General features: G+C 42.8%; 10 protein-coding genes across 19 annotated transcripts; 5 read left to right on the forward strand and 5 right to left on the reverse strand.

Annotated features, from left to right (window-relative positions):
- Window positions 1-3500: 3500 nt before the first annotated feature.
- On the forward strand, window positions 3501-13388 carry LOC130129627 (phthioceranic/hydroxyphthioceranic acid synthase-like). The gene is made up of 6 exons (XM_056299218.1): window positions 3501-3558; window positions 4491-4644; window positions 5395-5555; window positions 5795-6001; window positions 6246-6427; window positions 7854-13388. Exons 1-6 carry the CDS (start codon window positions 3501-3503, stop codon window positions 13386-13388), a joined length of 6297 nt encoding a protein of 2098 aa, XP_056155193.1.
- Window positions 13389-27784: 14396 nt separating this feature from the next.
- Window positions 27785-32555, forward strand: ptchd3a (patched domain containing 3a). Its single transcript, XM_056299802.1, has 4 exons — window positions 27785-28507; window positions 29490-29611; window positions 29784-29929; window positions 30539-32555. The coding sequence occupies exons 1-4, from the start codon at window positions 27788-27790 to the stop codon at window positions 32482-32484; spliced, it is 2934 nt and encodes a 977-aa protein (XP_056155777.1). The 5' UTR covers window positions 27785-27787; the 3' UTR covers window positions 32485-32555.
- Window positions 32556-35436: 2881 nt separating this feature from the next.
- pks1 (polyketide synthase 1) lies at window positions 35437-42445 on the reverse strand. The gene is made up of 6 exons (XM_056299848.1): window positions 42388-42445; window positions 41911-42064; window positions 41611-41771; window positions 41316-41519; window positions 41037-41218; window positions 35437-40920 (listed from the first exon to the last, which is right to left on the reverse strand). The coding sequence occupies exons 1-6, from the start codon at window positions 42443-42445 to the stop codon at window positions 35437-35439; spliced, it is 6243 nt and encodes a 2080-aa protein (XP_056155823.1).
- Window positions 42446-43091: 646 nt separating this feature from the next.
- LOC130129798 (ATP-dependent zinc metalloprotease YME1L1-like) lies at window positions 43092-60395 on the reverse strand. Its single transcript, XM_056299450.1, has 18 exons — window positions 60233-60395; window positions 59553-59681; window positions 57077-57245; window positions 56716-56817; window positions 56496-56605; window positions 54023-54173; window positions 53730-53813; window positions 51434-51607; window positions 51134-51286; window positions 50607-50739; window positions 50410-50472; window positions 49355-49467; window positions 48610-48765; window positions 47951-48102; window positions 47707-47833; window positions 47141-47214; window positions 45716-45802; window positions 43092-45580 (listed from the first exon to the last, which is right to left on the reverse strand). The coding sequence occupies exons 1-18, from the start codon at window positions 60266-60268 to the stop codon at window positions 45440-45442; spliced, it is 2154 nt and encodes a 717-aa protein (XP_056155425.1). The 5' UTR covers window positions 60269-60395; the 3' UTR covers window positions 43092-45439.
- Window positions 60396-60851: 456 nt separating this feature from the next.
- mastl (microtubule associated serine/threonine kinase-like) lies at window positions 60852-71949 on the forward strand. The gene is made up of 12 exons (XM_056299219.1): window positions 60852-61132; window positions 61213-61350; window positions 61544-61683; window positions 61827-61915; window positions 62021-62127; window positions 63568-63730; window positions 64300-64448; window positions 64550-65680; window positions 65929-66070; window positions 68229-68342; window positions 69312-69413; window positions 71792-71949. The coding sequence occupies exons 1-12, from the start codon at window positions 60950-60952 to the stop codon at window positions 71947-71949; spliced, it is 2616 nt and encodes an 871-aa protein (XP_056155194.1). The 5' UTR covers window positions 60852-60949.
- Window positions 71950-77671: 5722 nt separating this feature from the next.
- acbd5a (acyl-CoA binding domain containing 5a) lies at window positions 77672-87735 on the reverse strand. The gene is made up of 13 exons (XM_056299419.1): window positions 87634-87735; window positions 87169-87297; window positions 86709-86829; window positions 85892-85964; window positions 85561-85678; window positions 82481-82708; window positions 82010-82207; window positions 81357-81451; window positions 80992-81232; window positions 80646-80857; window positions 80072-80131; window positions 79726-79835; window positions 77672-79262 (listed from the first exon to the last, which is right to left on the reverse strand). Exons 2-13 carry the CDS (start codon window positions 87260-87262, stop codon window positions 79250-79252), a joined length of 1563 nt encoding a protein of 520 aa, XP_056155394.1. The 5' UTR covers window positions 87263-87297; window positions 87634-87735; the 3' UTR covers window positions 77672-79249.
- A 486-nt stretch (window positions 87736-88221) lies between these two features.
- On the forward strand, window positions 88222-167010 carry abi1a (abl-interactor 1a). Of its 8 annotated transcripts, none has more exons than XM_056299684.1 (11): window positions 88222-88415; window positions 105151-105318; window positions 131859-132035; window positions 145104-145118; window positions 146350-146453; window positions 147505-147657; window positions 157303-157403; window positions 161168-161428; window positions 163453-163539; window positions 164981-165166; window positions 165359-167010. In XM_056299684.1, exons 1-11 carry the CDS (start codon window positions 88299-88301, stop codon window positions 165532-165534), a joined length of 1545 nt encoding a protein of 514 aa, XP_056155659.1. In that variant the 5' UTR covers window positions 88222-88298; the 3' UTR covers window positions 165535-167010. The 8 variants fall into 8 exon arrangements, with proteins under 8 accessions (XP_056155659.1, XP_056155660.1, XP_056155663.1 ...); XM_056299685.1 differs by having other exon boundaries at window positions 161171-161428; XM_056299688.1 differs by lacking the exon at window positions 163453-163539.
- Window positions 167011-167148: 138 nt separating this feature from the next.
- pdss1 (prenyl (decaprenyl) diphosphate synthase, subunit 1) lies at window positions 167149-172816 on the reverse strand. The gene is made up of 11 exons (XM_056299692.1): window positions 172645-172816; window positions 171993-172051; window positions 171755-171887; window positions 171436-171566; window positions 170307-170448; window positions 170034-170145; window positions 169819-169928; window positions 169635-169715; window positions 169233-169346; window positions 168747-168827; window positions 167149-168304 (listed from the first exon to the last, which is right to left on the reverse strand). Exons 1-11 carry the CDS (start codon window positions 172795-172797, stop codon window positions 168164-168166), a joined length of 1257 nt encoding a protein of 418 aa, XP_056155667.1. The 5' UTR covers window positions 172798-172816; the 3' UTR covers window positions 167149-168163.
- An 85-nt stretch (window positions 172817-172901) lies between these two features.
- Window positions 172902-182705, forward strand: LOC130129708 (protein adenylyltransferase SelO-like). 3 transcript variants are annotated; one of them, XM_056299304.1, is made up of 19 exons: window positions 172902-173842; window positions 173934-174052; window positions 174148-174276; window positions 174390-174454; window positions 174562-174618; window positions 175086-175184; window positions 178887-178954; window positions 179188-179275; window positions 179484-179553; window positions 179944-180016; window positions 180101-180184; window positions 180301-180430; window positions 180520-180564; window positions 180688-180769; window positions 181042-181134; window positions 181332-181408; window positions 181828-181871; window positions 182110-182189; window positions 182569-182705. In XM_056299304.1, exons 1-19 carry the CDS (start codon window positions 173608-173610, stop codon window positions 182689-182691), a joined length of 1761 nt encoding a protein of 586 aa, XP_056155279.1. In that variant the 5' UTR covers window positions 172902-173607; the 3' UTR covers window positions 182692-182705. The 3 variants fall into 3 exon arrangements, with proteins under 3 accessions (XP_056155279.1, XP_056155280.1, XP_056155281.1); XM_056299305.1 differs by having other exon boundaries at window positions 182110-182303; window positions 182569-182631; XM_056299306.1 differs by lacking the exon at window positions 175086-175184.
- Window positions 182706-184524: 1819 nt separating this feature from the next.
- apbb1ip (amyloid beta (A4) precursor protein-binding, family B, member 1 interacting protein) lies at window positions 184525-211498 on the reverse strand. The gene is made up of 14 exons (XM_056299303.1): window positions 211354-211498; window positions 203015-203074; window positions 201500-201587; window positions 200025-200320; window positions 197960-198037; window positions 193967-194126; window positions 190525-190646; window positions 189804-189878; window positions 189518-189661; window positions 188110-188220; window positions 185804-185902; window positions 185582-185705; window positions 185358-185419; window positions 184525-185167 (listed from the first exon to the last, which is right to left on the reverse strand). Exons 2-14 carry the CDS (start codon window positions 203072-203074, stop codon window positions 184532-184534), a joined length of 2055 nt encoding a protein of 684 aa, XP_056155278.1. The 5' UTR covers window positions 211354-211498; the 3' UTR covers window positions 184525-184531.
- Window positions 211499-249993: the final 38495 nt, after the last annotated feature.

The following is a 249993-nucleotide window of genomic DNA, read 5'->3' on the forward strand; positions in this document are numbered from 1 at the left end:
CCCCAAGGTTGGACAACCCCAGGGTTCGAACCCAAGATCTTCTTGCTGTGAGGCGACAGCGCTAACCACTAGGCCACCATGCCAGCGAATTACTACTTTGACTGATGCACTGGCATTCTACATTGGTTGCTTGACACCTTTTCCTTCAGTGCAAGCCTTCTGTATGTACACTGGCACAGCAGTGGTATTCTGCTATCTGTACAACATCACTTTCTTTTTAGCACTTAATGGGAGATGGGAAAAGAGCAACAGGCACTGGTTTACTTGCTTGGACATTCCACAACCAGAATCTGAAAAGTACAATATATGTTGTGTTGGAGGAGCTTATGATTCACATACTGGAAAAGAGGAATCATTGCCAGTTAACACCTTTATTGTGAACTATTATGGGCCATGGTGGTCTATTCCATTGCCTACCAACACGGGGATCACCGGTTCGAATCCCCATGTTACCTCCAGCTTGGTCGGGCATCCCTACAGACACAATTGGCCGTGTCTGCGGGTGGGAAGCTGGATGTGGGTATGTGTCCTGGTTGCTGCACTAGCACCTCCTCTGGTTGGTCGGGGTGCCTGTTCGGGGGTGAGGGGGAACTGGGGTAAATAGCGTGATCCTCCCACGCGCTACGTCCCCGTGCCGAGAATTCCTCACTGTCAGGTGAAAAGAAGCGGCTGATGACTCCACATGTCTCGGAGGAGGCATGTGGTAGTTTGCAGCCCTCCCTGGATCAGCAGAGGGGGTGGAGCAGCAACCGGGATGGCTCGGAAGAGTGGGGTAATTGGCCCACAATTGAGGAGAAAAAGGAGGAAAATCAAAAAAGAACACAATGTCAAAATAAAGTGGCTTTCTAAATAAGGTCTAAAAAACTATTAACAATGAAAAAATAAACAGGAAATATTATTTTTTGTGTAATAAGTTGCCATACAATATTGGGACCATGTGAACAGTAGGGGGGGTTACACGTTGCAACAATGACTGGCCAGTTCATGCTGCATGCAGGCATTCCTGAATAGCCCTTTGTTAGGTTCATTATACATAGTAAAAAAACAACAACAAACAAACAAAGTGAAAACACAATTCCTTCTATCAATAAAATGTACAAGACCAATGTATGAAGCCTGACTGTGTACGTGCAACAGACTTGTATGGATAATAAACCACAGAAAATCCCAGGCCACCTCTATTAACTGCCTTCTTCCTCATGTATTTACCACCTGGAATTCCTTCAAAGTGAAATATTGGTTGTCATAAGTCCAAGTTCAACTTTACTGTCATGTTTATCTAGAATACGATGACACGCTTGTGCTCTGGCTGTCCCTGCCTTAACACAAAGGTCACAAGGACACACCATCCCCCAAAAACCACCGCACTACAACTACGTACACAGATCTCATACATTATATATATATACAATATATGGGTGCGTCAGCTGTTCAGCCACCTGACTGCCTGTGGAAAGAAACTTATTACTGAGATGGGTGGTGTGTGACTTGATGCCCCAGTAATGTTTTTTTTTAGATGGAAGGAGCAAGAACAGAACATGAGCAGGGTGACTGGTATCTTTACTGTTTTGGGCTGGCGTCCGCGTAGCGTGGTGGTCTATTCCATTGCCTACCAACATAGGGATCGCCGGTTCGAATCCCTGTGTTACCTCTGGCTTGGTCGGGCATCCCTACAGACACAATTTCCCGTGTCTGCAGGTGGGAAGCAGGATGTGGGTATGTATCCTGGTCGCTGCACTAGCGCCTCCCCTGGTCACTCGGGGCGCCTGTTCAGGGGAGAGGGGGAACTGGGGGGAATAGCGTGATCCTCCCACGTGCTACGTCCCGCTGGTGAAACACCTCACTATCGGGTGAAAAGAAGCAGCTGGCGACTCCATATGTATCGGAGGAGGCATGTGGTAGTCTGCAGCCCTCCCCAGATCGACAGGGGTGGAGCAGAGACCGGGATGACTCGAAAGAATGGGGTAATTGGCCAAGTACAAGTGGGGAGAAAAAGGGGAGGGAAAAAAAAAGATGTTTTAGGCTTTCCTTTTGCAGCGAGCAGTGTAAATACTATGAAGTCGTGGTAGCTCCATGCCAATGATTTGACACTAACAGGCCAAACTATCAGTTTAAACTCTGTCATAATCCCAAAGAACGACTGGTTTTACATGAAAACTATACAGACATTTCTGGACAACAAAAGTGTATTTGCACAGTCGATAAAAAGTGGAAAGTGCATCAACATCAGGACCGATATCTTATAGAGGAGTTCACAGTAACACAGTAATGATCAGAAATGTATGTTGACAATCAGATAGTTTGTCTCAAGCCCTCTTAGGAAGCCCTCTATGAAACTGAAATTATAGCTGTTATCAGAACAAGTAATTGTTTCATATAAAACTATATGACTTTCCCTCGTAACTTAAGTTATGAATTAAAATATTCATTCCCATGAAATGTTGGAACAAACTATCGTCATTAGGTTGAAAGTCAGAATGTTTTGTGCACTTGTGAGTTTAGTGAATTGACAAATTATGAAGACATAATGTCTAATTGTGGATATAAACAATGGAATTTTACATTTTTAGTTTATCCCTGTGATCCTGGTGTCATTTATAGTTTCATTAACAATATCCAAAGGTCCGTTTTGTTAACCGGGGCATCTCAAGGACATCATTCAAACGGATGGGGGATGCGAAAGTGGAAATATTGTTGTACCCAAGCGATTTATTTGTCTTGGCCAGCCAGGCTCATTACAGATCAGCTTTGACAGAATGTCTGCAGGGGAACTCTTTTTTTGCTTTCTGAAAAAAAAAGTTCTGCCTTGACCTGACCATATCTAATCAAAACATAAGGTGATGCAATATACATTAAAGACCACCCTCTTCCTCAACACACATTCTATACATTAAATAATTAACTGAAGTATGGAAAACATTTACTCAGATTACATTAACGATTTTGAGCTGACCCCCCCCCCCACCCAAGTGTGGCCTGTATGCCGGTGCAAAAATGAACTAATAATATTTACATTATTAATTATTATAAATAATTTGCCCACTGAGGCAAATGTGTAATTTGTAATACTGGGCTATACCAATAAATAAACTGACGTGACTACAGTGTTCCTTGTCTTGTCCACCACACGGCAGCGATAAGCCTTCACGAAATTTTATGTCAAGGTCATTTGGTTTGGTGACATTATGACTTGTTACAGGTGGTCTAACCATTTGCAAGGCACCATAAATGTGTGCACTGAAGTCCTTCATCGCCATGGCCACGATCACAGTCAATCATTAATGTTTAATAAAGAAAATGCCTATAAGAATCAAACCTTAGTCAGGCACTGATGCCATTACTCAGGGTAAACGCAGTATGGATGAGGCATCGGTTCAGAAAATTTGACCCAGAGTTTACCTAACGTCTTTCAGGATTTACATTACATTTTCTTGTTATGAGACAAGAGATGGAGTGATATTGTCTTGCAAGTGCGCGGTTTAGACTGATGTACAGCAAACATGGAGGAAGCTGATGGTGGCATTGCTGTTGTGGGCATAGGATGCAATTTTCCAGGGGGTAAGACTCAAGTTTTAAAGCTGTCAATCAACTGTAATGGTTTCCTTCCTTTTTTGGAAAACAGTATTTACAGTAATATTCACCTACCTACGTATATATTCACCTGCACTCTGGTTCTATGGCTTGCCTCAGACCGGTTAAAAAGAAACAAAGGGGGCGTCCGGGTGGTGTGGTGGTCTATTCCGTTGCCTACCAACACAGGGGGGGGATCACCGGTTCGAATCCCTGTGTTACCTCTGGCTTGGTCGGGCGTCCCTACAGACACAATTGGCCGTGTCTGCGGATGGGAAGCAGGATGTTGGTATCTGTCCTGGTCGCTGCACTAGTGCCTCCTCTGGTCAGTTGGGGCGCCTGTTCGGGGGGGAGGGGGAACTGGGAGGAATAGCGTGGTCCTCCTAGCGCTACATCTGCCTGGTGAAACTCCTCACTGTCAGGTGGAAAGATGCGGCTGGCGACTCCACATGTATCGGAGGAGGCATGTGGTAGTCTGCAGCCCTCCCCAGATCGGCAGAGGGGGGAGAGCAGAGATCGGGATGGCTCGGAGGAGTGGGGTGACTGGCCAGATGCAATTGGGGAGAAAATGGGAGGGGGGTAAAAAAAGAAAGAAAAAAGAAATCCACTAAGCCTTGTGAGTAAAATACATTCCTGGTATCCAGCATTGATTTTTATTTTTTGGTATCAGCTAATCTGATATTCAACTGTTGAAGATTTTTTTTCAATGACTATGAAATCAAATATGAATTTGATTTTCACAGAGCAACTTCTACATCTTCCAACAGCGATTTTCCTGCATAAAAAGCACTCTTACACAACAGCAGCCCTTCTGAAGGGAGGGCGAGTACCGATGTTCCCCATACAGCACTTCATTCCTGTACATCTGTTTTCACAACATCGCGATAAAGCTAAATCATCCCACATGTAATTTCACACAGGAGAGGGGCTTGACAACTTCTGGAAGGTTCTTTTGGCTGGGAAGAACTGTTCCGCGCCTATTCCCAGGGAGAGATTTGACCTAGCCAGCTGGTATGATCCTGATGACAACAAAGCCGGCAAATCTCGCACAGCGAAGGCTGCTCTCATCGAGGGGTCTGTTCTTTAATCCTCCACTTCTTTGCATTTCAAATTAATCACAAGTCATAATTACTATTGAATGTTTCAGCAACTGCTGATCATTACTCATAGCTACATAAATCTCTGTAAATATTTGACCATAGTATCCTATTACTATTACTACTACTACTACTACTCTCGGCTGTTCCCTTTAGGGGTTGCCACAGCAGATCATCCATTTCCATCTCCTCCTGTTCTCTGCATCTTCCTCTGTCACTCCAGCCACCTGCATGTCCTCCGTCATCACATCCATAAACCTCCTCTTTGGCCTTCCTCTTTTCCTCTTACCTGGCAGCTCCATACTCAGCATCCTTTTCCCAATATACCCAGCACCTCTCCTCCACACATGTCCAAGCCATCTCAATCTTGCCTCTCTTGCTTTGTCTCCAAACCGTCCAACCTGAGCTGTCCCTCCAATATACTCACTCCGAATCCTGTCCTTCTTTGTCACTTCCAACAAAAATCTTAGCATCTTAAACTCTGCCACCTCCAGCGCTGCCTCCTGTCTTTTCATCAGTAATATTTTGTCAGTAACCATGATAATAATTATAACAAGAAAAATCAGACATAATGGTGATATTAAGTACAATATAAAACAAATGAAATGGCAAATTTCAAATGAATTTAAAAAGAGCAGCTTGACACTGCCACATCGAAAATAACGGCGTAAAGATGTTTTTTCAAACTCTAATACCGGCATAAAATGGGTGTGCATTTTTTTTCCAGGTTCAATGTGTTTGACCACAAGTTCTTTGGCATCAGTGACAGTGAAGTGGAACAGATGGACCCCCAACAAAAACAGCTTCTTCAGTGTGTCTACAGGGCTTTGGAGAATGCTGGTTTACCAATGGAGAAGGCCAGTGGGACGAGGACAGGAGTATTTTTTGGTAAGACGGTAAAAAAAAAAAAAATTAAAAAAAATGTATCCTTAATAACGGTGTACCCTTGATTTGTTTTTATAAATTGCTTAATATTAGTATGTTTGATTCCTATGTTGATTCAGAATTTAATGACATTTAATGGATGTTTAGCTAATGGTTTTTGCTGAGTTCTTACAATAAAAATACTACACAAATGTTGCCTATACTGTGTAAACGTTTAGGCTGCTTGCATGTTTCCATTATAGGTCTCATGAACAGAGATTATGAGCAATCAGCTGCACATGTGCATCCCTCTGTGATTAACCACTGGACAAGTACTGGGCTCGCTATGAGCATAGCAGCCAACCGAGTCTCCTTCATCTTCAACTTCACTGGACCCTCAATGTGCATAGACTGTGCTTGTTCATCATCGCTTGTGGCACTTCATCTTGCCTGTCAATCCATTAAACAAGGTTGGGAACTATGTGTGTATTATGTAACGAAAAAAACAAAAAGAAAGAACAAAACTAGGCAAAACTGAGGCCAAGCCTCACCCAATGAGTATATAGTGCCATGCCTCTTTTTCATATGTTCTGTGTGTGTGTTTGTGAAACAGAGTACTCAAAGTTGCGTATGACTGGGAATATGTAATTCAGATCAAACTCGGCATAAAACAATCCCGTCTGAGGTTTGAAAGTACGTGTTTTGTCTTACCAGGGGACTGTGACATGGCTCTGTGTGGGGGTGTTAGCTGTATCATCGAGCCGAGAGTCTTTGTCGCTCTCAGCAAAGCAAAGATGATCTCACCTGAGGGAACCAGCAAACCTTTCTCCAGCAGAGCAGATGGCTATGGCAGAGGAGAGGGCTGTGGTGTGGTTCTGCTGAAACCTTTGAAAAAGGTCAGAATATTAAAAAATATTATATCAAAATAAAGTCCAAAACAGTATTTACTTCAAAGTTGTCCACCAATAATAATTTTTCAGATCACTATATGTTTATATTATCACATAAAATATTTTAAAATCCAAAATAAGCTGCCCCCTAAAATGTTGATCTTTGGTGAATCTAAAAGAAATGATCAGCAAGAACAAAGATTAGTGTCTGGTGATCTGTATTGTACCCAATGGACAGTTGCTGGTAGCTTTGCCAAAGTTCACAAAATGACAAGAAGTGTCCAGTAGAGTACTATATCGCTTAAATGGAGGGCCAACCATTTAATAATTATAATGATAATAATGATAATATTAATAATGATAATAATAATCTACTCGGAACAGCCCACATATTACAACGAGTACTGTCAGTCAAGCGACATCTGCCTTATAGTTCCTCAGGTCCATAGTTTGGACCCGGCTCTACAGAATGTAAAACAGGAAACGCGAAAGAAATAATAATGATAGTAATAATAATAATAATAATAATAACAATAAACAGGCGACAGCCATGGGCTTTTTTAGTGAACATTAGTTGGCGAGCGCTATTGCCCTGAAGAATAACATTGCAGCTTGGTACTCAGCAGCCAGGTGACACTAGCTTACACAGTACTGAATCAATTTAAGGGATACTGCAACCCAGTTTGACTCCTAATGATAGGAAAATAGGGGGTTACACTTTATTTCAGGGGGTTGGAAGGGGTCGGAAGTTACCTAGTAATTCCCTAGTAATAAGGTGGTAATTATCACATAATTTCTTAGAAATAAGGTTGAAATTACCTTGTAATTTGGGTTGGGGAGAGGGTTAGAGTTAGGGTTAGGGTTAGCTGTAAAATTACCTGTAAAAACTACCACCTTATTACTAGGAAATTACAAGGTAATTTCAACCTTATTTCTAAGAAATTACGTGATAATTACACCTTATCACTAGGAAATTACTAGGTAATTTCCGACCCCCTAAAATAAAGTGTTACCAAATGGGGCTTAGGTTAAAAAATGTCAGTTCCCTTTAAGTATCCTTTTACATTTGCCATAAATATAGAAAGGACATTCGACATCAATTATAATTGATACAATAACTAAAATCACTTTCCTTGTCAATTTTGTGAACTTCTATGAATATCTGTCATTTTGTGAGAGAGCCCAGTGCAAATTAATTTATTATTTTCAAAAAATAAATACTTATCATTGATAAGTATCTACAACTACTACTTTCGGCTGCGCCCATTAGGATACTTAATCATACTTATCATTGATAAGTATATATGTCCCAAATAAAGTTCTATTCAACTTTTTGAGTTCACTGTACCATGTTGACTGCATGTACAACAATAAGTCATTAAACTGTACCTATGATCATGGATAATATTCCATCTACTTATATGTCAAACAGGCAATACAGGACCGTGACCATATATGGGGTATCATCAGCAAAACAGCAGTTAACCAGGATGGTCACACAGTCACCCCAATCACCAAGCCCTCCATGGTTCAACAAGAAGAACTTCTACGAAGAATCTACAGTAAGTCTGACCTTGCAAATGTCCAGTACATAGAAGCACATGGGACTGGAACCCCAGTTGGAGACCCAACAGAGGCAGGGAGCATCTCAAATGTCATTGCCAAAGCCAGACCTCCAGGTTCAGAGATCCTCCGCATTGGTTCTGTGAAGAGCAACATTGGACACACTGAATCTGCAGCAGGAGTGGCAGGACTTATCAAGGTACTCTTAATGATGAAACACGAAACCCTTGTTCCCTCAGTGTTCTACTCTGAAGACAGTGCCAGTGTAGATGCCAAAGCCCTAAACATAAGCGTTCCTACTGAGGCAGAGAGGTGGAGTGGCCTTGGTGAAAGAATTGCAGGTGTTAACAACTTTGGTTTCGGGGGAACAAATGCACATGCTATTGTCAAGCAATACAAAAAGGTACCACTTCCTCAAAACATTAACTCCAAACAAAGGAAGTGTTTTGTCATGTCGGCAAATTCACCAAAATCTCTCATTATGATGTGTGAAGACACCAAGGAACAGCTAGAAAACAACAGCAAGGTTGACCTAGATTCTCTGGCATATACATCAGCTTGTAGGAGAAGCCACCTAAAGCACAAATACAGAAAGGCAATCATATTTTCATCTCTAGCAGATCTTCAAGATCAGCTTATGTCTGCACTAAGCAAAAACATTGCACCCTCATTTTTAGATCCAAGGTTAGTGTTTGTTTTCTGTGGAAATGGCGTCACTTACCATGGTATGTGTAAGCAGCTCATAAAACACGAGAGTGTGTTCAGACACAAGATCCAAGAGATTGGTAAAAGTTTCCAAATGGTCAGTGATTTGAACATCTTGGAAAAACTCGAGAGTGAGTTTGAAAGTACTGATTTTGCAAGACCTGAAGTTGTCCAGCCTCTCCTCTTTGCTATTCAAGTTGGCATTACCACTCTCCTAAGGCAATGGGGTGTCAAACCTGATGCTATACTTGGACATTCTGTTGGAGAGGTTGCTGCTGCTCACTGTTCGGGCCTATTATCTCTTGACGATGCAGTAAAGGTGATCTACTTCCGCAGTACTCTCCAAAGTAAAGTTACAGGGGGCAAGATGCTTGTGATCAGTAATATGGCTGTATCAGAAGTTGTTAATATTCTTCCTCGTTACTCCAATAAGATTTGCATCGCTGCCTTCAACAGCCCGCTGTCTTGCACAGTTTCAGGTGATGCAAATGCAATAGAAGGCCTCCATGATGAACTCAGTATGTCAGTCAAGAGTCAGAACCTGTTCCTCCATGTGCTGGAAGTCCCTGCTGCTTATCACAGCCACATGATGGATACAATTCTGTCTGAAATAAAGGAAAGTATTGGCTCCTTACAAGTGAATGACCAAGAAACAGAGCTGTTCTCTACAGTCACAGGCAAAGAGGTAGAGCATCCTGATTTTAGCACAGGAGAATACTGGGCCAGAAACATCCGTGAGCCAGTATCATTTGAGCAGGCAGTGAGATCAGTAACTAAAGGTAAGAAGAACGTAGTCTTTGTAGAGATTGGCCCAAGGAGAGCCCTGCAAAGGAACATCATGGAGATTCTTGGAAACAACATCCCTGTCCTTGCCTCAGTTCAGCCTGACAAAGATCATGAAACAATGCTGACAACAGTTGCTAAGCTGTTTGAAACAGGGGTTCAGGTTGATTGGAATCAGTTCTATAGAGAATGTGAGACAATGCCGTTGCCTTTCCCAAAATACCAGTTTGACTGCTATCAGAGAGATGTTATCATAGGAGCAGCACAGAAAAACACAGTAGGTAATCACCCTGTGCTCTGTCAGACTGGCAATGAAGGAAATGTCTTCAGCTGTGATCTGTTGTCCAACTCATACCTGCAAGACCACAAACATAATGGTGTACCCATCATCCCTGGTGCCTTCTATGTTGAGTTGGGTTTGGCTGCTTTCATGGTTAATGCAAAACCTAAAGTCCCGCTCAACTCAATTCAGCTCAGTGTTGATTTTCAGAGTCCATTTGTTTTAACACAGAACGCACCAGAGATGAAAGTAAAACTGCAGCCATCGGGGAATGAATGCAGTTTCACAGTATTCTCACCATTTGCAGTCTATGCATCAGGCACAGTAGTTTCCAAGCGAGAAAGGCTGATCGAAGAGCAAAATATTTCATTAAGCTCTATCTACAAGAGATGCAAATCTACATTGAGTTCTAAAGAATTATATGGCCATCTTTCACAAGGTGGCTTTCAATATGGGGATGTTTTCAAAAATAAGGAGGATGTGCATTACGGGGAAGACCTAATGGAAGCTATTTCAGTTGTCAGAGTTCCAGAGGAATTACATTCGCAGTTGCATGAGTACTGCCTCCATCCCATTATACTAGATTTCCTAATGCAGCTTCTCCCAGTCACAATAGTGCATGCATTTGCTGGCAGGCCAGGGTTTCCAGCCAAAATAGGAAGCTTGACAGTTTTTGAACCCCTGCAGGATGAAATGATAGTGTACCTCAGAGCAATGGATGTGGGTGTAAATCACTTTGAGGTGTGTGGGTGCTTCACAGATAAAGATGGCAGGGTGCTGGTTGAGGTTAAGCATGTGCTGATCAAGTACCTTGGGAGTCATTTCCAAGTTGTAGAAGAGTACTTCTACCACAATGACTATAATGTCATTGCTGAAGAAATCACATCCTCTGATCTTCCTAGGGCGCTGGTCTTCTGTGACCAACTAGGAATATCAAAATCCCTGCAGCAACACTTGGACTCAAGATCAAAATACATTTCTCTCACACATGCAAAAGATATCTTAAACCACGGATTCCCCATGCTCTTGAAAAATCTTAACATCACAGATATTGCGAAAAATTTTGATGAGGTGTTGTTTTTGTGGGGCACTGATGATCTCACTTCACTAGTAGCAGATGTTGTCCTGCAGAACCTGGTGAACTGCTGTGAGATTTACCGCCGAGTAGTCCTGCAACTGAAAGCAATTCAGTTTCCAAATTCCATCAGGGCAGTAACGTACTGCTCAGCAGAAATCACAGTAGACCATATAAGTCCAGGTTTTGCCCTTTCTGGCATGACCAGATCATTTGCTGCAGAAATACCAGATCTTTCCTTTCAGCTGATTGATATAAGCTCTACCTCTGCTGAGGATATCACAGCTCTGTCTCAGGTCTTGAGATCATATCCTTGCAATCGGTTCCCAGAGCTGGTGGTAAAAGATGGGCAGATTTTGAAACCTTCCATTGTTCGTACCCCAGTTCAAGTCGTTGACGAGTCAAAGGGCAGTTTCTGGTCTACATCCACTGAGACCTGTGTCCTTCAGACAGCTGATGCATATACTGTGACGCAATTGTGTGCCACACCGCTTGATGCTGAGGAGCAGTCACTGAATCCAGCATCAGTTGAAATTCAACTCAATCAGATGTGTGTTCACTCATCTGATTATTTTCCTATCAGTGCTTCACACTGGAAATTTGGCCAGGGGATCTACTGGAACAAACATGCCACTCAGAACCACAAGCTACTTGCTCTTGATTTCAGTGGTACTATTACAGCAGTAGGGAGGGATGTTAAGAAATTTAAAGTTGGAGACCATGTGGCTTCCTGTTATCCCATTGTGGCAGCAACCAAGATAGTTGTCCCAGAGGATGTGTGTTACAGCACAAAAAGGTTCCCATTCCTTCAGAAAACACCATGTGTTTCATTCTTTGTATTGGCATGGGAAATCATGCACAGAGCCTTGCCCAAAGCAAAACAACGTCTGGGAATTATATCTTCTATTCCTGACTCTGCTCTGACTAAAGTCTTGGCTCTCACATCCTACAAATCAGGGTGGAATGTCATTGTCGGTGCACATTGCAGTGGATCCATTGTAGATGCATTTGTCCTCCTCCCTCCATTTGATGAGTCACTGATTGCCAAAGTTGGTAATTTTTCTGGTGTCAAAAATGTTGTCATCATCTGTGAATCACAGTCTCACTGTTTGCTTGCTCAAGATGCTTTCCAAAGTGTGAATGAAAGCGTTCACATGCAGACAATTCAATTGCCAACTATTTTACAAAAGGGAACACTGAGTGCCCATAGGCCACACATTTATCGTTGGCTCAAGTCCATGAACTTGAATGGGGCGTCATTAGTTCTCGAGAGTCTTACCTTTCAATCTGTGACACCCCAGAGTATCAGCATGCCTCTCTTGAAGAAATCAGAATCGTACATCAACTCAAGGACCCTGTCTGTTGTGAGACTGACCAAAGATTTCAAAGGTAGTCTATCTGAAATTCCATTGCTGCCTAAAGAAAGACGGCTTTTCCGAAAGAGAGCTGTGTATATTGTGACAGGTGGTCTCTCGGGCTTGGGCTTTGAAACAGTCAAGTTCATTTCTCAAAGGGGAGGGGGATGTGTTGTTATACTCTCCAGAAGCAGTCCCACACCAGATATGCAGCAAGAGATGCACAATGTGGAGAAACAGTGTGGGGCATACATCACCAGCATGGAGTGTGACGTATCTGTCTCTCAGCATGTTTACAAGGCTATTGGTGCTATTGGTCATAAATTCCCTGCTTGTCCAATAAGAGGAGTGTTTCATAGTGCAGTTGTCTTGCATGATGGGCTGATCGAGACACTTGATAAATCCCTCTATGAAAAAGTTCTCAAGCCAAAAGTGAATGGTGTTATGAATCTGCACTATGCAACAAAGAACTTAAATTTAGATTACTTTGTGTGCTATTCCTCAATCTCTGCATTCATGGGAAATGCATCGCAAACAAACTACTGTGCAGCCAATACATTCCTTGACGCATTCTGTCAATACAGACGCAAGCTTGGCCTTCCCGGACAGTCTATTAACTGGGGGGCCTTGAACCTTGGTCTCCTTTTGAATAAAGAACATTTTCAAAGGTTTCTGGAGGCAAAGGGGATGATGGTACTGGATGTGTCTGAGATACATAAAAGTTTGGAACAAAGCCTCATGCTTAACAGACCCCAACAGGCCATATGCAGGTTTCACTTCAAAAATATCAGGTACAACATCCTCTCTCAAAATGCTGCCTTGACCAATCGTATGTCTGCATTAGTAGAGGAAGCATTCCAAAAGTCCAAACAGGTTGATTCACAAACAAAACAAACAGACACAGTCTCACCAAAAGAGTATGTCAAATATCTGCTAAGTGAGACCATTGGTATTGACAAGAGTGAGCTGAATGATGAATTAACTCTGTCATCTTTAGGAATTGACTCAATGCAGGCAATGACTCTACAGAATCTCATGTTTCAAGAGAGAGGTGTGAATGTGTCATTGGTTAAATTGTTGGACCCAAATGCCACACTATCAACAGTTGTCGCTATCCTAACAGAAGGAGATGAAGGTGAAAATTTCAATGATAAGCCAAAAACACCTGCGATTGAAACCATGAATGTTGTGTCAACTAGACTGTAGATTGCCCGGATGTTCTTATCCAAGTGAGAATGTTTTACTTTTTGTATTCTCAGTCCTGACTTCTGGTTCAGCTCAAATTTTGTGCCCCTGCCCATAATTCCTAAAGGCTGGCCTGCCTCTGACTGGAACCAAGGATTATAGTTTTGACCATTGTCATGAAACTGTTTCAATACATATATTTCCAGTTTATTAATTCTAACGTTTAATACTTAAGTCACAGATTTTTTTTCAATGACTGTAAATAATGAAAGCCTTGCACATCGTTGCAACAAAAAAAAAATCTGAGGGTTTCTTCAACATGTGTTAATACTGGATTTTGCATCATATTTGTGTTTGATTGTGCTCTAAATGTTTTTATGAGGTTAAGTTTGTATTGCTGTAACCAGAGCCCCTGTCATTTTATCAAATAATGTGCATATCTGATTTTTGATTGCTTGGTTTTATAACACCTCAGTACAAATGTTCAACATTGTAGATGGCACTATCATGGCTGTTGTCTGTAGAATATGACAAAAATAAACATTGATGAATGAAACTTTTTAAAATTATTTTGTTGATGAACCTTACATTTTTCAAGTTCTGTCTGGATTGTTTTTTTTTTTATAAATCATGCAGATATACAGAGCATGGTGAAAATACAAGAAAAAAAATCAGTAAGTTTCTTCGCTCCCAACAGCTTTGTATATACGTAACTACAGGCTACTCATCCTGTATACTTTGGTTATTTTCAAATTATGTCTGGTATTAACGAATTTCATCATGTAGAAGGCATGCAGACAATCATTACAGCTAAAAAATATGTCAGGTACAAGTAAGCCTGCCTTTTTGTTTGCATCATTGTAATAGCGCAATTACACTTATGATTAGTGCTAGTATCACTTGTCTTAATAGTAAATTCATTGCATTTTAAGATGGTATCTGAGTAAATAACTATCAGAAATAAGGAAATTCAACATCCAAAGAACTCGGGAGTGTCAGTAGGGAGGCGCAATTATTTGGGGAGGGAGAGAGGTTAGGGGTCTTTACTCTGGAACGTAATGATGCAATTTCCTACAATTTCAGTTAAATTAAAAAGATTTGGGGGTCTCGTTTTAAAGTGGTTATCAAGTAATCTCTTACCTTACATTAGGATAAATCTTTTTGAGATTTTCATCTGCTAATTATTTGTGCTATTGTGATAACTGAAAATGACACCTTCACTCATTCATTCACTAATAATAACCCACCCTACTCAGTGGATTTAGCTTCTTCTCTTATGTTCCCTTCTCCTCTCTTCACCCCTGGTCATCTGTTCTCTCATCATCTGTTACTCTCAAAATCTCTCTTCCTATATTCGTCGACTCTTTCAATCTCATGTCGGCTTTTAATTATATTAATTTCTCTCTTCTGTTACCTACCTATTGTCATTTCTATCATTTTATGTCCCCCATGCAGAGCCCGGGAGGTACGGAGCCCGGGAGGTGACATGGGAATACAATTATTTTAACTAGCACGCACGCAATATTAAGTCGCACGCTCAATTTATTTAGTCGCACGCAAGCTTTACTAAGTCACGCACACACTTTATTAAAGCGCACTCGCGCTTTAGGAAGTCGCACGCCCTATACAGCATTTCTGTGCTCACTGCTTATAGCCCATGGCCGCACAGCGGAGCGTCACTGCAGAAAAAGGTAAGGCAATGAACACTATTTGTAATGTCCGTAGACGCCTTGTCTTACTGACATAAGAATAATTCAAGAACGAGCCGACTTCGTAGGTTCTTAACTGTGTAGCTTTTACTAGCGTTCATCCGACATACAACCTTCATCACATGCGCTTCTCTTCCTGTATACGTCACACGCACTGCACGTACACCCGTGAGTAGGTCAAGTTAAACACGTGACCTTTCATTCATTACATCTCCCCCTCTAAGATTATTTTCTAAACATTTCTCTGAACATTTACTGCCAACAATTTTAACCTGTATATCACCCCCCTTTTCGCAAAAAAAATAAAAAATCTCCCACAGTACACAAGTCCATACGCCTCACAAATCCAGCCGGATTGCTGGCTTGCTCACCCTGCCAGAGCGAGTAACATATGGTGTGGAAGTTGGCATTTCTGCTGCTCGGGACTCATCCGTGTTTCCACTCTCCCCTGGAGTGACATGGTCAGGATCCCTGCTGACAAAGGTGAGTGTTTTAGGTGTGGCCAACCGGTGGCGCCTGTTCCTTCTGTAATGTTCACCTTGAGCTGTCTCCACTATGTAGGATCTGGGAGTGGAGCTCTGACTGTGAACAACTGCTGGCATTGTCCATGTTTTCTGTCCATCAAGTTTGGTGAGTACTGCGTCACCCGAGTTCAGTGGGCGCAGTGTCCGCACGCCGTTCCTGCGGTTGTAGTAGAAAGCCTGCCTCGATTTGGCTGCGGCGTCAGCGGTTTTGATCAGTTCCTCTTTAGGCCAGGCCGGTTTCAGGTTATGCTGCAATGTGGGTAAGGTGGTTCTGAGTCTCCTACCCATGAGCAATTCCGCTGGACTGGCTCCAGTGGAAGAAGAGGGTGTAGCTCTGTATGTCAACAGGGCGAGGAGAGGGTCTTCCTGCCTTAATATGCTTTTGGCTATCTGAACAGCCCTCTCTGCCTGTCCATTACTCTGGGGGTAGTGTGGGCTTGAAGTCACATGGATGAAATCATAATCCTCACTGAACCTCCTCATCTCTTCTGAAACTAGCTGTGGCCCATTATCGCTAACTACAATTTCAGGGATACCAAAACGTGCAAATGTAGCCTTCAGCCTAGCTACAACCTGACTGCTTGTAGTTGTTGGTAGATTTAGGATCTCCAAAAACCTGGAATAATAGTCAGACACTATCAAGTAGTTTTGCTTTTTGTACTCACACAGGTCTATGCCAACTTTCTGCCATGGTCTGGATGGGAGCTCACTTGACATTAAAGGCTCTTCTCTCTGTGTGTTCTTGTGTTCTCTGCAGAACTGACATTGCTGTATCTTTGTTGTAATGTGCTCTGTCATTTTGGGCCACCACACTGACTGGCTAGCTCTCTCTCTGCACTTAACTATCCCCTGGTGCCCGTCGTGTATTCTGTCTAAGATCACCTCCCTCATCTCTGTGGGAATAACGATACGACTGCCTCTGATGACTAAACCATCTACCTCAGATAACTCCCCTCTCACCTGATAAAAGTCTCTGACTGTCTCCGGCACTTTATCGACATACTCAGGCCAGCCGTGTCTGATGAAGCCCAACACTGTCTGGAGCTGCAGATCCTCATCCATGCTCTGTTTTATCTCCTGCATCCTTTGAGGTGTGGCAGGCACCTGGCACACGATGGCATCAATGTGCGCTGCAACATCATCATGAGAAGCACCATCTCCGTAGCGCTGCTCTGGGCCTCTGGAGAGTGCATCAGCCACAGCTAAAGTTTTTCCTGGTGCGTATTCAGCCACTGCATTGAAACGCATCAGCCTCATTAACAGTCTCTGGCACCTAATGGGCACATTATCCAAGTCTTTGCTGTTCATGAGAGGCACTAGTGGTTTATGATCGGTGACAAGTCTGAAATTGTCAAGCCCAAACAAGTACTTCTCGAACCTTTCACATGCCCAGACGCTGGCTAAGCACTCTTTCTCGATCTGTGCGTACCTTGTCTCTGCGTCACTCAGCCGTCGGGAGCAGTAGGCCACGGGCTTCCAGTGTTCCCCGTGCTGCTGGAGCAGAACGCCTCCCAGCCCGTAGCTGCTGGCATCTGCTGACACCACCGTAGCCTTAGTGACGTCATAAAAGGTGAGTACCGGGGCGGTGGCGAGTGCTGCTTTAAGGTCTTGGAATGCTGTGTTCTGTGCAGGTCCCCACAGCCACTCTGTCGTTGCTTTAAGCAGTCCATAAAGCGGCTGACCTACAGTGGACAGCTCTGGGACGTATTTTGCCAAATAGTTCACCATCCCGAGGAACTCTTGAGTTCCGTCACGTTCTGGGGCTGAGGAAAGTTCTCTATTCCGGCCACTTTGTCCGGGTCAGGTCTGATGCCTGCCTCGTCGATGACGTGACCAAGGAAGCAGACTTGTTTCTGTTTGAACTTGCATTTCGCTTGGTTCAGTTTGAGACCTGCTGTTTCAATGACCCCCAGCGCCTCTGCTAGGCGCCGGTCATGGATTTCCTCAGTCTCTCCATGTATAACGATGTCATCCATGTACACCTCTGTGCCCTCTAGCCCGGTCAGAGTTTCCGCCATCTTTCTCTGGAAAATCTCTGGAGCACTCGTTATACCAAATGGAAGGCGGCAGAAAGCATACCTCCCAAATGGGGTGATGAAAGTGGTGAGCCCCCTGCTGTCTTCATGCAAGGGGATCTGGTAAAACCCACTTGCTGCATCCAACGTTGTGAAGAACTTTGACCCTGCGAGCCTTGGCATTGTTTCCTCCATAGTGGGCAGCACGTATTTCTCACGTTTCACCGCTCGATTCAGCCTCCTGAGGTCAGCACAGCAGCGAACCTCTTTCTTGTTCGGTTTCAGCACCGGCACCATAGCGGCGCACCATTCTGTGGGCTGAGTCACTTTTTCAATAATGCCCTCATTTTCCATGCGCTGCAGTTCTTTCTTAACCAGTGGTACAAGTGGCAGCGGTATCCATCTGGCTGTATGCACCGCGTATGGCTGGGCACCCTCCACCAGAGCTATTTTCACTGGGTCTGTTTTCAGCAGTCCACTTGAACCGAAAACTCCACTGACCTCATTCATCCGCTTCACTAGACCCATCTCCACTGCCTCTGGACGACTCAGCAGACAGCTGCCTCTCCCCTTGATCACATACACTGGAAAGGAGTATTGTTTCTCCTTGTAGTTGGTTGTGGCTTGAAACTGTCCTATGCAGCTGATGTTTCCACCTGGGCTTATGAAGCATGTGTCAGGAGGTCCCAGTTTTATGTTTGGCTTCAGCTTTTTAAATGTCCCTTGGTTGATAACAGTAGCGTCGGCCCCCGTGTCAATTTTAAAGGTTATTGGTACATCACTTATTGTTAAACTAACAGTCCAATCTTCCTGACTGCTCTCTTTGCCAACTTCTCCCAGAAAGTACAGCTGTTTAACCTCTTCAGTGACTTCTCTCACCGCTTTAGAGTGACATACACGCTCCCAATGTCCCTTTTTATGACACTTGTTGCACTTACTGTTCGTTGCAGGACACTTCCGCTCATCGGTGTGCTGCGTCTTGCCGCACCTCCCGCATTCATCTACTTTGTTGGTTGCAGGTCTGCTGCCACCATGACGCTGTCCGCCCTTTTTGTTTTGGCGTCCGTCCCGCCGTCGGACAACATTGACGTTAGCCAGCTGGGCCTCTGGTTGGTTAGCTTGGAGGCTGAGCTGCTTTGTTATTGCCTCCGCCTGGCGCACTTGTTCAATGACTTTCACCAGAGTAAGGTCCGCTGTGAGCTGGAACTGACGGGAGAGCACCTTATCTTTTATGCCCACTACCAGACGATCTCTGATATGTTCATCCCTCTTGTCCCCAAACTCACAGTGTTCAGACGCTCATACAATGTCCGGATGTACATCTCCGCTGTCTCTCCTGGCTGCTGGCTACGTTGATAGAAGCACGCCCTCTCATGTATGACGTTACGGCGGGGAATAAAGTAGTCGTCGAACCTTTTCAGTACGATATCATAGTCCACTTTATCACCCTCCGCCGCGAAGTCAAACGAGCTGAATATCTTTTCAGCCTCGCTGCCCATTGCATAAATCAGCGAACTCACTTGAATCTCCCCGTCGTCTTTATCCAGCTTTGTCGCGAGCCTGAAGCGCGAAAACCGTTGTTTCCACTCCGGCCATTCAACGGGGCAGTCAAACTTGAATTCACTCGGCGGATTAAACTTCGGCATGACCGCTCGTGTTCCGATACACAGACTATTCTGACACCATGTAATGTCCGTAGACGCCTTGTCTTACTGACATAAGAATAATTCAAGAACGAGCCGACTTCGTAGGTTCTTAACTGTGTAGCTTTTACTAGCGTTCATCCGACATACAACATTCATCACATGCGCTTCTCTTCCTGTATACGTCACACGCAATGCACGTACACCCGTGAGTAGGTCAAGTTAAACACGTGACCTTTCATTCATTACACTATTAGCGTATTTCATTATGAATGTCTAGTTATTTAGCTATTATATTACTATATATATATATATATATATACATACACACACACATATATATATACACACATATATAATTATTATATTGTTAATATAGTTATATCTTTACATTATATATTAATAATTCTTATCATACATTATTATATATTATAGATATAGAATATTTATAATATATATTTCAATATATAATAATATATATGTAATATATAATACACTTAACTTTATGCATCTTACCTTTGTCAGGAGCTGCGGTCTGAAGTGGAGCTCCCGCCAAGCGTAGATCGGATCAGAGCCAGCGGGCGGCGGTGTGTGCGTGCGTGCGTGCGACTTACTTAAAGCGCGCCCGCGACATATTTAAAGCGCGCACACGACTTACTAAAGCGTGCGTGCAAGTTACTAAATTGAGCGTGCGACTAAATAATGCGAGCTAAAAAAAAAAACTCCACGTCACCTCCCGGGCTCCGTAGTGCGACACTGCTTCATATTTCATTCTTTTCTGATCGCCTCTCCTTGTAGTACTGTCTACTTCATCATTCAATCTGATATTAATCAGCCAATTAGCAGACTAACTACTTAAGCCGATGCAACGTTAGCAATTCCGATGCCACACTTGTGGGATGTGGGCTGGTTAGCGAGAGCTTAGCTATTTCATAGGCTAGTCCTTGAACGACCGCTTCGCCGATTTTCAACCTTATCTCTAAGCCGCGATGTATCTGATTGGCGGAGCTCGCTGCTACCATGGAAATGTTTACCGCACCCGCGAACGTCGTGTTGGCTAGCGAGTTGAGTAACGTACCTAGCTAGCTGCTTATCCTATGCAGATGTGACTAACAACACTGACACCCCTACGTGACTGTAACTGGATCACTATTTCATATTTATTAAAACGAGTAATGAAATTACCTTCTCTGATCCTCTGGTTCTTCGCCGACACACTCGTTGGGAATCGGTGGCACCAGCATTGATGGACGCCCGGGGTGGTGATTGCAGTCAAGAGTAAAGCGCTGTTGATGACAATGTTGCATGGTTTTCATTGTTTATATTATCCAAAGTTACAGCAAAATGTCTTTATTTTTTCTATTCGGTATCTCTTCATATATTTGAAAATATATGCATATGAAATCATTTCTCAATTAAAAAAGAAGCTTATTTAGGGGTTGTGGGTAAGCGTTATCTCGCAATGCATCCTGGTACATGTAGGCTTTGCAGTCACGGCTCCGCGACCAGGATCTTGCCATCAACACTGATTGGGCAGCCACATAAAACCGGTGAGATTTCGCTTTAAGCTGTGTTGTTATGTTTGCCAGTGAATTAACATAGTTATCCAACACGAGCGTCTTTTGTTTGAGATTTTAATCATTAAATAAACGCACAGTGTTGTAGCTAGCATCCTTTGAGGCTCACCTGACAGGCAGCCCCTTCACCGCTAGCTGGCCCCCGGCAACCTCATCCGTTTGAAAAGACTGAAATTAAGCAACAATTCCTGTCCGCGTTATTATGGCTAAATCGTTGGTGGTGAATAAATCCGTCGGGAAAATTTAATACGAACAAGAACACGAATAAAGTTCAAATTTCAGTCCGCCCCAAAATGGAAGTCTGACGGGAACTTGACCTGTCGCCTGCCACGTCCCTCAGGCGCCTCTTATAGAAAAGTGGGCCAACCAAATTGAAAATAGCCATAGCCTGTACAGGTGTAATGGTTGAAAGTGCCCACCTCATTTGATCGTGATTTATATTTCTAAATGCTCTGTGTGCTGGTTTATTTTCAGAATTTTGTAACCGCTTTCTTTCCCCTCTCATTTCACCGCTCGTCAACGGACGACGTTAACTACCCAGGAAGTGACGACATGTGTTCGTTTGCAAAGTGGCTCCGCTCCACTTCCGGAGCTCCAGAGTTCTCTGTGGTTAGTTGGATGTGGTTTTATGGAGACGATTTTAGGTGGCGACTGTTTTCACCCTCATCCCAAAGTCGTGTTTGCAGTTAAGGGTAGCACAACATCTTCTCGATAGAGCACCGGCCCGTACAGCGTGCGTACATTTAGCCAAAATGTACTGCAGCGAATTCGGAGGGCAGTCCGGCCGAGCTCGGACATCCGGAGGGAACTTGGAGTAGAGCCGCTGCTCCTTCCCATCGAAAGGAGCCAGTTGAGATGGTTCGGGCATCCGATTAGGATGCCTCCTGGGCGCCTTCCTTTGGAGGTTTACCGGGCACGGCCAACTAGGCGGAGACCCCGGGTAGACCCAGAACTCGCTGGAGGACTACATGTCCAATCTGGCCTGGGAACGCCTTAGGATCCCCCAGGAGGAGCTGGAGAGCGTTGCTGGGGAGAGGCACTCTGGAGTGCCCTACTTGGCTTGGTGCCACCCCGGAAAACGGCAGAAGATGAGATGAGATAACTGAATCATCCGAGGAATTTGAACCGTACGCAATGGATTTTTTGGACTATATCATTCATTGCTGCAATAGCAGTGGGGGTAATTATTAATGTTTTTATTGGCAATGGCTTATCTGTACGTTATCTTGTGTGGACATAATTCACCATAATAGGTTCTGGTCGCTTATTTCCGGGTTGACAAGGTGAACTACGGCGATGATTGGTTGGAGCAGCGCCATGTTGCTGGGGCTGTTGATTTGTAGAGAAAATAAAAGACACACGCGTTGGTGTAGTCAGTGAGAAATTGTCCGAATATACTTTCCCGCAATTTCCACATTGGTGACCCCGACGTTTGTCTGCTGGACGTTCCCAGAGACAGCTCTTCATGAACATGACGACTAATGCGGTCTCTCTCAAGCTGCCGGAGTTCTGGGAGTCGTACGCCTCGGCTTGGTTTGCCCAGACAGAAGCGCGGTTCGCATTGCGGGAAATCACCGAGGACGACACAAAATACTACTGTGTGGTGTCGGCTCTCGGCGGTTCAACAGCAACCAGAATGGCGAGCCTCCTCAACAATCCTCCGCAGCGGGATAAATACGAGACACTCAAGGCTCACCTGTTGAAAACTTTTGAACTTTGTGACGCAGAGCGGGCCAGCCGACTCTTCTCTCTACAAGGCCTCGGTGACAGTAGGCCGTCTGAACTTATGGACAGGATGCTGGATCTCCTGGGAGAGCACAAGCCCGACTTCCTCTTCATCCAACTGTTTCTGCGTCAGCTGCCTTCTCAGGTACGGGCTGCTTTAGCCAACACCGCCATCACTGACTGTCGTGCTCTGGCCGAGGAGGCTGATAAGTTTTTCCTGGCTGGTCAACAGCACTGCGCGGCCGCGTTTTTTCCTGTCCAAACATTTTCACCGCTGCCTGGAGACACAACAGTCGCCGCCGCAGCAACAGCTCCTCAACGGCGGCAGGACCACGGCATGTGTTTTTACCATGCAAAGTTTGGACCCAAGGCCAAGCGGTGCCGATCTCCATGCAGTTTCAGCGCGGTCCCTTTAAATCCATTCAATGAGAGATCATACTAGTATGATTCCTCACTGAAGGGGGCTATTCTTGATACACATTTTTGCTCAGGCATATATTTGGCTATACCTTATGCTAGATATGTTAAAGGAGAATACATGAGAAAATAGCCTTTTTGGCACTGAGCCACAACATTAAAATGAATTTCATTATTTACACGGGTTAATGGATTTGATATAGGAGTTGTTATTACCTTGCTGACGTTCTCAGCAGTCTTTGATGTTTAATGGAGTTAGTGATGGTGTCTATTAACACAAGAGGTTTACATGACTTGGTAAAGAGGAAAGCTGTTTTCTTGTTTTGCAAAGAGGTTAAAGCTGATCTGATCTTTTTACAGGAATGTCATTCATGCCCAGATTATTTGAAACTTTGGAAGAATCAGTGGGGCAATGAGATTTGGCTGCCACATGGCTCAAACCATTCTGCTGGGGTAGCCGTCCTCAAAGATAGGTTTAAAGGGAAAATTTTAGAATCAAGGAGTGATTCAAAAGGCCACTGGATTTTGGTTGTCATTGAAATAGCAGGAAATCCGTTTGTACTAAGTAATGTTTATGGTCATAATTTTCCTGCATTGAACATTATATTACTTGAAGAATTGGAGAAACTACTTAAATCTCTTCTAGAGAAATATCCCTTGGCTAAACTTATATTAGGGGGTGATTTTAATATGGTTTGGTCCAATATCGCTGACCACTATCTGTCACGGACAATGAATTCTGAATAGGTTGAACGTTTTGGACATTTGGAGGTACCAAAAGGCAAAAGATGGACAATTCACTTGGGCAAACAAAGACTTCACTATTCAGTCAAGAATTGGTTTGTGGCTGATCTCAACACAGCTTGAACCTAATGTAAGTGAGGTAGAAAATTCTCCTGCTATTATGACAGACCACAAAGTAGTGAAACTAAGACTGAATCTCAATAATAACTGTAACAATAGAAGTAATGTGGGTTATTGGAAGCTTAATAGCTCACTCCTAAAAAGTGAACAGCGGGTATCAGATATCGATAATCTTATTGAAAAGTTTTGGAATATGGCTGTAGTAAGTAATGAATATGGAAAGTATTGGGAAATTTTAAAATATGAAATTAGAAAGTTGGCCGCTTTATATGGCAAACAAATGCATATGTGACGAGATCCAGAATAGAAAAAATAAAGATATTTCTGCTCTAATGTTGGATCATAATACAAACAATGAAAACCATGCTATCACGTTAGTAAAATTACAGCAGGAACTGGATGAAATCTATGTGGGGAGGGCAAGAGGGGCCTTTGTGCACTCTCGATGGAAATGGTTAGAGGAGGGCAAAAAGAACAGGTATTTCTTTAATTTAGAAAGATGAAATGCAGAAATAAACTTAATAACAAGACTAAAAATTGGAGACACAATCAAATGCAGAAATAAACTTAATAACAAGACTAAAAATTGGAGACACAATTTGTGACGATAGTAATGTTATTGGGTTGCCCGGTTTGGCACCCCATCTGACCTGTCCTCGGACCGGGGATCACAGTCTGAGCTCTGGAACTTAGTCGCAGAGAGCATAGGGGTGAAGCTCCACCGCACCACCGCGTACCACCCGCAGGCCAACAGGTTGTACGAGCAGTTTCATCGCTCTATGAAGGCTTGCTGTTCGGGCCAGCCTCAAGGATAGCAGCTGGGTCGACAGGCCTCCGTGGGTTATGCTGGGCATCAGGAACGCCCCTAAGGAGGGCCTCCAGTCCTCGTCCGCTGAACTGGTTTACAGACAGCCGCTGCGGGTCCCAGGGGACTTCATCCCCAACACCACGGTTCCCTGGTCTGCAGCCCATCAACGGACCACGCTCCTGGTTAATTCCAGAGCTTTCACACCGGTCCCCACTTCGCAACACAGCCTCCCACAGTCTCACATTCCCGGAAGTCTGCAGTCGGCGGAATACATTTTCATCCACCATGACGCCCACCGCGGACCCCTGCAGCCTCCCTATGATGGACCATTCCGAGTCCTGGAGACCGGGAACAATCACTTTGTGGTGGAAGTCGGCAACAAGCCAGAGCGTATTTCAGTGGATCGCCTCAAACCAGCTAGCCTGGACTTGGACCGACCTGTTGGACTTGCCCAGCCCCCAAGGCGGGGGCGCCCTCCTACCCTGCCCCCAACCCCCACCAAGGCCCCGAAAGTTCCTCCACCCCCCACCCTACCCCCATGCCGCCACGGGGTCCCTAAGGCCTCTCCTGTGGTCCCCCGGCCTCTGCACCTGTTCGGCGAAGCCGTTGCGGCCGGGCCATCCGCCCCCCTCTACGTTGACTTTTTCCCTTATGGTGAATGCTGGGGGGACGTATGTAGCAGACTCTATGGACATAATTCACTATAATAGGTTCTGCTCGCTTTAAGTGAAAGTGTTGCCGAGTTGACAGGGTGAGCTACAGCGATGATTGGTTGGCGCAGCGCCATGTTGCTGGGGCTGTTGGTTTGTAGAGAAAATAAAAGACACACGGGTTGGTGTAGTCAATGAGAGAAATTGTCCGTCTCTCCTGCAATTTCCACAATATCCTGCTTATTTACATATTCGAAATAAATCATCATTCATTCATTTATTCAAACCACAAGCCACATCCCTGTACAGACATATCAAGAACCCTGTTTGCTTATTCACTTTTTGTTCGTTTTGGTTTTCACTATAACTTGTAAGTTCTTGTGGGTGGGATTTTTGGTAAATTAATATTAAATAAATGAAATAAAGTAGATAGTAAAATAAGCAATTCATAGTTTCTAAATGGTTTTTGTGATATATTTGAAGTAACTGTTAATAGCCCAAACCTATTGTTTTGTTTTAAACTTAAAGAAATCGTTCTCTTAGTAAAACAAATACCTGTATTTGTCGTATTTACAATGATTTGATTTGTCAGTTGTTCATTAATTTGTCAATATATCATTTCAAAGAAACCAATGTGAAATGTTTGCAGCATTTTTGAATGGTCTTTGATAATAGATGTCCATGTCAGGACTTCTTCCATCGGCAGGGGAAGAGATGTGGTGGCAATAATCACGTAATGATGCCTCATCTGAATGCCTGTCTGGAGTTGTAATTTTGGGAAGTTGTATTAAGTGCTGTGTATTTACATACCTTGCGAGCCAAACCTGTTTGAAAATCCGAGTACAACAACGAGTAAGCCTGCCTCTTTGTTTGCAATAGTGAAATGAAGTTTAAGATTAGTACTACTATTACTTGTCTTAATAGTAGGATAGTTAGATATCCAATGTCAATGGAAAAAAGGACCCTCCCCCACGCATTAAGGGTAAATATATTGTATATTGTGTATGTCTTGTGCAGTAAGTAGTATTTTCTTTTTTCAATTAGTATTTTGAAAAACGTCTGATTAAAATATATCCACTACTTTGTGACGTGGGGGTAAAATCAACTGCAACCATCACTGTCGCAAAATGGCGCACAGAATGATCTACTCACGAGATCCATGAAATAGTATGTGCACTATTTACCAGTTGCAGAGCCATCCATCCATACGATAGGTCGTTCTTGTAAACGATACTGATGTGCCTTTAAGAGGACCACGCCCACCTACAGCCTCCATGTGCTGGCGAACTGCCCAGCCTTCTGAAGCGCTCCGCCAATACGTCGCTACCTAAAGGCACTTATATATAAAAAAAACACGCACACAGTACGAAATAGGTTCTTGTTTTTGACCCGCACTTCCAACTACAGTGGAGTAACTGACAGATAAACTCCACCTTGCTGCCAGTTTCAAAAGCACAGACAAAGAAGATGAAAAAGCATGTGAAGCAGCAGCCAAGAAGGCTTGATTGGACATACAACAGCAACCAGGATGGAGAAGCCCTCCTTATGTTTTTTTGTTGTTGCTCCTTTACATTTGAATCGGTCAATGGCACGTTTACCGTTATTATTGGTATACAAAATACCAGAAGAGGACTGAGAGGCCCTACTTGGGCCCACTGTATTGTGTATTGTGTAAAAGCACAAAGCGGAATGAACAGACTGCCAAGTCACGTTGCTCCCATAATTAGTCCTTCAGCTGCAGTTTAGTGTCATAACTGAATTACCTACATTTTTGACATGAATGAAGGTTTCTCTGGTGACTGCTGATGTGACCAGTCCTGTCTTCCCATTGCAGTTGCGTGGTTTGTGAAGGCACGATAACACATTGGGGATGCGCTCGAGCCACGCGCAAACTCTTATCTATAACAGCCGAAAACCTAGATTTCACACCAAGTAGCACATAGAGATGTAGCTCTGTTTCTCATTTGTGGCAGCAAAATGTGTATTTTTATTTGAGATGGCCGAAATGTGAATTTTCTCGTCAAAAAATTAAACTGTCCGACAAGTCGCCACGCGGACTATAGCGAGTCCAGTCAACCACAGGTGATGATGAGGATGTTATAGTTATTGACGATGCAAATGTGTGGAATTACCAGTTGTGCGGTTGTTAGTTTTTCCATTACCCTAATGATGACGGCAACAAATGGGAGACCTCCAAACCCACAATTAAGGCCATTCTTACCAGTTCCCAAAAGCGGCCGCTCTAGGCTGGTTCCATTATTTTATGAGCAAGTGCGTCAAATGTTAATACCCTGCTAGTTTTAGTATTGGTGAACGCTGCCATGGGGGTGCTCATAGACAGCAGACCTTGTTATAAGTCGCCGAATGTATAAAAACGAAGGAGCGTAAACTTCGCTTCATTATTTATTGACGTTAATTGATCCTAATGTGGGCTACATAACAGCGCGACCGAGTATTATCTCTGCCCTCTCCGCTCTCTCTCCCGACCATGGCTGGGAGCCGCACCGACTGCGTGGAGAGGCCCTTCTCCGCCGGATATCGGAGGTTCGGCCGTTTCGTGGCGACGCATCCTTGGCGCTTCTTCATCGCGCCCCTGTTTGTCTCCACCGTGCTGGGCTCTGGCTTTTACCTGCTGGAGGACCGGGAAGCCAACGACATCGAGGAGCAGTTCACGCCGACCAACGGACCCGCGAAACTGGAGCGGCAGTTTGTGCGGGAGAACTTCCCCCCGAATGACTCCGCGTTTTCCGTGCGGAGGCTGCACACGGACGGCGTGTACGCGTCTTTCATCGCCGTGTCGACAGCCCCCACCATCTTTACCCACGCAGCTGTCAAAGAGATACTGACTTTAGACAGCAAGATCCGCCGGATCAACGTCTCCACCGGCAACGAGCAGCTCACTTTTGACGGGCTGTGCGCCAGAAAGTATAACAAGTGCATCCCAAATAAGATCATAGACGTCGTGAAGCATTACGGCAACAAGATTGAGGAGGCTGAGCTGACGTTTCCCTTCGTTCATTTGGGCTTCGCCCGTATTTTTCTCGGATACTCCGTCGGCGGCGTCAACGTGAGCTCCGCTGTGCTAAAGAGCGCTAAAGCCTTAAGACTGTTTTATTTCCTGAAGGGGGGCAACCGCTCCGTCACAGACCAGTGGCTGAACGAGTTCCTCAGAGTTTTCCCGTCTAATCTTTCCTTGAATTTCATCAAGGTAAGACAGCGTCCTACTCAAGTGTTATGTCCGGTGCCATGTCCATCCATCCATCATCATCATCATCATCATCATCATCATCATCTTATTATTATTATTATTATTATTATTCCTCCTCGGTTATTGATTCATTTCAATCATAAAAGTGCCTGTCAAAATAGGTGATCCCAAAATGGATTGAAATAGACCCTATAGGTTGTAAAATAGATTCTTGCCTTGTGATTGTATACTATAAATCATATCAAATACTTGTGTGAGCCAATATATTTATGCCTTGGATGACTGCTTTACCAACATAATTCAAACATCTACTGTTGGTTGCTTACTACAAATGCTGCTCGTGAATACGTGCCATGCTGCAGGAAAATGTCTTGTGTTATAAATGTCCTATCATGTCTCCTTATCTTACCAAATGGCTGAATTGATTAGAGAGAGAAACAGAAGGAGGTGGTGTGTGTGTGTGTGTGTGTGTGTGTGTGTGTGTGTGTGTGTGTGTGAGAGGGGTGTATGACTACAAACGTGGCTCACGTTTGAAAAGTGATGACTGAGATCCGTGGGCTGTGAAGCATGTCTAATCATTCGATGAATGGCTCTACAGCTCCTATCCATGCCTTTGAATTGCCAGCACAAGTAAGGGGTCTCCAGTGCATGAGCATGGCTCATTCAGAGGGGCCAAGTCTTGCATAAGTCAGCACACACATTGTCCATTCTCAGTTAAAGGGGGGCACCTGGCTGTCTGCCATGCATGGAGACTGAGGCTGGTCCAACCAGGGTTCGAGAGCCTGCAATCTTGCAATTCATCTTTTAATCCGCTGCAATTCAAAAGAGATTATAACCATACCTTTTAGCATGGCCATATGGTCTTATCACAAAGTAGATACAGTTGCCGGTGCATCATCGCCCCTCGCCTCAATGCTATGTTTTATAACACGAATACGATCTGTTCAGATCATATACTGATTATGCGTGCTTGCCCTCACAGGTCACCCATTCTACATCGCTGTCTAGACAGGTGGAGTTTGAGGCCAATACAAAGGATGTTATCCCCCTGTTTTCCATTACATATGTCATTGCCATAGTCTTTGCTATCCTGTCATGTTTGAGGTATGTATAAAATGCTCTCAAGTACGCAGAAATCTATTAAAGTCCAATTGACTGATTTCAGCACGTCATTAGTTTCACAGTCAAAATTTCTCCTGGTTTGATGTGGCCATTTTGAACGATTGGCTGTGGAGATGTCAGAATGTAAATATTTCATTTCTCATTCATTTTGAAGGTTTGACTGTGTGAGGAATAAAGTTTGGGTGGCTACCTTTGGTGTACTTTCTGCTGGATTGGCTGTGTTGTCCTCCTTTGGGATGATGCTCTACATCGGGGTGCCCTTTGTCATGACTGTGGCTAATTCTCCATTCTTGATATTAGGTATGTATTGGGATGACAATGTATCATGCAATGTACAATATACAATATTTAGACAATATATTCAAAATACAATACAACGACAACAGCAGCAGCAACAAAAAGATCGGGGGCAGGGAAGGTAATATGATAACAACAACAACAACAACATAATAATGGGCAGCATGGTGGCCCAGTGGTTAGTGCTGTCGCCTCACAGCAAGAAGGTCCTGGGTTCGAACCCGAGGGTTGTCCAACCTTGGGGGTTATCCATCCCAGGTCGTCCTCTGTGTGGAGTTTGCATGTTCTCCCTGTGTCTGCAGTGGGTTTTCTCCGGGTGTGCCGGTTTCCCCTACCATCAAAAAAGACATACATGTTTGGTTAATACTCCTTCCTGTCTGTGCCCTTGACCGAGGCATGGAAAGACAAACTGGAGTTGGTCCCCGGATGCTACACAGTGGCTGCCCACTGCTCCTAGCTACACAGCTAGGATGGGTCAAATGCAGAGAAAGAATATCCCCATGGGGAATAATAAAGTAATAAAAAAATAAAGGTTGGTATAGTGATTAGAGAACACTGGAATTATAAGTGATAACTATCAACTGTTTATTTGGAATTGTTTTTCTCTCCCAGGTATTGGTGTTGATGACATGTTTATATTGATATCATGCTGGCAGCAGACAAATGTCCATGACAGAGTGGAGGACCGCCTGGCAGACACCTACAAAGAGGCAGCTATCTCCATCACCATCACCACTCTGACAGACGTAATGGCTTTCTACATTGGGCTGATGACGCCGTTTCGCTCAGTGCAGTCCTTCTGCCTTTACTCCAGCACGGCCATCCTCTTCTGCTACATCTACAGCATAACTTTCTTTGGGGCCTTCCTGGTGCTGAACGGAAGGCGCGAAAACGCCAACAAACACTGGCTGACCTGTAAGGAGGCCCCCCGCGACTGCCCCGTCGATCGCTCCAAGTGCTACCAACTGTGCTGCGTTGGAGGGGCTTATGACCGCCACTCCGGAGCTGAGGAGGTGCAGCCCATGAATCACTTCTTTAAGAAGTACTATGGCCCCTTTCTGACCAAGCCCTGGACAAAGTTGTGTGTTATCCTGTTGTACGCCATGTACCTGGCCATTAGTATTAATGGGTGCTTCCAGATCCAGGAGGGGATAGATCTTCGTAATTTGGCGGCAGACGATTCATATGTGGTGAGGTATTATGATAACGAAAAGGCCTATTTTTCTGAATATGGCCCAAATATTATGGTGGTTGTAAGGGGCGAGTTCCCATACTGGGATGAGAAGAATATGTCTGATCTTGAATCATGTGTTGAAGATTTCAAAAACCTATCTTTCGTTGATAAGGACATTTTTACATCCTGGCTAAAATCATACAAATTCTATTGCCGCCACACAAACTTGAATTTGAGCTCCGAGCATGTTTTCAAGACAAACCTCGTCTCTTTTTTACGGTTCTACTCTGACTTCAAGCAAGACGTAAACTTCACCAACAATTCGATCCACGCATCGCGATTCTTCATCCAGACCCTCAATATTTCCACGGCTCTCGATGAGATGAATATGCTGAACAAACTTCGAGATACTGCAAAGAAGTGCCCTGCACCCCTGCTGGTCTATCACCCCACATTCATTTACCACGATCAGTATGCCGTGATTGTGAGTAACACCATCCAAAATATTGCAGTCACCACGGCCGTCATGCTTTTCATCTCCCTTCTGCTGATCCCAAACCCGCTCTGCTCACTGTGGGTGACCTTCTCAATTGGCTCTGTAATAGTGGGCGTCACAGGTTTCATGGCTCTGTGGGATGTCAATCTCGACACTATATCCATGATCATCCTGGTGGTTTGCATCGGGTTCTCCGTGGATTTCTCAGCGCACATTTCATATGCCTTTGTCTCAAACCAAAAGTTGAGTGCCAACGAGAAGGCCGTGGAGGCCCTGTTCCACCTGGGCTATCCCATAGTTCAAGGCGCCATGTCAACTCTGCTAGGTGTTGTGGTGCTGTCTGCCTCCAAAAACTACATCTTCAGAACCTTCTTCAAAATCATGTTCCTGGTCATTTTCTTTGGACTAATTCATGGTGTGATGTTCATTCCGGTCTTTCTGACCTTCTTTGACATTTCTAACAGAAGCTCAAGCAAGGGTGGGTCGAAGGAGAAAAGAAAAGCTGAAGATCAGCCTTTAGGGAAATTCCAGCCTAAGATCAGGCAAGACAAAGCCATTGAACTAGAGAAACAGCTGTATGATAATCACACATTTCTGCCAGATAATCATCAGATCTGCCCGACTCAGACTTGCACATCAGTCTGGACTCTAACTGGCAACACCCAGAGCACTCAGATGTGCATGGCCAGTACAGTTCCCATGTTCAGGATCGATTGTCAAAACTATGAGATTCAGATGTACACCCCCTATAAAAATGTCCAATTACAAGTCGTTACAAGCCAAAACCTGGATCAACATAATAGAAATCATGTGATAGGTAATAGCCAGTCTCTGAGTACTGAGAATAATACTCCAGCTGTCAACTGTTCAAATTTTGCAAATCCATGAACCAACCGTTCATGTGATCTTGTATGTACCATTGTTCATATGTGGCTGCTAAATTACAAAAATGTACATCATTACAGCGATTATATGTCACAATATTTCATGGATTTCATCGTCATTGTATTTTTGTGCACACTCTTACGAACACACATTTAATATTTCAGACATAGATTTTAGGTTGCTGTACATTTTGATGAATCTCTAACATCCTTATCCATTCAAACATTTATTCAATAACAGGTTTTTAATAATTACGTTATTTTTACTCAAAACTGTATTCAATTTTCATATTATTTTTTTTATTTTAAACGAAAATCAAAAGCTTTACTCTGGTACTAAAGTCTGTGATCTGTTAGCAAATTAGCCATCTGTGTAATTATGAGTCCATTGTACAAGATCAAATTAACAATGTTTACTCCTGACATAGATGCATTATACATCTAATTCACTGCAGAAAACAGCTACTTTGTTTAAGAATTAATAATTGGTAGCCATCTATGTTTTTTAACAATGGTCATACACCATTGCACAACTAAACTAATACAAACACTGGTGATTTTGAATAAATAATATTAGTCAGGATTTTGGAGTATATTGGATTATTTCCACAATGTTAACAATGTTATCCTGTTCTGTGACGCACTTTGTAACCTTGTTTAGAGAAGTGCTAAATAAATAGTTTATTATTATTATGTGTACCACAGGGTGGCAGTGTGATAACATACCAAGTATATGGAAATGTAGTTACTGAGTTTAATTTTTTGCATAATTTCATTTTTTTCCCCCTCCCATGTATTGGTTAATTACCTAACTTCATATTTGGCATAACTCTTGTGGACACGGTTGCATTTCAGATATTCCACCCTATGTAAGAGTGTACTCTGTAATACAATATGAATGTTTCAGACTTCCTTCTTACTTGTGAATACTTTGCATACTTGTTGGAGGGATTTTGTGCTTGGCTAAAGTGGTGGTCTGAAGAGGCAAAGCCTTTAACTCTTTGCTGCAATTTCAAAGTGCAGAATGTGAACACACCTGCACCTACACAACTTGCAAAAAGAAATGAATTGATTAATTTCTAGAAGAAAAGACCGGATGAAAAGAAAACTGAACACGTCATTTTATTTTGTTGAAACATACCAATACATGTTGATCAAAAACTGTTGAGTCAAAGCAAGTAATGACAGAAGAGTCCCCCCCCCTCCCCCTTTTTCTCCCCAGTTGTACTTGGCCAGTTACCCTATTTTCCCAACCGTCCTGGTCTCTGCTCCACCCCCCTCTGCTGATCCGGGTAGGGCTGTAGACTACCACATTTCTCCTCCGATACATGCGGCGTCACCAGCCGCTTCTTTTCACCTGACGGTGAGGAGTTTCACCAGGGGGACGTAGTGCGTGGAAAGATCACACTATTCTCCCAGTCCCCCCCCCCCAAACAGGCGCCCCGACCAACCAGAGGAGGCGCTAGTGCAGCCAGCGACCAGGACACATACCCACATCTGGCTTCCGCCCAACCAAGCCGGAGGTAACACGGGGATTGTGACACGGGATTCGAACCGGCAATCCCTGTGTTGGGGAATAGACCTCTACGCTACCCGGATGCCCATGGCGGAGGAGGTTTTGATTTAGACTGGAACCCTTCAAATCTGAATTGTCACTGTTGGTGTTCTTTCTCTGAGAATGATTTATTTCTTGACAAAGGTGCCAAAATCTCAAGCGGGGGTCTAGGCTGTTGTGATTATGTCTTCACAACGATTGAGTTAGCCTTTTCTGAGACACATCGAGTATTTTTGGAAATAAAACTTTAAACCTACAAACACTCGGCATTACTCGAACTCATTCACAGAGTCCTGGTATAGCATTCAGATAGGATTCAATGATTGCAGATGGTTATTACCACAATATGCAGGAAATCATCGATTAAAAAAAGCACAATTTTAAACCAAAGGTAGCATATTGATTCATTCAAAAACATTCAACTGGGCGTCTGGGTAGCGTAGCAGTCTAGTCCGTTGCCTACCAACACGGGGATCGTCGGTTCGAATCCCCGTGTTATCTCCACCTTGGTTGGGCATCCCTACAGACGCAATTGGCTATTCTGTGGGTGGGAAGCCGGATTTGGGTCTGTGTCCTGGTCACTGCACTAGCGCCTCCTCTGGTCGTTCAGGATGCCTGTTTGGGGGGGAGGGGGAACTGGGGGGGGGGTAGCGTGATTCTCCCATGCACTACGTCCCCCTGGCGAAACTCCTCACTGTCAGGTGAAATGAAGCGGTTGGCAACTCCGCATGTAGGTAGTCTGCAGCCCTCCCCGGATTGGCAGAGGGGGTGGAGCAGTGAGCGGGATGGCTCGGAAGAGTGGGATAATTGGCCGGGTGTAATTGGGGAGAAAAAGGGGGTAAAAAAAAACAAACATTCAACTGATTTAAAAGTGGCAGCACGGTGGCACAGTGGTTAGCGCAGTCACCTCATAGCAAGAAGGTCCTGGGTTCGAGCCCCGGGGTAGTCCAACCTTGGGGGTCGTCCTGGGTCGTCCTTTGTGTGGAGTTTGCATATTCTCCCTGTGTCTGCGTGGGTGTCCTCCAGGTGCTCCGGTTTCCACCCACAGTCCAAAGATATGTAGGTTAGGTGAATCGGCATTACTAAAAATGGTCTGTAGGTATGAAAGTGTGTGTGTGTGTCGGCCCTGTGTGATGGCCTGGCGGCCTGTCCAGGGTGTCTCCCTGCCTGCCGCCTGATAACTGCTGGGATAGGCTCCAGCATCCCCACGACCTTGAGGATAGAATAAGCAGTTCAGATGATGGATGGATGATTTAAAAGTGTAGCCGATTACTTTAGTTTTGTTTCACCAATTGTCAACATCTTTTATTTTGAGCATATCTTGGCAATAGCTTTCTCAAAGTTTACTGCAAACATGAAGGCATTTCTTACTCATTATGTAATGACCAAATAAATTCTCCTCTATCCACCATCCCTTAAAATGGTAACCAAGGTGGAAAATGTACAAGTGGGGTCCAGTATTCGAACCAAAGGAACATTGACACCCATCTCCTGGAAAATCTGGTTCTGCAGGGTCATAGCCAACATTGAGTCAATGCCCAGCGTACGCAAAGCTGTGTCATCATCCACCTCATCAATGCAAACATTGCTTATTTCACTGAGAATTGTTTTCACGCAGTCGTGTATGGAGGACAATTTTTGAACCACGGGTTCAGTAAGCCTAATAGTATTGTCTCTCACTTCCATTTCAACCAAAGCCGACAGTCGTTCTTTAAGAGAGGCATTTTGTGAAAGAACATGGCTGTTTAGGTTTTTGAAGTTGAACTTGCATATGACTTGTTGCGGGTTGTTCATAAGCAAACATTTCTCAAGAGCTTCACAAATCTCACACACATCCATAACCATCATCCCTCTTGCCTCCAGGAACCTTTGGAAATGCTCTTTGTTAAACAGCAGACCAAGGTTCAGAGGACCCCAGTTGATGGACTGTCCAGCAAGTCCAAGGTTTCTCCGATAATGACAGAAAGTATCAAGAAAGGAGTTGGCTGCAGCATAGTTGCTCTGTGAGGCATTGCCAATGACAGAGGAGATGGACGAGTAACACACAAAGAAATCCAATTTGTTGTGCAGTGTTGCATGGTGGAGATTTAGGACCCCGCTCACTTTTGGCCGTAGCACCTTTCGGAAGAGGGACTCGTCGAGGGTTTCGATCAGTGCATCGTGTAATACTGCGGCGCTGTGAAAGACTCCTCTGATTGGACATGAGTGGAACTTTTGTCTAATCTTTGAGATTGCCTCTACCACCTGCCCTGACACAGAAACATCACACTGGACATTTACGATGGATACCCCACATCTTTTCTGCAGCGTTGCCATCTCAACCTGAGTATCAGCAGATAGAATGCCTCTGGACAGTGTTGCAATGCAGCTTCCACCATTATGTGCAATGAACGTGACTGTCTCAAGTCCCAAGCCAGAGAGGCCTCCGGTCACAATATATACACAGTTTTCCTTAAAGAGTTGCCTTGGCTTTGTAAGCAAAGGGACATCAGACACTGGACATTCAGATCCTTTACAGTCTAAGACCACCTGCTGCACAATCTTTGCTGTAAAATAGGACTCAACATCTGTGCTGGTCTGAACTCCTGCACCTAGTGCCTGAAAAGTTTCCCTTTTCAGAGGTACCATTTCCAGGCCTAATGACGTTAACCAGAGAAAAATCTTTGTTTTTTGCTTTTTAAGACTGGCTCTCTGGAAAACATTTGAGACATTAAGTTTGTGAATGTGCATGTGTTCGCTCTCCTGTGCAAGCATGTTTACTGAAAGTGACGACGACAATCGATCATTACACACGAAAATGATGTGTCTCTCAGGGCCAGCACTTTCATTTATTCCCTGCCATGTTTGGTCCAATGGGGGAAGAAAAACAAACGAATGACACTCGTCAATGTTCAGGAGTTCCCTTGTGAAATATGGCTGAGAGGTAACGTTCCAGCCTGAGCGGCTTGCTGTCAGAGCCAAAACCTTCAGCAGGCAAGAGGCTGGGCTGGAGGAGATGATAGCCAGCTTCCTCTGCTGTTTAATTTGAGGCAGAATTCTCTGCAAGATCTCCCATGCCAACACAAAGTAAGACATGCATGGAGTCTCTCGTAGAAATGGGAGTTTATTTGTGTTGTAGCATCCTGCTTCAGGAATCATGATCCTTGCAGTGGCAGCCACTGGATAGCAAGACACAACATGATCTCCCACTTTCAGGCTGTGAACACCTTTCCCCACAGCTGTGACAATGCCACTAAAATCTAAAGCCAGCACCTTTTGACTCTGAGTTGTGTATTTATTCCAATACATGGTCTCGCCATAGCTAAAATGTGAAACACTGACAGGAAAGTAATCAGATGAATGTACACATACATTCATCAGCTGAATCTCAACTGACCCCTCTCGGACAAGATTTTTAGGTCCATCATCGGGCATGGCAGATAGGTTTGTCATTCTATATGGATCAGCAGTTTGCAGGAAAAAGTCCCTCAGAGGCATTGAATGGATGCCACCCTCATAAAAAGCCCTATCTCTAGTGTGGTTTCGCACTATTCTTGTTGCCAGCGTCCGGCCCTCGCTGATCATCACCTCTTGGTGTTTGCTGGACCTTATCACACGAACTAGAGCTTGAATGTCTTCCCTTGTCAGAGAGATAAGGTCAATTAGCTGAAAAGAGAGACCGGTTATCTCTGCTGCACAAGCCCTCATCATACCAGACAGCACAAAGCCAGGACTGATATAGTCCACATTTTTCTCTGTGGATCTGTAAGTTATAACTCGTACATTGCAAGAGCGTTTGCTCTTTTTCAAGGCGAGAACAATCTGGCGAAACTGCTCACAGCAACTCACCAGGCACTCCAGTGTCTGCTCAGCTGAAAGGTGACTTAGGTCCTGAACACCTGAAATATACAGAACATCCTCTAAATCTACATGACTGCAAAGTGACTGAATCACCAAGTCTTGAAGTTGATCTGACAACCAGCAATCTTGTTTCATCACAGTTATTGATTCTGGGTGTACATGTGGTCTTAGTGCTTTAGCAATGCCTAATTGATCCTCAAAAATAATGGCCTTTATTTTGCAGTTGAAGTCAGTTTCATCAGTAACTGAGATCATTTCATTGTGGAAGAACAATGACTTAGCAATGTTTGAGTACTGGCCCAAGAATGAGATTCTCACTTCCTTAAGCTCCACAAGTACATGTCCATCTTTAGTAGTGAAGCAACCACATACATCGAGGAAGTCTGTTGTCTCTTGAGTTACTCTTAAGTACATAACCATTTCTTCTTGCAAAGGTCTTGATATGACTACGCTGCCAATTGCCGACGGGAATCCTTGTCTGCTGGATCGGCCTTTGATAGCTACCACAGCAGTCATTTGCAGGAAATAGTCTAAAATAACAGGTTGGAGGTAGTACTCATGGAGCTGTCCGAGAATGTCACCAGGGACTTGAATTGCTGTCACAGCTTCCCTGAATTCATATCCAAATTGCACATCATTGAGCTGTTTGAAAACTGAGCCATATTCAAAGCCTGCTTGAGCAAGAATTGAGTAAATCTCGTCCCTTCTGACAACCAATTTACACCTTTGGAAGATCATGTTAAGGCAAATGGTTTGCTCTTCTAACAACTGCTGGTCAATTCTACACTTATATGATCCAGATGCATGTATCGATGAGTAAGACTGTATTGTAAATATACCCTCACTGTCTGCATGCTCCAATATTACTTTCACGTGATGAGTGTTTGAGCTCAGAGCTAACAGACTGTGAAAAGTTACACCAAGCTGGAGAAATGAAATGGGCATCTTTGGCATTAAACTTGCCATGATTGAGGCATAAGCTAGTTCAGCATACAAAGCCCCTGGCACAATAGTGAGGCCATTGTTTTTATGTTCCCAAAGATAGGCAGCTCGCTCCAAAGAGAGATTACACTTGTGCTCTTTATCATTCTGCTTTGTTATAGATAAAAGTGGATGAGAGAAAATGGTTGATTCATTTCCCTTTCTCACAGCCTCAAAATGCACCTCTTTCTTAAGGTTTTCAAACTGATAGATTGGAAAAGCTGTTGGCAATGTCTCACTTCCACAATAGAACTGATGCCAGTCCACATGGGTGCCCAGCTCAAACAGTTTTGCAGTTGTAGACAATATTGTCTCATAATCATTCCCTGGCTGCGCTGATGGGAGAACAATCGCGTCATTTCCACAAGTCTCGTGGATGTTTCTTTGGAGAGCGCTCCGTGGCCCAATCTCAACAAACACCACATTTCTACTTGACTGCTTGTCCTTCGTCACAGCCATCAGAGTTTGTTCAAATAAAACAGGCTCTCTGATATTCTTTGCCCAATACCTGCCTGTGCTAAAGTCACCATTTGAATACTTGTCTCCTCTCACTGTTGAAAATAGCTCACAGTCCAAATTACCAACAATCAGAGAGCCAATATTTTTCTCAACGTCACCCAATATGGGATCCATCATTTGGCTGTGGTATGCAGCTGGAATATCCAAGATATGGAGGAAAAGATTTTTATCCATAAACATGGTCTTCAGCTTCTTATAGATGGTTTCTATTGCATCTGCATCACCTGACAGAGTGCAGGACTGAGGGCTATTGAAAGCTGCTATACAAATTTTCCCCGAGAAATTGGGAAGAATTTCCAAGACCTTTGCTAAAGCCATATTGCTAACTACAAGCATTTTCCCTCCAGTGACTTTGCTCTGGAGATAACTGCGGAAATAGATCACCTTCACTGCATCCTCAAGGGACAATAGGCCAGAACAGTGAGCAGCGGCAACCTCTCCGACAGAGTGTCCAAGAACGGCATCAGGTTTGACACCCCAGTGCCTTAGAAGACTGGCAATGCCAACCTGAATAGCAAAGAGAAGAGGCTGGACAATATCTGGCATGGTGTGATCATAATTGTCATTGTCATCTACAATCTTTTGCATGATGCTGATGGTTTTGTAATTCTGGAAGAGAGTATCAACCTCTCTCACCTTTTCTAGAAACACAGGAACCTCTCGAAACAGCTGCTTACACATACCTCTGTAGGCAACCCCGTTACCACAAAACACAAACACCAGCTGGGTGTCTGACTTGGTCATCTCAACCCTCTTGTTAAGCGCACACGTCAGCTGACAGTTTAAATCAGAGAGAGAAGATGTTAGGAAGGCTTTCCTATATTTGTGTTTGTAATGGCTCCTCCTACATGCTGATGTATATGCTAAAGCTTGTATGTCAACTGATATACCTCTGCAAATACTCTGCTGAGTGGTTGCAATAGATGAGATCAGCGATTTCTCTGAGGCTGCTGAAATTACAAACACCTGCCGACAACCATGAGTGATCAACGTGGGAACACTACCTTGCCTGTATTCTTTGACAATAGCATGTGCATTTGTGCCTCCAAATCCAAAGCTATTGATACCGGCTAACCTCTCCACTGACCCATTTGTCTCCCATCTCTCAGGTTTGGTGGCAATATTTAGACTCAGGGCTTTGGCATCTACACTGGCACTGTCCCCAGAGTAGAACACTGAGGGAACAATGGTTTCATGTTTCATCATTAAGAGTACCTTGATAAGTCCTGCCACTCCTGCTGCAGATTCAGTGTGTCCAATGTTGCTCTTCACAGACCCGATGCGGAGGATCTCTGAACCTGGAGGTCTGGCTTTGGCAATGACATTTGAGATGCTCCCTGCCTCTGTTGGGTCTCCAACTGGGGTTCCGGTCCCATGTGCTTCTATGTACTGGACTTGTGCAAGGTCAGAATTAGAGTAGATTCTACGTAGAAGTTCCTCTTGTTGAACCATGGAGGGCTTGGTGATTGGGGTGACGGAGTGGCCGTCTTGGTTGACAGCAGTTTTTCTGATGATACCCCAAATCCTGTTGAAATCTTTTATTGCCTTTGGGTAGAAAATCATATCTTTAACTTGCTAGTTACAGCTAATCTGGAAAAAAATAAATTTATCACAATAATGAAAGGATTTGGCTGTTAAAATGGAGGCTATAATGTATTTACAGTTTTCAGTGGTTTCAGCAGAACCACACCGCAGCCCTCTCCTCTGCCATAGCCGTCTGCTCTGCTGGAGAAAGGTTTGCTGGTTCCCTCAGGTGAGATCATCTTCGCCTTGCTGAGAGCGACAAAGACTCTTGGCTCGATGATACAGCTAACACCCCCACACAGAGCCATGTCACAGTCCCCTGGTGAAGAGGAATTCATCAAATATGAAACTGACATGTGGTTATAGTTAAATCTGTGGACATTTGTCAAGGAGAGATAAGCTAATGGTTGCTTTACTTTGCTTTATAGCCTGGCACGCTGAGTGCAGAGCCACCAGAGAGGAGGAACAGGCACTGTCGATGGCAAAGGAAGGGCCGGTGAGATTAAAGGTGAAGGATATTCTGTTTGCAGCCATGCTCATAGCTGTCCCCGTGCCATTGTAGTGGGTTATTGTACTGGGATTGTTGTTAAGAAGGGTCTCATAGTCTCTGTTCATAAGACCTGCAAGAATTTATTCAATGCAGAAAACAGTGTGTATAATGTTGACTTGTGCAAACAACTTATTTGGGTATTATAAAAGAATAGTTGTTACCCATATACACTCCAGTTCTGGTTCCACTGATTGCCTCCATGGCTATTCCCGCATCTTCTAATGCCCTGTATGTACACTGTAGCAGGAGCTTTTGTTGAGGGTCCATGATGTCAGCCTCGGCCTCAGTGATGCCAAAAAATTTGGGATCGAACTCGTTCAAGCTGAAAAATAGGTGAGGTATTCATGACAATTGCAAAAATTGACGTAGTATGTGTTATTGAGTTTTCCAGAGCAGGGTCAGTACTTCATATCTTTTAGACGATATCACCATGATTACAACGTCCTATGCATTGAGCCTACCCATTTATGAGGGCGGCCTTGGTTGTCTGTGTCTTTCCAGGTTTGCTCTCGTCAGGGTCATACCAGTAAGCGCTGTCAAATCTCTCTCGTGGGATATCTACAACACAGTTCCTCCCTTCCAACAGAACTCTCCAGAAATTATCCAGCCCCTCACCTAAAAACACAACGCACCACAGCAGTTATCATTTACTCTAAATGTCAACCTAAATAAATACTAAATACTATAATAACTAATGAAATATAATATATAATAGATATAATAAAAAATAGGCTCCAGCATCCCCGCGACCCTGAGTAAGGATAAGCGGTTTGGATAATGGATGGATAAATAATAAAATAATAATAATAAAAAAAAAAATATATATATATAGTAACTTACAAAAAAATACTAAATACTAAATAAAATAAATAAAAAAGGCTAAATACATAATTTTAAAGAATTGCAAATTTCCCTGTACCACTATGTTTAAGTCGTACCTCCAGGGAAATTGCATCCAATCCCAACAACAGCGATGGCATCTTCTGTGTCCTCCATTATTCAAGGGTCATTCTTAAAATGTATGGTGAAAGATAAAAAAAAATCCTTTCTCGGTGACGCACAATGCCAAGTTGTCGTTGCTGTTTTCAGCTGCAGCTAGTGATGCTCTTAACTTCTCAACACAACCCTTTATAAACACTGTGACTAGCATAGAGACAAAGGGAGCTGGGGACACAATAGACAGGCCTGTTAGATCTGTTCAGTATTGCCATTCATTTTCATTTGAAACTAAATACACTAATAGCAGGTTAAGACACTGATGCAAAGTCAGCAGTCAATGGGCTTTTGTTGTTCTGAGTTAATGAGCAGACACAGCAATGGACCCCTTTCTGACTTCTCATTGCTGGATTTCAAACTCCTCTGCCACTTGATGACATTAAAATGCTAAAACCAGCTTAGCCGAGGAGGATGTGGCTACAGGGTTACTTAAGAAGTGTTGCTGCCATATTGTTAGTAGATCAGACTGGAGTAGTTAAATGATCTTAAATAAAACTCAAAAATAATTTTTTAACCCAAAAGGCATTATAAATAAAATATTTTTTTTCATTTTGACTTGTCAAAGAGCTGTACAGCGTGTAAACATAAGTTTGCTTCTGAAGTAGCCCCCATTTTGACAGCAGCCCAGTGAAAATCTGAAGTTCAGTTTAATTAGGAGTTGAATCTTAATGGAAGTGTGAATTAATCTTCACAACTTATTTACAGATGCCGTTTTTAAGATACATTTCTATACATAATCATATTCTGCAAAACATTTGTTACAACAACTTTTATTTTAAGTTCTACAAGTCCCATTTCAAGTCCTGGGATAATGAACCTGAAATTTATACACACTTAAATTACAGTATATACATTTCTCCTCACATTTCAATAACAGACTGGGCTTAGGATAGTACATAAGGGCCTAATGATAATTTAGAAAGAAAAATAAATAAAACAGAGCTCACACACATTGTTTGGGCACTTTATAAAAATAAAGTAGAACAAAGTAGATGCAACTCAATTACATAATTTAGAGAAAAGATGGGAGGTGAAGAGAAAAGATGGGAGATGATGGCGAGCTCAAGCTGCTTGATACTGTAGTAATTCTACATGTACATTAAGGTTCTGGTGGGAATTTCCTATTTGTACACATCTTAAATTAGATGTTACATTTAAAATGTTGTTATTGAATATGACCATTTATATATCTGACCTCAAGTCAGACTGATCTGTAACCAGTTTTCCTTGTGAATTTGACCACCATCCAAATATTACATTTCACAAACTACTAGAGAAATCAATTATCACATATGAGGTCTGTGTAATGTTGCTGAAAACTTAACATATTGCGCTTTAACAGAGGTAAACAAAATTTACAGGCTAATTCAAAACAGCTATCGAACAATTTGAAAAACAGAAATGTATTTCCTGTCCAATTACAACTGCTCAGTGTCTTTAAAAATGCCATCTAATAGAGGTCTGTAATATGGTCAAGAGGAATATCACATCAAAATAAAACAACCACACTAATTTTGGCTGAAATAAAAGTTCACTGCACACTGATGAGCCAAAATATTATGACCACCTGCCTAATATGATGTTGGTCCACCATGTGCCACCAAAACAGCACCGACCCACCAAGGCATCGACTCTACAAGACGCCTGGAGGTGTCAAATCAAGTCAATTTTATTTGTATAGCCCAATACCACAAATTACAAATTTGCCTCAAGGGGCTTTACAGCAACACAACATCCTGTCCTTAGACCTTCGTATTGGAGAAGGAACTCCCTAAAAAAAAAAATTAAAAAAAACCTTTAACAGGGAGAAAAAAATAGGAAGAAACCTTAGGGAGAGCAACAGAGGAGGGATCCTGTGATATCTGGCACCAAAACATTAGCAGATCCTTCAAGTCCTGTAAGTAGCAAGATTGAGCCGTCGTGGATCGGACTTGTCGATCCAGCACATCCCACAGAAGCTCAACCAGATTGAGATCTGGAGACTTTGGAGGCCAGGGCAACACATTGACCACTTCATCATATTCCAAACAATGTGTGCAGTGTGGCAGGGAGCATCATCCTGCTGAAAGAGGCCACTGCCATCAGGAAATATCATTGTCATGAAGGGGTGTACCTGGACCCAGCGTTTCGCAACAGAACACTGCCCTGAGCATCACTCTCCCTCCACCAGCTTGTCGTCTTCCCACAGTGCATCCTAGTGCCATCACTTCTCCAGGTAAACGGCGCACATGTACATGACCATCCATGTGATCTAAACAAAAACGGGAATGATCGGACAGGCAACTTTGTTCCACTCCTCCAAGGTCCAGTTCAGATGCTCACATGCCCATTGTAGGCGCTTTGGACGGTGGGGTTATCATGGACACTCTGACCGGTCTGTGGCCAAACAGCTCCATAGGCAGCAGGGTGCGATGCACTGTGTGTTGTGACAAATTCCTCCCATAACCATCATTACAATTTTCTGTGACTTGTGCCACAGTAAACCTTCTGTCAGTTTGGACCGGATGGGATAGTCTTCGTTGCCCTTGAGCATCAACGAGCCTTGGGCGGCCAACACCCTGTTTCTGGCTTGTCCCTCCTTGGACCACTGTCGGTACGTACTCACCAGTGCTGACCAGGAGCACCCTACAAGCCTTGCCGTTTCAGAGATGCTCTGACCCAGTTGTCTGGCCATAACAATTTGGCCGTTGTCAAAGTTGCACAGGTCTTTACTCCTGCATGCAATACATTGAGTATGAGAACTGATCGTTCACTTGTCATCTTATTTACCGTGACCTTAACATATGCCCTTGTTTGGAGATGATCAGTTCACCTGTGAGTGGTCATAATTTTTTGACTCATCAGTGTATCATTACTTGAACCAGAAAGAGAAACAACTGGAAAAAAACAAACACTAAGCCCTAAAAAAGGCCTGTGCTCAATTGAACTGCTATGTAGGCTATATACATAAAACAAGAAAACAAGATTAAAAAAATGTCTTGTCTGCTGAGGTATCTAGTGGTCCAGTGATTTGCCCTCTAGCACCAGCTGGATCTCTTTGGCATCCAGTGTTTCATATCTTAACAGGGCATCAGCAAGCTTCTTATGCTCCTTATTGTAGGTTTTCAAAATGCTCTTAGCTCTCTCATATGAATCCTGAAAGAAAAACCAAGATTGACAAGTGAGAGCAAATATGAATTAAGACTTGTGATGTATGATGTTAACTAAATTAAGAAGGGGAGATTTGTATTTTCTATATATTAGAGCTGAGCGTGTCATGAAATAGTTCACCTTGAGTAGAACCCTGACTTCCTGTTCGATGGCAGCTTGCGTCTCGGGGCTCTGTTTCGACATGTCTGCGTAGGTCATGACACCGAGCTGCAGCATGACACAAAAGGGTTTAAACTCAGGTTGAAGTAACACTTGACCTCTCATCCAAAGGATGCCAACAGTCATAGTGTGTAAAGCTGGGAGGACTTGGAGTTCATCGTTAGACAGAACCTTGTAATGTCAGTTCATCTGAACACAACGTTTATTGAGAAAGAAATGTTTCACTCATCTAAGTGACTTCTTCACTCTCACCTGACCCTTATAAACAATATAGTGGCATAATGACTGAAAACAACGATCGGTTTCATATGCAAATTGCCGTGACCATTAACTAGAGTTTCAATGGCCATGTGTACTATTCACAGAGGATTTGGGAATGCTTGCAATCACAGCATTGTAAGATGCCGACCTCATTTCAGCGGCTCATCAGTATTCATGTCGCTAAGTAACATCATAACTTTCTCATACATCTGTCGCCATCTTACAATGCTGTGATTGTAACTATTCCCAAATCCGCTGTGAATAGTACACATGGCCACTGAAACTCTAGTTAATGGTCACGGCAATTTGCATATGAAACCGATCGTTGTTTTCAGTTGTTATGCCTCTGTATTGTTTATAAGGGTGGGGATACCTGCAGTCAGCCGAGACTGAAGAGGTCACTTAGATGAGTGATGAAACCTTTCTCTCAATAAACGTTGTGTCCAGATGAACTGATTCAACTTTCTGTGATTTTCTTACTTGGATTATTGAGCATGCATAAAAAAAGAAACCTTGTAACGTCTTTAGTGTAATAGCATGTTGTGATAACGTCAGGGGTGATAGCATAGTTAAGTATGGGAAGGAGATAGAAGGCAAAGGTAGAAACAATAACGATAGAACGTCATCATGCTCAGAAATTAATACAATTTGGGTTTAGTCATTAAGCCCACAATCACAGTCACCGTTTTAGCGGGCATTCCATCCCTGTTGTTAAAAACAGGTTGATACAACATATAAAATAAATACAAACTTGAGATTTTTAAATTCAAAATGATAAGTGAACCAATTTATAAATAAAAATGGTTGAGGAAAGTGAATTTCCCCCTCACATCTCAACAACTAATGCCAAGATGCATTTGAGCAAGGCAAAGAGTAGAATGTGGGTTTTACTAGGCAACTCCCTCATGTCAAGGTGAAGCAGTGCATTGCTGGAAGAGAACAGTCTCAGCCTGCTAAACTGAAGTCAGAACACAGAGGTGAGAATCGGATTAAAAGTGGAGGTTGGAGTTAAGGGCTGGAATGTGTGGCTGCTCACATGAGCTATCACAAAAGCAGGAGAACAGCACTGTGAAAGGGAAAGTCTGCCTTTTATCCAAGTGAGAAAAAGAAATCAAAGTCTTTTACCTTGTCACTCATTCCGAACCTGGTCACCATCATCTTTGCAATTTTGGTTGCTCCATCAAAGTCGCTTGATGCTCCTGAAATACATGACATTAGGGATATCCTGAAGCAAGAGTGGGGGGGGGGGTGTCTATACAATAGAATCGCTTTAATGGCTTTTCATATAGGTCACAGCTCATGACGACGTTCAAGATGAGGTTAAATAGCAACAATTCCACTACTATTAACACAAAGGCAACAAAGTGTATACTTATATACAACAAAACTCTCGGCACTGGAGTTTCTCTCTCTTTGTTTTAGAACCGTTGCACTTACTGCAATGGTAGTATATGTATATTATCAAGGAACATCAGCTTTGAATATTCTTGATATCATAACCATCAAAATTGTCTAGATATTGTATTGTGAAGGCAAATGTAATATTTGGAAGCACAGGGTGTTTGCCTTTCCTTTTCCTGCCAACAGTTTATCTTCTATAGCATATCGCTGCCAGTAGCATGCTGGTGTTTGCACATGCCTGGTAATGCTTCTTTGAAACTGAAATTAAAAAACTCTTCCTGCCATCATACCAGTGGTGATGTGGTCATCACCAAAGATCAGTTCCTCCGCTACACGGCCACCCATGCTGACATCCATTTGAGCGAGCAGCTGGGCTCGTGTCTCACTCCAGCGGTCATTCTCTGGCAGCATGGACACCTGGGGAGAGATTAGGAGAACGCACAATAGTTTTAAGACCAATGTGTAGTCCTGACAGATTTCAACAACAGCAACAGAACTTACATTGTTGAGGGTTACAAAGTGAATTGTACTCACATGGCCAAGAGTTGGGCCCCTTGGCATGATAGTGGCTTTATTGATGGGCATTGCATCTTTGGTGTAGTAGGCAACAATGGCGTGGCCTGACTCATGGTAGGCTGTAATGGTTTTGTTTTTCTTGTCAATTTCTACACTCCTCCTCTCAGGGCCTAAAATGAAGAAGAGATTATAAACTATTAAATCTAGTTTCTTTCTCTTCCAACATCAAATGCGGGATATTACTTCAAAGCGGGCTATGTTAAAAATAACAACCAAAAAAACAAAAACACCACAATATAATTTGTTCATCTGCTGGTTAAAATGGAGTCAGCTCAAGAACTCTACCCTTGGAGCTGGTAGGGATTTCTTGCTAAAGGACACTACAGCAGGGGGTATATTTGCTGATGCATGCATAACCCTATGTCTTCTGGTTCAGTGACATTCTCTAATCGTTTGGCCAGTCTGCTCCTCTGTCAAGATACTGAACATTCAACAGCATCAGATCAGTCTAATACCTGGATCACCAAATTCTGGGAAAGGGTCAGCTTAGGAGTGGAAAAAAAAACTTTACGCACTGTCCTGGTACTCTTAATTACTTTTAACAAGAATATGTGTAGAGTTAATCTGTCTCATGTGATTTTCTACAGAGAGTGGGGCTAGGCACACTGGGTATTCACCCATGAGAATCTTGTCCTTGGCAAACTCCAGATCCTTCATTGTGACCATCTCTTTCTCATCCACAGCAGCCTTTAGGGCTGCCTGGTTGACCAGGTTCTCCAGCTCCGCACCAGAGAAGCCCACTGTGCCCCGGGCAATGATCTCTGCTTCCACTGCTGTAAAAACAAGAAGAAAAAGACGAAACAGAAAAGGCTCATTGATAAAAGGTTCTTGTTGTTTGAGACAGTAGAGTCTTTCACACAATAGTAGCAACAAGATACTCTCTCAGATACAACTTGATTGATTGACTGATTGATTGATTTGCTGGTAGGTAGTTTAAAATGCTCAACTTGTTAAATGACAGAGAAGTGCAGTACTTTTCTTTCTCTGTTTGATAGCTGAGACTCAAAGGAGAAAGATATTTTTCTAAAAGGGAGTAATTCACCCCTCAGTATTATCACAGGGTCAATTAAGATGGCAAAACCTTGCAACTGGCCTCTATTTAACAAAGATTAAACTGACTTTTTATGCACCTTACATTAGGATAGATTAATCAGTTTACCAGGATTATGGGTCAATATTATGCAAAACCTGGAGAAAAATCTTATTCTTCAAGAAGACAATGAAACATGCTGGTAGAAAGCAGGCCACAGGGGGCTTCAGTACAGAACATAAATGGACATTTTTAATGTGTAATTTAACTGACACAATGTGTAGTATATACAAAAATCTTCAAATTTCATATGAGAAAAAAAGCAGACCTACCAGGATCCACTTTGATCTTTGACAAGTACCAGTTGAGTATTTCTGTACGTCCTTTCACATCAGGGCGAGGGACAGTCACCTGCATGTCAAACCTCCCTGGCCTTATCAGAGCGCTGAAATGCAAAAACAGAGCTCAGGCTTAATCTCAATATTTTCTTTCAGGATGGTTAATGGTCAGAGTCAGACAACACCCCACTGTTAGCATCAATTATCTGTCATCCGTGCATGCTCATCACTTCCAAAATCCTTTTAAGCCCAGAATATGTGCCACATTTGACTTAAATGCAATGCTTGAATTCATTACTTCTTCATTTTTTTAAAAATTCCTGTGCAGTTCCGGAATCCAGCGCCTGAAGTGGAGGCTCTTCCTTAGAGGATGTATCATAGCACTAGAAGAATTTTAAAATCTGATTGAGCAAATATGATGAGATTTATGAGTTTTCAAGGTGCTGAAATAGCATACATATTTACTAAAATACTGAAGATGTAGGTCCTGGACATGAAATCCTTACAAGCTAAGAATGACACTGGATGAACATATGAAGATTATGCCAATTTATTATGCCAATTTTATGCCAGATTTTCAGATGACATTAAGCCAATGTCTGTTCGACAAAATCAAAGTAAACACACTTTGAGAGGTCTTGTTAGGTTATTGTCATGGATGTAAAATCAAATTAGTTCTAGGGTGTTTTTCCCTTCTGACTTTACAGAAAATTATTTTATTCATTTAATATTAAACTCTAATTAGTACAACCCCACACTGGCTAAATATTCTGAGTGTACTGACAGAGATCATATGGTACAAATTGGTGGGCAGTTTAACTGGTAGTAGCAGAAGATGTTCTATGCACAAAATGTAGATCAATGTCTACATGCGATTCCTGAATGTACTGGCCTGAAATCAGCTTGAACTGCTGAAATCCTCTCACTTGTGTCAAAAGCGAGTGAGTGCCATTCTTGGCTCCGTTCAATTTTATCATCACAACCATGGGAAAAACCACCGAGTTAGTTACAAGCCAATGGAAGTATCTCGCTGTAAATTGTAAACATACTTATCTAAAGCCTCCGCAAAATTTGTAGCACCAATGACGATTACACCCTCGTTTGGTTTGAACCTGTAAAACACAAGTGCAGATTTCAGTAATGTTAGATCATATCCATACTATCTAATTCAGATTTCTAATATTTTGCTTTATAGTTAATTAGAAAGAAGGCAGATGAATGTTCACTGGTAGGTGAGAAGACTGACCCGTCCATCTCAGCCAGCAGCTGATTGATGGTTTGTCTGGAGTAAGGGTGCATGGGAGATTCAATTCTCTTACCACCAACACTGTCCAACTCATCGATAAAGATTACACAAGGAGCATTAGCTTTTGCCTCTTCTGCAAACAAGAAGCAATGAAAAAAACAAAAAAGAGACATAGGGGAGTCAGCATTTCCTATACAGTGATTATATTGTGGTGACTAGCCCTAGTAAAGTAAACTACCCATGCAAATTTTTGTTTCACATTCTTTTTGGGAAGTGTCATGCAATCAGCTTGTATTGAAAAGAATAATTACTGCAGATGGGCTTTCAAAAAGAGAACGCTCATATGCTGTCAAGCATGAGATGTGTACATTTTGTAAACTACATTTTTGTATACTAGATGCATTTTCTCAAGAAGTTTTCTGCTAAATGCCTGAGGAAAGTGCAGAGAGGTATTTCACTTTGAGGAGTGAGACTGGATCAACAATTCTTCAGCAAACTTAAAACTTCCCAAAAACAGATAAGCTTACTGAAGAGGTTTCTGATGCGGCTAGCACCAACACCAACAAACATCTCATCAAACTCTGATCCAGAGGCATAGTAGAAAGGCACGTCTGCCTCCCCAGCAACAGCACGAGCCAGCAGAGTTTTTCCTGTGCCTGGCGGACCAACCAGAAGGATCCCTGGGAGGATAACAGATGAAACAAATTTTGAGTAGAATAGCAGGTTTTGAAAACGGTTTGACTATTTGTTCGATGTAAAAAAGAACAGAGGACAAGGAGCAAGTGTGTAAAGAACATATGTTAACAGTCTATTCCATAATATGATACCTTTGGGTAGTTTTCCACCCAGAACGGTGAACTTTTGGGGATTCCTGAGAAACTCAACGACATCTTGAAGTTCATTTTTGGCCTCCTCCACTCCTTTGACATGCTCAAATGTCACATTCTTCATTTGGATGGGATCCACTGCTGAGTCAAGACCGGATGTGGTGCGAAACCTCACTGTAGAAATGTATTACAACCCAGTCAGTGCAATAATTCCAGCAATACTACCTATTTTGATGAAATATCTCTTGATAACAAGGAGACACTCGGTGATTATCATACGCTTACTGCTTTAGGACCCACATGTAAATAGTGGCATCCAAAGGTGCACTGCTTTTTCCACAATTATCACTTCCAAGTATTGGAATATAGTCCCAGGACAAGAGCATAGAAACATAAATACATGATATATACTTCACATATTATAAGTACAATCATTCAACTCCTATCAGGGCTATGACCTATTAATTGTTATTGCACATTAGGGATGGGACAGTTACTGTTTTTTCCCCCCCTATACATCTTGATAAAATTCCTGACGGTTATCATACCATTTCAATTTTTCATTATCTCAATTACCGTGGTTTTATGACTTCAGTGTAATCTTTGTAGCCGTGCAGACACAGTGTGCCATGTTGCTAGTTGAATGTGCCATACTGACTAGCCAGCTTTTTCAAAAACAATGGCTGAAGGAGGTGAAAGCGATGCTCAGATTTTTCACCCATTTAAAAAGGCAAAGTCTGAAGTCTGGGCGTATTTTGGTTATTTTAAAATTTCTGATGGGGGGCATCCGGGTGGCGCAGCGGTCTATTCTGTTGCATACCAACATGGGGATTGCCGGTTTGAATCCCCGTGTTACCTCCGGCTAGGTTGGGCATCCCTACAGAACACAATTGGCCGTGTTTGCGGGTGGGAAGCCGGGTGTAGGTATGTGTCCTGGTCGCTGCACTAGCGACTCCTCTGGTCGGTCAGGGCGCCTGTTCAGGGGGGAGGGGGAACTGGGGGGAATAGGGTGATCCTCCCACGTGCTATGTACCCCTGGTGAAACTCCTCACTGTCAGGTGAAAAGAAGCGGCTGGCGACTCCACATGTATCGGAGGAGGCATGTGGTAGTCTGCAGGCCTCCCCGGATCAGCAGAGGGGGTGGAGCAGAGATTGGGCTGGCTCAGAAGAGTGGGGTAATTGGCCAAGTACAATTGGGAGGAAAAAAAAAAAGGGGGGGGGGGAATCCCAAAAAAATTCTGATGAGAAGCTCATAGAAGATGACTAGCCCATCTGCCGAACATGCAAGATGAAAGTTGTTGCAAAAGGGGCGAAAACTTCGTACATGTTAAACCCATCTCTGCAAACATCACCCTTCGCTTTACAGTGAGTGCAAAGTAGGTTAACTTTTAACGTTACTTCATGCATGCGAGGACTCTGGAATGGGGAAATGACATGGTTTGTCCATCTTGATGATAGTTTGTCAAAAAAATTAAGTGGAAACTACATGCCCTAGACAAGTAAACACATCAACTGCACGTGCGTTGTCGCGCTGAATGCTCACTGCATGTGATCCACACGTGCAGTATGTTTAGTTGTTGATGTAAAATCCAGTGGTCGTGGAATTGGTTATAAAAGTAATGTTATTCCAACGAGATAAATGATATTTGTATCGTCAGCTTTTAATTTATGTAAACTATGCATGAAGTTAATGCAATTACTGCATAACAAAACAAAGAAGAAAATAGACTCTGTGTGTGTGTGTGTGTGTGTGTGTGTGTGTGTGTGTGTCTCCATAATAACAATAACATTAATGCATTTGCTATTTCCTTTTTTAAAAGAGTGTGTGCGCAGTGGGTGTGTTTGTATGTTTCAATAGAATACCTTTGGTGAAATGATTTCAGTGTTTATTAACACTTTTTAAACATTTTGAACACATTTTAACTATATTGAAAACCATGATATCAGTGGTCACAATAACCGTGCCATGAAAATTTCATACCGTCCCATATTAAAGATGCACCACAATCCTTGTCCAATATGCTTCAAACTAAGTCAAGACGGCAGACAAGCTCGATCATTAAGACCACTCTTTTAGTAACAACAGCCTTTCCCACAACAAGTGTGGGAGTATGAACAGCCTTTTCCACACCAAGTGTTTGGAAGCATTTGGTATCCTATGAAAAGTTCTATAACAGAAGCTCTCTTCTCTAAGCTCTGTTCAAGTTGAGGTGTGCATGTAAGGTTACGGGTTGACTTTCAAACATAGGAATGAATGAAAACTGAGACAAACCAGTATCAGAAAAGGAGCCTTTACCCGATAGAAACGGGGTTCTTGACAAGCCATAGATACCGACAAGGAGCAGGACTAGCAGGATCAACCTGGTCCTCCTTAGAGAATCTGTCAAGACAGGGCAGAAAGAACAATTATGAGTGTCCTTTGTAGCCAATAGAGGATTATCATTGATTAAACTCAGCAATGTCACCCTTTGGAAATTTAGTGCAATTGGTAAATAGTATCAGCTATGGAACAGTAGCTTGTTGGCTAGAGGTACAGGCTACCTTTATCAACCTAATTTGTTTCCCTTGATGACCATGACAATCACATGCCTTGTGTTCTCTGAGTTAAGGCCTGGGACCTCATGAAGCCCTCTGTGAAACCGGTCTTAAAGGCATCCTGCTGGCTCTCTGGGAGGTTCTTCTGTTTAATCACTTGGTCCAGTGACTGTGCCTCTGGACCCTTTTCCCTCATGAGTAGTCCCTGTGGGTGAAATTATGACACAATGTAAAAATCAGCAAAACAGTTTTTCCCGATAGACACAGTGTTTGGTGTATTCCAAATTCACCAGAGATTTTCAGTTTGAGCAACCAAATTAAAATGGTTATCCTTATTTTTTCAGTTTTGGTGGATTTAGCATCATCTAGTGATCACAAGAGTTTGTTTTCATACTGCAAATTCCAACATTTCATCGAAATAGGCACAATTCCAAACGCACAGAAGGTGTTCACGGCCAGGTCACAATTTCCTGTGCGGACACCACCACATTTTTTTTTCTTTATGATTTTAGCCCTTTTTCGCCCCAACTGTATTCAGCCAATTACCCCACTTTTTAAACCTGTCCCAGTCACTGCTCCACCCCTTCTGCCGATCCGGGGAGGGCTGCAGACTACCACATGCCTCCTCCGATACATGAGGAGCCGCCAGCCGCTTCTCTTCACCTGACAGTGAGGAGTTTCGTTGGGGGGATGTAGCGCATGGAAGGATCACGCTATTCCCTCCAGTTCCCCCTCCCCCCTGAACAGAAGGCTGTTGCTCCAAAAATGCCAGTAGGTATTTATTTGACATGACAAAATTATGGATAACCATTTTGATTTTTTAAGAGTTTCAAGTAAATACCAACTGATGGTTGGTTATATGCTAAAGTAACTATTCAAATGCACATTATTTACCAGCCAAAAACTGTATGATAAAACTGTATGTATGTATGTATGTATGTATGTATGTATGTATGTATGTATGTATGTATGTATGTATGTATGTTAAAACTGTATGTATGTAATGATGTATGTAATGATAAAACTGTAACTCAATCCAAACTCTTGTCTAAGTTCACTCTGTAACTGTACGGAAATTTGGTGACATTTATGCTACATCTTAATGAAATGCCAACGTTCACACCACCAAAAAATATCTCCATCTTTTAAAACCGCAGGATGACAGACACAGTGCGGAGTACTGACCATTTAATTGGTGTGAGTGTGTTAGAGATGGCAGTCTGCTTCCTGGAAAAAAAGGAAAATCGACTGGCTTGTGCCTGGAAAATGAAATGCTTGTGGTGAAATAAAAAAAAAAAAAAGCATTTCTTTGGACTACTCGGTACACTTTCTAGCCTAACTAACTGAATTCTTCAAATGAAAATGCCCAGCACACAAATTCCTGCAATCACAGAAGGCTGAATCAGTTCATCTGGACACAACATTTATTGAGAGAAACGTTTCATCACTCATCTAAGTGAACTCTTCAGTCTTAACTCACTGCAGGTATCCCCACCTTTATAAACAGTACAGTGGCATAACGACTGAAAACAACGATCGGTTTCATATGCAAACTGATGTGGCCATTAACTAGAGTTATGACGGCAATGTGTACTATTTTCAGGGGGGGGGGCCAGGTGTACACCTGTCGCCATCTTACAGTGCGATTAAAGCTATTTCTCAATCTTCTGTGAATAGTACACACTGCCATTGTAACTCTAGTTAATGGTAACTGCAATTGCATATGAAACCGATCATTTTCGGTCATTATGCCACTGTATTGTTTATTAGGGTGGAGATACCTGCAGTCAGTTGAGACTGAAGAAGTCACTAATGCCCCTTTTCCACTACACGGTACCGACTCAACTCGACTCGATTTTGTCATTTTTCATTACTGGAAAGTACCGGCAATTTGGTAACTGTTACCACTTTTCTGGTACCACCTTTGTTCCAAAAAAACCTGGAGTGGGTACCAAAATCAATGCAGACAAGCTACACTGAAGGGGTAGTGTCACGGTAATGGAAAATGACACTCTGCAAGTCGAGCCGGTACCATGTAGTGGAAAGGGGCATCAGATGAGGGATGAAACATTTCATTCAATACATGTTGTGTCCAGATGAACTGATTCAACTTTCTGTGATTTCCTTACCTAGATATTTGAGCATGCGTAAAGATAAATTCCAGCAACATTTTAAAACAACTTGGTTGTGTTGCCTTGTGGAATAGCATCTTTATTTCCGTTTCTGACTGATGTTCACGGTTTACTTCTCTCTACCAACATTTCATGGTCAACTCTTTATGACCGGGCTAGCTGAGGTTGTGAGAAGCTATTTGCAACTTCATGACAGACCGAGCAAGGATTACAGTCAGTAAAACGGTATTAAACGTAATGCACCCTCGCTGTCGTCATATGAAAAACATGAAACTGAAATGGGTATGTAGCAATGTGCTCATTTGTAGATGGCTTTCAGGCAAGTTTCCTTTTGTTTAAATAATAACCTCCTTTAGGCAGAAGGGAATGGAGGAGAGTGGCAGTAACATGCTAACCTTCATGAAGGCTGGAGTGTAAGCCTCTGACTCTACTGGAGCATCATAACCAGACTCCATACGTCTAGTCTTGGACCTCAGTGTCTTGAAACCCCGATTCTGGACCCATACTGGAGGGGAGAACAAAGCCCACATTTTAAGAAAAACACTCTACCCAGGGAGCCTTGTTTTTAAGACCATAGTGATTAGTATGATTAAGTAAACACTCTCAATCGCTTACCAGGCAAGTAGTGCAGATCTGAGCAAACAGCTTTTAGAGGACTGTGGTATTGTCTATAGAATAATGGTGAACAAAAAATACCCAGCTTTCTCTGTGAAAACCCTGGGAAGCAAGTGAATAATAATATTAATGTTTAACAATGCAAACACTCCTTGAATATTTTTATAATTAAAACAACCTGTGGCACATCTGACAAAGCACATTTGTCAAATTTAATTTGTTACAACAATTACATTGCTTGGAAAAATCCATAAAACTCAGGACTTCAATAGATTAATATCTGCATGTTGAATGAAAAATTTGAGTCAAATCATCAGAAAAAGCAAAACATTTCTTCATCTTGGCTGAATGAGGTCCATACCATGCTTGTTCTGGAAGAAAGTGTCTGCAGAGACATAGGAAGTCCTCCATGATGAAGGAACCACCGGAGGATTCTCTGGTCCCGGTACCGGCAGTAACCTGCTAACCAGATCATCTAGTTGATCCACCTTTAGGTCTGACAGGCCCAGGTCCCTCAGGCTAACATTATGCTATGGAGATAGGATTGCAACAGTAAGGGAGCAACAATTTTAGAATCATGTATGTGTCATTCAATAAAATTGTATTGCTATATTAGCTAATAGGTTTTAGAACTGTCAAAAGGTGTTATGCACAATGCAAAGGAGTCCGTGGCTTTGAACTTACCTCAATGAATCATCTGGAAATAGAAATTTAATGTTGTCTAAATTGTCAACCTAGCAGTTGGTAGATAGAAACACTCTAGCAAATTGCAGAAGTTTCACATGCTTGATAAAAATTTGATCAAGGTGGTCATTTCTTCTATGGGCTTATTCCGTTTTGTGCCTTCTAGCTGACTGCATATGAACTAAATATTAATTGGGTCAAAGCCTTAAATGTTTCTGGCCCTGTGTCCACCAGAGTTTACAAGTACAAATTCATAATGTGCCATGATATTAAATCAGATTTGTCTCTTTACACACACAATTGCTTAAAAGTGTTTCATTTCCAAATCTGTTACGGTATTATCTACCTTGCCCACTTGGCACTTATAGCCTATCTACCTATCTGTACTGGAAGTGAGATTCCTCCTCTTACACTTTCCTGAGGTTTCTCCCATTATTCTTGTGACAAGGTTTTTTTCTGTAGAGGTTTCCTCATTAAGGATGGACATTTATTGTTGTCTACTGTTTACACCCATTTCTCACTGTGTGTAAAGCCCTTTGATTTAGGCCTATATAATAAACAAATCTGGCTTGTTCTCAAAAATCTAGTATTAAGGGGCTTTCAAACTTGCCTCATTTTGTGCAGCTCTCTGAAATCCTGGACCTTAGACCCTGTAAGCTATGGGCGTTGAGACCAACCCAATAAATCTCTGTTGGGACACAACCTAACCACTACCTGCTCTACTTGAGAGGAGTGGTCTTAGACATTCTAAGTAAACCATAAACCCTTTCATTACAAGTGAGAATCTAATCAACCCAGATGCAAAAACCAGGAAATCAGAGACATTGATAAAGCTAGTCTAATCGACAAAATTTTGACCTTCAACCAGGCACCGCTCTGAATGCCAGCGTATGAACATTGTTGTGTTATAGTAATAGATTACTCACAATATGCTAAAAGACATCTCAAAACTTTTTATACCACTGATATGTTATCAATATGTTATCAATCCCTGGCTGAACTAAACACACTATAGTACATCATGAGATTCCGAGGTTATACAAATTTTGTTGCCAATATGGAAATAACCTGAAGTAACAAAGCCTTTATGTATTGAGTTTGACATAAAACTGAAAAGATTTTGTTAGTTCACACATCTGCTTGTTAGCATTCTAAAATGTATCAACTACTTTGATGGCCAATTACATCATCCATCCATCCATCCATTATCTGAACCGCTTATCCTGCTCTCAGGCTCGCGGGGATGCTGAAGCCTATTCCAGCAGCCATCGGGCGGCAGGCAGGGAGATACCCTGGACAGGCCGCCAGGCTATCACAGCCCCCCCCCCCCTCACACACACACACATTCATACCTAGGGACAATTTAGTGTGGCCAATTCACCTAACTTACATCTTATATTTTTTAAATACATAGGTGGTTAATTAGATCATATCATTAATAATAATAATAATAAATTAAACTTATATAGAGCTTTTATAACACTCAAAGTCACTTTACAATACATACAGGGGTGGATAGGAAGGGGATGCTACTAGAGGGAGAAGCGGCAGCAACACACGACGCCAGCAGTACTCTCCGATATAAACAGATACAAAAGGGCAAGAAAAAAAAAACAGCACTGTAGACGTCAGAATTTGGTAAATTATACAGTACTAGTCAAAAATTTGGACATACCTACTCATAGTAGGGTTTTCTTTATTTCTTGTGGATTTTTCTCCCTTTTTCTCCCCAACTGTACCTGTCCAATTATCCCACTCTTCTGTCCGAGCCATCCCAGTTGCTGCTCCACCCCCACTGCTCATCCGGGGAGGGCTGCAGACTACCACATGCCTCCTCTAATACATGTGGAGTCACCAGCCGCTTCTTTTCACCTGACAGTGAGGTTTTCTTTATTTTTACTAAATTTTCCTTGAGTACTAAATGAAACAACTTTTTGATTGGGGGGCATTTAAAAAAATTATGTTTACATTTCTTTTGAATGAAATTGAAAAACGGTTGGTGAATTCAAGATTCTGAAAAACATGCATTCAATCAGGTGTGTCCAAACTTTTGAGTGGTACTGCATACTGTAGGTTTTATGAATATTTTACAATGGTTGTCACCCCGTATCTTACATGACCTTTCAGTGTAGCATGCATTCATCACAACTCACCTCTTTTAGTTGTGAATTATGTTCGAGAGTGACGTTCTGCAAACTCTGTACTGATGCTGTGGCTGCAGAGCTGCCAGCGCTCTTCAAGGAATGGAGGGCATTGATGAGTTGACTGAGGGGTATTGTCATCTGGAGAAGACGCGAGACACAAAAGGATAACCCCATTTTGACCCGTGGAGACACTGTTATTCATCCCTTCTCTACACTGCATTCTCTCACACAACGCAGTATGTCCTCTGTTAAACACTTGTTTATATAAGCTGCACTTGCAGATCGACATCTTTGCATTACCATTATCTCTGATGTTCCCATTTCATACATTACTCGTCAATATTACGAGCTACACATACCACACGTCGCGCTAAACAGCGCATGGCCTGATACATCAGGCAACGGCAGGGCCTATTCAGAATCAACGTGACGTAACGTTGCCTTTGCCAATGGTTAAGCTACCTTGTTACTCGCTAACATTTTAACGTTAGCTTTCATCACGGTGCGAAATGTTGTGACGCTGAAATACAAAATACTACCATTACAAGATCCTGACCGCAACTGGGTCAACCGACTTGACAATCATTAAAATGAAGATTTAACCGCGTGGCGCAGAATAGATCACTTTATAACAGACTAAATTATGAGTCCGGCTCGTTAGCCTACGGCTGTCATCCCGGTACCCGTACCTGCAGCGGCTGGAACGTCGTCGAAAGCGAGAACATGACTCCAACGTTATATGAAAAGAGACAGTGTTTGAGGGTTAGTAAATGACGAGGACACACCCTCTATATAACTGACTACCCCCACCGGCAATTCCGTCCTTATGTTTTTTTTCCCCCGTTACACAACTTTCCGTGATTCCCTCACGTAAATGGATTCTCTGAAAAGGTCAAGACGCCTACAAAATGACGTACCTCAAATTACATCCGGGTATGATTCGTGTCATAACGGCCCAGAAACTCAAACCAAGCTAATATTAAAAAAAAAAACAACAACTTTTAATTTAATTAGTAAATCATTTCTGAGAGTATTATATTGGTTGTGTGTACAATGTTGTTGTTTTTTTGCGTGTGCCTCTAGCACTCGTAGGGGTCCCCATGCCGCCTGAGCAAAAATAAAAACATCCTATTCGTTCAAGTCATTTATTTTCATACTATTTCATGCAAAATTGGATAACTTTTTCTATAGAAAATGTGGCACTAAATTTTTATATAAATGTCCTGTGAAGAAAGGCTTCGTGGGGGACAGTCTCCGTTGTGTCAAATAACGCGTTATGACGCGTAATTTACAACGGCAGGACCTCACAACAGCGGAGCGGAATTCAAATTTTCAAAACCGACCGGGTCCTGTTTGGCACGCAATGTTTATGTTGATATTACGTTAGAGACACTTTTAACAGAACTATGGATGCGGAGGAAAAGCAGGCGAGGAAAGAGCCCGGCTCTTGCTCAAAAGGCAAAGCGTTCGACGTTCCAAAGGCTCCTTCAATCGATGACTTCGTTGTTTTGAAGCCCATCAGCCGCGGCGCTTTCGGAAAGGTTTATCTAGCGCGCAAGAAATGCAATGGCCGGTTATATGCTGTCAAGGTGGGTCGATTTGTTCTTCAGCGCATGCCTAACTGTTATGCTGAATGACATTACAAAAAAAAAATGCCTTGTTATTGTAGGTGATGAAGAAAGCGGATATGGCTGACAAGAATATGATGGGGCAAATGAAGGCCGAACGAGATGCTTTGGCTTTAAGCAAAAGCCCATTTGTGGTGCACCTGTTCTACTCCCTTCAGTCTGCCGCAAAGATTTATTTGGTAATGCTCCATGGCTCTTTCAGAATAAGATCAAGAATACACAAAACATTGTCTTGCCCTAAAATGGTCCTCTTTGATGGTGACATGTAGTCGTAGTAGTCAACAAACTTAAAAAAAACAAACAAAAACAAAACTAGGTTATCTGGCTATGTTTTTAATTTAGCAGTGTTAATTCACATTTTGCTGCTTGCAGGTAATGGAATACCTCATTGGCGGAGATGTGAAATCCCTCCTTCACATTTATGGATATTTTGACCAGGATATGACTGTTAAATATATTTCTGAGGTTGCATTGGCATTAGACTATCTACATCGCCATGGTATTATCCACAGGTAGGCATATTTTAAATAAGTGAATTTGAATGTTATTTTGGGGTGTAATTTCTCAGTCATTAATATTATCAATAATGTTATCACTAATATTTGGGTGTCAGTTAATGCAAAGCCGATAATCTATCTGAATCATAACTTTTTAGGGACTTGAAGCCAGACAACATGCTTGTATCGAATGAGGGCCACATCAAATTAACAGACTTTGGCCTTTCCAAAGTCAACCTTGATAGAGGTATGGAAGCTTGGCATATGATCTATAATAGAAACATTTTTGATGATGATCATCAGTGTTATTGGTCATTGACCTTCTATTTTTTCACATTGTTGTCTTTGCCAGACCTGAATCTTGTAGATATCCTGACAACACCATCCCTGGCAAAGCCAAAGAAAGACTACTTCCGTACCCCTGGCCAAGTCCTGTCCTTAATCAGCTCCCTTAGATTTGTGAGTCAATATGTCTAATTTCTCTCTGAAAATAATCAACCTCTTTGTCTTTACGAATGCTCAATTGTCTAGGTAAGGAAATCACAGAAAGTTGAATCAGTTCATCTGTACACGATGTTTATTGAAACGTTTCATCACTCATCTAAGTAACTTCTTCAGTCTCAACCAACTGCAGGTATCTCCACCCTTATAAACAGCACAGTGGCATAATGACAGAAAACAAAACAACGATTGGTTTCATATGCATATTACTGTGACCATTAACTAGAGATGCAATGGCCATGTGTATTATTCACAGAGGATTTGGAAATAGTTGCAATCACAGCATTGTAAGATGGCGACAGATATACTCTTAGCCCCCCGATACAGGGATGGTTGTTCCCTCTTCACATAGACTTTGACTCCCCATTCAAACCAGTATTCCTCCCTAAGGTAGTCCATATGAAATTACAATATGACCCCACCCTTATCAAAAGGGCCCCTCTTAACACTGACCAAATGTGTCTGCTCCTGAAGCTGTGTCTTCAGTCCACGTACTTCACATACAGGGGGCAGTACTACAGGCAGAAGCATGGGTATGCCATGGGTTCCCCAGTTTCACCTATCGTGGCCAACTTATATATGGAGGAAGTGGAAAAGAGGGCTCTGGTGTCCTATCCAGGGACACCACCAAGCCATTGGTTCAGGTTTGTGGATGACACTCCGTATGTGGCAGGAGTATCGGAACAGTTGAGACGCGTGTTTTCCAAACACCACGTCTCGGCTGCTTCCAAACCCCAAAACACACTGCGCCAGAAATTGGTCCACCCAAAGAAATCGGTTCCCTGGCACAAACAGAGCAATATTGTGTATGCTGTTAAGTGCCAGGAGGATTGTTGTGACTTGTACATCAGGGAAACCAGATGCTGGCGAAGAGGATGAGACAACACAGAAGAGATTACATGTCAGGCCTGGACCCCGCAGTCTACATCCATCTACAGGCCAGTGGCCACTTTTTCAAGGATGAGGATGTGCACGTCCTTGATAGGAGGAATGCTGGTTTGAATGGGGAGTCAAAGAGGCCATCTATGTGAAGAGGGAACGACCATCCCTGAACCAGTGGGAGTGGGGGGGGGGGGTGACTAAGAGTTCATCTATCACCATCTTACAATGCTGTGACTGCAACTATTCCCCAGTCCTCTGTGAATAGTTCATATTGCCATTGTAACTCTAGTTAATGGTCACGACAATTTGCATATGAAACCAGTTTCTGTTTTTGGTCATTATACCACTGTATTGTTTGTAAGGGTGGGGATACCGGCAGTCAGTTGAGACTGAAGAAGTCACTTGGATGAGTGAAGCATTTCTTTCAATAAACATGTCCAGATGAGCTGATTCAACTTTCTGTGATTCAGCCTGTTTGCTTTATTTATAGTTTGACTTGTCATTTTATAGACACAGAATATGCCTGCAGTCGAACGCAAATGCCACTGCAGTGCATCGGCAATGTACAGTCCCATGTCCTGCAACAAAGTAGACCAAAAGAACAACTCTCTTTGTTCGCCCTCGATGAAGACGAAGAAAGAGCCCCTTCACTCCCCGGTTTGCTACTCTCAGAAACTGGGTATGTTATATTAGACCCACTCAAACCGTTGTCCTATCTTTTTGGCTCTCATTTGTTTCTTTTCTACTAGAGCTGGGCAATATATTAATATAGTGTTGATATCGTGATATGAGACTAGATGTTGTCTAACGGATTTTGGTCATTGTAATATTGTAATATAACTTTATCATTTCCTGGTCTTAAAAGCTGTGTTACAGTAAGTGATGTAATTTTCTGACCTTATTAGACTGTTTTAGCTGAGTGAAATGAAAAATGAATATCTCTACCGGCTTAGTTATGATACCCACATTACTAATGATCATTTCCCTGAAAGCACTAATAGTCATCCCCAAAACATGGTCACATTATGAGCATCAAGGCACTCACTCAAACATATTGTGATGGATGGATTTTGTAAATATCACACAGCCATATTTTCTGCAACGATTTTGGAACTAAAGGTTATGTACTTTTAGGAACCGAAATGTATTATAATAGCATTCAGCTACAAGAGCAAATTTTTGACATGCTTTGTAAAAAAAAAAAAAAAAAAATTAAAATTTTTCAGCTAATATGTGTTTTCCCCCCAGGAGCTATCAATAGTGTGTTTAGCCCCCATACACTGGCCAAGAATCTGACTCCCACCTTGCTGAAGACCAGGGGGAGGTATGAGACAATGAGTGCAGCCAGTACTACTGACTCTGAAGCTGGAGTCAGTCCGCTATGGGAGTGTGAGGAGGTAAGAAAATGACCACTCTGTATTTGTAAAACTTTTCCTCAAAATATCCCAAAATAGTTGTTGATGTGTTACAATAAGTTTTTATTCGTTTCCTTCCTTAGAAAGAGAATGAACATGTTGATGAAAATAGAATGAGCGGGATATCACTGACATCAGAAACAAAGAGAGGACCAGTAAACTCTAATATGAAAGTTACTGACTGGGACTGTCCTCTCACACCATCTGACAAGTTTAAATTTCCTGTTGAGGCCAGCAGAGGACATTCTGATGCCATTCCTGGGGAATTTTCAAAAAAGAGTATCATGGATATTCCTGCAAGAATGACACCTCACCACAACAACATGGAGCCGGTTGTCATTCCTCAAGATGTAAATTTTGGACCACTGACTGAGAGCAGTCAGACAGTCAAAGCTCCATCTGCGAAGAGGGCATTTTCAGATGTGGAAAAAAGCACAGAGCCACTGGAGATCCAAGCCAAAAAGTGTAATGCAAACTATAAGATCCCAGAGGCGGATGTAAGGCTTCATTCGGGCCTGACTGAAGTGTTTTCCACAGTTGACCTACATGACTTCAGGCCCTCTGCTGAGGGGAGTGGATTTACTAAAGAACAGATCCCACAACTCTCCAGTCCTATTCCTGTAGCCAAGAGTCTCTTCAGTGAACTAGAAGAGCCAGGACAGGATGTTTTTGTAGATGGCAACTACAAACTTGAAAATTCATTTGGCAGCAATTGCCAGGAGCTCTGCAGGCGCTTAAGCCTCGACTCTGATGAGTCTATGCATGAAATGTATATACTTGTCAACAGCCCTGCTCTGCAGAAGTCAAGACGGCGTTCAAGAGTGAGGCATTCAACATTGTCTGAGGAACTAGAGGACAATAGAGACTCAGTCCTTACCAAATCACTGCCCCTGACCCTTAGTACTGCCATTATGGAAACCCCCAAACTTGGTGGTTTTGTGCAGCAAGGTGAGCCCAAGTGTTCCATCCTCAACCCACTTCCTGAGCTGGCCTGCGGTGTCACATCATCACCCTCATTGTTCAGGCCAAGAAACGGTGTTGTGTTCCGTAGCTACTGTAGCTCCATCGACCGCTCCAACATGTCCACCAAATCACGTTTAAGTGTGGGGTCCATAGATGCTATGGATGTGTCAACATCTACTTCATACAACACCGTACCGGCAGCAGTTACACCAGTGCCGAAAACCCCCAACTCCAACAGCTCCCTCTATCAGGTAGGCATTCAGAAGATACACTGGCATTTTAAATTGTATTCACTTCTTTTCTTAAGAAGCCATGTGTCACATTGTGGATAAGAAGAGTGTTTTTTTTGTCGATGGCCTCTCTGATCGCTGACAAGCTTTTTTACAATAGCTTTATTCCATTAACCTATGCATGTCATGTTTTTTTTTAAGATTCATCCCATTTGTTTTATTGGTGACACTAATATCTTATCTTTGGTTTTATTTGCTTATCAAATGAGACTCCGCAGCCGATGAGGACCTCCCATACCCCATTCAGGACACCAAAGAGTGTCCGTAGAGGTGCTGTGCCTGTTGTGGATGCGCCCATTTTAGGGACCCCTGACTATTTGGCTCCAGAACTTCTTTGGGGAAAGCCACATGGTGAGAGAGAAAACACATAGGGCTCTAGTTTCCAGGTCATACCATAGTTGATCTAAGATGTGGCCAGTACTTTTTTGATAATTTCAGGACATGCTGCACTAGTGGTAATTGGGCGCAACAGAGGCGCAGTTGTAAAAAGGTTGGATTAGAAGGAATAAATTATCAGTAGGCGTGGTGGGGGCTGTCTTCAGTTATGGCCAATCAAATCAGCTCCTCTCATTCCCTTTAAAAGAAGCGTGCTCTCTGTCATGGCGAACTGCCAATTTCATAATGGACGGCAGAAGTCCAGACCGACTAGGACAGAAAAGCCTCTCCCAGGAGGAAACTGATGTCCTTGTTTGGGAGGTGCAGTGTCACCAAATGTGCATACAACTGACATTAACACCAATTCCAATGTGATATGAGACAACATGCAAACATGATTATTTAAAAGGCTACTGTTTAGCGTGTCTTCGTTCTCACCAGCGTCTTTCTCTTTTTCCTGCCCATTCTATGAACACAGCTGGAGACCTTAAAAAATTGTGATCACGGATCAATTAGCCTAGGCAATCAGTTTTTTCTTTCAGTTTGAATGAGGTTAATTAAAATATTGAAATCTCCGTCACCATGTTGTTTACCATGCGTAATGAAGCACATTGACTGTTTTATACTAGGAAGACAATGATACACATGCAGATATTTTGTTTTGTGATTAAAAAGGTTTAGGACAATAGTCATTAGTTAAATTATTCACAAAATAGGCCAACATAACATACACAAAAGTGGCTTGCATAATTTTGGATAAGTCTACGCTTGGCGCACCTTCACCTAAAGCCCGGAAATGACCACACAACGCCTGCATCTGTGCTAAGATGTGGTCTGACCAGGCTGAGATGCAGGTGTGATAGTTGGGTTTATTTGACACCAAACTAGCACTGCGGCACCTGATTTTGACTGACGCACCCGCTACTGTACCTCCATGCTCATTTCGGCACAAACGATGTAATGGCGAGCCCAGAAATTAGCAAATGTACCCAGGTGAGAGAAAAAACACTTTTTGCCCAACAAAATGGTCACTACATCGGCGTTAGCGCTACCGCCGGCCTTGTGCCCTCTGGAAACTAGAGCCCATTAATGTCTATTTGCACAAAACGTTTTCTTTTCAAGATAAGAATATCTGAAAACCGTGTTCTTTGTGTCAGTTTTGGAGAATCAACATTTTAAACCTCAGTGACAGGTCTTCTGTTTTATTTAGTTTCAGGAGATGGTCTTTATGGTAAGTTAATGATAATATTGTTGTATGTGCCAGCAAGTGTGCATGTTCACTCAGCCTTGCTTGAATGACAGAGGACATGGCTGCTTGGCGTTCCCAGTTTCCCCATTCCCACTGTTTCTGCCAAATTGGGAGTGGTTGGTGCACAGACCTTAGTGAGTCTCACAGGAGGTAAAGGGGAAGATATTTTCGGTGTATGATTTCAAACATGTGGGAGAGGGGTCATAATATCCATCAGCTATAACTGAGGGCAATATGTGAATCAATACTTATTGAGGGCAGAAAGGTTTTAAATGGATGAAGGTGGTTTTCTTTTTTTTACGGTTTTACTCATGCACTACTCATAAATTATTTTTCGGGTTTGCACATATCTAATTTTAGGGGCAAATGTAAGTGAAATACTCATATTGTAGAGTCCCGTAATGACTTCCACTTTCCAGCTTTTCTTTTTAGTAATGATTCATAAATTATAAAGACAAAGTTCAATGCTCACCACAAAATTGTTATGGTTTTAGAAAGAACTAATGACGTGAACTAATAGCACTCAAACCTTCATAAGGTTTGAGTGCTGAGAAGGTTTGAGTGCTGAAGGTTTGAATGCTGAAATTGAACAGTAATGTTCATCAAAGTGAAGTATTGCGTGAATTTAACAATCTAAATCATTGTCTTCATTCTTCCACTCTGTCCATAACTTCCAGATGATTAAGAATCTAAAAGGGTATTTTCAACCCAGAAATTAAATCAAATTCTTCCATCTCCTGGATTTCTCTAACTTGGTCCCTGCTTTTGCCACTGCAGTAGAAATAACACACAGTCTAACAGGAACTGGTGGAATAAGTGTTTGTGGCTGGTGGTGCAGAATGAATGCTGAATGTGAAATGTGACTTTTGCCACCCACCCCCCTAGATGCCATGGTGGATTGGTGGTCTCTAGGTGTGTGTCTTTTTGAGTTCCTGACTGGTGTGCCCCCTTTCAATGATGAGACGCCTCAACTGGTTTTCCAGAACATTCTTAACAGAGGTGAGTCTGTTCGCTATTGCAGCAGCAACTTTTAACTCAGAACCTGCTGGAGGCCTTATAATGATGTGACCTGATACCAAATTTACACACTTCCTGCATTTGTCTACCACACATTTAAACCTCTCTTATTACATATTAGAGACAGAACCTTGTCTAAAATTACTAATTTTTGGGGTGTCCGGGTAGCGTAGCGGCATATTCCTTTGCCTGCCAACACGGGGGTCGCCGGATTGAATCCCCGTGTTATTTCCAGCTTGGTCGGGCATCCCTACAGACACAATTGATTGTGTCTGCAGGTGGGAAGCCGGATGTGGGTATGTGTCCTGGTCACTGCACTAGCGCCTCCTCTGGTCGGTCGGGGTGCCTGTTCGGGGGGTAGGGGGAACTGGGGGGAATAGCGTGATTTCCCCCTACGCGCTATGTCCTGGCGAAACTCCTCGCTGTCAGGTGAAAAGAAGCGACTGGCGACTCCACATGTATAGGAGGAGGCATGTGGTAGTCTGCAGCCCTCCCCGGATTGGCAGAGGGGGTGGAGCAGTGACCAGTACGGTAATTGGCCAAGTACAATTGGGGAGAAAAAGGGGAGAAAAATCACAAAAAAAAATTGTTAATTTTTGCCTGATTTTCTGGGGTTTGTGTAATTTCTACCTTAGCACTGACCTCTATCGTTCCTTGATGTGTTGAGGAACAACAACAAATAGAGCAAACTGAAACTTACAGGTAGCGGAAACACAGCATGCCATTTTCAGAGAGCTTCAGTAAATATCAATTTGCTGCGATTCCTGCATAATTTTACAACAAAAGTATGGAGCCGGGCTGCTCTTTTTGTTGAGGGGTGGATTGCTTTTGTTTTACTTTGTTTTATCACCACCGCTCAGCAGCCTCTGCTTACAGTGCTCTAACAAGTCATTATGCTTCAGGAAAACTGCCATATTATACTTGGTCCCATTTAGATTATTGCTATTTTAGACATCCCTTGGCCTGAGGGAGATGAAGAGTTGTCTGAAAATTCCAGAAATGCCATTGAAATTCTGTTGACCATGGACGTGAAAAAAAGAGCTGGCCTTAAAGGTAAGGATTGCTTTTTTAATTCAATGTTTATTTCCCCCCTTTTATCATGAACTGTGTTTTTGTGGCGTACCCCTTTCTTTCTTAGCTTACAGTAGCATCTAGGCACATCCAACAGAGATTTTCACTTGATTCAGCACCGTCCATTTTTTCTGTCCATAAATACTTTCAGTGTAGGCTACATTTTGTTTTGTGCCATGATTTTGGAATTGCCATTCCATGAATTCCCTCCTGTATATCTTTAAACACGAAGACCAAAAAAGGACCTGCCACAACTGGATACTGAGTTGAGGAAGTCGGATTGGAGTTCTACATACAGTATCAATAACCTAGAGGCCTACTGTAAAACCCTTCTGGACAAAATAAACAATATAAAGAGTGAATTTATTAAGGTGTCTAGTAAGACATAAAAAGCCAACTTTCCATGGTTAACTGGGCAGGTATGGGACCTTATGAGATAAAGGGATTATGCTCTAAAAACAGATATAAAGTCAGGCCTCAATACTGATATTCTTGTTTTTAAAAAACTTAGGTATTAAACTGTAAATGAACTCAGGACGTCCAAAGCAAAAAAAAAAAAAAAAAAATTTTTTTATTAATCTTATATTGTAAACTAAAGGAAATAGTCATTTGCTTTGTCAAGTCAATTTTATTTGTATAGCCCAATATCACAAATTACAAATTTGTCTCAGGGGGCTTTACAGCAACACAACATCCTGTCCTTAGACCCTCGCATCGGGCAAGGAACAACTCCCCCCCCCCCCAAAAAAACCTTTAACGGGTAGAAAAAATAGGAAGAAACCTCAGGGAGAGCAACAGAGGAGGGATTTCTCTCCCAAGATGGACAGACGTGCAATGGATGTCGTGTTTACACAATTTACACAATACAACACTGAAAGAGGATGACTGAATTATAATGGAATGATAAAATAAATGAAGACTATGATGAGAAAGATGCCAAGCAATGTCCAGACGCCGCCGGAACAGCCCAGGAACCCGAGCACGCGACCAGCATCACCGTGTTAAAAAAAGGTATAACATTAAAAATTGTTTTGTTTGTAAACATATTAATTCCCTGACTGGAATGGAAAAGAAGGGTCCTCAGCACCTTGAACCGGGACTTAACAATGAAGTAACACGAGATGCAGAAACGATAAAAAAAAAAAAATCGTACTCATACTTTTAAATACAGGCACAGCTATGACGTGCATGCACTCTGTATTATCACTGCTGTCTTATGGTGCCACCTCCTGGTCACACGCTTGTACAACAACAATACAACCACTTGGTAAACTGTTTAAACGAGCTCTAAATTGCGAGACAAAAAAAAAAACCCAACTCAGGTCGCTATTGCAATATTACAGAAAAATACAAATTATTGAGCTTTGAAATTTTTGTGTTTAAGACCAATGTTTGTTTACATTATAAGATGAACGGTAAATGGACTGTATTTATAAAGCGCTTTTCTAGTCTTAACGACCACTCAAAGCGCTTTACAATGTATGCCTCAGATTCACCCATTCACACACATCATCCATACACTGATGGTGGAGGCTGCCATGCAAGGCACCAACCATCAGGAGCAATTAAGGGTTCGTTGTCTTGCTCCAGGACACTTCGACACGCTCTCTGCAGGAGCCGGGGATTGAACCAGCGACCTTCTGGTTACTAGACGACTCACTCTACCTCTTGAGCCATGCTGCTGCCCCCCCCCCCAGATACTGCATGGTTAAGCTCCTCCACCCCTTAAACAATTTATTCTTGCAGCTCATGGTGAAAAAGACAAGATCATCAATGAAGGGAGACTTGTGTAAAACATTGCTCAACAAAATTTGCTCGAAGTCTTTTCAATTGCAGCAACAAAACAGTGGAATGCTATCCCATTAGTTTTAATCAGTTTAAAGGTAATGTTAAAATGGTTGAAAGACAGACCATCATGTTGTCGTTAAGGTCTAAAGATGCCTCTGAATGTAAACGCACTGGTCTGTCCTACAGGTGTATTTATTTTTGTCATGTGGAATCATAATTTTTTTATATTTGTTGTATACACACTCATTGACAACAGATGGAAATCAGCATTGTGCTATATCTGGTGCAATACATTTTATTCTACACTGTCCCTGTTTTAAATAAATTAAATGAATTGACATTCAAAGAATTGGAATCAGGTAAATCATAAATACAAATGAGTGGTTTTTTTGGTTTTTTTTTGCCCATTTGGATTATCTCACTTCTTGATGTGATGATTTTAAAGCATAATTGTAACATCACACATACCAAATACTTTCTCTACTCACCTACTGTATCATTTGATATGACTGAACCTAACTGAAGGTCAGTCTACTTTATTTTGTGATACTTTTTTGTAATATTTTTTTCAGAATTGAAGCGTCACCCTCCGTTTGAGGGCTTAGACTGGGACAACCTCCAGAACCAGGAAATGCCCTTCATTCCCCAGCCGGTCGATGAAACGGATACATCATATTTTGAAGCAAGAAACAACGCTCAGCACCTCACTGTGTCTGGCTTCAGCCTCTAAATATTAAGAAAAACATCTGAGGTGATGATCGAATCTAGGAGAGCTCTCTCACTTCAGGAACAGTCAACAGCCATTGGCTGCCGCAAGGGTTCAACTATTGCCAAATTTTGCTTTCTTTTACGTTGAAATCCTTGTTTAGAATTTTTATCTCTATGCCATAGTGCAAAGATGCGAACACTGTCATTGGTTGTAATTTTTAAGATTGTGTGAAGATGTTTTCATTGTTGTTTATGTTTTATATCTTATGTTCTAATGGTTTTAGACAATTAATCACTACAGACTTCTGCTGCTGCTTGCACAATTTTATTGATGTCCCTCCAGGAATAAAAAAATTCTAATAAAATCTGTTTCTAACATGATATTGTTGTGGCTCTACTGTGTTTGTAAAACAAATCAATAGACATTGTAGTGGTGACTGCTCGCAGGATTGTGTTTTAAATGCTCACACACACAGGATGTGTTCCCGGTTGAACTTTTGCATGGAGCATTAAGAGAGCAACCATCACAAAGGTTATCTGCAAGGACCAGAATGCACTCTGGTCACAAATATTTTGCACAAAGAAAGAAGTTACACAGATGGCACCATTCACCTTAAACACACATACAATAGAGTTTGCAGATTTGCCACATTTTTGGACAAAATCTTACGTTTCATACACAAGTCGTAATGTCTGAAAATTGCGTACTGTTTGACGTACCATAAAACAGGCAATATTTTCGTAACCATATGACCCACACAGTGATTTTTGTATGTTATTGCTATACTTCAAATATAATGCTAGTCATGTTTAGACTCGATGAAGAGGTAAATTGTATGACCAGATCAACTGTATGACTAAAAAAATGATCTCCAGAGCATATGATGAGACTGAAATTGTGTAACAGTGCTGCCAAATGCAAATAAAATTAATTAGTGGATGAGGTTGAAAACACCCCCCGTCCGCCCACCAAAGACATTTAGCGTTATCCATAAGAGGTGGTGGGTTAGTTCTGAAATGAAACAACCCCCCCCAAAGAAAAAAAACTTGTCTTCGTCTGTCTAATAACTAGTTAGCACTGTTCACACCTAATCATGTCTCTATTGTTAGAATATTCTACACTTATGCGTCTTACTTTATGCTTAAGGACACATTTCATTATGAATTAAAGGAAACTGAAGCACTTCATTGTCCATCGTATTGCTTTGGAATTTTTCCCTTGGCCCATTGTTTCCACGGGAAGAAAGGCACAATGAATTTTGGGCTTTTGGGAAGTTTGATCACTTAGTGACAATGAGCTACATACTTTAATACACATACCTTTCATGTTAAATTTGCATAATAAAATTTGCATACTATATATACTATATATATATATATATATGTCTGTGGATTTAGAGTAAGCATGTGACAGGGTGCTGAGAGAGGAGGTGTGGTATTGTATGAGGAAGTCGGGAGTTGCAGAGAAGTATGTAGGAGTGGTGCAGGATATGTATGAGGGCAGTGTGACAGTGGTGAGGTGTGTGGTTGGAATGACAGATGGGTTCAAGGTGGAGGTGGGATTACATCAAGGATCAGCTCTGAGCCCTTTCTTGTTTGCAATGGTGATGGACAGGTTGACAGATGAGATCAGGCAGGAGTCTCCATGGACTATGGCATTTGCGGATGACATTGTGATCTGTAGCGAGAACAGGGTGCAGGTTGAGGAGAGCCTGGAGAGGTGGAGGTATGCACTGGAGAGAAGAGGGTTGAAAGTCAGTAGGAGCAAGACGGAATACACATGCGTGAATAAGAGGGAGGACAGCGGAATCGTGAAGATGCAAGGAGTAGAGGTGATGAAGACGTATGAATTTAAATACTTGGGGTCAACTGTCCAAAGTAACGAGTAGTGCAGAAGAGAGGTGAAGAACAGAGTGGAGGTAGGGTGGAGTGGGTGGAGAAGAGTGTCAGGAGTCATTTGTGACAGAAGGGTACCAGCAAGACTTAAAGGGAAGTCTGTGAACGTTCTCATTCATCCAGGTCATGGTTATCCAAAGGAGTTGAATCAAGTGCAACTGGACTTGGTATATATCCGTGAAGACATTTCGCCTCTCAGGTTTACAAGATGGTTGGGATGGATGGTTTGGAGACAGTGGCACTGATGAAAAGACAGGAGGTGGAGTTGGAGGTGGCAGAGTTGAAGATGCTAAGTTTTTCTTTGGGAGTGATGAAGAAGGACAAGATTAGGAACGATTATATTAGAGGGACAGCTCAGGTTTGCCAGACTAGCTTGGTCTAGTCAGAAGGGCACGAACTGATGAAGCCTCTTGGATGAGAGGTGAAACGTCTTCACGGATATATAACCAAGTCCAGTAGCACTTGATTAAATTTCTTTGGATAACTATGACCTGGATGAATGAGAACATTCACAGACTCAGGTTGGACGGTTTAGAGACAAAGCAAGAGAGGCGAGATTGAGATGGCTTGGACATGTGTGGAGGAGAGATGCTGGGTATATTGGGAGAAGGATGCTGAGTATGGAGCTGCCAGCGAAGAGGAAAAGAGGAAGGCCAAAGAGGAGGTTTATGGATGTGGTGAGACAGAACATGCAGGTGGCTGGTGTGACAGAGGAAGATGCAGAGAACAGGAAGAGATGGAAATGGATGATCCGCTGTGGTGACCCCTAACGGGAGCAGCCGAAAGTAGTAGTAGTATATATATATCAAAATATCTCCAGAGAGTGAGGCAGGTCCTGAGGAGCCAGCTCAATGGGAAGTGTAAGATCCCAACACATATGCCCTACCAGTCATCAGATACCCAGCTGGAATAATAAGCTGGCCAAAGGAGGAGATAAAGGCCACAGATAGTATCAGGACACGGAAACAATGCACGGAGGGTTCCACCTGAAGTCCAGGAGCCTGAGACTGTACGATAAGCGAAAAGATGGGGGTGGAAGGTTAGTGAGTGTCAGGGCCATTATCCAGGATGAAACAAGGAACATCCATGAGTACATCAGAAAGAGGGCCCTCCAGAATGAACTGCTGAGTGAGTACCTCAGGCAGCAGAAGACAGAGGGTGGGGAGGAAGAAGAGGAGGTATCATGGAAAATCAATCCCCTCCATGAGATGTACCATCGACAGATATAAGACGTGGCTGATAGAGAAATCCTACCAGTGGCTAGAAAAGGCTGGACTGAAGGACAGCACAGAGGCTCTGATCATACCAGCACAAGAAAAGGCACTCAGGACTAGATCGGTTGAGGCAGGGGTCTACCCCACCAGATAAAACCCAAGATGTAAGCTGTGCAAAGATGCCCCTGAGACAGTCCAGCAATTAGTAGCAAGGTGTAAAATGCTAGCTGGGGAAGTGTACACTGAAAGGCATAACCAAATGGCTGGGATCATGTACAGGAATATCTGTACTGAATACAGACTGGAAGTCCCCAAAGCCAAATGGGAGACACCACCAAAGGTGGTTGAAAATGGCAGAGCTAAGATCCTGTGGGACTTCAAGTTCCAGACTGACAAGCAGGTGCTGGCTAACCAACCAGACATTGTGGTGGTGGACAAGTAACAGAAGACAGCAGTAGTGATCGATGCAGCAATCCCGAGCGATGGCAACATCAGGAAGAAAGAGCATGAGAAGCTAGAGAAATACCAGGGGGAGGGAAGAACTAGATCTGATGTGGAAGGGGCAATTGTTTATTAAGTATTGTTATTGAACATACGTAAGCAACAGCTCTAAATGTGATACTGTGTTACTAGAGCAACTGCCAAACCAAAGTTCTGAGTTGTTAATGCCTAGCCTTCCTCAAGTGTGACAACAATTCCATCAGTTTTCTTGTGTCATGCTAGACAGTCTGATGGAGTCAGACTGAGAGAACACACATACGAACAGAAAGTGACAGCGTCGATCAAGCTGCAGTTTTTTGGTGTGTCTATGAGGTGTCCAGTCACATCCCTCCCTCCAGTTGATGTTTGGCAGCTTCGTGATATCGCTTGTCCACTGAGCTTCAGCAAGCTGGAACAGATCGGGAAGTTTTCCTCCAGTGCTTAGCGGAAGTTTCGACTCGTCATGCTTTCTGTCTTCCTTGCTTAGACATTCGGCATATTCTGAGATTTCCATTTTCTCAAATTTCTAACTTTTCTCCGTTTATTTTTAAGTTTAATACGCTTTCATCTGTGAGTTTCACAGGACGCACGTTGTTTCTCGGCCATGTTTTGCCACACGTTCTGCACGCGCATCTTGTTTACAACGCCACTTTAACTTCTTTTTTTAAGGGGTACAGATCCCATTATTTACATGCGTGTGCGTGTGTGTGTGTGAAAGAGTGGCTGTCAGTGGGGGCAGGCACCTCTTGAATAGTTTGTGGGGGGGAGGGGGCATGTTGATTAGCTCGAGTGCAACATGGCATACCATTGGTATCATTCAGGTGGGGAGCCCCCCCACACACACACATCCAATGAGTGAAAACCGGTTTAGCTAATCACAGAGAAGTATTTGAAATTCTGTTTGGCATGTTAACCAATTATCTTGACAAGCTTGGAGTATATGTTGTCCCTCCTGTTTGGATAACTTGGAAATCAGGCCTCGACCTCAGGAAGTTCTGAAGAGAAAAAGAATATATCAGATTTTAGGGACGTTTGAAAATGCAGCCTTAAACCGAGAGCATTACAAATTTCACCTAGAAATGCACATCATCAAATTCACATTTGGTGTACAACTTTCTCACTGACCGGCCCCAGGTGGTTAGGGTGGGTGGCCTAACCTCCGGAACATTGATCCTCAACACAGGTGCTCCTCAGGGTTGTGTGCTGAGCCCTCTGCTCTACAACATCTACACACGACTGCAAAGCCACGGACAGTTCCACCTCCATCATCAAATTTGCAGACGACAACAGTGGTAATAGGCCTGATTTCCAACAACAACGAACAGGCCTATCTGAACCAAGTAGATGACCTGGCACAGTGGTGCCAGTCCAACAACCTGACCCTGAACATCAGCAAGACCAAAGAAATGGTGGTGGACTTCAGGAGACAGCAGGGGAAAGGATACAACCCACTAAAGATCAACAGGGAACCTGTGGAGAGGGTCTCCAGCTTTAAATACCTCGGCGTACACATCGCTGAGGACCTCACCTGGACTCTTCACACTCAGCACACTCTAAAGAAGTCCAGACAGAGGCTCTACTTCCTCCGAAAGCTGAGGAAATTCAAGGTCTCACCTTCCATCCTGAAGACATTCTATTCCTCGGCTGTGGAGAGCGTCCTAACAGCTTGCATCACCGTCTGGTATGGAAACTGTTCTGCCCGTGAGCGAGTTGAATTGCAGAGTGGTGTGTTCAGCTGAACGCAGCACCAGAACATCCCTCCCCATCCTACAGGACACTTACACCAGAAGGGTGAGGACGAGAGCCAAGAAGATCATGAGTGACACTTCTCGGACTGTTCAGGCTATTGGGGTCTGGTAGATGCCTCTGTAGTGTTAGGGCCACAACAGAGAGACTAAAGAGAAGCTCTATCTACAGGCCATAAGAACTCTCAACATATACGACCTTTCACATACTTGAGACAGCTAGTTTTTTTAATTTATTGTTTGTTTTGACGAGGAAAAAATGCACTGATCTTTGGTCTTTTATCTAGGTCTCTGTCTTTTCACATAATGACAGACGGAGTACCCCTCTTCATTTCACTGCATGTTTTACTTTGTATTTCTGTGCATGTGACAAAGTACTTGAACTTGAATTTGAACATGTTCACCGAGGTTTAATAGCCTGATACGCCTCCAAGGTTACAGGTTGGAGACTAGGAGAGGGATTACTTTGAATAATTCATTATTATGGATGAAGTAAGGGGCATTTGGCGAATGAATACCAGGCAAATCAAAATGGTTTATGAAAACTTTATTCGCGGCTTACATGATCAATTACATGCAAACATCACTCTGCTCAAAAGCAGAATGGTTGAGAAAGCCTTAGTCCATTTCAGTAGAAAGGTAACTATTATTCAATAAAACATAATGGCTCTGGCAGGATTATCAGTGCTATTGCAGATGCAAACCTCTTGTTAAATATGATATACATTATATTCTATATTAATACAGGGACTGCAATTAAAATATTGCAGTTTAACAATTTTCTGACCTGTATAGCTATTGTACACAATTTACATAACAGGTTTAAGATCATTTCTAATATTTGGACAAACAAAGAAAGCCATACAGGACTACCATTCAGACAAAACCTGATTCAAAGTTTCACAATGTCCTCATATACAATTATTTCACTACATTAAAACATTTAAATTAGATAACATACAAAACAAACATGAAATACAGAGTTAACGCGATCTCTACAGACAAGTTAATGTTTTAATTAAATCACTATTTGGTGACAATAAGGCTCCGTGTGGTCAAAGCCAATGGGATAGAGATAAGTTCTGACAGTCAAGACAGACTTGTACCTTCGACTCATTGCTCACTGGTTAGTGGGATTTCTCTTTGAATTTGGTCCAATTTTGGAGCACATGCTACAATACCGGTAGATATTTGCTGAACTGCACCCAACCGTAATGCCACCTACGAGTGTACCTTGTCATCTTTAGGCACTTTTCCATTTGGAAACAGTGATGAGATAGAAATTGACTCAACATCATCTCAAAGTAAAATCTGGATTGATATGTATTATGCTAAGTGATACGAACTTAACAGGAACTTTCTTTAACCTATAGCAAAACATTTAGCTGTCGCTTAAAACATAAACCGCAGTTATAGTCTGATCAGAAAAACATCTTTCTACTTGTTGCTAAAAAGCAACAAAATATTAGATTTTAAAAAAAATGTAAAGTGTCAAACAATATGTTAATACATTCAATCTTTTTAAAACTACAGTTATATGACAACATTATAGCAGCATTGCCTGAGCAACTAATGAAAGTGAATGGCTGTGACAATTTTCAACCGTGCGAAGCATAATGCTTCAACGAAAAAATATATTAAGGGCCAATTTAGGTGCACCAAAACTCTTATTTGTGGACAATACAGAAAGTTTCTGTAGTTATTCTATTAACATCTATAAAATTTTCCAACTAAAGGTTTTCCCTCTGAAGTAATCTATTACGAAAAAAAACAAAAAACAAATAGCCTTAGTCTGTGATTCCATACATTTTTCTTCGGTTTTCCATCATTATCAGACTTGGGAGCTTTCTTCCACTCACTCACTACTTAGTGCCAAAGTCATAGTGCAAAAGCTAATTACTGAGACGTGGGTTTAAGCATAAGGGAGTTACATCCATTAGCTACCCAACCGTAGAGATTGAGACGACTCTTCTCAGGTAAAGCAGTTTCAGTTCATTCGCCTGTAGAGAAAAGAAAAGGAACCATGTTAGTTTTGGTTTTTTACACTTTTGGAAAATCCTGAGATACTTGGGATAACAATGCTCAAAAGTGTGTTGCAAACCTGCTAGCAGATAAGGAATCTAAAATAAATAAATAAATAATAGAAATAAAGTGAACTGTCTCCATCCCGAGCCCAATGTCCATACCTGCCAGCTAATGTGCCATCGCCCTAAATGGGCAATGCTGCTCATCATCAATGTAAACCCACTTTCACTTTCACACAGTATTGCCAACAGCAGCAAAAACAATGATCATAGTATCCAATAAGCGCATACATAGTTTAATAGCATTTGCCTTCTTACCATTCTTGTATTCTTTAGCTACCCCATATAACGTTATCCCTTTAGCTATGTTATGTAGCTAATAAGTATGCCACTGACTCTAAATTCAACCTTCAACCTTATGTTTGTAGTTTAAAAATACCTTCTCCTTCGCTGAAGACACAGGCGAATGATCCACTGCACTACAAATGGCCATATCACAACAAAGGCCAGAGTACTGGGAGAAACATCGAGAGGCCACCAGCTTGGTTTCTGAATGATGGAGAAATGTAAAAAAAAAAAAAAAAAAAAACCCACTCGTGAAAATTATTTCAAATCAATCTTTGGCTCATCATAGAAGACAAACTGGAACATCACAGTAGCTCCTTCCCAAGTCTATGCAACTTTAATTCAGCTGTGACACGGGATTTATTGAATGATATGAAGAGCATTATTGGTTTACAAACTTGTGAACCTACTTCAAATTAAAAAAAAAAAGTCTTGTGTACCTTACTGCTCTTGTTTGTTGGGAGCGGTGCATATGTTGGGGAAAGAGCCATTGATCTTGCCTAGAGGAAGGGTGGAATGGGGGAAATAAGGTCACAAAAGGATCCTTATGTCAAAGAATATCTTATCTAAGCGACAGTTTTAACTAGTCTAAATGGGATATAATACACTAGGACTGTGATGGCCAGTTGTTCTTAATCAAACTTCATTATCATCTCTCCTTAAAAGGGAAACAATCAAGATTTTCAACATTGTCTCCATGTTGTAAGGATAACACTCCACTAGCAGCCAAAAAAAAAATCTGAGCAGTCCTCTGTGTGAATTTGAAATGCAGCCAAAATTATGCAGGAAAGTGTCTGCCAGTGGGATCACGACAGATACTTTCCCACACAGAGGACTGCTCAGTATTACAGTTGCTGATGGATTGTTACCCTTGCAACACATAGAGGAAAAAGTTGCAAATCATGATTGTTCCTCTTAAAATGCCTCCTTTACAGACTGCAGTTACTGCTCTCAATGAGATCAGGACTTGTTTCCTTTCTCTCAGATTGATGTAGATTGAAGTACTGGCCAGACCTGGGTAGCAGTAAGAGCCTCCAGAGTGTGCAATCTCTCCAGAACACTCTGCATGTCTTCCTGAAGTCTGGCCAAAGCCACCACAATTTGCTCGTTTAGGTTCCCTCCTGGTGTCCTTGCGGCTCTTCCCCGGGGCTGCCCATCCCCATCGCCATCTCCGCAACCTTGCATGGACTGTTGGGCCCCAGAGCCGACGCTCGAAGATCTGGAGCCTGAAATGCAGGGTGGCATCAAGACAACACACGTTTGTACCCTGACTGCACAGAAGTCCAGTTTGATCATTTTTCAAGTGAACTTCCAAGGTGTACATTGGATGCTAAATATCAAGTTGATCTCCTAACCTCACTTGAGGTCTTACCTCTTCCTCTTCTGACCACAGAACCGTCTGGCATGTCTGTATTCAGTCTCTGCTTCTGAGAGATGGCGCCACCTGTTTTGCTATCCTCCCCCCCAAAACGGATGCCCTCTGGCGGACCCTGGAGATCCTCCTGGGTCTCGGATGTTAACTGTGGCTCTCCCAGAGGGGGCAGTGGGAGTTGACTTTCCTCTTCCTCCAGGTCATCCATAGAGTGGTTATGCTCTGAGCTCTGGGGATGTTGCACATACAAATTATATATAGATTTATTTATTTCTGTGTATATAACACATATGTGTGTGTGTGTGTTTCTGTCTGTGTGTGTGTGTGTGTGTGTCTGTGTGGGTCTCTCTTGCCTCTTCCTGGCCAAACTGGTCCACAGAGTCACAGTAGACTTCACTGTCCGAGTCGCTGGCCAAGTGATGGGAAGTAACCATGTCTCCACTAGGATCTACAGTCGGTAAGTAAGGTACAACATGATAAAAAGATCAGACTTACCCTCTTACAGTTTTCTTGTTCTTTTTTTTTATATATATACACTCCCCATTTTACTCTGTACATAGGTCCGCTAATTTTCTGCATACCCAGAGAATTTAATTCTTAGTATGGAGCCTGAGGACAAGGAAAAGGGGTTATTGACATAGACTGGGGCTCTTCATGCTAGTTTAACACAGCCATTGATGATACAATCTGTAAAACTGGCTCGAGAGCAGTTGAACGGTTAGATCCCAATGCCCCAAGGAAAATGCTGAGTTGCCTACATCAGGGAATAAAGCTTAGTAGATTATCACATCACATGACCAAGGATACACTAGGACAGGTAGCCATTTAAGTGAGCTTGCAAGGAAGTAATCCAAGAGTCATTTCATGGACATTTTGTGAGTGAAGCTAATCTTAAGTATTGTTGTGCTGCCTGTTGTGCTTGGATCTGAGAACTAAGTAGAAGTCCCAAAAAAGTGAGATCAAAGCATAATGCGCAGTGTTTTGTGGTGCTTCCTGGGTTCCTAACCTATATGATGCCCATTGAGCTGAGACTCTGAGGAGCTGACTGTACCCCCCGGAGGGCCATCATGGTTCAGGGCCGCCTTGGAGTGAGTCTCATTGGTCAGATGGGTGACTCCATTGGCTACTTTACCATTTGACAGGGGCACTTTGGATCTTCTTGCTGTTCCTTTTTTCTTTGGCAGTGAGGATACTGCTTTCTTGTCTGAAATAAAACCAAAGGAAAATCACAACATTCTTCTGACATTTTTCTGTCCCTCAAACACACACTTCTTGATTATTATTGTAAAAATATGTATTTACTTATATATCTATCTTTGTATTTGCAAACAACAAAAAAGTAATGCAGAGTGGGTGTGAAAAACAGAAAAGAAACCTTTAGCAGAATTTAACCTGGGCATGTGAGGTCACACATGATCCCAGAGGCTGAAGACAGAAACAGTAAACTAACTTTGGCCATATATTTTCACATTTTTACCTTTTTTGACCTCTGTTATCACTACCTCTTCCTCATCTTCATTATCATCATCTTCCTCATCATCATCCTCTTCTAGCACTTCCTCCTCTTTCTCTTTCAGTTCAAGAGGCTTATCCTTTGGTTTGACCCTGGTAGGCCGGCTCTCCAGAGTGCCATTCATTTCCATGGTCCTGATGATACTTTTTGTGAAACTCTTTGAAGGCTTTTCTATCATCAATGATCCAAACCCTGTATCAAAAAAGACTTACTGTAATAGAACAGTGTGTAATAGCTACGCCCTCTTATTGGTGACGTCAATTATGTGCATTATATGTAAATGTGTCGGCCCTGTAATGGTCTGGCGGCCTGTCCAGGGTGTCTCCCCGCCTGCCGCCCAAAGAATGCTAGAATAGGCTCCAGCATCCTGTGATCCCGATTGGGATAAGCGGCTTGGATAATAGATGGATGGATATGTAAATGTATTATTATAAGGATCACTACAGCCGTTTTTTTTTTAATTTTCCCCCTTTTTCTCCCCAATTGTACCTGGCCAATTACCCGCTCTCTGAGCCGTCCTGGTCACTGCTCCACCCCCTCTGCTGATCCGGGGAGGGCTGCAGACTACCACATGACTCCGATACATGTGGAGTCGCCAGCCGCTTCTTTTCACCTGACAATGAAGAATTTTGCCAGGGGGATGTAGCACGTGGGAGGATCGCGCTATTCCCCCCAGTTCCCTCTCCCCCCGAACAGGCGCTCCGACCGACCAGAGGAGGTGATAGTGCAGCGACCCGGACACATACCCATATCCAGCTTCCCACCCGCAGACACGGCCAATTGTGTCTGTAGGGACGCCCAACCAAGCCGGAGGTAACATTGGGATTTGAACCGGCGATCCCTCGTGTTGGTAGGCAACAGAATAGACTGCTACGCTACCTGGATGCCAGGATCACAACAGTCTTAAAACTATTGATTGGTCAAAGGGAAAGCTGACCAAAGACCTAATGCAGTTTCATAAGAAATCACATAACAGTAGCATTTTGAATGATTTGAAAAAAAATAAAGTTTGGTAATCTCAGTGAATTTCCATGTTTAACCAATAAAAACTCAAGTTGGTCACAAGAAGCACAAGAAACTGGAATTGTAACAAGCACTAAAAGCATTTGCACTACATCACTAAAAACAGAATACCGTATTGATCCGAATATAAGACGATTTTTTTTCTCCTGGCAATACGTCTGAAAAAAGTGGGGTCGTCTTATATATTCACAACAACAGATGGCGCCAAATATCTTTAAAACGAGTCTTTCCCTCCTGACTGACGCAAGCCTGCGAGCCTGTTTTTGGCTGGCTCGGCCAGCGGGGCAAGGCCTACAAACACGAATGTGGGTGACTGACTGAGTGATCAGTTTGACACGATTGGGCCCGCTGGATCAGGTGACCAACGACGTTTCCAGCTAACAACGACCAATTGGCCAGCCGACCAACGACGTTGCTGGTAAACATGAAAGTGGGAAGTTACCCTACTGGGCATGATTCAGTGCAGCAATTCGAACGCTAATGAACATAATATTGTAGCAAATTCAGGGGGCAGCCGGGAACCGCTGCAGCCAGGACACGAATCCGGGTCTCCCACACCACAGGAGACTACGTTAACCAGTCGACTAAAGGATCCGACCTGTTCGCCAACTGGATAGCGAGTCTACTCATTCAAGGGTGTTACACTACCCCTCTCCTTCGGGAAGTGGTCTCACCAACCCACTTCTGACACCAATGTAGTGAATTCAGGGGGAAGCCGGGAACCACCGCAGCTGGGACACGAACCTGGGTCTCCCGGTCCCTGCGCTTCAGCATACCAGCTCCCTCATGCCTCTGGGCGCACGCGCCTCCGATGGCCTCACGGTCTCAACATCCCACTTCTGACACCAATGTAGCAAATTCAGGGGGCAGCCAGGAACTACCACAGCCTAGACGCGAACCCGGATCTCCCGCACCACCACGGGCGACTACGTTAACCAGTCGACTAAAGCCTTTAGTCGACTGGGTTCACGTCCTAGCTGCGGTGGTTTCCGGCTGCCCCCCGAATTCACTACAATATATTGCTGCTCGTGGTTACTACTGAACCGCCTCATTGCAAAAAAGTCCAATTCACAAACACCAGCGCTAATAACCGTATGCAGTTAGAGTGAAAATTACTAGCATCTCCAGACAGTTGGTGGTAACTGAAGCACATTTGTACGCGTCATGCACAGACTATCCAGTGATCATGGCGGCAGTGATTGTAGCCCGGTAATTATTTCATATAAAAAATAATTTCACGCTAGATGACTGTATAACTAATCACGGTTTGAAAACTGCTGTCCAGCACAACCGCTGTTCACGGAACCGATGTCAAAACAGCTGCTTTCTAAATGTAGTCACGGACCAGCCATATACTAGGTTTTAACCTATTCTTGGTTTTTCTCTCTGTCAGATTTGTTTCAAGACTGTTCTACAGTTAAGACTTCACTTCAATGGTTAATGCAGTTATTGAAAATTTGATAGGCTACATGGTTGTTTTTTTCACCATGAGATGGATAGCCTAATTGGTATTTTACAGTTTATTTTTATGGTACTTAGTAAATACCATAAGTCATTCATTTACAAATGTGATAACATTTTATTTAATTTGAATGTGACAGTTTCATCTAAAATATATTGAAAACATGATTTTATTTTAAAGATGTTAAATACAACAACCTACCCTGTTTTAGTCAATGTGTTTTTATTAGCACTATTTTCAAATAAATGTTTTCTTTTAAAAAACAAGATTCGGTCTTTTTCCAAAAATTAGCCTTGAAAAAGAAAGTGGGCAGGGGTTGTCTTATAATCAGGGTCATCTTATATTCAGATCAATATGGAACTAAACAACCACGCCAGACAAAAAGACAGCGTTTAAGGCTTTATACACACAGTATTGTACTTGCCTTCAAGTTGCCTAGCAAACTTTGTCAAACGGGCTGAGCATACAACAGAGGTAAATTAGAAAAGGTTAAACTCAAAACACTTTAAAAGATATAGCAAAACAGACTGAAAATGACTGGTAAGGTAGATTCATTCACCTGTGCTCAGGTCCGATATTTGAGTGATCGTTTTCTTCTCATCCACCAGTTCGTAAAATGGGCCAATAATCCGCAGAAACTCCTCCACCTCGTCTGTGATGGGCATGCCCTCCAGGATCTAGAGGTCAAACACAGTAGTGGGGTCACCTTGAGTCAAAAGGACAGCAACTCAATCCTATATCCAGTAAAAACATCAAAATGAACTTCAACTTTAAAATCAAATTGCTGTTGTGCTTCTGTAGCCATGATTTAACATCACCGACATTGGATTCCGTATAAGGGTCTTTACGTTTGAATTTACTATGTTAAATTATGGAGGGAGAAAATGTACCAGCTTCATTTCTTCCACATAGGCGGCCATTGCTTCTTCCTTTGACATATCTCCAAGAGAATTCCAGGCATCCCTAAACAGTAATATATATATGAAATGCATCGATTATATATATATGTATATATAGATATATATAGATATGTATAGATATATAGATAGATAGATATGTGTATGTGTGTGTATATGTATATATGTATGTATGTATATATATATATATATATATATATATATACACACACACACACACACATACACACATAAGTATGTATGTATGTATAACTCCAGCTCGTCTTAACAGTTTTGATTATTCCATGCCAGTTTGCAGCTTTGTCAATAAGTTTGTTTACTTCAGGTGAGCTTGCAGCTTTTTCAACAAGTTTATGGTTACTTCAGGTCAATGTGTTTTTTCCCCCAGCCTGCAGCCAAACAGAGTTTTGAGGTTAACTGAAGTAGTAACTGACCACCAGTTTGATTTAATGTTACGTAACCTTGGCATGATCTTATATAATTGATCCTAAATAATACAAAAGCTGATATGAATGATAAAATTTTGGATTATGATAAAATCGTGACATCTTGAAATGTTTTGGTAGTGTTCTACAAAAATCTTGCAAAGCGGATGAAAGGTAACAGTTTGTGTCATAACTGAAGTCCATAGGTCACGTAACACAGTGAATAACAGCGCTGCAGCAAATCCAAAGCACAATATTTAACTCTTCCTGTTTTTTCCAAGTGAACTGATGAGAACGTGGAAGCAAAAGCAACATGTTAGGCATTAGAAAATGTACCCAGACTATCCATTTCCAGTTACCAGTACCATTTGGCTTTGCCAACAGCATCCCAGAACCCAGGACGGGGAATGTTACATGGGCCTAGTGTGGCTTGCTTGTAGTAACTGTAGAATTTCAGCATCATGTCATTGGAAGGCTGAAAAGAACCTGAGGGAGAGAAATCTATATGGTAAAAATAGAATCTGCATTTTGCAATTATTTAAAGTATCTGTCCATACCCACTGCTTCAATCTCCCACAACTTGAAATTTCATTGTTCAAACTCTTAAATTAAGTATATAATCAAAGCAACCGTAGACCAGTGATGTGGGAACTGAGTCTGCTTTGCATACAGTAACATGTGCTGCTGGTACAGTATGCGGGCTTGCAAATCACCCAAGATACAACACCAACCAACCAAGTTGTTCAACTTTCCAAACAGGTCTACAATGTCTAAACCCGCTCTGTTACCCCCACCCCTTTTACAGTGTTGCAGACTAGCACTCACCGTCTGGAGGTAAACTTTTGATCACTTTGACAGCCGCTTCAAACTTCAGCATTGCCAAATGCTTTTCATCCTCCATACTAACGCAATCCATCATGTCAGTGATAGACTAGGACGGTCAATGCAGAAAACCTAAGGATTAAATACGTGACTACAACAAATGCAACATGCAAACATGGATTGGCACTTTGATCTCTGCATAGGCACAAACTTACAATCATGTTTACTCATATCAAGCATTAAGAAGAGACTTATTCTTCAACGCCGGGACGTCTTACAATGTCGACGTGTTTGATAATAACAATGGTACACCTTTGAGAAAACCACCAATAGGAGGTTGTGTCGTTTGTCTATGTAGGGCACACCGTGTCGTTTGCGACATGCCCCCGAATGACCAAAAGTTTATAAGGATAAACGTCACTAATGATTAACTGAACTACAAATGGATAAAATCTATGTGCAACTTACCATTAAATGATCTGGCCTATCTACTTACAAGAAGGCGACCCCTCTTTAGCTCGCCAACAGACGCCATGAACGACACAATAATGACAAGAGGAGCTGGCTGAGGGATTTGTAGTCTTTTCTTTGGCAAAGCTTGGCAACTACGGAAATACGCGAATCAGATATTTCCTACAAGGTCCACAATGCACCGCTCATCGTGCGCTCGGCGGAAATGTAGTTTCATTTAGTTTATCGCGGTGCCCTACGTGTTTTAAAGAGAATATGGAACGGACAAACCGAGAGCATTGCTGAGAATCGGAAACCTCAAAGTTAACGTGGTGTCTCAGTGTTTCGCCGTCATCACGAGCTCATAACATATATTGATATTATATCGATACAAAAACTGAACAAAACATTGTACTCTAACCAAAGGATGGTGGGATGTGTAGTGACAGTCGATGCAGTGTAGCATTGTGGGATACGTAGTAAATTCTGGCTACTTGTTATAGACTTGTGTGGGGGGTAGCACTACATATCCCAGAACCCCTTAGCCGAATTGCGCTGTTGGGTTTTTTCTTCTTCTCTCTTTTCCCCGTAATGGGGGTGGGCGATAATAGCGGAGCAGAGTTTTCAGAGGCTTTCAATCACAGGGGGAGAAAGCGAGGAGAGGCTCTGCGGAGAGATGTAAGATGGCAGAGCTACAAATGTTGTTAGAGGAAGAGATTCCTGCCGGCAAAAGGGCGCTCGTAGAGAGTTACCAGAACCTCACCAGAGTCGCAGACTATTGCGAGAACAATTATGTTCAGGTAAGATGGCACAACATTTACGAAACACCCTGCCGTGTTAATCCCGGAGTCCTTTGTCGTTTGGACGGCGGAATGCTGAGACAGGAAATGTGAAGAAAAGAAACTGGATATGGATATGAGACTCTCCTACTCCATGTGTCCGTCCAAAAACCTCTATATAGAAATGACTAAAAATGTACCTTTTTATTACTTACTGCGGTGAACACCGCCAGCTTATTCAGTGGGACTGGTGGTCGAGCAATGTTCACATTTTATTCCGTTTACACAGAGGGTGTGTCTAGTTTCAAATAGTCTCATTTCAACTGCTCTCATTTTGATTTGCGAGTTGATGAGCTTGATTTGTCCGTCAGGTTGATGATCGGGAAGTGTATTACAAATGTCTGATCTCCACAAAATGTATTTAACCAGTGCTTATGTACACACACATATATTAACAGGAAAGTTACTGTACCGCTTTGTTGCCGACACTGCCCTACATCCACGGCACTGTTCCTGTTCAAGTGCCTGTCCTTTCATTCGTTATGCCTTCACCAACGACTTGCATTAATTTTATAGTTGTATTTCTCTGAGCAACCGATAATAACACGTTTTTAACCCATTAGTTGATGATTATCAGCGTGGGAATCCGCAGTAGGTTATTTGTTTGGACCAAGTAACACTTATGAAGGCGCAAGATGTTGTCATGGGAGGAAGCTCCCACTTCATGACAGACCTCCCAGTAAATAGACTTTAAAGACAGGGACATCACGCTTTTTATTTGGTCAGTATTGATTGAAGTATTGATTTTTTTTATTTTCTTTAGCCTGTTCATGACAATAGGATTGAGGCTGGGTGATTTAGTGCTACAACTAACGACTATTTGATAGTCGAAGATTACTGAAAGGATTAATCGAATAGTCAGATAACGAATCTCACAAAACAATAGCTCATGTCATTGACCATCATGTTTAGTATCGACTCGGTGAGGGCAGTGGCTTGCTGCGGTGTACACGTCTGCTTCTTTTGCATAAAGCCATCCACATGGTACCTTTAATCTTCTTCGGAGTCGGACTGCATAAATGTTTTTTTTAAAAAAAAGACATTTGTCAGGCAAAAGGGTAACGTTACTCTTTTAAACTCTTAGAATCCTGCACGCCGGTATAGACGGGAGTTGTAATGGCTTTATGTTAATGTTAAAAGCCATGACAACCCCGTCTATGCATAGCTAGCTAGCTAACAAGCTATCTTACCGAGGGGCGTTCGCACCGTTCCAGATGCCCAGCGTGCCTCCTCTTCACATGCTCATACATTACTGATGTGCTCCCATGATAAGCAAGTTCCACCTTATAAATCTTGCAGTTAATCCTTTTCTTTGCCAAGTTGAGGGCGAAATGCTCCCAGACTTTATATTTTTATTGAACATTGTTCATATTCATGTACAGATTCTTGAAAAAAGTTCATTACAAAACAAACATGGCAAATATTTATTCCATCCAAAAATACATAGACATATCCAAAGTGCAAAAGTCCCAGACTTTAGATGTTTTAGGACGCGATGGCGTTACATCGGCCGCCGCCATTTTGCCGTTTTGTTTACCTGCCCTGTCGCTTCCATTTCCGTTCTCGGTCGCTTTTGCGCATGTGCAACTCTCAGAGCGATACCTTACTCCAGGGGTCCCCAATTACTTTTCATAGCGGGCCACTTTTAGGGCCACTTTTAAAACCACGGGCCACTCGACCTCCAGCAGCATGTTGTTCGTTAGTTTGTTTTGGTGTCGATACGTTGCAGGTATTATAATTTAAACAGAGATTTTTCATCTATTTTTCGATATATTACTAGTCTTACTTTTACTAAGAAATTAATTTTTTTTTAGTAGGGAAATTTAAAAAAATCTTCCTTCTGGCATTTCTCCAAAAATTCTCGCGGACCATAAATCAACCCGTCAAGGGCCGGACGTGGCCCGCGGGCCGCCTATTGGGGACCCCTGCCTTACGCCTTAGCTACTTCCATCACCAGCTCTGGTGAAAGGGCAGCCGACGTTTACTTCAGGTCCACAACGTGAAATACATGCTCGAAGACGTAACCGAGGTCGACAATTAAATTCGTTAGCAACCAATTTGGTCATCGATTTTTGTCGATTAATCGTTGCACCCCGAACTGCCAAAATCAAATATCACTGTATTTTCGACTGAATTCCTCAATGTCGGTCGTGTGTTAATATTTTGGGAATGACGATTTGTGCTTTCATAACATATTTATACAGAAGAATTTTTTTGAGAAACGATCGCAGATGGAGGCATTCATTATTCGTCTCACTCCGCTAAAGCAGTCAGATAATTTGATAATATTGCACCGCTTCACTGTAAAGCATCCTTTAGGACCAGGGAATGATGACGCTTAAGTTATACTACAGTACTTCTATAATCAGTATCCCAGACGCTGTCTTGTCTCACATAATGATATTGATACGATATCGATATATTGCCCTGCTTGAATTGGCTTTCGGTCAGTTTTGCGAATGTCAAAATTGAATAGATTCGGATATCGATTTGATTGAATAGTCACAAAACATTTAATTAAATAGGCAGTGTTATGGTTATCTGCTTGCTCGATGTGTGAGATGACAAGAGATTGAGAAACTCGGTGTTGCAGTCTTCCTTTTAAAAACCGGAGAACTGGGATTGATTGATTGATTGATTGATTGATTTAGGGAGTCTAGAATTAACGTCTGACTGACAGCTAGGGGCAAGGAACTGGAGATCCGGCCAAAAAAGCAGGAAGACAACCCGCTGTATCAAGCAAAGAGGGTGTGCCCATTTCAGCTGTAATGTACAGGATTCCCTGTAATTTGGTTTTCTGGGTAGTTTTTCTCTTTTCTCTGTCTACCCCTTAGATTAGCTGTGAGGCAAGGCTTTGAAGCTTTTTTCCAACAAGAAGCAGAAGTTGTCTAGTTTTCCTCAGCATGATTTTCACCATCTGTGAAATGCTGTGTTCGGTGACTCCATGTGAATTTGTGAGTCAGGATCTTAATTCTTTGGCTTGGAACAACTTTTTAACCAAGCAATTTATAACAAGAGTTGGGACATATGGTATGATGGTATACACTTTGGAACTATATGTACATAGATTTAATAGTACAGTATTTTGTTCTAAGAAAACATATAACAATGGTATTATGAAAAATATACCTCCACAATTGTTGTATTTTATAGGTTATGTTGTATTTTGAGTATAGGCAGAGTAGCGGTTTCTGGCACATCTTTACCAACTTCCAAGGTGCCTGGAGAAAGGAAAAAGTCTGAAGAGGTCAAATCTCCTGCAACACTTATATTATACACAAGAACACATCTCGATCCACGTGTTTCGGCTTGTGGCCTTCATCAGGGTCATCAAAGCATGTTGGGTATAGACCATTACAAACCATGCTTAGATTTAATTACGGTGGCTTGCAGTAAAATCAGACCAATGAAATGATTTCTCAAAATGACACGACATTTGTAAAAAGGTGTTTTCTGCTATTACCAAGAGCCTATGGGAAATGGCTAGTAATACTTAACTGAATTTATAAATCAATAGTAACCTCCAAATCAAATTACCAAGATCATCATCTGTCATCTTTCACACCCAAGATGAAACAAACCACCTTCTGTAATGTGGCATGTACATATAGGCCCCTTGTGAGTTTAAGTTGATCTTGAATGCCATTAGCATTTTTTTTTTAAAACTCTGCATTATTTTTCAAAGTGAGTGTGTCCTTCTATTCCTGCAAAGCACTCGTTTTAGTGTTGACATACATGACTTTAAGCTCTGTGGCACGCGTAAGCTCTGTGTGAAGTGAGTGCAAGGCTAATGCACATTTCATAAGCCTTCTTTCTGTCTAGCCTATATATTCACTCTGTTCCTCCGTCTCTTTCCCTGCACCCTCTTTCTGTCATGGAAACACTGAACTGACTGAACAACATGCAAGGCAACATGTCTCAGCTTGAATCAGCTTGTCTTTCTAACAACCTCTCTCTTCGTTTCCATCCGGCGTTTTCCTCTGTCTCTATTCCTGTCACAGGGGCTTTGGCATTGTGGTGCCGTTTTGCTGTAGTAGATGGTAAAACTCTCCATTTAAAGAGGGACAGATCACAGCCCCACTCTCCGACTGATAATAGTGAGTTGTGTGTGTGTGTGTGTGTGCGTGCGCGTGCGTGCGTGCGTGCGTGCGTGTGTTTTTAGGGTGAGAGACAAAAATACACCCCATTACAGGTTAAACTTAAGTTTCCGCCTGGCCTGCTGACTGCAAATATGTGCCAATAACTGTTGAAATGTGTTGCCTGTGTCAGGAAGTTGCTTACTAGTGCGATTACAGGGATAGTACTATAAAATAGCCATTCACCATAACTCTGATAGACACCTTAACAGTTATTCTGAGGAAATATGTACTTTTGTATTTCACTAGTAAAGTGAAATGGAAGTAGCATTCTTTATTTCCTCTCAACATGGTGAAAGATGCATATGAGAGTCTTATTTATATTCTTGCCCTTCTGGGATGCACTCAGTACCATATTTATTTAACCTGTGTGACAGGAACAGCCACTTTAGACAAGGACGCTGAGGCATTGGGCCACCTGGCTACATTGGCAGGTCATGCTGGCATATGTGTAGAAAGGGCCAATTGGCAGCTATGTTACATCAAACTAATTTTTCTCCTCAATGTATCTATGTAATATTCGGGACGTAATTTAAACTATTTCTCAGTCACGCTTTTTGTCTGTGCCGAGTTTTCCAAAATTGGTACTGCGATTTTGAGAGGCTCTATCAATGTGGGCCATTGTGCAGTTGCTCTGCGCCAGCAGCCTCACATCTGAGAGGAAAGCCCATGTGTCTTGAGACAAAAGGAAAAACAGTTGCCCTCTTTATGTCTCGGTCACATGACCATGGTGTACCTGTTCCTCACTGCTTCCCAGCAGGACTAGTGTTGGGTTTCTCCCTTCGAAGAAAGCCAAGCCAGCCCGAAGGTGATAAATATGGCATTTTCATGCCCCTCTGTCTCTCTGAATTACCAAGTCCTGTTTTCTTGCTCCTCTTTTCGCTCACTCTCTCAGATGACTGGCCTGGTTTTTCTCATTGCATTGAGAGCCTAGTGGCTCCGGGCCTACGAGCCAAGCCCATTCATCCCTTCCACCACCTGTCACCCGCCTCAGCCGAGAGTGTTCAGTTTAGTCAAGAGCGTCAGACTGATTTGCTTCAACCCGATTGGAGCACAGAATACAGGGATGTGCATGAAGGCAAAAGCTGCTTTCAAAACCACAGTAAAGGAAATCAGTTATTTTTTTAATCTAGTTCTAAGAAGTCAAGAAAAGCTGGGCTTCATGTGTGTTGTGCAACTGGATTGATAAAGTACAGTCATTAAAATTTAAAACTAAAGGGCATTTTGATGTACTTGGGAAAAGTTTGAGTCATCCATCTGCAGTTTCCTCATGTTGTGACTGAAAAGACATTTATGGAGCACTCCTCTGATATGAGGAAATGTTGAATAATTAATCATTTAAATGAGAAGAACATTATTTCTTTAGTGTCCAAGCAGTTGCGTTTGCCATGTCTTCCAAAGAATACTTACTTTCTGTCTCGACTAACCAAAATAACAAAATAACAGCAACTCAAAAATGGCTAATGAGTCTCTGTCATGTGCAAAGTTACCCTTTGTGTCCCTTAGGTGACATACTGATGGAATTTTTAATTGTGGTTTGGCAGTTCTTCAAGGTTAGCTAGACCTTATGGCCTTTCAGTCAGCCTCCATCTGCCCCAGTGGAGAAGAGGAAATGAACAATTCTCTAATCATCCTTCCGTGTTTGATCGGACCGAGTCTCATCTTAAGAATACAAGAAATTTTCTTCATCAGACTTGACATTTTTCTGGTCTTTTCTTGTCTCACTGTCGCTTCCAATATCTTGAACAATCTCCTAGCTGGCATGAATTGTTTAGCAGTGGCATATGTTTAAGTGTGGTTTCATTTCATTTCCTATTTGGAAAAACAATGTTGATGACAATTACCATCTTTTCAAATAAGGGCGGTGTCAGGTTCATGCACACGCTCAGTGAACTGGCTTCTATTTCCTTTGCTTATTCTGCTATATTTAATTTTCCTGTAACAAGGTTAATGGTTGAGGTGTCATCCATTTTTTTGAGATCATAAACTGGGAATAAATACATTTCTATTTCAAGTTCACATAGCCCCAAAAAATGTACAGTACACGATAACACAACAATGTAGGGTGCATATGGGTGTGTCAGCTGTTGAGCAACCTGACTGTGGACAGAAACTATTACTGAGATGGGTGGTGTGTGATTTGATGTTCCAGCAACGTTTTTTTTAGATGGAAGGACTGAGAACAGAACATGAGCGGGGTGGCTGGTGTCCTTAATGATGTTTAGCCTTTCCTTTTGCAGTGAGGGGTGTCAATATAATGAAGTTGGGGTAGCTCCACGCCAGTGATTTTTGCTCCTGTCTTTACAGTCCTTTGCAGCAGTCTGCAGTCTTGAGCAGTCAGGTTGCCAAACCACACTGTGACACAGCCCGTCAAGACACTCTCCATGGTACTGCCATAAAAGCTCATAAGAGTTTTGGTACTCATACCAAAACTATTGAGACACCTGAGAAAATATAGTCTCTTTTGTGCCTTCTTCAGGATGCATTTGGTGTTGAGAGACCATGTGAGGGTGTCCGTGATGTGTAAACTGAGAACTCTAAACTTGTCCACAATTTCAACAGATGACCCATTAATGGAAATAGGAGTGTGATTTTCTCTGGTCTTTCTAAAGTCAACAATGATTTCTTTTGTCTTGTTCACATTTAGAGAAAGGTTGTTATCATGGCACCATATGGTTAAATCTTCCACTTCCCTCCGATAGGCCCCTCATCACTGTCACTTATTAGTCCAATTACTGTGGGGTCATCTGCAAATTTAATGATGCTGTTGTTATCATATATGAAAACACAGTCATGTGTAAACAGACTGTACAATAGGGGACTGAGACAGCAGCCCTGAGGCACACCTGTTCCAAGAACTAATGTGGATGAGTATGTTTTACCTATTCTCACAGTCTGAGGCCTGACTGTCAAGAAATCAAATAGCCAATTACATATAGAGTTGCCCAGACCAAGACCTCTGAGTTTAAACACTAGTTTAGATGGTACAATTGTATTAAAAGCAGAACTGTAGTCAATAAACAGCATTCTGACATATGTATTTTTTTCTTTACAAGGTGTATTAAAGCAGTATGCAGAGCAAATGAGATAGCGCCATCTACAGATCTGTTGGAACAGTAGGCAAACTATAATGGGTCAAGGGTAACAGGAATGTTACAGCTTATATATGATATAACCAATCTTTCCAGGCACTTCATAATAACAGAGGTCAAAGCAACAGGTCAGCAATCATTGAGGAAAGAGACAGGTGTTATATTAGGTACAGGCACAATGGTGGTTTTCTTAAAACACACTGGAACCACACAATGACAGGGATAGGTTAAAAATGTCAGTAAAAACCTGAGATAGCTGAGTGTAACATACCTTGAAGACATGGGTAGGGATGCCGCCTGGGCCAGCAGCTTTACAAGCCTTAACCCTTTTAAAAGTTTTACTCATATCAGCCTCTGTCACCTGTAGATCGACTTTTGAGTGAGCACTGTACTGCCGGGTCCAAGTTGTGCGCTTCAAAGTGTGCATAAAAGTTGTTAAGCTCATCCGGGAGAGAGGCAGTGGTGTTGATATGCACACTGGGTTTAGATTTATAGTCCATAATTGCTTGCAGCCCCATCCACATTCACCGCGAGTCAGCCACTGCAGTCATTTTCCAGTTTGTCCCTATATTGTATTTTAGAGGCTTTGATGGCTGTCCGAAAGTCTTACCTGGATTTTTTTTTGTAGCATTCCTCGTCCCCCGATTGAAAAGCAGTGGTATGCTTCCTCAACCTCAGGCGAATGTCGCTGTTAATCAAGGGCTTCTGGTTGGGGTAAGAGCGAATAGTCCGTACTGGGATACAGTTATCCACATAGAATCTAACATAGCCAGTGACTGATTCAGCATACTCATCCAAACTCGAGGCTGAATTCTTAAAGATTGACCAGTCTGTTGATTTAAAACTTCCGTGAAGTTTGGATTCATGTTTTGTAGTCGAGCACTGTACTGTCCTCACAGTGGGCTGTGTGCGCTTCACTTTGTGCTTGTAGGCAGCAAGCAAGAACACTGACAGGTGGTTGGATTTCTGAAAGTGAGGTCGTGGGATAGAACTGTAAGCTGCCTGAACCATGGAGTAACAGTGGTCGAGAGTCTTATTGCCTCTGGTTGGGCAGGTGAAATGCTGGTAAAATTTTGGTAGCAAAGATTTTAGGTTACAGTGGTTAAAAGTCCACCACCACAATTGAAATGGCCTCAGGGTGCAAGTTCTGCCTGTTATTGGCTCCATACAGTTTGTCCAGCACCGCTGCGGCAGTAGCATGCAATGGTATGTAGACAGCAGTTAACAACACCCAGGGGAATTCCCTTGGGAGATAGAATGGTCTGTACCTTATTGTTAGTTGTTCCACCACTGGAGAACAAGACTGAGAGACTACTTCCACACCAGTGCACCATGAATTATTAATAAAGAAGCACATACCACCTTCCTTGACCTTGCCAGTAGCCATCATGGAACGGTCCATGCGGTGCACAGAAAAGCCCTCAAGTTGTATAGCCCTATCAGGTGTATTAGGGCCCAGCCAAGTCTTTGTAAAGCAGAACATACAACAGTCCTTCATGTCCCTTTGAGAGCTTATTCGGCAATTAAATTCATCCACCTTGTTGTCGAGGGACTGGACATTAGACAGTAGTATGCTGGGAATCAGGGGCCAGGTAACAATAATAATAATAATGGATTGCATTTATATAGCACTTTATCTAGACACCCAAAACACTTCACATTGAAGGGGGGGAAATAACTTCAACCACCACCAATGTGTAGCACCCACCTGGGTGATGCACGGTAGCCATTTTGTGCCAGAACGCTCACCACAAATCAGCTTGAGGTGGAGAGGGAGGAATCATTGAGCCAATTACATGGGGGATGATTAGGTGGCTAGATGGAGAGAGCCAATTTGGGAATTTTGCCAGGATACCCCCTCCCCCCGCCCTTTGTGATAAGTGCTATGGGATCGTTAATGACCACAGTGAGTCAGGACCTCAGTTTAATGTCTCATCAGCACAGTGGCCCCATCACTACACTGGGATTTTTTTTAAAATTAGGGCCAGAGGGAAGACTGCCCCCTACTGGTCCACCAACACCACTTCCTACAGCAACTCATTTTCCCGGAAGGTCTCCAATCCAAGTACGTACCCGCTTAGCTGCCGTCATTCGGCGCAGCCAGGGTACATGTTGATATGGCTGCCAGCCATACCACCGTCCTCGCCTCACCAGAGCACAACCTCATTTACCTCGCCTCCGGCAGTGCTGTCTACAGCCATTACTCCATGGTGGTACCTGTTTGTTGTAAGTAATCTCTCAACAAGTCCCATGGCTTCAAGTTGTTGGGAATGTCTAATCTTATGTCCAGTAAAGTCTGGCAATCATAGGTAATTGTGTAAGACGTGTTTTGTGCAACAGAAGTGACATATAACAGGAAAACAAATAACAAAGAGAGAGCAGCTCATAGCGAGTTGCCGTAGTACAGCGCCACCCCCCACCCCCCCATTTTTCACCCCAGTTGTACTTGGCCAATTACCCACTCGTCCGAGCCATCCCAGTCTGTACTCTACCCCCTCTACCGAGCCGGGGAGGGCTGCCTAGTGCCACATGCTTTCTCCGATACATGTGGAGTCGCCAGCCGCTTCTTTTCACCTGACAGTGAGGAGTTTCACCAGGGGGGCGTAGTGCATGGAAGGCTCACGCTACTCCCCCCAGTTTCCCCTCCCCCCTGAACAGGCACCCTGACTGACCAGAGGAGGCGCTAGTGCAGAGATCAGGACACATACCTACATGCGGCTTCCCCCCCGCTGACACGGCCAATTGTATCTGTAAGGACCCCCGACCAAGCCAGAGGTAACACGGAATTTGATCTGGCGATCCCCATGTTGGTAGGAAACGGAATAGACCGCTAACCCACCCGGATGCCCTCATCTTCCTTTTTTTTTAAGCTAGTGATAAAACATTTGTAACCTTGTTTGAGGCAAAAAGGAACTAGTTCAATCGGATAAATCCAGAGTGGATTATTGGGCTGTTATATGGGCTGTTTATTCAGTTTGGTACCAGTATCAATTAATTTAATGCTGAGGTTTGTGACAGAATGAGTTACATGGCAGCAGAGGGCTTGGTTGAGGTTAACTTCAAGAACATAGTTGGAGGGATCCTTACATAGCCGTCGGTTCAAAATGCCAGACACGTCTCTCTTGTAATCTCTATCCATTGGCTGTACCTTTTACCCCAGTCAGGTCCTGGATCCCTGACAGCCACATCAATACAACAACCTACAGAGCACTAGCTCTCTGTCGCCTGTCTCACTTATCTCACCCTATCCAATCAACTGTAATCAGCAGTAGATACATCACACGCAGCAGAGTGCCTTGCTTGCTCTATGACCTTCCAATGGGATTTACAGTCATTCACCGGGGCTAGGCTTTAACAGCCGATCTCAAATGATCTCAACTGCACTTTCCCTCATTAGTATTTTAACAAAAGTTGCCTTCCAGGAGAATTTTTTGCCTTGGAGTAAGTAATAGGATCTTTTTTTTTAGCCAGTCTTTTCATTGTTTTTGCAATCGTGCATATCTGTTATGATATCATCTTACTCATCCACTTCATTGTGTAGATTTTGGATATGGCACCACTGCTGAACTCATCTTTACAACAACGCATTTCCAGGCATTGGAACCCGAGCATCAGATATGTTTAGACAAGTCCAATTTACTCCAATTTTTACTAAGAATTTTGAAGTGTATACAAAAGTGCAAGTTAAAAGTTAGTGCTCAAAATATCCAACATTGTCAATGGACGATCACATTGCTGAGCTGCTTCCAGTCCAACTTGCAGGAACGATCATCTTACTTACTTAAGTTAGTAGTAACTATCAATAAACTACCCAGCAAGCACAACTGAGAAGTCATAGATAATAGGTAATCATGTACATAATCTGAGGCACTAGGGTTTGGTTGGTTGTTGTTGTTGTTGTTGTTAAAAGAACAGGTTTAAGGCTTGAGATCTAATGCCCTGTCTAGCATCGGCATTTCCAAATGAAGCCGGTGTGTAAACTGGTATAACTGATATGTATAAGGCCAAAAAGTATGAAAATAAGCGCTTGGTTGTAAAGAAACCAGAATTTTAATTTAAGGCCGGTCTCTGTTGTGAGGAATCTGTTATTTGCACATTCTGAGAAGTTGAAGGGAGACCAGTAGAGTGATAGCTCCCAAGACGGTGATGTTATGTTTGTTTTTAGTCCATTTATGCTCATTTGAGAAACTTGGGGCTGTGACGGAGCTCTTCAACAGTACTTGAACGTTTCAGGAACGATGACATGTTCAAGCATTCCAGACATTCCCTGGCTGGTTTTTCTGAGCGAATTTCCCCTCAGGACAAGTGGCGGCGCATAACCTCAAATCTGCTTGTCAGCGGTTGAAACACAGGAGTGTGTTTCATAGTACTCTCGCCATAAAGTGTTGTTTCAATGTAAAATGTTCAGACTTGTCTCATCTTTCAGCATGGTAGTTGAGTCAACAAAATGACAACGACTTAAGCCCATCGTGAATCTCTCTCATAGCCATGTCAGGAGTTGTCAAACTTTGGCTGTTTTTGAAACTTAAAAGTCAGGCTGCGCATTTAAAAGGGATAATCCTGTCAAAAATCTTCCGAGTTGTGAATAAGACATTGGTTTTGGTTTCCACTATGTTCTATTTGTCATGTCAAGACAGGGTAAGGGGAACTCATTTCATCCGTTTCCTTCTCCTGACCCCTGAACAGTCTCTCTCCTCGGGGAGGAAGTCTTGGCCTTTCCTTCCTATTGCCTCAAAGCAGCAATCCAACGCCCCTGGTTTAAAAAGTCACAATTTCACTCCTAGGTTCTTCTCACTTATCTTAGTAGAATTGCATTAGTGAACCAGCCCAATTTATATGACAGTTCACTGTAATGCACCACTGCATTCTCACATAGCCTCCTTTGCTGGCCTTAAACTTCTCTGGAAAACCAACCCACTATGGTGGTAAATTCTACCCCAACCCGTATTTCAGTTTTAAAGAATGCCTGTTGCATGTGATATTTGGTGTTAGTCATGTGTGGAGGAAAATTTGTTCTTGGATCACTGATTTTTTTTTTTAACATTTTTTTTTTTTTGCATGGTGGTGCTGGTTGTGTGGCTCGGGTCCTGGGCTGTTCTGGTGGTGTCTGGACGCTGCTTGGCATCCTCCGCATCATATTCATATATTTTATAATTCCGTTATAATGCTGTTATCCTCTTTCATTGTTGTATTCTGTAAATTGTGTACACACAACATCCATTGTACGTTGTCCATCTTGGTAGAGAGATCCCTCCTCTGTTGCTCTCCCTGAGGTTTCTTCCTATTTTTTCTCCCTGTTAAAGGTTTTTTTTTTTTTTTTAGGGAGTTGTTCCTTATCTGATGCGAGGGTCTAAGGACAGGATTTTGTGTTGCTGTAAAGCCCCTTGAGCCAAATTTGTCATAAGTGATATTGGGCTATACAAAGAAAATTGACTTGACTTGACATATTACCATTAAAACTAGGCTGTATTTTAGCTATAGTAAATTTTCCTTTCACTTCCCTCATATTGATCGAGCTCCCAACTTGAAGTACATTATGAGAAAACCGTGTGTGAAATTTTTTTTCCGGTTTCATCCCAGCTTAGGTACGATTTGTATTCTCTTTCTATTCCGTCATTAATCAGTTCTGAAATATGAGATAGAAGGGCCCCCAGGAGCCTTTCAGCTTTCTGCAAACTTGCCTTGTCCTCTTCATCTCCCACTGCAATCCGGGGCACTCAGTTCAGTTTTATTTGATTTCAAAAAGAGCAAATAAATACTTTGTTTCTCGTTCAAAAGAACGTCCTTTAGATAACACCCCTTGTTTTCTCTGGCTTCTCAGAAAAGCTCGTCTACTACTTCTGCTATATTGTTTGCCATGAGGACATTGCTGATGTTGAATGTTTTGCCAACCAAGAATTCCCGGGTGTCGGTGCAAGGAATCCTTTAAGGCTTTGTGGGACATCTGGCCTTGGACGCATGAGAAAGTGTAGAGACGAGAGGGCAGTAACCAGAACGGGGGTGGCTATGGGATGCCGACACTGGCAATGCAATCAAGTGTCACATCTGTCTTGTTGACGCCCACCAGACCTCGGCCCACCACTGACCTCACATCACAGCTCCAAGTTTGGATCAGCTTACCCTGGAAAATGTTATTTCCTTCCATTCTCCTCAAGACCAAATCCTCCATTTAACATTTGTTTGACATTTTGGGTTAACTATGAGGGAATGAGCTTGTTCGTTCATTGTTATAATAAGATGTTGGTGTGTAGCTGACTAGCTACCGTATTGGATTTTTCTTAATGTAAGAGCTTTATCGTACTTATCCTTGAGGGAGGAAAGAGACCCACTTTAACAGAACATGTTTTGCTGAATTATCCAAATGGACTATTAAAGTTTATTCGGGAATTTAAGCAACAAATGCCCATGTTGCTTTAGGGTTTAAGGCTTGGAAAAGAATACATGAATATCTTTTTTTAATGTGTATATGAGTAAGATGGACAGTAGCGCAACTGATTTTTTTTTTTTTTACATTGAAAAGGGGTCTTTTAATCACAGTTATTTGATTCCCTAGTCTGCAGGTTGTGTTTTTGAAATTTCACAGTGCATGGGAACTCATGTCTAACTGAAACTAAAAGAATGAAATAAAAAAAAGGTAATCTCTAAGTGTCCAGTTAGAAAGTTTAAGTTCTATAATGTACAACCCCCCTCAAAAAAAAAAAAGAGGGAAAAAAACTGTGTTGATAAATCAGACTGAGGCATTTCAATTAATGTTCCAACAGTTCATGATTGTGTACACTTTGTGTACAATACTGAATGGTGCAGCTTCCTTTGTGTGTCCGTCTAAGCACAGTAAGGCCTCATGGGAACTGTGCAATCCGTACACAATTCCTTGTGAGCATCATATATCTTTAAGAAAGGCAAGAGAAGACACTGGGATGCTAATCCTTAAAAAAGTAAATTTTGCTCTGATTTACTTCTTGAGTTGTAGGCCATAGAAGAAGAAAAAAAAGTCCTAGTCTAGGAACCTAGCTGAAACACCTTTCATTCAAAATGCAAAAAAAAAAAAAAATGCAGCACTTTGTGCTGTGGAAGTCGCTCCAGCTTACATGAAGACTTCAGATTTTTATTTATGCACTTATTTTTCTCATGAAGTGTGGATTCTCTCTCACATTCTGAAAATTTGCAGTGTCAGTCGTTTGTGTCTCTGTGTGCAGATGAGTGCATATACTGTTCCAACAGATGGCTCTTTGGTTCGAGTCCTCTGGAGAGGTTGTTATCATAAAACACATCTGCTACTCTGATCCCCGCTGGTAGACACGCCTCTGATGCTGTTACCTCTTCTGTTGGCTGAGGCTAACCAGCACGGTAGCTCTCTGGGTCAGGGGATTGGAGTTCACTCCTCACAGAACAACACGCTTTGTTTCCCTCCAAACAACTTGTTTGTCCCCGCCCTCCTTGTCCCTCTTAATTTCTTTTTTTTTTCTTCTTTGTATCGCTTCGCACTTACTTTCCTCCCACTTCCCCATTTTGAACATGGTATCTCTATTTTTGGATCTGTCTGTGTGTTGTGGCAGGGATTATCTTGGTTACTCTCTGACTATGCTTATCCATGCGTGTTGCTGCAACTACTCAAGTGCAACCAACCTTAGCCCATTTTTATTTGTTTTCTCTCTTTCACCCTTTTATATTCATTTTCTCTCTTTCACCCTCTCACTCTTCACATTGTAATTTCCCAACATGTGTACTGTAAATAAAGTATATCATGTCATTTCTTCACTTTCTCTCACTCTAGTGTTGTCATCGGCTCACTTGGCCCTTAGATCAGCTGGGAGAGCTTGATCTGCTGCGTCTGATGGGCCTTAGCACTACGGCCCTGCCCGTAGCTGTGCCTGAAGAGGAAACACCGAGGGCAGTCTGACAGGACACAGAAGCAGGGCAGGCTAAGCTAACTGCTAGCCCATGCAGACTGGGAGTTGCGATAGTCATCCTGGCTGCCGTTTGTTCTCCTGGACAGTGATTTTTTTTCTTTTTTCGTTTGGATATATGTGTTAGTTTAGGTATATATTTTTAGCTTTTGCTTGTGGTTACCACAAACGCCGCCTGCCCTCGCACTGCCCACCTCCTGCCACTGTAGCCTGCTATCAAAGCCCACCAGTGCCTCCCTATCCAGGCAGTGGTCTTTGGACTCTGCTTTACAAGAGAGAGGTGGGGATGAGCCTACAGGAATCAAACACTTTATCTCTGTTTGGTGCTAAGCTTGCTGTTCTCAGATTGCTTCAACTTGTTCTAGCTGGTTAGGTGACTATAGAGAACATGACATCACTACCATTTGCCCAAATTCTAGGATTTGTCGGTGCACATCCATGGATGTTGGTGTACCGCTGCTTCCGGTGTGGGAAGATGGCAGTGCAAATTCACATTTGCAGCGGCCTCACCCAGTACCCATGTGGGAAGATGGCAGTGTGAATTCACATTTGCGGTGGCCTCACCCAGTACCGTCCATGCAGTGTCTTTGTCCACGTCCGCGCCTAAGTTCGTCTTCGTTTGATGGCTGGGAGAGCTGGCGCTGGATCGGCTGGGAGAGTTTGATCTGCTGCATCCTGTGGGCCCAGCGGCCCAAGGCCCTGCCCAGAGCTGCACCCGAAGAGATAACACTGAGGGGTGTCTGACAGGATGTGGAAGTGGGGCAGGCTAAGCTAACTGCTAGCGCATGCAGACCAGCAGTTTCCATAATACCGAGGGCAGTCTGGCGGCGGCCTCACCTAACATTGACTGTGTTTTTAGTTTTGTCATGTGGCATGTGGGGAGGTGTATTGAAGGTGTCTGGCTGGGAGAGCTAGCATTGGATCAGCTGGGAGAGCTTCATCTGCTGCATCTGGTGGGCCTATGGACCACGGCCCTGCCCGTAGCTGCGCCCGAAGAGGAAACACCGAGGGCGGTCTGACAGGAGGCAGAAGTGGGGCAGGCTAAGCTAACTTCTAGCCCATACAGACTGGAAGTTGCGATAGTCATCCTGGCTGGCGTTCGTTCTCCTGGACAGTGATTTTTTTTCTTTTTTCGTTTGGATATATGTGTTAGTTTGGCTATATGTGTTCTTGTAGTTCTTGCAGTTTTTGGACGTGTGTTTTTCATTGTGTTGCACCGCTGTGGGCTGGGGAGGGAGGGCGATGTTTCATTTCATTCCGTGTGCGCAGGTGCATGAAATGAAATGACAAATAAAGTGTTCCTGATTCAGAGCAGCAAAAAAGCACATGTGGTTGTGGTAATTGTACTATATGCCAGATAAGAAAAGCAGTATGTAACCTTAAAATGCAATATTCCAGATTGGGAACTTGCACTCTCTTGTTTTGAGTAAGATTATGCAGTATACTCCATATTGCACATTTACTACAGAGAAAGTGTTTTCCAGCATTATCAATAATAGCAACAATGCCCTCGTCTCAGTCTTTCTCTATTTCTCCCTCCCTCACCTCTTGTTCTCTGTAGGCCCAGGACAAGAGGAAAGCTCTGGAGGAGACCAAAGCCTACACCACCCAGTCCCTGGCCAGCGTGGCCTACCAGATCAATGCCTTAGCCAACAATGTGCTGCAGCTGCTGGACATCCAGGCCTCGCAGCTGCGGCGCATGGAGTCTTCAATCAACCACATCTCCCAGGTCAGTCATAAACACGCACATGCATGCACACACATTTTTTCTGCATCCACATTTTAAGCATTTAGCAGATGCTTTTATGTCGAGTCAGCTTCTTGTGTACACTTCAACTGGTCACTTCCACTAGTTTTTGTAGGGATCAAACTTGTGAACTCTTGGTTAACACTAGAACGACCGGGATTTTTTTAGGGAGTTGTTCCTTATCCGATGCGAGGGTCTAAGGGCAGGCTGTTGTGTTGCTGTAAAGCCCCTTGAGGCAAATTCGTAATTTGTGATATTGGGCTATACAAATAAAATTGACTTGACTTGACCTAAAATGACCATGGGCGGTCAACATGACCGCCAGTTTTTAAACTCTATATTCTGTCAAGAATAGTACCCAAATGAGATATTAATGCATTGCATATGTTAGTAAGTCTGCTAGGAAATGACTGACACCAAAATTAACATTTTAACAACTATAATACTATTTTTAAACAATTTAAACTTTAGAGAGACATGGTCGAACTTGAATAGCAAAATTGAAAAAGTGAAAATATTACCTGAAAAAAACAACGGAAAACACATATTTAGATTAGATTAGATTGATTTATTAGCCACACGACCAAGGCCAGTGGAATTTGTTTTCGGTACACATTAAATCTGCAGCACAATGCATACATGGACAACAACAGACACTCCACATATTATCACTAACAATACAGCTGCACAATAGCAGAAACAAACATATCACGCACAACAATTACGTGAATGGTGGTGTGCATGCCAATGGTGTGTGAGGAGGGGACTATAGGGAGGAATTCAGAGTCCTGATAGCTAGTGGGGAAAAAAGCTGTTTGTGAAGCGCTTAGTCTTATTGGACAGTGACCTGTAGCGCCTCCCTGAGGGAAGGAGCTGGAAGAGGTGATGAGCAGGATGTGAGGGGTCGGAGATGATTTTCTTGGCTCGCTTTACAGCCTGGTGAGTATGTAGAGATTCAACTGAGGGGAGTGGGTTGCCTATGATTTTGGATGTCTTGTTGACAATCCGCTGCTGTTTTTTCCATGTTTGACTGTCCGTGCCGCCGTACCATACTGTAATAGAAGATGTTATGATGGACTCGGTAATGGCTGAGTAAAACAGAATGAGAAATTGATGTTTGAGGCAGTATTTTTTAAGTTGCCTAAGAAAGTAAAGTCGTTGTTGAGCTTTTGCAATGATGTGTTCAGTGTTAATTTTCTGCTTCAGGTAGTGATGGGCGTCTCCATTCATTTGTATGGGTGTTTTGGGATTTGGGACGCATCGGAAGTCAATAATGAGTTCTTGGGTTTTGGCTGTATTAAGCAGAATGTTGTTGTTTGCGTACCAAGTGACAGCTTGGTCTACTTCAGTGCAGTACTGGGTTTCATCATTGTTGGAGATGAGGCCTACAAAGGTTGTGTCGTCTGCATATTTTATTATTTTCACAGAACTATTCGTGGATGTAAAATGGGTGGTCTAAAGTGAGAAGAGCCAGGGGGAGAGAACACAGCCCTGAGGAGCACCTGTACTGAGGGTAAGAGGGTGTGAGGTTAGGTTATTAACCATCACCCTCTGTGGCCTGTTCCACAGAAAGCTCCGAATCCAGTGGCCTATGGCTTGATCGATGTTCATATCCAAGAGTATGGTAAAGAGTTTGAGTGGGTTGATGGAGTTGAAGGCGGAACTAAAGTCTATGAACAGGATGTGCTCGTAGGTGTTTGGTGATTCCTGGTGTTGCAGGGCGATGCTAACTGCATCCTCAACAGACCGGTTGGCTTGATAGGCAAATTGATGTGGGTCCATCATTGGGGAGGTGCAAGAGTTCAAGTGTGACAGAATGATGCGCTCAAATGCTTTCATGGCCACGAACGTAACAAGGCCTATAAAACATGAAATGTAAAAAAAGAACTGAAAATGAATATTGAAACAGTCCCAAACAACGACCAGAACTTAAAAACTACTAGAACGACCGCCCACGGTTTGTAAACTATACATTCTGTCAAGATAAATACCGAGTTGAGATATTAATGCATTACATATGTAGTATGTCTGTTAAGAAATGACTGACACCAAAATTAAAATTTTAACAACTTTAATACTATTTTTCAAACAATTTAAAATCACTGTTGTCCAACGCCTGTAAATACTGCCACACCTTGATGGTAGTCATGGTGCATCTGAAACGGCGTCTGTAACCAGACATGTTGGAAATAATCAAAAATCAAGCTTAGACTGTTACTGTGCACTGGAGAACGCTAATGTGTTTCTAGGACAGAGCAATGAATTTCACAAAGGAACTCATGTGACCAACACACGTCATGAATAGTGACATGATGCGTACGATCACGTGCAAATTACAAGCGGTCATTTTGACTGCTCATGGTCATTTTAGGATGATCTTATTGTAACTTTGTGCAATTGATCTAAAATTCGTTTTAATGCAAATATATGCAATTTTAGGAGCATTCATGGAGCATCAGGTCTGTATCTTTTTTTTTTCACAAAGTTATTAAACTTTGAAAATCCAAAACGGTCATCATGACCGTCTTGGTTGTTCTAGTGTTAAGTCACACACACACACACACACACACACACACACACACACACACACACACACACACACACACACACACACACACACGTGTGTGACCACAACCCCTGCAGCTGTGGAGAATGGTACACCATTTTTACCACTTCTACTCTCGGGGGCTGGGATTTTCACTCTCACACAGACACTTTTTTTCCCCAGTGAATCTACAAGGCCTTTGTGTGTAGGATGCTTGCAGTGTTGATGATGCCTTTTATGATGTTTGATAGTCTAAATGCCTGAGTGTTTGGCTGAAATACTGGTGCTCTGTTCGTCTCGTGTGCACTCGCCCTTTCCCCGAAGATATCTATCTATCTATCTATCTATCTATCTATCTATCTATCTATCTATCTATCTATCTATCTATCTATCTATCTATCTATCTATCTATCTATCTATCTATCTATCTATCTATCTATCTATCTATCTATCTATACACTGCTCAAAAAAATAAAGGGAACACCTAAAAACACAATATAGACCTCGATGAATGAAATATTTCAGCTGAAAATCTTTATTTATTAGACAGAGGAATGTGTTTAGAGCAAAATAACCTAAGAATGATCAATGGAAATCAAAATCATTAGCCCATTAAGGTCTGGATTCAGAATCATACTCAAAATCAAAGTGGAAAATGAGAACATAGGCTGATCCAACTTCTGTGGAAATTCTTCAAGACGATTCAAAATGAGGCTCAGTAGTGTGTGTGGCCTCCACGTGCCTGTATGCACTCCCTACAACGTCTGGGCATGCTCCTGATGAGACGACAGATGGTCTCCTGAGGGATTTCTCCCAGACCTGGATCAGGGCATCGGTCAACTCCTGGACAGTCTGTGGTGCGACATCGCGTTGGCGGATGGTACGAGACATGATGTCCCAGAGGTGCTCGATTGGATTCAGGTCTGGGGAACGTGCAGGCCAGTCCATAGCATCAATGCCCTCGACATACAGGAACTGCTGACACACTCTGGCCACATGAGGACGAGCATTGTCATGCATGAGCAGGAACCCAGGGCCCACTGCACCAGCATATGGTCTGACAATGGGTCTGAGGATCTCATCCCGGTACCTAATGGCAGTCATGGTACCTCTGGCTAGCACGTAGAGGTCTGTGCGGCCCTCCAAGGATATGCCTCCCCAGACCATCACTGACCCACCGCCAAACCGGTCATGCTGGAGGATGTTGCAGGCAGCAGAACGTTCTCCACAGCGTCTCCAGACTCTCTCACGTCTGTCACATGTGTTCAGTGTGAACCTGCTCTCATCTGTGAAGAGCACAGGGCACCAATGGCGAATCTGCCAACCAAGATGTTCTCTGGCAAAGGTCAATCGGGCTGCACGGTGTTGGGCTGTGAGCACAGGCCCCAATTGTGGACGTCGGGCCCTCATACCATCCTCATGCATTCTGTTTCTCACTGTTTGAGCAGAAACCTGCACATTAGTGGCCTGTTGAAGGTCGTTTTGTAGGGCTCCGGCAGTGCTCCTCCTGTTCCTCCTTGCACAAAGGACCAGATAGCGGTCCTGCTGCGGGGTTGTTGTCCTCCTGCGGCCCCCTCCACATCTCCTGGTGTACTGGCCTGTCTCCTGGTACCTCCTCCATGCTCTGGACACTGTGCTGGGAGACACATCAAATCTTCTTGCCACAGCACGCATTGATGTGCCATCCTGGATGAGCTGCACTACCTGAGCAACTTCTGTAGGTTGCAGATACCGCCTCATGCTACCTCTAGTGGTGTGGGCACTAGCAAAATTAAAAACTAACCAAAGATCGGCCAGAAAAGATGAGGACAGGCAAATGGTCTGTGGCCACCACCTGCAAATCCATTCCTTTTATAGGGGTTGTCTTGCAAATTGTCTAATTTCCACCAGGTGGAAATTAGACAATTTACCAACAGGTGAAATTGATTCACAAATCGGTGTTGCTTCCTAACTGGACAGGTTGATATCTCAAAAGTGTGATTGACTTGGAGCTACATTGCATTGCTTATGTGTTCCCTTTATTTTTTTTAGCAGTGTGTGTGTGTATATATATATATATATATATATATATATACACACACACACGCACACACGTGCACACACAAATACAATGTAAAACCATTCTTCATAGAATATTATAGCTGGCTGTGTTTAGATGCTATGTAATACAAATTTATAGACACACACACACACACACACACACACAAGCACAAACACATAGTATAACCTTTACACTTACAAGTATAGCCAAACCCGGTGTAACCCTGGCTTCCCACATCAGCGGTCAGAGCTGTATCCTTACAAACTGCATGTCTTAAGCATGAGGCCTCTGCCATGTGCAGGAGAAGGTAAATCCAGCCTCCCATCCAATGAAGTCATTAAAAGATCAGATCAAACACAGGCCTGGAGCCATGTGGCATCTCATGCCGTACATTTAGAGCTGGGAGCCATTGGCCAGACCACACATAAGAGACTCGTAGTCTGGGCCATGGACGGCATCCAAACATTTACACTCATAGGCAAGTCAGGACTCAGTTTTATGGTGGCTTTCTTCTCTACTCCGTGTTGTTAGGCTGCTTAGGTATAAAATGGACAGAGGGGAAGGGTTAATTTGGGAATCAGGATCCTTTTTATCGGCCAAGTATATGTGCATATACAAGGAATTTACCTTAGTGGTTGCTTGTGTGCTTGTTAAAGTCATAATAAAAAAATAATGATAAAACACAATGCAAGGCAATAAAAACTTTAGATAACAAGGAAACAGTATATGCATACAGTAGTATATAAACAACCCAGAAAATAAATAGAGACAATGGGCGTCTTTCCCGTGTCTGATGTCTTTGTGTTGTTTTGAGGGACCCTGTACAAAGATTACCTGAAATTATTGAACGATAACTTGAAGGACAGATTTTCAAACAAACAGGGAGCAAGAGAGAGATTTTCAAACAGAGAGAGAGCGAGGGGCAGAGTGGGGGAGAGTGAGAGAGGGGGGGGGGGTCCAGCAAGTGACCAAAGGGAATGTGTGAGGAAATGGAAGAGGGATGATATGATGACATACCTGACTTGAAGAAAGTATTGGGAAAGCCACCAGGGAGAGTCTCACAGATAGCAATAGGCAGGAGAAAAGTCAGATTTTGAGTCATATTCTGACAAACGGCAATCGGTCCATACCTTGGTCATTACAACACTACCGCCTGTCTCAGTTTCCATGACAATGCTTTGGGCCACCTCACCAAAACATATCAAACAGCCGAGTTAAACGGACGGAGTACTTTTGTATCAGGAAAGAAACCCAGTGCCAAACTATAAAGGTCAAGCATATTATACATTGTTTGACTGTCTTCCCGCCTAAATTGTAAGGGAATTACACAATCACTTGTCTTTTACAGACTTTAATGTATGCCGTTCCCAGTCTTTGTGTACTTTCTGCAGCCATGACAATCCAAAGACATCTGCAGGAGTCAACACACAGTCACGATCAGTCCAATGGTAGTGGAGAAAGAATCTGATTCCCTCTCCTCTTGGACTCCATCTTTTTGTTTGACAAAAAAGAGAAAAGCAAACTCAGTCAGGAGCAAATCTCTCAAGTTAGAAACTCATTTCCCCGGGGCTGATAATTATCACCACTCTGCTTCCCATTCATCTCAAGGTCTCTCTCTAATCAGCCCAAAATGGTCCCCTCTTCTGCCTAGTTGGGAAGTTGGGAAGTTGGGAGCTGTTTGCCTCAGTTATTGGCAGATTTGCTTTGATAATTTGCATGATAAATGATGCGCAAAATACGGTTTTTGTTCATAATAATCACCCTGGTCAAATGGTTTATTGTCGAAAGTTGAGGTGCACCCTAAATATTGTGTTTCTTTCCCGGAGATTCAAATTTCGAAATCTCTCATCTTTCGGTGGCCTACCACAAGACAGCACCTCTTAATCTCTGTTTGAGACTCGTGTCAGCCCTTTGACTTTGCCTTTGGTACTTCATCTTCAGTCTGTGTAAACACGTGCCCAAAACTACGTTTGGTGAAGGATCTGACTCTTTCAAGTTTGTGTGTCATTCTGGGTGTGGTGAGACATGGGCTGGCGTCTGGGGCTGCTTACCGTGGTCTGCCCACAGTGAGCTCTGGTTAGGGCGTGTCTGCTGGTATCTCCGACTTCGAAAGGGTGCATTCTCCTGAGATGGAGGATGCAGTGTGGTTTTCTGTAAGCACTGAATAAAGCAACACAGCATGTCTTTTGTATGCTTTGGCAGGCGGATGGTATCTGTAGGGTATTTTTTTTCTTTTTTTTTTTGAAATAAAGAGTAAAACTAGTGACTCAATTCAGTCCACTTTCTGCAGCAGTCAGTAGCCATGCCATATAGTGGAAACAGTGTTTTATGCACCCTCAAATAGCCTCAAAACGCATCTAAGCATAAGCAGTTCTTTTGTATTGTAATTTAATTAAGTGCATTCAAATGACCCGGTGTGTTTGTCGTTTCTCTCTCTCTGTGTGTGTGTGTGTGTGTGTGTGTGTGTGTGTGTGTGTGTGTGTGTGTGTGTGTGTGTGTGTGTGTGTGTGTGTGTTGTTGTTGTTGTTGTTGGGTCACGTTGCCCTATGTAAATAGCTTATACTTGTTGATATTCAATGACTGCCCCAGTCTCTTTACAATTGTAGTGAATAGGAGAAGGGTGCTCTTGAATACATCTGTGTGTAGACCAATGTATGTGTGAAACACAAATGTATTTGCATGGTTCTTTACCTCTGACAGTTATAATTCATTTGAAGCCAGGCTTCCTCTGCAGTATTGTGGTTTAGGAGAGAATAGAGCAGCTAGCGAGGTTTCCACCTTGCAATGAGTGTGAAGTGGCTGCTAAGAGCCTGTGAACAGGGAGGGCTTTGTCTGTCCAGTGGAAGAAGAAAGTGACTCGCATTGAGAACCTCTGATATTGCCAGAGAGAGAGAGAGTTGGGGATGGGTGATGGGAGGCAGCAGGAGAGGTTGTATGTAAGTTGTGCGTTGTATGCAAGGAGAAAGCCCAGCTGATGCCCCCCCTCCACACACACACAAACATTCATAGTGATTGGGGGAGAAATAACTCTTGATGCCCTCTACGTGTGATGTTAAGACATTTGAATGTTTCTGTCTTTGAAAAGTCTCACAATAAAGGCTTCTGTGGAAACACGAGTAACTAAAATGAATGACCTTTTTTTGTTGCCACATCTGTGTCTTATGACACTATCCTAGTCAGGGGAGATGCTGACTCACTCATAGGAAACAATTGAGGGAAACTCCATTCAGCAAAACATCACTCAAGGCTTTATAAGTCAATCAGCCACAGTAAAAGACTTTGCATTAAACTGGCAACTCCTCAGAATTCCCAAAAACCTGGACCATTTTTAAACCTCCAGGTAGTTTTTTGGCAGAATTGGTAACATTTTTGAAATATCAGTAATTGTATTTCAGCCAGGCCTACATTTTAAATTACCAAGTCAACTCAGTTCTTCGGTTTTTCTTTTTTTCTTTCTTTTTTTTAAAGCTTTGTAATTTACATATAAATTGAAAGTTAGATTTTGAATACTCTTCCTACTCTCAATCAAAAATGACCCTTTTTGTCCAGGTCTTTAAAGAGTGTGAATGCGGAGAATGTGTTTTACGACGCTGTTCCCCCACCGGTTTTGCTGTGTTGACAACATTGTTAATCACTTCTCATTTCATTTCATTTGCACTGGGCCACAGTTGAAGTTGGGGCTTGCCAGCACTCACATTTGAACCCATTGACCACAGCACAATGATGAAGTAGCAGAATGTCAGACTCGATGCAGAAAAGCAGCTGACACACACACATGCATACTGTAAACAGTCCCAGGTCAGTCCCATGACTTTGTTCTGAACAGTGTGGAAATATTCACATTTACGCCTGCACTTCATTTGCATCTCTTTATCACCACGTACCTAAAAAGCTCGCCCGGTACGTAAGTACAGGATTGGGCTCTTGGTGTAGTACTTTCATGGCCAGAGTCCGGTGCTTGGTACTTTTTGTCAGTTTTTTTTTATCCCTCTGTCGTTTTATCTTTCCTGGGATCTAGCGTGCAGTTTCTTTTTCTTCTGGTGCGGCTGGTATCTGATGACATCTAGGTGATGATGTGAGATTGTGCGAATACACACACACACACACACACACACACACACACACACACACACACACACACACACACACACAGGGTCTTAGGGTGTGTGTGCCTGTTTGAATGCTGCAGCAGTGGCTTTTTGACCTCCCATCGAGGAGGAATGACAATCATCCAAACAGGAAATGAGGTCGTTCAGACATGTGTGTTAGTGCGTTGGTCGTGTTGGAGGGAGTGGGCGAGTGGGTGGGTGGGTGTGTGGAAGCTCCTTGTGTTTCCTGCTGATCCCCAGTGCTTGGCTGTGTATTTTGGTCTCGCTCCTGCCTCTGAACATGGTGGTCTCTGCCTCTGCCCGTCTCGTGCTTGGTTGTGAAGCGATTCAGTGTTTCTTCCCTCTCAGAGCGGGCCTGTATTTCTTTCTTACTCTCAGTGCTGGATAACTGGACTCTGTGTTACCCCGGCTTCTTTTCAGTGGGGCTTTCTGTGGACGTCTCCGCCTGTGTGGCTGTGTTCAGGTGGGCCCTTGGGGACAGTGGTAATTAGGAAATGGGCTGGAGATATTGGGTTGTTAATGGTTGAGTCCCTCGACCGGTAGAGAAATGATCCCCACTTGTTCAGCAGTTACTTATAACATAGCCTACTCAATTTCCATTTGCACCCACGGAGACGCTCAGCGGCTGATGGGCGAGGACTCTGGCTGTGATGTGGACTGTGCCAGATGCTCTGTGAATAAAGGTCACTGGTTGTTGTTGTTGTTGTTGTTGTTGTTGTCGTAATCAATTATAATGAGCTTCCAGGTTTGAAGGTGTTTAAACAGATAGCGAACTTTATTTCTTCATGTTTGTTTGAGCTGAACTGTTTGTATTTTCCAAGGGTGGTAAAACGGATTGTCCTTGTAATAAATACAGCAAAAAACGACACGCATAACAAACTTTGAGGAAGAAATTCTGTGAGTTCTGCGGTGAAACACACATTGGACCAATTAATCGCTTTAGACCAATAAAACTCTCAACGTCCAGGTTTTCAAACAGGCTTAATGTTTTATCCATTTGTCTCGTCATTGCAAAATCTTTTGATTATTCTGTGAATATTTGTTGTTTTGTAAAGTGCTTGAAACGGACTATACAAATTAAATGCATTATTGTATTACGAATTATTATTATTGTAATGCATATATTATTATGTATTACAAACTACTGTTAATATTAAAACATGAGTTGAGTGGAAAGGCAGCTGGCTGGCGTTAACCTATTAGACTTGTGAGCAGCTGGGCCGAGGGGCTGCACAACGACACTGACACCTTCAGTCTAACACATTCCGCCATCATTGCCCACTACAACTACACCCACTTTTCCCCCCCTTTTTAAAATGTGAGTTAGCGGAGACAGATGACTAAATCTGGTGTTTACTCACCCTTTTAAGGGGTTGTGAAACCAAGCAGTGTGGAAAAATAGTGTGCATGTTCAGCTGAACCCCTTCCCTGCCTACATAAAATTTTGTGGAAGTGCGTCGTCTGAGCCAGCTTTACAGCAAATACCGGACTCCCCACCAGTCAAATTTGCCCTAATAAATGCTCGGTCCCTATCAAACAAGACCTTCGTTTTAAATGAATGCTTAACGGCTTGTCAGTTGGAGTTTTTTGGGTTTTTTTGGGGGGGGCGGGGGTCCTCCCCCCCTTTTCTTTCCAATTGTATCCGGCCAATTATTCACTCTTCTGAGCCTTCCCGGTCACTGTCCATGCCCTCTGCCGATCCAGGGAGGGCTGCAGACTACCACATGTCTCCTCCAATACATGTGGAGTCACCAGCCACTTCTTTTCACCTGACAGTGAGGAGTTTCGCCAGGGGGATGTGGCACGTGGGAGGATCCCCCCTGTTCCCCCTCCCCTCCAAATAGGCGCCCCGACCGACCAGAGGAGGCGCTATTGCAGTGACCAGGACACATACCCACATCCGGCTTCCCACCCGCAGCACGGACAATTGTGTCTGTAGGGACGCCCGACCAAGCTGGAGGTAACACAGGGATTCGAACCGCCGATAACACGGGGATTCGAACTGCCGATCCCCGTGTTGGTAGGCAACGTGATAGACTGCCACACCACCCAGATGCCCCTTGAGAGGAGCTTTTAATGTGCTTTGGGTAATAAGGGGCTTTCCTCTGAAAATTAGCAAGCGAACACTTTTGGTACCCCCTACCTGAATGACGCCACCTGTGCTCTTAGATGAGAATGTAGGAGGGCAGAGCGCAGATGGATAAAAGACAAACTCCGGGTCTCATATGAAATCTTAACCTTAAAAGATTGTTTAAAGCTTTACCAAAGCTCTTTTAAGACAGCTAAGGCACAATATTATGCTGATCTAATCTAATAAAAATGCCCATAGACCTAAAATACTGTTCAACACAATTAACTCTATCTTAAATCCTGCTGCCATTGCTACTCCTGCTCCCACTACTGAAACTTGTGAGACGTTTCTGAATTTTTTTTGTCAACACAATTGAAAACATAAGATCCCTCATCACACCCCCAGACTCTGATCCCTCAAAGCCACATCGTCCAGTTGGTTGCCTCCAACAGTTTCAACCAGTGTTTTCCTCCCAGCTTTCTGAGGTGGTCTCACACATGAATCCCACCTATTGTCCCTTAGACATTATACAGTCACACCTTTTCAAGGAAGTTTTTGTCACAATCCGTCCCCTTATTCTGGCTATAATAAATAGCTGTTTAACAAATGAAGTTGTCCCTCCCAGTTTTAAACATGCAATTGTGCAACCCCTACTAAAGAAACCTTGCCTAGACCTCGATGACCGTAAAAACTACTGGCCCATCTCCAAGCTATCATTTATTTCTAAGATTTTCGAAAAAGTTGTTTTCTGCCAGGTCTCCTCCTACTTGAAAACATTCAAAACATTTGACAAGTTCCAGTCAGGTTTTGCAGCTCTGCATAGTACAGAATCCACTCTGCTGAGGGTACATAATGATATCCTTCTCTCTGCTGTGCCATTTTAGTCACGCTCGATCTCAACGCAGCATTTGACACAATCGACTATGACATTCTTCTAAAATGCCCAGAGGGTGAAGTTGGTCTGCAGGGCCCTGTGTTAAAATGATTTACCGCCAACCTGAGAGAAAGAACCTTTTCAGTCAAAATAGGAAACTGCTCTTCATCCCCTGCTCCCATTAAATGTGGCATCCCCCAAAGGTTCAATTTAAAGGCCTCATTTATTCACATGTTTCCCCTTGGCTCTATCTTTGAGAAATACAATATTCTGTATCATTGTTATGCGGATGACACACAAGTTTACCTAACAGAACCTCTTTAACTGTCTAAACAACATCAAATGCGGGATGGCGAAGAACTTCCTTCAACTAAATGGAAACAAAACTGAAGTGAATATGTTTGGCCCTCTTTGCTCTGTCGCCAGCCTAAGCAATACGCTTGAGCCCCGTCTGCAAATTTGTACAATATAGATAAAAATCTTGGTGTTTTCTTGGGCACGTCATTGAATTTTAACAAACAAGTCAGTTGTGTTGTGAAGGGCAGTTTTTATCAGCTTAGAACCTTAGCCAAATTAAAGCCGTTCTTATCATAAGGAGCTGGGAACAGTTATCCATGCTTTTATCACCTCTCTGCTTGACTACTGCAATTCACTGTTTAAAGGGTTGACCCATTCCACCCTTTCTTGACTCCAAATGGTTCATAATGCAGCTGCTAGACTTTTAACTGGAACAAAGAAAAGACAACAAATCACTCCTGTTCTGGCTGACTTGCACTGGTTACCAGTGAAATACAGAATTAATTTTAAAATCTTTCTATTTGTTTTTAAAACCCTAACTGGATTAGCTCCACATTACATTACTAATCTGCTAATTCCGCATTCTTCCCCCAAGTCACTTAGGTCATCCTCACAACTCCTCCCAGTCCCTCACCCATGCCTCAAAACCAAAGGTGACCCGGCTTGCTGCTCCCAGGGTCTCGAATAGTCTTCCATCCCACATTAAGTCCTGTTCCACTATTGGTTTTTGTCAAGCCCACGCTTAATTCATTTCCAATGTCTTCTTACTGCATTTCTGTTGTTGGTCTTATTCAATTTTTCTTAACTTCCTATTTTATTACATTGATTCTGATTTTATCATTTTAGTTGTTCGGTGTTATTATTGTATTATACTATGTATTATTGCCTTTTTATGTATTATTCTTTCAATCATGCCTGTATTGAGGCAGATGCTAACCCATCTTCCTCGACCAGAAGCCACTTTGGGTCAGTTTCTGTTTTTTTTTAAATGTGCTATATGAATAAAAGTGAATTGACTTTGATTTAACTATAACACTGTTAAGGGTTTTGAAAACTAATTATTGCTCTGTGAATAATGACATGGGGTAGGGGTCTCAAACTACCAGCCCGTGAGGCAGTTTTGTGCGGACTGCGCTATGTTTTAGATTTATTAAGCGATCTGGACCACGTATCCATTTTGCATACTACTTTCATGTTTTTTTTAACATTTCTGTTTCTAGTTCTAAGTACTCAGTTAAGATTGCTTGTGAGGCCAGTTGCAGAGGACATAGCCTAATGTCAGTTTTGCATCTCTCTCTCTCTCTCTCTCTCTCTCTCTCTCTCTCTCTCTCTCTCTCTCTCTCTCTCTCTCTCTCTCTCTCTCTCTCTCTCTCTCTCTCTCTCTCACACACACACACAGTATCTAGGCAACGGGAGTCCACAAACCCCGTAGGCTAGCCCACTGCAAAATATCTCACATGCGCTTGCTAACGTAAATTGTTGTCACTGCTTGCAGATGTTTTGTAAAAATTTCCCTTTCAAAAGCCAAAAGAAAAGTTGACCAGGAGCATCGACAGTTCCAGCAGAAATGGACACGTGAATACTTCTTCGCTGAGTTTAATGCGTCCGTGATCTGTCTAATTTGCAAGGAAAAAGTTGCCGTCCTGAAGGATTTCCGTCTGAAGCGATACTGCACTACTAAACATGCAGGGGAGGATGATCGGCTCAAGGGCGAGGAGAGGGAGAGAAAGGCAGCACGCTTTCAAAAGAATCTGCCCTGTCAGCAGAACTTTTTTCACAAAGCCAAAAAAAGACTGTGATGCACCTGTTGACGCTAACTATGTGGTAAGCGAGGCAATAGCGAAGGCTGGCAAGCCGTTTACAGAGGGACAGTTTCTGAGAGACTGCATGCTGCAGGTAGCAAATATCCTTTTCCCTGAGACGGCATCTTTCTTCGGAAATGTCAGTGTCAGCCCAAATACAATGCCAGAACGGATCAGCGAGTTGTCAGGCGACATTTACAGACAGCTGTGCACTAAAGCAAATGATTTCACGCATTATTGTTTGGCACTTGATGAAAGCACAGATGTAAATGACAATGCTCAGCTCACTATATTTGTAAGGGGTATCAATTTGAGTTAACAGAAGAACTACTAACTTTATATCCAATGCAGGGAAAGACTACATAGCCAAAGATATATTTCAGGCGCTGGTCTACCCTGGAACAAATTGGCTGGGGTCACCACTGATGCTGCCCAGTCAATGACGGGAAGAAAAAATGGGCTTGTAGCACTGATTCAAAGAAAGCTGGAGGAAGAGTACATAGATGCCGCAATTGCATTGCACTGCATCATTCAACAGCAGGCACTCTGCAGCAAATGCTTGGAATCTGACAGTGTTGTGACTGTTATGGTGAAATGCATTAATTACATCAGCTCAAGAGGTTTACAACACCATCAGTTCTGTGTGTTTCTGGAGAAAATAGATGCAACATATGGAGATGTGTTGTACTTCACGGAAGTGCGCTGGCTGAGCAGGGGCAGTGTCCTGAAAAGGTTTTTTGAATTAAGGGAGGTGATCAGAGAATTCATAAAAGAAGGCAGACTACATGTTCCTGAGCTTGATGATCCCAAATGGCTCGTGGATTTAGCTTTCTGAGAGTTGATATCACACAGGCACTTAACACTCTTCATTTAAAATGGCAGGGGCCAGACCAACTTGTCACTGTAGCATTTGATAGTGTGAAAGCCTTCTCTGTGAAACTCAGCTTATGGAAAACACAGCTCACAGAGAAAAGATTTGTCCACTTCCCGACATGCCAGTCAATCATTGATGATGGTGCCAGAGTCAATGCTGATGAGTATGTGACTGCCATTGACAGTCTGCAGCAGGAGTTTGAGCATCACTTTTCTGATTGTAAGACTCATAGCACCACTTTCCAGTTATTTGCAGACCCCTCTTCTCCTTTGGTGTGGACACTGCTCCAAGCACATTTCAAATGGAGCTCATAGTCTTGCAGTGCAACACTGAGCTCAAGGCAAAATTCAGAGAGGCACAAGGAAAGCAGGGGAAGCTTGGACAGTGTCTCAGAGAGCTTCCCAAAACATTCCCACAGTTGTCCAAACTGTTCAGGCAGGTCATGTCTGTCTTTTTGGCAGCACTTATGTATCTGTGTAAGAAACTGTTCTCAATTTTGAACTTTAATAAATCAAAACATCGGTCCAGACTGACCAATGAACATCTCCAGGCAGTCCTCGGGGGTGTCCACTGCCCTGTCCCTGAAAGCAAATGTGTCTCACCTGTGTCAGCAGAAGAAGTGCCAGGTTTCTAGCGAGAAGTAGGCTTAACATGTAGACCTAGGCCAGACTACACTATGTATATAGTTACTTATTCATGTAAAAACTGAAAAAAATTTGAAATAATAATAAAAACGTAGTTGAACAGTTTTTCTTCATACCCATTGCACCGCCTGTCCTCCATAAGACCACCTGTCAAGTGCCCCCCAGGTAATTTGAGTTTGAGACCCCTGACATAGGGGGAGGGTAGAGTTTTTCAATGAGTCATCAGCTCCCCTCAAAAACACACACACACACACACACACACACACACACACACACACACACACACACACACACACACACACACACACACACAGTCTTGGGGTGTGTGCATTATTTCTCATTTAACAACCGTTTACAAATACATCAAGTCAGTGTTTCTGTTCTGCAGTTCTCCACAGTCAACTTATGTAGGCTCTGGTTGGACTGCCCCTTCTAAACAAGGCCAGAACTATGAAGAGGTCCTCTCTCACAGGCTGCATGGCTGTGTTACAGCTGTTGGTAGTGCTTCTCTGTCTTGATGTCTGGTTTTGAGCCCAGCACCTTATATTGAGTGACCACAGTACTGATGGACAGCAGAGATAGAGGCGATGTGTCAAGCTGGAAGGTTAATGTATACTGCACAGCCTATATTCTTAAGTCTGTACGTAAACTTCAGAGCATGGTTTTCATGTTTTAGGAGACCATCTTGGACAGGTGCCAAAAGGCACAACAAAGCATTGACCTTGGCATGATGTCCTGACTTTAACATATTGCTTTTTTTCCCCCCTCTATCGTTCTCACATTCTGTCTGTTAGGAGAAGCTATTTCACCGACCTTTCACGCTGCAAATAAAGTGAGCCTTGTGCAAATAAAGTGAGCCCTCATCTGCCTTTGTCTCCATCATATTGGGGAGCCTTGGACAGATTTAACAGGAATCCAATTTTTCGATGGAGGTTAAATGATACGCTGCTAGAATGAGTGTTCCCTGTGGGGCTCTTGACCTGACATTTTGGCTCCCACTGCATATGGAAGCTCTGACTTGAACTGACTGCTCTGAAAAATGGCTCCATGTAGGAGCTGCTCAACAGCATTTTTAAGGTCTCTCCACAGAAGACAGACTTAAGATGTGTTGAGAAACAAGCAAAGCCAGTCAAAGTAACAGTTGGCCTACTTGAGCAGCCATTTTGGCTCAGCGTACATTTGGATGTGTTGGTTTGGGCTGTTCCGGCACGCAAGTCAGAGCCAGCGTGAAGCAAACAGAAGAGAGTAGGAGTGACGGGAACACTGGAGGTTGGGGAAAGTGCACTCATGACTGAGAGGATAACCATTTGAATCCAGTGCTAACTTTCTATGTTCCCTTGAGCAAGGCGTTTAACCTTCAGGGGAAGAGGTTGTACGGAACAGATTAGAAGGGTGTGACCGTGTGAATGTGTGGGTAGGAAAAGCTGAAAAAGGCCACATTTGCCTTATCACAATTTCATGTGAGAGAGAAGATCGAAGCTGACCTTTTTTATCAGGCCATCCTCACCTGTTAGCTGCTCAGACTGAGACAGCCTGTAGTGCAGTTAAGCCAGTGGGCCTGAATGCGAGGTTCAAGTTTGTTTACCAGACACCGTTATAGCCGTTATCTCCTTCTAATCCCACAAAACACGGACGTCCAATTCCTGGACCGCAGTGAGGACAAGCTTATCTTAGCTCTCAGCCAAAGATGACCTCAAATTGGACCCTGTTCTACGTCTTATTTGATAGTCACATGTAGGTCTGGTTCACAACAATGCCAGTAGACTATTACATGCCAGGAAAAAAGGCTATAAAAAACAAAAAGTCCAAGTGCTTATATTCTTAGACAGAGTGCCATGGGAACTCTTTTCAGTGTGCGCATGTGTATTTGTGTATGCATGTGTGTGTTTCTGTGCACGGTATCTCTCACAGGAACACAGGAAGAGACCGACTGCCAGTTCACTGAAACATCTGGGTATACTTGCTCGCTCTCTCTCTCTCTCTCTCTCTCTCTCTCTCTCTCTCTGTCTGTCTGTCTGTCTGTCTGTCTGTCTGTGTCTCTCTGTCCAAATATAATCACGTGTGGTTTTGCTCTATCATTAACTATTGGCACATTTATCTGGCCTGTAGGGCCAAATACACACTCACACCCACACAAAAACACACCCACACAAACATTTGCTGGTATGAAGGGTGTGTTCATGTAGTAGTATTCCTCATGCTGTGTGTCAGCTTTCTGTCAAAAGCTGCAGCCCAACCCTACAATGCCTACACTACTCTGGGGACGTTTCTTTCTTTGTGTGTGTGTGTGTGTGTGTGTGTGTGTGTGTGTGTGTGTGTGTGTTGTTTGTCCATGTGATTTTGCATAGCTGGCATTTTATCGGGGATATCACTCCCAGATCTGGTTGCCAAAGTGCTGAAATGGCATTTTTCCTTTCCAATATGAGCTGAAGTGAAACTGCCTATCTTTTTTCCATGTCACTGTCTGTGGGCATCTCTCTCTTTCTCTCGCTCTCTCTCGCTCCCTCTCTCTCTCTCGCTTTTAATTGTCCCTTTTTCACTGTCTGAAGAGTTTGTTTGCCTATGTGTGTCTGGGGCAAGCTGTGAAGTCTAGTTTACAGAAGGCTCCGAAATTCCTCTCCAGGCCCCTTGACTGGCTGTCCTGTTGTGAGTTTTATACCCTTTTGCTGATGTGACTTGGCTCATTTCTCTCGCTCGTTCGCTCTCACGCACGGGCAAGTGCACGTGCATGCTCAAGCATGTGCACGCTCCAACACACACACACACACATACACACACACACACACACACACACTTTCTGCTGCTGTCAGAGCCGGGTAAATAAGCACGAGGGCCAGAGAGGCCGGGTTCACAGAGGGTCAGCCCAACTGCCATCAGTGTCAGAGACTCCCAGTCAAACAGAATGTACCATGGCATAGAAACACAGTGTATTGGAATATGAACTCATTCAGTTCTTTTCCTTCACATGAGTTAACTAAAATATCACCAGTTGCTCACCAGTGTTTAGTCACATGTTGCTAGCAGCAACACAACAAGCACCTTTCTGGTCATGACAACAGCTAAACTGAGTCATATTCTGAACTGAGAAGATATGCCTAAATTTTCCAGCCCAATAAACTGACTTTGACTAGATTTTTTTTTCTGTCTTCGTTCTTTCTCTGGCTGAGATGTGTGAAATGGGTAAACTGTCAACAGGTGACTGTTGGATGACTCTTCACTGACTGTGAAGAAGGAGAGTTGAGATTAAACAAAAAGAAAGAAAGAACATACACTACCGTTCAAAAGTTTGGGATCACCCAAACAATTTTGTGTTTTCCATGAAAAGTCACACTTATTCACCACCATATGTTGTGAAATGAATAGAAAATAGAGTCAAGACATTGACAAGGTTAGAAATAATGATTTGTATTTGAAATAAGATTTTTTTTACATCAAACTTTGCTTTCGTCAAAGAATCCTCCATTTGCAGCAATTACAGCATTGCAGACCTTTGGCATTCTAGCTGTTAATTTGTTGAGGTAATCTGGAGAAATTGCACCCCACGCTTCCAGAAGCAGCTCCCACAAGTTGGATTGGTTGGATGGGCACTTCTTGCGTACCATACGGTCAAGCTGCTCCCACAACAGCTCAATGGGGTTCAGATCTGGTGACTGCGCTGGCCACTCCATTACCGATAGAATACCAGCTGCCTGCTTCTGCTCTAAATAGTTCTTGCACAATTTGGAGGTGTGTTTAGGGTCATTGTCCTGTTGTAGGATGAAATTGGCTCCAATCAAGCGCTGTCCACTGGGTATGGCATGGCGTTGCAAAATGGAGTGATAGCCTTCCTTATTCAGAATCCCTTTTACCCTGTACAAATCTCCCACCTTACCAGCACCAAAGCAACCCCAGACCATCACATTACCTCCACCATGCTTAACAGATGGCGTCAGGCATTCTTCCAGCATCTTTTCATTTGTTCTGCGTCTCACAAACGTTCTTCTTTGTGATCCAAACACCTCAAACTTGGATTCATCCGTCCACAACACTTTTTTTCCAGTCTTCCTCTGTCCAATGTCTGTGTTCTTTTGCCCATCTTAATCTTTTTCTTTTATTGGTCAGTCTCAGATATGGCTTTTTCTTTGCCACTCTGCCCTGAAGCCCAGAATCCCGCAGCCGCCTCTTCACTGTAGATGTTGACACTGGTGTTTTGCGGGTACTATTTAATGAAGATGCCAGTTGGGGACCTGTGAGGCGTCTGTTTCTCAAACTAGAGACTCTAATGTACTTATCTTCTTGCTCAGTTGTGCAACGCGGCCTCCCACTTCTTTTTCTACTCTGGTTAGAGCCTGTTTGTGCTGTCCTCTGAAGGGAGTAGTACACACCGGTGTAGGAATCTTCAATTTCTTAGCAATTTCTCGCATGGAATAGCCTTCATTTCTAAGAACAAGAATAGACTGTCGAGTTTCAGATGAAAGTTCTCTTTTTCTGGCCATTTTGAGCGTTTAATTGACCCCACAAATGTGATGCTCCAGAAACTCAATCTGCTCAAAGGAAGGTCAGTTTTGTAGCTTCTGTAACGAGCTAAACTGTTTTCAGATGTGTGAACATGATTGCACAAGGGTTTTCTAATCATCAATTAGCCTTCTGAGCCAATGAGCAAACACATTGTACCATTAGAACACTGGAGTGATAGTTGCTTGAAATGGGCCTCTATACACCTATGTAGATATTGCACCAAAAACCAGACATTTGCAGCTGGAATAGTCATTTACCACATTAGCAATGTATAGAGTGTATTTCTTTAAAGTTAAGACTAGTTTAAAGTTATCTTCATTGAAAAGTACAGTGCTTTTCCTTCAAAAATATGGACATTTCAATGTGATCCCAAACTTTTGAACGGTAGTGTATATTAAAAAGAAAAAGTAATAGGATGCCAGAAGAGTCAAGAGGACTGTTGGAGGCAGATTTATAGTTGATGAAATAATTCAGAGGGGATATTTAAGGGTTAAAAAATGACAACAGAAGGCGGAAAAAGAAGAAATGAAGGAAGAGGAGGCGCTTTAAATCCCAAAAGCCTCAAGTTGACGGACCGCAGGCCAAGTGGCAGTGCCAGAGATGGTCAGTCTTTTAGGTAAAGACAGGAAGGCCCCGGGGCAAATGGATGGTAGTGGTTGAGACCATGTGTAAATCCTCGAGCTTACAGTTTGACAAGATGTCTTCAAGGCCTGGGCACACTCTTCCTGATGGCAGCTCGGCAGGATGCAGCCTGTTATTAGGTTCAAGTCAGCACTTTAAGTGCTGGTTTAGAAAACTTGTCGGTAGAAGCAGTTGTGTGCTCAGTCAAGGGAAGGAATGACTTGAAATTCACAGACAGGGACTCGGTACTTTGATGGTTGAACAAGATAGGTAACCTGTTAAACTGTATGCCATTGAGGGGGCATCTGGGTAGCATACCGGTCTATTCTGTTGCCTACCAACATGGAGCTCGCCGGTTCAAATCCCCGTGTTACCTCCAGCTTGGTTGGGCGTCCCTACAGATGCAGTTGGCCGTGTCTGTGGGTGGGAAGCCGGATGTGGGCATGTCTCCAGGTTGCTGCAATAGCGCCTCCTCTGGTCGTTCAGGGCACCTGTTCAGGGGGGATTGGGGGGAATGGCGTGATCCTCCCACGCACTACATCTCTCTGGTGAAACTCTTCACTGTCAGGTGAAAAGAAGTGGCTGGCGACTCCGTATTGGAGGAGGTAGTCTGCAGCACTCCCCGGATCGCAGAGGGGGTGGAGCAGTGACTGGGACGGCTCAGAAGAGTGGGGTAATTGGCCAGATACAATTGGGAGAAAAAGGGTAAAATAAAATCCAAAAGAAAACCCCGTATGACATTGATCTGTGAGTCCTTGGTGGTAAGGAAAGGGCAATCAATTATTCGGGATGCAACACATCTCCTTTCTACTGAATATGAATTGTTGCCATCAGGCCACAAAGATTTTGGGTACCATCTCTCCAAACAAACCAGGCCCGCAGATCATTCATACCCACCAGTATAGCACTATTGAACAAAGCAACAACACTGTGAAAACATAATGGCGAAATCTCTGTGTGGATGTTGTACTTTTAATTATTTAGGCTGCTATTGCTGTTTGTTGGATCTAACATGATGTCTGAGTGTCTTGGTGGTTGTTGCCATTGTTGTACTCTCACTGCTGTAGTTGTCTTTTATTTATCCGTTGACTGTTGCAAGGCACAAAATGAATTTCCCGAAAGGACAAGTAAATAAATTTTATCTTATCTAATCCAATGGTTAAAGGGGAAGTTCACCGATTTTCAACCATATCTCTGTCTGCAACAGGGATAGCACATGAACAGCACCTGCAGTTGTTCCTGATTGTTTCTGCATCTCTGGGTCAGCAGTGAAACCAAGATTTTTTACGGTCACCAAGTGATGTATGTGTCTTTATGCATGCTTAATAATCCAGGTTAAAAAAAATCAGAGAAGGCTGAACGCTGGTTTGAACGGGGAGTCAAAGAGGCCATCTATGTGAAGAGGGAACGACCATCCCTGAACTGGGGGGGCTAAGAGTACATCTGTCACCATCTGACAATGCTGTCATTGCAAACATTTCCAAATCCTCTGTGAATGGTACACATGGCCATTGAAACTCTGGTTAATGTTCACACCCATATTTGCATATGAAACTGGTTGTGGTTTTGGTCGTTATGCCACTGTATTGTTTATAAGGGTGGGATACCCGCAGTCAGTTGAAACTGAAGATGTCACTTAGACGAGTGATGAAACGTGTCTGTCAATAAACGTGTTGTGTCCAGATGAACTGATTCAGCTTTCTTTGATCAAGTGATGAATAGTGACGTCAGCTGCTGGCCAGAAAAACTACATAAAGCCTAGGAGGGTTTCTGATACTCTGTTATTCTCTAAAAACGCTGTTAAAATAAAAAACAACCTTGTTTCTGATGGTGGAAATGACATCCCACAACAGTAGCGCAGAGGATTTTACAGATGACGATACAGAAGCTAGAGCGCAATGCATCCTGGTATGTATAGGCACTGTGCGAAACACTGTGAATAGGACAACACCGATTTGTGCGTCAATATAGTACACAGTGAGGATTTTATTACTTGAATCGACTACATTACCCATCAGTATTGATTGTATACACAAAACAATCGCTGCATTTCCCTTTAATGGGTCAGCCAGAACGGGCTTATCTCCCTTAGACCTCTGTATTTTTGTCATTTCTGTTTAATGTTCTTTCAGCCACTGGTCAATGGATTGGCAAGCACTCCCTCTGGGGTGTAACTTCACACTGTGTGAACGTTTGCTAATGAGAACCCCTCCAAGTTTACTACACTGTCACCGCCATCAGCGCTTGTGTAACATTAGCGCTTGCCATTTCAGTTGGGCTATTTTCTCAGCTTTCAGGAAGGAGATGAACTCACACAGTGTCGCCTTCTCACTTCCTTTTTCTGCCAGCTGCGATGATGTTTGTCCACACAGTGTTCTCTGATAAGGAGGATATGTTTCGCCAGAACCAGACACTTTCCCAGTTTAGCTGCCGAATGTCAGTAGCAGCCCTGTCTTTTCTGGGTAGTGTCCCTTTCTGCAGCTGGTAGGAGGGTTTCCTCTTTAATGGTTGCCTGAAAACACCCAGTTTCAGAGGATATCTTTTGATAGAAATGTCCATAATGGGCTACTTGTTACAATGCTTGTAGGCGGTGGAATGGCTTCTGGCCCATGTTGGGGTAATGGTTCCAATTACAGTCAGAGGAGAGGTTGCATTGTTGGGGTCATAGAGGGGTGAGGTGAGGTTATAGCCTTGTGTTGGAGGCAAAACCAGGCCTAAGACTATTCGACCAATCCCTCTTGCTGACTCCTCCCTCTCCTCCTCTTCCTGTAAGGCCTCAGTTAGACTTACCGAATCCACAACCAGTCACTTAACCCCTGCACCACGATGAACATAGAAGCCGGTCGACCGATTCGGCCCAGACATTCTCAAATTATCACGGCTAATTGAAGGGTCTGAAAGTGTGCATTATCACTGTGCTTGGATGTGCAACCATTAGCTTAAATCTTGTCTTGGCACAGCTGTCTCACCCTCGATTTTGAAGCGGGCTGCCTGCTAGAATGGAATATCCATACATTGCTGTCTGTTTAACTCATAGGAGAGAGTTTGTCATGGTATTCCTGGCATAAAGAGACACTTATGTCCTGGCAGCCCACCACAGGTTAAATGGGATTACCGTAGGGTACTCACCATCCCATTAAACTCAAAACAGACACAACATGGCATCAAAAAAATAAAAGTTTCCTTTTGAAAGGGAAGTCTATAGAGGAGCCATTATGCAGGAGCAGCTTTGTTATAGTAACATATTAATTCAGATTTTATTTTTGAAAACTAATCAAGTTTATTTGTATAGTCCTATATCATAGTTGTAGTCTGACAGGGCTTTACAGTGGCACACTGGAAAATGGGTAGCTACAGATACAGTAAATGTCAATGAATAATACCCTCCATCTGATTCTGACGAGGGAAAAAAACCTTACAGGAAACAAATAGGAGAATCCTAAAATCGTTATCCTTTTCAAACCAATGGACATGATGTGAGCACAGGTATCATGAGGTACGCCTTAACTGCACGACACTGAGCGTTAATTGGATGGTTCTTGCATCAAGTAACGAGAATACGGCAGATTTTCCCGTCTCTGAGATGAGTGACACTTGAAGTCAAGCGCACACTGGAACGGCGCAGAATAACAGACAGAGCAAGATCCAGCTCCAGATTGCCGTGGTATGAAAGGAATCCTCTGTTGGCCCTGGCCACTGCCTCCTACCCCCTTGTGAGAGACCCTCCTTTTTACTGATCTGCCTTCAGCAGACATTGCGGTCTTTCATCTTGCAGAGGAACAGCAGCTGCTCCTGGGCTACTCTGCCCTCAGTTGGGAGTATAAATTCATGTCAAAGAGAGGACTGGAGGTGATGGGGGTGGTGGGATGCGGTGTGTGAAGTGCGATGGTGCTGAGATCTTCGAGAGATGATTTCACGGTAGTTTTGACTGTGACGGGTCTGTATGTGTCTGTAATGTTGATGTCTGTGCTGTAATGGAATAAACACTAACTGTGGCAACATTTTCCACAAAGTCCTCCATCTCGTTCCCTTATCTGTCATAGGCAACACACACACAGAGGCATGTTAAAAGATTTGGTCTCGAGGGTTAAAGCAATTGGTGTTAAGAAAAGTTGTGGCCTTATCAAACACTAGGGCAGTTTGAAGAAGAAACCCCTCCTCTGTCCCAAGAAACTTCCGTAATGCATTTCCTCAAGGCCTGGGGCTGCAAAGGGGATTTGCACAGAGAGAAGATTCAGAGATCGCAGTTACATTTTCAAGCTTTAGGAGCTATTTCAGGCACCAAAGATGGAACAGTTTTTTTTGTTGTTTGTTTTGTTTTTTTGGTTGTTTTTTTTTGTGCCTTTTTTTAAGTTATTTTTTTCTGTATTTCAACACCACCTTTGTAATTATATTTATCCTCACCAGCCAGTAGCCTGCAAAGGGATATTGCATTTGGTCACATTTGTCTTTGTGTGTGTGTGCGTGTGTGTGTGTGTGTGTGTGTGTGTGTCTGTCTGTCCGTGCCTAATGTCGCATACTACTGGCACTATCAGCCTGGAATTTATGACTGTATGATCAAAAACCTCTCGTATTTGCGGTGATTCAAAACCTTTGAAAAACATTTGTTCTGGCTACTGCCACTCCCTCTCTTCATTGCTTCACTAGCTCACTCGGTCAGCGCTGCTCTCTGTCCCCTATATATATTTCAATATACATGCAATCTAAGTCTGCCGTGCACTCGCACGACTCACATATACGGAAGACTTACACCGGGCAGTGACAGTGTCAAAACGTTATGTATTCGGGTGTGTGTCTTGAAAGTAAACGAGAAACCAATTGTATTGCGAAAGTCTGCAAGTCATTCACTGCTGATCTCAGCACAGGAGAACTGGAGGAACCAAAAATTATAACCTCAGTCTTTATTTTCATAATATAATAAAGCTGGGTAAACTGTTTACGCTTGGGCATGCACGACTCACATCAACGGTTGACTCAGATCAGGCAGCGACATGATCAAAGTTATTAAAAGAATTTGGATAATCCAAAAAAAAAATGCCGAAGTTATAAAGGAGCAACTTCCTCTAGGTTGCAGTCAAAACAGGAAGTTTTGCATATTCTTGTCGCTGCCTGATCGATCTGAGTCAACTGTAGATGTGAGTCATGCGACCGTGAACTGTTTACCCAGCTATATTATTTTATAAAAATGAAGACAGGGTTAGGGTTAAACCAAAATGGTCGCATAGCAAACCTTTTCTTTTTGGAAAGGACAAGTTCATATTAGCCTTGGTCGCATTCATGTGAGGGTCTGCCTGGGAAGCTGCGCATCCACATACTGACAGGCAAAATGTTTTTATTAGGTAGGTTTTTTAGCTTGAGCGCTGCATATTAAAAAAAAAAATTCCACATTTTCCACTCATTCGCCTTGGGTGCTGCGCAAAAGTCTTGTAATGGCAGGAAAAATACTTTTTTTTTGGTCAATTTGTGCATGTATCTGTCCGCTGCTAACCTCGCATACTACTGGGCCTGTCAGCCAAATAATTTTTGTGCACAGTTATGACTGTATGATCAAGGACCTCTCATGGTTGTGGCGATTCAAAACCTTTGGAAAAACCTGTTTTGTACCGCAATTGAGTGCTAACTCCTTAGCTGGTTTTTCGCCTAAGTCCGAGCACTAGAGAAGGGGAAATGCGCAGGCAATGCCTCTGTGTTTTCCCGTTGCTCGGTAGGCAAAAAAATGGGTGGTTTGTCGCCAAGTCACAGCACCGGAGAAGGGGAGATGCACCAGGCGGGCATCTGCACTCTACTGAGTGCACACTTATAGTTAGTTGTTAGATGTTTTTAACTAGATCTCATTCAGGGACAATAATCCCATCCCATGTTATTGATTCTGGGAAGCTATCTATATTTCAATATACATGCCTCAGCCATTGCACCACGCAGCATCCGGTTTGTGCCCCAATCGATTTTTACTGGTGTGCATTCGCTGCTTAAAGTGATTAAGAGACCTCCGTAATGAAAAGCACAGCCACATGACTGAATTAAACTCCTTAGATTGCAGTATGATGAGCCAATTCAGTCACACTCCCTGTTGTATGCGCCATATAATCTTGCATTGTTCGACACTTTGTCACATACCCTCCTCTCCCCTCTGTGTGTCTCCTACAGACTGTGGACATCCATAAAGAGAAGGTGGCCAGGCGGGAGATCGGGATCTTGACCACAAACAAGAACACGGCAAGGACCCATAAGATCATAGCACCTGCTAATATGGAACGGCCGGTCAGGTACATCAGGAAGCCAATTGACTACACCGTTCTGGATGATGTGGGTCACGGTGTCAAGGTGAGGACACCTTCTCTCTTCTTTTTTTTTTTTTCTTCCACACTCCTTTTAATTTCCCAGTCTTTATTTGATATTCTAAGCAAATACTTGATGACTTAACTATATAAGTTAAACGTTTTCAACACGGAAAACAGTTGCTGTTTTTAAAAATAGCCCCAGCCTGTAATTTTGATCTGTGGTGTGGCCAGCGGTCTGCAGCTGTGTAGTTTTCGCAGTCAGTTGGGTAGGAAACGGCAGCAGTATCAGAACATAGTGGGGTATGGAGGTATTTTGAGAAAGCTGATGTGCAAAAAATAGAATGTAAAGTATGTGGGTGGGTGGGTGGAGATGTAAAGTGAACTGGGTAAGCACAATGGTATGAGCACATGGCAGTGGAAGAAGACAACCTTGTGTCACATTTAGGGATGGGACGATGTAGACCTTTATCGTGGATTGCGATAAAAAAACAGTCATGAAAAATTGATTATGGTGAATTTCCATTATCGGAGTAATCATAAATGGGAATAATTGTGAATATCCTCACATGAGGCACTTGGAAAAACTGTCTCTCTCTCTCTCTGCACTGCATTCTGGAAGTTCTGGGTGAGTGGTTGTGAGTGTGTGTTTGGTGCAGAGTCTGGACTGTACTCTCTTTCTAACTTCTGAGATTTTTTTACCCCTTTTTTCCCATCTGTCTATTCTGCATAATCAGGTAAGTGTTTCTTCTGTTTGGTGGCTGATTGGTGACTGTCCTGTCCTTTTTTGCTGGTTGTTTTGCGGAGGAATGGCATCCTCCAAGGCACCACCTCTGTCCATCCGTCATGGGATCCGGATAGTCCCACCAGAGCCCAGTGTGACGAGTGTGATGGTGGAGGAGGTTTTGTTGGCCGTAGGAGAGCAAGTTGTCCTTGCGATTACCTGCTGGGTGTTGGCGAGTCTGATGCCTTGTCCACACTAATACGGATATTTTGCAAAACGAACATTTCCCTCTACGTTTTAGCCTCTTGTCCATGCATGCGCAAACAGTGTTTTAGGTCACTAAAACTGACATTTTTTTAAAACGGAAAATATCCCCCCAAAAAATATCCATATACATTTGGCTATGATGGTGGCTGCAGCAGCATGGTGTGGGGTTGTTGCTGTTTCATCTCGAACCAAACCAGAGATTTATAGAACTACTGACGGCAAGGTTATTATATAACCTTGCCGTCAGTAGTTGTCTGTAGTTCAAACGATGAACTTTTGAATATCCTTGTCATCAAGATGAGAACTCTGAGTCAAGATGAAATTATTTTGCTGGCTACAAATAACTATGGCAAAGAATGGATAGAAACGTCGAAGAAACTTCCGTTTGAGTTCTGCCCTAAATACTTGCAATGCTGTGTTTCTCACCTGGATGACCTTCCACCAGTCTTGTACGATCACATTAACAGCTCAGTATTGCTGGGTAGGATGGAACAATTAAATAAGGACGTTTGCTGTATGAAGAGATAGCTTGAAGCCCAAACCCTATGAAGATTTGCGGGTGGTGGCTGTAGCTATTGGCTACCATGCGTCCACAATCGGGAAGCCCCATGGTCCTGCTAGCCAGAACCCAGGTGCTAAGAATGCCAACCAGGAAACGGCAACGACCAGTAGAAACACTGGCAGCCCAGGGGGGTTAATGGATTCAGCGTCATCCACACCACAACCATCACAGCCACCTGAATGCAGTCATGTTGTGAGAGGAGGGCGCTGACTAAAGTCGGTACCTAAATATACTACTGCTCAGCTAAAACCTCAGGACATACAAGCACCAATGAAAGGAGAGAGGAAGAAAGTGGACATAATTGGAACAGGCACAGCGTGTTCTAACACCCAAGTAGTCAATACGAAGTTAGTGAGTGTATTTGCCGCTAAGTTTGCCCCACACCTGGAAGCTAAGTGAGTATTTGAAAGAGAAACTGGGTCAGGTAGTCACATGTTGTAAGATTGAATCGGCACAAAATAGATTCAGCTCATTTCATATCATTGCTGAATGTAATGAAGTACCAGAAATGCACGACCTGCAGCTGTGGCCAGCCAGGACTTTTGTCTGCCACTATTATGAGCCAAGATGGTCCAGAGACACTCCAGCCAGTGGGTCGCATGGTTTAGAGGGAAATCCCAGTGTTCAAAACGCAGTGTCTATTGGCAATAAGCCACATGTGAACCATTCATGTGATGGTGCAAACGGCAGTAGTAAATAACCAAATAGAAAGGTCCAGGTTGTGTCATATAACAAGTGTGGCCTGCATGTAGGGCACAGTGCTGGAGATGAAACAAGTTGTTTGGCAGTTGATAAACTTTTAGAGGAATGTGACATCCTGTGCTTTCAAGAGACTTGGCGAGCTAAACAAGATCTGGAAAGGTTGGGCAGCACAGTGGTTAACACTGTTGCCTCACAGCAAGAAGATCCTGAGTTGAAACCCCAGGCCACCCCAGGTCGTTTCCCTGTGGAGTTCATATGTTCTCCCCGTGTCTGCGTGTTAGGGTTAATACTCCTTCCTGTGCCCCTGACCAAGCTAATGGAAAGAAGAAGTGGAGTTGGTCCCTGGGTGCTGCAGCTGCCCACTGCTCCTATACAATAGGATGGATTAAATGCAGCGAACAAATTTGTTGTAAGAATACAGTTCGTTGTAAGAATACAATAACAAACTAAGGTGGCTTTCTTTCTTCTCTTATACATCTTATGAGTCGTATCAAAATGAAGATGAATATCGCAATAGATTAGCGTTTATCAACGCATTCATTGAGGAGAATGATACAACTTGTGTTTAAGTAGTTGGGGTTATGAATGCTGACATTTCAGACAATAACTATTTTCAAAATATCTAATGCAGTTCCGCAGTGATAATAATCTTATTTTTTCTTGTAAAATGCTGTTGCGTGAGGAAAGCTATATATATGTTAGTGACACATGGCATACAATGTCATGGCTTGATCATTCTATATGCACAGCAGATAAACATGATTCTCTGGATAGCATGGAGATTTGCTATGGATTGGCCACTACAGATCAAATAACAATAGTTATGTCCTTAAATGTGGAGAATATACCTGAGCTATCTAATGTTTGCAATAACTCATATACAGGGAAGTTGGATTAATTTAGCTTAACTAAGAATGATATTAACAATTATACCGCTTAAACTGACAAACTGCTAGATACAATTGAATTGCCAAGAGATACAGTGTCGTACTGTGAGATGAACTGTAAAAATGAACGCGGTAAAGACGTATGCTCTATGTATGATACTATTGTTGAATCTCTCAATGTCATAATTATAGACCGATCGCTCTAGCAAGCATCCTTTATAAAGTGTTGGAGAGAATTTTGCTGAACAGGCGAGAAATTACATTCTTACCAATGATAATCAGATTGATTTGAAGCATAAATGTGGCACAGATATGTATTTTTGCCCTAAAGGAAATAGTAGATAAATACAAAAGCCAAAATTCTGCTATATTTGTGTTTTATAGACACCTCTAAGGCATTTGATAGAATTAATCATGAGAAATTATTTAACAAATTGTGCCAAAGAGTTGTGCTAAAGGTTATACTCAGAATTTTAGTTTTCTGGTATGCTCATCAGACTATGTGGGTTAAATGGGGCAATGCTGTATCTGCTATTTTTTATATTTGCAATGGGGTCAGACAGGGTGGGATTTTATCTCCTTTCCTGTTCAATTTGTACATGGATGACTTGTTGAAGCAGCTGAATGGGTATAAAACTGGCTGCGTTATCGGAAATACTGTCGTAAATCATCATATGTATGCAGATGATTTGGTTGTTTTCTCTCCATATAGTGTCAGGGTTACAACAGTTATTGAAGATATGTTCCCAGTATGGTGTCGAATTTGACAACCAATACAACGCCAAAAAGAGCAATATTATGATTGTAAGATGTAATGAGGATAGAAAATCAGTTTTTCCTGATTTTTATCTGGGTAATTAGACTCTTAAGGTGTGTAATGAGATTAAATACCTTGGTCACTATATTACAGAAGATCTAATTTAGACAGAGATATCCATAGACAATGTTGCAAATTGATGCCCAGGCTAAGATGTTGATACATAAGTTTCATATTTGTACTATTGATAGCAAAGCCTCACCGTTCAGAGCTTTTTGTATGCCTCTGTATACTGCTCACTTATGGGGTAGTTACAGAAAAGGTGGTATGCAGAGACTTAAAGTGGCATATAATGACGATATGCAGTTATTGCTTCATGTACCAAGATATCACAGTGCTAGCCAGATGTTTGTTAATAATGGTATACCTACCTGTCAAGCACTGTTACGAAACATTATGTATAAATGTATATGCTGTGTAGACAAGTCGGAGAATAACGTTATTGTGGTTTTAACTAACCCTGTAAAGAATTATACTGATTTCTCATCAAATACGTTGAGACAGTGGCGCAAGACCCTCTATTAAATGGACAAATATTTTTGCTCCTGTAAAATTATCATGTTCTTTGTCTCTGTCTTGTACTCTTTAGTTTCTTTTCTTTTTGATATGGACTGCTACTAAGATGAACCTGGAACAAAAATTGAATTGAAGGCCTGAATCTTTCCTTGTTTGTTTTTCACTAAAAAGGATGTTCACTTAAAAAAAAAAAGATATGTGGCCTATCTGTGATGTAATAAAAATATTTGTTTCTTAATAAAATGTAAGGTAAAGTGATTCCAGTATGTTTTAGTGCCATTTTAAGAGTTTTAAGCATATTTTGATGATTATCGGGATAAATATCGTGAATTGCAGTTAATTTGGCCAGGATAATCGTGACATGAAATTTTCATGTCATCCAACCCCTAGTCACATTCTTTGCTATGGCTAATCTGACTTCCAATGTGTGAGTCAACACAACATAACAACTGTTACATCAGTTATGGATATTATCCTAGTCATGGGCTTCTAAAATTGAAAAAAAAAACATTAACTCTGGCTATTCAATCTGAAGCTATAAATGGGAAACAAATTCAACATGCTCAGTCCTCGTTTCTCATTTTGCATGCCCGTTCCTCTCTAGACACTGGTATTCTCCATCTCGCTACAACCATACAGTCTTACAGTCCGTTCCCCTATTTGTTGCTGGTGTTGTGTTCTCCACATTTTATTCTTGGTATCTTGGGTGATTGCTTCATCTCTGCATATTTGTTGTCATATTTGCCTGTTTTCGCTCCACATTTTCTTCTCCGTATGCTTGATGATTGCTTCATCCGTGCACGTTTGTTTTTTTATTTCCTCTCGTACCTCATGACTCTCTTGTTCTGATTGTGTCTAATTCCTTTCTCCTCTCCTTTTCTCCCTTGCTAGGGGCATGCCCCTCTTCTTATCTCTCTCTCTCTCTCATACATACACTCTCACAGACAAATGCTCTTACCCCTTTCATTTCTTTTTATCTTCATAAAGCGTTTCCCTGACCCTACAAGAATATGTGACGTGTGGGTTGTTTATTGAACTGAAATTACAATTTCATTATATAGCTTTGATATAGCTTGGGCACAGTGAAAAGGGATAATGGAGATGAATTTGTGAGACATTTTTAAAAGGCACTTGGGCCTAGACCACCCTCATAATCTCTCTCTAACAGTTCTCTCTGGTTTCAAATTGGTCTGCTCAGAAATCCTTTGCTATTGAAAGATTTGTCTCAAGTGGGACTTCCCCCTCGTTTTTTACAAACTGTTTGTAAACTGTGACGGGGACTGGGTCTTTGAAAGAACCCGGCTGTAACTTTTTTATGTAATGGATTCTTCCAGCTGAAACATCAGTCATAACTTAAGCCGGGGGTTCTCAAACTTTTTGGGGCCAGGAACCCTTTATAGGGGAGAAAATGTTCCAAGGACCCCCTCATCATCATAACACTGATTAATCATATGCTGAATATCATTTGTACTCTTAGATGCCATTGGTACTATTTTTTTTTTCAAACCCAGGCCGCTGCGGTAAGAACTCCGCCTTATGTGGTATGCGCTCTACCAGGTGAGCCGCCGGGGCACCCCACTATTTGTATTCTAAAACTTGTCAACCTAAATACTCCAGACCTGTTTCATAGTGATAAACAGAAACACATTTCAATTTGAATCATGTTAGTGGGAGTAATGGACACAATATGCATGTTTTATTGATGCAAATGATCCCCATCTGTAGATATGCACTTTTTAATGATACAGCACAATTTAATAATGTATTGCAAATTTGACCACACTTTTGAGAACCACTGCATAGGCAACCCAATTAGGCTATAACCTACTCCGACACTTTGTCACAATCGATGTGCTCAAGTTCTTTTGCGCCCGCCCCAGTGCAATTTCAGGACAGGCAACCGACAACAGGTATTTCTTGAGGTAGCAATTTATTTAAGGACAAAGTAGAAAAACCATTTAAAAGAATTGTCCATTGGTCCGCGGTGGCGTAGCGGTCTAAGCATCGGCTTGGTGTCGATGCAGTTGCCCACTGGGGACTGGGGTTCGCGCCCCGGTCTCATCAGATCCGACTATGGCCGGACTCGATGAAGCAGCAATCATTGGCAACGCTGTCTTCGGGAGGGGGGCGGAGTCGGCTTGTGTTCGTCATGTGAATGTATCTCTGTGTGTGTCGGAAAAACAGTGGTTCGGCTTAGATTCGCCTTGTCACGAAAGTGGGGAGGCGCTTTCCTTCGAGACTGCCGGCTGGAGAGATGCAGTTGGCGAACGCATGCAATACGAGGGTGGGTGTTTGAATTAAAATATGGATCAATTGGCCACTAAATTGGGAGAAAAAAGGGAAAAATCAGAAATAAATTTATTTAAAAAAAAGAAAAAAGAATTGTCCATTGAAATACGTCCATGTAAATAGTGTCTTTTGTGGTTTTTCTATAGGCTACAAAACATTCCAAACAGTGTTTCTAGATCCGTAGTCCAAAAGGTTCCTATAATCCGATACTGCAAGGATTCCTATACTCCATGTAGGCTGCTCATCCCAATTTTGTCAGTCCGAGGCATCTGGTCTCCTCTTCAGGGAGCGCCTTCCTGTTCGTTGTATTAGTTGTCCCTCGTCGGGTGGATGCGGGATTCCGAGTGGGCGGCTGCGACAACCAACCGTGGCCGCACTCGTTCTGTCTCCAGGTCCTGCTTGGTCTCCTCATTTAAAGGAGTCTCTCAATTTACTACACCTGGGCACAATCAAGATAATCGGGAAAAGGCATGCAGAGCGTTACTCAGTTCATGGGGAGAAGGCATATCATTGGTTGAACGTCGATCTGCGAAAAACATGAGAAAAAGGCAGACTTCGTCACCAAGTGACAACTTTTTCTCTTAATCTTTAATCAAAGAGCAATTAAATCTGATACTACTTTTGTGAATTTGCCACTATCTAAAAGTCAAAACCCATCTATAAGTGCTGGGTTGATCTTGGGACCAAGAGGTGTAAGCATAGCAGGATAAACACAGCTAATAAGATTAATGATGGGTCCATTTGATTTAGGTGTAGCAATGAACAAGCATTGACAAAACTTGACTTTTGTCAATGCTTGTTCATTGCTGCACCCAAACCAAATGGACAGTTTTGTTAGGGGGGCATGAGACATTGGTCAGCTTTGGCATCAGCTAATAATTGCTTAACAATGTTTCAACGGTATCAAGAGTGATATCAAAATTATGCCTATTATGTTGCATGGATATGATCTCACATTATTTATGTGCCGACAGCAATGGCAGCATGCTACAGCCTACAAAGAAATTTAGCCTAGGCCATTTTTATATTTACTCTGGAGGCAAAAGTGTGCTATTCAGCATTTTACAGGGAAGCTTTCAATAAATAGCCGGTTGCAGAACAAATGCAGAGTAAGAGTCATTTAATGTTATGCCAAAAAAGTTATTTTACATTTACATTTAAGTTGACGTAAGTTATGCTCATCTCCTTCAGTGAATGCAGACACTTCAAAAGAGTGCAGTGTTTAGTAATGGCCTAAATCAGGACAGGTACTGAGAAAGCAGTGTTTTATAGATGCCAGTATCTGCACCAAGAATCACAGTTACAGTATTATATTAAATAAACTCCACCAGTAGAAACTGAAACAAAGTAAACATATTGGTATTGGTATCAATGGAAGTCATGGAAACTATTTGGTTATTGGGCAAACATTTCAATATCCTGCATCCTTAAAACTTTCAGCTTCATCTGCGTTTATCCTGCTATGCGTACATCACTTGGTCCCAAAATCAGCCAAGTGCCTATTGATGGTTTGTCACCTTTATATGGCGCCAGGCTCACAAAAGTGCTTTAAGGTTTAGTTGCTTTTTAAGGGTTGTCATGACAGTGATAGTTATGGCATCTTATCCTGACGGCTGGAGGCATTTCATGATCTCCATCTGCACCCACTCCACTCTCCCCCAGGGCTCTGTCTGCTCCATCAATCAGCCAATCAATCCCTGCTGTCAGACAGATTGTATTAAGGGGCCCACCATTATGGTTCCATAGAGCGATAGGTATTGATAAGGCAGGATAAAAGCCATTGTGCCACTCTCAATTTACTTTGGTGCAAATCACATTGAATCAGCCTGATACTGTGCAGGGGTGTGTTTAGTACTGGAAAGGCAACAGCATTTTGTCCACCACAATGACTCAAGTTTTCCAAGTTGCCATGCAATTTAATGTCTAGATGACCTTTCATCATTGTGGCTATAAAACTTAGTGGAATAATGAATCTCACTCCACATTTCTATGTCTGCATTCTTTTTTTTAAATTCTGTATTTTGATAACAAGTCAATATTTCAGAAATGGGCAAATTAATGTTTGACAGAAAATTCGCATTTGCTGTCATATTAAAGTTTTCAATTCTGTTTATGAAAGGTTCTCATGCATCATTTTTAATTGGAATTGATTTTTATTTTCTAAAATGGAACAAATCTATAGCAAAATTACCGTTACCTTTACTAAATTAATTGATCATATGATTTTTGGTGTTTTACTGATGGCAAATGAATGAATCCTCATAGAATCTAGGACAAAGTAAAAAGTTAAAAAAAAACTAAACCAGAACAAACTGAACTCAATTAATTGCCTATTTCAAATACTAAATTTCCTTTAATTAGAATAACTGGATGAGACAAGGTAAATGAGGATTATGTTCAGATGACAACTCCAACTGAATTCAGAATTGTACGCTAGTGGCTAATTCCTGAAGCCTTACTTATTGCTTTGTTGGTCCTCTCAAGAAAATTTTTGACACATCTCATTCAAGAATATTGGAGCCACACTCATTTTCTTCATGTATTCTCATAAATATGGTGTTTGGCTGGTGGATGGAATATTTGCTGGTTTGAACACATACATGTTCACACAGTAGTCCTCCATCACTCATCTCCTCTCAACTCCATGCTGCAGCCTGAACCGGTGATCAATACTCAACATCAATACGCCATATTAATTCAAATGGCACCCTCTGATGAATTCTGTCAAGTGCCAAAGCTGTATCGAATATCAATAGGGCATGGTTTACTTGCTTGCCAGAATCAATGTTTTAATAGCAGTTTAAATCATGCCTATAGAACCCGTTAACTGTGACTGTCACAGCTTCTGCCTCGAGTGTTTGAATTGGCTTAAATTGTGAATTTATATCGCAGTCAGAGCCAATATATAACCTTATATTTATACTTTCTGTTATTTAATCTTGTGCATTATTGTAACATTAATATGTGAACTCTAATACAAATAATATTGAAAGGATGCAGTGTGTTTGGTGTTTCTCTAACATCTCGTGCTCTTTCTTCCTGATGTTGCCGTTGCTCAGGAATGCTACATCGATCACTACTGCTGTCTTCTGTTCCCTTCCCTTTGTTGACCACCACAATGTCTGGTTGGTTAGCCAGCACCTGCTTGTCAGTCTGGAACTTGGAAGTCCCACAGGATCTTAGCTCTGCCATTCTCAACTACCTTTGGTGGTGTCTCCCATTTGGACTTGGGGACTTCCAGTCTGTATTCAATACAGATACTCCTTTACACTATCCCAGCCATTTGGTTATGCCTTTCAGTGTACGCTTTCCCTGCTAGAATTTTACACTCTGCTACTAAGTGCTGGACTGTCTCAGGGGCGTCTTTGCACAGCCTGCATCTTGGGTCTTGTCTGGTGCGGTAGACCCCTGCCTCAACCGATCTGGTGCTGGGTGCCTCTTCTTGTGCTGGTATGATCAGAGCTTCTGTGCTGTGCTTCAGTCCAGCCTTTTCTAGCCACTGCTAGGATTTCTTGATATCAGCCACGTCTTATATCTGTCGATGGTATATCCCATGGAGGGGCTTGATCTCCCATGATACCTCCTCTTCTTCTTCCTCCCCACCCTCTGTCTTCTGCTGCCTGAGATACTCACTCAGCAGTTCATCCTGGGGGGGGGGGCTCTTTCTGATGTACTCGTGGATGTTCCTTGTTTCATCCTTGATAGTGGCTCTGACACTCAATATTCCTCAGGCCCTGTCTTTTCGCTTATCGTACAGTCTCAGGCTGCTGGACTTCGGGTGTAACCCTCTGTATTTTGAGTAGTTTTTGTGTTCTGATATCTGTGGCCTTTACTGCCTCCTTTTGCCAGCTTATTATTCCAGTTGGGTAGTTGATGACTGGTAGGGCATATGTGTTGATGGCTTGGATCTTACACTTCCCATTGAGCTGGCTCCTCAGGACGTGCCTCGCTCTCAGGAGGTATTTGGCTGTAGCAGACCTCCTTGCTGCCTCCTAGTGGTTTCCATTTGCCTGTGGAATACCCAGGTACTTGTAACTATCTTGTATGTCTGTTATCCTGCCATCTGGTAATTCAACCCCTTCAGTGCTCACCACCTTTCCTCTTTTTGCCACCATTTGACCGCATAGCAGCTGGATAGCTCAGTAGGTAAAAACACAGGCTTTCATGCTTGAGATCGGGGGCTTAAACCCCGGTTGGGACAAGTCTCCAGTGTGAAAGTCTGTGTCTCAGACTCCTAATACTATAAAAGCCAACTACCTCAGACATGAGTGAGAGTAACATGAATAGAGTCATACCGGCTCAGACGTCACCCAGGCTACAGCCTGATGAGAAATGGGCTACTGGTACAAGACATTCATGGACAAGGACCATATATATAACTTTGTTAAAAGAAACGCTCAATGGTAGGAAACATGTTCAACAAATAAGGAGCAAAATAATCCAGTGGTTCAAGTAAATTCTTTGAGACAGTACAAGCCTGTTTCATGCCTAAGCAGCCAATGAATGCTTATCTCATAAAGAATTTATTTGAATCACTGGATTTTATGTGTGTGTGTGTGTGTGTGTGTGTGTGTGTGTGTGTGTGTGTGTGTGTGTGTGTGTGTGTGTGTGTGTGTGTGTGTGTGTGTGTGTGTGTGTGTGTGTGTTTGATAATGACATGGTGTTTTTTTCACCATTCATTGCAAACGATGACATTTGTTCTCTAAGTCAGCTGGTGCTTAGGTTAGTCAGCAGCACTCACAGGAACGCAGTATTGAAACCATCAGATGTTTTTTGAAGCTGGTTTGAGACTGTGTTTTTGCTTTGTAAGTCATGGTATGCTTTTCAAGTTGGAGAAAATTTGTTCTGCTGAATAATTCAGCCTCAGTTTGCTGGCTTATGATAATGCAAATGATGATACTTCCTTATGAATGACCTTGTTGGGGGAAAAAAAACAGATTTAAGGGGCCCTAGATATTCACTGGACGTCTAATATGCTGTACCTATCTGCTGAGGAAGTTGACTGACATTGTGTTATCTGGTCACTCTGGTCTTCCCCTCAAGGCCTTAGCTCAGCTCATTTTCCAATCTGTGTATAATCTCTCCTGGCATATAGCCCGCCTTCTAAAATCACATTACTCACAGCATAGTGGACACAGCCTTTGCCACTGTCATATAATGTCCATTTTACCCGTGGCAGGATTTATTTACTTTACTGTTGTAGTTTCCAAAATCTTATTGGGAGGGATGTTTATTGATATCCTTTACCTCTGAAGAGGCTCGTCTCTACACTCAGCATTGACCCAAGAGACTCGGTCGGCTTTGAGCAATTTCAGGAAACTAAAATTCCATCACAGCAGAAGATGCTTAGTAATGATTTAATCTGAATGTGTCTGTCCATAATTCAACTCAGCTGTTACTCCAAACAGTGTTTTCACTCCTCGAGAATCTGGTCTGGGTTGCAAAACATAGATACAGTATGAAATAATTGTTAGCAGTTTGTCTGGGACTTCATAGCCTGCCCTAGATTATAAATTGAATGTTATCTAGATCTTTTAACTCTGGCACGATGACTACTTCTGTGATCACAGAAGAGAAACTGAAAAAGATCCCCTCGCATTATCGTACACAAGTATATCTATTTTTGTCACGTCTGCTCTCTTGTATGGTCTTGCGATGCTGTGCTGCTCTCTACAAAGGTCACAAGGGAACCTGCATTATTGATGAGCCACTTGACTCGGCACTTGTCAAACTGCAGCGATCCCTCGATCTCAGCGCTCTGCTGGCTCGCTCTCTAAGCCATCAGCTCAGGTCGCTCATATGCTCTGCTTCGTATAATGTGTCTGTAATAATATGTAAAGAATCTGGTGTCAGACAGGAAAATAATATGAAACAGATATTTCACAATCAGGACTGACCCACATTTTCTCTGTTTTGCATATCAGCTGCAGTTCAAGAGCAGGATTTGTGAGTCGAAAACCTGTTCCTATGATATGACAGGGTAGATTCTTCGTAGTATGTATGCGGGGTCAAGAACCGTAGCAGCCCAGCTGAGATGCTGAAAGAACGTGTTCAACTTGTGCAAGAGCCACCAGATCCGTCTGATATGAGCACGTCAGTGGGTGTGGCAGAACAGATTCTAGGGTAGAACAACAAGAGCCGTGGTGTTTATCTGGTTGTGTGATCTGTAACCACCTACCTGCCCAGGATTTGCTTAAAGTTTACCCAGTGTAAATAGTCGTGAGGAATCATTTTTTTCTGCCGCTCGCTTGTACTTTGAACTCTTTGTATCCATTCAGACACGGCCGTTTTGACATGCCCTCTTTCTGTCTCTCTCCTCTCTGTCTGTTCTCGCTTCGCCCACGCTTAAGTGGCTAAAAGCCAAGGTAAGTCTGGTTTGTCACATGATCCATTTTTGACATAGTCTATTATTGATAGACTCCCTTGACCCTCTCTTACAGTAAACCCCTTTACATGTGTTTATTTTAGTCCTTTGTAAATTTCCCATTAACCAAAAAAAGCCACTGTAGTTGTCATAATTTCAGAAGCTTTAACATTCCCACCACACCCCGCCCTCCAACCCTACCTCACCCGCTCTTTCCCATGTCAATCTACCAGTCCCGAATAAATTGTACTTTACCTTCCATGTTGGCAAGTTGTTTGCATATTACCTCAAGGGTTTCCCAGATACTTCTCATACAGTATTATATCCAAGGATCGCTGTATCATACGACACCTCAGATGTTATTTAGATAAAAGGGAAGTATCATGTCCTTTCATTGTTTCTCTCCAAAGTTTTTGTGTTCATTGGATTTGTGACCTCAGTCCAGTGACACGGGAACACATGAAATATGTGTTCTGCATGAAGCTTTGTTGAAATTATGCTGAGGTTTCTAGCCGCAAGTCAACGCCTTGTGTTAAAATCTTTGCAATCAAGGCGTCCGGGTAGTATAGCAGTCTATTCCGTTGCCTACCAACATGGGGATCGCCTGTTCAAATCCCCGTGTTGCTTGGTCGGGCGTCCCTACAGACACAATTGGCCGTGTCTGCGGGTGGGAAGCTGGATGTGGGTATGTGTCCTGGTCGCCGCACTAGCGCCTCCTCTGGTCATTCGGGGCACCTGTACAGGGAGGAGGGGGAACTGGGGGGAATAGCGTGATCCTCCCCTGCGCTATGTCCCCCTGGCGAAACTCCTCACTGTCAGGTGAAAAGAAGCGGCTGGCGACTCCACATGTATTGGAGGAGACGTGCTGATCCCCGGATTGGCAGATGGGGTGGAGCGGAGATCGGGACGGCTCGGAAGAGTCGGGTAATTGGCCAGGTACAATTGGGGGGGGGGGGGGGGTAAAAAAAAAACAAGCCTTGCAGTCATAATAAATAACTTTCCAATCCTTAACTGCAATTGCAGATAGATTTGGCTTGGCACCATTTCAGTTTGACAACAAATACCAAAAAACTCCCTGTGAAGTTTAGGGACGACATCTATGTTGTTGGAAGAAAAAATATCTGGGAAGCCTGTAAGAGGTAACGGTTGTAATAAAAGTAGTCATAACCCAAAATCAGCCTTAACACATCTCTCTGTAATCAATGCCTTTGTCTTTATCTCCACTCATACAGCAACATGGCAACAATCAGTCTGTCCGAGGTGGAACGCTATCAAGGACCAATCCACCAACGCAGAAGCCGCCAAGCCCTCCCATGTCAGGGCGTGGCACTCTTGGGTAAGATTTCCTTTTTTTTTTTTTAAATCTGCATGAAAGGGAAGGCTTATCCTCTAATTAACGTACACCGAAATATATACCATCTTGGAAGATGTGGTGGCATGAGGTGTGGGGGAATTTTGGGGATTGAGATTCAAAGAACAGCCAGTTCAATAAGCAGATCATATTCATTCATAGCAGCCCACATACACAACAACACTTAAGATTGTTGCCTGTGATTTGTAAGGCTTAAATTAAATTACTGCACATTGTCGGTGTTTATCAGTTTCACTTGATTTACAGTGCACATAAAAAAAGGTGGGGGCAGCACGGTGGCGCAGTGGTTAGTGCAGTCGCCTCACAGCAAGAACGTCCTGGGTTCGAGCCCCGGGGTAGTCCAACCTTGGGGGTTGTCCCAGGTCGTTCTCTATGTGGAGTTTGTATGTTCTCCCCGTGTCTGCGTAGATTTCCTCCGGGAGCTCCGGTTTCCTCCCACATTTCAAAGACATGTAGGTCAGTTCAATCGGCCATACTAAATTGCCCCTGGGTATGAATGTGTGGCTGTGGGTGTGTATGTCGGCCCTGTGTGATGGCCTGGCGGCCTGTCCAGGGTGTCTTCCCGCCTGCCGCCCAATGACTGCTGGGATAGGCTCCAGCATCCCTGCGACCCTGAGAGCAGGATAAGCGGTTTGGATAATGGATGGATGGATGGATAAAAAGATGGGGGGGGATACTCCCTGAGGGAAAAGAAAACTCAAACTTTTTATCTTTTATTAATGATGGGTATTGTGCCCTGCTGCCTGTCACACACTGATGCAGAACAGCAGTTGGTGACACTAATCAGACACTAATGCCAAGGTTTTACTCAGATGTACTCATTTTCAGCTTTTAGCACACTTCGCTGTGGCTCAATATCCAGCTGGGCAGAGTGATAGGATTTGTAACGCTCGAGTGCTTGCCCACGCACAGCTACGGTAGCAGCGGTTTGGTTGAAATTTTTTTACTGAAATGTAATCAGGCTGTAACTTCAATTGCCCTTGCCTGCTTTTATTTCCATCTCTGGCCACGACAGGCGCAACACACCCTATAAAACCCTGGAGCCTGTTAAACCACCCACGGTGCCCAATGACTATATGACCAGCCCTGCCCGGCTGGGCAGTCACCACGGTCAACAACACAGCCCTGGGCGCACTGCATCCCTCAACCAGAGGCAACGCACTCACAGGTAGATGAGCCCATGCATGCAGTCATCAATATACACACAAACACACTTGTATACACGCACACACTTGTGCACTGACAAACTGACAAGCATACAGACTAAATTCTATGTGTATAAATGTTTTGTAGCATGCATGCAATAATTCACACATGCACATACACCCACAAAGGGGCATAGCTGCAGCAATATACTGACCCACACCAAAGAAATAAATCCATATGTAGAAATGTGTTGCGTTTGTAAGAAAACCCATGCATGCAAGATCTGTTCACACTCACACGGGGAGGTACTGATGTGCTGAATGCCCATCTGACACGCACACCAGGCATAATGCTGTAAAAGTCATTTATAAATCTTGTACTGAGTACTTTCTACCACAGAGCAATGCCATTCTCCGCAGAACTAACACTGCACTTTACCGACTTTTGGATGGACAAGAGCGCAGTTAGTGTTTTCACTACCTCTCTTAAATCCTGCATGCTGTTTCGCTCACAGCCTCTCCTTTGCTAACATTTTAGTGAGACACATTTTAGTGAGACAGGCGGCACTCTAAAACCATTTGTACCCTTTATTGCTGATATTTCTAATCTCTTCATTTAATTCAGCTGTTTAGAGCACTTTCACACCTCTTCCACTCCTCCGCTAAATGAAATCCACTGTTTGTCAGACAAGGCTCTGAGGGGGATTCTGACCGAAGCCTGAATCGCTCCAATATTAATATCTTTAAAAGCCTATGATATGACGTACCGGTTGAAACCCCCTGCTGCAAGTTCACTGCAGAGTGGAAACCCACTGTGCAAGCTTCTTAAAATCATTAACCCCGAAATGTTTGACCAGGGGAAATGGAATTGCCCTCATCAAATCTGAGTTATGAGTGACTGAGATCGCCTCATTAGCTTAAGAGGCTATAAATGCTGACTGTGACGCTCATAAATATTACATCATTTTTTTTTTTTTTTTTAGGTTTTCCCTCTCTCTGCTGAGTTCTCTTTCACACTCAACAAATGTGTTTGTGCTGGCAGTCATAAAGCTGTAGAGATGTTGGATTTCCACTGGAAGTTAGCTGGCTCAAATCTTGGGGCCGACAGAAAATAGGGCTAGGGAAAACAAAAAGGGTACTGCTTTCCCCTTCCTCAGGAGCTACTACCGAGGAGGCCCTAGTAAGGGCACACCAAACGGACTTGGCCTATAGATGTACATGACAGTTTCTAGGCATGATGTAAACCATGCTGATGAAACCACCCATGCTCAGTCGACTTGTCTTTAATAATTGATGGTTAAGGAAAACATTAATTAAGGTATTTTCTTTGGAGTTTTCCCTTATCTGAATAGAGGCGGCAAGGAGATCAGGTTTTGCACATTGACTGTAATGTGACTGTAAAGCCCTTAGTCACTACATCGTGATTTAGGGCTACGTAACTGAATTTGACTCAACTTGATTAACTTGGAAAATTACGAACATGCCCATACACCAGCACTGATTCATTCATATATTTGCTCCCTGGTGGCCATGACCTTTCACTGCATTAGGTGTGTTTAACCCAACATCAGGTGGTGGAGTTATTCTAACTACTGAAGTATTAGCTTCCATTAATTAAAAATATGATTTATTAATATTATTATTATCATCAACATCGTCATTATTGTTATTATTGTTAAAAGTTATGGAGTTGGAAAAAAATAAAGTAACCAAATTAAGAAGCAGACATTGTTTTGTGCTCAAGCGTCACTGTTGATGATCTGCCATCTTTGCTCTTCTCAGAGTCAAAGAGGTTCATGCCATGTTGCTTGGACTGTTATTGCTGTGGCATCACTATTTGATTACACAGACTTTACACTCACACTCAGCTCATATAGTTGTGCATGTGTGTGTGTGAGTGTGTGTTTTTGTTTTTTTGTTTGTTGTCCCCCCCCCCCCCCACACTCAGAGGTGGAAAAAGTACAAAAATATTGTACTCAAGTAAAAGTACCAATACTTTGATGAAATATTACTCAAGTAGAAGTAAAAGTACTCATCTGAAAATGTACTCAAGTAAAAGTAAAAAGTAGTTCATTTGAAATGTACTTTAAGTAAAAGTTACTTAGTTACTTTCTTTGTGTGGGGTGTGAGGGTAGTAAAAATAGGACAAGGGGTCAGAAATCCATAACTATTTTGTTTTTAATTAAAGAACAAGTGTAACAAATGTAAGCGCAATAACAACAACTTCACAACAACTGAACTTCTTGTTCAGTTTAAGTAGCATCTTAAAGTTAGTTGAGCTCATCCATTTAGTGGTACAACATTAAACATGCTTACTCTCACGTTTTCTCTCTCTCACTCTCTCTCTCACACGCACACGCTCTCCCTCTCTCTCCCTCTCACCCTCTCTCTCTCTCTCTCTCACACACAGGTAAAAAGTACCAAGTAATGCCCACATGATGACGCTCATAAGTGTTGCTACAAAGTCAAACTGACATAAAGGAGCAGCAATATTCCAGAGGAGACATGCTTGTGTGTGTGTGTGTGTGTGTGTGTGTGTGTGTGTGTGTGTGTGTGTGTGTGTGTGTGTTTGTTAACCGTCAGAGAATGAGAATGTGTTAATGCCATCTCCACAGCTGCAAGAGCGCTATAGAGGGCATGTGTGTGTAAGTGCGATAACAACAAAGAATACCTACACAAATGTAAGTGTAATTACAACAACATACATGTCAACACCAACAGCAACAGCTGTTATACTGCAAATCAAGGCTGCTAGTTTTGTGACACCCTGAATTACCTGTAACCTAGTCTACAAACTTCTTGTTCAGTTTAAGCAGCTGCTGATTTTCAAAGTTAATTGAGCTCATCCATTTAGTGGTAAAAAACATTAAACAGGCTTGTGCACGCCTACTTTCTCTCTGTCTCTCTCTCTCTCTCAGAGAGGTACAAACTACAAAGTAATGTCCACATGATGACGCGCACAAGTGTTACAAAATTAAAGGAACTAACATAAAAGAGCAGCAATATTCCAGAGAGGAATATTGCAAATCAAGGCCACTAGTTTTGTGACACCCTAAATCACCTATAACCTAGTCTACAAACTTCTTGTTCAGTTTAAGCAGCAGCTGATTTTCAAAGTTAGTTGAGCTCATCCTTGCTCGCTTTGCAGTGAACAGTAATCCAGCACAACTGAAAAGCCGTTCGCAGGCAGCTGAAGCAGGCAGGCCAGTGTTGAGTTTCAGAGAGAGTTTTTTTAAATTTGGAAAGGAGTTTAGCAGATCCATATCGTTTGGGATACAGGCTAGGTACCCTTCCAACTCCCCTGTACCTTCTGACCTTCTGGACTTCATTGAGGTGAAGAAATCATCTTCATCTGAGGAATGTTGTCCAACTTGCTCCACTTCCACCTCTGCCATCTGGTCAAGGTGTCGTCTGACATGAGCCAGACCTGTCGAGTGACAAACAACACATTTCTGACAATTAAGACTTGATTAATTTACCAAGCGTGCACCATAATACATAATGCCTTATAGCACTGACCACATTGTATTGAGTAAAAAACAAAGTAGATCTCCAATACACTGTTGAAAAGCAGTTTATTATAAGATGCAATCATACCTGTTTCTATGACATCCGGCCTCTCTGTCCAGGTGGTCTTGAACTTCGGTAGAAGTATTGCTGCCGCAATCAGTTCTGGGTCCATCATCATCTCACCAAAACGCTTTTGGACACCATCCTGAATGGCTTTGATGAGTGGTAGACACATCTTGGATGAGGTCTCCTGCCTTTTGAGTTTTGCTTGTAGCTGACATATCACTGGAAGAAGCCACCCTAAGTGTGTGTTGGTCTCTGACTGAAGTATGTTCAAGGCCTTTACCAGAGGTTTCATCACCGAGCAGTAATCAGTCAGGAAAGCAATTTCTGCTTGAGTCAGCCTGGCATAAATAGAATACAAACAATTGTTAGGAAATCAAGCAGGAAAAGTTAAGTTTCAAGTATGTAAACACACATTCACACTTTCATACTGTTGAAATGCAAATTAAAACTTACGTTTTCAATTTGAATTCTTCACAAATATTCCTGATTGCCTCCTCCCCTTTCTCTTGTATGATCCGTATGATTCTCTCCACAGCCATGAATGTTGAATTCCACCGCGTTTGATTTGGTCGGATGAGCTGGAGTCGGCAATGATCTTCCACAACTTCTGCTGCCATGTATGAACGACCCGTATTGTTCCACATGGCTTGACATTTCCCAAAGGCTGCACGTGATAGTCTCTTGTATGTGTCCATCTTCTTTTCTGCTATCTCAGCATCTGTTGTGGCAACTAAGTTGAGAAGATGGCATGCACACCTTTGGTGTGTAGGAAGTTGGTACTCCAGGCCATTATCTTGCTCCAGGATGCTGAATGTGTCCAGGTAGTTGGCTGTGGGCTCATCATCAATTGAATCTCTGTCCGACTCAGCATCTGATTCTGCATCCTCAGACTGGCTCTGTTCTCCGAAGACACTAAAAGCTTTAACGAAGTTTGAGCCACTATCTGTTGTGGTTCTCACCACTTTGCCCCTAATTCTATACTGACAGTGTATGTCGTCAAGTGCCCCTGCAAGGACATCAAAGGTGTGGGACCCTCTTAACCTCTTACATGCAAGCGCAGCTGATCTCCTCTCAAAGGTTTCTTCATCCACCCAATGACCCGTCACCCCAATAAAACTTTGCTGGTGTGCAGTCCAACAATCTGTAGTGGTGGCAACGTAGCTCACTTTACTGAGATGGGACATGACATTCTTCTTCATCTGAATGGCAGATGCCTCTAATCTAGGCCGGACAGTGGGCCTGGAAATGACCTTGCATTGTGGATTTAGCATTGTCAAAAGTTCTTTGAACGCAGGTTGTTCAACCAAACTAAATGTATGAAGGCCCTCACATATTAGCCTAATGATGATCTTGTCGATCTTGCCTTGTGGCACACGGCGGTTGCCTCCCACTGTCATGGCATCTTTTATATTTGTTTGTTTGCTTGGACTTGGTGGATTTGCTTGGTGGGTTCGCTTCCCTGGCTTTGCTCGGCTAAAAGCCAACTGTTTCGATGGATGTTTCCTCTGTGAAAAAACAGAAAAGGGTATTATCAGTAGAGGAATCAATGTGGTGCTTATTAAACACACTGAAATTAAAACTTTGATAAATAAAAGTTTTCTATTTCTTTAGTCATCACATTTTGTCTATTACATTGTATTAAGCACAATATGCCACAATCCAGAGGGCATTACAATGCTGCACCCTTCCCAACAAAATCAATGATTTGGATTTGAATGCTAAAATTGAGATTTCAAATCAACATCAAAAGCCAATGTGTTTCTATAGCCTACCAGTATTATGATACAGAGGAAGGAGACATATCAATGCATGTGTAATCATCATAGCTGCTTGCATGCACACAGAGCAACAATCGCCTACTAGTGATCTAATCCCTTGTCGTCGATATGAAGGAGTCAAAACAATCTTTTCTGGGTCTGCCTAGTAGGCGGGGAGCTACGAGGCCTTACCGTGCAGTCGTGCACCCTCCTTACAATCGAACGAAACCAACTTTTTTTGAAAGGTCTGACCATGCTGAACATGTTAACAAATGTTAACATTGAAAATTTTGGGTTGCACATCATGTTTCAGGTACTCAATGCATTTCAATGTATTTCCCTCCATTGGCTCTCCACGAGCAAGGGGAAGGTGTGACATCTGTCTCTGCATGTTTAATCACATCTAGAGGACACAAGCTTTGGAAAATGTATGGTTTCAGTGGTATTATTGGCTTTCCATAATAGTAGAGACCAAAATTTAAAGTCTTTCTACTTGATTTGCCTTGTAAATCGAGTAGAAAGACTTTACATTTTGGCCTTTATTATTAAGAGAAAGCCAATAATACCACTAAAACCATACATTTATCACTAGATGTGATTAAACTTGCAAAGACAGATGTCACACTTTCCCCTTGCTCATGGAGAGTCATGTTCCTGTAATTGTAACGCATTTCCAATGGAGGGAAATACATTGAAATGCATTGAGTACCTGAAACATGAAATGCAACCCAACATTTTCAATGTTAACATTTGTTAACATGTTCAGCATGGTCAGACGGTAAGGCCCCTTAGCTCCCCGCCTATTGTGGAGGAGCGCTGAGTGCCCTGTAATGCTGGTTAGGCAAAGTGCCTCACACTACAACCCTCTCTGTTAACACAGTTGATACATTTGATTTGACTGTAAATTCAAAGACACAATCAAATTGAAACCCGTGGCAATTTCGACGGGGTAACACCGACTATTCATAGCAGCTAAATTTAACCCAAGGCTAATTTCCCCGAGTCCACTCAAGACTACTAGCAACTAACAGCTAGCCTTTACACATTCAAGTACCAGGGGCTAGCTGTTATGCAAATTTAGCCAATGTCCTAAAGACTTAAACAGACTGCAAATATACATTACGCGTTTTGTATCTGTTTGAAGTACGATAAACATGCGGATTGTCGGCTGGAGCGAGTTCATTTGGTACTTAATGATGTGTCACGTTTGATTATGTTAGCATAGCAGCTAATTAGAATGTGCTGGCTAGCTGTGGGTTTCTTCTACTGTCAATGGTTGCAGGTGCTAGCATAAAAATGCCCACGAAATGGGGTGAGCCTGGGTTGGCTATTATTGTATTTTTAAATCACGTCAGGACACAGCGCTGTCGCTCGACACAACCTCTCCGTGGCATTCTTTATTTAGACTGACACAGCATCAAAGGCAGACCCGATCAAACAACCCAGAGCCCGCAGGCATCACCAATCGATCCCAGCACAATAGAACAGCACCAAATCAAATGCAGCACTGTCGATGTGTGCAGACATAACAGCTATATTAAATAAAACTACTAATGAGACAGCAGAAATACTTACCAAAACATGCTTCTGCAGATTTGAAGTGGAGTTGTTGAAAGCAGACAGGTACTTCACTGCTGGGAGGCACATCTTGCACTGCATGATGATGCTGTTGCCTTTCCTACGCTTGAACAAAAAGAAATCTTCCAAATGTGGCCAAGGATTTTTTTTCTGCATCTAGTTCTACAGACTTCGATGTTTCAGCTTGAGCTTCATCTATTATTTCTAGGTCCGGGTCTTCTGGACCGCGACCGCTGGCCGTGCCTGCTTTGTCGACCCCCATTCTAGCACTAGAAACTAAAAACTTCGCGCCCACTAACCTAGCTTGTCCGCGCGCGCCCTCTATGTTCACGCGCCAGTGCTAATCACATCATCATTTGTCACTGTTGGTTCTGGCCATTGGTTTACTGTCTATGGTTCTGGCGCGTATTTTTCCCCTGTAGGTTGAATTGTTATTTTTACTCAGTAACGGATAGGTTTTAAAAAGTAACTAAGTACAATACTTGAGTCAAAACGTACTCAAGTAAAATACAAAATACCGATTTTAAATTGTACTTAAAAAATACAAAATACACAAAAAAAGTATTCAATACAGTAACGTGAGTAAATGTATTTCGTTACTTTCCACCTCTGCCCACACTTCTCCCCAATTGTACCTGGCCAATCACCCCAGTCTCCGAGTTGTCCCGGTCGCTGCTCCACCCCCTCTGCCGATCCGGGGAGGGCTGGAGACTACCACATGCCTCCTCCGATACATGTGGAGTCGCCAGCCGCTTCTTTTCCCCTGACAGTGAGGAGTTTCGCCAGGGGAACGTAGCACACAGTATTCCCCCCAGTTCCCCCTCCCCCCGAACAGGCATCCTGACTGACCAGAGGAGGCGCTAGTGCGACGATCAGGACACATACCCACATCCGGCTTCCCATCCACAGACACGGCCAATTGTGTCTGTAGGGATGCCTGACTAGGCCGGAGGTAACACAGGGATTCGAACTGGCGTTCCCCGTGTTGGCAGGCAACGGAATAGACCGCCACGCTACCCAGATGCCCTGTGTGTGATAATTTGACATTGTTACGTACCCTGGATCTTATCAACTGCCCCCCCCCCAACAGTTTCTTGATGCTTATCTGCAAACCCCTTGTTAGTGTAGTTGTGTTCTAGTTTTGTCTGGATTATAAATCAAGATTTCCAAGCACAAAGTACCAAAGAGTCCAAAAAAAATGTCAGGGTCATCAGTATTTAAAATATTCATTCCTGTATTGTGGCAGAGCCCAGCGCTGCTCCATGTGCTACAGTGTCTACACACAAGATTTTGTTTGTTTGTTTTTCTCTTTTCCTTAATTTTTAATGAGAGCATCATCTTCTTTTTGCCGTTGCTAGACTCTGCTCACTTTTGGCAGATGTGTGAGGGAGAGGTCTCACACAGTCTTTTCTTTATGTTCTCCAAGATGCTTGTGTATGCGTCGGCGTGCACTGCAGAGGTCTTTATCCGACGTTGTGCCTCTCTGGAGCAGAGGGCAGCTGGTGAAGCGGGAGACAGACAAGCGTAGGTGGAGTGGGAGAGATGGAGCTGAGTGCTGTTACTTCACAGACGCTGATGAGAAATGGAGAAATGGGGAGGGGGTCCAAGAGACAGAGAGTTAGAGAGTAGATGAAAGTGGGAAAAGGGGGAAAAAAGGTAAGGAATTAAAGGATTAGGATGGATAAACCCAGCTCAATTTAGAGAAAAGAAGAAGGATGGCGTTGTGGTGTCTCTATCCTCTTCAAACACTCAACTCCTATTGCCAATGTTACCCATCGGCATCGGGGAATCCCCCCCCCCGGAATCCCCCCTCCCCGGTGTGTGTTTGTGTGTGTGTGTAGTGTAGTGTAGTGTAGTGGGGGGGGATTTGGAGTTCACAGGAATGGAGGAAAAGGAAGAGAGCGATTAGTGAGGTGGGTGGGGGGTAATATTACAGGCAGAATTGAGAGGAGGAACAGGGAGCAGTAGATAGGGATATCGAGGGAGGAAGGGAGAGTGATCAATTAAACAGTGGCGGATGAAAGAGACAGCAAAGGGGAGGGGAAGCTTAGGGGTGAGGGTAGAGCAAGGATCTAGGCCAGACAAGGAGAGAGAGAAAAATTAAGAGGGGAATTTAGTGGGCCAAGCCATTGCTCTTCCAACCCTGGGGTCAAAGCCAGGGTGACAGATTATAGGGCAGAGGTGAAGTATGTGTAACATGCGTGTACTTAGTCATCCATGGCTCTGGGTGGTGTCTCTGTCAACTCCACGTCCAAGCTGATGTTTTAATGATGCTTTTAAAATTAACTTAACCGTTTTAACTTATTCATATTGAATATGTATGACAGGGGCTTTTCTTTTCTTTCTTTTTTCTAATCCCCCCCCCCTTTCTCCCCAATTGTACCCGGCCAATTTCCGAGCCATCCTGGTCGCTGCTCCACCCTTTCTGCCGATCCGGGGAGGGCTGCAGACTACCACATGCCTACTCCGATACATGTGGAGTCGCCAGCCGCTTCTTTTCACCTGACAGTGAGGAGTTTCGCCAGGGGGATGTAGCGCGTGGGAGAATCACGCTATTCCCCCCAGTTCTGTCTGTAGGGACGCCCGACCAAGCCGAAGGTCACACGGGGATTCGAACCAGTGATCCCTGTGTTGGTAGGCAACGGAATAGACTGCCACGCCACCCGGATGCCCCTTGAGAGGAGCTTTTAATGTGCTTTGGGTAATGAGGGACTTTCCTCTGAAAATTCACTTTGTTTTCTCTTTCTCCTCCCACAGCGGAAGCAGCGGGGGTAGCAGTAGCAGGGAGAACAGTGGCAGCAGTGGTATTGGCATTCCCATTGCCGTGCCTACTCCCTCCATACCTAACTCTGGACCAGGTGAGCTTTTCCCGTGCAAGTTGCGTAGCGATAAACCCTTGATATTCTGATTCGGTATGCAATGTGTGAAATGACAACACAGACAGGAGAAAGCACCATTTGAAGGAGCATCGACAAGGGACTCTTGTGAGCTTATGGCTAAATGCTGTTTGTGTGCGTGTTCCTAAACCTGGACGCCACGTCGTGCATTGGGTTATATACAAAGATTTAGATGTCAAATGAAATATGTACTATCACTAATGTGCACCTGACTGGTGCAGAGATAAAATCTCACATTGCACATTCACAAAAAAGTTTTAAAACACATTTTTACACAATGAGGAAAGTTACTAGTTGAAGACACTACCTTACAAAAATGTCAGTCTGGATAGTATAATTGGCTGTGATATTGAAATTTTCAGCAAGGTACGTTATTTTTTTACTTTCCCAAAGCTGCTGTATTGCATTTCCTAATGATACCCAATTATACACTCTCACAAGACACACAAACACACAAGTATTTATGTATGTATGCATATATATGTATGTATGTATGTATGTATGTATGTATGTATGTATGTATGTATGTATGTATGTATAATGTGATAATAGGCAAGGCTTGATAAAATGTAGATATTGGGCGCTATTCATGTGGACCGGTTTGAGGCTCCACTATGCAAAGCCTGTGTTTACCAGACAGGGATTATGCAGGCCCATTGTGCTCTAAGCACAGCTGATTCTCTATCCTACTCTGTAAATAGGCCAAGCTGCATTAGGCCCGCTGCTTTATGGCGGAGAGCGAGTGAAGGCCCACGTTACCCAGCCGAAAATCTTCAGATCGCATTGCAGCGCACCACGCGCAGGCTTCACATTTAGCATTTTCCATGACTTTTTTTTTTTTTTTTTTTTTTGTCTTAAGACATAAATATGCAAGAGTTAATCTCTTTCCTGCTTGGCTCAACGACCACCAGCACAGGATGAGCCACAACTTTCCCTGTAAGCCCATCACCATGGCAACACTCCGCTCAATTCCCGAGCTACAAAGGAGTGAAAGTGTGTGTGTGTGTGAGAGAGATAGAGAGAAAGTGACTGAGCGCTGTTCTCTTTACACACATACCCCCTTTGCCCCCCCCCATCCCACTCAAAAAAGAGGAAGTAGAAGGGCTTGTTGACCATAGTGATATTCGGTTATGCAATAGCTTAGGCCCATTCGAGGCTGCCTCAACCTCAAACAGTTAACTAACACTCCGGCTTCGACCAACTACATTTCAGTCCCCTCCTCGTCTGCTCCCCCGGGGGCACCCCCGCCCCCCCCCTCCTCCACCACCACCACCACCACCACCGCCACCTCCTCCTCTGGCAGGTCTGAGTATCCCAGCGGCGGCACCGTCCGTAGGTGAGACTTGTCGGCGCTTTCCACCACCTCTGCTCTCTGTGCGGTGAGCTACCGTCAATCTGCTGCCATCTTCTCTTGGTGGGGGCACTCGGAGCAACCACACTTTGTTTGTGGGCGAACTGCGTTTGTGTGTTCACTTGTGTGTTTTTTGTTTGTGTGTGTGAGTGCGTGTTCGTACGTACGCCTGCTTGTGGGGAGGAGTTGGGCCTCATCTTCCCAACCAGACCACAATAACTTTATCTTTCCTACCGTGCGGTGGTGGTGGTGATGGTGGTGGTGATATGTCCATATTCTCCTCTCATGTGTTTTAAGCTAGATGAAGAATCCTCTAATGGAATCAGTGGATGGAAGGTATACTGCAAAATTCACATTTATTCAAATTGGAAATGTATACATTTCGCATGAAATCTGAAAACTAATTTGCTTTCCTATAGCTGACATGGTAATATTAAGATCTGATCTCTGTATATATTCAAGAATTATTTGAATTGCTCTGCATTGGGGTATTTGTGTAGGCAAATCAGGAACATGTGTTTTCAGTTCATGCAATAAAGACAGAAAATTGATTCACACGACGGAACTTAGAGAATTCCTTCATGCAGGTATTGAAATGTTTTTATTGCTTTTTCTTTTCGCCCGGTTGGTTGTGGTTTATTTAGACAGGGCGTCATCTCTACATCATTGTGTGGTACTAGATTAGAGTTCCCCCCTAAACCCGCTAGTGGGTCTGAGTTGTAACAGCTAGTGTGCAGAGGAACGTCTCTTCTCCGATATTCATCAGTTTGATCGCCTTTGAAATTCTTCGGTGCCGTTTTTGACAGCGATGTACGTGCAAAAGAAATATTTCCTCCACGGGTCATCAGGGAAATTGTAAAACTAGAGAAGAGCTAGTTTGTTTGCTCCTGCAGCCCCCTGAGTCCTTTCTTCCTTTGGTTCCACCCATTGCTAGATTTGGGTATCTGGCACTGTCAACAGGAAATGCCCAAGTAGAATAAAAGTAATCTCTCTCTCTCTCTCTCTCTCTCTCTCTCTCTCTCTCTCTCTCTCTCTCTCTCTCTCTCTCTCTCTCTCTCTCTCTGTCTCTGTCTCTCTCCCTCTCACTCACACAAACAACAATCCTTCAATATCCCACAGTGTTTTTTGATGTAAGAATACTAATTTGGGGCAGCACGGTGGCACAGTGGTTAGCACGGTCGCCTCACAGCAAGTAGGTCCTGGGTTCGAGCCCTGGGGTAGTTTAACCTTGGGGATCATCCCGGGTCGTCCTCTGTGTGGAGTTTGCATGTTTTCCCCGTGTCTGCATGGGTTTCCTCCAGGTGCTCCGGTTTCCTCCCACAGTCCAAAGACATGTAGGTCAGGTGAATCGGCTATACTAAATTGTCCCTAGGTGTGAATGTGTGAATGCGTGTGTGTGGGCGCTGTGATGGACTGGCGGCCTGTCCAGGGTGTCTCCCCACCTGCCGCTGAATGACTGCTGGGATAATCTCCAGCATCCCCGCAACCCTGAGAGCAGGATAAGTGGTTTGGATAATGGATGGATGGCTGAATACTAATTTGCAAGCAATGATTGTGTGTGTGTGTGTGTGTGTGTGTGTGTGTGTGTGTGTGTGTGTGTGTGTGTGTGTGTGTGTGTGTGTGTGTGTGTGTGTGTGTGTGTGTGTGTGTGTGTGTGTGTGTGTGTGTGTGTGTGTGCGTGCGTTTTAACCGATTTTTCCATTCTTGAACGTCGGTTGTGAACGTCAGCACTTGCATTTCAAGCACCCCTTCTCTCATGGTTGTTGCGCTGGCCTTTCTGGCATTTGCAGTGGCATACTGGAAAAGTGTCACACAAAAGAGGTTCCTCTCACTTTGAAAACACATTAAAAATGTTGAGGTGAACTAAGAAATCAGTTGCTGCTACTGCATATCCTTCTACTCGCTGTCGGGCTTCCCTCTCCATCGTCTTTCCTTTTCCCCATCTCTACATATCAAAAGCACTGAGGAGTGCATATGGAGGGTGGGGTATAAAGGCCTGACGGAAGTCTGATCCTTTGATTTTGCTTTTGTTCAAACTGTGCACTACTATTATTAAATAAGAGCCACCCGCCTTCGCTCCCTTTGTTTCTGATTGGTGGTTTATGCTGTCTTTCAAGCAGGTTTGGGGTTCTCATCAATATGAAAGAAAATCAAACTGAATTCCTCTGTGATTTTCATTTCACTGCTTATTGTACATGGAGTATGTGACGAATAAACCTTTGAGTCTACAATCTAGTTTTACTGATTCTTGGGTGCTCTCTTTCTCCCCTCCCATGATCCTCCCCTCATACTATCTGTCTCCTCTATCTGTCCCCCACCTTGGTGTTTGCTCTCCATCTTGTCTCTCCCTCCCTGTTATGTCTGGTGTTTCTAGCAGTGGCCCCCGGGCCTGGTCTGGGCCCCGTTCCCATGTCCCAGTTCGGAACCATCTCGCGGCAGATCTCGCGGCACAACTCCTCCAACTCCTCTGTCTCTATGGTCTCAGCTACGGGCACCTACCGTCGGGCGCCTTCGGTAACTTCCCAGTTTTCCTTGCAGCAGCAGCAACAGCAGCTACAACAACAACAACAGCAACAGCAGCAGCAGCAGCAGCCTCATATTAATGGAGGCACACCTGGCTACGGCCAGAACTCAAGTAAGACATCTCCATCTACGATCCCAGGCCTCTGTGTGGCCAGCTGTGTTACCAACTTTAAGTCACAGATAGGGGTTATAAACTATATACCTCACATTTTTATGTATGGCTGGCTAAGATTCAATATTATCGCTTGTCATCTTTCAAGCTTGTATCAGGAGGAAATTTGGATATTGTCATGTCGTGATGCATAAATTTTTTGTCTGAATTAGTGATAACGCGAATGTATTACCTAAAATTTCTTACAAAATGAGATCTGAAATATTTGAAGGGAGTATTATTCAAAACTATTCAGCAGAAACAGTTCAATGTGATGAGCCTAAGTTGGATTCTTAAACATGATAGTTTTGCATATGTAAGCAGATCTGGTGCCATATCGATATTGTGTAAAATTCCCTATGACTATTATGATGATGATATTTTCCATATTTCCCAGCTCTAGTAAGGTGCATCAGGAAAATAAATATACATGTATACACATTCACTGTCTCAGGAATACCGAGCTTTAATCCGACACACCGGAGAGTCAAGTTTGAAAGTCTCCATAAAGGATTCTTGAAGGTTGACCTTGGATTATTGACACCCCACTCCACATTTACTCTCAAAGTGCATGTGTAGGCTTTTCATTTCACCCCGGGATTTATCCGGTATTGATGTGGAATGCCTCGTCCCTAGTTTCTCCACGAGATATGATACAGACAGTTGATAACTCTAAAAAACATTGAATTCCAGCTTTTCGGCCTCATTGGAAAACACATTATCTGAGATTTCCTGGTAAAATGCACTGTACTATGTACTAGGTAACCAAACAACCAAATGGCCCCCTTTATAGAGCCTCAGCTTTAACCTTGCCTGAAATGTAGTACCCGGGATTCCACAATGTGACCAGCAGCCCGAGGATACACCAACTTAACGCAGGGTTTATTTCTGGGTTTTTGTCTCGTCCTGCCCTCCTTGTCCCTGACCCGAGAGAGGAAGGATATACCTGTGCCGTCTGTATCCGGACCGCCTCTCGGTGTTCTTAAATGGGTGATAGTGTCCCAGAAAACCACGGAAAGTTGAATGATAGCCAAGCGAAGCACAGCTACATGCATAAATCTGCTGTGGGGCCCCCCCATACCACCATGTTATATGTAAATGATGCGTAACAGTAAAGGCATATGAGAACAATTATTTTCAGAGGTGGATTTAAAGCTGCGTATTGGAAAAAGTCAGCTGAACTTTTCCACATGTGTCCATACTCTTTACCTTTGGGAGTACATGTAGTCAGCAGGGATGAGAACCGAGACTCAGTGGTCAAAGAAAACACATCTACTGCAAACAGCGCCTCCCTGTGGTTATGGCCACGCAGTCGTTTCCTTCAAATTCAATCAACAGTGGGAAGTTGTCTGAATGACACCAATCAGACCTAATCCTGGGTTTATCCTCCTCTCTGGTACAGCCGGATACCACTGCTGGAAATCACGTCACAGCCGCAGGCCTCGCTGAGCGTTTAAGCACAGGCTCACCTAGTGTGTGTTTTAATCTCCGTCACTTTGTGCACATCCAGGCCATTGCTGACGTACATATTCTCACAACCTTTGCAATATGGCTTTTCTTTCTTTACTCTGTCAGTATGTGTGTTTGCTTGGGATTGGGGTTCGCTCCTTTTAACTGTCATCTATCACTCTATCAATTCCTGGTGACTGATGAGCTGTTTTTCAATTTACCTTTCTCTCTCTCTCTCCCTCTCCCTCCCTCTCTCGCTCTCTCTCTCACGCTCTTTCTGTCTCTCTCACTCTCTCTCTCTCTCTCTCTCTCTCTCTCTCTCTCTCTCTCTCTCTCTCTCTCTCTCTCTCTCTCTCTCTCCTCTCTCTCTCTCTCATCTCTCTCTCTCTCTCTCTCCCTCTCCCTCCCTCTCTCGCTCTCTCTCTCACGCTCTTTCTGTCTCTCTCACTCTCTCTCTCTCTCTCTCTCTCTCTCTCTCTCTCTCCTCTCTCTCTCTCTCTCTCTCTCCTCTCTCTCTGTGTGTTGCTGGCTTTCAGTGTCTATCGCGCCTCCTCCTCCCCCCATGCCCCAGCTGACTCCACAGATACCTCTGACTGGCTTTGTGGCCAGAATGCAGGAGAGCAGTAAGTGCATTGGCCAGATGTACTCCCATCCGTATCTATGTCCTCCATCCTCTATCATAGAAACCCCTGCATGCAATGTGCTTGTTCATCGTCCGTCCCTCTGTCCATCTAGACCCATCTACACCACCCCCTTCGCCAGCACTGAAATAATTGATCAAATAAAGACGTCTCATTTGAGGGTGTCTTATCAATTTTAAATTTTTTTTGTGTAACTTGGCAGCAGCTTAACCTGCTGTTTGGAGATAGACTTGCGTCATCAGCTCCCGGCAGAGTAGCGACAGCACAGTTTGGTAGCCGTTTCTCAATACGCTTCATCTCGTTTCAGTACAAAATACAAAGCTGCTGGGTAAGAACTGGCAAAAGAAGAGCGTGTTTCGTGCTGTGCTACATTTTTGAGTGGCTGTTTTAAAACTTACGCAGGCGATATTGACCTGAACCTTCGATTTTTGTAAGATACTCATTGGATTGTGGGTTTGACTTGAGGTTAATGACAGGAGTTGGGGAAGAAAGGGCAAATCGCAGGATTTGAGAGAAAGTTGGGCCCCCTGTTGTTCCTGCTGGGGCGACTTGTAGCGTCCTACAAAACAAGCATTTTATTTTTTTTCAATTTGTTTGTTCTGTTGTTGAAGTTTTGAGATGTTTTTTTCTCAAAGTAAAAATGTATAGAGAGGACGTTTCACTTGTTTCCAGTTCAAATAAAAACTTGCTTCAAGATTTAAAAAAAATTTTTTTTTATCAATGGTCTTTTTTTTTTAAATACTAAAGGAGTAATCCTCCTTTTTTTGTGCCTGGTTTTTAGATATTACCTGTTTATAGAAAAATCCTGAAACGAGTAAAGCTGCTCTACAAAACCTTTTTACATAATAATTGATTGACTGCAGTGTACTATCAAAATAATATTCATTGACATTTATTTAGGACAAACATTTAACGCAGTGATTCGGTAAATTAAATGAGCCATGATTAAAAAAAAAAGTTAAGTGTATGTATATCGTAAGAATCAGCTGTTGCCAAATCTCTTGCCTGGTAATGTCTGTCATTTAACAAATAACATGACTCAATCTCAGTGAGGTAATGGAAGAGAGGACAGGTCAAACACGCATCACTATTTCTGCCTGTGCATGCATCAGTACAGCATGACTACAACTCAAACTACCCTGACCAGCGTAGATCCTTTAACGCGTGTCACCCATGTGAATACCAGATCCTGAGGAGCTTGGAACAGTGGACTCCAGGATGCAACATGCTCAGGCGTCTGTACCCTGACGTCTGTTCTGTTTTGCATGTCTCACCATTGATTTTTGCATGATTTTGGCCTCCTTGCATCATTCGGCTTCCGTGCATGAGCAGCCGTATTGCTGATGAGGCTCCAAGTTTTTCCTGAGCCCTCGCAGTATTGTCACTCAGTGTCACTTTCTTACATCTGTTTGTCGTCGAACAGTTGCAGATACCCCTACTCCACCTCCCCCTCCACCTCCGGATGACATGCCCATGTTTGATGACTCTCCGCCGCCGCCGCCGCCCCCTCCGGTCGACTACGAGGAGGAGGACGCTGCTGTCGTGCACTACAACGACCCCTATGCTGATGGAGACCCCAACTGGGCACCCAAGAATTACGTTGAAAAAGGTGTGTCTTTTTTTTCTTTTCTTCTTCTATTCTTTAGCAATCTACTTCATCCTTCAATGTGATAGTTCATTCAAAGAACAAACCACCCGCTCACCTATGTCGATGAGTTAGTTTCAGGGCACTTAAATGCCCTTCACTTTCTTCTTGAACCCCAATGTACTTACTTCCATCCTCCTATCTTCACCCGGTCAGTGGTGGCCATCTACGACTACGCCAAGGACAAGGACGACGAGTTGAGTTTCATGGAGGGGGCTATCATCTACATTATCAAGAAGAACGATGACGGTTGGTTCGAGGGCGTGTGCAACGGAGTAACCGGCCTGTTCCCTGGTAACTATGTGGAGTCCATCATGCACTATGCCGACTGAGGGGACCTTACACTACCAGAGTCTATTTATTCAGTAATGTCCTCAGAGAGACTGACCGAATAACAGCAAATCCGACTCTCAAGATGTGTAAACATACAATTTTTTTTTTGATATGACAGAATGTTCTTTCCCTTACTGATTGCAAATAAATGGAAAAAAAAATATCTATTTAGTTTTATTTTGGTGTTATATGGGTGGGTGGGAGACATTTAGAGTATGTAAAGAGTTAAGTTTCCAAAGGACTGAACTGCCCACTTGCTTAGAGGGCTTATTGTGTTGGTATGTTTCCAAAGACCCAGTCAACACAAGCTGAAGGATATACAAAAGAACATTGTTGCCTGCGATACAAATCATGACAGAAAACCCCTCCGATCCAATGTCACACAGCCAATTCAGCGAGTGTTGGGCTTCACAGATTAAGTAAAATCCCAATGACCTACACGTAGGCATCATGAATGTGCTACAAATGCACCGTCAGTGAAACTGTTAATACTGTTAATTGTACATAATGTGAACTGCTGCCAACCGGGGTTCTGTACTGTAAAGTCAGTGAATGCAGATGATATAATTGTATCTAAGCGGTGTGCCTACCACACGTGGACATACCCAGTTAAGGATTGTTCCACTCTAATCAGTGTTTAAATCCAATTTTTGCTCTTTTCTCTTTACTCAGTAAGGCCCGTCTGTCCTGCAAATAAGTGCCGATAGCTTGTCAATTTATCTTTTTTTTTTTTTTTTTTGATGACGGGTTACTCCTGAAAATCAGTCCCGGGAATACAGCATGCAAAATTCTAAAAGATATCTTGTAATCTTAAATTTAGTACCATTAAGCTGTATGTTGTAATTGTGTACACCTTTTTTTTATTTTGTTGGAATCACTGAATTGTTAAGACTGATTTCATCTGTAGATTTTCCCTTGGTCTCTCTTTTTTCAATGCTAATTTGCATTCAACCATTTGAGATCAAATCGAAAGGGAGTTTATGCATGTAGTTAGTCTTAAATAAAGCAAACCTCTCAATTTAGTTCTCAATTTCAAAGTCTTCAAACACGAGAACACATTCCAAATTTGACAATTAATACCTTCATATAATTAGCCATCATCTGATCACCTTTTTTACTAATCCAAACAAAATCTGTAGCTATTTAAAATCTGTAGGTAGCCATCGGTAACTGTCAGAAACGGACCATGGTCCTGATGAGAGTAGGTTAACTCATGCTGTGTTGATAGACTGGGACTGTCATACCCTCACACTGCCATTTTATAATTTAGATGACTAAGACCAATTACCTTCAAATTTCCTGTACCTCTTCAGTACTTGCCAAGCAACAATGAACAATACTCTGATTTTTACAAGCATCGTCATCTTTAACCTACGGAGGGTTACATCTCATAACTCAGGTCTAGAAATCATCCTGATGCCAAGTTATTTTCATTGCTTTTCTGACCATATACAGATCAGGTTTTTTTTGTTTGTTTTGTTTTGGTAAAAAAAAAACAAAAAAAAACATGACTTGTCTGTTTTTGACATTTGAGGTAAGGGTTTTTCAAGTGCAAGATAAGACAGTTCATCCTTACAGCTGTTTTCTCGAAACATTAACTGCGATCATCGCTGTGTACCATTTCAGGATATTGCAGCTAATGCCTTGATATTTTGTCTGTTTGCTTTCCGATGTCCAGTGTATCAGCTCAATTTCATGGGTAGAACTATTGAGTTATCTTTCTACCCTTAATTTGTATATAATAAAATGTTAATTGAAAAATTAATGTACAGCCTTTTATAATAAACAGTTATATGTACAATACGTATGAGTGTGACCATTTGCATCAAAGAGAGTCGGAGGCTCAACTTGAAAAAGACTTTTAATTTGAGTACATGGTCATTGTGGATGTTAAGGCCTTGACTGTTTATAGAGCACTTTTTTACACAAGTATTCTAATAACATTTCTTGATTTTATAAAAGTCGACATGACAAGACTTTTGGCCTGTTGAGTGGACGGATCTCCAAGTCATAACACAGATCCACGTGTACACACCAATGGCAATACTTCTCTTCCATTTCATTTGGAATTACATACATTTTGCAAATCCACCCCAGCCTGTTACTAGCAAGAAACAAACTGCTTCATCTGTAGTTTGGGCTCAGAGAGGTAATTGCGTTTACAGTACCATATATAGAGAAAACAGTGATTCGGTAGTTTTCAATGCAATCTATATTACCAGTCATGTCTGACACTTATTGTAAAGCCAACCAGGAAATTTAATCAGATGACCTTCAACAGAAATTGCATTGAAACCCACTTGTTTAAATATATGTAAATGTTGCATTCTTTGTTCAGTAAACCACCCCTATGTATATTTTGGAGAGGGGTGGCGAGTGCTTTGGGCCAAGTGACACAATGGATCTCAGTTCAAAGGGGACCCCTTGCTGTGGTTTTGATCCCTTGCACTGATTCTGGCAGGTAACTTTCTTTTTTCCCTCCACCATAGTCAATAAAATCAAATCGTCGTAATTGACACTCGTTGCTACTCTCCCCTTGCTCATTGTGAGTTGAACCCTGACCACCGTCTCTTCTCCGTGCGCCAGAGGCTTGCGTAGCTGCCTGGAATGAAGACTGGCGGTGGCGATTCACTTGTCTCGGGTAAGCACCATCTCTGTGAGCCTCATGAGGGCATCTCGCTCGGCAGACGGCCTGAGCATGTTGATCTGCCTGATGGCCTCCTGACAGTAGCGCTGCGCCAGGTAGCTAGTCTGTTCCACACCGTTGCTCTGGGAAAGGACAGGAAAGAACGACAGGAGGGGTGGTCAGGTTCATCTCAATGCCAAGGCGGCATGGTGGATTTTAAAAGCTTGCTGGCCAAATATTACGTGCGTAAACAAAGGATCGCAAGATGGAAGTTTTTGACACTTGATCAAAAACAACCCAATTAAGCTGGAGTAAACTGAAACAAACTTGTCTTTGTCATCGTTTGTTGTTTTTAATCTAAACCTTTTAACACATTTTTTGATGCCAATTAGAATAAAAGAAAAAACATATCAAAAGTAGTTTTCTATTATGTAGTTTGCCATTAATGAGTTAATAGACACTTGATCCAAACTGAGAAAAAAGGGACAATTACTCCATTACAAAATAAACTGTGACAAATGGAAACTCGTAAAATGGTTATTTAATAGACTGGCAGGTTTTTGTTAATCTATTATTTGGTCTTACTTGGAGAACATACTGCCAGGCACGATCTACATCTCCTTTGGAACTGAACCGTCTCATGATCATCGCATGGAGCTCAGGAAACTGAAAAACATTCAGAGAAAAGTCAGTTAAAAATAACCTTGGATCGCCTTGACAAAAACATGCATATGTTTGCATTCTTGTCATTGTATTAAATAGTGTATCTGGACAAAAATGCACTGTGGGGAAGAGAAAGTGACCCTGTCTGTTTAAATTGTCATCTCCTTTTCATCAAGCTACTCTCTTTATTCATTTGCTGTACCATCCTCAATACCAATTCAAAGTTATATTTCTTCCAATTGTGTAGATTTGCGCTATTCTTGTATATGTCCAATTCTATCTTGTTACAATAACAAAATGCATGAAACAACCCCATAAAATAACCCAAACAGTGCATGAAATGACCCCATTTCCCCCATACGGTGCTTAACCAAACAGCATCACATGAAACACCAAGTCAACTCTTACTTGTTGACAAGCGAAGAGGACCGGTCCAGTGGCTAAACCCAACTTGAGGTCTGCAGCTGAGGGCTTCCCCAGATGGCTGGCACATGACGTGAAGTCCAGCATGTCATCTACCAGCTGGAGGGTAGAGGAAGAAAAATTACATTTTTATATACTTAAGTACCCACTCCAAGTCAAAACCAGTTGTCATCTCCTTTACATGCAATTTATCATTATTATGGAAATGGCATGTATTTGTTCCAAATTCTGGTTAAAACATTTTTTTGAGAGAAATGTATTGTCGGTCCCTGTGAGAAAGTGGGTCTACCTCAATAAAGCGATAATAAATGGCTGATATTATTTTACAGATGACAGTAGGCAAGGAATTCTGGCGCTAGCCAGGTCCACCTAAAGATCAGACATTACCTGAAATGCAATACCAACATTCTTCCCATACTGATAGGCTATTTCATGAACTTCAGGGTCAGAGTTCACCAGAATGGATGCCTTGAACATAAGAAGAGACCCAGTCAACAACAACTTTTACAGTTCAGGAAGGGAGCTTTCCTCAAAGTTTGTGCTATTTGGTGCGAATAGAGAACGTACATACTGCTTTGCAGCTGTTTGCAATAAGACTGGCAGTCTTCTTGAAGGTTTTTTCGAGGTAGTGTTTAAATCGCTCATTCTCGTTCTCCTTTGAACCAAGCTGCATGAATTCACCTGGAGGGACACCCGTCAAATTAAGCAACTGTGATTTTTTGAAAAGGAGCAATACCTTTTAGTGAACCAAGTTAAATACCAGTGTGAACAATGTGAGGGCTTTACCTCGTACCAGATCCTCTATGACCTGTGACAGCACTGAAACCACTGTGGTGTTTCCAATACGGGCAAGGGCCATCGAGGCAGCTGAAAGGATGTAATCTCCTGCCAAGATCGCCTGAAAGAGAGGAAAAATAACAAATAAAACTATCATTTTGTTATTCCATGTGCTAATAAAGAAGCATCTGCAGTGTGTCCTACCCATACTCAAAATCACAACAGGAAAGATACAAAAATATGAAAAGGGGCCAGGCACAGTAAACATTTAATTTCCCACACCTTTCTTTCACCCCACACATTATTGATGGTGTTCTTTCCCCTCCGCTTGTCCGAGCCATCTATGACATCGTCATGCACCAGGCTGGCAGTGTGAATCATCTCTGAGATCATTGCTATTGACCGCTGCCCTGGGAGCAGATCTCTATGGACAGAAGGAGGAAAGGGACCAAATTCTGTTAGGTGAGGTAAAAGAACAACCTGGATCAAACTTCACACAATAAAGAAATAAAATTAAGTCACCGCAGGGTGTGGTACATCCTGACTATCAGCAGTGTGTAATTCAAAGTCTGTGTTAGGCTGTGTTCAGTAAATGATGCAGAGGTAAATATTTCTTTGTGATAAGTGCCCCAACAATGACCATGTTAACGGGAACAGTGAAAGTACAAGAAGGATTTCAGTTCTTTTAGGTTGAAGCAGAGGTAGCTGCTGGGGAGAATGAAGTCATGGCTAATGTACTTGGCACTGATGTCCCCAAGAGCCCAACCTGGGGAAGTAGCATGGAAATAAAAATAACTTTATTTATATAGCACTTATCTAAAACAATGTTACAAAGTGCTTTACAAAGAAATAAAACCAGACAAGGCAAAAAAAAAGAGAGAATAAGACCAAATAAGTAAGAGTAAAAATAAAAACAGTATGAATAAATAAAAACTTAATCATTTGTAAAAGCTTTCACCAAAAGAAAAGTTTTAAGATGAGATTTAAAGGAAGCTAGAGACTCGGTTTGACTTAGTTCCATGGGAAGAGAGTTCCATAGTGTGGCGGCTCTAACAGCAAAAGCCCGATCACCCTTTGTGACAAACCTGAGACCTGGGAATAAGATCTGCGGATCTTAATGGTCGAGAGGGTGTATACCAGGTCAATAAATCATAACTGTATGTAGGAGCAAGACTGGTTAAGGCCTTAAAAGTAAGCAATACATTTTTAAAATCAATTTGAAATATAACATGGAGCCAGTGTAGAGAGGTAAAAACAGGAGTAATATTGTCATGCCTCTCTGTCCTAGCAATGAGCCGAGCAGCGTTTCATTCCAACTGCAGACAGTGGAGGGAGCCCTTGCTGATACTTGAATAAAGTGCATTACAATGGATGCATATGTGAGATAGATGGCTGGGCAGCCATATCTTACCCATCTCTGTTGCTGTGGATGTTGAGGGCCCGGGACATGAGAATAACTATCATAGGTCGGAAGGCCTTGCCCTTTCCATCAAAATAGTAGTCACAAAGAGACTTGAGCTCTGCTTTGGACACAAATAACTCCTGTGGAACACAGAAGTGACAGAAACACTTTCTGATCACATTTGGAAGCAGCATTCAAACAAAATGACATTTTCACAGAAATAACTTCAGAAACAAAAAAACTTGTGTGACTGAGAAAACAGCAGGGCATAACTGATGTCTGATGATGAAACTTAAAAGATCATGATAGCGTTAGAAAATATGAATACCTTTTTGATGTCGTCGTATAAGTGTGCTAAGTCTTTCTGAGCTAGTGTAAAGGGGTCTATTGGTTTCACATCGCTGTGTATCCTTTTGCAACAGCAAACCTGTTGTGTGGGATGCAGCAACGTTGATTTGTGCCTAAGAGAAAAACAAAAACAAAACATAACAGGCAGCCCTGACACATGAGGTTATCATAGGCCTGGACGAAACACTGTTGTCTGTGGCCAAGGTGTCTCAACGTACCTGTTAACAAATGACCTAAAAATTGGATTTATGTACACAGGTCGTGATGGAGGTTGTCCCTGAAAGACCAAAATGAAATACCAGTGAGTGAATGACATTGAAGGAAGGTTGCGAAACACTAAGGCGTTAACTTATTTCGCAAAAAGAGACAAACGATGATGTGGAAATTGCTACTGTAGCATGGTTAAACGTTGACCAAACAAGTTCAGACCACAAATGAAAATGCACGATGACATGTTTTGTAGCCAAACCATTAAAGATGTATATTTTTTAAAAAGCGAGCGAGAGAGAGAGAGAAACCTGTCTTTGAGCAACTGTCCTGCAACGTCAAGAATAGATCCTGTCCTTTAACTTACAGGGTGAATGAATGCGTGTGCACAGTAAACCGAATTCCTTCCGCAAAGGCACTTCGTTCATTTTACAAACGGCGAAATCCTTTAAAAAAACAAACCATGGCTTGTCTTTATTAGACAGGAGATGGAATTTGGTTCCTCTAGAAAAGCGGCAGACTGTAGGACAATACAGCCAATTTAAGCGAGTCCGAATTTAATTCAATGAGCTCCACCGACACCCTCAACGGGTGTGACCTTCCCGGGTTTAACAGCATTGCCCCGCCGGCGGACCATTTAGCAGGGGCACACATTACTATTACCTCGTTCTTCACTCCAGCCACGGATACAGTCCTTCTCGGAGACGACAGGCAGAAGGGAGCAGACGTGGCATTAAAATAGCTAACTGTCTCTAATAGATTTGCATTAGTGGAGTTTGCAAGCCAGTTCCAACAACGCCTCCACGGAACCGCCATGTTCCCCGACGCTCATCCCTCCCCCTGTGGACGGGTTGCAAAATTGCACGGAACCGGAAATAGGGAATCCATATGTCGCTGGATGACGTACCATAACAAGGAAGTACACGACGGACGAGACAAAATGATGTGGACACAGGAGTTTTGTCAGGATCGCCGACAGCGTGGATAACGGAGCTTGTCGTTTGGTATTTAGTTTACTGTGTAGTTTTATCTTAAACACTGGTTGAAGTAAGAGGATGACGAGAGGAGGTCAGAGTAGTCAGTCGAGAGTAGGCTGCACCGGCTTGGTGTGCGTGGGTTCTTACACTGAAGTAAAACAAGGCTAATTGACCGAGAACAGGAGCGACAATAGTCCAAACTAGAGAAAACTAGCATGGCAACAAGCAGGTTCGCAGTCAGAGAACTGCACACACAAAGCTGCACGAAAAGTACAGAAATCCACGGGATCAGATTTGTTTCAAAAGTTACAAAAATGTGCTCAGGAACAAAATTAATCACAAGACTGGTCGCAAATTCGTAGCTGAACTTTAAAAAAAAACGGGAAGGCACAACTGAACAGGAACAAGCTTTTTATCTAGAAAGCAATGATCGATTAACTAGTGGTTCTTCTTGTAAGATGTGGACCGATGATATAACAACGTTAATCCGTTTTATGTTATGACAAACATAGTTATGGGGGGGATTTTTTTCTGTAAAAGTTTAATAAGGCGAGGAAAGACTTCCAGCTGTGCTGACTGTGTTGGCCTTTTCTGGCTTAACGGTGGCGAGAGTTTCTGTTTGAAATCTCAGCAGGTTTGATATCTGACGATGTTGGGCATCCGTTGTCTGCTAGCTTGTGCTCTTGTAGCAGGGGCCGACTTGGACAAAGATAGAAATCTGTTGGGTTTTTGTGAAACTGCTGACCAAGACTGCCACAGTCACGATGACACTGTATGGGACAATAAGCGACAAACAAATGCTGCCAGAGCCAGATTGGATGTAAATTCAGCAAACCACACACATCAACTGGGCAGCTTTAGAGTGTCTTGCAAGAAGCTCTTAGGTAAAACCGTTGTGCTGTTACCTCATACCATGTCCATCTTTTATACGCACAAAGGGTTATTTAAGGTTCTGCTGCTCTTTCTTTTCTGCAGAAGCTTTCCCCGTCGACGAGGTTGATGGCAACTTTGTCCGCACTGTGAAGAATTGTATCTTTTCCAAATCCACTCCAACTCCTTTGAAAGGATCACTTACACTCGCAACAGTCTCCAAGGTATTGTTATAATAACAGGCCACTAGTGATATCGTGTAGCTTTTGTGTTCAGCTGTGAAGTGGAATAAAATCTTCCTGTGTTGTTGTGTTGGTAGAATGTCATAGAGGATATCCTGGATTTGGACGTAAATGCAATCCAGTCTGATGACTTCTTGCAGTATGCCAGTGGCAGTAAACTGTTACCAGGATCCATTCCTCTTGCACACAGATATGGAGGTCATCAGGTAAAGATTGGTAAATATTGTCTTAATTTTTTTTTTAACAGCAGTCTTTTTAACAAAATGACATCGTTGAGAATCATTCATGAATATGACTCTCTCTACCTTTCATGTGCAAGTTTGGCTATTGGGCAGGTCAGTTAGGAGATGGCCGAGCACATTTTCTTGGTCAGTACACCAACAGGTAAGTGTATATTTAAATATAGCCTTTCATATTTAAAAACAATCACTTACTAAAACCCTAACTTATATCAATAGGTTATGTAACTTCTAAAATACGTCCTTTCACAGTAAGGGAGAAATTTGGGAACTTCAGCTCAAAGGCTCTGGAAAAACTCCATACTCAAGGTATGTTCTCCATTTTACCCCTTTTCTTTCTCCATAATCCATATTATTTTCCCCTCTGAAATAAAGAGCCTCAAATTTAATGTGGTAGAAATATATTTTTCTTCTAGAGTGACCTGAGATTATATTGCAAGAAGTAATTGCATTTTTTTAAAATTGGGTATAAAGCCTCTATACTGTTCACTTTTGACCTTATTTGTAGACCTTTCCTCTATTTATTGTATTATTGTTAACCTGTTGCACTGTTATTATGTAATCTGTTGCACGGTTGTTTCAAGGCAATTGCATTTTGCCTAGATAAAGTGTTTTATTGATAATTTAGCTTGAGGCAACTAAAATCAACTGAATCAAGCAAAACTCCATTTGAAATATTAAAATAAATGTGGCTCAAATACTTGCTTTCTTCTTTTCTGTTTTATGTATGCACTTGACTACTTTATGCATTATTTTTCATATGCAATTCATGCCAGGTCAGGAGATGGTAGAGCTGTGATCCGGTCCTCAGTCAGGGAATTCCTGGGCAGTGAAGCTATGCATTCTCTGGGCATTCCCACTAGCAGGGCTGCAAGGTGAGAAGGACAATGAGAAACGCATATGGCAAATAGTTCTGACATTTGCAGTGTTTGCAAAAAAAAAACAAAAAAAAACAAGGATTAATTTAAAACAATAGTTAGGATCCAAAATTAGATGGACATAAGTTTAGGACAGCTGGGTTGTTCTGTAAGTAGGACATCAATCTTTCAAATGACAAATCAGCTGAATTTTATGGTTTGCAATGTAATTACTATACATTTTCAATCAAAAGACCAATTATCCAACTTTAACCACCGAAATATTAGAGTTGCAGATTATATGTTTTTTTAAATGCAAGGGCAGGTGAGTTGTGTCATGACTAGAGATAAAATTCTTCAACCAGAGACTCGAGGTCCAAATTCCCATGTTGGCAAGAACTCCTTTGATCTGTTTCTGGAGGGGCTGAAGAAAAAAGGACAAATTTAAATGTAGAAATTAAGAAAGTATCACATAATAGAGACATAGTGAGCCTGCTAAACAGCAAGGAAATTTCCCATGGTCCTGTTGTTGACTATTTTTCAAATTGGTGTCATGAACCGTTGTTAGTACTGCATGTGTCAAAGACTCAAGGATATGTTTTTTGATTTTAGACGTGCTCAACCTCTCCTGTCAGTGCAGTGATTTGATGGCCAGAATATAGAAATGGTGAAATTCTTCAAGTATTTTGGAACTATAGACAATAAACGGACATTTGAGAGTAATACTGGCATGGTGTACAAGAAAAGCGAGCCGCGTCTCTTTTGGCTCCAGAAATTCTCTACAGGACCTTGATTTTTTTAATATATATATATTTGTTTATTTCGAACATTAAAAAAAGAAAAAGAAAATGTATAATAAAAGAAAACAAAAGAGAAAAAAATCAAAACAAGCAAGCGATATCATCATCAAACATTTTTCTCAAATCTCAGCAGTTCGAAAAGGAGTAGGCAGCAATTAAAAACTTTTCTAGTCCTACTCCCTTTTTCTATTTTAATATTTCAACAGTGAACTGTGTGATTTAAATGAAAACTCAATCATCTACCACCAGTGACCATGATGTATTGTAAATCAAACAAAGATCATTCATTCAACACAACAAGAACAAAGCAAGTGCAGAGCAAGCATCAAAACAACTCAAGAGCAACTCAAACAAAATTTCACAGTTCCATCCCATATCTGTTCAAAATATTATTTTTAAAGAGTCTTTTAAATGTGATTATTGATTCACATGTTTTCATTTCCTCACTGCAATTATTCCATATTTGACACTTTGGTTGTGACACAGTGATATTTTGCATTTGTACTTACTGGGTTTTGTTTAAATGTACATGTTCCTCTCGGGTCATAACTGCTTTCCCTCAGCTGGAACAACCCCTGGATACTGTTGGGTACTTTATGATTTAACACTTTGTACATGATTTGAGCAGTTTTAAAGTCCACCAGATCTTTGAATTTTAGTGTTTTTAGTTTGAGAAAGCATTGGTTTGTTGGTTCTCTGTAATTGGCTTTGTTTACTATCCTTATGGCTCTTTATTGAATAATGAAGATTGAATCAGTGTTGGTTTTATGTGTTCCCCCACACTTCCACACAGTAGGTGATGTATGGAAGTATGAGGGAACAGTACAAGGTGTAAAGTGAAGCTTGATGTAGAAGAGCTTTGACTTTGAATAGTATTGCAAGGATTTGGATACTTTAGCCTTGGTATAATTTATATGTGGTTTCCAAACATAATTTATTGTCCACTATTACCCCAAAAAAATTAATTTCAGTCACTCTTTCTATTTCTACATTGTTAATCATGAGTTTCTTGATTGAGTGAATTTTACGGTTAGCAAAGATTATAAATTTTGTTTTACTTAAATTCAATGTTAGTTTGTTAGCATGAAACCACATCTTTAACTTCATCAGTTCCTTTTCCACTATATCCAGGAGTTGATCCAGATGATCCCCACAGCAAAATAAATTTGTGTCATCAGCAAATAAAATGGCTTTCAGAGATTCAGACACTTCACAAATATTGTTTATATACAGAATAAACAGTAATGGTCCCAACACTGAGCCCTGGGGGACCCCACGTGTGACTTTAAGTAGGTGAGACTTGAAGTTTTGTGATTCAACATACTGATATCTGTCTTTAGATAGCTGGTTAAGCAGGAGAGTGCGGTTCCTCTAATTCTATATGATTGTAGTTTTTTCAGTAATAATTAATGGTCTATGGTGTTAAATGCTTTTTTTAGATCCAGAAATACCCCTAGGCTATTGCATATTTTTTGTTTTCTATTGCCATTGTTATTTCATCTACAACTTCTGTAAGTGCAAATGAAGTTATGTTTGCTCTAAAACCATATTGCTGATCATACAGTACATTATGTTTTGTGATGAAGTCATGTATTCTTGAAAAGTATATTTTTTCTAGTATTTTTGAGAACTGATGACAGTGTCTCATCGATCTTTTATTGAGTCTGTGCTCATTTTCTCCTGTATCTGCTGGTGACAATCTGTCATGGTAAAACACAAAAATGTACTCAATAAGGTGGTTAATGTCTGCAGCAAATAACTGGCACTGCACAGGAAACTGCAGAGCTTTACAACAAACAGTTACGTATATGAGAAAGCAGAATCCATCATGTCAGATTGTTCCCATCCTTTACATCATCAGTTTCAGTTTCTGCCATGTGGGAGCCTCCTCAGACCTCCACTGTTTTTGATTTTATTGTGCAAATATACTTTTACTCTTATATTTTATTGTTTATTTTTTATATTCTTTTTATTATGTTTTCTTTACATACATTTTTATATTCATATGTGTCACTTATTTTATATCGTATTTTAAGCTTGTGCAGCACTTTGGTTCAACTGTGGTTGTTTTGAATGTGCTGTATAAATAAACTTGACTTGACTAGCTAAAACCAACAGATACAAACACTCCTTTATACCCTCTGCCATCTCCCTCCGAAACTCTAGGAGAAAAACGTAGTTATTTGCATAATGGTTTAACTGATTGTTTTTTTTTAAATTATTTTATTGTGTAGTTATGTTTTTGGTCTTAATGTTGTATTTATGTGGCCTGTGTTTTATGTGTGCTAAATTTATGCATCCCACTGCTACATAACCGATTGCCCCGCTGGGGAGTGGACAAATAGTTATTGATTGATTGATTGATTGATTGATTGAATCGTTTTGTGAAGACAAGTTTTTGATAGTGTATGGTATCTGTATGATGCAATCAAAACTGGCCTACTGGGTTGCTGGTTCAAATCCCAGGATTGGCTGGGTAACCTTGGTTTGGCCTGGGCCTAAAAGTCGCTTGTATCAGGATGTCGGATGGATGTGGCCATCGTACCATGATAAAAGAGACATTTCACCACAAAATTGTCCTAGGTGTCACCACTTTGTGGCTGACGGTGTGGTGTGCCAAGTCTAAATTGTAAATTTCCTTTTAAAAGGTTTGACATGAAGGTATAACTTTACAATTATATTATTTGAGGAATGTATCATTAGGCAATAAACAGTCTATACCTTCTAGCAAGAAATTGTTTTAACCTAAAAAATTGACAGTAAATTTTGTGACAACAGCAAAAGGACAGATGTGTTTTGGATGGAATTTTTCTCTTGGTATCTGGTGTACTGCTTTCTTCTGACTTACTGATTATTTAATAGACATGACTGTTATTGAACTGATGATGCTTTTTTAATTTTTTTTTTTTTTTTAATGTAGTCTCATTGTAAGTGAGGAGCCAGTATTGAGGGATCAGTTCTACAATGGCAAAGTGAAGAAGGAGAGGGGTATGTACAGTCATACAAAATTATATAAACTTTCAAAGGTAATCAGTTTGTCCTTACTATTTACTGGATTTCTATTTTCATTTTTGATTTTACGTGTTTTTTATTTATTTGACAGCACCATTGCATCTCGCAGTGCATATCTTACAATACTTTCCCATGCCTGTATCCACTGTCTTTTTGCTTTGGAAGTTGAAATTTAAATGTTTTATCCACTAACATGGTTTTATCCCTAGGAGCTGTTGTTCTCCGGTTAGCCAAGTCATGGTTCCGGATCGGATCTTTAGAAATTTTGGCTCAAGCAGGAGAGATAGATCTTCTCAGGTTAGACTCTTCATCAAACCCTTTGATAAAGTCAGTGACTACAGTTTCTGCTGTGATTTTTATATATATATGTAAAAAAATCTAGTGATTCAAGTAATCCTTTAATGGACAGTACAAGCCTGTTTCATGCATGTTGTTTTATATATACACACAGACACACACACAATATATATATAAAATAAATATAACATTTTCCTGTTGCTTTCAGGAAAATGTTGGACTTTGTGATTGCGGAACATTTTCCTTCAGTAAATATGAACGATCCAGATAAATATTTGGTAAGTAATATGTATTTATTTAACCATTCACCTTGTGCCAACCCAAACATTTGTTTGTCCAATACCCTTTCAGTGCAGAGGATAACATATAAAAATAGAAATGCTTTTCCCCCTGGCCTGGCTTTTGGTGAAACATAAAACATTTCAACATCATTGTACCAGTAGGTAATATGGACTCCATCGTATGGTGCCTTGAATACCAGCAATTTTTTTATCAGTACACAGCAAAGTTGCCACGTTGCTTTTAGTATTTCAAGACATTACCCATCAAATTGGGGGCATTGATGTGCCCCAGCTGTCATTAGGTGTCTTTTGTGGTTTAAGTTCATGGCTTGAGCTGAACATGCAGTAGAATCATTGCTCACTGTTGCGTCCTCTGTATTGTCTCAGGTATTTTTTTCCATGGTGGTAAATGAAACAGCACACATGATTGCCCAGTGGATGTCAGTTGGGTTTGCACATGGTGAGTACCTCTCTCAGTGCTTTATTACGCAGCTGGTACCAACCCCTCATATCTAATATCTCATGTGTGCCCTCAAAACAACAGGTGTGTGCAACACAGACAACTTCAGTCTCCTGTCAATCACCATTGATTATGGACCATTTGGCTTCATGGAATCATATGACCCTAGTATGCATAGTTTTTCTCTGCTTTTTATATGTCTATACTTTTTTCATAATTTTTCTTATCTCATTTTTGGTCTTGTACAATAGAACGTCAAACGAGAGTTTTCTGTTTTCCTCTAGATTTTATTCCTAACACATCAGATGATGAGGGAAGATACAGGATAGGAGCTCAGGCCAATGTTGGGCTGTTCAACCTGGAGAAACTGCTCGGAGCCCTTGGCCCTGTGCTGACTGTGAAACAACTGCAGGGGTAAGCATGTCACAGGTTGGCCTACATTTGAGATTGGTACATTATAAGTAATGGCCTACATAAATTCCTCCTTCTTGTCTTTCGCTCAGGGCAAAAACTGTATTGAAAGGGTTTGCCGATCTTTACCAAAAAAGGTAGGCTGCCTGTGACGGGTTTACCCGCCTCTTTGTACATGTTTTCTTTTAATTGTTTTATGCAGCAAAGTGGTATCATGTATTTTTGTCATTTTTTTTCCTAACCTGGTTGGCCTTTTCCAGGTTTCACCAGATATTCAAAGCAAAGCTAGGACTACGTGGTGATGAGGAGGAGGATGAATATCTCATTGCCTACCTTCTTAAGGCAAGTAGTTTGTTGATCTTAGTTTGTATGGTTCTTTCATGGCCTGGCACCTTCATGTTGTTCATCTTAAGGAAGCGGTTCACTCTGGGTGGCTGTTTATGGATGACAAAGTGTTTTGAACCCACCTTTTTTTTAGCATTCTCAAACATACGGATGAGTTTACATATTTCTGTCTGGTCATTTCGATGCACTCCTGCCCAGTGATCATTCCGTGTATATCTCTCTCTCTCTCGCTCTCTTCCTTGTACATGTGGTTGGTTGTGGACACATAGATGATGGAGGACACCCGTTCAGACTTCACCATGACCTTCAGGCAGCTAAGCGAAGCCTCAGTCCAGCAGCTTGACAGCAGGGACTTCACCCAGGTGTTAACACCTAGTCCAAAATGAATATGTCCACTCTGTTTAATTTACCCAAGCATATGCTTCACTAAAGCCAGGTGCCCCTGCAATAGCAAACAACATGCCGAAGCAATATACTTGTTACTAGGCCAACATACTGGGGTTGTAAACATGTGTAAGGAGACCAACTAAGAGTGATAGATATCTTATTTTCTCTGTAGATGTGGGCTCTTAATGACCTGTCATCCCACAACCTCTTCTCTGAGTGGCTCAGCATGTACCTGCTACGGCATGGGAGGTAAGAGAAAAGATGCATTGTCAGGCCTATTTATTCTAAGTTGGTTGCATATATATTTATCCCGATAGATGAAACACAGCCTATCAAAGGAAAATCTGTAAGAAAAACCTTTGGAATATTCCATTACAGCCCGCAATGTAGTTTCTATGTTTTTGTGCACTGAGTTTCCTCCCACAGTCCAAAGACATGTAGGTCGGGTGAATCGGCCATACTAAATTGTCCCTAGGTATGAATGTGCGTGTGTGTGTGTGTGTGTGTTGGCCTGGCAGCCTGTCTAGGGTGTCTCACCGCCCAATGACTGTTGTGATAAGCTCCAGTATCCCCGCGACCCTGACAGTAGGATAAGCAGTTCGGATAATGGCTGGATGGAGTTTAGGAAATTAGTTTTTAGATTTTGATTGTTTTGATGATCTATTTAGGCAGGATGATGACTGCGATGAGGATCGTCAGCACAGGATGAAAAGTAAGCCATTAGATGAATACGGTAATGCTGATTGTCAAAATAAGTTATGATGTATTTTGGTATTAGAAATACAATATAGTAACTTCCCTAATGAGTTGGGCCATTAGCCTGAAGAACAATAACAAGGGAGAGGATGTTCTTTATCATTAGTGGTTGTTTTGTATTAATGTTTCTCTGTGGGAAAAAGAAAACAACACATTTTTTCAACAGCACCAAATCTCTGAAACACTTTTCACAGGTGTTAATCCTCGGTACGTGGTGAGGAACTGGATGGCAGAGTCAGCCATAAGAAAAGCTGAGGTCAACGATTTTTCTGAGGTATGGATTTCAAGAGAAGTACAAGAGCCAAGTCCAAGATATCTCCAAGATCCAAACAATCCACATTTCCAGAAGCAATGGTTTTCTATCTGTCTTTCAATGGGATGATCACAGGTATTGTCAGGGATATGTAACTGTAGGCTTATGGAACAGTTATGTATTATATACATGGCTGGTGCTAAGTGTTTTATTGACACATTTGGCTGACTCACTCAACAGAGGGCTGTGCTATCTGCTGATTGTCTGATGTATTTATAGGTTATAGTAGGGTTAAGGTGAAGATTACGTTGGTGATAAAACTTATAGTATTGTCTGTGTTTAAAAATGCATCAGTTGGGTATTTTGGCTTCATAGTCTGTGTCCATTTTTCTCCCACTAGGTGGAGCTACTATACCATGTTTTGACATCTCCCTATATTACACAAGAGACCGCAGAGGAGGCGGGCTATGCAGCAAGACCCCCATTGTGGGCTCAGAGGTTGAAGGTCAGCTGTTCTTCGTGATTGACAGCTCCCCGAGAGGGACATTTTAAACTGAGGACGATCAATGGCAGAGTTGTCCTTGCTTATCAGAGACTGCAGTGCGGTGCACGTATTTGGTCCAATATGTCAAGGTCATGGCCACTTCTGCTTCAGTTTATCCTCTGTTTATCAATGAAAGACTGTCGGCAACATTTAGAAAGACCAAACTATTTTCTCATTGTACAATGCACATTAAGGGGCCTGCTCAATCTTCTAAGCTGCCTATGTGTTTGATTTCAAAATTGATGTAAAAATATAAACCAAGTTGTTTTCTTCTACAGAATTAAGTACGTTGTGGCTGAATTAGTAATAGCGATGTTTTTTTGTGGCTCCAGATAGATGGAAGAAATTTTACCACTTCGAGGACACGCCATCAACGCTTATGTCCTAATTTTAACAGATAAGGATAACTTCCCTCAGATGTGCATTCACACATCAAGGAGCACCACATTTCCTAAAGGTGTTTTGTCCCACCTTTTGTGGGGACCTATGCTAAATGCTTTCCACAAGCCTTAGGATGGTAAAGGGGGCTACCATTGATTGGTTGTGAAATGGGATCCAGAGGGGGTTGTGGCTTTAGATTTGTGTCACATACCATGTGTTTGAAACAACCAATGGCAGCACATTCTCCATGGTGACAGGAGGAAATGGACCCAGTAATTTAATCCAATAAGAATTGATGTGCAGATGTTTTTTACACCTCAAAACATTTTAGGAGGACAAAGAGAATTTATTCTATGTAACAGTGTATCTGTGGTTTTAAAATTAGCGTATATGGCATAATCCAAGGAGCACATGGGCATATTTTTACAATATTTACAGCCCCCCATGCAAAACATCGATATATGTACAGTCATTTAGGGATGTCTCCAGTGTTTACAGTAGTACAGTATCCCATTTTGGTTGAAATCTACAGTTTGTCATCTTCGATTTCCAAAAAAAAAAAAATTAAAATTCCCTTTGTTACAACAGACATTATATCATATTTTGTCATAAAAAAAGCTAAACATATAATATAGCTGGCTGCAAATATTTCCGGAAAACATATTTAACAACTAATTTCCAGTTTGATCCCTGCATACACACAATTTGACACAACTAGGGTTAGGTAACACTAAGTAAAATATGACTCTTTGCTCTCCTTAGGCATTTTCCTTTTGAAATGTTTACCATCTTGTTTGATTCTCTCTGTATTTTGACCCTTGGCTGTCTCTACAATATCAAATACTAAGGCGAATAGGAGGTTACAATCTGCCTGTATCCATCTTTGCTATCATCAGGCTGAGATGCAGCGTATTGCTACATATGTATAGATGGGATGTCTTTTTTTTTCTATAAATTTATTTCTGATTTTCCCCTTTTTCTCTCAATTTATTGGCCAATTGATCCCTATTCTCTCTTCAAACACCCACCCTCGTACTGCATGCATTCGCCAACTGCATCTCTCCGGCCGGCAGTCTCGAAGGAGATGCCTCGCCACTTTCGTGACAAAGCGAATCCAGGCCAAACCACTGCTTTTTCCGACACACACACAGAGACGCATTCATGTGACGAACACAAGCCGACTCCGCCCCCCTCCCGAAGACAGCGTTGCCAATTATTGCTGCTTCATCGAATCTGGCCATAGTCGGATCTGACGAGACCGGGGCGCGGGTCCCCAGTGGGCAACTGCATCGACACAAACCCGATGCTTAGACCGCTACACCACCGCAGACCCTTAGATGGGATGTCTTTCTTGAATTAAATATGAACAAATTCTGGGGTTCGTTATTCCAAAGGCATGTGCGTGCGGCGTCCATAATACTCTAATCCTCTACTCGGGCTACTGATCACTACGTTTTTTCTGCATGGCTTTCATCAATTCTAACATGAAGTCCCCTCCTCCTTCACCTCCACTCCCTCTGCCTGCAGCGTTTTGGATTGGTGTAGTCCTCTTAGGTGGAGCCGGGGCTGTCTTCCTCTCTAAGTGCGAAGGCTGCACTGGTGCCTGCGGGGCTCTGACGAGGGGAGGCGGAGGAGGTGGTGGCGGAGGAGGTGCTCCTGTGCCCCCAACAAAGATCCCTTGGGGCGGAGGGAAGAAGCCGGGGTCCGGTGGCGGAGGAGGTAAAGATGAGTCAAAACCAGCTGCCGAGGTCATCGGGGGCGGTGGAGGGGGCAGTGAACTAAAACCAGGACCTGGGGGAGGAGGGGGGAGGAAATCCGGCGGGGCCTCTGCCATGTCATCGATGGGTGCTGGAGGCGGAGGAGGTGGGAAGCTATCCGCGACCGCCAGTGGTGGAGGGAAGGTTGTCGGCAGGTGTCGCGGGGGAGTGACAGGGCGAAGCGAGTTGCCTTTAGCCGCTAGGGCCAGAGGTGGAGGAGGCAGAAAGTGGTCGGAAGGAGGTTGGGGGAAGGTGTGGGTTTGTGGCATGGGGGGTGGGGGTGGTGGGGGTGGCAGAGAAGAGTCGCTGCCAAAGTCCTGAGAGAACAAAGTATACAAAACCATAAGGTTACTCACAACACACGCTCAGCTCATTTTGAGGTTAGTGTTGCCAGTTCTACAATATACATGATTTGTAAATCAATAACTTGAGTTTTTCATCATCTCCAGAGCTGTAGTAAACTGTAATTTATCACTGATACTGTAAGACAGCTCTATATTTCTCTACCTGAGATACAGCTCCTGGTTGGGGCTTTGTAGCATGTCCGTTTGCCTGGCTGGGTGCTTTTGCTTGCAGGGCAAGAAGGGAGAGAGAAATAAAGAAAAAAAGAGAACATGTTGAAAACTAGTTTGCTCCATATAAGTCATTGTGGTGTGTCCTACACTGCAACAGGTTGGCAGTCATCACATCATCGGTGAAACACTGTAAGGGGAGATGGTGAGTCATGCTACCTTTGATGGTGGGTGAAGGTGTTGATGGACTGGAGCTTGAGGGAGTGCTGCGGTTCGTCCACGCAGAGTTGACAGCCGCCTTCTTCATGGCTGTTTTGTAGTTTGTATACATGGCCACACCATACTGAGAAAAATTCAAGAAAGGGGTAAAGCACATGCTATGTCCTCTTGTTCAGCAAAGAGCGTTTGTTTCTCTTGTTTAATAGATTTAAAGATGGTCACCTTGGCTATCCGTATCCCAGTCACCCAGAGGGTCATGGTCCAGGCATCGTCACAGCACAGGTACTTGATATACTGGGACTCTTTCTGGATCTGTGGATGCTAAAGATACAAAGTCACACATTGTAAAATGACGAGATCAGTGACACCAAATGGGCCATTTGAAGATCAGCTATATTAAGTCATTCTGGGACTAGATGCAAATCACATTGAATGTGTCAAATTGATCAATGATGTAACCCCCCCCCCCCCCAGGGCTGTTATTAAAACAATCCATCTGATAGCGTATTTGTTCATTCATTCAGAGAATAAATGTCTTGACTTTGCCTGAGAGCCACAAATAACCGATCAGTACAATTCATGTATTGTAGTAGTGTTTGTGAGGCTGGTAGACATACCACATGGGGGCAGAATAGGTATGGTGTTAAAGGGGAAGGCCACTTAAATTAATTAAAAGATTTCATGTGCGGTATTCCTGTGGTTTAGGGGCGGTCCAAGCAATGTTTGTAAATATAAAAACTAAATTTTTGTCTCAACGTGGAACAAGAGACTTAAACTTGTGATTTGTACATATACAGTCACCTGCATTTCAGTGTATTTGTGGAGCAGCAAAATGTTTGAGATATCATCCCTGAATGGATTTCATTTTATCCCATTTGAATGAGAAACTGATCCCTTTTCTCCTGGAACTCCTAAGAGGTGCTGGTACAACCAGTGGTTTTCAAAGTGGGGGCCGCGGTGGACCTTAGCAAATTGGAGGGAAGATGGGGGAAAATGCTAAAAAAAATTTTTTCGAAAAATAAATTGAATTATGTATATTATGATCAAATATATTTTATAACAAAAACAGAAATATTCAATATAATGTAAGGATTAAAATTTGAAGTATAAATGTCATTATTATTGCATTAACAAAAGTAAGGAAATATATTCAGAGGGAGTTTTTTTTTTCCTTCTTTTTAACATTTGCCGTAGTATTGTCAATGGGTTTTTAAAGACATCTTGCAAAAAGGGGGGCCCCAGCCAGAAGCTAATGCTATTTGGGAGGCCTTGGCATGGAAAAGTTTGGACCCCTGACCTAAACTATTCTTTTCCAGTGCCATAATGCTCACTAATATGGACTGAAGAAATACAAATAAGGGTTCTGTATCTATGAAATGAGAGGCATTCCCCTTCAAATTTTACATTTGCAAAGAAATCGAGTGTTCTGGTTTGGTGATATCAGTTGTGAAAAATGGTCATGGCATGTGAGATGACCTCAGGCTGTTTCACTAAATGGGATGGTGGTGAAGTTGTTTTGCTCTCGTAGATCAAACAGTTTTTTTTTTGGAAATTGACGAATATATTCCCAACATGAGGATAAACACAACCAAACTTAAAGACACAGGACGCTTAATGCAAACAAAGAAGCGGTTTAAAAATCTGGGCTCCCAGCAGGGGTAGGTATGAAAGAGTTTGCGAAACCCGTCCAGGCATCCAAAATGTCTGCTGTGGCAGCAGTAGGTCATCTTTCCTCGCCCTTGGCCAGGAGGCACCTTACACCCTCGTTCCTTCACTTCTAGCCTTCAGGGCCTTGTCTTTCAGAGCGAGCTAATTCAGTTTCCTTGCCTCGAAGCCCTTTTGGCTTTGATCCTCAACATCTAGTTCTAGACTCACGGTATCTGCTGATTCTAGTGTTTCCCGGGACACACAAAAAGAAAAGACAAAGAATAGCTTCAGATCCTTCAAAGAGTAACCCCTAACTCATCCCATTTCCTTTTTTTTTTCCATATTAGTCAGCATCTCTGTCTTAAGAGGAAGCGGCAGGGATCCTGAGGAAGTAATGAAAATGAAAAAGCCACATTCTATCAACCTCAATGCTGTCTGTCCATTTTTAGAGTGGCAGTAAAGATGTGTGATAAGTTTTATGTTAAAAAAGAAAACTCAACAGTTAAAAAGTCGCTGAATGCACATTGTTATTGTCAACCGTCACCCATCGATTTGGATAAAATAGTCAGGTTTCACTTCTTCAAATCAGGCATCTGTTTACTGCAGTTCACTTTTCCAGTGGAGCAAGCAGCCGTGTAAGTTACAAATAATAACCAGCTGTGTATTTACCACACTTCTGTGCTACATATTGATCCCACATCGGTCTGGGCAGCTATAAAGTTGACATTTAGCTCTAATAAGCAACAGATAACACAACCGTTATGTTTATACTGCACTTGAGAAGTTTAAAGCTTTTTAAACTTTTTCTTATTTTATTTTATTTTATTTTTTGCAGCTAATTAGACTTTAGGAAATCAGAAACATTGGTATAAGGAACTTACCTTCAAAACAAAGCAGAAGTCTGTTGGGGCCTTGTATTTACTCTTCAGGTCTTTGCCGTAGTACACATTCACGTTGTCAAACTGGATAAAACATACCAGATCACGTGATGTCTGTGGAGAAAAATGGGATGTTCACATTACAAGTAGTTCTTCAACATGATCGAACAAGCTGAACCCAGATGATTCAGATTTTATTTAATTTAGAAGCTAATGATGTTAAAGGTCCCTTGTCTGTAAGCAAACTGACACCATCAGGCCTGATTACATACAGTCCGGGATCTTTTTTTTTCTTCTTCTTTTTTTTCTTTTTTGAAACTGTAACTACAAAGTTTTGAGTGTTTAGGCTTACTGCTTTATCAGCTCTCCTTTGGTTTAAGCCCCGCTGAGTCTAACTTGGCCCTTTGCCTCCTTTTAAGCTCCCGTATCTTAATGCATATCTTTAATCTCCTGCCACATCCTTCTTTAAGACATATAGTTCATAAAAATATATGCTGTTGTAAGATGTTAAAGAATGTGTTGTTTTTAACATTATAATCCTCATCAGTATGATAATTGGCTAAATATATTTTTTCTGCACCCCACCTCTATTCTGTTTTAGTCTCTTCCTCGTATTCTCTCACTAGGTGTTGCTCATGCGGTTTCATTCGATGTAGGATTAAACAGAAACACTGTCGACAGAGATGTAAGTAAAACGTGCTCCGTCACCTTTAACCTGCTCAAACAAATCAATCTTTTGGAAAAAAAAGTTTTAAAGTGTTTCCGATGTGTCAGATTGCTTTGCCGATATGACGGTTAGCTAAAAACGGGGTTAGCCCTATGTTCCCTCAGCCCTCTGGGTTAGCTATCACTTAAGGTTAGCTTAAGGTCAGCGTTAGGTTAAGGTTAGGTTGAGGTTAAGTCAGGTTAAATTAGCTTAGGTTCAGTTTAGGTAGGTTAAATGAAATCGGGTTGGGGGAACGTAGGGTTGAGGGAACAGATGCTCACCTAAAATATGATTCAGATGAGCTAACTAGCTCTGTTGAAGCGGTGCAAAAGGATCCGGTTTATATTGTCAATGTTAAGCATCTAATAGGGCGATTATGTTAATGATATGTAATATTAGCTACTCAATTGAAAACATATGGTCAGTGTATACCTCTTCCCAATTACAAACTCAAGAGAGGATGCTGTATTTTTATGTTCATGGCAAAGTCACACAGTTGTGCTTCACATCCATGACGTTGTATCTTTGTTAACTTTCACCATCTCTGTTTATATAAAAGGGCAGCTTTTGTACACATAGCCCGGCTGTATGTGTACTGGACTGCGGGGCACAGTCTGTGTTGACACTGCGGTAGGCTTCGCTTTGGGGCCTTTTTATTCGTTGGATGTGTTTTTTATGCCTAGGCTTTGCTGCGGACTTGCTAACCTTGCTCTTCCCTTTGGGTACATAATAAATTCCAGAGGCCCTCAGCAGGAAGAGCCGCTGTTTCCAGGACTTCTTGCCATCTTCTTTTAGGTAGAGCACCCCCTCCAGGTCTGGAACGATGATGGAGGTCCCACTGAAGTTCTCCTGTGTAGGGATTCGGGGGGGGGGTGTAAGGGGTCATCAAGAGTTCCCACTGGAAAACTTGACATTTATGAAACTCTTACTTTTGTGCTGAATCTTTGCACTGTTTATGTGCGTGTTTGTTTGTGCCAGCGAGAGTATTTACCTCTACTAGTAACTCTTTGTCTCTCTCCTTAATGTCTTTGAGAGTTTTCTTATCCTTTTTCCACAGGTAGAAGTTCTGCATTGAAACAAGACATCTTCACTCAACACAAAGCCCACCTCCATGAGTGTGTCCTAATGTGAGTGAACTAACTTTGACTTGGCAACCTATCATAGACTTTGCTTTGTCTGTGACGAGAAACAGCTCTGACGAGGTTCTGCTTTGATAGCATTTATCAAAAGACGAAATGGAAAATTGATAGGAACATATAAGGTAGCGCACTGCTTTTTACTGGGAGACACGGAAGGCATGATGGAATGCTTTAAAAATAAGGCTGTTACAGTTTTCTTTACACTCCAAGCCATTTATCTGCTCCTGCCAAGAGACAGAATCCATTAGATGCTCTGATATTATGGAAGGGTTTGTTATATCAGCAAACATGCCAAGATCTTCTTGTCTTCTGCCTAAGGCTATTGGGTTTAATATGTTACAGCAAAGACATAAATGGAGGAGGTCATCCTTTGCTCAGGAAAGACATCCCATAGTTCAGACAACAGTGAAAATAGCCAGATGGCACTTGGCTGTCATAAATAGGAGATAGATTTGCATTAATACACAGAGGCCCAGAGATGGGTTTTCTTGTGTTGATGTTTTTGGGATATCGCATGCATGTCACTTCAGTGTACCTTCTGACGGCCAAAGCTCTCACAGGAGCTGGGTTTACCTGAGGGTTTTTGAAAACCTGGTATTTGTCTTCCCTCTCTTGGAAGAGGAGTTTGTTTTCACTGTCCCTCATCCATGCTGAGAGTGGCTCCACGAGGTTTTCATGGTCCTCAAACCCCCTTTCTGCCAAGAAGAGAGCAAACACAGCCAATCTATTATTCTATATGGGCCATAAAAATAACCCCACAGCACACTCAAATAATAAGACTGACTCCATCTTGAGACAAATCTAAACGTGTTTCCAGTTTACTTTTGCAACATAACAATAGGTTGTAATGTGTTTTTCTTTACATGTTGAATCCACAGCAAATAACCATTTTAAAGATAATAAATAATGCTATAATATCATAGTATAGTCCTAATTTCGCAGTCCTGCTATCCTATTTAACAGATGGGGAAGTGGATTCCTTGTTTCAACCATCTCTCTGCTCATATAGTTTTGGTCGATTCAAGGCATCTCAAAACAAACGCTTTACCATATGTAGGGTACACTGTTTGTCAAGGGATCTTTGTTAATTCCAGCCAAGCATGGTCCAAAATAGATTGCACAGCCATACAGCTCTCTGTTTTAAGTGCAGCTAACTTAGAAAGTGCTCCATAAAGTACAGCCACACATTTGCTGGAATGGCATTTTAAATAGCCTTAAAACTCAAAAAGCACATTAAGGGCACTTTCCACCTCTTCCAACACTGGCCACCCATGTGCTCGGTGCTGTAGATCTCCCCTGCACACTCGGCGTATGACTAGTTTAGCCATGATTCCCAATTACAGGTTACGAGTGGAGTCAGAGGTAGGTATTAAATAAATCACTCCCAGCGTTCCAGCCTGTAGTTTGACTATCACAGCCATTACATGGATAGTGTGATTTTGCTCTCGCAGCGAGTTATTGGAAGTAAATCCCTTTGAACTGCAGGGACTGCGTGGTGCGGCTCAGTGCTGTACATGGTGGGCACATGGCTGTCCTACAGACATGCATGCACTTTTAAGCACTGCAAAGAGTTTGTTTGAAGACAGCCTTGCAGTTGATTACTTGGCATGGCAGGGTAGTGCGCTTTCACTGGGCTTAAGTCCCACCAATTTTTGGTTCATAAACATTAAAGGTCTCGTCCATATGTAGGGAAATTTCACCATATTAACCAATCATAGTTTGGTCATAACATAAAACAGACTAACAGTTTACCGGTGTGCAAAAGAGAATTATGCTCAGTTTATAATGAATAAGTTATGCACGGCCTCCACGGACAGGCTGTCACATTACTCTTAGCTAGTCAGGACTGTGACACATGAGCCTTACTGCTATGCCGGTGACTCAAATGGCCCACATGGGTGAGTCAAAGAGATCATGGATGACATTCTACCAGTAGCAAAACATGTGTCAAATAGTGCTCCCCACATGCACACATAGTCTTTCATTTGGTTAAAAATAGGTGGATGAGAATAGAGGTAACGTTGACTGAAAAGGAACAAACCGTTTCCTATCTTGTTTTACACTGACAGCTCAGGTGGTAGATTCTTATCAATAATTAACAAGAAGTAGTGCTGGGTATTATGGAAAATATCATCATGATAATGAAACGATAATATATGTCTCAGTATCTCCCCTTATATGCAAAATACCACATTTAAGAATCCGACTGAAGGGGCGTCTGGGTAGCATAGCAGTCTATTCTGTTGCCTACCAACATGGGGATCGTCAGTTTGAATCCCCGTGTTACCTCCGGCTTGGTCGGGCGTCCCTACAGACACAATTGGCCGTGTCTGCGATTGGGAAGCTGAATGTGGGTATGTGTCCTGGTCGCTGCACTAGTGCCTCCTCTGGTTGGTCGGGGCGCCTGTTTGGGAGTGGGGAGGGAGACTAGGGGGAATAGCATGATCCTCCCACGTGCTACGTCCCCCTGGCGAAACTCCTCACTGTCAGGTGAGAAGAAGCAGCTGGTGACTCCACATTTATCAGAAGAGGCATGTGGTAGTCTGCAGCCCTCCCCGGATCGGCAGAGGGGGTGGAGCAGAGACCGGGACGGCTCAGAGAGTAGGGTGATTGCTCAGGTGCAGTTGGGGAGAAAAAGGGCGGGGGGGGGGGTCCAACTGAAGTTCACCACATTGAATGAACTCTATGATAATGCAAAGGCTCAATATTCTGCAAAAAATTTAGATTTAATATAATACTCCCTAAACTCAGACCTCATTTTTTGAGAAATTTTCCATAATGGATTCTTGCTATAATTAATTTATTGAGAGACACCAAACTATAAAGAATTATTCCCTAGCCTTGACAAGAAGCCTGTATGTTTTATCGTATTGAGGGTCGACTCAAACACCACCACTATGTTTTTATTCTACTGGGAACAGAAATGTTTAGAAGCAATTTCTCCTCTGTGGCACTATAAAATCTTGTGCAGCGACTGCAAATAGTTTAGTGCCTATTCCACAAGACAACTGCTGTCAACCATACATATTAAAATATGACTTACTAATACAGAAAAAGAAGCTTGCAATTTTTTTCTTTTTTCTTTGGATTAACATTGTTGTCAAATCCATCCCTAATTTCTAAATGAAGCAAGTGAGTTATGGCCCCTGGGTGCAAGGAAATAACAATCGCTGCATGGAAAACGAGGCGGGTTTTAAAAATGAGGAACTTTCGCCTTACTGAGAAACAATGCTAAATTAGAGTGGGTTTATAAAACGGTCCAATAGATAGTAATGTATGGCCAGATTGACTGATTGCTGGTGAAGGCCACCAGTTGGAGTAAATACAGCATGGGCAGCCCAGACGGAGGATTGAGATCATAAAGCTCTGTAGTTCTTCATGACAGGGAAGATGACTGACAGTGTCCCAAAGGCATTTAGCAGATTAGACCCACCTGTCTACACTGTGTGTGTGTGTGGGGGGGGTGAATGAGAGAGAGCGAGAACGAGTGTGTGGGGGACAGAGAGAGAGAGAGATGGAGGTAGAGGGGAGTTGGATCAATGCTTCATTGTGAGTCTGCTGAGGTGTGACTGCCATCGTGCCAATAAAAACATAGTCCATCATCTCAGAATGAAATATCCTGCCCTCCACACAGGCCCACCGTGTAGATACAGTATGTGTGTCCTGTGCAGTGGTGTGTGTGTTTATGAAAGTGTATACTTGTTTAATTTTGTTTTTGACAAATGAAGATGCAAAACACAGTCACCTCTACCACTGTCAAAGAAGACAGACATACATACAGACTTACAATGATATATTACGTAAAAAAAGAAAGAAGAGAAAAACACTGTCAAGATGGCAAAACCTTCCATATCCTGAGTGTGTGTGTGTGTGTGTGTGTGCGTCGATCGACGGAGCCAAGTGAACTTGAGCTGAATGGCAATAACACTGGCCACGATGGAGCACTGCTAAAGCGTTTTTCGATCAAACTCTTGTGGTCAGCGGCGTCCTTAGTGTTTATACTGCCTTTGCTCACCGAGTTGAAGATCGGAGTTGGTCTCGCACAAGCACCAGGTGACGTTGCAGTCGCAGTGGGTCTTCTCAAACAGGTTATCCAGGACATCTCTAACAGTCTGCCGCTCATCGACCATCAGGGTCTTGGAGCTGCCGTCGTTCATCAGCACCTTCACCACTAGCTGCCGATAGAAACGTTACTTTCAGACCCAGAGAAATGAACTGGTAAAAATGCACAAATACACAGGTACAAAAAAAAAAAAGAAGCAAACTTGTGCAGATGAAATTCAGGAAACATTAGGTTTCTTTAAAAAAAAAAAACCCGCTGAGTGACAGATGAACCAAGAAGATATCGTTAATAGCTTGTGCGGTTGTAATAGAAGTCATTTCTTATGCCGAAAGGGCGCCAATATCTCTGTTTTGTAGTTATATCAGCAGTCAGGTTTTTCTTCGCAGTATGTGTGACTGATTGACGGCAAAGCCAGTAGTATGCTGTGGACAGTAGCAGGTGTCTTTGGGAATGTCGCATCGGGGCCATAAAATACAGGGTGTGCTGATGTGTCACCGTTTCTCAGCATTAATCCCACTAAAGCAGTTGGAGCACGAGTGCCTCGTCTATTGCGCTCTATTGGACTTCTATTTTCCATTTTGTTCCAGTCCTCTGGTTTGTAGTCACATTGTAGTTTTTTAGTGATTCATTCGCCCCGAGATAAATTTTGCCCCGGAGCGAAGTAACACTTCCCTCACGGGCTCATATGGCTTTGCACTTCCTCTCATCTGGAACCATATCCAGCTTTTGGGGACCCGAGGAGCCTCATAGAGCTAAGGTCATCTAGTCACTTGCAGTTGTGTCATACAAATGTGCTTTTCGGAGATGGTATCTGAATGGATTTGGTGCGTTAGATCAAGTGTTACAGCGTCTGGGCCTTCTTAGGAAAACAGTAGGTGTTTGGCATATGTTTAAATAGAATGTTTCACAGGAAGTCTGCACTGTGTTCTTCCTCCTCCCTCCTCGACTTGGTATTTTGAAAAGAGAGGATCTATGTCTGAAATGTGCTTTTGAACCTGTGCTTTTTATAATCTACGGTTTTATCTCCTGACCACAGAAGGTTTTGCCATAGCAAATGACACCATGCCCCTCTGCACCTGCAGCAGATGTTCCTGTGAAACCAGTCATAGTTCCATGCTTCCTTAGCGCTCAGCTACATGTTGGCTTTTGCCCCGTTCTTATTAGAGAGTTCTTTACAACGTTTCAATGGCTGCTGATTCACCACAAGGTGGGCTTCAGCACAGGCAATGAATTCAATGCCCGGGCAGTTTTCATGATTTGCTGATTTATTCCATGAAAGTCAAACACCGCTGCCTCTTTGACTGAGAGATGTCTGGCTGTAGACCTCAGCTGTCAGCCAAATCCTGCTGCCCTGCCGTGCTCCACTATACTTTGCTTTGGCAGAAAAAAAGTGTCCCTCCCAGATGCATGCTGGGTTTAACGCATCTACCCATATAGACAATCTGCAGTGCTTTATAGTGCCAACAATGAGATGGTTAAATGTTTATATATATATATATATATATATATATATATATATATATATACACTACCGTTCAAAAGTTTGGGATCACCCAAACAATTTTGTGTTTTCCATGAAAAGTCACACTTATTCACCACCATATGTTGTGAAATGAATAGAAAATAGAGTCAAGACATTGACAAGGTTAGAAATAATGATTTGTATTTGAAATAAGATTTTTTTTACATCAAACTTTGCTTTCGTCAAAGAATCCTCCATTTGCAGCAATTACAGCATTGCAGACCTTTGGCATTCTAGCTGTTAATTTGTTGAGGTAATGTGGAGAAATTGCACCCCACGCTTCCAGAAGCAGCTCCCACAAGTTGGATTGGTTGGATGGGCACTTCTTTGAGCAGATTGAGTTTCTGGAGCATCACATTTGTGGGGTCAATTAAACGCTCAAAATGGCCAGAAAAAGAGAACTTTCATCTGAAACTCGACAGTCTATTCTTGTTCTTAGAAATGAAGGCTATTCCATGTGAGAAATTGCTAAGAAATTGAAGATTTCCTACACCAGTGTGTACTACTCCCTTCAGAGGACAGCACAAACAGGCTCTAACCAGAGTAGAAAAAGAAGTGGGAGGCCGCGTTGCACAACTGAGCAAGAAGATAAGTACATTAGAGTCTCTAGTTTGAGAAACAGACGCCTCACAGGTCCCCAACTGGCATCTTCATTAAATAGTACCTGTTAGAGCCTGTTTGTGCTGTCCTCTGAAGGGAGTAGTACACACCGGTGTAGGAAATCTTCAATTTCTTAGCAATTTCTCGCATGGAATAGCCTTCATTTCTAAGAACAAGAATAGACTGTCGAGTTTCAGATGAAAGTTCTCTTTTTCTGGCCATTTTGAGCGTTTAATTGACTCCACAAATGTGATGCTCCAGAAACTCAATCTGCTCAAAGAAGTGCCCATCCAACCAATCCAACTTGTGGGAGCTGCTTCTGGAAGCGTGGGGTGCAATTTCTCCACATTACCTCAACAAATTAACAGCTAGAATGCCAAAGGTCTGCAATGCTGTAATTGCTGCAAATGGAGGATTCTTTGACGAAATCAAAGTTTGATGTAAAAAAAATCTTATTTCAAATACAAATCATTATTTCTAACCTTGTCAATGTCTTGACTCTATTTTCTATTCATTTCACAACATATGGTGGTGAATAAGTGTGACTTTTCATGGAAAACACGCAATTGTTTGGGTGATCCCAAACTTTTGAACGGTAGTGTATATATATATATATATATATATATATATATATATATATAAAATCTAGTGAGCCAAGTAAATTCTTTATGAGACAGTACAAGCCTGTTTCATGCCATAAGCAATCATCAGCTGTCAATAAAGCTACTAGTAGCTACTTGTAGTAGCAGCAGTAGTAGTAAAAGTACTAGTAGCTTTATTGACAGCTGGTGATTGCTTATGGCATGAAACAGGCTTGTACTGTCTCAAAGAATTTACTTGACTCACTCGATTATTTTGCTCCTTATTTGTTGAGCACTTTCCCTACCATTGAGTGTTTCTTTTAACAAAGTTTTATATATATATATATATAGTTTAACGTGCATGGATAAGTAGACACGTTGGTCCTTGACTAATGGGTCGGACCCTTTAGTCGATTGGTTAATGTTGTCGCTTGCAGAGCGGGAGACACGGGTTCGCATCTCGGCCGCGGCAGTTCCTGTGGTTGCCCCCCGAATTCGCTACAATATATATAGTGTTTTGTTTTTTTCCCGAAACCGTCAGCGGTGTTGTTGTAAGTGCTCAACTAATGAGGAGTACGAATATCAATACAGATACAGGAAAAAAAAAAGTTTTTTTCCCTGTGTTTGTATTGATATATATATATATATATATATATATATATATATATATGTTCAAAAAGTAAGCGAAGAACTGTTATGATTTCCATTTGCCAATTTTATTTGCTTTTTTTATGTGTTTTCATGTGCACAAAAGACCAAAAATCCTTTAGTTTTTGTTTAGAAAGTTATGAAACCTGTGAGCCACAGCGTAATGTAGAACAGTTTTGTGATTTGCTTTCACGGTCACAAATCATGGGCACTCCATCACATCCATTATGGCAGTGGTTGGGCACGCTAATGAAAAAAAAAAAAGCTCGATCTGCTGTAAAATGACTGTGGATATTGGCTGGGTATCTCTGCTCTCAAGACCACATGTGTCGGTGGTTTGTGCCCCGCTTTGAAGATGAGAAAGTGTCCGCGATTCACCTGAAGAGGAAACCGTGCTATCCTGCAGTAAGCCGACCAGATAAAAGGAGCCATCTATTATTGTGATTAATGGGTTTTTAAGAATTGTAGGAAGAGGTCTACTACGTTTCCAGATTGCTGCTTTCACAATAACTCTGAGCCTGCACAATTGCACAATGTCTGATGTGTTTATTACTTCTAGTGAGTCATCAAGGCATAGCTATTTGCCTGGCTTACCTTTTTAACTTTGGCTTCCTTCAGCTTCTCAAGCGCAAGCTTGATTTTATCTGCCTTGACCTGCGCCTCGATTTCCTCCTGGACAAAAACAATCAAACCACATATAATGACACCTTGAAATTAAATTGAAAGGTACATTATTTGTGTCATTACTTATCTGCAAAAACCTAATGATGATGCATACTTTTGCCACGGTGCACCTGGTGTTTTGGTCTCAGAGAGATGAGGTCACATGGACTGCTAAAGCAATAAAGCTCCCCTCTGGCTTTTCCCACCATCGCCACATCTCTGCTCCCTGCTTCCCAGCTAGACCTCTTCGGTATTGATCCTGCAACTGTTTCCTGTCTCATGGCTGCGTGTGTTTGATCTCTTCCAGACGGCCTTCTCGGCCGTTTTGCCCCACGAGGCACTGTAACTGTAACAGATGCCTCTGCGCTGCGGTGCCTTTCTCAAGAAACAACTTTGCCATGACCTCACCGTTGAATTGTTATAAGAGCACAATCCAATCTACCCTGTTCCACTAAGTACCCCCGCCAGCCAGCCACCCAGTACAGTATTTGAACTGGCTTCTCTCTTGTGCAACCAATCTGGTAATAGTTGTGACGACTGGTTGTCGTTCTAAGTGATGTTTGTAATGGAACCTATGGAGAATGATTAACAGTGGTCGTTCTGAACATGTACCCATGACAAAAGGAGACAGTGGTACTTTGCTCTTCTTCCCACTCAACTTTTTTTCCATCCTTTACTTAATGACTAAAAAACTTTGCCGCAAAAAAAAACCTTCTGTGAGTAGAGCTGGGCGATATATTGATATTGTGATATGAGGCTAGATATCATGGGATTTTGGGAGTTGTAATAATCATGATATTGCTTAAACGTTGTCATTCCCTTGTCTTAAGGGCTGCGTTACAGCAGTGATACAATTTTCTGAACTTATTCGACTGCTATGCAAACAAAATTGACTTGTTTTAACTGAGTGAAAAAAACAATGAATGTCTCTACCTAATTGGGTCTTATATTCACATTTCCCAGACTACAAGTCGCTGTTTATTTAACTCGTCTGGCTTGTCCTGCGACTTATATTCCAAAGCAACTTATACAACGTAATTGTCAGACAAATACGCTGCATTTCAACTAAGGCCACTAGATGGCACATGTTGTGACTCGAATGAAAATACTGAACCTGTAACTGTGAAGTTTTTTCCTCACAACAGCACACTTTTTGCTGAGTGCGACTTCTACTGCAGTGTGACTTGTTGTCTGGGAAATACGATAATCATCATTTCTGAAAAAGTTCTTGTTTGTAAATATCTTATTGAAACACCAGCAGTCATCCCCGAAATGTCGTTGCATGATCGATATCGAGGTATTCAGACAGGAATATTGTCATTGTTGATTTTGTCATCATCACCCAGTCCCATCTGTTAGAGTCTCTATGGTTTGTCAAGATGGAAAAGGAGAAGACACAACTCTAAATGGTCAGGCTCCGTCTTATAAGGCTGATACCGTACACCCCCACCCGATCTCTCTGCTCTTCTGAGGATGGTCCTTTCATCCCCATCCCAAGAAATAACTGTTGCACTAACTGTACTACTGCTCTTCAACTGTGATATGACCAACACCTACCCCATCGTCTGTATTTCACTGCTGTTGTTATGTCATGCTGTTTTGACTTGTCATTTAATTAGTTACATGTTTATCGTTTTTATTGATTTATTTTCATTTTAAACCTACTTTTGTCAGATTCTTTTGTGGCTCTTCTGTCTTTTTGATTTTGTGTCACTTTACTTTTTAATCTGTAAAGTGTCCTTGGGCTCTGGACAGGTGGTACATAAATGAAATGTATTGTTACTATGACTCTTTTGTCATCACTCCTATGGCATTGTAACGTCCTCATTACCATTCACAACTACTTTCCTGACATTGCACAACAGGCCACAGTTGTGATTTTCCCTTTTCAATTAACAAGTTCAAGATGGCAGAGAAGGTGCTATTCCAGAGTGTTATGTTCCTCCCATGACAAAGCTGGACCTATAATTTACAGATACCCCACCAGGTAACCTACCATTGAGGGCTTAGTTCCCTGTGGAGGTGGAGCTGGTGTTGGGGATGTTGAGTTGGAGGCTGGAGTGCTAACTTTGCTGCCGCCGCTGCTCTCAGATGACGTAGAGGAAGTGAAGGAGGGGGCAGGGAAGAAGGGCAAGTTCTGCGGTGTGGGCGGTGGGAGGCCTGAGGTGGACGGTGAGGGTTCTTTCAAATTCCCCATTTGTGCCCCCAGCTTCTCCTCTGTTGCATTGAGGTCAGCCACCAGGTCGGCCATGAGCGCATCCAAGTCATGGTCCTCCAGTTCATTTAGGGACTCTGGCATTAGAATCAAAATCACTTTATCCTCACAGTATAATTATGATCTAAAAAGTAATTGACTTAGAAACATCACCAGCTAACTAAAGGAAAATTTAGCTACTTTTTTATTTAAGTCCCTATTTTCCTATCATTAGGAGTCAAACCAAGCAATGGGTAGCAGGATCTTTTAAACTGATTCAGTATTGAGCAAGATCGCAGCACAAAGCTGCAATGAAAACCTCTTGGGCAACAGTGCTCGCCAAATAAGGTCCACTAAAAGAACTCTTTTTTTGGCACTTACAGGCTCACAGTGTTTTCGAAAATGTCTGAAAACACCTCCCACCGCGAAAAGACAATCCCAGTACAGTCAGTAAGCACAGTGTTAGACCTTTTTTTACTTTTTTTTTTTTGGCACTTTGCTGCAACTCTCTCATGCTTCCACAGTTGTCCTGCAAAAACTCACTCCTGGCAGGATTACAGAGCAAGACTTGTGCTCCAGGTCAGAAATGGATCGATATCTGTATAATTCCTCGACTGATACTATGGGCTAAGTCTTTAGAATACTCCCTCAATACATTTTTGAGCATATTAGAGCCAAAAATTAGATGCTATTTGGTGAGCACTGTTGCCTTGAGGGATTATATTGCAGTGTGACGCGCTGCAGTCAGCTGATGCGAGCTTGCTCAGTACTGAATCATTTTATAAGATTGTACAACCCATCGCTCGGTTTGACTCCTAACGATGGGAAAATAGGGTTTAGGTTAAAAAAAAATACTGAATTTTTCCTTTAAATTGAGTAAATACACAGTGTGAATTTGCTATGACAGAACTGCTTTGTGCCTGTTTGCCAGGTCATGAAGGCCAGCAGTGAATTATCGGCATACAAAACGGTTTTAATGTTGGTCAGATAAAGGTCTGAATTAAAGGCTGAATGGGTGGCCGGATACGTTCTGGAGGTGAAAGGCAGAGCTGTTTTTCTACCTCTATACGTCAGCACTCATTCACCCTGTGGTAATAATCGTTATAATTTTATGGGTAATTGATGAAACAGATGCCCCTGATGCAACTGGTTTACTGAAGAAACAGCCATTATTGCAACAAAAAAAAAAGAAAAAGAAAAAAAGCTAAACGCCTGGCCTGTGTAGTATGTCTATAACACTACACAGATGTTCTGAGGGCTATGAATACAAGAGTCACCATTCAGGTCCGTGAAGCCGACGGAGAAGTTGACTTCTTTGTTGGAGCTGGGGGGTGATGCTGGAGGCAGTGTGTCCACCCCGAGACTCTGGGGAAGAATGAATAAGGCAGTGTGTTTATGAAGAAAAAAGGGAATGAATGCAATTTCTGTGCAACCACGGGAGTTAGCAAAAAAGCTTGCGGCACTCCGGGGACCAAGTTAGGATAATCCGCAACACACTCTGTACATTGTGAATAAATAAACTGGCTCAAGTATTACATAAGAAAGCATAATATTTACATAGCATCTGTTTTTAAGTATAATAAATAAATACACTCCCATATATTAGGCACCTACAGCAATGCAAGAGCTAATTCAACATGACTTGTAGTAGAGGGGGGGGAAAAACCCCATCAAAGGGATCAGCAGGACTTTCCACAGGGAGGAAAGTGTAATGTCTAGCGAGCGTTTGGATTTGCCATTTGACCTCTTTTCTTACAAGAGAGTGTAATTTATGGTTGTTAGAGGACCACAAAGAGTGTTTCCCCCGCTGTGTCTGTCGCGCTTGCCTGTCTACAGCGTCTGGTTGATCGATGGCGGGTTTTAGTGCCGCTGTAAAGCAGACTATTAGCTGCTGATAAAAGGTACATGTGCCGCAGAAAAGACAGGCTGGAGAAAACGTGCTGTCGCCATGTTATGTGTTCTGTCCGCTGGCCAAGTTACCGTGGACGTTATCGCGTTGAAGGGTCACGACATGCTATACATCCCCTTTGGGAAGAACAAGAAATAAATTCTCATATTTATTAGTCGTTTATTCTAAAACAAGATTCTTCAAAGATGTGTTATTTTGCAAAGTTTTGACGATACCTTTAATAATAAGGTAACTCGTGATGACCTTCATGTTTGTTTTTTGGGGGGGGGATTTTTCCCCCTTTTTCTCTCCAATTGTGCCCCTCCAATTACCCCACTCTTCCGAGCCGTCCCGGTCGCTGCTCCACCCCCCTCTGCCGATCCGGGGAGGGCCGCAGACTACCACATGCCTCCTGCGATACATGTGGAGTCGCTAGTCGCTTCTTTTCAGCTGACCGTGAGGAGTTTCACCAGGGGGATGTAGCGCGTGGGAGGATCACGCTATTCCCCCCAGTCCCCAAACAGGCACCCTGACCGACCAGAGGAGGCGCGAGTGCAGCGACCAGGACACATACCCACATCCGGCTTCCCACCCACAGACACGGCCAATTGCGTCTGTAGGGATGCCCGACCAAGCAACACGGGGATTCAAACTGGCGATCTCCGTCTTGGTAGGCAGCGCAATAGACCACTACGGCACCCGGATGCCCCATGACCTTCATTTTGACTTTGATTGAGAAGCATTTTGTCAAACTTCGCTTTGGAAATGTACCACTGAATGTACAATTTAAAGTGCCTAATAAAGTTAGAATTGTTAATGAAACAAGCAGAAGTGAAGCCGCAGTAACAACCTTTGTAGTATCCTCGTAAGTTGGAAGTAGTCATGACTAACTGATGCAACTCACCTGTGAGAGGAGATCCATCTCCCCAAGCAGGTCACTGAACATAGCATCAATGTCATCCATCTGGTGAGAGACAACAACAGGGGGAGTCAGGCACATGCGAGGAACTGCAGATCTGCACGCTTCTCCGAAGTGATAAGTACATTATGGCAACGGTGTTTATGATAAACTTGAGAGATCCACGCAACATGCTAGATAATGTCAGACATTTTTACTGATTATATATGTGGTTGACATGACGACAGAGACACAGGAATGTGGAAAGAGCTTTCACTTATGTTCTGTCTGCAAAGGCCCAACAAAATAACTGCAAGAGAAACTTAAAACTACACATACATGTACCCCCCTCCCCCCAAAAAACCTCTTTTGTGTGTTAAACAGAAGGCTGTGAGTTATTTCATTATGAAATGTTTTCAGTCGTAATATCTGTCCTTAGGCAATGCAATATTTTGAATTCTCCCCAACCTAGAGTGAACGATAAGGGGAAAAGGCATGCCAATGCATAACTTCAGGCGTTCATTATTTGTCACTACTTGTCCTACCTTGCTGCCTCACTCCCGACTAGAGTGCTGCTAGTCTGCTGGAGTTTCCTCACATGCATATTTTGTCAGACATGCGATGTGTTGAAATTGCACTGAATTTGCAATATTTACTGTATGTTGTATGTGTGCTAACATAGACCAATGTCCCTCAACACTTGAGACCTCATTTATCTTCTTGGGGGGGGGGGTGTCTATCAAAATGTTGATCGTATTTCATAATGTTCCTGCATGCAGTCCTCGAAACCTACTGCTTTTTCTGCCAAGTTCAGTGCTAAAATCAAACTAGATTTATGAAAAGACCTCCTAGTTCGCTGTGACTGACATTCCTGTACCCTTGCTTAAGAGCTGTCAATTCAGAGGTCAAACCATTATAGTGCACGACCCTTTAATATACAGTAACAGAAATCATATGTCAGTGTGTTGCATGCAAACCTCTTACGTGTCAGAATCAGATCATTTGTCATAGGCAATGTCGCCAAATGCTGATCTCGTTATTTCGAACCCTGTAAGACCACTGATCGTTTGTGTTGGATGCCAGAGAATTACACAAAACATGGACCAGAGGTAGACTGTCACTGGCGTTCAGGTACAGCACCATTCATCGACTGGTATACTCTGCTTATGTTAGACATCATAAGTCCATGGGTCTAATCTGAAATCTTGTTCTTCAGCACTCCTACCCACCAGCTGACATAAACATGACTATTACTGACTACTGACATACAAAATGAGACTGAAATTCACATCACCTTGACAAATTACTTCAGCAAAATAAAACAAAACAGCCAGTGGGTGGATCTGGGAGCTGTGTTTTCCCTGAAAACAACTCAAGAGGATTCACTTGAGACTTCCATGGGTAATTATGTACGCTGTCTCGCTCACATACATCTTGCGTCTAGCTCGGTTTAGGAGAGTAAATGTTATGGTGGGCAAGAATGTGCAGTCAAAACATTGTGCTTGTTTTCCCATAGAGGAACTGGACCAGTTGGACTGCGGAGTGGGACTTCATCAGTGCTCGCCATAGGAGTTCCTTCAGCTGAAGTTGTACACTTTGCAACTTCAAACCTTAGCAGTGGCATATCGGTTTCTGGGTGACTACTCAACTCTTCCCTTCATCTGCATTTGCATTTTAGGCCTTAAGCTCACACTTAGCTGGAGACGCTTACGCATGAGCGGATTTGACGTTTTGAAAGTTCTTGGCCAAGACCAAGCTGCGACCGTCCAGGTATCGCTCTAATCAATGAAGCCAGCATGGCAAGTGGTTAGGGGAGCCGCCTGGGTAATGTTAATCACTGGGAGAACCCCCCCCCCACCCATACACATACACACACATCCCACCCCCACAATTGTTGAGCTCGTCTTCTGTCTGGGTCTCTGTCCACATCTGATTTACATCTGCTTCCTCTGCCTGGTGCCACGCTACATTAGATAAGAAAATATTGTCTTGCAGAGAGCGCAGCTCGCCGCCGCGCTCTCTCTCATCACCGTTTGAAAGCTGTTACGTTTAGATCAGACAAGAGGACCTTAAATGTTTGCAGAAATCAAATCAGCGAGAATGAAGACACCCGAGGCAAACTCTTCCAGTCACTTTGTGGAGACAGGAATGATGGATGGCGTTCCAGGCGAGAATTCATAAAGTGACACGATGTTCCTCGGCTGTTCCTCATCCAAATATGAGACGCACCACTTTTGTTTCAACATCTAACAGATGGAGTGTGGATGCTTATAAGTGTGTGCGTGTGCATGTGCGTGTGCGTGTTAGTTCTACATTTTTTCACAAGTTTGGAAACCCTCGGTTTAGAGGGTTTCCTTCACTGTAACTGAACTGATTGTTTTGAATAGATTGGAGATTAAAAACAAATCCCCACCAAATGTCAAAAGGAGGAAACAGTTTTACGAGCGTCACCGTTAATTGTCATTCTAGCTGGCATGGTCCCATAGTGTAACACTATCTAGCCTGAATTAGCATTAGCCAGTTAAGTGAGGCAACATTTCTCTGAATATCAACATAGTTTATTCTCTACGTGACCTGTGTGTGCACGTTTTTTTTCCTCTTGCGAGCGTTATAGCATGCAGAGACACACATAATTTTGTCTTTAACGTCTTGCAGTGACACAGCTCTCGCACTCCTCCCATGATAAGGGATGGTGTGCCCCTTCACAGAAGGAAGTGGTGAAGAGCAACTTCCTCTCCCTTGTGATGTTGAAATCATGTAGGCAAGACTGACAACTTTTTCTTTCTGCAAACGTTGCACCCGTATCACAAGTCTCTGGACCCCGTCCAGCCCCGTCCTCTCGTTCCTCTCCTGCAACACTATTTCAGCTGTGTTTAGTGAGCGGAAAACAAACAAATCTATAGAGACCCTTAATACAACATCTAGATATTAAAAGGACTCGTGGTGGTGCAGTTTGTGTGATGCAAAATAAATCCATTTAGATTTTAAAAAAAAGAGGTGGATTTTGGCCCTCAGATGTGAGGCTGAGGAGACGTTTATCACTGCTACTTGCTCAGCAAATGGGGGTCTTTTAGATATATAAACCATTAGACGTATTCCCCAGTTGTTGTTTTTTAAATATCCCACTACAAACGTAATCACATGACACAAACAAACTACAACACATGCTTAAGTAGCGGGGAGTTGAACAGAAAATAGTTTAACATATGACATCATGTAAATACGCCTCAACGCATCAGTCGTTGATTATTTTCATCTGCTGCGTAAAACGTCTTTATTTTGCCTCGGTATTATTCTGTGCCATGACAACTGAGGTTCAACACGCATGACTGTTGCCATCTCTATGGGGTTTTCTGAACACATCAGATATTTGTTGACGTACAGTCATGAGGGGCACATGCAGTAAACAGCAGCTGATGCCAGTTTCTGTGTGTATTTTTACACATGGAAAGGATTAGTAGCAGTTAAATTGCCGCCAGCAGCTGTTTTTTAAGAAGCAGGAGACGTTGGAGGGAGAAGTCCCTGTTCTCGTGTGGCAACAAATAAGAATAATAAAAAAACAGTCTCTTGGTGAAGCCTTTGGTCAGACCATGGAAGTAACCCGTATAAAAACCATCGCAACAAGGGCGGCGTCTTGGTTAGAGGGTGAACATTCACAACTAGCGGGATTGCAAAAATGCTTCTTTTTTTGTTACAAGCATGGTTTAAAGCTTTTTTTTTTTTTTTTGGACATTCGCTGTTACTATTGCCTTGTGTAGAACTGAAAAAGACATGGATTATGTTCACAGATATGCATAGTTTTGAGTTCATACCTACTCTGCTGGATCTATGCAATGAAACTACAGATTGTCATGATGGTCGATTGTGCAATTAGTGACAGTTTACATCCTCCATCAACATGGCATGAGACTTCCTGAAACCCAAGTGCAATTCCCACAACAGTTTAAGTGCAACGCTATATTTCACCTGGACAAGTCCCTAAAACATTCAAAATGTTAAACTCACGCTTCAAAGTTCAATTAATTTGTTAGCGTACATCATCAATATAGCATGGTCAATCCTGAATGTCTCTTCCTTTGCTATATTATATATATATATATATATACACTACCGTTCAAAAGTTTGGGATCACCCAAACAATTTTGTGTTTTCCATGAAAAGTCACACTTATTCACCACCATATGTTGTGAAATGAATAGAAAATAGAGTCAAGACATTGACAAGGTTAGAAATAATGATTTGTATTTGAAATAAGATTTTTTTTACATCAAACTTTGCTTTCGTCAAAGAATCCTCCATTTGCAGCAATTACAGCATTGCAGACCTTTGGCATTCTAGCTGTTAATTTGTTGAGGTAATCTGGAGAAATTGCACCCCACGCTTCCAGAAGCAGCTCCCACAAGTTGGATTGGTTGGATGGGCACTTCTTTGAGCAGATTGAGTTTCTGGAGCAACACATTTGTGGGGTCAATTAAACGCTCAAAATGGCCAGAAAAAGAGAACTTTCATCTGAAACTCGACAGTCTATTCTTGTTCTTAGAAATGAAGGCTATTCCATGCGAGAAATTGCTAAGAAATTGAAGATTTCCTACACCGGTGTGTACTACTCCCTTCAGAGGACAGCACAAACAGGCTCTAACCAGAGTAGAAAAAGAAGTGGGAGGCCGCGTTGCACAACTGAGCAAGAAGATAAGTACATTAGAGTCTCTAGTTTGAGAAACAGACGCCTCACAGGTCCCCAACTGGCATCTTCATTAAATAGTACCTGTTAGAGCCTGTTTGTGCTGTCCTCTGAAGGGAGTAGTACACACCGGTGTAGGAAATCTTCAATTTCTTAGCAATTTCTCGCATGGAATAGCCTTCATTTCTAAGAACAAGAATAGACTGTCGAGTTTCAGATGAAAGTTCTCTTTTTCTGGCCATTTTGAGCATTTAATTGACCCCACAAATGTGATGCTCCAGAAACTCAATCTGCTCAAAGAAGTGCCCATCCAACCAATCCAACTTGTGGGAGCTGCTTCTGGAAGCGTGGGGTGCAATTTCTCCAGATTACCTCAACAAATTAACAGCTAGAATGCCAAAGGTCTGCAATGCTGTAATTGCTGCAAATGGAGGATTCTTTGACGAAAGCAAAGTTTGATGTAAAAAAAATCTTATTTCAAATACAAATCATTATTTCTAACCTTGTCAATGTCTTGACTCTATTTTCTATTCATTTCACAACATATGGTGGTGAATAAGTGTGACTTTTCATGGAAAACACAAAATTGTTTGGGTGATCCCAAACTTTTGAACGGTAGTGTATATATACATACATACATACATACATATCTGGTGATCACCAAATTACTGTAATTAGTCTATAAGACTGACCTGCACACAAAAACTCTACAAAAATATTCATTACAGTATTCCAAACAGTTTCCCCAAACTGCTGTAAAGGACAATACGGAAGAGATGCTGTAGACCATCTCCTTGGTCATCCAGTCTTCAGCTGTTTGGCCACAGCTTTCATACACATCATAGTGGACATTGTGCCTTGCAATGTGCTGAGGGGGGGAAAAATGTTCTTGCATGCTTCAACCTGCCATGCTACCGGGTACAAAAACCCTTCCTCTTGTGAGACCAGGTTCTGGACTTGGTGTAAAAATGTTCTATTCTTGCTCCATTTTCCGCAACACAATTCACTGTTAACCTTGCACTGTACAACATTAGTATGTGGTTATGAGAACTGATTGCTGATAATTTACACTTGTGAGGTGAGGTGGTGTGTTTGACTGCACAATCTGTGTTTCCTTAGTGTATCCTCACACATATGCCAGTGTCGACTGCCAGTGTCGTGATTATTGTTTTTAGTATTTTGCATCAAAGGAGTTGTGCAATGATCATGTGTACACATGTGATAGAATCCAGCTGAAAAAAATATCATCCATTTTGATTCACAAGACTTAGTTAATTGATTTTTGTGCTAACTATGACATTTGTGTTTACAGGGCTGCAAAAATGTGCTTCAACATTTGCATTTGTATGACATTTTGGGGCGAATGAGTTAATGATGTGGGGTTAATGACTGTTTTTTTGAGAGTTTGGATTATAAATTGAGGATTGTGTTTAAGCAGTTGAGTTAAAAAAAAGAAGACATTTTGCTTAACATGTTTTTTCCACTTCACCCTTTTTTTGCCGTGACCTGGTCAACATGAAGAACGTCACCGTGAGGCTGTCAAAACGATGTCATCGCGTCTGTCAGCCTCTCACATAGATCACCAGTCGAGCATCTTGACTACGAGAACTGAGACGTATCCCTGTGTAAATACTGCTGATGAGTAACGGGTGACCCCCGCAAACGTCTACAACGGCGCTTGTTCAAATCCAACCGGGAAAGGTGAAAGACGGCTGTGTACTCAGCTGGAAGTAGATTTCTATCAGTATTACAGGAGAACCCTAAGTATTTCATGGATGGAGCTTGAGGAGGAGGAGGCAGCGTATGACTGAAGTTATTTTGTAGAGCAGCCATTACCACAGCCGGATATGTTCTGGACTGGGATCATTTTTCCGTGTTAAATGACGTGATTACCACCGATAGGCCAAATTGGTGACAGTGATTGGCCCCCGTGAGGTAAAACGTTCAGGAGGAGGATGGGATATTGTCGGCTGCTTCGAGAAACCGAACCCAGGACAAAACGTTCACGTGTGTCCGCTCACAGTGGTGTTATATAGTGACTTGCAATGGCTGAACCGAGAGAAAGCATAAGGTAAATATAAAGGTAGAAGAGGGTATTTTCCGTGTTGAGCCGAACCTTCTCCGTGCATCTTTCCGTTGCTTCAGTCTCTTATTTGGAATCAGTTTCACAACAGAAAACACTCAAAAAATATGTGATTTGTGAGTGACCAAAGAGAGAATATTGTGGGACTCACTTGAATCAAGTCTTTAAAAAAAAAAAAAAAAAAAACTAGGTCACGATGCCAAAGCCACACTAAGCTTTGTGGAAACACAAAACCACAATTATCATATCAGCAAACATTACTCCAGATTGAATATGTGGCGTGCAGAGTGACTTTCAAATATCACCCAACAGATGATTTTCCAAACGTGTCTTGAAGAAACAGAATATATTTCAACATTTTTTTTAAAAGAGCGCACATGTGGAACTGATGACCCTCCGGCAAGAAAATGGAAACCAGACGACAAACTCTTAAGTGGCTGTGTCCAAGGCAGTGCCTCGATACCTTAATGTAAAGATCCTCTCAAACGAGCCACTCTCCCACCCAGATCAAATATCTGGGCCTGAGTCATCGCTCTGTGGCAGCTCTCAACACAACACGTTGTAAAAGCCCTAAAAGGCAGTAGATTAAAGTAGGAATTCAGAGTACACCAGCCACAACCAGGGCAAAGTCTTGAAAGATAGTAAAAACAAGTTATGAACCGGATCGCTTCGGTTAAGATGTCCAAACTGACGTTTACCACTACACCGGTACTGCACAGGATGGAAACCCTCCCGTGCTATGTAGGGTGAGCAGTGTTAGAGGAAAGCGTGTGTGCATTTGCTTCTCTTCTTTTTTTACGCACACCGCTTCCTGTCACTGGTGTTTTGTTGAACAAGGCCCACGACGCATCCAGAGCACTCGACGGTACATTCTGCAAAGCACAACATGACGCCACATGTGCTCGCTATAGCCATCACACTCATCTTCATCCGCACCCACCCCATGTGACACCTACGCTTGGAAAGGCGGCGGCGTGAAAAAAATGTCCACCGTTACTGAACATGACATATCAAATGCCTATTCCGCTTAGAGACAGACGAGTCGAGACACTAATTAAACTGGGCACCGGTTACCGAACGGTCCCACTCTGCAAATCTTGCACCAGTTTGATCTGACAGTAGTGTCACTGCTCTCCGCGTTAGCGTAGTTAAAGGATGGAGACTTTGTGGTGGTAGCAAATATTTTAAACGATTCTGGTTTAATGTCCGTGCAGAAACCAACTGCATAAATACTGAGTCTCACACCGAGGATAACACAACAAGCCTATTACCTTAGCCTGTTACAAGAGGGAAGCCAACAACATCAGTTTTATGTGAAAACGCCACTGTGCTTTTCAAGTGTGGTCCACCCAAATGGCATGTGATATAGCACAGGCAGACTCACACTAATGCCATTTTCATGATGTCAAGTTTTACATCAAGACCACCAACCACATATTAGCACAGTCAACTAACATCTAAAAATATACAAAATTAAAAAAAAAAAATCCCAGCCATCAACGAACACATTTGTTCTGCCTCCAATCACAGGAAGTCACTCATAAACTATATGTAAAGCTATCAAACAGAGATGTTACTCACCTTTGGCAATATCTAAATCCTTTTTTTTAATTTGGGTGTGTATGTCTATCAAGAAAAGGGCTTCATGGACATCGGTTCCACTTAGAAGCGTTAACTTCTCTGATAAAGCGTCGCACAACAGCGCCTTAACTCGCAGGCAGCTTTGGGTGCGATGCTGTCGATTGCATCTGTCTCGCTGACTAGTGCTGGGCTTCCTGCTCAGTGAGGAAGTTCAGGCCCAGGCCTGTCAGTGCATTCCACGCAGAGCTCTACACGCTTTCACAACAGCCCTGGGCAGCGCCGGGCCGCCCCTTAAACCACCACCTTATCTGCACTGTACCCAAGTGTACAAGGTACTGTTTTAATGTTGTAGACAGGGAGACAACCCATGACTTACACCATTGTGATTAGCATGCAGTTAAGTCAATAAAATCTAGATGACTCATGTTCACGGTTCACAGGCGCTTGGTGGGAAGAGGCCGGTTGCAGTGAAAAAGACATGACAGCTGAATCAGCAGGAGGAATGCACAGATCCAGGTTAATTATTCACCGCGCTAAGAAATAGTTTACGGCATATCTTTGGAGGAGAGTAGTATGTGATAGCACTGATGCTGGCAATGAGCAATGCCAAGCTACTACGACCACACTGCACCTTAGCACCAAGCTGTTTTACGAAACTAGAAGAAACAGCGTGTTCCTAGTATGGTTGCACAAAAACAAGGATGCGTTTGAGTTATTGAAGTCAATTTTTCTTCCCAATTGTACCCGTCCAATTACCCCCCTCTTCCGAGCCGTCCCGGTCGCTGCTCCACCTCCTCTGCCGATCCGGGGAGGGCTGCAGACTACCACATGCCTCCTCCGATACATGTGGAGCCGCCAGCCCCTTCTTTTCACCTGACAGTGAGGCGTTTCACCAGGGGGACCTAGTGCATGGGAGGCTCACGCTATTCCCCCCCCTGAACAGGCGCCCTAACCGACCAGAGGAGGCACTAGTGCAGCGACCAGGACACACCCCTATGCGGCTTCCCACTTGCAGACACAGCCTATTGTGTCTGTAGCAATGCCCGACCAAGCCGAAGGTAACATGCGGATTTGAACCAGCGATCCTCGTGTTGGTAGGCAACGGAATAGACCACCACACTACTTGGACGCCCCTGAAGTCCACTTTTTGAATCACTTATGTGGAACTTGAAAAAAATTCTCCCATGCAGTTCAGGTTTACCAAAATTAAATCCAGTAATTTCTGATAAGATCTTTAAACGCATGCAGGAGTATCTTAAGATGCTGCTGTGGTGCAAGGTCAGTTATCTTAGGGGAAGCCAAGGGGAGTCAAGATGTCAGGCTATGAATAGTCCCGGGGCCTTATCTGACCATGCAGACACAGAGATAGCTCTGTTTATTTGCATTTCTCCTTGAGTCAACCTGGGAGGCCACACTGAGATTTTTCATTCTTCCCCCATGTTTAGCCCACCAAGAACACTGTAACACACATGCACCTGAACTGAAAATGTGTCTAAAGTAATAGAAAATAAAGACTCCACGAGTGGAGAGAAAATGTGGCCAAGTCAACCAACAAAAAGCTGTAAATATGAGTCGTTGCTTTTTGCAGTCTGTTATCTTGCTATTATTAGTGCAACATTGCGGCAATATCGACCATGTCCTATTTTCTCTTAAGACCCGCCGCAACTCCGACGGGAGAGACAGACCACCCTCTCTGTGGCAAGAGCCTGTCGACGTACAGTGAAGTCGAGCCCAACGGGGGAAACCAAATAACCTTGAATGGGTCCAAGAGCCTTTCATGGGATGTGATGTATTAAATAAACACTTGGATAAGGCATGTGCCCCAGCCACCCTCATTTCCTCTCCCACAGGTTGACAAACAGATGGACTCCAGAGGCTGCCCCCATTAACTCCAAGCGTCTCCCTAAATACTAACACATTGGTGCCTTCGAGAACATATTTCAGATAAACATGCTGATTGGGGGACCAATGTTATTGATTTCAGCGGCAATGCTGGGCTGAGGTTGTCTAGTTTAGTTTGTCTATCCACTCACTTTTAAATGATTATGGGACGGCCATAAAGGTTGCTAATCATTCCCATAGATGATGCAGCTGTCTGTCTGTTTGCATGATATCACATGCAGGGAAGTATGCATATGTTTAGTAATGACATGGTAAAAAAAAAGTTTCAAGTACGGTTTTCAAGCAAAATTTGCTTGTTTCAAACAGAGGAAGAGGTGCGATGGAAATATATCGAAGAGGGAAGTGAAACTTTAAATTCTAGCGATTAACTGTGTGACCTCTGTGGGCTTAACAGGAGCATTAGCTGATAAGATGGATGGTTAAATGATTGGGTGAAAAGAGCAATACTCTGACAAAGCCTTCTTTGACGAAGCACAGTCTTACCTCAATAGAGAAAATTCATGCCAGGTTCTCAAATGACTGCAAAACCCCAGATGGTAGGGTGTTAGGGTTAAGGGTAACATGAAATGAATGGTAAAACAGGGTATACTCTAAAATCATTAGTCTCCGCCGTGTTTTTGCTGTAAATCATGTGCTACTCCACACGTCTCAGAGCCTTTCTTGAGCTCCGGTGCACCGAAAGAGAATGGGGTGATAATGACAAAAGCAGTAGGAAACTTAAAAACGACTATTAGCGTCTGTTAAAATGTGGTAGAGAACAAATGTGAAAGGCAATACATGTTTCAGGAGAGTTACAGTGCCCTCTTTTGAGGGGCAACATCGTCTTTCATGTGCTATTCCATAACTCACGTGTATGCCACAAATGCTGCAGGAAAAAAAAAAAGAAAATAGTAATGCAGACGGTGGAAAAAATCTCCGGAAAATTATTGATCCCACAGCTGGGATCTGTGCATAGCTAGTTTGGTGTTCCAATCTTTATGCTTTCTTTCTGGCCATAGTTGTTGATGTCTGAGGAAAAAACAACTGGGAATCGGTTGATTGGTTTGCTGATTGTAATGAGCATGAATGAATTACACAACTCTGAAATAATCTAACAGTTTGCAGCAGCACTTCCAAAAACATCAAGTCGAATTTTCATTCAGATCAGATCCAAATCAAATTTAAATGAAGATAAACACAAATCTCCGGAGGACCCTTCTGCTGGATCTGCACATGTGCCAAAGAGGTAGAGATGAGGACAGCCCTAGACCAGATGGAGGCTTCACACTCCCAACTCCTGACATTGCCATTGGTCTCCTCAACAACAGACTGACCTTTGCTGGCTCTGTCTATAAAAAAGGGCGCTCGGTGTTGACAGGGCAAGTATAACATGGAGGAACCTGGGGTGAAGCCCAGCAGCTGTCTCAACATCCAGGATGCGCTAAACAAAAAAGAGACTTTGGCCAGTGTTGATCACCATAAGGTCATTAGAGCGTCAACACTGACCGAAATGAAAAGTGCCACTCATCCATAACAGTTGACATTCATCTCAGGCTCTCCGCCTTTACTCTTGGCCACGCAATGAAAGGCTACGTTCCACGACCTGCAGCATTACTGTGGCCTAGATAAAAATATGAAAAAAATCTAAACAAAAAATATATATATCTATTGTGTGTGTGCGTGTGTGCATGCGTGCGTGTGTGTGTGTGTGTGTATTTTTTTCATAGCAAAAGGGAACTCCTGTGGCGAGGACATGGCTGGTGAAGGGTTAATTTGTGGCTGGGGGAAACCTGATGCTAATTAAGTCTTTGGAATGCCATATACTGACATTCTAGTCCTGAAAGCCTTCAGAGAGAGTCAGGCATGGAGAGAGCCAGGAGTAATGCATGTGCCTAATGTTTCTGCTCCTCACTGACATTTGGAAAGGTCCGTCACACCGAGCCCCTGGAGCTGCAGGTACTCTTTCACCGTTTCGCGACAAGATGCACATTCAAAGTGTCGGGCATTCAGAGTCAGCTTCCTGTTTGTTCTGCTGTTGCACAAAAGGATGTGTGCAGAAGAGAGGTGGTTTTTTTCGTGACTGGCATAAAATCCTGTTGGTTTGTTTTTTGGTTTTGATTTTTTTATTTATCCGACCGAACAGGACATATATGAATTTTAACACTGATGGGAAAGTGCTAAAGTGGTTTTTGTTTTCTTTTGCAGGTGTGAAAAAAAACAACACCACACAAACAACATCCCCAAATGGAGTTGGTACGGTCAATGTCCCTGTCCCCGCTGCTGGTGTGCTGGCTGCTGGTGTTTAACGGCGTGGGGGCGGCGGCGGGGGAGATGTGCCGCGGGACGCACTGCCACGGCGGAGAGTCCGGAGATCCGCGAGTGTGCACCGGGGCGCACTGCCCCGGAGCGGGCAGGTCCTCCAGACCCCCGCGGCAACACAACCCCGGCTACCCCACCGCTCAAGGGCGAGCCGCCGCGCAAATCGTCGCCGGCCAACACCACGCGCACGCCGGATCTCCCAGAGGCGTCCCGGAAGCCCACGCGCGCTTGACGGCGCCCCAAGTTCTGCCTCCGGGCTGCGGCGACCCGGACTGCAGATCTCAGACCGCCAACGGCACACGGGAGTGCAAAGGCATCGAGTGCAAGTTGTCGCCCAGGGTGCTGCCGAAACCTCGACCCAAGTCCTGCGTGGGAGACGGATGTCCGGCCGGCTCCGAGGAAACCGCTCCGCTCCCCCACCGCGTCCATCTGGCCGACAGAGCCGCGCAGTTTCTGGGAGAATTCCCCGAGTTTGGGAACCCGCCGTCGGAACTTGGCGGCGCACCTCTGGGTGTTCAGCTCACGTGTGACATCAAACCAGGTCTGGTAATGAGTAGTCAGCTTCGTCATCGCCGTCGCCGTAAAGCATGTCGACAAATGGTAGCTGCGTTCAATGAGATCAGTAATGAAACTGAATCAGAAGACCCTCATTTGCAACTGTGTTTGAAAGGGGCATTGCAAACTTGTGCAATATGCAATATTTTGGGGCAAATGTGGAATAAAGATATGGGAAAATCCAGACTCAACAGTCCATGGTTCATTATCCTCCAAACTGGCAGTGAGAACATAATAATTTGCCCCAAATGAAAGAACTTAAGTTTCTAACCTTGTAATACTGGCTATCAGCAAATCTCTTCTTGACCTTCAGAACATTATTTTTTTCTTCATCTGCAGAGCAGCCCATCTGCATGGCCATGTGAGGTCTTAGGCTGCCGAGCAGCTGAACTGGAAAAATGGCCGGGAGTCAATTGTCCAGAAAATGTAGAATGCTTTGATGTTGCTCCATACATAGGAAACGTTCATTGTGATGGCCACGGCTGGGCCAAGTGAGAGAGAGGTCACTGGTCGTTCACACCGTTTGCCACCATTGTTTGATGACAGTCAGAAAATTCAGTGCCACAGTTATGCATAATTTACTCTGAGCAGACATGGCATGTGCAGTTTGCCACAACCCCATTCTGTAGCGTTGGGTTTAAATGCAAATTTGTCTTCTTTTATTCCAAACTTTGGCAGTCTGCATACTGCATGCATGATGTAGCAGGCCTACTTGGGTTTCTTTCATCCCTCATTTGTTTTATACATAATCCGTTTCATGGCATCTTCGGTCATTTATTTGGATATACTTCACTGACAAGTGTCATCATCATATATTCTCACTGACTGCAATGTGTTTCTAGCAAGAGAAATTGTCTGCATAATCTGCATTTTCTTTATATTGAATACACACTCAACTTTCATTTTCCCTTTTCACTCTCAGGGGAGAATGAGGTTCCTTCAGAAGACGCCCTTATACTCCACCTCCAGCTGTCCAAGGGACAGGAGAAGCTGGTGGAGGCACTGCGCGCCCAGCAGACGATCATCCGTGACCTGCAGCAGAAGCTCGCTGACCAACAGGAGGCACTTCTGGCCCAGCAGCGGGAGATCCTGGAGCAGCAGCGGCGTATGTATGAGCAAATGGATGTGGTAAAGGCCCAGTACGGCTTGCTCTCTGACACTGTTAAACAGGTGTCCTTCCAGGGCCTTCAGGCTGAGCTGCAGAGCTACTTTGAGAACCACCTGGCGGGCCTCCAGAGCCAGGCCCGCAGCCACCTGCAGAAGTCCTACGCTGTCCACAAAATGGATGTAGATGCAAAGGTGATGGACGTAGTTGGTGAGGACCACTTTCCTCGGCCTCTGTTAGGGTGCACCTTGCCTTGTGGGTCCGAGGAGTACTGTGACTTCCAGAAAGACCCTCCCCAATGTGAGAAGTGCACCATGTGCCCGCCTGGCTTCTTCCTGATCTCACAGTGTTCGCCTAATGCAGACAGGATGTGCCAGGTACAACGCTTTTCATAAACCACATTGATGTAAATTTTGGTCTAAAACAATCACATCTTATTAATCTTTATGAGGGGAAATCACCATATATGTATACAAAAATCATGTGTAAATGTGTATGAATTATAGGATCGAGATGAATGTCTTGAATTACCCAACATCTGTGGAGAGCGTGTAAAATGTCTTAACACTCCAGGTGAGTTGTGCACAGCACTTGTTCTCTTATTGAAATGAAATGATCAGATTTTTTTTTATACAATATTGGACAAAGTACATCTGAAGTAATAATACATCTAGAAACAGAATCAGAATCAACTTTATTGCCCAAGTGTGCATACGCACACGAGGAATTTGACTCCGGTTTACAGCAGCTTCTAGCAAATATAATCAGCACAATATAATCAGCATATACAAATATAATCAAGCACAATACAATCATGTCATAACCTGTTTATTTGTCCCTTTAATTACCGTAAATTCAAAATTACTACACAGCAAACATGTAGTTTTCCTTCCAGTAAATAAGAATGTCATATTGCAATTCACTCACTGTGGAACTATTCAACTCAGTCACTTCTCTCCCTTTCTCTTCTCTCATTCCTCTTTGGTGGTCTTATGTTGGATAGGGGGGTTCAGGTGCTTAGGAGTCTCTGAGAGGGAAGCAGTTAGTGGTTTATGTGGCCGTGACTACTTCTACAACCAGGAGCTGCAGGAGTGCCAGGCTTGTTCTGACTGTGATGGAGATCCCTTGACTGCTCCCTGCACGGCCACCAGCGACACTGTCTGTGGCGGCCATGCCGAAAATCGACTCTCCCAGTACTGGGCGTCCAATGTCGCAGTTCCCTCTGCCAGGATCCCTGGTAACCACATCTTCCCTGGCCTCCAACTTAACATCCGCAGCAAGGAGACTAGTGATTTGCTGTCCAATCAGGCTGGGCGGTTAACCTTCCTGCAGCACGGCCTTGTGTGGCTGGACCACAACTTCGCCCTCAAGCACAACTGTAGGAACTTCCTTCAGGTGGGCATGCGGCTCAACGGGAGCCAGGAGGAGGAGGGTCGCGACCTCAGCGGTGTGCGTATCGAACAGCCAGATGGAAAGTACTTCCAGGGTGTAAGTGTCAGCGGTGGCGTGGAGGTGGAGCCACAACACACCCTTACTCTGCTGCTGAAGAGCCCGAACCAACACTGCAACCAAAGCAAGGATCTGCATGTGTATGAACTTAACAGTCCTTCCCTCAGTCTGCTCTGGTTGTCACATGACACCGGAGCTGTGGCAATGACAGCTCAGATGTCCATGTCGGCTCACTACCAAACCAACTATCGGCCCATCTTCCGGGTGACCTCGGTCTCTGACCCGTACATGATCAGCCTGACCCATGACAGCCGCGGGGTCCGCTTCACAGAGAGCGGGGTGGTGAAGTTTGTCCTTCAGCAGGCCCTGTACTCCATGGGACACACCTGTGTACGAGAGGGCTTCTCCCTAATTGCCTATGCTAACCGCAATGGAACTGGCCAGGAGCTGATGCGGGTATTCAAGACAGGCGTTAACTACAGGGACACTTCCATCACCTTGTCTGGTGCAGTGAGGGTGGACAGTGGAGAAACACTGAACTTTGAGATCACCTCTCCGTCTCAGTGCAATATCCGCTACTTCGGGGACAGCACCGGGATCAGTATGCTGAGCCTCATCTGGATCCCTTCGGCCGTGTCCTCAGCCCTGACCGCTACCGTGTCCAAGACCGGTCTGCCCTCTGGAGCGGTCCGAAACAAACCCCTATTATTCCAACAGATCAGCCCAGACTCACAACAAGTCTACCTGGCCCGTTCTGGGGAACCAAACAGCCGGAAGAACTTTATATTCCGTGAGAAAGGAACCGCAAGCATCGCCATTAATTTGAAGCTGATTCACTCCTGCAATGTGGTGAAAGTCACTCTGCATGGGGTGGGAGGAGCAAGTGAGGGCGGGGGTGTGGGTCCTTCAGGTCCTGTGGCTCAGCAAGTGTCTGGACATATGCCCGAGGGGACTGAGTGGGCCAGTATAGGACTACGGACCTCATTTGAGGTCCAGAATGGCACAGCTGTGTACGTCACCCTGGACTGCGTCCGTGGACGAGTTAACCAGATCACCCATGAAGGAGGCACTAATATTTCCATTCTATGGGTTGCAGTGTGATCCAGAAAAAAAAGGATGGTGCTTTCATCATGACATCAATGCCTTTTGATAGAAAAAAAAAAGACTATGGCTTTTTGCACAATATTGAATTGCAGAGCAGATTCTACAATATACCAAACTGAATTAGGCTTTTGGTTTGGAAAAAACACCCTATTTATCTATTAGGGTAGGAGAGGCAAAAACATCCCATCAGAAAACGGAGCACGAGGACATTTGCACGTTATATTTTTTTTCAAGGACATTAAAGACATCATAATAACTTTAATTACACTTTAAATGAGAAATCTGCATTTCGGTTATTTCAAACTGTGGCATTGTGGGAGGGAAAACTTCTGACAAGGGACGTGTTTTGTCTCTTCTACCCTACAAATATTTTGTCATATTAGTGTTTTGCAATATTATATTTAATCCCCTGTATAGATTTTTTTTTGTTTAATTCAATTTGGATATGATTTAAATACTGTAAGTACTGTTTTTGCTTCAAGTACTTCAGCTGGTTGAGCAGTGACCAATTCCTCATTTAATGTGAGTGTACGTGTACATGACTGTGTATGTGTGTACACAGGTGCATGCAACAGTTCTTATGTGTGTTTGTTGCATGTGTCCCGGCACACTGGTGCGCCTGTTTTTCGCATGTGTATGCAAATCGCTCCATTTGTATATTTCTTCATCCCTGCACATACTTTTCATAGATATACTATAATGGACCATCTGTGAATGTGGTGTGGCCAATAAGTGCTTCTGAGATTGTTTTCATATAAAAGCAATAGACTGATGTAATGTAATGAACTTTTAGTAAGCATGTGTTTTGACATTTGATGATTTTTTTTTTATGATAACTTATTTGATTTTTATATAACGGGACTTTTGAGTTCTGCAACATGATATTTCACATTACACATTTGTCAGAAATGAACAAAAAAAGTATGGTATACTGTCTGTCAGGTATAGAGTCAGGATCAAGGAAATGTAGCACGGAATAGGTGGTGTTAATAGTCACATACAAGCAGTAATAACTTCTTGTCCTGTTTATTCACACAACCGTGGGTTTACATAGCGTTAAGTTTATGTGCAAGCATCATACTTTGTTTTTCTTTCTCCTATGCGCTTTTGCCCTGCAGAAGTGCTGCCCATGCATAGCATCCCTAATTGCCTCTGTGTGCACTCTGTCCTCTAAACAATTAGGCATAATGAAGTGTTTCAGAGAGTTGGCAGTGAAGCAACCACTGTTTCATTCTCACTTCATTATGCTTTGTGATTTTTCCGGGAGTTTTTTTGTGGTTGAGCCCCTCCTACAAATCCTGCAGAGCTTCAATGTGTGCACTGATTTCCAACACCAAATTAAATTAAGTTAAATATTGCCAGATAAAGAATCACACATTTGCATGCACTGTATAAGGTAAATAAGTGCCCTTGTAAGCCATTTGGAATATTAAAGAAAATGTCATATTCAGGGTGGATAACAGCAATGAAAGGTTTCATAACTGATTGAACGCCAGAGGCAATCAGGTACCAGGTCAGAGCTGAAACATGTTTTTGATTGTAGATTTGCCATACTGTGTGTCTAGATTTGTACTTTACAGAAATGTGCATCTTAATCATTTCCATCCCAGTGTTCAGCCACATCATGTGACTCCACATATGAACCTTGTTCCAATGTTGTGTCAGTCATGGCTGCTTTAAAATGGACTCGCTTACCATGACAACCATCGTTATGTTGAATGGCTAGTATTTCCACCATGTAAAGGAGGCAAGGTTTACCTTATAGACATTACTCATGCCATTAAATCTGAAACATACTGAACCTATCTGAGACCAAGTCTTTTTTTTTTCTGCAACATAGGTGCCAAAATTGCAGACATACTATTACCTGGAAAATAATATACTGTACTCATTTTCAATTGGTCTTCATCAACTTCAAATGAGTCCTCCATCTACTATGTTAAGGTAAGCGGCTCTTTATTCCAAACATGACTAATAGTCCCCGAATCAGTGAGAAGGGGAAAAAAATACGGGTTGTGAGAAATAATCAGATGTTTCTGTCTGTAGCCAGAATTGAAAACAGGTGTTTCGGTGAAGCAGCGCTCCAGATGTCTGATGCTGTATATCAAATGAGAGCAAGGCCCACATCACATGAGGGGGAAATATCAAAGAAACCTGAGAGAGAGAAAGAGGACAGGGAGACAGAAGAAGAGCGACAGAGAGGAAGAGGGAAAAAAAAGAAGACGGGGATGACGGAAAAAGAAAGTGATGTGTGTGTGTGCGTATACCTAAAAACCTTCACCTCCATCCACCAAACCGAGTTTGTAGAACTGAAAGCAGCAGTTGAAGATATCGCTTTCTCTTCATAATTCAAAGCATGTGTTTTTTCCCCTAAACTTTATTACACTGTATGATTTTACATACATATGCTAACCTATCTCCAGATGTTTTGACACCGGTTGAATTTGACATATTTACGCAATTTCAACAACAAAGTTTGGAAATGTTTGGAATAACAGCCGCGAAGGTGCCGTGCAACTCGATGCTCTGTAAATGCAGGCCACCATTTTGCAGGGGACTCAAAGGCTTAGGCAAAATAGAGAGACATCGTTCAACACCACAACGCATGTGTTATGAGTATATTTACTCCCTGAGAACTTTGGCCTTTGTGTTTGGTCGAGTGTTTATAATGTGACACACACGAGACCTCACTCAAATAGACAACTGCATTCAGTCAAGTTGCTCTAAAGATGCTATATCAGACCAAAACTAATCCCCCCCCCCTTCGTGTTCTTGGCTATTTCATTGGTATGAATAGTGTAACGTGCATGGATAAGTAGACACGTTAGCCCGTTGCTAACGGTTTGGACCCTTTAGTCGAGCGGTTAGCGGTTGCCCCCTGGATTCGCTACAATATTGATTTTTACAACAGAGTTATTTCATTAACATTAATAACGTATTTGGCTTGGTAATGAGTTATTTATTCGATCTACTGAGTGACATAATCCATGTAAGGGAATTGTAACTGGTTATTTTCTTGCCCAGTGCGGGATTCGATACGAGGTGTACTGCACCACAAGGCGACATCACTAACCGCTCGACTAAAGGGTCAGACCCGTTAGCTAGGGACTAACGTGTCTTATTAGTAGTTTACACTAACATGCGCGCACGGCTGCACCGGTTTCCAAAACAAATGGCAGAAAAAACGCGGATTGCGACACACAATCTCTGTGGTTTCCATTTTAGTCCCAGTGGTATTGACCAATCACGTTTGAGTAGGCGGCGATTTCTACGGGAACATGGTTTAGTTGCATGTTGGTAACGGTCCGCGTGGGGGGCGAAAGAGGCGGAACGCATTGGCCGAAATGTCGTCTGGACCTCCCGCGTTCCCTCCGGCTTGGTCGGACGTCCTTACAGACACATAGGCCGTGTCTGGGGGGTGGTAGTCGGATGTGGGTATTTGTCCTGGTCGCTGCACTAGCGCCTCCTCTGGTCGTTCGGGGCGCTCCCCGGATCGGCAAAGAGGGGGTGGAGCAGAGACCGGGATGGCTCGGGGTAATTGGCCAAATACAATTGGGGGGAATAAATAAATAAATGTCGGCGGGACCCAAAACACCTTGAAAAGGTACTGATGTTTTCATATTGTGTGGAGAAATGTTCGACTCGTGTCGACTCCTTGTGAAACAATCCGGTCGTAGACGTCGTCCCTCAACGCCATTCTGACTTCTCAAATTGCTAATCCGACTGTAAAACGGGCACACAGAAGAGGAAGTCTTCATGGAATGAGGAAATGGAAGCGAGCGGCCAGCAGCTACACCGGAAGCCCCAAAATATTGGCCCAGTTATTGGAAATATTGTTCCCGGCCTCTGGGTTCCTCCCAGAGTGCAACACACACAGGGAGTGTGACTTCATTCTCTGCTCAGGACGCCATTACTCCACTATCGATACATAGCAAATAGTTGTTTGCTGCTATATTAAAGTTCTAAGTCTCATATATAGCACCTTTAACAAAACAGTCGTCTCTGAAAAAAAGACGGAATTTTCAAGACTGTTTTAACATCGAAACCATCCCAACTTTAATCCTTACACTTAGGAAAGACCGAAGGTAGGAGGATAGTAGGAATTGCATTCACATTCACCCGGAGGTTAGAGACAACATCGCATTAATGGACACATCATCCTGCTCATCCTGCTGTGGGGATTTGCAGTACATGTGAACGCCCTCGTAACCCGAACCTGGCCCCGGTCTCCTCCAGTGTTGACTTAAAAGGGATAAAGGCAGAGACTGGCTTGATTTAATCAGAAACGGATGTTACTGTAAAACCGGGTCCTCTTGTTTGGGCCATGTGGTCAAGTTCGAGGCCACAAACCTGGTTCTGAATTGCAGTGGTTCTCATGGAAGGGGTTGCGAGATGATCCATACAATATGTGTGTGTGTGTGTGTGTGTGTGTGTGTGTGTGTGTGTGTGTATACATATATACAGTGCATCCGGAAAGTATTCACACCCCTTCACTTTCCCCACATTTTGTTATGTTACAGCCTTATTCCAAAATGGATTAAATTCCTTTTTTTCTCATCAATCTACACACAATACCCCATAATGACAAAGTGAAAAACGTTTTGTAGAAATTTTTGCAAATTTATCAAAAATAAAAAACTGAAATATTGCATGTACATAAATATTCACACCCTTTGCTATGACACTCAAAATTGAGCTCAGGTTCATCCTGTTTCCACCGATCATCCTTGAGATGTTTCTATATCTTGATTGGAGTCCTCCTGTAGTAAATTCAATTGATTGGACATGATTTGGAAAGGCACACACCTGTCTATATAAGGTCCCACTGTTGAAAGTGCATGTCAGAGCAGAAACCAAGCCATGAAGTCAAAGTAATTGTCTGTGAACCTCCGAGACAGGATTGTATCGAGGCACAGATCTGGGGAAGGGTACAAAAAAAAATCTTCAGCTTTGAAGGTCCCAAAGAGCACAGTGGTCTCCATCATTCGTAAATGGAAGAAGTTTGGATCCACCAGGACTCTTCCTAGAGCTGGCCACCCAGCCAAACTGAGCAATCGGGGGAGAAGGGCCTTGGTCAGGGTGGTGACCAAGAACCCGATGGTCACTCTGACAGAGCTCCAGCGTTCCTCTGTGGAGATGGGAGAACCTTCCAGAAGGACAACCATCTCTGCAGCACTCCACCAATCAGGCCTTTATGGTAGAGTGGCCAGACGGAAGCCTCTGCTCAGTAAAAGGCACATGACAGCCTGCTTGGAGTTTGCCAGAAAGCACCTAAAGGACTCTCAGACCATGAGAAACAAGATTCTCTGGTCTGATGAAACCAAGATAGAACTCTTTGGCCTGAATGCCAAACGTCACGTCTGGAGGAAACCAGGCACCTCTCATCACCTTGCTAATACCATCCCTACAGTGAAGCATGGTGGTGGCAGCATCATGCTGTGGGGATGTTTTTCAGCAGCAGGAACTGGGAGACTAGTCAGGATCGAGAGAAAGATGAATGGAGCAAAGTACAGAGAGATCCTTGATGAAAACCTGCTCCAGAGCGCTCAGGACCTCAGACTGGGGCGAAGGTTTACCTTTCAACACGACAATGACCCAGACAAAGAAGGAGTGGCTTCGGGACAAGTCTGTGAATGTCCTTGAGTGGCCTAGCCAGAGCCCAGATTTGAACATCTCTGGAAAGACCGGAAAATAGCTGTGCAGCGACGCTCCCCATCTAACCTTACAGTGCTCGAGAGGATCTGCAGAGAAGAATGGGAGAAATACCCCAAATATAGGTGTGCCAAGCTTGTAGCTTCATACCCAAGAAGACTTGAGGCTGTAATTGCTGCCAAGGGTGCCTCAACCAAGTAAGTGAGTAAAGGGTGTGAATACTTATGTACATGCAATATTTCAGTTTTTTATTTTTAATAAATTTGCAAAAATTTCTACAAAACCTTTTTTGCTTTGTCATTATGGGATATTGTATGTAGATTGATGAGAAAAAAAGGAATTTAATCCATTTTGGAATAAGGCTGTACATGCTCCTCATTAGTTCAGCACTCACAACACCATTGACGGTTTCAGAAAAAACACTATATATTTATATATATACACACACACACACACACAGCTGGTGATAACTTATGGCATGAAACAGGCTTGTACTGTCTCATAAAGAATTTGCTTGACTCACTGGATTATTTTGCTCCTTATTTGTTGAGCACTTTCCCTACCATTGAGTGTTTCTTTTAACAAAGTTATATTGTATTACAGTGACGCCGTCTTTGGTCATTGTGACAAATGCATTTCTCTTAAAAAAGGAATAGCTCTTGCCTCTAGGCGTTTTCTCAAGAAATAAATGAAATAGTCTGGAAGGGAAATTCAAAACCTAATATCAGTGTTACAGTTCAGTTGTTCATGATTAGGATATCACTACTTTTTCGAAGGCCATGCCCCAATAATAATGAGATCCCATTCATTCTGCCTCCAACTCAGAATGATTCCGATTATAGATTTCAGCTGAGAACAACATGGCTAAAACAAAACAACAACAAAAAAATCTCAAAACAGAATCGTAAACACTGGGAACATAGAAAATGAATTCAGAGACTTTTCACGGTTTCGGTATCTCTGTTTATTTCCTCTTTGTTGGAAATAATGGCATCCTGTGCTGTGAAAGATTTCTAACCATTACATGCTTTAATCCTTATGGCATGTTAGTGTGCATGAGGATGAATGGAGAGAGTCATGTTAAGTGGATAAGATGCTGTGCCAAAAGAACAAAAAAAGAAAAAAGTACGAGGCTAGGTACAAAGTACGAGGATATATTGTTCAGCTGGTGAAGTTTCTAGCCGTGTTTGCTGGAACAGACTTGACATTTCTGTTGGCGGTCTGGTGACTGGGGGTGTAATTCTATACTTTGGCAACCTGCCACCCCAAATGGGAAAAGCATCGCACGCCGCTGTCATTTCTGCGTGTGACTAATGGACAAACGTCACGGCATGAAATCTGATGAAATGTGTATGCCACAGGTCATACATTTATAATCGCTCATCCATTTATAATTACTCCCACACCTTTTCTACTTTTTTTTTTTTTTTTGCACAAATGCATCCCAGTGTATCCCACAACAGGATGGGGTCATTATCCCTTTATGAGAATTTCCAGAGTTTCTGGGATTTTCCCATTATGATGGTCATAAAGAGGCAAATCCAGAGAACCACTTTACGTGAGATGCGTCACCCCCAGTATCTGTGTGCAATCAGATTTTATTTTTTTCATGATCTAGAGGACTGGGGAAAAAAGACAACATTCCCTACGAACTCTTTCAATGAGCAGGGTTGTCTTAATAAATGCCAGACAACATTGTTTTTTTTCTCTTTAATTTATGGGAATTTAACCTTAACAAATGTTTGCACTTTAGCTGGGAATTTGTCATCTTTTCACGCTTTTTAAGAGTCGCTTTGTCTTTGTCTACTCACATTAACGTCTGAGGAAAACAGATAGTGCAGACTACTGCAGACACATATTTCATCCCTGACCGAGGACTTCGTTGTCACAACTCACGACCTTGTCTAACATGTATTACGGCTGATAGTTTGCAATTTCAAAAAGTATTTTAAAACAAACCAGTTGCAACTTGCATCATTTCATCAGGCATCGTTCATCATCCTCCTATTATCATCTGTGCATGTCAGTCCACTCACAGTGCAGCAATATTAACTTAGACTAGAGGTTACAGAAGTGGGCTTGAGGCAAAGAGACTCTGGTTTGAATCTTCATAATGATTGGCAGAAAAAAAAAAGAGTTTAAGGAAAGCAAACAAGTAGCACTTGACAGGTGTCACTGAGCATGGGACTTGACCCCCAAATGCATCATCATAATGCTTCATAAGCCGATGTTTCTACTGAGCATTTCCACAGCAGTTTTGGGGAAAATATGTGATCGTGGGAAATTGGAAGTTGGATGTTGCTCCTAAGGAGCATGTGTGTTCAGTCAATGTACTTTCGATAAAATTTGGGGTAAAAAACATGAGCTCGTTGAATTAGTAAGGCTGCCAGGTGTAGGGCTTTGAATCCCGCTGGGGCCAGCAATGGGGGCCAGTATTTGCAGTCATGCAAAGAAAACGTCTCTCGGTGCTAGTCTTTCATTCTCAATGTATTCTCATTAGAGAAGTTACTGATGCATGCTGGAATGGGTTGGCAGCTCACGAGCAACAAACTCTGGATGGGAGTCCTATTGAACAGCCTGTTCAATATGCTCAGCCCGCTCATGTTTCTTGGTCGGACAGACTGCAAAAAATTTAATACATCCACTCTACTCCAATAAGCTAGTAAAATAGTCTGTGATGTAGGAAAGAGAGCTTTTTATCCAGCTATAAAATCAGTTTTTCTTTCAGATTGTACCTTGGGCAAATTTTCACTATTTCAGTTAGTGAAATAGTAGGCCAGACAGACCCTATTTTTGGCCAGTTGAAAATAATCGTGTTAGACATGCAATATCTCTCATTTCCAGCTTTGGCAAGGGCTCTGCATAGTTCACTCCGGTGTCTGGCAATTTTCCCTGCTCATGAAGAATGCAGCATTTAATTTACTCGTTCTTTATGTGACCTTAATCATTTCTGCGTCAAGGGCAATCCAAAACTCCCAAGACACAAGATCAGTCTGTCTGGATGTGGGAGGAAAGAGCTGTGTGTGTGTGTGTGTGTGTGTGTGTGTGTATAAACATGTACAAGGGAGCGAGCGCTGTCGTCATTTAAAGTGCTGATGATGAATAAGTGCTTGACTGTATGTGCGCGAGTCAGTCCCACTGGTGTACATTTAAACGATAGAGAGATGCTCCCTCACTCACATCGACTCCCTGGTGGTCTTTGAGGTTAATTGCTTTCTCCCGCGTGCGCTTACAGATTAACTATCTCGCCGAACACACAAAATGACTCTGCATAAACCGTAGTAGGTTGACTGAGTGAATGCATGCTTGTGCGCTCAAATAGCGAGGTGTGCAGGGGGGACGGAGGCCGATGACTCTGTGTCCGACTTTGGCAAACAAAAACAGCTCAACAGCTGCAGAGAACACCAGATGCCAGAGCTTCAGTGTTTTAAAGTGTCTCGCTGACCCTCAAGTCTTCAGCCTCACGCTTAAAAGTCTGACATTTACAAAACTAAAAATGATGTATAGCCACAATTACAATGTAGAGAGTAAGGAGTTGAAAACACAAATTACAAGTGAGTGTGTGTGTGTGTGTGTGTGTTGGGGGGTGGGGGGGTGAACCAAACCTTGATGAGTTTCTTCTCATGCCAAAGCTTACCTCGAGTGACACGCTCCCAGCTAAACATGGGGCTTCACCTCCGAGGTGATCAGACTTTCTTCGGTTAGGTGAGGGATACCAAAGTGAAACCGAACACTACAGAATGACCCGGCAGCTTCTGGGTTGACACGAGGGCAGGGGTAGGGGTCAGGCAGTGTTAGTTTAGAAGAGTGCGAGCCGAAAAACCACCGACTCTTAAAAATACCGGCATCTGGCTCGCTTTAACGGTCCATAGTAGACACACGGACAAATACGCGCGGAGACGCACGCAAACACACATTTTACACGTTAACCTTCATGACCTGCTTGCTAATTTTTTTTTTTTTTAATATAGATCTGCAAACCATGTGTTTGGACTGCAGAGCCTCTCTCCTCTTTGTGTAATCACACATAGGATCCTGCAGTGTTGTCACTTTTCAGTGTCATATGTGGGCCGCAGTGTTGTTTCAGATGCAGAGCAGATCTATTAAGCAACCCTGTTTATATAAAGCGCTTGTGTCGTAACGTCCGAGAGGCGCGTGTCTCGAGAGGGTGAGGCAATGTTAGATGTCAGACCTGACTTAACAGTAACGGCAAATGTCTCTAAATGTTGATTTGAGTCTATAAAGGCGGTGATGACAAAGCGTAAGCTGTAAGAGGTCGTCAGTAAGAGAGGAGAATGATGTAAAAATGGAAGAGTTATCACGACATTGGAGAGCTGTCACATCAAAAGGGATGCAAAGTCAAAAAAGAAATCTGATGCATGACCAACAAGACGGTGTCCATGACCATCAAGATGGTGCCGTGCTATGGTGACATGGTGCTGCTCTATCTGTCTTGTTTTTGTTTATATGTTTTTGCAGATTCAGCGTGTCGACAGCCAAATCAAATTTGATGGGCTTGAATCGCTACATATTATACGATCCATGTGTAACGCCCAACCAAAGCTGAAATACTCCTTGAGTGACTTTGTTACCAGAGATGCGAAGTCAAGGGACAGCATTAGCAACAGCGACCAATATCTGTGGCACAGGAAGTGGAGGAGGAGAGCCAGATTTCTAGTTTGGCTACGCCTTCATAAACATTGTACACCGCTTCCTCGTATAATACTGCCCATGGTTCACTCCATGGTTAACCCAGACTCCACACTACACAAAGAGGACTTTTCCTTGCACCCGGCCGACCGCACTACGGACTCAAACAGACGGAAGGGTGGAGGTGTGTGTTTTTGTACCAATCAGAGGTGGTGTACGAACACTAAAACTCTGTCACGGTCATGCTCTATGGAGTTAGAGTCACTCACCATCAAGTGAACACCTTTCTACCTGCCACAGGAATTTTCCTCAATCATACTGATCGCTGTCTACATTCCCCCGCAAGCTGGGGCATCAGCTGCTAACCAGAAGTTAGCGAGCCACGTTATGGATGTTGAAAACTTGTACTCGGATTCGGCGGTGCTGACACTAGGTGACTTTAACCATGTCAACTTGAAAAAGACTCTACCAAGTTTTAAACAGCAGATCTATGTCGCCACCAGGTATGACAAAGTGCTAGATCAATGTTACAGTGTCATCTCTAACAATCATAATAATAATCATTACATTTATGTAGCGCTTTTCTAGACGCCCAAAGCGCTTCACATTGATGGGGCTAATGCACTTAAACCACCACCTGGGTGATGCACGGCAACCATTTTGCGTCAGAATGCTCACCATACATCAGCTTGAGGTGGAGAGGGAGGAATCATTGAGCCAATTACATGGGGGATGATTAGGTGGCCAGATGCAGAGAACCAGGTTGGGAATTTTGCCAGGACACCAGGGAACGCCCTAGTCTTTATGATTAGTGCCATGGGATCTTTAATGACCACAGTGAGTCAGGACCTCGGTTTTACGTTTCATCCGAAGGACGGCATCTCCTACAGCACGGTGTCCCCATCACTGCACTGGGGCATTGGGAATTGATATTTGTTGTTTTTTTATTATGACCAGAGGTAAGACTGCCCCCTACTGGCCCACCAACACCACTTCCGGCAGCAACTCTGTTTTTCCGGGAGGTCTCCCATCCAAGCCCACACCTGCTTAGCCTCTGTCATTTGGCAGAGCCAAGGTGCATGTTGGTATGGCTGCCGGCGCATGCCGTACGATGCATTTCCTTCCGTGGTTTGGACAACCTGGGAAAGTCTGATCATAACATGATTTTTCTAATCCCCAAGTATCATCAAAATTTAAAACATACAAAACAAAGTACTGGGGTAATGAAACAATGGTCTCCCCAGGCTATGGAGAGGCTTAGCAACTGTTCAGATATTACAGACTGGTCGGTCTTTAAGGAGTCATGCCATGACTTAGACGATTACACCAATACTACTATGTCTCACTTCAATTTCTCAGAAACTGTGCATTACATCCAAGACAGTGACAGTGTTTAGTAACAACAAGCCATGGTTCAGCAGAGCAATTAAAATGTTATGTAGGAGGGGCGTCCGGGTGGCGTGGCAGTCTATTCCGTTGCCTACCAACACATGTTACCTCTGGCTTGGTCGGGCATCCCTACAGACACAGTTGGCCATGTCTGCGGGTGGGAAGCCAGATGTAGGTATGTGTCCTGGTCGCTGCACTAGCACCTCCTCTGGTGGGTCAGTGCGCCTGTTCAGGGGGAAGGGGGAACTGGGGGGAATAGCGTGAACCTCCCCCGTGCTATGTTGCCCTGGCAAAACTCCTCACTGTCAGGTGAAAAGAAGCAGCTGGCGACTCCACATGTATCGGAGGAAGCATGTGGTAGTCTGCAGCCCTCCTCGGATCGGCAGAGGGGGTGGAGCAGTGACCGGGATGGCTCAGAAGAGTGGGGTAACTGGCTGGACATAATTGGGGAGCAAAATGAGGGGAAAAAATGTTATGTAGGAAGAAAAACAACGCATTCAAGAGGGGCGATGGAGAACGCTACAAATCCACAAAATATGAATTTGAGCGGGCAGTGAGGAAGGCTAAGGCCAGTTACAAAAGTAAGCTGGAGAACAAGCTCCAGGACAAGGACAGCAGAGGTGTGCGGCAGGGACTGTGGGAAATTAGCAACTATAAGGTGAAACACTCAGCCTATAATGATGACCCCAAGCTCCCTGACAAACTTAATGAATTCTACTGTAATTTTAATAAAACCTCACCCCGCCAACAGAGTCTGCCTACAGTGGAAGCCCCCCTGAGTGAGTCAATCAATCAATCAATCAATCAATCAATCAAGCTGCATCCACCTTTTGTGATTGGACAGCATGAGGTCAGGTGTCTGCTGCGCAATCAGAACAGCAGCAAAGCTGCAGGCCCTGATCTCGTGTCCTCAGCCACTTTAAAATGGTGTGCTGCTGAATGTGCTTCTGTTCTGACTTGGGTTTTTAATTGGTCTATCAACCAGTGTAAAGCACCATCATGCTTTAAATCTGCAGTAATAATTCCTGTGCCTAAGAAACCCATTGTTAGCGGTTTAAATGGCTACAGGCCCGTTGCCTTAACATCTGTTGTAATGAAAGTGTTTGAGTGTATAGTATGTAAACATCTGTCCAGTGCTGTGCTAGACCCCAATCAGTTTACGTACAAGGCCAATAGGTCAGTGGATGATGCTGTATCTCTCTGTCTCCACTCCATCTTGCAGCATCTAGAGGTGCCTGCCACCTATGCTCAGGTACTGTTCATTGACTACAGCTCAGCTTTTAATATAATAATACCCACAAGGCTATTTAACAAACTTTTGCAGCTAGGTTTCCATCAGTCTCTATGTCTCTGGGTCTTGGACGTATTACTAGGCAGAACACAGGTTTTTAAATTGAACAACAGACCTTCAAATTCATTGAACATTAACAAAGGTGCCCCCCTCTGGGGTGTGTCCTCTCACCTCGGCTCTACTCATTATACACACTGTATTTCACAACGACAATGTAAAGATTACTGAGTTTGCTGATGATACAACACTGGTGGGACTGATTCCCTTTAATGATGAGACAGCTTATAGCAGGGGTCGGGAACCTTTTTGACTGGGAGAGCCATAAAAGCCAAATATTTCTAAATATATTTCATTGAGAGCCATATAGTATTTTTAACGTATAATAAATTAAATATGTCTTACTTTTAATGCGACTTCTGGTGCTGCATGGTTTTGCTGATGGCCTTGTAGTTTGGTTCATACGTGGTGAGGTTGAGCTTCATGCAGGCGTTGAGGCTTCCATCAGTTAAACGTGAGCGTAGGTTGGTCTTAATGTTCCTCATATGCGAGAAAGACTGTTCACATGCATATGTAGAGCCAAACATGGTCAATACGGCAATACTCACACGCTGCATTGTGTGGTATGTCACAGGAAGCTCGTTCCAAGTTTTAAGAATCAGCTGGTCTTCAGGTTGAAGATTTTTAATTTCTGTCCACTTGTGTTCCCTCGCCAGCTCTGCTCGCTGTCGCGCAAGACTTTCCAACTCTCCATTAAGTGACTTGAACTTACTCATCCACATGTCTGATGCCTTCAGGTCAGCAACTTCCAGCTAAAAGTCTCCGATAGAGACCCCGGGGATGCATGTCAGGTCGATTTTGTCCACTGCACACTCATGTGGATGAGTGATGAACTTGAAAAGACCAGTGCGCGCACGAAATTCTCCAAAACGTGCTTTGAATGACTGCAGGAGATTGAACGTAAAGCCAGCTAGCTGCTGGAGATCCAGATGTTGAGTGGAGTCACTTGCTAAGCATGCATCTCTAAATTGTTGCAGTCTTTCAAAGTGCAGAAGACGACCTGTTTCAATGTCCCTGAGAAAGACTTCCAGCTTGCTTTCAAATGCAAACACTGCTTGTTGAAGGGATGAGATTGTATTTCCAATACCTTGCATTTTCACATTGAGCTGGTTCAGATGGCCAGTTATGTCCACGAGATAGTGAAACTGCAGGAGCCAGTCAGTGTTGTCTAGCTCAGGATGCTTGACGCCTTTCATTTCAAGAAAAGTCCGGATTTCACTCAGGCAAGCTGCAAAACGGCTGAGCACCTTCCCCCTTGACAACCAACGCACGTTGCTGTGTAAAAGCAGACCGGGATAATGATTCCCAACTTCTTCTAACAGAGCTTTAAACTGGCGATCATTTAAAGCTCGGGCAACAATAAAGTTGACCACTCGAATGACCAGAGACATCACCTCGCCAAGCTCCTGGCCACACGTCTGAGCGCAAAGCGCCTCCTGGTGCAGGATGCAATGAAAACTTAGGATGGCTCTCTTTTCATGTTCACGGAGAAGCGCTGCAAATCCTTTGTTCTTCCCCAACATACAGGGTGCACCATCAGTACAGACAGAAATAAGTTTATCCATCGGTAGTTTTTTTTCTTTAGCAAACTCCATGAAAGACATGAATAAATCCTCTCCTCTTGTTGTCCCTTTCATTGGCAAAACAGCCAAGCTTTCCTCACGCAGTGTGTCACCTGCAGCATACCTGGCAATGATACTGCACTGAGATAGATGGCTAACGTCTGTTGACTCATCTAACGCGAGAGAAAAGTATGTCCCGGCGTTTATGTCCTTAATTTGTGTTTCCTCGACTTGACTTGCCATCATGATGCTACGATCGTGCACAGTTCTTGCTGACAGGGGCATGTCTTTTATTCGTTTGATTATCTTGTCTTTATTTGGGAAGTCATCAAACAGTTCATTGGCCACATCAAGCATGAATGTTTTGGCATACTCGCCATCTGTGAATGACTTTCCATTCCTTACTATTGCCAAAGCCCCCGCAAAGCTAGCGGAATTCCCGTCACCTTGCTTGGTCCACACACGTAGTTGCTGCTGACTCGTCTGCACTCTCCGCTGTAGCTCCTCGCATGCCCTTTTCCTGCTGTCCCCCGCTGGATATTTCGATGCAAATGAAGCATGGTGCGTATCGAAGTGCCGCTTTATATTTGACCGTTTCATCGATGCAATTTTATCATTGCATATTAGACATACCGCAGATCCTGCTCTCTCCACAAATGCAAATTCCTCTGTCCACGCAGCCTGGAATGCACGGTAATCATCGTCTTTTTTTCTTTTCGCCATCTTTTCCGTTACAAGGGTTGAAGCGGATAAACTAGTTGGCTATCTGATAAAATTGATTTCTTCACCTTTACAATGACCCGGACATGCTCGCGAGCCATTGGTTCCCGACCCGACCCCCGGGTGACCCGTGAAATTTATCTTCAAAACTAATTTCTGTTTACTTTAAAATGACACAGTATTATTAAGAAATATCACAACTATTTTAAAATCAGTTCCAAACTGATTTTTTTGAAAAAAAAATAATTTTCAACTCAAAATTGTCTGGGAGCCATATGCCGTCACCGGAAGAGCCATATATGGCTCGCGAGCCATAGGTTCCCGACCGCTGGCTTATAGAATGAAGGTCTCCTCTCTTGTCGACTGGTGTAGCAATAACAATCTGGAACTGAACATGAACAAAACTAAAGAACCTAGGGTTGACTTCCATAAAAATCAGGGAGGGCTACTACCACTGGCCATTAACAACCAAGTGGTTGAGAGACTGGATCATTTCATATTCCTTGGGACTATAATCTCCTCCTCCCTGAAATGGGTAGACAACTTCATCACCATCCAAAAGAAAGCTCACCAAAGACTATTCTTTCTAAGAAAGCTTAGGAAATGTGGAGTGTCAAGGGTTGCAATGTTACATTTCTACAAAACAGTAATAGAAAGTGTGCTGACTTTCTCAATAACTGTATGGGATGGCAATTCTGCAGCCCATGAGAAAAAACTGTTGGACAGAGTCGTGTGCACAGCCTCAAAAATAATTGGCTGTGAACTCTCCACCATTTCTAAATTGTACCATATTCGCTCTCAATGGAAAGGTTTTAACATTTTAAAGGACTCCTTACACCCGGCCAACCCCCTATTCAATCATCTGCTTTCGGGTAAAAGACTCTGCAGTATCAAGACCAGAACAACTCGCTTCCACAATAGCACTTATCCTGTAGCAGTCCACATCCTAGATGCTTCACTGACTATACAAGTACGTATAGTCTCGTTAAGCACATGCACTTTTTTTGTTATAGTTAGCTTTTTTTTTAATGTTCTTTTTTGCATCCTGCAGCTATCCAGAGAGAATCCTGTGGAGACAGAATGGCAGAAGCCTTCTTTAAAGAAAAGTAAAACTGCAGTTGCTAGGATCAGACTTTGGGAAGTTTAGCTGTTCATGTAGTTCAAAGGGAAGAACAAAATTAGACTGTTTACTGTTCTCTCTCTCGCTCTGTGTGTGTGTGTGTGTGTGTGTGTGTGTGGTGAGGAAGCATACACAAAAAGATGACCGTGTATGTGGTTGCATGCTTGCAGGTACATGTGCCTGCCTTGTGTGTGGATAGGGGGATTTCACACAGCTATAATCTGAATATTGAATATGTGTGTGTGGGGGGGGTGTGCATATAAGGTGACGTGTACGGGTCCTAGTGGGGCAGCTAAGAGCAAATTTTGACAGAATCGTTGACTTTGTGATACAAGCACCAAATTTCGCATAGAAACTAATCAAGGGTTAGCTGATATAAAAACAATGCTAGCCACTTGAAAATCAACCTGTCATGGTAATTATATGAGTGAAAGTCATGCATAACCAGGGCACACTGGTGACATCACTGGCTGGGCCCATACACACACACACACACAATTTATTATTATTACTGCTTTTTGTTCTGTTTGGTGGTTATTTATTACTATATTTGCGGCAGTGCTGAGGAGCCGAAACACAAGAATTTTACTCTCTTGTACTTGTATATTGAGATGTAACAAATAAAGAATCTTGACTCTTGCTGTGAAACTCAGCATGGAGTTATACAGTTAAGTGTCCCAAATGATATCTAATTAGCCCTCATGTCAGTTAGGTATCTGTACCTGAATTGACAGGATGTGCCAGCATGGGACAGCCGAGCCAAGGATGATGGGGCTTTAGTCATCCAGATGGTATACAGATTGCATAGGACTTGAATGACACTTGATGAACAATCAGCAGAGGTGGCGCTAGACTCTCAGCACAGAGGGAGCGAAGCATTCTCGAGGGACCCTTTTAATAAAATCATTTTAAAATTCACAACCGTAAAATATATGATATACCCTATCCTATGCTATCCATAAACAGAAATTGACACTTATTGATCCAAGCAAGCCTATATCTAGGAAAACATATAGTGAAACCACGTTGTCAGACAAATCTGTTCATGTTCAAATAATTTCAGCACCGAGAACAGCACATGGCTCTCTACGTGCATCGATTGACAAACGGTTCAATACCACCGCCAATAGACAGCGACAGGCCAGGTGCACGGTCTCAGTACCATGTCTTTCTTACAGGGGAACAGACACAGCGGTCTACAACATTATACAAGGCCTATTCAAACATAAAATAGACACAGTGGTATACAACACTACAAGGCCTATCCAAATACAAAGTAGGCAGCGTACAACATCACAGACAGTGACACAGACAAGTGTTGAAATGCAGTAAGCATGGAGTTAAATGACAGATTAATCTAAACATTGACTGATTTCTTCATTACCAAAATTTAGGATAATAAAGGATAAATATGGATGTATTAACATTACTCCATTCACCAATTGTTGTCCCTGCTCAGCCAGCTGTAGTTTAGTCCTCTATAGCACAGGTAAAGCGCTGGATGACCCCCATCCATAGGGTTAGTGGTGGTGTCAGGAAGGGTATTCAACATAACATTTTGTCAAATCTTTATGCGGATTGACAAGACCATACCAGATCGGTCGAGGCTCCATATGGGATCGGTCAAGGCCCGGGATAACAAGACCGCCATTGATGCTGTGCCCTCACAGGGTACTGATGGAAACTGTAAACTCTGCTGTGGTGACGCCTGAGAAACAGGGAACAAGCTGAAAGTAGAGGAACAAAGACAGTCCCTTTTTAAAACTTCATCCTCCTCTCCTTCACAGTGGCAAACCTGCAAACCACTTTGTCAACGTTTCTGTCCCACTCAACCCACAGCAAAGTGAGACTGGATAGTCTGGCCTCACCCATGCATGAATGCAAATCTAACTAACTAAAATGGAAGGAGTCTGTCTGTATGTCTGTCCTTTGATTTTCTCGACAACTGTTATTCCGATCGACTTCATGCTTGGTGGATGTATTGATGAGGACCCAAGGAAGTACAGTGTCGAGTGTGAAGTTGTTTGGATGAGCAGTTGGGGAGAAAATCGAAGGATAGACACACATAGACATTCTTCCCATGGTGACCAGACGAACAGCGCCACTCTGACATTGCAACCCACATTTTGGTCGGTGGGGGAATTACACCCGAATAGCCACTGCACTAGTTGTGCTTATGGCTGAAACTTCGTTCGGCACTGACGCTGCTGATGGGAAAGGTTTTGCAAAAGCCAGCGGGGCCCCTACAGAGTGTGGGCCCTAGAGCGGTCACCCCCTCTGCCCCCCGCAGTCACTCCGTTTATGACGATTGGGCTATTCCATACAACAATGTGCTTACAATTAACGTGGTAAAAGGATAAACCCTTGGTCTTTAATTGTTTATTACCATATATTCTTGAATATGGCTGACATTGAAGAATCTTCGTCCAAGGGGCGAACAAATTGGAACAAGTGCCGTCTTTGTCAGCTGGACAAAAACGAAGATCTTAAATTTCCACCAATTTCCCATACAGAACAGGAAGGCTACAGTATGAGTGATCCTGCCCAATTAGAGGAAAGTGACATTATTGAAGCAACTTTGAGGAGGTGCAAGGCAACATATCATCAAAGCTGTAGGCTCATGTTGGAAAGGACAAGAAAAAGAATAACAACTGAAACAAGTGGAGAACGACAAACAAAAGTGCCGAGAACTAAGTCAAATGTTTCAAAGAAACAGGAATCTTTTTCATTGCTTAGACAAGCCATGGCAATGCAACTGAGTTATAGACTTCTGCTGAGGAAGGGAGATGCTCGGTAGATGTGGGAAATTAAACATTTTGGAAAAACACTGACATTTTTTAGCTTGTGACAATGGGTTTTTGGACATAGCGGTTGACATAAACTGGTATGTGAATGGATCAGGATGGCAGCTCATGTACACTGCTCAAAAAAATAAAGGGAACACCTAAAAACACAATATAGACCTCGATGAATGAAATATTTCAGCTGAAAATCTTTATTTATTAGACAGAGGAATGTGTTTAAAGCAAAATAACCTAAGAATGATCAATGGAAATCAAAATCATTAGCCCATTAAGGTCTGGATTCAGAATCATACTCAAAATCAAAGTGGAAAATGAGAACATAGGCTGATCCAACTTCTGTGGAAATTCTTCAAGACGATTCAAAATGAAGCTCAGTAGTGTGTGTGGCCTCCACGTGCCTGTATGCACTCCCTACAACGTCTGGGCATGCTCCTGATGAGACGACGGATGGTCTCCTGAGGGATTTCCTCCCAGACCTGGATCAGGGCATCGGTCAACTCCTGGACAGTCTGTGGTGCGACATCGCGTTGGCGGATGGTACGAGATATGATGTCCCAGAGGTGCTCGATTGGATTCAGGTCTGGGGAACGTGCAGGCCAGTCCATAGCATCAATGCCCTCGACATACAGGAACTGCTGACACACTCTGGCCACATGAGGACGAGCATTGTCATGCATGAGCAGGAACCCAGGGCCCACTGCACCAGCATATGGTCCGACAATGGGTCTGAGGATCTCATCCCGGTACCTAATGGCAGTCATGGTACCTCTGGCTAGCACGTAGAGGTCTGTGCGGCCCTCCAAGGATATGCCTCCCCAGACCATCACTGACCCACCGCCAAACCGGTCATGCTGGAGGATGTTGCAGGCAGCAGAACGTTCTCCACAGCGTCTCCAGACTCTCTCACGTCTGTCACATGTGTTCAGTGTGAACCTGCTCTCATCTGTGAAGAGCACAGGGCGCCAATGGCGAATCTGCCAACCAAGATGTTCTCTGGCAAAGGTCAATCGGGCTGCACGGTGTTGGGCTGTGAGCACAGGCCCCAATTGTGGACGTCAGGCCCTCATACCATCCTCATGCATTCTGTTTCTCACTGTTTGAGCAGAAACCTGCACATTAGTGGCCTGTTGAAGGTAGTTTTGTAGGGCCCCGGCAGTGCTCCTCCTGTTCCTCCTTGCACAAAGGACCAGATAGCGGTCCTGCTGCGGGGTTGTTGTCCTCCTGCGGCCCCCTCCACATCTCCTGGTGTACTGGCCTGTCTCCTGGTACCTCCTCCATGCTCTGGACACTGTGCTGGGAGACACATCAAATCTTCTTGCCACAGCACGCATTGATGTGCCATCCTGGATGAGCTGCACTACCTGAGCAACTTCTGTAGGTTGCAGATACCGCCTCATGCTACCTCTAGTGGTGAGGGCACTAGCAAAATGAAAAACTAACCAAAGATCGGCCAGAAAAGATGAGGACAGGCAAATGGTCTGTGGCCACCACCTGCAAATCCATTCCTTTTATAGGGGTTGTCTTGCAAATTGTCTAATTTCCACCTGGTGGAAATTAGACAATTTACCAACAGGTGAAATTGATTCACAAATCAGTGTTGCTTCCTAACTGGACAAGTTGATATCTCAAAAGTGTGATTGACTTGGAGCTACATTGCATTGCTTATGTGTTCCCTTTATTTTTTTGAGCAGTGTAGATGAGGATATGGACTTTGACAAATGGAAATTAGTGGGAGAGGAAGACGAGGATAGGGAAATGACAGGTGGGATGAAGTGAGTGCAAAACAACAATAAAAGAGACTTGGAAGAGAATAGTTCAGATGAAGACAGAGTTTAAAAAAGGTGAGGGGAAGTTAAAATAATCCTTAAATTCAAATAGGAAGATAAAACATGTTAATCTACATCCAATAACATTGTCCAGTGAAGTGAGGAAGAAAATAGAGGTGGAAATGGGTAAGATTGTGAGGGATGGAAGCTGGTCAGAAATGTGTACAACAGAAGACCAGAAAAACAGAGCTTTGCAAATTGGAGTGATAATGGGTATTCCTGTAGATGAAGACTTGGAAAGACAAATGAATGAGGGCAAGGTGAGTGGAACAAAGAGACTGAAAAGAACAATTTAAAAGGTGAAACGGTTGATAGCTGGTCTGTTCTTCTGGAATTTCAGTAATCTGTATTTTGAGAAAAAGTAAAAATCAGATATGAGTTTTCCCAATTAGACCCTATATCCCTCCCCCGCATCACCGTTAAATGCCAGCGATATGGGCATATAGCAGCGCTTCACAAAAGCAGAGATGTCCCAGCTGTGGAGGTGATCATAGAGCTGAACATTGTAAAGACAATGTGCAAAAGAAATGCAACTGTGGTGGCCAACACAAGGTAACATACACTCACTGGCCACTTTATTAGGTACACCTTGCTAGTACCGGGTTGGACCCCCTTTTGCCTTCAGAACTGCCTTAATCCTTCGTGGCATAGATTCAACAAGGTACTGGAAACATTCCTCAGAGAGTTTGGTCCATATTGACATGATAGCATCACGCAGTTGCTGCAGATTTGTCGGCTGCACATCCATGATGTGAATCTCCCGGTCCACCACATCCCAAAGGTGCTCTATTGGATTGAGATCTGGTGACTGTGGAGGCCATTTGAGTACAGTGAACTCATTGTCATGTTCAAGAAACCAGTCTGAGATGATTCGAGCTTTATGACATGGCGCGTTATCCTGCTGGAAGTAGCCATCAGAAGATGGGAACACTGTGGTCATAAAGGGATGGACATGGTCAGCAACAATACTCAGGTAGGCTGTGGCGTTGACACGATGCTCAATTGGTACTAAGAGGCCCAAAGTGTGCCAAGAAAATATCCCCCACACCATTACACCGCCACCACCAGCCTGAACCGTTGATACAAGGCAGGATGGATCCATGCTTTCATGTTGTTGACGCCAAATTCTGACCCTACCATCCGAATGTCGCAGCAGAAATCGAGACTCATCAGACCAGGCAACGTTTTTCCAATCTTCTATTGTCCAATTTTGGTGAGCCTGTGTGAATTGTAGCCTCAGTTTCCTGTTCTTAGCTGACAGGAGTGGCACCCGGTGTGGTCTTCTGCTGCTGTAGCCCATCTGCCTCAAGGTTCGACGTGTTGTGCTTTCAGAGATGCTCTTCTGCATACCTCGGTTGTAATGAGTGGTTATTTGAGTTACTGTTGCCTTTCTATCAGCTCGAACCAGTCTGGCCATTCTCCTCTGACCTCTGGCATCAACAAGGCATTTTCGCCCACAGAACTGCCGCTCACTGGATATTTTCTCTTTTTCGGACCATTCTCTGTAAACCCTAGAGATGGTTGTGCGTGAAAATCCCAGTAGATCAGCAGTTTCTGAAATACTCAGACCAGCCCGTCTGGCACCAACAACCATGCCACGTTCAAAGTCACTTAAATCACGTTTCTTCCCCATTCTGATGCTCGGTTTGAACTGCAGCAGATCGTCTTGACCATGTCTACATGCCTAAATGCATTGAGTTGCTGCCATGTGATTGGCTGATTAGAAATTTGCGTTAACGAGCAGTTGGACAGGTGTGCCTAATAAAGTGGCCGGTGAGTGTATAGTGGATGTGTGTCACAAAAAGGGTAGTGGAAATTGAACAAGTGAAAGCAGTTAATGTCAGCTATGCAGAGGCAGTGAAGAGAGTACAAGAACACAAGAGAAGAGAGGTCACTGACAAAGTTAACCAGTCCTCGGGATCAGAGGTAGGCCAAACAGAGAAACCTAACACAGCAATGACCGTGGATAAACTGATTGTGTTCATTTCTTATGGAATTAACTGTGCCGATCAAGCCAAAACAAGACAGAGAAAATTAGAATAATTGTGGAGGGAGCTGAGAGGTTTTTGGGTATATGAGATGTATCCTGGGAGCAGATTAATAGAAGACTTGAAGCAGATGGGACGTCGGTATGATTATTCTACAATGGAATGCAAGAAGTTTAATAGCAAATGACCAAGAGTTTAAAGGATCTATTAAATATCTTAAAAAGAAACCTGAAATCATGTGTTCAAGAAACATGGCTTAAGCCAGCATTAGACTTATTATTATTATTATTAAAGGACAGAGATCGAGGAGAGGGCAGAAGAGGAGGGTGTATATTTTTAAAGCAAGGAATACAAGATAGTTTTAGGAAAAGGAACAGAGTTGGAATATTTAACAATTGAAATTTGGACAAAAGAAGGGAATTTCAAAATTGTTAACTTTTACAATCCATGTAATAGGCTTTCCAAGGAGTTAATGGATGAACTTGCAATAAAATTAGGGGGGAAAGTGATATGTTGTGGAGCTTTAATGCCCATAGCACATTATGGGGTAATTGTATTGATGTCAATGGAATGGTGATAAAACAGTCAATGGAGAATAAAAATCTAGTGTGCCAGAATGACGGAAGTAGTACAAAAATTAACATCAGGACAGGCACAGAATTGACCATAGATCTTACGCTAGTGTCTGATTCATTGGCTGGTGTTTGTTCTAGGGAAGTCAGATGAACAACTGGAGGAAGTGACCACTATCCAGTAGTAATTGAAGTAAGCCTAAGTTTAGAGGAATATCATACAGGAAAATTACAAAATATTGTCTTTCGGTAGTTTTGATCGGGGAAAATTTAGGTATATTAGTAATCAAGGAATGTAAAAATTTGATATTAATGAAGATGTTGACAATTTCAATGTTTCAGTTTGTAGAGCCATTTTGGAGGCCGCAAACAGTCTGTTAGGAAAAAGGGAAGTAAGCACAAAAAGAAGATTGTACCATGGTAGACAAAAGAATGTGATAAAGCAATTAAGTCTCAAAATAAAGCTTTTAAAATGTTAAAAAAGGCATCACAATTTTCAGAATCTTATTGAATATAAAAGGTTACAACCAAATGTAAGGAGAATTATAAACAATGCAAAGAGGGACTTTTGTAGGACATTGTGTGACTCCATGAGAAGGGAGACAAGAATTGATAAAATCTGGAGAATGATACAAAGCATGAATAGGATTAGAAGAGAATATAAGTATCCGGACTTAAATGATGGTGAGACAACAGCAGTGAGAGATGAGGAAAAAGCAAAGTTTTTGGCAAAAACTTTTGTTAAAATTCACAGTTTGGACAATATTAGTGAAGAGGGGGAACAGAGGGAGGGAAACTACAATAGCAGAAAATTAGATATTACATCAGGGAGAAACCAATAACCTTCTAAACAAGCCATTTACAAGGACAGAACTGAACTGCTCCCTCAAGAGAACCAAGATGTCAGCATCAGACAAGAATCAGATTTGTTATACAATGATAAACTATCTCAGTGATTCATCCAAGGATATTTTATTGGACCTATATATAATAAAGTGTGGGAGGGTGGGAAATTGCCAAAAAGCTGGAAGGAGGCTGTTGTAGTCCCAATACACAATCCAGGGAAACATTGTTCTAACCCAGGGACTTAGACCAACTGCTTTAACATCTAATTTCTGCAAAATAACAGAGAAAATGGTAAATTAAAGGTTATCATATTATACAGAAAATAAAGGATATATATCCAAATACCAGAGTGCTATTTAGGAGAGGAAGAAATACTATGGATCCAGCTTTACACTTAGAGAATAAAATTAGAAAAGTACAGATAAAGTGATTGTGTATTGGCTGTATTTTTGATATTGAGAAGACATATGATATGATGTGGGGAGAAGGATTACTAATCAAACTTTGGAAATTAGGTATCAGAGGTCGAATATATTATTTGGATTAAGGTCTTTTTACGTGGAAGATTAATACATGTGGCGGCCTGTCCAGGGTGTCTCCCCGCCTGCTGCCCAGTGGCTGCTGGGATGGGCTCCAGCATCCCGTGACCCGAATTCGGATGAGCAGCTTGGATAATGGATGGAATGGATGGAAGAATACGAAAGAACTATTCAGGGAAATTTGTGGTTGAAAATGGAGCACCCCAAGGAAGCATATTAAGCCCTTTATTATTCACTATAATGATAAATGATGTATTTGTGGAAAGGGAGAATGGGATGGAGTTCTCTTTTTACATATGATGGGGCAATTTGGAAGAGGGGAAGAAATTTGGAATTCATTGTAAAGAATCTGCAGGACGCTATTAAGAAAGTAGAAGAGTGGTCATATAAACAGGGATGTAGTGAATCACGTTGTAATGTATGTAAGAGAGCTTTTTAAAACACTGAAAGTGTATGTCTTGGGCAACGTCATATTATTTGATTCCATTTTATTGAATGTGTGCTCAGTCCACGGGATTGGTGCAATTGAGGATTTACAGAAACTTTGTTTAAAACTTTTAACCCAGGACAAGAAACGCATGTTGGCTAAAATATAGCCAATACTGTCTCTCCTAATGAAACTCGCCCTCTAATGTCCTCCCAAGTAGATGTGTAGTCCGGCCGGATGGATAAATCATGTCCTAATAAAAGACTGTGTTTTTTTTTTTTTTTAACTGATGAATATGTTTTGCCGCAAATGGGACAAAGATCAACAAACTTTGAAGGAGTTTTCTTCGGTGACTGCGGCTGAGCCATCCTATTATAACGCATTGGTTCTCAACCTGGGGTCGGGACCCCCAAGGGGGTCGTGAGATAATTTCTGGGGGTCACCAGATGGTTGTGGAGAAAATAAGCATGAAACTGCCAAGACCCACAGTGCACCTGATGCAAAAAATAGGTGTACTGTCTTTCATTGCTGTGGTCCCCATATAAAACGCGGTGTGCTCTGCGCTGGCCCTCAGTATACTTCAACACTTCTTTGCGAGAACAATACAATACAAACGTTTGCACATTTAGTAGATAATAATAATCATTCTTCATATCAGGATCAGCATGAAAAAACATTGCAGGCATTGAATGTTACAGAAATCAAACATAAACCATTGTCACCTCAATTTATCATCATATGATTCACCTGAAGACATACATCAGCAATAACAGCTTCAGTGCAAATAACAGGGATACATTTAAAGCATCAGCTTCTTAAGAGAACCCTGGGATCCAGCGGTCTTGGTGCTATTTTGCATGGTGGAGCAGTTGACCAGAAAATCAAAGGAGAGTGTGAACAACAGCAGACTAATAGCAAGTGCAGTCCAGAACAACAAGGTTAATGTTTAAAGTTGATATAGCATAGCAAAGACCTGTCAAACTTTATTTGAATGGGTGTGCATAAGACTGACATGACCCTGTCATGAAAATGAAGCAATCTTTATGAATGTTTATGACTTTTGTCATTAATTTTGTCATTAAGTGTCATTCGGTCAATTATATCATTATTAATGCAAAATTGACATTGTTTGAGAGGTCTTTGTTGTAGCAAACAAAACAGAGTGGGACCGAGCCGCTTGGTTTGATATATTTCGCACGTCTGTACCTCGAAAACAGAAAGGCGGTGCATTACAGCGGTGGTTGAGAACCACCTTATAATGCACGCCTTGCTGGTACGACAGTATTTATAAACACACGACTTCTGCATGTCACCGCCCCGATATGAAGGGTCGCCCTAAAGATTAGTCTTATGCAGTCTAATTAGTGTAATGCAGAAGACACAATATATGCCTTTCACGGTGGTCACTATGTCAGATTGGGCAGTCATAGTGCTGTAAACTACTAATAAGACACGTTAGTCCCTAGCTAACGGGTCTGGCCCTTTAGCCGAGAGGTTAGTGACGTCGCCTTGTGGTGCAGTACACCGCGTATCGAATCCCACACCGGGCAAGAAAATAACCGGTTACAGTACCACAAATTCTTGCCGTGTCATAGCCGGGAGACTGGCAACACTATGACCCCGACTAATCATCATACGCTGCCTTTCACGCTCTTGCGAGAGTTCATAGGTCGCCGGAGCGGAGGGTCAAGAAATTGTAAATCATGGCTATGCGTGATGGTGGTGGTCTTGTGTTCCGAAACGAAAAAGAAAAAAACCGAGTGTGGACGCTGTTGTGGGTAGTGCTTCCGGGGGAATGGTAACCTAGCTTAGTGTAGCGAATTCGGGGGGGGGGGGGCGAACCCGCAGCTCCCGCACCGCGAGCGACATCGCTAACCCCTCGACTAAAGGGTCGGACTCGTTAGCTAGGGGCTAACCTGTCTACTTCCGCATGCACGTTACAATAGTTTAATCAGCTACTCACCGGGTTGCTGAAGTGCCCCCGCTATTTCTCGCCTGTCATGGACTCTCGAGGAAACGTCAAAAAAGCGGGGGTTTTCTTGCCACTGTTCAACGAACCTTTCCTCGGTGTCGTCGTTCCACCTGACTGACGGCAGCGATAGCAGCATCGCTTTCTCTTCGCCATGTTTACGTATGTGCACCTCTGTCATCCTGATGGTCAACGTCAAGGAACCCGTGGAAGTTGTCGGACTCGGCAGGAAAATACCAAAAAATAAAAATCTGACATGCGAGACTTTTCGTCGGGGCGTCCCAGACGCCACGTGCTATTCTTCGATTACGTCACACTACACGGGGAGGGGGTAAAGGTCGTTGTTCCCGATGTTCATAATCGGGTCCGACGCTGAAAATGGCTCGGCTACAGTAACATCGTGCCAGAATCCGGCTGAAATCGTGTAGTCTGATCCCGGCATTAGTTTGTTTTGACTTCGCTCCACTCTTAAACTCCCGGCAAAACCGATATGTTGGCATGGCTACGCATCAGTGCCGATTTAAAAAGATATCGCAGAGGTGGAAAACTCCGCTCCAGAAAGTAGAGGTACTAACCACGTATTTGCTCCACCCACGCACTAAACCAGCTGATTCCAATTAACGCAACACTTCAGCCAGGTAGGAGAACTAATTAGTGAAATCAGCTGGTTTAGTCCATGAATGGAGCAAATACATGGTTAGTATTTCTACTTTCTGAAGCCGGTTTTTCCACCTCTGGATTCAGGTGGATGCTTTGGTCTCTAGTGATTGGTGTGGCAAAAGCACCCCCCACCCCCACCCCACCAGGGTAGAGTGGAGCAGAGTGAAGATGGGGAGTTCAATGAGTTGACAATTCTGTCTGATATCAGGCGAGGTGGGTCATAGACATGGTGTTTGAGTCGTGAGGGACTCTTGTTTGCGTCTTGAATAAGACTGACCAGGTAGATCCGATTTATAGCTGTAATCCCAAATCCATTTAATGCTCTTTCTTCTTCAGTCAGTGTCACTAAAAGGGAGGGAATCGTTAAACAAGGGATTTTCAAGGCTTGAGATAATTCACACACGGGTTGTGTATGTGTGAAAAAAATATTTCAATGAGATGTGATAGTTAATGCTACAGCTGATCTAGCGATCCATCTGGCAAGCAGTATTACTTACTATATACTACCTAAACCAGTCATTAAAGGGTTGAGCACACAACACAAGGACTAAAATATTGTACACTTGTGTCCTGATAATTCATGATGGCGAGTCCAGGCATCCTTCACCCCACATGCCAAAGTTGCAGATACCATGATTTGATGGTGATGGTATAGGGTGAGATTTCATGATAAAACTGTTTAAATTCTGCAGGATGTTCTGACCATCATTGGAAGTTAGGTGGCAGAAATATATCCATCTGCAAATGAATATTTTCAGCTGCACAATGTCACAAAGCCAGATTGTCCGGGAATTGTTCCACATGCATAACAGTGATTTAAGCTCACCACAATGCCCTGCCCAGTCACAAGGACTTGCTCCAATTGAACATCTGTGGGACAAGATGAAAGGAGGTAATTGGAGCAGAGACCCACCACCGGCCGAGTTAACACATCTGTGGGAAGCGCTGAAGTCAGCATGGACCGGTGTATCTGTCGAATGCTTTCAACACCTTGTTGTGTTCATGCCTAACAGAAGTACCCCTGCAATGCAATGTGAGGAAGGCGTGCCTAATGTCTTGTACTCTCAGCATGCAACAGCTGGCTCTAAGGGAAAGGAGAAATGGCAAATTGCAAAGGATTACGATGGGGTCCAAGTTGCTCATCATCATCATTATCATCGTACCTGGTTGGGATAAGTGGTGAGAGCTGAGTGCTAGCTGTCAAGGTGATAGAGCTCCCATGGCGGGGTTTATTGTTTTAAGCAGAGTGTAGCAATGCACTGATACACTAAAACAACCAGTTAGTGTGTGGAAATGTGGTCACATCCTTAATTTTTAAACCATCAGTCTCACCTGATTGCCTGAAATCAGAGTCAGCTGATAATGTGTTCCCCAAATGTTGAGAATAAACCTTGTATCCATCCCACTTTCATATCAGGGCTCTTGTCATTTAGATAAACAAATAGTGCTCTGTCTTGATGTGGGCCAAGTCCCTGTCAGGGCGAGAGACAGTGCCAGTTTCCACGTGCCAGCTTTCCCTTCCGTCTATGTAGACCTACTAAATTATTCTCATTTCCTGACTAAGAGAACGAGGCGAAAGATGAGAAACAGCTGGGAACCTTTCACATAGTTTGGGTTGCTGGCATTGTCCCACTGTCTGCTCCTTCATCTATTCCTGGACTTGAAAGAATGGCCCAAACTAAACGGCACCGGGAGAACAACTTAAAAGTAACACACAGCACAATGGGGCAAATAACAGAAAGTCAGTTATATGTGTCAGCATGTTATGATGCAGATTTTCATTGCATTTGTAAGGCAACAAGCTTGGATTTAGGGTAAAACTATATCAACGTTGCTCCCTAAAAGCTAAATTGTGAAGTCGCAGTGCCATCTAGAGAATAGGTCACAGCCTGTCGATGAAATCTGATCTATAGATTATGTAGCAGGTTTCTCTTGCAGAAGAGAAACAGTCGGCATGTTTTGATTCCATTCTGTTGTGTTTTCAGTGGCGAAATATTTCCTATTCAGTGAACTCATGAGTATAGTACTGTATATGACACGCTGGTGTGGAATATTGGATGTCCTCGCCATGTTAAGAAAACGTTCTTGTTGTTGTAAACCGATCTGCAGCTGTGCCATGTTAACACTCGTTTAAGAAATCCTACAATTGTTGTAC

The sequence above is a fragment of the Lampris incognitus genome, chromosome 19, assembly GCF_029633865.1.
Source record: "Lampris incognitus isolate fLamInc1 chromosome 19, fLamInc1.hap2, whole genome shotgun sequence".
NCBI lineage: Eukaryota > Metazoa > Chordata > Actinopteri > Lampriformes > Lampridae > Lampris > Lampris incognitus.

Excerpts from the sequence above, each read along its gene's own strand:
- pks1 (XM_056299848.1), bottom strand. The coding sequence starts at position 42,445 with ATGGAGGACACAGAAGATGCCATCGCTGTTGTTGGGATTGGATGCAAT. Across the intron at positions 41,520-41,610 it reads CAGAACTGGAGTGTATATGG|GTCTTATGAACAGAGACTAT; the intron begins GTAACAACTATT and ends AAATTCTTGCAG. Across the intron at positions 41,219-41,315 it reads GTGCCAGGCTATAAAGCAAA|GGGACTGTGACATGGCTCTG; the intron begins GTAAAGCAACCA and ends CCTCTTCACCAG.
- acbd5a (XM_056299419.1), bottom strand. The coding sequence starts at position 87,262 with ATGATGGATTGCGTTAGTATGGAGGATGAAAAGCATTTGGCAATGCTG. Across the intron at positions 86,830-87,168 it reads CAAAAGTTTACCTCCAGACG|GTTCTTTTCAGCCTTCCAAT; the intron begins GTGAGTGCTAGT and ends TCTCTCCCTCAG. Across the intron at positions 82,208-82,480 it reads GATAACAGAGGTCAAAAAAG|ACAAGAAAGCAGTATCCTCA; the intron begins GTAAAAATGTGA and ends GTTTTATTTCAG.
- LOC130129708 (XM_056299304.1), top strand. The coding sequence starts at position 173,608 with ATGTTGGGCATCCGTTGTCTGCTAGCTTGTGCTCTTGTAGCAGGGGCC. Across the intron at positions 180,017-180,100 it reads GTCAGTTGGGTTTGCACATG|GTGTGTGCAACACAGACAAC; the intron begins GTGAGTACCTCT and ends TCAAAACAACAG. Across the intron at positions 181,135-181,331 it reads ACAGCAGGGACTTCACCCAG|ATGTGGGCTCTTAATGACCT; the intron begins GTGTTAACACCT and ends TTTTCTCTGTAG.
- LOC130129798 (XM_056299450.1), bottom strand. The coding sequence starts at position 60,268 with ATGTTCTCGCTTTCGACGACGTTCCAGCCGCTGCAG. Across the intron at positions 47,215-47,706 it reads TGATGACCACATCACCACTG|GAGCATCAAGCGACTTTGAT; the intron begins GTATGATGGCAG and ends CATGTATTTCAG. Across the intron at positions 45,581-45,715 it reads AAGTCAGGGTTCTACTCAAG|GATTCATATGAGAGAGCTAA; the intron begins GTGAACTATTTC and ends TTTTTCTTTCAG.
- LOC130129627 (XM_056299218.1), top strand. The coding sequence starts at position 3,501 with ATGGAGGAAGCTGATGGTGGCATTGCTGTTGTGGGCATAGGATGCAAT. Across the intron at positions 4,645-5,394 it reads AAGGCTGCTCTCATCGAGGG|GTTCAATGTGTTTGACCACA; the intron begins GTCTGTTCTTTA and ends TTTTTTTTCCAG. Across the intron at positions 6,428-7,853 it reads TGCTGAAACCTTTGAAAAAG|GCAATACAGGACCGTGACCA; the intron begins GTCAGAATATTA and ends TATGTCAAACAG.
- pdss1 (XM_056299692.1), bottom strand. The coding sequence starts at position 172,797 with ATGGCGGTTCCGTGGAGGCGTTGTTGGAACTGGCTTGCAAACTCCACT. Across the intron at positions 169,929-170,033 it reads CATAGAGGATCTGGTACGAG|GTGAATTCATGCAGCTTGGT; the intron begins GTAAAGCCCTCA and ends GTGTCCCTCCAG. Across the intron at positions 169,347-169,634 it reads ATGTTGGTATTGCATTTCAG|CTGGTAGATGACATGCTGGA; the intron begins GTAATGTCTGAT and ends TCTACCCTCCAG.
- ptchd3a (XM_056299802.1), top strand. The coding sequence starts at position 27,788 with ATGGCTGGGAGCCGCACCGACTGCGTGGAGAGGCCCTTCTCCGCCGGA. Across the intron at positions 28,508-29,489 it reads TTTCCTTGAATTTCATCAAG|GTCACCCATTCTACATCGCT; the intron begins GTAAGACAGCGT and ends TTGCCCTCACAG. Across the intron at positions 29,612-29,783 it reads GCTATCCTGTCATGTTTGAG|GTTTGACTGTGTGAGGAATA; the intron begins GTATGTATAAAA and ends TTCATTTTGAAG.
- abi1a (XM_056299684.1), top strand. The coding sequence starts at position 88,299 with ATGGCAGAGCTACAAATGTTGTTAGAGGAAGAGATTCCTGCCGGCAAA. Across the intron at positions 161,429-163,452 it reads TGGCTACGGCCAGAACTCAA|TGTCTATCGCGCCTCCTCCT; the intron begins GTAAGACATCTC and ends GCTGGCTTTCAG. Across the intron at positions 163,540-164,980 it reads GGCCAGAATGCAGGAGAGCA|TTGCAGATACCCCTACTCCA; the intron begins GTAAGTGCATTG and ends GTCGTCGAACAG.
- apbb1ip (XM_056299303.1), bottom strand. The coding sequence starts at position 203,074 with ATGGATGACATTGATGCTATGTTCAGTGACCTGCTTGGGGAGATGGAT. Across the intron at positions 185,706-185,803 it reads CTGGGATACGGATAGCCAAG|TATGGTGTGGCCATGTATAC; the intron begins GTGACCATCTTT and ends AATTTTTCTCAG. Across the intron at positions 185,168-185,357 it reads AACCAGGAGCTGTATCTCAG|GACTTTGGCAGCGACTCTTC; the intron begins GTAGAGAAATAT and ends TTGTTCTCTCAG.
- mastl (XM_056299219.1), top strand. The coding sequence starts at position 60,950 with ATGGATGCGGAGGAAAAGCAGGCGAGGAAAGAGCCCGGCTCTTGCTCA. Across the intron at positions 61,133-61,212 it reads GCCGGTTATATGCTGTCAAG|GTGATGAAGAAAGCGGATAT; the intron begins GTGGGTCGATTT and ends TTGTTATTGTAG. Across the intron at positions 65,681-65,928 it reads CCAACAGCTCCCTCTATCAG|ACTCCGCAGCCGATGAGGAC; the intron begins GTAGGCATTCAG and ends TTATCAAATGAG.